Source organism: Gymnodraco acuticeps, unplaced genomic scaffold, assembly GCF_902827175.1.
Source record: "Gymnodraco acuticeps unplaced genomic scaffold, fGymAcu1.1, whole genome shotgun sequence".
Lineage (NCBI taxonomy): Eukaryota > Metazoa > Chordata > Actinopteri > Perciformes > Bathydraconidae > Gymnodraco > Gymnodraco acuticeps.
In genome coordinates, this window is record NW_022991766.1 from 636,425 (window position 1) to 895,598 (window position 259,174).

The window sequence follows — 259,174 nt, forward strand, 5'->3', positions numbered from 1 at the left end:
AAACAACAATAAGACATACGTGCTACTCTTGGCCCACAGGGGGCCATGTCTTTCCAGCTCGTCCCTATCTGTCTCTATGTATCTATCTGTGCGCTCATGGAGCCTCCTGCATCTTTCCCCCCCTTCTTCTTGACCCTCTTCTATCCCAGGTGTGAAAGCCTCATCTCTCTCAACATCTTAATCTCCCTGAACTATCTGGTACAGAAAATGTCTGCTTCAGTTCCGTCTCCTGCAACAATATTGAGTCATAAAGTCCATGAAGATAGTCCTGACGTCCACTAGAATGGACATTTATAAAAGGGCTGTTATTTGAAAACTTGAATTATTGAATTGCTTTCAGAACCAATTATATAGTTCCTCACATGTTAATAAACAAGAATATATATGATTTTCATGGTAAAAATGACAATTATTCAACAATATTTGACTTCTCCTCCTGCTTCTATACAATTTTGTTTTTCATATGCCAGCCATTTTGGATGAAAAGAAAGAGGAACCTCCCAGCATGCAATTTTAACCAATGACATATCTCTGGACATTTTCAATGGGCTTGGTCCCAGGAGGATAAGCATGTTTTCACTACAGTCAGTACTGTTGGTATCAAATAATCAATTTTCACAACTTTTAACCTTTACATTACATTTAATTCTTTTATCGGAAGTTACCAACAATAAGTGCATTCAACCATGAAGAGTCTACGGTGACCGACAGATGCAAACGTGCTACAACAACCCAAAACATATCCATTAGAAATAAAAAAACACATTTGAAAACATTCACCATAAATGCGCTGCCTCTGTTTTGTCAGTATATGTTAAATGACTAGGTTAGCTACGTTAGCTACCTAGCTTACAGCAGATCTGCAATCATATTTGAAGGACTCATGCGATCAAGTTGTTAAAATAAGACGATACAATTGACATTTTAGGTAAGTTTCTAGTGACAGTTGGCCAACTTTATAATCCCCAAACGTCAACAAGTGCTTCGGTCCCAGTGTGTGCATCACTTTTAAGTGTCCCCGTTCCTGTTGTATTTTAAGCTTCTGGCAGCATTTCTGTATTTGTTGCCTTTTGTGTTTGCAGTGTTTTGTTTATCCTGTGCATGTTTTTTCAAATGTTTCTTCATCTGCATGTGTTTAAGAACATTTGTGTTTTTTTTTATTTGCATTGTTTTAGAAACTGCAGCACATTTCTCCTTATGAAAAATGTGTTGAGCCAACTCGTTTCCACCCGTCAGCCGCCATAAGAAACAAAATCAAAAAGTATCCTGTAAGTATATTACCCTTCTAGCAACCCACTGTAAGTGCTACGTACACAATTGAGATCTTTTTGCTATTATTATCATTGACCAAGGTGCATTTGAAAAAGGTAGGTTTTAGCTCCTTATCAGCCAACTAAAAAGTGTCCAATTTAGCCAGATGTCCATTTGCCGATGTTACCGAGGAGAGGAGGAAGCTGCAGTGGAGGTCTACACGGTGTGTAGGTGAAGCCGCCCTGAGGGGAGAGGATTTACACAGGGGGAAACCAGAATCATCGGAATTCAATTTCAAGATCAAGGGGTGATGACCCCACTTTTAGGGAGAGCCTCAGGAGAAGGGCTTACAGATTGGCTGCCCACGCCCAACTCCCACTCACACACACAAACACACTCACACACGTGCATGTACACATCATCCTGTGGTATCTGAGGAGGGTTAATCACTTCCTGAGACCTTGGGCTTGGGGGGCCAAGATGGTGCTCGAGCAATCAGACCACTTCTCTTGGTCTCGATCTATTTGTCTATCTTTCTCCCTTTTTTTTGCAAGCCTCAACTCCCATTTATCACAATGAGCAGTCTTTTACATTTACTGTTTTGTACTCATGAACTACTAGAAACTCCAGCCAAAAGATAACAGCAGTGGCTGAATAAGCAGAGTGCAGATAGGGAGTTAAATGACCCGGCTCAATGCTCCACTGTGTTCCTGCACTGTGTTGTCTTCTTTCACTCTCACTTTCCTCCCTCTCCCCAGTGGCCTCCCCCACTCAGCTTGTGAATACTGATGCAGGCTGTGTGGGCATGATGGGAAATGTCAATAGGAGAAAAAAGCGGCTGCTTGTGGAGGCCTCTGCAGAGCGCACTGTGAGCACTGCCCTCAAGAGGCTCAACCCGACTCTGCAGAGCAGCGTCCACACACAAGAGCAAAGGTCAGAGTCAGACACTGAAGGACTTCCTTTTCTACGAGGTTCAAGTTGTTAGGCTAAGCTGGCTCTAAAGACCTGAGGGGTCAAAAACACTTCTTTGAGATGTAAATAAGGGCAAAGAGAAACATTGAATTGTAAAAAAAAAAAAAAAAAGTGTAAGACTTACAAAAGGAAAAGTTGGCATCTGTAGTTACCTCCAACAAGTAGATTATATTTTTGTTTTTTTGTCTGTTGATTTGCTGGGTTATGGAAAAATAACTACTGGCCTGATTTTTAGGAAACTTGATTACAAGGGTGTAGCTATGAGCCAAGGAAGAAATGTAGTTTTGGAGCAGATCAAACAAAATCTGATAAAAATATTCTAAATATTGTTGTGTTGCATGCTGTCTGTCTTTGGTTGTCTTATGGCGCGTTTCCACTGCAGCGGGAAGCTCGCTTTAAGCGTGCCGAGCCGTGCGGGGCCCGTTATTGGTTGCGTTTCCACTTGGCCTAGTTTTGGCCCGGGTCTTCTTTTTCACCTTTTTTCTGGCCCGACTAAATCGTGGTTCTAGGGCCAGGAACAACCAGGCTGAGTCGGGCTGAGTATGCTAAACTAGAGAGAGAATTGCTGGCAAGGGGGCTACAACTACAACAAGATGAACATATTTGACCGTGATTTAATTGTAATACACGTTTCAAAATGATGCCGAAGTAACAACATACTGATACCGGTTAGTAAAAACTATGAATTAATGCTTTGACAAGTCTGCAGACAGACGGCAGGCGAAAAACCCTTTTAAAATGCGTGTTTTCTAAATGGAGCATGGCTAAGCTAACGTTATATATGCTCCGACCGTCCACACTCACAACAACGGCCTATACAGACATAAATAAACCAGCGACTGTATTCTCCATGACACAGGCAGTCTGTGGTTTGTACTTGTTTAACTTTTGTCTAGTTTCTGAACAGATATGAGGAGCTGTGAGCTCTGAGTGCTAAGAGCTAACGGCTGTGTTGTTTTTCTGGGGCTCTCATTGAAGATGACGTCACGGCTCCGCCTACACTGCGTTACTATAGTAACTACCCCAGTTCCTAAACTGTAATGGAAGCGCAGCATTAAAGTGAGCCGGGCCTAATAAGGCCTAACCGAGCGAGGCCTGCAGTGGAAACGCGCCTTTACATACTTTCATGTGCCTGGTACACATTGTTTAGTGTCAGTTATGTACCACTTGTATTGGTTTGGAAAAGCACAATATTTCCAATCCTTTAAAGAGTCCCTACTCTGCTCACTTTCAGGTTCATAATTGTATGTAGTGTCTCTACTGCGACATGTCTCCATGCTTTAATGTTCAAAATGCTCTTTATTTTTCTCATACTGCCTGCAGCACCTCTTTTCACCCTCTGTCTGAAACCAGAGTCTGCTCTGATTGGTTAGCTGGACGGCTCTGTTGTGATTGGTCTTAAGGGGCCTACACACCAAACTGACACCAATGAACACGTCCCGACGGAACACGACTGTTGTGTCGCCTCACGTCTCCTGCGTCTTGGCCATGTGTCGCACTGGAACACACCGCAAAGACTTCAGCCGACGGCCAAGAAGCACGTACGAACTGCGCATGCGTGAGTGGCAATAACTCTCCTTACCAGCAGGCGGCGGTAGTGTGTATTCCTCATTCAAAAGAGGCAACAACCGGAAGACAGACTGCGTGATAACCGAGAGAAGAAGAACAGACTGCGTGATATAAACAAACAACAAATAGCGTGCGTTCCATTTTCACTCTACAGCGAGAAGCTCACGGGGCTTTCCCGAACCTGAGTCGAGAGCTGGAGTTCAATGAAATCTCACATTTGCCTTCTTAATAGTTTGTTTGGGTCCCTCACTTCCGTTTCGCTTCTCATGCACTGATTCGCTAGCTGAACAGCCAATCAGAGTGATTTATTTGGCCGACGGTCTTTAGCCGACAGCCTCCCAACATGTTGAATCGGCGGCCGAAAAGACACGACGGGGCGGGACACACCAATCTGAGTAGGGCGACAGGACGCTCATCGACGGCTAGATATCTATCGACATCTATCGACGGCCGAAATTGGCTTGGTGTGTAAGGACCTTTAGAGATGTCAATCCGCAATTGTAATGTTTACATTTTTTATTCCAAACAACTTGTATTTGTATCTTGCCCACAATCAAGTAACACTTAAAGTAAAAACGTAAATTGTACTACACTAAACATGGCTTTGTAAGAAGTATCACAGCGTAATCTAAAGTGAAAGGTCCCGCTGCTTGTTAATAATGTTAAAGGATGTTTGTGCTGGCCAGAAATACTTCATGTCAGCTCCTTTATAAGGTTTTCTTAAATGTCACGCTTCCTTATCTGTAACACAACAGCATCCGTCATTTCTTTAAATTACTAAAAGTGTCAAACGGTATTCTAGCAGCCCTGTAAATTATGACTCTTTGATTTAAGAGCAAAGGTGGAACTATCTTGACTTAGTGATGAAGCCACAACATGTTTCAGTGAGATGGGCTGGTGCCGATGGGTGGCTTTAGAAACAATCCTGCCGTTAGCTTCTCATTTCCTGTCAACAGTCGCCCTTGGGTGTTTGTTTCTGTGCCTTAAAAGCAAATTAACTCTTTGCCGTTGTAGCGTCAGGTGCACAAACATGTTGAGGTTCTCTAATAAACCTTGGGACTGTGAACATTTGGGAAAGTTTTAGCAATTTGACTACCGTCTGCAATATTTGAGAGACAATGACTAACAATGTATATTTGGAAGTTAACAAGAAGTGGTTGTACTGCATACTTTTTTATTGTTGTTTGCCTTCTTTATAGCCTTTGTGTCGCTTTACCAGCAAATGGACCAAACTATCTTCATTAACATCAGAATGATCCATAACTGTAAGCCAATAATGCGTATTATTCCAGATATAATACAGAAAGGACACTCACAGTTACAGAGAGACAAAGATAACTGTTATATCATCATGTTTGAAGTTAAAGTTTCTTTAGGCGTTTCCATGTGCATGTGCAATGAAAACCAGGTCACTGTGCGACCACATATTAGGCGTAATTGTAAAAGAGGAACATCATCAGTTACAATCCCCTATATCCACGTCTAAAGAAAGTGCTCCGGCCAAACCACAAACAAACACACTGCAGAACAGAGAATGGATTTCATTGTGAAATTCCAAACATGAGCCCATCAGCGGCCGCATGGACTCTGGAGCGATTGAAGCTCATTCATTCATAAATCTTGAAAGGGAAGCATGCACACACAACATATGGAAGTGTTTTTCCAGAACCAGGTCCACATGGTAGCGTTATTATCCACGGCAGCATGACAGGCCCAGAGCCGGGAGAGGCGGGAGGCTCCGAGTTATTTCTTAGACCCCGGTATCTGATGGAGGGAGAAGAACTGCATTTCAAGAGCCCCTCCACATATGGAGGCAATTATATCAAATGGTGTTCTCCGGCAGTTCCCTCAGTGGAAAAGACATCACTGAAATTCCTATCCAAGTCTCTTTTCTTCATCCGCTGTCCTGCTATTAGTGCAGGCACGCAGCAGCACAGCGTCCTTGTGTACAAATCATTATTTCCTCCTCTGCAGCAGCTGATGATCAGAGGAGCTTTAAAGGTCACCTATTATGCAAAATCCACTTTTTCATGTATTTTATACATAAACATGCGTCCCCTCTGTGTAAAGAGATTCTGAAAGTTTCAGGAAAAAAGATTTGCTCACTTTTTGTCCTGATCCATAAAAACCTGTCTGAAAATGCACTGATCAGATTTAGCTATACTCTATGATGTCACAACTGTTTTCTGGCTTGTGTAACCATTAGCCAATCACCAACCAAGGTAACGCCTGCCCACCTTATCACCTGCATCTCCTTCTAGAGCATCATTGTGATTTTTTTAACACATCTACAGAGGGGCGTGGCCAGCAGCAGCTCATTAGCATTTCAATATACAGAGCTGAAATAGAGGGGTTTATGGCATGCTAAAATGATATGTTTGGTATTTCAGCGAAACACTTCTTTTACATGTATTGTATGTATGAGACCTTTAATGTATTGTTGAAAAAGAGTATAATAGGGGACCTTTAAAGGCAACAAGCCTGTGTGGTGGAGTATATCTGACAGGTTTTGACTTTCAGAGACCTTTGTCTGTCACTGTGGAATTAATCATTCTATTTACAAGTTTATTATTCGTATCAAGCCTTGATGAGTTATCAGTTAATTCTTCATTAGCCTAATCTTATTTTCATTGAACTGATAAACACTGAGATGATTTTCTGGCAACATCTTTAGCAAGGGTTTGTTGTTGTGGTGTCTCGCTTTGATTTTAATTGAGAAATCACTCGTCAGTCACAAGCAGTCAAACTCTGATGTCTTTCTTCAAGGACAAGGAGAATCTCTTGTACAACACAGATTTGTGCAACAAAATGCAGTTATAGTCCCATTTGGTTCATAAAAAGACGGAAAACTACTTTTCTCTATATGTTGTTGAGGTTTTGGTGATGGCACGCTTTTCTTTGTTTGTTCGGTCATGGTTGCTGTTGCTTCTCCTGTGTAAATACGCACTTACTAGTCTTAGTTTCAATTTGTGTGAAGCAAAGGATTTTCGCCCACTAGTACAAGTGTACTAAAGTGTCTACAGCAAGTCATATGGATCAAAGTACTACATGTATATGTTTTTAGTTTTGTAATATATGCTAGCTACTTGTAAAGAAACAAATTATTCTGTTTACTGCCTACTTGGGAACAACATTATCACCTCCTACTGTCAGAAAATATATCATCCATGCAGTCCACAATCTTCAAAGATGAAGAATAACTTGGTTGTTTGTCCAGTCTAACTGTTAATATACAGAGGAAGTCCTGCAGGTTTGTTCAAACAATCCAGAGTTAATCAGGAGAAAAAGCCCACAGAGCTGCAAGGAAAACAATATTTTTCAATGCTGGCTTTTTGGCTTTAAAAAGGAAAATCAATCAATCAATCAATCAATCAATGTTTATTTATATAGCCCAATATCACAAATGTTACGTTTGTCTCAGTGGACTTCACAGTTTGTACAGAATATCAGTATGACAATACGACACGCTCTGTCCTTAGACCCTCACATTGTACAAGGAAACACTTCCAGAGAAAACCCACAGTTTAAAGGGAACATGGGAGAAACCTCAGGGAGAGCAACAGAGGAGGGATCCCTCTCCCAGGACGGACAGACGTGCAATAGATGCCGTGTGTAAATCAAAGAGATAATACATTTTACTTCATAGGTAGTCCAAATGTTTGGAAATGCATGTGTGTATAATAAGAAGATGAATCCACGAGGATGTCAACGATCCTGTGGGAGCCATCAGGGAAGTATGATGAGAGTCAGGCAGGACCACAGAGACAGGTTCAGCCATGACTCGAAGTCCAGGACTCAGATCAGGACTCAGGATAGAGGATCCAGGACAACATCTTGTTGCTTCCAAGAAAATACCCTCCAAGTTCTCACCAATAAAACATTACTTTTGTCATTAATTTGTAAGAGTCTTGCCATGCTCAATCTATGTTGCATTAGTATAAAAAAACTACTTTTCCTTTTCTTACAGCAGCAAAAAGTCCTGAAAATGAATCAATAATTGTCTTCACTCTACAGTAGTAGTGATGATTTGTCAACAGCGTGTATACATATAAATAGTGTTATTAAAGCATGGCAACATGTCACAATAGAGGCACAAAAAACCTAAATACGAGCATAATAGGCACATTTAATCTATATTACATAATGTACTAATGATTAATGACAGATTCAAGCCATATAGATAACCTTTACTTTGTGCCTATGTGTCTATATAAATAGATACTCCATAAAGGTATACATGTACATTCATGATCTTTATGAATGCATTCACTGTTTTGTAATTAACCTGTCAATTGCATACATATGTTTTAAGTAGAAGCCTGGAGACATGGTCCTAAGAGGATTGGCTGCTGAAAGAAAGTATGTATTTCCTTTACTGCAGTTGTATTCTCCTCATGTGCACATGCATTTATATTATTTATCAAGTTCAGTCAAAAAAAGGAGAAAAATGGGTGAATAACTCATTTGAAGGAGACTGTGTTCTAATGTGGAGACTGTAACTGAGAGCCATCAGCGTGAGAGAGAAATACTGAATCAAAGGAGATGTGATGGAAAATAAAATGGAGTCATGACTTCATGGTTTGCTGCGGCGTGACCCCCTTTAAAAGAGATGCAGGCAGAACATAATACATTTGATTGAAATGATAGAGGTGTTGGAGTCAAATCCATCAGTGAGCTTCACCTTCATCACACGGCTCACACTGTACTGTGCCCGGTTAACAGAGGGTTGGACTCCATTCACAGAGGGTTAGTTGAGGGTAAATGACATTTGACAAACTTAGTATTACGATCTAATACATGTTTATGTTATATAAGTCATCTCTTTAATACAATGTGTACAACCAGTGTTTAAACGTTTTCACTCTATTATGCTCATAATATGCTGCCAGTTTACCATAATCTGTCTCCAGTGTATAACTCCATAGGGATGTTGATAATAACACTCCGTTGTCATCATCACTGTTCAACGTTTGTATGATATCTTACAAAAAGCTATTTCTCATTGGTTGTGTCTTGTACAAATGTCAAGCGCACATGTCGAATATTAATGTATTCATATTTGTAATTTTAAAATGTGTATTTAAAGTATGACAGGCAAAGCAACTAACAGCTAATATTTCCCTCTTAAATGTTGTGTGAAAGTATTAAAGTATGAACTAAGAAAGGTACTTTAGTATATGTACATCCCACCATTGATAGCAACTACCTGCTATAATGCACGCTACAGTACTCTAAGTCATACAGTACACATGTATTGTGTATAAATCCTACAAAAACGAGTAAACTTTACACTGCAAATGAAGTAAGTGCTATCCGTTACTTCCTTTACTCTCTCACATACAGGTTTAGTACTAGTTGAATACATCTGATAGATGATATGCAGAGAAGCAAAATAGACCTCAGGTAAGGACAGGAGGTATTTCAAGATTCATTTAAGGTTGTTTTGGGTGATAACTTTAATAATACACCCGGTTCCGTCTCTCTTCATGCTGTCGTGACCATTTTGAGCCGCACAAAGCCAGACAATCGCAGTTCCTCTGGACATTAATATTCACCAGAATCTGCTTCAAAGAAAATCCCTTTACAAATCCAGGAATGTATCTCCTGTGGATTTCAAGCTTTGACATTTCACCAATGTGGATGTCTCCATGGCTTAAGAGCTTGAAAAGTGCATCTTCAGCGCTTCATAGTATGTATTATTCCCCCTTAAGTGAAGTCTGTATGGGTTATATATAATTAATTTTGGTTCCCCAGATGAGGCAAGGTCAAATCTATTTGGATAGCATTTCAACAGCGACCAATATAAATAATGTATTATTGAGGTGAGCTTTTCAGGATTGCACTATTGGTTTTTGCTGAATGGACGTGTCAATCATGGCAACTAAAAAAGAGCACTATGCACTGGTTGCATAATGTGTGTAATATATTACCTCTTGCATTGAGCCACATGGGTTCAACAATTTCATATATTTGAAAAATCGTAACTGGATTTGTTGAAATATCCTTTTAACCCCCACTGCAGATTAGATACTGTGGTCATGGATGATGAGTAAAAGGCTCTGGATTTAGTTTGCATGTGATTACAATTAAGAAATAATTGGATCTATGTTGACTCACGGGTCAACCATTTACTAAAATAAGAGGTATATTTACATGTTGGTCTTTGACTCCCAGCAGCCTCTCTGGGTGTTCCACCACGCTTACCCCCAGAAATGTGTTGACAATTTTTCCATCCAAAATCCTTTGTGTAAAAAAGAAAATCGAAACAAAGGCAGTAAAAACCTCATCATTATATTAACCCTTTTCCTTTTTTTATTTATTTTATGAACGACCCAAGTCCAGGTCCCACTTTAGCTACCCTTCAGGGCTAGTAAAAAAAAAGCACTCCCATCGATCACCGGGCACACGTGTCAAGGTTGCCCTAATAAAAACGAGGTGTAAATAATGTATGGGGCAGATATGGCGCAAAGCACCATTTGCTGTGAGGAGATATCGGCTATAAAAACACCGGAGCGCTGTTTGTCTCAATCTGAGCCGCCTCATTTTCCCATTGCCACCACAACACCAGCATTTCAGCAAAATCTACCAGCCAGATGTGTCCTAACTAGATTTTGTGTTGGCTTTTTGGGCAAAGCGGCTGCACTTGTGTGAGTTCATTTTCTCCCAAAATGTTTATATTAGGTGACTGTATGTTTTTGTGCACAAAATAATGTGTTTTAATTATAATAATAGTGGTTGCGTTGTAGCCCCTTGGTGCTGCTGCTTCTGCAATAACTTTCCATTCTTGCTATGGACTTTTGTCGCTCTGACACAGACTCTAATATATGCGAATCTCGGCCGGGTAAACTCTTGTTTCTTGAGTTGAACCGGTTTTTGGTGGCGAGTTCATACAGTGGAGACACACTAGCATTCAGGCACCAGATCCCAAACAACGCTGGAAACACACCTCCGTAGAAAAGGGGAATCTGAGGCAATACTTGAGATTATAGTGGGGCTTATATCTATGCTAACATACTTTTTAGTATGAGTAATGTTTACCATGTTTAAATGTATGGTGTGTTAGCATTCCAATGTTTGATAATTAGCATTGACCACAGAGGGGAACATGTATAAACTCTCACTAGTTCTGCAAATGTTTAATAAGACATTTTGACACGATGATGGCAATGTCATCAAATCACCAGTCCGCAGGATTTATCTTCCAAAACCCTTTAAAATCTATAACAACATGTTGGCCGCCCAATGCATCTTCAGATATGAGGTGCATATTAAGATCTGCTGGTGGCACGACATGAAACATTAATGGATAGTCAAAGTCTTCAGGATGTATTCTCACTGAACCATTTCATTGTGAGTTCATTGAACTCACAGTGAAATAAAGCATTTATTTTCCATTAGATATTTTAATATTGCATCCTTTGGTAATAAAATGTAATAAACTCCAGGTATCCATTCCTGCATATTTTAGAAATAGTGTAATCCTTCAGGTAATAAAGGAGTTCATAGGAAATGCATTGATGTCAAAGGTCAAATCAGGTTTAGGCAAATGCATTTCAGCTGTGGTTTAACAATCTTCATCTGTAGCATCTTGAACATTTCTGAGTAAATGTTTCATTCTTTTGTGCAATTTTATTATTATTTCACAACATTGATCCAAGCAGCTAAGCAATAACATGGATCCCTGAGGCATTGCACCTCTGCAGAGCACAGGCCCTCTGCAACCTTTGACACAAATACTGCGTGACCTCATAAGTCAGTGCAAATCACAAACACTCGGGACATGCCTGTTACTTTCCGTCTAATTGTTTCTAACCAGTGAAGCTGGTGGGTGGGACATTGTGATATGCAGAGGAGCTGCTTTGATATATGTCTCTCTGTCAAAATGTATACTCGTCAGAATGCTGTCTGCGGCGCGCTGCATGAGTGTTTTCACCCCGCACAATGGAGATGTCACACTGGGACATGTGGAAATCTACAGCCCCATTCTCCGCCCCTGGGGCCCCTGGAGAACACAGGAAGAAACCCCTCGCTGACAAAAAAAACAATACCTCGCCTTCCCCTCGACCACTGAAGTGCACTCTAGTGGGTGCCTACTGTATGTGATGATAATGAGGGCAGGAAGGAAGGCAATGACTTTGTAAGTGACGAGGGACTTATATACGAGGGCCCGGTTAATTGGTGCCTTTTACGAGGTGATGCATATCGTATTGCTCTGTAGCTGGAGGTCTGGCTCCGTTCCAGTCGTCCCCCGTTTAAATGATGTATTTATGACTGAAAGCAATTTCCTTGATTAAATATTTATGATAGTAACTTTAGTTACTTACTTCATGCACACAGGAGTCTGCAGTGTCCAGTTCCTGTGGGATTTTATGGTTCACAGTTAAGGGCATAAAGACGGCATTAATCACACAGTGTGATGGCCAAGTAATTAAATCCATGTATAATTCTATTAATTCAAGAGTTAAATACCGTACTGGGATTTCCACCCCATTTAGAAGATGCTGTGTCAACCATTAAAGTAGGAATGCACCGATTGATTTTATTTTTTATTTATCAGTATTCTACAAATTAATACATTAAGAAATTACATGACAAATTATTTTTGCTCAAAAACAACTTGGTTTCCCTTTTAGATAAATCAAAAATCTTGGTCACAATGTCCAATGTGTAGGATTATCGTTTGGCTTCTCGTGTTTCTTCATCCAACTTTTCAAAACATAATAAAGATGTTCCCATATCTCAGCGATTATCTTTATACAACAGAGTGCAATGCTCCTTATTACCATTAGGAGTGAAGGCTAGAACTTAAGACCTAAGTAGTACACTAGAACACTTACTGAAATACGCTTGAGTCACAATCAAGAGTTTCTTCTTTTATTCAGAAATAAATCTATAGTGTATTTTACAATTATGAAGATACTCCAGGGGGTCCGTGGGGTCTTAAAAAGTATTTAAAGACAAATCTATTTAGCGAAAATGAAGGCTATTAAAAAGTATTAAATGGCATTTTCCAAGGTATTACATTTTGTAGCTTGTTTTCATTAAGTATATAAAGTGTCCAAAGAGGTTGTATTCTACAGTCTGCCTGAATGTAATCATTGCGTAGGTGTGTAGTGTGATTCTGTGTAGTTTATTTATGGCATCCCGTTGGGTTTGACGTCATCTGAACAGGACATCGCACGCTCACTGCTTGATAGCGCGCGAAGGTCCGTTTACGCCGGTTGTTAAACAACATCGTTATGGGGAAATGCAAGTTTGCATCTCTTGGGAACAATGCCTAAATCAAATACTTTCTAATGGTTTCTGTTTTCTAATAAACCTTGCATTGGGTTGGTCACACAATTCATTCTCTTGTGCTTTGTTTTATCTGAATTATGATAAGGAGTTATCACAAGCTGTTTAGTTGTGCTATCTTACAATACTGTATATAGTAAATGTGAGGTAAAGTGTGTCACTAATGTAACCGGTTGGAATACGAAGTGGCGATGAGGTCTTACAATGTGTGGAAAGGGTCTTAAAAAAGGTCTTAAAATGTATTAAATTTGACTTCAGGATTCCTGCATATACCCTGTACTCTCTTATTCAGTAAGTAAGCCAAGCTGAGCTGAAACCAAAAATTGCTGACCAACTATATGCATTCAATGGATTGTCGATCAAATTAGCAAATTGGGCAACAACATTAACTGATTCCTGCTGATCTGATTGGACAATATATTTGGGAATCTGCATGTCAGCACCAAACAGAGGAAGCCTTGACTTCTCTCCGGCCCATAATTGTTTGGTGCCATGTTGCATCTTCTTAATGTAATGTGTTTAATCACATTATCACACAACACATCTCAACAGACGGGAGGTTAATTGGCAACCAGCTCATTTTTGATTACCTAGCATGTTCATCTTGCCACAGCTTTATGACATGAAATCCTCTCAAAGTGTGCTGCTTTCTCATTGTTTGACACACAAGACAACATTGATACAATAATGTGTAAGTCAGTGTCGGCAGCAGCACAGTTACCTTTGGTGTAGAGGTCATGAATCCTGTAAGATGGTGCTGTCAATCTTCATCTAATGTCCTGACAGGTCCCCTACCGCACACCAAAGGTACAGAGTGTAATCAACACAAATAAAAAAAATGCCTGACATCCTTTTTTTGCCAGGAATCGCAGAGCAAACTGAACCGGCTTTACAGAACATACGTTCATGCCAGAGAAAACAAGCATCCCTTAAAAATTCAAAGCATCACCTGGAGTAGCCGCTCTCTATCATCATTTGGGGGGTGAAGCCAACAAGATCTGTATGATGCCTTTGAGTGTTTCTGAATCTGCAGCTTTGTACAGGGCCAACGAAAACTCCCACTAACAGCCGGTAGATTGTGCCTTCACCTGGCGGAGGATATAACATGCACATTCATAACAGCTCGTACCTGACTGCAGACAAGAAGCTCTTTCACCTCGATGCTTGTTTCCTCCACCAGAAACTCCCTCTGCAGCTTTCGTCTGATGAGTCGTCCAAGGTCAACTTTAAGAGGAACGTGGAAAGTCACTTCGTTTATGTAGATTTTAATTTTACAACACTCTGATCCGGCTACTCAAATGTGTATTGATGTTGAATGAAAAACACATCAATCAATTTGGTAATTTTGACAATCTGAAGGGATACTTTTGAAGTTTAACTCTAGTTTCATTTTACACCACAGTCATCAGTCTTATTGGGAACATATTTACAGATTAGCAAAATGAAAGTATACTTAAATATGCACTTTAAAGACAGAGTACAGTCCACTAAACAACAACTAACAACCGTTTTTGACAGTTTTATGTCTGGCCCGCTGCATTTACTCTCTTTGTGTTGTTCACCATCTGCTCATAATGCTTTGATCACCAGTTAATTACTAGTTTTGTCTCCGTCTATTGCTCAGCAGATAGCATGGAGACGTTTATTTTTTACTTATTTTAATGGCTGAGAATAATGGCAACACTGAGAGTGAACAAAAACAGTATATCTCTACTAGAAAGGCTCCAAGGGCAGTGGTGCATTCATTGGCTGCTCGTATAATCAGATTTCCTGAGTTGGAAAATCTTTCTTTCGACTTCGGCGTGTCCATGAGCTTGTAATGTGGACACATGAAGACCCTAAAACAGAACCATTGTATTCCTCAGAGCGCTGAACATGAGGACATCTGTTTCCTGGTTGCTTTTCCAACTTGAGGAGGTTAATATTTCCAGTTGAGAACCCATTTATCCAAATAATTTAGCATGTAACTTGCAAGGTTAAAGAAAGTGAAACGTAAACTGTGTATTGAAGATTGAACTTATTGTCATTACGTAGTACAGGTTCTATGTAACGAAACGGTTTCTCTGCATTTGACCCATCCTAGTGTTAGGAGCAGTGGGCTGCCATTATGTACGGCGCCCGGGGAGCAGTGTAGGGAACGGTGCCTTGCTCAGGGACACTTCGGTAGCACTTGGTCTTGCCGGGACTTGAACTGGTGACCTTCCAGTTGTCAAGCCAAGTCCCTCTGGGCTTCGCCACCACCGCCCATATCTGTAACATACAGTAGTCTTTTGATGCAATGTGAATATAAAATTGATTGAAGCAGGTTAAGGAAATTGTTTTTACTTGTAATAAAGCATACTGAAAAGTTCACAAAAACAAACTCAGCTCAAACTAATCCAGTCCTACTGCAGACTGTAACATCAAATTACTTCAATGGTAAACTGTCCGTGTAGCAATAGCAAATATATCCTGTAATAGACAAAAAAGTGCAAAATAAACAGATCCAAAATCGTACTCATGTGAAATCAATGGTTCCCATCAAGACATCATTAAAAATGAATTTGTTTTCTGAATGAACATAAAGAAGTGGGTTTTAAAAACCCTCACAGACTCACAGTGCCTGGTCTGATGGAGCCCAGCAGAGATGTTGTAAAGAGTTCTGAGTTCAGGAGAGCAGCTGCTGCGGGAAACAAATTCTATCAACACTTCCCTGGCAACCTCGGAGGTTTACCCAATATGAGCGAGAATATTTTACAAATCTCTGCTGCCGCTGCTGGAATGATATCATTAAGATATAAAGATCTCTCTCTCTCTCTTATGAGTGTTATTATGCATGCTGGGAAGTATTGAAAGCCTGTCAACAGGGAGCTAGCGAGAGGGAAACAAGAGGGAAGTGAAAGCAGCATCGATTCATAAATCACTGTATTAAATACGTTGTGTTGTTGATCTTGTCTCCAACAGAAGCTACAAAAACAAGATAAGCTAGGGCTGCATGATTGAAAAAGGAACTAGTTGTGAAGTCTTACTGTATGTCGCAATATGATACACATGGATGGATGGATTGAAAAATAATTTTAAATCATGATTCTCATTATCATTGAATAATATATCAAAAGAAACATGATGAGACTTTTTAAAATGGCTCTGTATCAAACTTCTCTTCTTAAACGGACCCTATTATGCTTTTTGGGGTTTTCCCTCTCCTGTAGTGTGTTATAGGTTTTTGAGCATGTCAATGTTCTGCACACGCTAGCACTCCAACACATTGAACGCTAAGGGGCGGGTCATCTCTAAGCAGTTGACCAATCACAACAGAGCCGGGCAGCTAACCACTCAGAACAGACTGGGCTCTGGTTTCAGACAGAGGGTGATGAATATGTCACAGTAGAAGCATAACATACAAAATGTGAACCTGAAAATGAACATAACACGACCCCTTTAAGCCTGTAGAATACAATTGATAGGCTGCAACATCTCTGTAAACTTCATTCAAAATTTGATTTTTTTACACAGATTTAGCCTTTAACAACTATTCTGCTACCTGCGCTTTAAAAATTGCCAAGCCAATATTGCATTTTGATAACGTTTTGGGTAATTGTGGAACCCTATTCTATACTCAAATAGCCCAGCCTGCAGCAGCATATACAAATCACCATGCGAAGGTAAACACAAGTTCACGACTTTGCTTTTACAAAGCACTGTAAGACATCTTTGTGAGGGGGAACTCTGCAACAACAGCGCCGTCAATCACAGGCTCAGTGTTTGACTGCAGTCCGCTGGTGGGCTTTGCCTCCTCGTAGCAGGGAGGCTTCGGGGGGAACCGGCCCCTGCATGCACTCCAAAGACATCGGTGTCGAGCAGGCGCCAGCTGGTCGTGACTACTGTAATCTCTGCCATTGATTAAAAGGGTTCCCAAGTCTGAGAGGTCCCGTCCTCCTGATGGAGCCGGACCACAGCGGAGAACAGATGGATGCACACACCCCGGGTTTCTGCTCTCTGATGGGCTGACGGGGTGAAAGAGCCCCAGAGAGATACTGCCTGCTGGGAGGGTCTATAGGACAGAGGGGGTTTCTAAAGACAGAGACTGGATGGGTAGTGTGAATAGAGGTTTAGAGAAATACTCACAAAGCATAGGAACGAGCAGAGAGCGACTGCTGGGTGCCGCCTTTCTGCAGAGCCATTAACACATATTTCAAATACCTCTGAATGCCTTGACTTGTATTGACAGATGAGCAAAGATAACACGGAAACATAACCGCTGTCTAATTGTGTTTTCAATTCCAACAAGAAATATCTAAGTCTAAAAATATAAATTATTACTTAGATCAATGGTTCCTTACCTGTGGGTCATAAGGCAAGGAAAGGTACATTATTATGAACATAACATATTATGAAATGGCACTTAAAAACACTCATTTAAAAGCAAAGATAATAAAACATGAATAACAAAAGGTACATGAATAAAAGTCTGAAATATTTAGCTCTGACTCATCATTGATCACCTTTTAGCAGAAATAGTTTTCTATGACCTCCCTTTATTTCTACTTTCTTGTTTAACTTATCCTTTAGTTGTTTCAACTGTTTCACGCTAAACGAACCCCCCTTTGGAAAATTATAATCTGACCACCGTTTAGTTTTGGCCGAAACTATTCCTCTTTTTTAAAATGCACATTAGATAAAGGAGGGGTAGTCACTTCAGAAACACTTTTTGTTATATTCCATGGAATGCTCTTAACATCCCGATAGCAATGAATATATGAAATGCTTTGACAATAAATACATAACAAAATATCATCTGTGGAAGCCGTGGCGCTGTAAAAAGCACGACCAATCATTTGAGTCGGCCCGGCTAAATTAACTGGATGGCCTACCTCAGCGCCATATAGACTGAGAGTTATGACATCTCCGTTCACTCCAATGGACCACTTTTTTACAGCAATGGCGGATCGTGGAGCCTCTCAATCGTTCCCCGGAAGTTAGCGCCAAGGCTAGCAGAGCGGTAGAGTTGCAGCATAATAGACCGTTCGTGACGGACTTTTAAAGGTAAGAAGAAGTTTAAAGATTTATATTGCGGATATTATCAGTACATCTGATTCAAATTAACATGTGTATTAAAGGATGTCAGTGGATTATCCCTACATTTGTAGATTTAGGGAACGTTTACAGATAACAGATCAAGCTAGGATACCGAAGCAAGTTAGCAACACACGTTGAACAGCCTTTTAATTGTAAATTCCGTTCTCTTAATGTCATTTGGTCCAACGTGGTTGAATTAGAGAAGAGGGGCTTCTAAACGGGATTGTATGCGGGGGTGGAGGGAGTTAAATATTAGATAAATATAACTTTGGTGCGTGTAAGAGTGAGTGTTTTTAGCAGAGCCATATTGTGTCCTTGTGATTATGTTGATTATTACCTGCCTGTATAATGTTGCAGCTCAGCTGATTTTGGATTGATGGCAAAGGGAGAGTGAAAACACAAGGTAAGTTTAATACTACTGTTTTATATAAGTAAGCATACTAAACATGTATTCTGTATTATATAAGTAATCTTGTTAGTAACCTACTGTATGGCAGGTGGAGGGGCAGTGATGTCACAGGTGGAGGAGCAAAACTGCAAGACTGCAAACTCACAAGACAGAGAAATCAAAGTTTGTTCTCCAGAGAAGAGGTTGATTTCACTTCAATTTTTTATTTCATATTTTCTAAATATGTGGAAATGGCAAAAAAAACAACTTGAAAGCTGTAACCAAGACAACTGTAACAACATGAGTAGAGAGCCACCAAGGTTTTTCAAGTCCCTCTCTTACTCCATTTTGCCAACCCAAACTTCCAGGTACATGACGGGACACCTTGCTTGTTTTTGTTGTTTGCGCTCCTCTGGCAGGTGGAGGGCAGTGATCCCTTCCCTTCTTCCCTCAATCTTTGAGACTAATGTAAGTAGAAGACATGGCACTGTACATTTTCGAACATTTAAAATATTATACCACTTAAAAATAAGAAATATTACTTTTGTTACTAAGAGTTCATACTTATTATACCTGTGTCACCTTTCACACTATCGCTGTGATCATGAGCTATGGGCTTTGTAGATACAGGTCCCGGGGTGAATCGTGGTGCAGGGGCCCTTCTCTTTTTGACCTCAGGGCGATGCACGAAGATGGTGGGTATAGCCTCTGCTCTCAGCCTAGTCTTGCCCTTTTTTGTCTTGACAAACTGGTCTGCATCAAAATGTGCCTGCGGAGTGACTTGAGGTTACTTCACACACAGAACAACTGTGTCTGAATCTTGTCTGCCCACATACATATTCCATAGTGGTTGAATACACAGTATTAGGAAACACTTTATACTTACTGGACATGTTATACTCATTACATACTGTATATACAATATGACCAAGAATGTGAGACAACTTTATAGAAATTCATATCACATCTGTCACTGATGCCATTTGTCATACTTTGTTAAACTCACAAATAATAAAGTTCCATAACTTCAGTTGGGAACAAAGACCACACCTTATCTCCCCAAGGCAATTTCCCATCCAATAGGTGTGCTATATAGGTGTGTATAACCCTTTCTCCTGTCTGTTTATCCCTCTTTCAGCTCAAGAACCAGAGGGGGATTCAATGGAGCCTGAATACCTGCACTGAGACCCTCACCCTGCACCCTGAGTCTCAACTCTGTGTTTTTCAAGCCTTTCCCTGTTTTTTTGTATTAAACAAAACATTAAGCTTTCCCAATGGTGTGGTTTCATTTTGTGAAAAGGTGCAAATGCAGTGTTTGTATATAATTACATCACATATTTGTTTGCTGTTGGTTGTGAAATAGCTCCTGCTGACTTGAGCCAGCCATTTTTTCCTCCGCTCTGTGTCAGTGGGGAAGCCGTACATTCGTACTCCTTTCTCGGAGCGATTTGAGCATCCCCAGGCAGCACAGCAAACCATGGTGGCGACTAGGAGGCAGCACAGCAAACCAGGACAACACGGAGGAAAAGGCACAGACAAACTGCATGATATGCTATTCAATGTTTATTGAATTCCATGTATTTGCAATGGATGTTCCTAAAACAACACATTTAACATCATCATCATGCTGCTGCTAGTCCTTTGATAGTAACCTGTCGGTCTCCTGTCCTTTCTGAAAGCCATACAGATGACATTAGTCATTTAGATAACTTGTGTCCTCAATTACCATGGGATTACTGAAACTACCATGAATTTAAGAAAATGGTAGACATTAATCTAATCTGAATTTTAAAGCATTACTTTAGATCCCCTCCCTCTAAATATATCAATAAACATTAGAAAGTGATGCTCCTGACTACCATACAAGTTTAAGAAGATAATATTGGTTTTAAAGAATTCAAAGCTATAAATAAACAGCAACAGGCTCTTTAACCAAGGCACTGTTAGTCTACCATGTAAACTAGTTGTTCACACTAATCCTAATATTATCACTTAATATTAGCAAATTCTATTTTATTTTTTAAAACATATTGATGTAAATACACATATCGATTTGTTGTATAAATATTGCAAATCAAAACCTTTATTCACTAATAATTACCAAAAATCGTAGTTCTATCTCCTGTTATCAATGCATTCACATTGCCCGCCATGAACTTCCGGGGAACGATCCTCGTCTACATGAACCACGTGACGATAACCGTTTTTGGACTTCCGTTGTCGTAACTCTTCTATCTATATGGCGCTGGCCTACCTGCCTGTCAGCCTTCCATCTGGGCACAAACTTATCTCGTGCCCTCATTGGTCATGTGCGCGTTCGTGTGTGTTGGAGGAGGGGCTCTGTAAGGACGTCTGAAGGAAGGGGCAGATTTTTTTCGGCTGCGTACTTTTAAATTCTAGCTCACTCGAGCTGGTTTCTCCATTCTTACCTACCCTACATTTAAGCGTATCTTTCTGGGACTTTCTAGGATAAGGGAAACCAAAGCGATTTGTGATGAACAGGACAGAAAGGACATTTCAGCGGGAAAAATATATTTATATATGATCAGTTTTTTACGGAGCCCTGGAGGGTTCATAGAGAGAAAAATAAATAAAACGTGGCCACGTTTTACTTTCTCGTGCGCACGCTTTAGTAACTCGTGCGCACGAGTTACTAAAGCGTGCGCACGAGTTACTAAAGCGTGCGCACGAGTTACTAAAGCGTGCGCACGAGTTAATAAAGCGTGCGCACGAGTTACTAAAGCGTGCGCACGAGTTAATAAAGCATGGCCTCGTTTTGTGTGTGTGTGTGTGTGTGGGGGGGGGGGCATTTGTTTATGATAGTATCGTTCGTTCCGGTGCACTCCGGCAGGACTATAGCACATCGAGATTAAGATTAAACACATTTCTTTCACTTGGGAATACACTTAACTATGGGGAACCAGATTTGTTTAAAGTACTGTTCGTGGTAATTTGAAAACAAATGCCGGTGGTGTCGGATACACACGAACACGCACACAGAGCGGAGCTGAGCACACACACACACACACACACACATCATGCGCCCCGGTGACAGGACATCTCCTTCATAAAGCGAGGGGGAATACTCTGGTAGTTCGATGTGTGTATAGGTGTGTGTGGTTAAACGTAGCAGCCTCGATCTCTATTCAGCGGTTCTAATGAAGGGAAACGCAGTGAAGTAAACAGTAAAAGGCACAGCTCTTTGCAGCTGGTGCTGCTCTTCTCAGATTCTGCTGAGTTACACGTTACTGCCTCCAGTGCCCTGTACGACGAAGCCAGTTCAACAGACCCTGGACCTGAATATGTTCGATTTACCCGGCTTAACTGACCCTAACAAACGCGATGTCGATAAGCGGTCCTACGAAGCTGGTTATCAACTCAGTAAATCAACCAGGGTTTCTCTGTCCGGCTGAGAGCGCGTTCACGTGAAAGGGACGTGGTTAGCAACATTTGACCAATCACAAACATGGAGACGCGTGCTGACAGCGCAGCATCATACTTCATGAATGAATAGTGTAAATAGCCAATCCTGCTTCGTAGTACAGGCCACTGGTGCCGCTGAGATTTCATAAAGTGAAGGAGGTTTTCCTTCTATAAAACAGCTGTGGGCAGCAGATACTGTGAGTCACGGACAGGAATCCCTCAATTTAAATAAAACGAGGCCACGCTTTATTAACTCGTGCGCACACTTTAGTAACTCGTGCGCACGAGTTACTAAAGCGTGCGCACGAGAAAGTAAAACGTGGCCACGTTTTATTTATTTTTCTCTCTATGAACCCTCCAGGGCTCCGTAGTTTTTGATAGGAAAGATTATGCTTTTATTTTATTTTAGTTTCAGTATTTATGAAATGATAAGGAAGTTTACCTCTTAACTTCACTAAATACAAGGCAATATACAAATTCTGACCATGGGGTCAGAATTAGACAATATTGGAAATGCCTTACTATGGCGCATTTCCACTGCAGCGGGTAGCCCCGTTTAAGCGTCCTTAATCGTCCTCAAGCGGCCAGGCCAGTTTTTGGTGGCCTTTCCATATAGCGTAGCACCGGCTAGCGGGTACTTTTCCGGCCCCATAAAATCGTGGTTCTATCAGGCCAGGGCTGAACTAGTGACGTCAACACTCTCGACTGCTGATTGGTCAGAGAGAATCGTCACAAGATCGCGCGCGAGATCATCCCTAGCGTCGCATATATATCTAGAAGCAAGCTTGCAGCATTTTTATACACAGCATTTTTGTAAACGGAGGAGCTACAATAGCTGTAATAACTGCAGTTTGCCTCCCTGTCAGAATGACAAAGATCCTCAGTGAAGCACAAGCCCATATTTCTCACTAAATTGTAAGTACAACTTATTAAAAAGATCAGTTCAAAGCAACTAATGTCGTCTTAGTGTTATTGCATGATGTTAAAATTGGTTTGCTATGAATTTAGTGATGATTGTAACATTTGAAATGTAGCATTTAAGTGTTTCTCAGTTACAATGTTGTTGTTTTAATAAATCAGACACTGATGGTGCAGCACTGTACTGTACCTCTTTATATAGGCTTTTTTCCCCCTAACAAATAGTTGTTGCCCTGATCAGGGGGTACTTGGCTAAATATTTGTTTCAAAGGGGGTACATTATTGAAAAAAGTTTGAGAACCACTGACTTAGAGGATGTCTTTAATTCAAAAAGAAAGTCTTCAAATTGGTAACATATTATGATTTAGACACATCTTCTCTTGGACATTTAGAGTGGTAGTGAGATTCAGGTATGTACATTTAGCTCAAAAACCTCTCGACAGCTGTACATTTCTGATAAACAATCTCGCCCTGAAAGTACGTTTATAAACGACTAACTTGTAAATGCAATTACACTTAGAAAGTAACATAATACCACCTGGACTATGTTTTTAAACAGCATAATGTGCAAATGTTCTAATTAGTGTAGAGTATCCAGCAGGCAATACATTACATAAATCACCTAACACAGATTTGGTTTTCCTTCAATATTCCATTTTGCAATATGAAATGCGCACTTAGCAACTACAGCATGCTTTTAATCAACCACAATATGTCCCTCAACTTAAACTAAATGCAGGTTTTATGACAGGCACCAGTCTGCAGTGTCAAAGTCTTGTATTTTGTACACCCATCATTCACACTGACCTCCTCCATGATAAGAACATCACACTGGAAAATAGTGTTCCCACGTCTTAAGGTAAGTGTAGTGTATTAAAGATAGGAAAGGCATAAAGACAATTATTTCAACTCTAACACACATTATATCTTCCTAGTAAATACCAACCAAATGATCAGAGCTTCAGCACTTAACAGTAAACCTTGGCTGTAAAGTCAACCAAGTTGTAAAAGTCATTACACTTCTGTAATCTACGCCCTCTATCATATCCCAACAACAGACAGAAGATTTACACTCAGAGAATGTTTAACAGCCCTCACACTCATTGCATACCCTTGAGCTATTATGGACTGTCATTTATAAAGTCATACACATTATAAAGTCATATTTCCACAGCAGAGAGGGGTAAGCTATTACGAGCTAAAATCCAACATAAACGTCTCGTGAAAAGTGAATATGTCACCATGAATAATAGAGTAATAATAACGCAGCTGTATGATTTGACTTGAGGATGAGGCTGAAATGTGTATCATTTAACAGCATCTGAAATGGGAGCAGGAAGGTTTTAAACACAGAACAAGTTGAGCTGAGGGTGTGCAAAATAAATGTTGAGGCATCTTTATTGATCATAACAACCCCATCAAACCAGATACATCGTCATTTCTTACCAGGAGCTGTAAAATATTACTTATTGCCTCCTTAAAAAAAACTGCGCCTAGAGTATGGTTTGATGTCCTCATTTTCACAGCTATGGCACTCAACAGCCTTACAATTCCTTCTGCAGAGCACACTGGTGAGAGCCAATACATCACACCAGCCCGCTGACTTGAAATTCGAGTGATGGCGAGGGCTGATATGTGTTCGGGGGGGCAGTTTTTCCTCAGGGCTTACCTGAGCTGTCAAAGGCAGCGGATGACAGGCTTCTCCATCCAACAGCCTCTCGCTCTAATAACTGCAAGTCCCATCTCAGAGAAAGCCCGCCGCGTGACTGATCAATGTCGACAGGTAGTTTCAAGGCCGCTGTTCATATTGCCCAGAACGGAGCAGCACATTTTCCTGAGGGCTCAGCTGCATCTGCCTGGTACATTATATAATGAACTTTATTTGTTTAGCAAATAAAAAAAAAAGGGAGAGATATGAGTAGAAAACACAGATGCATGCACTTTCTCTGGATACATTAATGCAGAACCAATATTGTAACACTGCCACAGCACTTTTGAAAATCATAAAACCAAACTGCGATTTCAGCTTGAAGTTACTGTTATTTAACGACAAGGACAGCAGATACATATTTAGTTATAGCTCGGGTTGTATTTGCTGTCTAAAGAAGCTCATGAACTGAAACCTGACGAGAGTAAAACACCGAACAGCCTGAGATAAGATAATCTCTCTCCTGATTCCTACTTCGCTTTTTTTAACAAAATGATTGAAAGGCACTCCAACGGCCAACGTCACTCCCGTCTCAACAGGCAGCTCGTCATGCAGTCGGGGGAAAAACACCCGCCATTGGCCAACTACAGTTTCCATGGAGACCGCAGCCCTCTTTTCCCTCCCGAGAAAGCGTAAACAGCGAGTGAACATGAGGCGATTCATATAATCGTTTCCTAATCCTGTTATTTCTCATTTCCATGCTGAAATGGATATTGGATTACAAGTGTGCTGGGAATGGAGGGGAAGAAAGGTTGAGAAAAGAAAAAGAGAGGGACGTTTTCATGGTTTGTAATTTCAGTGGAGGGCACAGCAGGATGGACTGTGATCAGCTGCTGATTTACTGTGACATATTTACAGGGAACAATCACACGTAGTTTAGTGACTATATTAATCTTAGAAAACAGACCATAACTGTTAGGTAACCTCCATTAATACCTTTTTAATAGTGTCGTTTTTATTTGAGCATCGTCAGTTTCTTTGTTTCTAACAAGTCTACAAGAATAGAGGCTGTACTGAGCTAAAGCCATAATGTTAGCATGCTAACCTGCTAACAGTCACAATAGTACATTTCTGGTATATTGATTACCATATTGTCTGCCTTGTTTTAGCATTTTAACCTGCTAACATTTGCTAGTTAGCAAGTACAGGTGAGCCTGATGGGAAGGTTGTTATAGATTTTCAGGAATTTGGACTTCAACTTAACCATTAAACAAACTATTGACCTCATGGGGGCGTTAGAAGACAAATCAATGGAGTCTAAATACCAGGGATATTTCAGCAGCTGGCATCACATTCGCAGGCATTTGGATATAATGAATGACGATGATGAAAAGATGAAAGATGTGAAATTTTACCTCCTGGTAGTGTTTAAAGTAATAGTAGGTGAAGTTATGAAATTCAGTACACAGTACTCTTCTCTCAACCACAAATGTTTGTACCAAATTTCACGACAAAATGTCCAATAGTTGTTGCGGTATTTTAATCTGGACAAAGTTGGTATTGTCATTGTCACACTTTGGTCAAACATGTGGAAGTATCTTCATCAAAGCACTTAAACTTTTGAAGTCATGTCAACCCTTTCTTCCTTCAGTGACCTCTTCTTTGTGCTGTTGGCTACTGTCACATAAATCACCTCAGTTTGCAGGAGGTTGAGGATGAGATATGGACACTCCCTTTTCTGTCAGGGAAGCTTGACCTGATTTGTACCGCTGTAATCTCGGACTCTTTTGTGCCGCTTTTGATGACACTTTATCTACAGCCCCCTTTTTTCTGAACTGTAACACAAGACAGAGAGGTTAGCCGCTTCACGGCTCCTGCGTTTGCTGGTCTGCTGAATTTCAAAAGGAAGAGCTATATTTTTACTCCAGAAGCGTAATGTCCCCAGGTCAGGGCTCTACATCATGTCCAGATATGAAAAGCCTGTCAGTAGGGGAAGGGGCCCGTGAAATAAACACCTCTTGACCACTGGCCCCCATTGAATTCATCACAATTCTGCAAAGGCTTATTCTGCCATCAGAGAAAAAATACTCACAGTATCAATTAACCTGTTAAGCCCCGAGCCTGTTTTTCAGGTCTCAGGCTCGAAAATGACATTCCGAGAACAAATGACCATATCTTCCCTTCTAAAAGGGTTACATTAATAATATTATTTCTCAAAGCAAGGTTACACCTGTGAGTTGGATGTAGAAGTGTCAGAATCAATATAGATGTTTTTATTTTAAAGTAAATTTAGATTGAACACAGTAAAAAAAATTAAATTATTGTGTCCGTCCAAAAAAAAAAGATTACTTATAGTGAAAACCACCCTTGAATGATGGGATGGTAGACTAAAAGCTTTAGGAATCCAAACTACAACATATAATAAGTACCCTGTATCAAGATTGATGCAAAACAAGTGAAATTTGACCTTTTTAGAGAGATTTAGCAAATAAAACCCACTTCTGGGGTCATTTGGGTGGATTTGACCTATCTCTGGCCCCCCTTGCTCGATTTTGCTGATTGACATCTCTTTCTAACCGTCAGAGCCAATGGAATCGAGGGGAATTCCCACATACTCCTTATTTGGTAATGTGTGTGTGTGTGAGACTGACGCATAGCCAAAACCGGAAGCTGCGATAACTCTGGTGGCTACCATTAGCAGCTAACTTTTACTCTCCAATTTTTACATAAAAATGGAATTATGGATTATAAATAAAAAAAGATATTCCACAGAAACATTATCAACCTATGGATTAACCGATTCAGCCGCGTTTTTTCTCGTTTTAATGCCATTGAACAAGTATTTTGATCAGATTGACAGCTAAGGTGAGACGATCTCCCGTAAAAGCTACGTAAAGGTACGTGTTGTGATGTCTGTGTTTGCTTCCCCTGTCACGAGTTCAGATCACTCAGTGATGATATATATACCTAAATAATCTGTGGAACCTCAGCTTTAATCGGATATCTTGTATGTGCAGCTACGATAAGTAATAAGGGTATCTTTTATCTTGAGTTCTGTGCCAAAGTGCGTTAGCATTTTTCGCTCAGGGGTCATTTATATGCTTCTTATGAGATTTGTGTTTTGTTTTGGTAAAAATGGTTTGTATCGTCAGTTAGCTGAGATTATTCCCGTTAATCTGGTATAACACATTAATAGGTTCTTAAATATTACGATCCCCTGAGACACAGTGTCGTGAAAAAAAAAAAAGAAAGTACCCCCCGAGGGGGACCTTGGGGCCTAACAGTTAAAGGTCTCATGTTATGCTTTTCCGGTTATTACCCGTCCCCTTGTGTGTTATGAATGTTTTTCTGCATGTAAAGGGTCTCCAAAGTCACAAACCCTCAAAGTACACCCTGTAGCGAGTAAAACTCTAAAACAGAAAATACCTGTCTATGCTGCCCCAACGCCTCGTTGGAGATATCTCTTTTTCCATTGTTTTCTTCCAGGGTATGGTGACGTGCCCATACCCAAATGGACCCATTGGCCCAAATGGACCAATCCGTGGAGCTCCTCACACACACACACTCTCTCAGCGGCAAAACTGTGACGCGCTGGGGGGGGGGGGGTCTAGTGGAGTCTTGCAGCCGTGAAACTGTGGCGCGCTAACACTGTAGGTGCGCCGTGTTTTGTGGTGCGGGGGGGATTGGGGTTTGGGTGCTAGTGGAGCCTCGCAGATGGGGGTGCTGCAGCCTCCTCAGCACCCACCCCCTTCCCGCGTACATTCGCGATGTCTCGCTGTCTCGCAGACCCCACGCAGCAAGCAGGAAATGAACCCAGCTCACACTGTCCGCTCCTCACAGCAGCGAGCCGCGCAACGTCCCGCCAAACGGCACCCAGACCCCACGCAGCATTCTCATCTGTTTGTCCTTACTGGTGTCATTATCTGGTTGCTAACGCCATGGTAACACATAATCACTGATGTTCCGCTGTAACGTTGTAGACTCATCAGAACAGAGTGGGCGAGCTGACCAATCAGAGCACAGTGGGCTCACAGGGAGGGGGGGGGGGGCAGGAGCTCCAACAGAGGACAGAGAGTGAATACACATACTATACAGAGATGCAGTATGAGAAACCAATGTGAGCTTGTAAAATTGCACAATATAAATCTATTCTAGTCGACCTCAACAATGGAATTATGATTAGTAGAAATGGCCATGACATGGGACCTTTAATAGAAAAACTAAATCTAGAGCCGCATCCTCCTGATGCTGGGCTAAGCTTGTTTTTCTGCTTATGCAGGCAGAGAAATGATGCCGTTTACGTGCTACAGTAGCCTACCATTCATCATGCTTTGCACTCGAGTTCAGAACGGGGGTCTTCCTGCTGGGAGAAAGCAGAGGTTGCATTGGTGGTTCATGGTGTGCATTCACATAACACAGAAAGCCACTACAGCCCAGTGAACTAGAAACTATATTACCACTCCCACAGCATGCTTAGGTTTCCATTTGTTCCCTGATTTACTGTTGGTGCGGATTAAGCCGCATGGTAGCTATGTTAATCCTCGCCATTACATAATCTTGTTTGTGTTGAGAGTAATGTGTCTGAGTTGGTGAAGTGAATCCAATCTTTCCTGCTTCTGCAGAATACAAAAAAACAGCAGCGATGGATTTTACAAATCCAATTAGTAATTTCTGCCTGGCTCACACTGCTGATTGTGAGAGCTCGCTATTGTATATGAATGCCACAAAGTAATTAGCGAAGTGAAGAGAGTCCATTACAATCATCATTGTTATCATCTAATCAGGGATATTGCTTATAGAGGAAAAGGGCTAACTGTTCCTGAAGGACATGTATGGATCATTAATGAGAACAGGGGAGGGTCAGGTTGTCCTTTATACTTTCAACAAGATCCACCGCTGAGGAAATTAAGTATAAAGTCAAACTGAAATGTTAAATCTTATCACTACTTGGTGAATAAATAGTTACCACAATGCTGGATTCTTTTTTTTCTTTTTTTTTTGCAGAGACATGTAGCTTTAGTAGTATTATATGATAGTTGTTATTTGAGCCAATACAATCAATGGGTAAAGGAGAAACCTGCTTTTGTTTCTTACTGCCTGTCAAGGACCTTTTGTTTTGGAAATTACTCCACATTTTAAGGGGTAAAATCAGCTGTCATTATTGTGAACAATGGGCAAACAATTGTCTGGCTCTAGTGCCAGAAAGTTAAATTGAAAAGTATATATTTGAAATGGTGTACAGTCAACACTGCTCCTGATGCTACAGTCAAAACGTCCTCTACAATTCAAGTGCCTCCTCACAAAGGTCTAGTATTAGCATCACATTAGCGATAAGATTAGCAGGAGGAATGCAGACAAATGAAATGCAGCTTGCTCACACAATTACTCCTCCTTCAGTGTGTTTACACTTTTTTTTCTCCCCCCCGTTCACTCCATCCACTCACAGTTAAATCCCAGCGCTCGTCTCATTGATTCAGGGTTATAACATTAGTGGCTGCAGAGTGGAAGAGGTCTGGGATTAACAGGGCCAGAGATAAGAGTGCAGCAGTCATTTGTGTCACTCTATTCAATAGCTCATGCAGAGGGATGCTACAGCTTGTGGATCCTTTGGGATTTCATTACACAAAGACAAATGGAAGAGCGAGGTAACAGAGGAATGTTTGGGAGTAGGAGGGCAGGTTAGGGTTGGGCAGGCAATTAGCCTAATCAATGGTAGCATGTCTCAAGTGCCATGTAAGCATGCAATGAGGCGACCTAGTGAGAGGAGGTGAACCACTGAGGAAATGGCCCATTTGTTATCTCCTGAATTGGCAAACAGTGGCAATGTATTAGAGCAGGAAATGCAAAAAATTATATTTTTGTCCACAATTGACTGTGAGGGAGAAAATACAAACACAATTGTCTCTTTTTTTTCTTCACTTACAGATCATTTCTAGCATGGGGACAGACATAAATACTGCAGATGAGAGCTGACAGTGTGGAGGAACATTTTACCAATCACAGTAAAATGTACCAGCATGAGTCTGCTGGTAATGTTCCTCTTACCTCTCTTTTCTTTCACTCATCTGGATTTTCAGATTAAAGGGGTGCAGCCTCGCTGTGTGTGTGCTCATAAGGAGGTTTTAGAAATATGAAAATCGCTCCCACAAAAGTCTAACTAAGGCATTCAAAGGAATTCAAACATTGAATTACTAATCAGAGTGTAATTGAAGTAATGTAATTAAACTAAATGGCTGGCAGAGCAAAGTGGAAAGATTTCTACTTTTAGATTTTAAACATGTGGCGCACAGTCATAACAATAGTTTTATAGAGGTATTTTATTTTGTATAAACACTATTACATGCAGGCATGTAAAAGACCAACACTTCCAATGCAAAGGATGTGTCTGAAAAATTACCATTTATCAGCGCTAAAGAAAAGACATAAAGGACAGAGTGAAGGCTTTAGAGAGAAAACATTTCTATATGGTTATACAAATTCACAGTCCATGACTTGCTGGGCTCTCCCCCATTGCCTTGCCAAATTACATATCAGCCACATGCATGAGGAAACACAGCCAGGGGTCCTGTGAGCAAATCAAATGCATATCAAACGCTCAGGGTCCAATGACTGACTTCCAATCACTTCCTTTGTGTTCGCTGGGCAGCATTTGTAGCTCTCAGCTGTTCACTCTCTCTGGAATTAAAATGTATATTTCCCTGTTTCCACCACATGTTCTTTGATAATACTAAAGACCAGACCGATAGTGTGCATTATGGAGCGATGGCTGAAAACACATCTCACTGTGGTATATCTGAGCGCAGCTTTTGAAGTCATAAGTCTACTTATGCTTCCTGTTGGACCCGAGCTTCAAGAGCTTGTTTTAATTGCTCCCAGAGAAAGAGGTGAATGGTTAAGGGGTAACAGATTATATGTAAAGGGGGATTACAGTAATCTGAATACAAAATATTGGCAGCTGTTATTTGTTAGGGACTGTAACAAATTCTTTCTTTTCATCATCCTTCATGAGCTGTTTCAAGTAGATTTGCTTTGGGATCTGCAGGAAAATAATTCCAAGAAACACCATCAGATTATATCACTGAGTTTATTTTCAGGGATTCAAAAGGATTCAAAGGCTGTATTTGTCATATGGACAAAAGATACAGTGTAGTTGTTGACAATGACAATCTTAAATCTCAAGCTTCTCCAACAATGCAACATACAATAGTGCAATTGATATAATGGTGCTCCATCATGTGCATTTTGCTCTGCATCTAGCTTGCAACTCCCTTTCTTCGAGTTAGACCCAGGTACCCCTCAACAAAAACACATCCTTCACTATCCTGGCTCCAAAATGATAGCTCCCCATTGATATCAGCGCAGTAGAAAGTCTACATATCTTCCGTTGCACACTGAAAACCCGCCTGTTTGGCTTGTACCTTGGTCATTAAACACTATCACAAAAGAAAAATGTATTTCTATGGTTTATTGCACTTATTGTGTCACTTTGGATACAGATATCAGCCAGATTAAATGTAAGTAATGTAAAAATATATACGTATAAGATACAATAAGCCTAAAAAATACTGTGTACCATAGTGATATATAAACATGTGGCATGGACATGTGTACAAATGAACAGGGTATTGGAAGTAAGTTGAACACCCTTAACTTTAACCTTAAGAAGAACGCATGTTAAAATAACAAGTGGGAAATAAGTATTTTTTGTGTTTCTCTTATTATCCTACGATACTGTTATGATTGGCTGTGAATACGAAATATGAAGGACAGACCATCTATTTCTATTTCTATTTTTATTTTTTAGAAAGGGGCAGGTAATACTGTATAAGAGTATTTTCTTCTCCCTGCTCCTTTTCGGTCAATGGTGTGTTTACAGAGACATGTTTCGTTAACAATTATTATGAAGGCCAGCTGGAAAAACAACATGCGCTAGAGAGAAACTATCAAACTATCCTCACAAGTCACCTTTTTCCTCATTTTTGACCAGAAATGTGAACATACAGTTCTGTTGCTAAATTAATGTAAATTAAAAAGCCTGGCTGAACAAACACTATTATGTCCTGGAGTCTGTGTGTGCTTATTGAACACTTGAAACAAATCGATGCTACAATCAAAACATCAGTGGTAAAATAATCCACCATTAAGAGCTTTTATGGAAATGCAAAGAGCAGCAGGCATATCATCAATCGGTAAACACATGCACTCGCTATGGGGAGTCATTAGGGACATCTGAAGCAAATTCCCTCACTTACGTCAAGCGTGCTGAAACACAATAGACTTTAAATCCTGTTTTTGAACGGCTGACTTGACATGGCGCGGCTTATTGCCATTGTGTTGACACAAATGTACTTCAACAATAGAGCGGAGGGGAGATCAAATGTGGCCCTTGACTAATCATTCGTTATCCTGCTGGCTTAATGACCTGTGCAACGTGACATTACGACCACGAATATTGCCGGCGAGGAGTCGTCTTAATCTCATTTCTCAGTCGCACACAAGCCAACGGGCGGCTGGTGTTGAGGAAATGTGTGATTGCACTTCCAGCAGAATAAAAGATAATACTGCCTTCCATTTTACAGCCTGCATCAATTGTGTTTTAAATTAAATTAATTTTTTACACACACTGAAGTATACACTACAGAAAAAGGGCGGGAAAACACATTTAAATTAATTTAAACTTCAACTTGAGAACTCCATTTTGAAATCTGGCCCCTGAAGGACCCCGTGTGTTACATTATACTGATGCTATATTCAAAGTAACTTACAATTTGTGAAATCAATCATGAAGATAAAACTAAAAATAGCAAGAATGGTGTGAGTACATTAGCTTTCAAAAGGCAAACCTTAAATCTTACGTACATAAGTGAGGATTATTATTATAATACCACGGCCCAAAACGCATACATTAGCAGGAAACACCTGCAAATAATGAAATGAAAAACAAACAAACCCCGAAAACAAACGCAACAAAAAAACGCTGCACGATATACAAATCCCAAAACACATACAAAAAAAAAAACATTCCGGAAGTGCTCCAGGCCTCTAGGGGGCGCGCTACGCAGGGGCGGATCTAGACAAATATTCATGGGGTGGCAAGAGGGTGGCAGGAGATGTTGAGGGGTGGCATCCCCTGGCAGAAGTATATGCTGATTTAAATCGCAGTGTAACGGTACACGTACTGAAATTATTCGGTACGGGCCTTTCGGTTCGGTACACGTGTGAACCGAAGGGTACCGAACGAATATAACGTTAAATGTAAAAAATTGAGAACATGAACAACTTTCTGGAAGTAATCTTAGGTATATATCATAGAGCGACCAAGTAATTTAATTGGACGAGAGGCATACTATGAGAGCTGGTCACAGGGATGCGTTCAAATGTAGTCAGTAATTTGAGGAACTATCGAAATGGTGAACGCAGATAAAGTTGAGCTCGAAAATCCTCCAGCAACATTGAAGTCTCCGGTTTGGGAAAATGTTGGTTTCGCAGTTACGAACAAGGATGACGGACAAAGACAGCTGGACCGAACCAAAGCTGTTTGTCGGCATTGTTCAACTAACATTGGTTACGCGGCTGGCAATACATCAAACTTGCACACTCATTTGAAAAGGCATGAACGTGAATATTACCGGTACCAAAAGAAAAAAGACTGAAGTGCAAACCCAACTCCCGCTAGCATTTAAGCCTCCACCACTCGCAGAGAGTTCAGACCGAACCAAAGCTATTACAAACGCCAAATATCCTTATGTTGCCATGTTAGCAAAGCGCTACCTGGCTGTGTCTGCTACCTCTGTCCCTAGAGAGGGTGTTCTCCACAGCAGGAGACATTGTTAGTGCCAGCAGATCTGCCCTTTCGGCAAGCAATGTGGACAAGTTCATCTTTCTTTAAACAACATGAAAATACAATGAAAAGCAAGTCCTAATGTCAACCTGGCTGCTTAGGTACAGTACAGTTCAAATACAGATCATTTCAGTTCATCGACATGCTGCACCTTAATGTTTATTTTATTATATTTTGTATTTATTTGAGTGAATATTCACAGTTTAATAATAATTTAAAAAAATGTAAAAAAAATGTAATGTTGTGATATTTTTTTCTGCTGTACCGAAAACGTACCGAACCGAACCGTGACCTAAAAACCGAGGTACGAACCGAACCGAAATGTTTGTGAACCGTTACACCCCTACAATCAATGTTAACTTGGAAAGCCACAATATTAATATTTTAACTCAATGACATAGGTGATATTATTGTGGCACATCAGTAAAGCCTTACATATACATATGTAAGGTGGCAGACTGAATTTTAACTGAACAATAACTGAATGAGTTGGTTTCACTCTTAGACCAGCAGGGGAACCAAATCTATGCACTGCTGCAATAAGTACATTAATTAACTGTCTCATCGATGTTTGTCTGAATGAATATGATACTATTAACAATCATATTATTCCTATCAGCTGTCAATCACTGTTAATAAATAATAATAATAATAATAATAGATTTAATTTGTTAGCGTTTTTACAGGTGCTCAAAGACGCTTTACAGATATAGTGAAGAACTGTTATGATTCACATATTCATTTATTATTGAATAAACTATATTTTTTGGAGGAGTTAATGATGAATGTTCATCAAGATGCTTGCTCACCCTCCTTCAAATTTGAAAAACAAGTAATTATATCATTATTGATATACAGTTACAACCTTGACTTTACATCAGAAAGAACAAACATTAAAGAAGTGACTAACTGCATCAGTTAGGGTTAAAAAACGTGTATTCAGCTAAAACATACCTACTGGCCTAGTTAAATCAAAGTGGTTACTTTCTGTTGGCTGGGCAGTGTAGTTTTACACACCGTCTGATTTTACTTCCTCAGGACTTAAAACTGTTTTTTGGGGGCCCTCAAAGAAAAAAATATATACACGCATACAAGGTCATCATCTTAACAGTTTGTTATTCTCATCGAGTCATCCGTGAGCAGAGCATCAAGTTGGCATGTCTATTACAGCTGAATGCGGTGATTACCATTTTGTTCAGCAAAACGCCTCACAAACGTATTAAGATCCAAAGCTTTAGTGCGTTTTGATTCAATGCTGAGTACAGCCAAACTTGACATTCTCTTCTCTGTGTAGATCGCAACTACCTCATTCCTTCAGTGCTTGGGTCCGAAATGCTTCTCGTTTTGCGCCGTCCACCGTTCAACTGAATTCGCCATCAATCATATTTCCAGTCTCGCGCCAGGGCCGGGGGAGGGGTTACAAGACACGCGTCTTGTGCTGCATTCACTTGCACTCGGACATTAGAGATTTTCTCTCAGAAATGTCCGATGAGCCACAACTTTTCTTTCAAAACAAAGATGCCAACTGGGGTGGCAGCTGGGGTGGCAAGGCTATTGTTTAGGGTGGCAGTTGCCACCCCATGCCACCCCGGTAGATCCGCCCCTGGCGCTACGTGCAACAGATTGATGTATGACCAGACATAGAGAGAACAAACAAGAGTGATGGAAATCGGGAGGAAAGAAAGTTCATTTAAGTGGAGAAAGATATAAGAAGGTAAAAGAAGAGTTTGCAAGTCAAGAGACAGCACTGTGCACCTAAATATAACTCTTGACATCATATAGATATATTATATGTGCAGAGAGGAGTTGGTTTATTGTGCCCCAATGTAAATCCTAATGTGAGAGTTAAAGGACGGTCAATAATATAATGTACCTTGGTCAGCTTGGATTTATCGTGGCATTTATTCTGAATTAAAGTGAATTTATTTGTATTTCAGTCAGTCTGTGTATGCAGGTGTGGGACATTCCAAATGTTCCAAAAGTGAGCACTCCACGAATGGACAACAGTTAGCCAGGGTAAAATAAAACATTGTCAACATATTATTTTGTGCCACAAGAAGCAGAATGTTTTAACAGTACAGTAGTTTGAATATATTTGTTGTTTACCTTTATCAGACCTCTCAGGCACCCACAACCAGCGTCTGATCGGGTAAGAGTAATTACAAATGTAATTATACCATGTAGGTTTGTACGTTGTTCGGCGTTTGCACCTGCCAGCCACCGTACCAAACACTTATATTACAACTGTGCCAAAACACATGCAAATGTAGAACTTCTTCACCAACTTGACAACACATGCGCAGAGTTTAGAACCAAAATGAATCCAATGATTTATTATTATTATTATTATTAAATGCACTGCATAAACACAATGCTGCAAACACAAAACGCTTCAAATAACAAACCGCTGCAAGAAGCTTGAAACTGAACAATTTCAAGCTTTATTCCTTCTGATATTGATGCAGATCTGCTGGGTTAGGGTTAGGGCTAGCTAACAGCTCACCTAGTCATTTCAAATATACCGGTACTGACAAAACACACACAATTATGGAAACAGAGTAACTTTGCGACAGTTTGCCAATTTGAATATCCAGCCGTCACTTTTTAGAGTCCCTGTTACGGTTATGTTTTGATGCTGCGTGTGTGTTGTGAAGTTGGGACGAGGATCTCTCTTCATTTGTATGTTTTTTGGAATATCTGTGTTTTTTTCATTTGCATCGTTTTTGAAAGTGCAGCGCGTTTCTTCTGATTTCAGTGCTTTGGGCCGGCCGGTTTTCAATCTGCAGAATGCGCTCTTTTCACATCGTTCTTTTATTGCGCTATTCAGAGCGATGAGGTGCAATATTTCCCTTAACTTTTACATGAATCAATCCGGGTGCACACAAAGCCAGAAGCTGGGTGAATAAATTACAGAGAATGCTCATAATGTAATTGCCGATTGGTAGGGAATAATGTAATTATGAAAAATGTCTCCACTTCCTAATGAAATGTTACTTTCCAACGAGGAATCTCATTATGAGAAAAATAAAAGCGGGACTGGACAGTTGCATCTTGTTAGTGCCTCCGCAACATGCGAAGTACCCTATAGTGCCAGATGTTAATTGGATAATCAATCTTTTCTAAATTGTAGTGGTCTCAGGCCCTGGTGTGGTGCTTTATCAATGTCACTGTGTCAGCAGCTCCCTGTCCTCACCTCCTCCCTTCAGTAAGCCCAAAGTTCAGGGCGTTACAGTGCAGAAAGTATCTGTTTGGATCTCTAAGCCTCGCAAAGGGAAGAAAAAGAAAAGATGGAAGGATACAAATAGGCGGCTACAGCTGTCCAGGTGATTTATGCATCTTTACAGGGGGAATAAACCTCAGCTGATACCTGCGATCTCTGACCCTCAGACAAGCTTTTACAAGTTATCTTGTCACGGTTCCTGGGAGACTTTAATCCCGCCCTCTGTAGCCTGAACTCTAATGGCAGATGTGTATGGAAGGAGGCCGGTACCCCCCCCCCCCCCCCACACACACTTTACAGGCCTGATGGAATTCAGGTGGCAGGGGCTAACAACATATGGAAAGCCCATTAGAGACTGCATTAGAAACGACCTTTTAAGACCTGTGTCTGTGCCATATTTCATCCTTTTGGACACAACGGGCTTGATTTGTTCGGACACGGCTCGAGTCTGAATGGATTAGGATGTCCATTGATGTCTGAATTTGGGAGAACTGACAAATGGTCTGTCCAGAGCTGAAAAGCAAAAGAGAAACTAGTATTGAATACAGTGGTACACCAAAAATGTTGAGGGTACTTTACCTGAATATTGTCATTTAATGCTACTTAAAACTTTTACTCTTGACATTTTGGAATCCAATATTGTACTTATTTGACAGCTTTAGTTACTAGTTACTTTACAGATTCAGATGATTTGAAAATATAAATCAACTAGTATATAATAGTATATAATTATAGGTTAAGATTTCTCAAAATACAAACAGATCATGCATTTTAGACATCCCTCATATCCCTCTATTCCATCCCTGTTAGAGAAACGCTGATCTTGGGTCCTTAGCTTGAAAAAAAAAAAAGAGGAGGCGGAGCTAATGCCTACGGAAGAGGATTAGGGCCATATTAAAAACAAAATTGGGAGGATTTTTTTTTCAAATCCTCCCAAAAAAAAAAATCTGATCAGAATTCTACCGGAGATACAAGTTAAATTCTGCTGTGATAAAACGCCATCCTGTTCTAAACCACATCAAAGATTATTTCTGAAACAGTATGGAGCTCAAATGCTTTTTCTCTTGCAGGTTTATCACAAGGTGAGTTCCTTTTTTTATTTCCTGCTTTTTAAACACATGTGCTCCACAGTAGCTACAGGTTAGCTCTGAGTGTTAGCGAGGCTTGCTAATGTAAACACAGATCATATTACGTCCATAAACATTTGGAAAATCTACAATAAAAACATATTTCAAACTTTGAAGAAAAAATTATAAAATAAGATGAATTGTAGGAAACAATAATCATGCAATGTCCAAACGTTTGCAGTATAAAGTATTACGAATGTGTGTAAAGTACAGAGATAACAAACTGAAAGTTAATGTAACACAGTGAGTCAGATATGGAGGCTTTACATTAATGTAGCATGTAGTCGTGTGAGGAAGGGTATGTTCTCCTCTCTCAGTTTGTAGTCCTGAGTATGCAGGCTCAGGGACTGTGTTGTATAAATGTTTGTGTATACAGTGTTATTTATTGATGTTGCATCGCAGTCCCAGAAACACTCTCTCATTCTGCCCTGCATACTGATGCAAGTTAAAATGATAATAAACTTGATTCGATTGAAATTTAAATTCTCCCAAAAAGTCTGTTCTACTTCGTCAGGACTTTTTCTCAACATAAATCAACTGACCTCCTCAGAAGTGAAACTGTTACTGTTCAGATTGAATAAAACATTGACATCTGAATTATTAGATTTCTAAAAAAAACGTGTTCAGCATGAAGCAAAAAAAACGAACAAAGAATCTGCATTCCTCTGTTAGCACAAATCAAATTACCACTGCATGTGTTTCATTTTTGGACTCCTATACAGAGGCTCATTTGCATCTGCAGGCCCAACACAAATGTCAAACTGCACTCTCTGGCTCATTAATAATAAAATGGAACATCTAGATCCCAAAGCTTGTGTGGCATTTTTGGCAATTAACGGACTGACTGTTGTAATTTCCAATGCTGCCCTTAGGGGTCCAATATGCATATGATAAATATTTAAATGAAACTGCAGTCAACAATCAGCCTGTGAGAGCCAGATTCAGGCAGCAGCTCTTTAGCTCGCCTCAGTCACGATGAATCTTTAACTGAATCTGCTTCTCTGTAGCCGAGCAGGATTCATGAATGTGTAGATGTTCTCTTATCAGCATATTCCTCCGCAATGTAATTCATGCAAGATAACTAAAAAAATGTAATTCAATTGCAGCTTTGGTTTTATTTTCGAAAGTCTAACTGCACCTAATTGCAATTTATTTAATCTTTATTCATCTATGTGAAGTATTTTTAACATCATGCTTTCTTTAAAAGCCCCCTGAGCAAAGCATTTCCCATCCAGTTTGAAAATTAAAGAGGCCCTATTATGCTTTTGGAGTTTTCTCTTTCCTGTAGTGTGCATGTAAATGGTCTGCAGAGGCTAAAATCCCAAAGTCCACGACAGAGGGAACTGAAACGCCTCCATTGGACCCCTTTGTTTACTTTTGAACATAATGACATCACTATCTAAGGCTGGAGCCACACAAGGACGGTAACGCAAACGGACCGCAATCGTTATCAAAAAACGTGTCCGTTCACACGAGACCGCTCGAAAGCGCTGGAGACGCTGTAGTTCATATGCCAAGCCTGTAAGTGGCGCGAAGAAGACTTCACACGCATGGTTGCCATGGTTACCATGGTTGCCCTTCTGTTTATTCTCCGCTGTGGACGCTCTGGCTCTTTTTCTCCCTCCCCAGGCAAGCGCTGTAATTCTCTCCGGTAGTCCACCAGCAGATGAAAAACACCCACCTCTCCGCCTCTTCCAAGGGACGAGGGGAACGTGCGGCAGAGTTTTCGCTGAACATTTTTTTCGCCGGTCAACATGTCCGTTAAAGTTTAAATCTTCCGGACAATATTAGAAAAGTGCCGGTCAGAGGTCTTCTTTGTTATTTATTGAGCTTTCAAACAAATTGATAACGACTCTATACAATAATATAAGAATAAAAAAACGGAGCCTCTCTTTTCCTCCCCCTCTTCTGAGAACCCAGCAGCTGATCTCTGAGCAGGAGACGTGGGGAGAGGCGGGGCTATTGCTTCATCGTTATCAGGAAATTATCGTATAGGCGTAAACATGGAGCCGTTTGCCCCTGCAGAGCGTTTCGTCCGCAGCTCTACCCACCTTGGGACCCGTTATCGTTATCGTTTCCATGTCGGCCTTGTGTGGGCAAACCATCTATCTACCTTATATATAAGGCTATTCTTGGCGCTCTTCCCCCTTATCTAAGGATGTACATAAACAGAAAATGCACAGGATCTTATCGGCTTCGCTCCGAGAACTTTTTCCTTTTAACTGTACCAAAGGTCCGTACTGAACTGGGGAAAAGGGCGTTCAGTTACGCTGTGTTCCTCAAGCTTGGAACCTGCTTCAAACTGAGCTGAAACTCAGAGAGCTGGTCTCATTAAACTCACTCAAAGCAACTTTAACTGACCTTGAAGCAGGCCGCTGTGTCTGTAAATGCTTTGGCTAAACTTGGTGTATGACTGTGTTGTGATTGTGTGTTTTTTAATTGTCTGTAACTGTAAAACTGTCTGTAACTGTGCTGTTACCATTCTTGGGCCAGGACTCTCTTGAACAAGAGATTCTAAATCTCAATGAGACCTATCCTGGTTAAATAAAGGTAAAATAAAATAAAATCTAATAGAGAACTCTAGCAGATACGACCGTTATCGTCCTCGTGTGGCCGGGGCCTAACACTCAAGCTTGCCTAGCGCTCCAACACATTGTTTGTGAAGGGGCGGGACATCTCTAAGTGGTGGACCAATCACAACAGAGCCGTCCAGCTAACCAATCAGAGCAAACGGGGCTCTGGTTTCAGACAGAGGGTGAAAAGACGTGCTGCAGCACAGGCAGTATGAAAAAAATAAAAAGCTCTTTGAACTCTAAAGCATGGAGACATGTCACAGTAGAGACACAGCATACAAATACGAACCTGAAAATTAGAAGTATTGGGCCCCTTTAAACTAACAGTGCATTTTATATATGACTATAGTTTTACATGATAATGTGCCCATCATCTAGCAGCAAATGTAAAAAGTCTTCTTTATTGCATTCCTGAATTGTAAATTCTTCTTTACGACATTGGTATTGTATTTATTTATAATAGCAATGTTAGCGCTCACTGTCTATGCAGTTCCTGTGTTTATAGTGTAATTGTGTTGCACCCGATTTACTACTGTGATTACTATTTGCCGTGCAGATCAGTAAATGTTTGTTTTATGTTAGTATTTGCACTCTGCAATGTAAATGAAACGGCTGCTGCCCAAAATGTTAGCAGAGGGCAATTGGAACTCAAACTGCCTGCAAATCCTGTCCTGTATTATCAGTAAAGTGCGTGCTCAAGTTGCACTAAATGCTACACAAAAGGAGAGAAAAACAACCATTTACAGTGCGGTTTACTCTGCCTACAATTTGTATTTTGGTACTGTACACCGAAATGTACCTTGGTGCAAATACAGGGAATATTCAGCGACTTATTTTGGTTGGGAATACTACTTGTCCTTATTGCAGCCCCTCTTTCAAAAATGAAGTTGTGGGTTTCTTAGATGTGAATCTTGCCTGGTGCCACTTTGAATAAACAACAGAATGACTTTCCCTGAACAAGTACCATCAGAGCGCTTAAGTAGTGATGTGCAAGCATGTGTGTTTATCCCTGGATCCCAGCGGAGCTATTCCTGCAGGTTGCTGCTGCAAATCAGACTTAGTCAACATGCCTGTAGAACAACAGCTAGAATATAAGACACTGCGGTCTCTTTGTCTGAAATTAAACATAGACAGCATTATATATCTGAGTCTAAAGAACAACACTGCCTCTGGGTTACATTTTCTTTTACAATAACTTCACCATTTAGCATCTGTAAGCACTATAGAAACGCTTTGTAATGCACTGATAGGCAGTTGTTAATGTATATAAGGACATGTGTTCTCTGCTGATTTATGCATTTGGATTCAACCATAGCTGCCCCTGAGGCAGAGCTATAGCTGGTGCTATATATCCTTAAAAATACTATTTATTTATTATTTAAAGCAAATTAAAAGATAACTTGCATAAACAGTTGAATGAATACTTAATGTCACACTCAATTTGTTGTTTGATGTCTTTTGATTAATTATTTACACATCTAGTGCACTCACTCAACATTTTTCCATCTCTTGCAGCTGGGAATCACTTTTACAGAAAGTGAAGTTGAACAATTCATTTGTGTACAACGTCAGCGTTTATAATATTCATCATGTACACTTGTTCATATTCTCAATGAAAGTGTGCATTCAAATAAATGACAGCACTTATTCCCTGATGGTTTTGCAAATGTTTCTTAGGCAAGCAAACACACCTGGTTATTTAGAGATGTTTGATATTCCACTTAATAGAGCTGAGGTGAATGGACTAAATAAATAGTTGTTATTGGTGAAGAAATGACACTGTTGACAGGAATTTTAAAGTTTAAGAAGGGTAGCTTAGAGAAGAGAGGTCAGTGTTTAGTTAATTTTTGGTGAAGTACATAATGTAGGTATTTCTGTCAAAAGTTAGTGGAGAAAATTGTTACTGAAACTCCACCTTGAGAAAACATGTTAACACGTGTTAAACACGCACATTGTATCCAAATCTCTGAAGAAAGAAGTGAATATTTGTATTCTCATGGTTTATACCAGGGGTCGGCAACAGGCGGACCGGTCTGGATCCGGACCCAGACGCCAACCTATACGGACCCGGACCTATAATCAATACATTAATAGGGGATTTTAATTTTTTTTTTCAATTACATGCAGACGTTGATAAAGCTACAGGCTACTTCAATATATATCACACTCATTCATAAGGCAAGTTAGACATTTTGAAGTTCCGGACCTTTGCATGGGGAGATTTTCTCTAACTGGACCTCGTCGAATTTGAGTTGAATACCCCTGGTATATGACCCACTTCTACTCAGATATAATGAATGTCCAAAGGCCACAGAGCTTGTAGCGTGATCAGCTTCCGTACAGCCTGGTTAATTATCAGCTGAATTTACATCAACAGTATCTCAATGGATTAAACCATCTGCCCACCTTATTTGTTTCCTCCCTGCTTGTTCTTCGTACTGCTTATTTGACTCTGATAAATGAAAATCAACAAAACCTTGGAGCGATTTCACCACAGTGCAACCGTATTTCCCAAATGTTACACCATCTGTTTGTGTAGCTCCCTGATCAGATCACCTGGCTGTCAACAAACTGAGCAGATATCTTGTTTCCTCTGCTGCAGTACAGCGAGGGCTGAGTGCAGCTTGTTATCTGTGGCAAGACGGCTTCAATCTATCCGAACTGTGTGCCTGTACCGCTGCCTGATGAAAAAAACATGACGATATTGCTTAGGAAATACGAAGGCTCATCCTCCCCTGGGTTAATGCGGTGTAGATATTATCCGTGTTCCCTCGCCATCAATGCAACCCTCATTGTTTACCAAGAGAGCAGAACACAAAGCACAGTATGAGACAGTGTACCCGTTCAAAAGATGGGTGAGGAAGTCAGTACCAACTGTGCAGTGAATGCCATTATCTATGGTCTGCATATTGAGAGGCACCAAGGGCATCAACAAGAGCGTGTTGTGTGCTTTGCCATGCTGTGAGCTGCCTTTCAACGCATTTCCAAGGGCAGCGTTGGAAAATGCGCTATAGGGGCCCAGAGATAGAAAACAATATTCTCAATAGGCCATCAGCTCATGTTCTGTTCTCAGTGGCGATGCAGAGAGAAAGAGAGGGAGGGAATGAAACTGCCGTGACCTTTAAAATTCCCAGAGAGGCGCTCCCCTCGGGGCTCTCAGGATCCGTACAGCCGAAGGGCTCATACAATTCCAGTGTAGTTTAACCATGTCAAGGGACGCCCTGAGTGCACGGTTTCTGGTACTACCCCTACTGAACTAGTTTTCTGTCACAAACAGTACACCCCCGAAGGTGTTTTTGTTTTTGCCCTGCAGTCTCGAGTCACTGTATTTGGATGAGAGGCATAGCTAAAGCTGCACCAGGTAACATTTCAGTGTGATGTCTATCAGAGGTGTTATTCTGGTGTACACGATTCAAACACAAACAAGCACTTCCATCGATGTCACATCATCCGCCCTGCCTCGTCCTCTCGAGACTGAAGCGTTGGTAAACATGAGCTTTCACTGTGTTGTGTTACATGATCTTAAGATTGTTAGGATGCTATTTTTTTGGGGGGGAAAAGGCTTTTTGTAGTATTTGCGGCCAATGACCGGAGGTTGTACAGCTTTACAGCCCACAATGAGGCAATCCTCCTGAACCTAAAATGAGCGATGTTTACATTCACTAACAAGGGACCTCTTGAAGTCGAGCACTCTCCTCTTCCAGAAGCAAAGCAATTGTTGTCCTTCTACAAATCTGGTGTGGGAAGACGTCACTGTCTGCAGAGAGTCTACAACCGTACATTATAGTGATCTTTTCTAACCTTAACTAAGGGGTTGGGTGAATTTATCAGACCAACAATTGTTGTCATTGCATTCCTAAACTAGTTATGTAGCTTTGAGGATTTGCTGAAGAGAACAGAGCAGCTCCTCTGCCCTCACAGTGTGTGCAGGAGTACAGATCTACGGCAAACTACACACACATCAAATAACGTTTAAAGACATTATTGGTCTTTGAAGTTTTTACTGGAAGCTGTAGATAGAGTGTTGACAACAAAAGTGATGAAACAGAAAAGAAAACAAACCATAAACAATAGTTAGACAAAATAAGTTGTACACAAGACTTAAAGTGGAGTAAAAGGAAACTGGGTTAGGGTTCGTAAAAGCATTTTATTTTAAGCGCCACATTAGAGAATGTGTACAGCCGACTAGAGAAAGAGATCTGAACGCTTTTTTTTAGATTGTTCAACTTGTTTGTCTGTGATCTAAATCAGCGGTTCCCAACCTGGGGGGGATGGCAGGGGGTGTGCCAGGCCTCAGATGATTTGAGGCCAAATATGATATTTAGACTTTTTTTTTTGTTTTCTCTTCTTTTTTTTCATATAATTATAACGCAATACATGATTGTCGCTAAAAGCCTTGTCTCCACATTACAATAAAATATAAAAAATAATTGATTAATTAATTTAGTAGCTAATAAAGGCATAAAAAGACAGAAATGTATAATTGTTTCTTTAATAGAAATGTTTCTTCTGCCCGTAAAGTGTCCAAACCAGGCTTTTCTGGATAAGCGCATGTTTAAAACATAGTCATTGTCCATGCCGGTTTCAGTTGGATTATTCGTCACAGTTGCTCCGATCAGATCGGTCTCCTCCATTTTGTAGATTATTTACGATTTTTGAATCCACATAAACACATCGGCAAAATCCGGCTTACTTTGAGCATGTGTTTTAAACAGTTTAATCCCTTTGTGAATTGTTTCCACTTCCGCCGTCCTTTAATTTCTTCATACGGCGGGAATCCAAATGAATTAATCCTGAGTCCAATAACCATCAAAGTCACTCCAATAGTGCTCCTTAATTACGCTTTCATCCTCCTTTAACAAAATACTTCACATTCACCCAGTTTGTGACAGTAGTTGTAGCATTTTTGAGACTTTTAAACTTTAATTACCGCTGTTGCTCCCCCCCTTGTGTGTGTGTGTGTGGGGGGGGGGGGGGGTCGCAACTTCCAACAGGAGTCATTTGGGGGGGCTCTTGGGAAAAAAGTTTGGGAACCCCTGATCTAAGTAGTTATAAAAACAACATGGGTACTAATGCAGTTGGTAGCACTGTTGGCAAAAGCAACATTCTTGTCCCACAAAATATAGCGCTAGCAAGCTGCATGCGGTTTTCAAAACATTTCTTGTTAAACAGATTTAGTACAAACAACAGATCAACAAAAATGGAGTTTAACCCACACTCTAAGGAAGATTGTAGCATCTGGATCTCAGTTATGTTAACGTCATTTGAAGGGAACAATAATATAGATTACTTCTTTCTAGCAATGTTAGCTCGCTAAGCATGTCTCCATCTAATTTGACTCAACAACACTAACAAACAATAGGGTTAAATAGCATTGCCATTGATGCTGCCTGTGTTTGGTCCACAAGCAACTACGTGCAATCAGATTAGCTTCATTGCTCCTGTTAGCCTACCATTGGTTAGATATTTCTTAAAATGTATTAGCAATACATTAGCCCCAGAGCTATTTAGCAGTCATTTACACAGTTTAGTTGATAAGTCAGTCACTAGTTGGCAAACAGTGTTTTTATGACACGAAGAAGCTTCAGACATTCACCAGTGGGGTATTTCAATGTATTTTATATCGTAGATTAAAACCAGAGGTGGTCAAATGTTAACACATTTTTCGGGTTTTAGGACTCATTCCTGCCATACTCTATTATGGGGGGGGGGAGTAGATAAAAGACGGCTGTTGGTTTTGTTTTAGATTTGACAATATGGTATGGAACTGTGACAGTAATGGTTGCTATAGAAACAGAAAGCTCAGCTCAATGCTCAAACATCAATATTACAAGTGCTGGGTGGTGTTTTATTTTAGAGACAGCCGTTTTCCTTTTAACTCTTGTATTAAATGGCTCAGAGTCAATCTGCTGACAGCCATCTGAGAGGTTAAAAAACATCTAATTCAATATTTCTACCCATGCTTAAAATATGCAACCCTTGACTGACACAATGATGGATAGCATTAAGCAGAAATACCAGTGATGTCTGAATAACCGCGCCAATCATTTATGTTGTAACTCAGCACCGTTGTTCCTCCCTTCAGAAAAAGCTGTTAGCTGCCATTCATTCTTGCAAAACTATGAAAAACAACTTCCACACAGTGAGGTGATTCATCACAGGAAACATCAAGCTGTAATTCAGTTTGATCAAGATCTCAGTTTTTGTTTTTATTCTATTATAACTGAGTTGAGTGTTTTCACTCTCCAGGTCATGTTCTTTCACATGAATTTCGTCTGTTGCCATCAGGGCGAAGATATGCTCTACCTGCTCAAAGGACTAATCGCTTTCTAAATCATTCATCCCTTCTGCACTCAAACTTTTAAATTCTTGAAAAGGCTTTTAACTTGATTATTTATTTATTTATTATTGTGATGCTTTGAACTATTTATAGTGTAAATTGGAATTATCCACATCTGTGCTCCCGGGTGTATCTGTGTGTTTTCTTCTTGTATGTTCCTGCCTGTGTTCATGACATACGCTGCTGCTCATAACCAATTGCCCCTTGCGGGATTAATAAAGTTGTTGATTGATTGATTGATTGATTGATGTGACTGCTGCATGTTATTGCTGTCAATCATGAGCAACATGCCCCATAAAGATTGAACCCCTTGTGGTCTAATAAATCGAACCAAATGAACATGCACAACTGTTACTGTTTGAACATAGGGAGTATACAAAATAGAAAACAGAGACATGGATTAAGCTGCATGTGTGTATTGAGGTTTTGAGGAGATTTTCATGGTCTCTGAAAACCATTGGATGTGACTGATTTGATTCCAGCCTGACCACATGTGCTGTATGAATGATAGATATCTGAAACTATTGCTTTTTAACAGAGGTGGATCCAAAGATGATCTATTACATTAGTTTAATAGGGTAGACATATCACAGTTTTGATTATATCCATTGTATGAAGTGCTGACAATAACACTTGTTGTAAAAAGCAATGTTGATAATAACAAGATAGGCAGAATTATTGGCACTAGATGCAGTTAATTCATGTATTTTCTTTCTGATGAATTGCATATATTGTTTCACAGTAATTCCTCATATTATAATTTTTTTTTAAATTGTAATCTTTTAATTGGATCATAGTTTTGTACATAATTGTTTCTATATTTGCTATTTCTGTACTACTTAATTCCTCTTACTCTGTTAATGTATGCACCATTATACACCAAGGCAAAATCCTTCATCTCTAAACATACTTTGCATAAAACATGATTCTGATTTGGATTTTAAACACATCACAGCACAGTCAAGACCAAAGTTAGCCAATACCAGGCCAGTCATATTTAAAGTCAATAATATCTATTATGAATCTTTTGAAAGCAGCCATGTGGGAAATCACAGCACATGGATGAAACAACAGATCAGATTATTTGAAAAGCATTACAATCGTCCAATGGCCAGATTATTGATCATGCACCCAAGTCAGGGCGTTATAAGCACTTTGAGCACTAGGAAAAGCACTATATAAATGACATGTATTATTATTATTATCATTCCCCTATATGTATAAAAGCGTATCTGGTGGCCCAATTCTAACCTGAACTCAGGGATGAAATGCGTAGTTGAAAGTGTGACATTTTACTAAATTTGTAGTCAAATAACTGTGTGACCCTACACTCACAACAAAATTCACCTTGGCTTCTTTCCATGTAAGCGACACACTGCAAGGTCACCCTTAACCAAGCATTGGATATCTGGAAGTAATTATAAGCTGCATATCTACATCGTGGAGACAAAGAGGTCCAACAGGGTGGTCAACATTAACGCTGCCCCCACATCTCATCATTATCCCAGTGCCAATCTAAAGCTCAATAAAATGCAAATCAAAAATCACTGCTGCTCTCTCTTTGGGAGATTTATACATTAAAGTGCAGCAATAAAAGGAATCCGCTGAGGCTTAAGGTCATGTTGAAAGAGCGTAGACTAATGGAATAAAGAATGAGCAAGATGGCTGATTAAATTTGCTCCGTATGCACTATCCTGTTTGGTGTCAGGAGTTTTAATCTGCTTACAGGCTGTGTGTTGCTGGTGATTTACACAGGCAAAAAACATATATGTATAACTTACTAAGCCATGCTCATCTTTTACTATTAGAGAGGGAATTATTGAGTTTTTTTACATGTTCTTATATGAGGCACAACAGGGGGGGCACACATGCAGCATTTAAGAGGCAATCATTTTTTAGAAAGCTATTTTACACATATCTGAATTTTGGCAATTCAAAGTGCTTAACAAATAGCAGAGATTACATTTAAATACATTTAAAAGGGCCTTATGTTATTTGGGGTTGTCCCTTTCCTGGAGTGTTTTTATAGGTTTTTGTGCATGTTAATGGACTCCAAAGGATACAATCTCTCCAGAGGGAGTTTCTCTCACACTGTCTGAAACGCCTCCATTGGACTCCTTTGTTTACTTATGTAACATACTTAACATCACTATGTAACACTCATGCTTCTATTGGCTAGCGCTCCCACACATTGGACGTGATAGGCTAAGTGGCAGGACATCACAACAGAGCCGGCCAGCTAACCAATCAGAGCAGACTGGGATCTGGTTTCAGACAGAGGGTGAAAAGAGGTGGTGCAGCACATGAGAAAAATAAAGAGCTTTTTGAACATTAAAGCAAGGAGACATGTCTCAGTAGAAGCATAAGACACTAACGCAGCGTCCACACGGCGGCGTGCGTTGAAGCTTGCCGGCGGGCGTGTCTGAAGCTCGACCAACAACCAATCACATGAATCTCCCGCCCCGGACACACAAGCACGCGGTTTGATTGGCTATAGGTTGTACTGGCATATGATTTGATTGGCTGACGCTTCCGTCGAAGCTTCAAAAGTTGAACATTGCTCTACTTTTGAAGCGAGCAACGCGAAGCGACGGAACCACAATGCAGTTCGGCAAAGCGTGACGTCACCCCATTCAAAGGGAATGGGCAGAAGCGTTGAAGCTTCAACACACGCCGTCGTGTGGACGGGCCGTTATATGAACCTAAAATTGAGCAGAAATTGGCCCCTTTAAGTATGTAGCATTGTTGGAGGAGCCTGGGAGTTTAGCTTTTCTTTGTTAAAATGAAACTGTTGTTAATGTGCATACGACAATAAGGCCTTTGAATCTTGTAAGAAGCAAGTAGGGAAATAGTTTTCTTATATCACTAATCTCAATTTGTTTTCAAACTGCATCTTTGATTCACTTCAGTGTTGAAACTGTACATACATTAGCATACCTCCCACCCCAACCAATCCCCCATTCACTCCCCACCAAATGCTGGCCTTTGAGGAGCCATGCTTTCTTACTTTCACATTGAATCCAATTCATTATTGCGGAGCCCCCCCTCCGCACACTCAGCTGTCAGGGGAGACAAAAGCTCTGCCAAATATGGATGTGTTTTTGTTCCCTCGGATTTGTGCTGCCCTCCCCTGGGGATACTGCACCACCCTCCCCTCACCCCAATCTCCCCCAACACATACACTCACCCTCACCCCCTCCACCTCCCCCCCGTTCAGGAGGGGTGAAGAAATACCTGGGGCTCTTCATTGTGTCACCTCTTCCATGGGGGGAAATGGCATTCAGAGAGGATGAAACCGAATGCAGTCGCAGCAGAGCGCTTCTTGTGAGGCTCATGTTAATTGAATGTAGAAAAGTGTCTGAACTCAAAGGAAAGTTGAGATGTAAAGGAAGAAATGAACTATTGATTAATGAATATGAGATGCAATGAAGCTCGGAGCAGCTCGATTATGATGGGGGAGTGTTTTTTGTTTTTCTGAATGCTCTACTAATTCTTTGTGTGAGGACGTTTATAGAGACAATACAAAACCCTCTCACACACACACACACACACACACACACACACACTGTATTTGCTTATCGTCTCGTTATGTAGAATTATTTTACATTTGTACTCAAAGCTATTTTTTTGCATGTTAATTTGATTTCAAACTGCTTAACACTGCCTCCAATAAAATGCAATTGTATATTTAATATGTGTTGTTTGTTGAGGAAACACATTTGGTAAAGGAACTGTATCCATTGTCTACTTCCTGTGAAGACAAGAAGAACAAGTGTTAATCGTAACCTTTACCTTACTTTATCCACTAATGTCTCCTCATTATTGACACCTATAGGCATTGATTGCACCAACTATCCCGTTACAAGCCAATAACTCTGCTCTCTGCTCTATATAGAGTAAACCACAGGTTCTATTGTACAAGGAAAACAAAATGAGGGAACAAGTCAGTGATTTCAGACACAGCCCATTCAGCTTCCTCTGACTCACTTTGTAGAAAAAGAGGCCATATCTGACACCACAGTTTCATCTCAATATAAAGTGATATTGTCTCAAAGAATGAAAATGAGAAACTCTTCCATTAGCACTTTGTGATTTCAGACGTGCCTGGCACTTCTCAAATGCACGTGATAAATGAAGACAAAATACTTGTTCACAATACATTTAACAAAGTATCAGCTACATCCCTTAGCTGTCTTAATGAAACCACACAGAACCTATCCTTTGTCCTAGAGAAACTCTGTCCGTCACAGCGTTTTAGTTCTTGGAGTTTGTAGCTTTCTGTGGCTGCAGTGCTACCAATTACCCAGCCTGACTGATAGGTGGTGGCGTGGAGGGCTTAGGCACACACCGGGTCACTGATGCTACGTCTCAATTAACCACACAGCTACACATGGGGTCGGCCGCGGCCCTTATCTCGTATTTATGGAATAACACAGAGACAAACACAGCGAGCTGTCAAGAGGCGAGACCCGCCAGGTCAGCTGTTGTTACTGCTGTATGTTTGCAGCTGCTGCACAGGGACACTAACCCTATACAGGAAAAGTTGAAATGGAAAACAGTGAGACGGCTTTACAGCTGGGGTTCGGCTTCTTTGCTTGTTAGGTGTCTTTATTTAGGAAGATGGGTTTCTTTGGTCCAAACTATCAATGACGAAGAAGTTAACTTTACTTTTTGGTATTGAGTTTGTTTCGTTTTTGAGTGCACAATTCGAAATAACAAAGACTTGGATATCACATTTCATAAGAATATTGTCATGTTTTTCATATAGTATTACTCACTGTGCTATTGGATATCTTAAAGGTGGGGTATGTCATTTATTTCAGAAACACTTGTTGTTATATTCCATGGAATGCTCTTAACACCCCGATAGCAATGAATATATTAAATGCTTTGACAATAAATACATTAAAAAATGTCATCTGTGGAAGCCGTGGCGCTGTAAAAAGCACGACCAATCATCTGAGCCGGCCCGGCTAAAATAACTGGATGGCCTACCTGCCTGTCAGCCTTCCATCTGTGCACAAACTTATCTCGTGCCCTCATTGGTCATGTGCGCGTGTGTGTGTGTTGGAGGAGGGGCTCTGTAAGGAAGAGGCAGATTTTTTCCCGTTGTGTATTTTCAAATTCTAGCGCACTCGAGCTGGTTTCTCCAAAATTACCTACCCCACCTTTAAGTGAAATGTACTTATTTGCTTTCGGATTGAGATTAAGATAAAATGATAAATATCAGTTTCCTGTCTGTCTGTTGAATATGAAGCTGGAGCAGAAGATGTTTAGCTTAGCTTAGCATAAAGAGTGTATAGGTCAGGAGGAGGTGACAGCTAGCATGGGAAAACATTAGGGATTAAAAAAACCTGTCAAATGTTTAGAAATCAGCACTTCTAAAGCTCACTTATCGGTTGTTTAATCCAAGAAAAAAAGGGTTATCCTAAATTACACAAATGTAGAATAATTGGAATAAGCATCTTCTTTAAGCATCTTCCCATTCAGGTGTCAATAACTCTTCCAGCATACATTGGGATTCAGTCCATCACAAGGCTCATATTATAATATTATAATGACTTAATCCATTTTATATTTGGGGAATTGTTGCTCATCCACATTGTTTCTAAAGTGTATTGCACTAACAAAAGACATTATCACTGTACCACACAACCACATCCCATTTGTAGTAAACAACAGATGTTACCATCCAATATAAAAAATAATACCACTATTTCTCCTCTGAATAATCTCCCTCAGGAGCCCAGACATAATGAGCTTCAGCTGATTCAAAATTGTAATCCATGTGCTAATGGCCATGGCATTTTGGTTTCGCTTCATTATGGAGATGTAATGCAGACAGAGGGGCTTTCAAATAACTTTTTATGACAAGTGAAACGCAATCAAAGCTTGCATTAAGAGGTTCGTTAGGTGACTCTTAAGGCTTTGTGGGATCCAATTTGCATCTCTAGTCCAAGAACTAACAGCGCAAAACACACAGCATGCATGCAGATTGGTCTAATTATAAGAGCCCCTGTTTTTCTGAACGTCCACAGATTATTATGGTGTCTGCATTTGACAAGAATAGCTACATAACGTATGATAACGCGCAGCAACGCAAATAATATGGAAAACAAGGTCGAGCCCCGTATTCTACTGGTGACGACAGTAGGCAGTGTGATTCCAAAATGCTTTGTGAATACTTAACGAGCTGCTGTACAACGAGCACTTGATTGGATTCATATAGCTGCTCTCTAACACTCACAATCTCTTTCAGGAGGAAAACATTATGTTAAAAGGTGAATCTGTACATGTGTAAAAGCTATTCTTCGCACATGGCAAAAGCAAAGCGTTTGTAACCCACATTATGTCAAGACGTAGCTGAATATGGTGTCAAATGTAAATGTTACCATCCGAAGTGACACAGAGGAACATATATCTTGCATTCAGTCCATTGAGGTGAACTTGCCGCAGCAAGGCTTTTAACTGGCACATGGAAATATGAGCACATTTCCCCCATTTTGGCTTCTCTCCACTGGCTGCCAATACATTTTAGGATTCATTTCAAAATCCTTTTATTTGCTTTTAAATCCCTCAATGGCATGACCCCACCATATCTTTCTGAGCTGCTACACCCTTACACGCCCAACCGCCCTCTGAGGTCAGCGGATCAGCTGCTCCTGAACGTGCCCAGAACCAAGTCAAAGCTCAGAGGGTTGCTTCTCTGTAGCGGCTCCCACACTGTGGAACGATCTGCCCCTGCACATCAGACAGGCCTCCACACTGCCTGCTTTTAAATCGCTTCTTAAAGCCCACCTCTTCTCCTTAAGATAAGATGGACTTTTATTAATCCCTCATGGGGAAATGGTTTCTTTGCATTTGACCCATCCTAGTGTTAGGAGCAGTGTGGTGCCATTTTGAACGGCGCCCGGGGTGCAGTGTAGGGAAAGGTGCCTTGCTCAGGGACACCTCAGTAGCACTTGGTCTTGCCGGGACTTGAACTGGTGACCTTCCAGTTGCCAAGCCAAGTCCCTATCGACTTCGCCACCACCGCCCACAACTTAGAGTAGCCTATTAACATATTTTAGAGCGTTGCTTGTATGGCTTTTAAATTGTCTATTGTTTTTACTTGTACTTGTTTTATGGTGTAAAACCACGAAGCTGTGCTGTGTGATTTTTTGTATGTTTTGTTTATTTGACTGTACAGCACTTTGGTCTGGAGGTTTAAAGTGTTCTATAAATAAAGCTGTATTGTATTGTAACTTGCTCAAATTGAATAGCAGTTTTACCTTAGTTTAGGTGATAATATGATTTTTTTCAAATAAGAAAAGACAGGTTGAATTTCAAGGCTTAATGTTTAAAATCTATTTTGCTGGAAAACTAATTCTAACTTTGGCCAAAAATAGCACAATGAGAGTGATGACAGCTATCCAACACAGCAGTAACAATGAGAAGACATATAAAACCCCTAAAGAGGCCCTATTATGCTTTTTTGGGGGTTTTTCCCTTTCCGGTAGTTTTTGTGCATCTAATCGAAATGGTCAAAGGCTAAAATCCAAAGTTCCCTCCAGACGGAGTTTCTAGAGGCATAAAATACAAATGTGAAACCTACAAATGATCATATCAATACAGCCCCTTAAAAGCTCAAAGGAATGCAGAGATATGTGATGGATTTCTGTGGCTTCATCTCTATTAGCAACTCATTGTGGTCCGTGTTTATATAAGAATGTTGATTGGCTTCTTTGTGTTGATATTCTTCTCATATCTTCCCCTCGTACTGCCCTGCGGCTTCATTGTTAATGACACGGTTCCTATAGTCGAAATAAGAAATAAATAAGGATCAGGAGAAAGTCAAGGTTTTGGTTGTAATAAAACAGCTTCATTTGCCAACATTGAGCCTAGTAACCTAGTAACCATTCGCATTTCCAAACAAAGAAATCCAAAGTGCTTTGCGACAACACAACCAGAAAGCATTTGTACGAAATGTGTCAATGGCTTTCAGAGCACAATGCAATGGCTTTCAATTCAGTATATAACAGTTATTATACTATGGTGAGTTTGACTATGTGGTCGTGAATGAGGGTTTTATTCTGAAGCCTTGACATGTACCCTTCAATGAGAAAGCTCACCTTATTAAGTGAACAAAAGGATAAACTGCAAATCCACCTTGGGAGCCGTTTTGTAATCCACAAAAACATAATCTTCTGGTAACACATTTGAAAACCATGCACCTTACGTACAACATTTCACAAAGGATGACTTTTAGTTCCTAATTTGGCATCTATACTTATAACAGCACATGTTTTTTCAGCAGGGTATAAGTGCATTGATTCATTAAAGCTTTTTCTTTCAGATCTACTTTATTAAAGAGGAACCTTCGATACTGCAGCAGAGTGACCTTCTACCTCCTGCAGCACAGACGAGAGGGGAAATAGTAGAAAAGATATTCGGTTTTAAACTGGCCTTGACAGGTCTGTGTTTTCAAAAGGGAGAAAAAGCACTTGGCTGATGAAATGCTTCAAGAGAGAAAAGAACAGAGCGTGTGGTGCTTCCTTTCATTCAAATCCATGTTTTACAAAAAGGGATTTATGGTAAGGACAACATATGAAAGAAAAATGTCACCCATGTTCCCCTTATCCTGACGAGCCAACAAAGTTAAATGCTCTCTATTTACAGTTGCTTTCCCTCAAGCCATATAAGTGCTATCAAGGATTTGTTTTGTACCTCGGCTTTCTTTGTTGCTATGAAATGTGCCACAGTGCCGTTACACCCACGGTGATATACAGACCTGACAGGAAAATCACCCAAATCAGGTCAGTTTTGCACTCAAGGCAAATGGACAGCTCTGGCCTAGACAGATTTAATCAGCAGCTGATTTACAACATCTAACCACTTAATGTTTCTGTGCCACGTTAACATCATAAACTCATTTGTTTTCCAATCAAAGAACTACAAGTGGAAAAAAGGGAACATTTTGGATTGAAGGGTTTTTTATTCTCTGCTCTCAACACGCTCAGAGAGGATAATGGCCATGAAATGGGGGAGAGTGATAGTAAAAGTAAATCTAATATTATCGTAGTGCGACTTGGCATAAAGCACAGCATTATGGGTGCATGGTATATGCACCTGTATTTTGACATGTGATAACCAGCTTGTGCTTGAAAAGCCTTAAACTGCAAAAGTATCCAACAGCAGCCAATTTAGCAGGATAATAATCACAAAACATTTTGTTTTCATGCTCTCTTTGTTATTGGACACCGTGAACCAAAAAGAACAAATTCAACATTTCTAAACACACATTAATAAATCAGACTACAGAACATTTTGTAAAGGCCAGCAGGTGCCATCAAAGCTGTAGAAAAAAGCTACTAAATGGACCGTGTGGGGAGATTGTTTTTAAGGTCAATAATGAACTTTAAACGTCAGCTTTTCAGCCGACATGCACAAAAAGTACTTAAAATGGAAATGTGAATATTTCCAGTTCCATGACCATGAAACAAACACCGTCTCTTGATGAAAAGTTATATGATTAAAAGCTCCATAACAGCTTCTGAAACGAACTTGTGATCAGATCGTTTTTGGCAACAACATATTTATTTCATGATGTCCACTTACAGTAATGTTTGATTATTTTTATTTTCTTTCTTGAGCCAGAGTTTGATGAGAAGGATGATACTAAGCTCAGTAAATATACAGTTAAAGCCAGTTAGATTAGTTTAGCATTAAGACTATAAATTGGATCAGCAAGTTATCTTCCTGGTTCCGTCCAAAGGTAACAAAAATACACGTACCCTAACTAAAGTGTAAGTATGACATTTAAAGAGTTAACACAGAGTTCCTGTACATACTGATGACGTGTCTCTTTCTGGAACTCTCCAAAACTGCAGATACGTCATCACTGCCATGGAAGAAATTGTCATGACATTGCTTCACATGAAATACAGTATATATTTTTATTTTATACAAATGTCCTTGTCCCAATTCATCAAATGTTTTGAAGATCAAACAAACAATATATAATATATCAATTACTTACTTTTTATAATTTGTTCTTATGTATTGCCCAATCATACCAGATATTATCACTTTGATAGTGGGCTGTAGAGAAGCAGTTTGTGTTGCCTTTGTACAGTGCCACTGTTTACAGTCTTTATTTTAAAGGCTGCCAAAAAGGGATATTTGATATAGCCTAGCTTATATCAAGCGAGCAGATTTAAGGTGTCTAATAAGGTTCTTATATAAATCCATTACACCTATTTTCAAAGTTTCGATTTCCCAACTCGGAGCTAAATAAATATCCTGTGTCCACCTTAATGAATTGATATATCTTGAGTTTACAAAATGTGTATTTAAACAATGCTTTGTGATCACAGGGGAAGTTTTTATTGGATGATCTTGACAAATCATACATGGTACAAAAACATCTTCACTAGTGTCATCATCAGGACCCTCTATCTATAATAATTAACTAATGGTCACAATTCACAGAGACATACTTAATGCCTCCGATCTGTTATACTATACAGATCCAACATTGGCACACACACACACACACACACACACACACACACACATACACCTGGACCCACATCAGCAACAAAGAAAACAGCCACTTAATGAAAGGAACATCCTCCAGGTCTGCAAGCTGCTCCATTGTTTGAGATTTGATCAGCTGTGACCCAAACCCACTCTGTGACCTAATGAAAAGTCCATTCGGCCGACAAGCAATGTTGCCTCCTTTTCTCATGTGGGCTTATAAAATGAGAGTCAACACGGGGGGATTGAGGAACACTTGTCCTCCACTCTCAAATGAGATGAAACGGACCAGGGCAATGCATCAGATTAGACATTCACAGCGGCCATTAGGGGCAGGGGAGTCTCCACTGAAATCAAACAAAATACCACGGCACGGACAGTGGAAAAAAAACAGTGAGGACCCTGGAAGTGAGTTCATGCCATTAGGGATTCTCAGAGATGGCCTCAATTCAAATGTGCTGGTCAGAAATGAAAAAAAAAATACAATTTACATTTCAAATAATGCTTTGGTTACTAACTATTATACAATACGGTCAAAGATCACATGATGCTTATTCTGCTCCGAGGCTTAATATATCCATGGCTACTTCAGCAGCAATAGACTCGTGGGAAATAAACTCAGTGGCTTCATAACCGCTTCCTCTCCACCCATGGCGCTTTGTTGGAATTACTCTCCATCTGGAAGTAAGCTCATTATGGGATGTTCTTGTAGGGGCAGCATGGAGCATATGTAGGGTATGAGGGGATGTATTAAATGTGGTAAATATTTGATCAACTGGGGCTCGCTTTCTGGGCTTTCCCTTTCCGTGTCTTATATAGATTTGTGTGCATGTCAATAATCTGCAAAGGTTAAAATCCCTGTGTTCCCCCCCCCCTGCCTGAAACACCTCCATTGGACTCCTTTGTTTACTTACATAGCATTGTGACATCACCATGTAACACTCAGGCAGGTTTCTATTGGGTAGAGCTCCAACACATTGTACAGGGGCGGGACATCTCTTAGCGGTTGACCAATCACAACAGAGCCGTCCAGCTAACCGATCAAAGCAGACTGCGCTCTGGTTTCAGACAGAGGGTGAAAAGAGGTGCTGCAGCACAGGCAGTATGAGAGAAATAAAGAGCTTTTTGAACATTAAAGTATAGAGACATGCACAAAATACACATTTGAACCTCAAAATAAGCATAATACGGCCGCTTTAGCTTGATCTGGCATTGAGTCTGTGCTTGTAGAAGACTCAAATGCCATTTAAGAACAATAATGCTTTGATGTAGGGAGTATAATAATAGGGCATCAATGTAAAATCTGTTTGTGAACAGATCCAGGCAACTGCTTTAACATCACAATATAACAACCCTGACCGTTTTACCCATTGTCTTGTTTGTTTATACCTTAGAAAATGCACCAAGGTCTGAAAATGTTTTCCATGTGTCCTCTTGATTTCACTGATCCTTCACGTAGCAATATCCGTTTTTATTAAAGAATCTACAATATTTCTCTGTGATTACTGAATTGATGGATCTACTGTATGTGTGATGGAGAATGTGCACTGTGCATTTCAATCAAACAATCCTTTGTTCTGCTCACCTGTGAGAACTTTTAGTGGATGGCTATTCATTCCTCACTTCCCTTGTAATTTATAGATCAATGAATTCACATTTCTCCATCCCACCTTTGTGTGTGTGTTTTGTGCTGAAATCGATGCACCCTCCGTGGGCTTTTGAATGGTTGATGATGCAGAAACACAATTGATCCATTCATAAAACAGTCAAGTCCAATCTATACTGAACAGGAGAACGAACATTTGGCTACATTCATACACACACACACACACACACACAGTTTTGGCTCACAATCTATTTTTGAATCTGTGGGCCTGAATAATACATAAAAGGTCAATGATAATAAGATGTCCTATCGATGTATGTTTATTGAAGTAATTGCAGTTGTTCCATCTCTTCACAGAGACTGATCCCCCTCCACCTCCTTCATCGACCCTCCATCTGTCCTGTGTCTCCATCTTTCTCTCCCTTGTAGGGTACAGAGGCTGAGCTCAATCCTTTTGTCTCTTATCACAATTATATGCCAGGCTAACAACGGTTCCTACAATATTCAAACACCTGCAGCCAATTACTTTAAGGAATTTGGAAAGACATCATAAAGTATGAAACTAAAAGTATACATTTCCCCTCTGTGCAGTAAAAGCTGAAGTTGTAGCTGTTCGAGACGCTCAGAGCGAATTTGAGTCCAACCGTGTCTCTCAATTTGATTTGTATGCAAACTAACAGCCGCTAAAACTCGCTTTGCAATCTGTCTGAGAACACATGTGTCTCTGTATTTTGTCTATCAATTAGCAAGATGCTAATGCCCTTGAGCTACATTAGCTTATAGCTTCAAGCTCACGTCCTAAAGAGCGTACTATCACTGTTCAGCTTATAGTGGCAAAACACGCTCAATATTTTAGTCATGTTTACAAAGGTGGCATGATGCTAAGATTATTAACGTGGGATTTTCTTTCTTTTATCTGACAATTGTTAGAAAGGAAATGTGGTTTGGGGGGGGGGGGGGGGGGAGAAATGCAACAGAGGTCCCTACTCGCAAACGAGCCAAGTGCTTTTCGAGGTTACATTATGTAATTATGTTGTCTGATTATGCAAATGTGAGGCAATTAGCAAAGTGTTGAGCAAGGTGATGTATAGCTAGCAAGCTATCAAGCAGTCAAGCTTATTAGATCATCTAGGTATGTTGCTAGCTTTCTTCTTAGAAGTCTTCTGCGCTTGAACAGATACTAAACCAATACAAATCATTTAGCATTGTAAATATGTTTTTGGAAAAAGTTTAATGGATTAGAAATAGTTCTGCAAGCGTCAATGTCAATAGATAAATACATTAGCAGTAATGAAGACTTCATACTGTTAAGATGGAACATGTTAAATAAACTGCACCACAAGATGCCTTTGTGTTTCTAACTAAATTCTCACCATTTCATGTCATACTAAAAAAGTCTGAGGACAGTTGGAGTGCTTGTCCAATCTTCCCTCTGCACCTCGTAAGTTCTCTTAATGTCTGAAGTATGAGACATGGACAGCATACCTTGCTTTCCCCCTGAAAATGAAATCTGAAGCGCAGGAGGTCTCTTCAACCTGCCGCAGAGAAAGTACATTCTGAGAGGCTTCAGCCCTCTTAAGACACCGCACAGTGGGAGGTCCATTTTCTCTCAATCTTCCCTCTCTCCACAGGGTGTGTGTATGTGTATGTGTGAGTGCATATGTGTGTGTTGAAGCAGGTTGAAGTCTGGATCAGAGGCGGGTGGTAAAGTCACTTCACATTGTCAGGTCCTCCCACAGATTAAAAAGAACACTTTCATTTATTTCAATAGACATGAAACAGAATAGTGTGCAAGAAAGAAACACGGCTTTTGAATTTAATCACGGCTTAGTTGAAACTTGATTCATCAAGAAATGATTATTACTTATAAAAACTAGAGTGCCAAGATCTCCGCCAAGCCCTTTTCTCACAATGTAACCAAAGTGAAACACAGGTTCGGTTGTTTGTCTGCCTCCTGATTCAGATCAGATTTTTTGGCTCATGTTCCAAAGTAGGTAGTAGGTACATAGATATAGAAATAAGAAATACTGTTAATGTACAGTGCAGACATAAACACAGATACATGTATATGTTCTCTTTTATGTAAAACTATAACATCTCAAAAAGGTACTGTAGATAGTCTAAAAATGAGGCTGCATCCTCACATCTAAAATAGTTGAGATGACGTGTTGAGAAAACAGATTTTAGTGACAGTGGTTAAATGTGAGACATCTTTACACATCCCTGAAGTGAACATTATTACATGTGCTCTGTACTGTGTGTGTGTGTGTGTGTGTGTGTGTGTGTGTGTGTGTGTGTGTGTGTGTGTGTGTGTGTGTGTGTGTGTGTGTGTGTGTGTGTATATGTGTATATGTGGAGGAAGGGGTGACAGACTATCACAGGGTACCAAATATAGAAGTCCCTCAGTGTCTGAAGAGGCCATCAAGTGTCTCTTTTGACTCTACCCACTCTGCTGAGGGGCTGAAGGGGAGACTTTGTTGCTTCACTGCCTGAGTGGAAACATGGCTTGAATTAAAAAAGATTGTACTGTAAACAACATCCATCTCATCCAACACATGATCACTACTGATAGTCAATTGCTGTGCTGCAGGTGTGTGGGCCAATTCAGTTACAACACAATTAAAAACATGTAGAATGAGGAATTGTACCTCAGTTAAGATTGACATGCTGTGACAGGAGCTCCTCACAGATAGCATTTGTTTCCACTGATCATACAACTAATCTTTTTGTGGTTGAAGATGATCAAACTGTGTCCTTCCCATTATATGTCCATGCATTCTGGGTATTCTCTGGGTTAAGTGTCATAATAAAGTATATTCCCTGAAGACTGTCCTTTACAGCTGACGTTGTCCACTCCACTCAGTCTAATGGAACGTTTGAGTGTCTCTGAATTAATTGGGTTATTCTCTCAGCCTACAATTTAACTGTTTTGCTTCAGTCTCACCGCTCTCATCACCATCGACACACCAGATGGCACCAAATGACCGAATGACAAAGCGCTATTTGGGTGATTCTCACGAAACCACCTTTGGTCATGTCTGTGAGGAATTGACAGACAAAATTACAAAAATAATCAAAATAATCAATTCTATATCAAACTGCATTGTGTATTGTATGTGGTACTATTGCTATTTTTGTAGTTGAGGTAGTAATTCATATTTTTTTCACCATTTTTCCATGTAGAAATTCATTACCGTAATGCGTCCGGAGTTTATTTTTTTACATTTAACCCCAAAATATCACAATAAATCTGCACAATTTAATACATACATAAATACAACAAATTGTTGAAATGGTACATTCTTACTGGTAATGTAATTATTTTGGGTCTAAGATTTATGAATTAAAATATTTTTGGATTAATATGTGTGTCCGGAGCATGTGAAGTTCATTACCGATGCACTGCCTATTTGGCCCCATTACAATTCCTGTTTGTTTAAATTAGTTATTTTTTTACCCATGATGCATTGCATGGAAGAGAAGATGCAAGATGGCTCCAAGGTAAGATGTCCTTTCAAGGTCAAGCTATAGATATGTTAAAGATTCCATTTACTGACACCCCAGTGTACACTACTAACTGTCATTACCGTAATGGGGTATTATATAATGTTTTTTTTTAAAGTTATTGATTCCAAAATCAATAGAAAAGTAGCTTTTATAGAGCCAGAATGATAGTGCAAATATTTCTTTTGTAGCATCATGGCTATGCTAACTATTATGCTAGCTAGTGTTATGGTCATTCATTACCATAATGCTCTGCATTCATTGCCATGTCATATAGGAGGCTGTTACGGTAATGAACAAAATTGTTGCGGTAATGAAAGAAATGTGTGCAGCTATGTATGGTGAGCTTTAACTATAAAGAAATAATTTATATATATTATTTGAATCTAATTTATTTAATGAATACTGAATCCCTCTTGAAATTAAGTTCAGAAAAGGTGGAAAGGAAAAGGGCAGCTTCCAAGGTGAGGGTGGTGAAGCACAGAGAGAAAGTGTACAGCAACCCAGAGCTGCTGGAAGAGTACAGAAGGAAGGAAAGAGAGAGGTTAGAACAGGACATCTTCACATTGTGTGTGAGAGAGAGAGTGAGTGAGAAAGAGGGAGAGACTGAGAAAGAGAGAGACTGAGAAAGAGAGAGACAGAGAGAGAGAGACTGAGCCAGTGTTTCCGCCAGGGGGCCGTCTTGCCGTCATTGGATGCCCTTTTTCAGCTCGGAGCGCCCTCAACTCGAGCCGAGGCGGCCCAAAAAAAAGATTTATCCGAGAGAAGATCAACAATTTTTATCGTTTAAATCAGGGGTTCCCAAAGTGTGAGGCGCGCCAGAGAGCTTCAAGGGAGGCGCAGCCGCCAGAAAAAAATAAAGAGAAACAGTGAGCTAGTTAACTTCAGCTAACTTCAGCTAACTTTATGCGAGCTGCAAAAATATGGATAGATTTTTAGTGAAGTTACCTAAAGTGAGAGAGGAGACAGCGTCTGTCAGAAAACGAAGGAAGTATGACAATGATTATTTGAAGCTAGGATGTTCATGGACCGGTCCTGATGACACTCCACTGCCACAGTGTGTTATCTGCAACGAGGTGCGAGCTAATGACAGTATGAGACCCATGTAAACTCCGGCGTCATATTGAGACGAAACACCCGTGTTTGGTGACCAAGCCACAGGAGTTTTTTGACCGGAAGCTCAAGGAATTGCAGTCACAGAAAAATGTAATTGACACATTTAGCACTGTGAATACAAAGGCAACCGAAGCATCATACCGAGTGGCGTTACAGATAGCTAAGGCAGGTAAACCTCACAACATTGGTGAAACGTTACTCCTCCCTGCTGCTAAAGACATCTCCGTCTCAACTATTTCTCTCCGAGTGCAACGTATGAGGAAGCTGCCATCCTTAACCTCAACATGTTTAAAACATAAAGATAAAGAGGTTTAAAAAAGCTATTGTTTAATGTTTTAAGGAGGTGACGCTCAGCCAATCAAAAAATAGGAAGGTAGCGAAAACAGAGCATTTTATGACATTTTCTCACCTTACATTTTCTCTTTGAAATGCAAATAGCATTATAGCAACAACAACAATAATAATAGCAATAATAATTGGGAGGGGGGGCGCGGCTGTGATTATGTTCTCTGAGGGGAGGCTCACCTTCCCACACTTTGGGAACCCCTGGTTTAAATGACAAAAAGGAAAATGACATCCCTCTGTTGGAGGGGCAAAGGAGGCTGGTGGGATTTTTTTCGCCGCCAGCAAAGCCGGTTCCTGTGACGGAAAAAAGTGTACTGCCAGCGAGCCTTGCCGTTGGCTCTCAGCCCGAGCCTGAGTTGCCGCCATCCTAGTCTCCGCCAGCATCCCCCGCCCGTGCAGGTGCCCCGGGGCCGGAGTTGTCAGAGCCTACGCCATCTGACAATGTCACTTCTACACCCGTAAGCCACGAAGAGAAACCGGTCAGCCACAACAAAAGGAAGTTTGTCGGAACCTGGAAAATGAAGTTCCCGTGGTTGTGCTATAACAAACAGTCATAAAATGTATTGCACACTATGTGTAAGGGAAAAAAAGCACAACGTGTTCACCGCGGGGACGTCCAACTTCAGGGTGAAGACTTTAGAGATGCACATAAAGGGGGTGGATCACAAAGCAGTGCTAGAGGCACAGCATTTACGAAGAAACAACGTTCAAGTTGCCGTTAATCGAATGGTCTGTGCCAGATCAAAGGCGGTAATTGCGGCCAAGAGGAACGTGTATTACCTGGCAAAAGAACTGTTGCTGACACACAAAAACAAAAGCTTGAATGAACTGTGCATTCTGCAGGGATGTGAAACCTTGGCAGAACTGCGCGTTTCAGAGAACGCCCTCACAACGACATAGTGCAGGACATGCAGTGCGCCGTAATGTGCTGAAGTAGGATTTCATTGCAAAGTTAAATAACTCAACATTCAAGGGGCTCATGACTGACGAGTCCACGGACATTTAGGTGGAAAAGCTTCTTTGCACATATGTTAACCTAATAAATGACGGTGACTTAGAAACCCACTACTTGTGCAACACAAAGATGATGCATGCGACGCTGCTACCGTAACGCAAACCATTAAGGAGCAGTTGCAAAATTACAACATCGACCTGAACGACATAACTGGCGTCCGTACAGATGGGGCAGCGGTTATGACTGGAAGAGAAAATGGGTTCGTGGCACGTTTTAAAAAGGGAAAACCCAGCCATCGGTGGCACACACTGCGCTGCACATAAGCTAAACTTGTGTGCCCAGCAGGCTGCTGTGGCGATACCATCCCTCCAGCGCTACCAGAGGACGGTGGGCAGCATCTATGGATACTTCTCCAACAGCAGCTCTCGGCAAGCACGGCTTAAAGAAATGCATGTCATCCTGGACACTGATGACGTTCAGCCTGCTGTAACCTCAACGATCAATGCGCTGTGAGCCATGCAGATTGGAGATGAAGGCGGCCTAAAATTCCAAGAATTCCTGGCCAACATTGCGGAAAAAAACAGCGAGATGTATTTTAAGGGAGAAAAGATAAAGGCCACCAGGGCGATGCGGCAGGCCATGGATGGTGTAAGGCAGCGCTTCCTCGACACCCTCATCCAGAATATTGAAGATCGTTTCCCCGACATCGGCCTCTTTTCCGCTTTTCGCATATTTGACCCATGGTGTCTGCCAACACTGACAACACTGAACGTGCGCGATTTGGACGCGATGAGCTGCAGACCATCCTGGATCACTTGTGCCCAGCGTGACGGGAACCTATCGTTGACACGGACACCTGCAGCGCAGAGTGGTCACCTTTTAAGGAGCTGGTCCATGCAAACTACAGCAAAAATTCCTTCCAGGAGTTGGTGAAGATCATGGCTACACAACATGCTGGCTTCCTACCTGAAACCACAAAGCTCCTGGCTGCAATCTCGGTCATTCCAATGAGCATGGTGTGGACGTGGATTCAGCATTCAAAATCGCATAAAGACCAAGGGCAGGGCAAGAATAAAAGCAGAAAATCTCGACTGAATCTGCATTGAAGGACCACCCATTGAACAGTTTGACTTCTACAGAAGCACTGCCGCATTTTCCAAGGACCATGCAAGGAGCGGTGTCCCTGCCGGCAGCGGTGATTGTATACAGGTACATTATGTATCATGTAACAAACGTTACGTTACTATTGTCTATTGTGTGTGTAAAGAGACAGTATATAAAAGTAACGGTGCAATTCAAAATTGTGTGTGTGTGAATATATACGTAAAGCGAAAGTATTTATAAAGCAATAGTATATCTCTTCTCCATGTAAGGTCATTACCATAACAAAAGCTTTTCATTACCGACATGCTCTGTTCATTACCATAACACTTCCTTAATAAGTTCATATTTTGATAGGAATATGGAAAACCTTCAAATTTTCATTTTGTACAGGAAATGTTTGGTATGTCTGTTCATATTTTAAAATTGTCTTTTTTCAATCAATTGTACAATTTACACCACAGTAAAAGTCAATGTGTGGAACATAAAATTGTGTTACGGTAATGAAGTTAATAACTAAAATTATTATATTATTATATATTTACCTGAATTATTACACTATGTGACTACTTGTGACTATTGACAGCAGCATACGTTAAAAAATAAAATGCCAAACATTTACTCAAATATTTAGTTATCATCAATTGAAAATGTGTTACGGTAATGAATTTATTTGGTCAATGACTCGTTAAAACTCTCTAAAAATGTGTTTTAAAACATATACAGAACTTTTCTTTTACTAGGGCTAGTTCATTTAGAACCTGGTTGATACTAATGAGAACAGTTATTTTCAAAATCTGCATCGAACTGTTTTGACTCATGTTACACCATGTTCGTGAAAATCACCCATTTTGGCTGATTATAAAATCCACAAAGGTCCTAATAAGGCCAATTAGTCTCAATGTACTCACAGGAGGCAGGTAACAAATGAACAAGCGTTTATTAAAAGTAAATCACAGCATTGCTGCAGGTGATTTCCACCCACATAACATATTGCCAGGTGCGCTATCAAGTTGATGTTTTACTACGAAATACTTATACACTGAGTTAAATATTTCAAACAACTTTAAAAGGTCAAAAACGTGCAGACTTCCAGCATCTTACAAGCATACCGTATAAAAAAACACTTTGGCCGTTTGCACTTAAGGCTGCGTTTGGGCACTGTCACCTGTCATGAATAATTAACCAAAGCACTTAACAAAAGAAGAATAGCAAACAGAAACATAGCCTTAGCATAGTCCAAGTATCTCAAGAGGTATAGGTTGACTCAATCGCTCATCTCTCATGAAACAATTTGTATAACAAGACAGCCTGGGGCAAGTCAGATAGCATGCTAATTTCAGTAGATATCTCTCCAACACAAAACATAGACCTCTTTGACCTCAAATTGATTCCTCTTCACATTCTGTTGATACTGATTCATGTTTTGAACGTTTGAAACTAAAATTCGTACACATTGCAACTTTAAGTGTTAGTAGTCATTGACGGTCAGGGGCAGACTGAGACTAAAAATCAGCCCGGGACTCTCGACCGGCCCACTTCTGTACCGCAAGTAAATACCGCTAGTAAATTGTCAACGGGCGGGGGCATGCTAGTGACTTATCCGACCGGCCCACATCGTCCGACCGGCCCACATCGTCCGACCGGCCCACTTCAGTACCGGCCCACTTCAGTACCGGCCCATCGGGATTCGCCCCGAACGTCCCGATGGCCAGTCCACCCCTGTTGACGGTATAACATGTATATGAGTAGCATAACAATTTCTCTATAACTTTGACCCTCACAGCCAATGTAGATGTTTATATCCGTTCCTACTAGCAGTGCCATGTGGGGCATCGGGGTATGAAGGCTGCCGTTGTGCAGAGGGCCCAAGGGCAATGGAGTGTTGCTCCTTTTCAGAGTTTGATTTATAATTGAAAGCTGTGTTTACATCAGCTCTCCAGCGTCCGTAGCACAGAGAGCTGTTCAAAGCCTGATGAAGGGGGATCCCCGAAATTGAACCCATTAAAGAAGGAATTTTTGGGGGAAATTGGAGAAAGGGGCGAAGGTTGGGGTGGTCATAGAGCCTGTTGTTTACATTTGATTGTACATCATTGTGTATACTGCTCTGAAGGAGGGCAAGGAAATGTTAAATCACGTCTGACAGCTGAGAGACTGACCACGTCCTGCTCCTCTGGGGTGTTGGCGAGCTTTGGCTAGTGAAAGCTAATGAGCAATCATTACAGGCGGTCTACTTTGTGTAATTACAATCACATACTTGCTGTTTGGGGACATTCTGTGTACAGTGAGAAAGTGTTGTAATTCTGGTATTGTCTCTAAATGCCTGACAGGATCAAAGAGTCATCTCTAAGTGTATTTGTTGTAAGGAAATACAGACAAATATGTAAAAAAAACAACATGATAAACAGCATGACACATGAATACAAACACAGATTGCATGCAGGCAACAAATGCTCCCGCTTTTCTTTTCACTTGTGCAAATTAGATTTTAAAAAAAAGTTGAGTCAAATGACTGATGTACACCATGTTGTTTTTCTTTGTTAACTGGAATATCAAATGCATAATTAAAAAAACTAGAACACTGATTCAGAAACTTTCATTTAATATATCTACAAAGAAAACAAATTGGCCATGAATCTTTATTTTCATCATCGTGCCAAAACACAAATTGAAAACCTGCTTTTAGTGGATAAAAAGCTATTATAAAGCTGTTGCTATTTCCTCAGTGAAATGCTCCAGATTGCTAATTAGCGATAATAACATTCAGTAGTTTTGACTTTCATGAGTGCGTCGCCTTTTTCCAAATGGCACGTGTCTAAAGTTAGAATGAAAGTTGCATCTTGATACTGATTCTGAAACTAGCTTTGCTTACAAATCAGTTGGAGGGTTATGCTTCTGCAGTTCTCTAAACAGGATTACCAGCAGTGGTGGAAAGTAACAAAGTACATTTACTCAATTATTATACAGAAGTACTTTTCAGTATTCCATGCTTCTTTATCTACTTCTAATTAGCTATATGTATTTTAACAGTTACTATCACATTGCACACATAATAACACATGATATGCTGATATGGTATAATGCAATACTGTACTACACAGTATCTATGGTCCAAATTGACCAACTGCAATACTAATATATGCTCTTACATGTAAAAACAGGATATTATTATAACCATAATAATCAAATACTGCGATAAAGATCCATTCTGCATAATGAGTACTTTCACTGTTGATATTTGAAGTACATTGATAATACTTCTGTACTTTATATTGTTCTGAAAAATGTCATTGTGCAAAATGAGTACTTTTACTTTGAGTATATTTTGATGCGAATACTTCACATAAGTATAATGTTAAGGACTTTTACTTGTAGTGGAATATAAGACCATAATATTTGTATTTAAAGGTCACCCATCATGCTATTTTTAGGCAATAGCATAGGTCTCATATATATAAAAAATATATAAAAAACATGTCTATAAAGTGTTTTGCTCAAAATACCAAACAGATCACCCATTCTAGCCATGCCTCATATCCCTCTATTTCACTTCCTGTTTCAAAAGTGCTGATTTTGGGATAAATGATTAAAATAATAAAAAAGGAGGGGGCTGAGCTCATGCGGGACCCGGCAGCTACTGTCTAAACTAAATACTGCCGTGATGAAACGCCATATCATGGATTATCAAGGATTCTCTCTGAAACAGTTTGGAGCTCAAAGGCTTTCTCTCTTGCCGGTTATACCACAAGGTGAGTTCCTTTTTATTTCCTGCTTCTTCACACACATGGGCTGCATCTCAGGTCGATTAACTGGAATCCTTGCGTCCCTCACTTGCGTCGTTTCCCTGCGTCGTCAGTACTCAAGTTGTAAAAAGAAATCAGGGGGGATGGTGGATTTTATCATATGGGGACATCATTTGTGCTGATAACCCGCCGAGGGTGGGAGACCAACCAGCATAAAGATAATTATTATACTCCTAAAACAACATGCATGTTATGGATGTTCAGATACTCCTTTCATTGCTCTTGACCAAGGCACCTCAGAATCAGAGTCGGTCCCCGGGCTGCCATGGCACCACTAACATTTAGGGTCAAATGCAGAGGACAATTAGTGCAAAATCTTTTTTTCACTTTAATTTAAAGGGGGGGAGGGGATACAAAAATGTGGTTATAATGGAAGTATATGGTACAAATCTTGTAGGTTAACAGTCCCTCATTTATTATTCAGATGGATCAACTGATTATACTAATAATAAAGTCAAAATAGTTTTTTAGAATATTGAATTATAGTGTATTTTTTCAAAAAAGCAGTTACTGGTATACGATCAAAACTGGTATCTAAAGGGTTACATTTGTATCGTAATTAATTAAATCATTATGTAAATTCTTCATGAAAAATGTGAGGAAGAAAAATTAGAAAAAAATTGATCCGTCATCATTTTATTGCAGTTCAAATACAAATATTTTATGTTAACATTCCCAATGTTACTTTTTTTAACAGGGCATTAAGTGCAAATTGAAATTGTTTACAAAATATGAAAATATATTAAAAGATTATACAGATAATACAAAATAGGACCAATGTTGTCAATGGCTGCCTACTCCACTCTCCCCCATCTCATAGAAGTTTCCAAAGATTTTCATAATCATGCTTTTTGGTCTCAATTGTTCTGGCTCTTGCTTTCGGATTGTTAGCTAAGCAATGGCTTTGAAGCCAAGTCTTGACATACCTCTGGTCTGAACTTGTTCAGTGGAGGGCCAACACTTGATGAAAAGCAAGGCTGACATGCTTTTTACCTCTAGGCAGTAGCGTGGCGTGGGAAAAAAAATTAGGGGAAGCCAATAATACGTCCTTTATTTTGGGTCGGGGGTGTGGTGGTCAATATAATAACGTAACCAGATGAGTGATTACAGCACCCGGTATCATTTTACACACATTTGTATCATACGATGCAGGACTTACACACGCCTGTTATCTAACCGACAGGTCCGCACGCACTCTCCAGCCCAAACTCTAATAAGCATTCATTCACAAACTAAATCAGGAGCCCTTTAACGTTTTACGTCCGATTCGCTCCTTTTTTCCTCTCTGTACACAGCTCCAGTTTGGGCATCGGCCTGTCATCAGATTGTATTTGTTGTTGCTGCTGTAGTGGAAGTTTAGTACAATTATTTTTGAGTAAATACTCCAAATCTTCACCCTCCATAATTGCACTTGCTTCAGTTGCTTGCTACTTTCTAACGGCGGTGAGAGTGATGCAGTGACGCTAGCTATCTTCTATCGATTAGATTTATGATTCGAAATTATAAAAGTAGGGTAGACATGTGGATATTATCCGACTGAAAACAACGTGCATTTATCTAACAGGTTCGTTTTCCACTGACCTTATTTCGAGCTATTTTCCAAAATCCTATGGAGAAATCCCATGTCGAGGGAACCCGAGCGCAGCTTACTTCCGGGTTTTAGGGCGTCACTGCACCACTAAATTGATGCGATTTGATTGGATGGTGAGGCAAGGGAAGCCGGCCGCCTCTTGCTTCCCTTGGCATGGCCCTGACTAATCACAGGTTGGCAGGGGCATCACGTGAGCCTCATCTGATTGGTCAATCTCTCAATTTTTTTTTCACCAAGGGAAGCCAATTTCGGCTGGCCTCCTCTCGCAACAGTGAGTGCAATCTACTGTTTCACCATAACATCTAGAGGGGCGCTGTTTCACTCTTTGTAAAATACTCAATGAGAATGGGGGAGAGACGGGCCGGCAGCAACACACAACAAAGAATTTCCGAAACTAAACGAACTGTTTTTATTTATTTATTAAAATTATAACTACACTCCGAAAAAACAGGGGAAGCCTGGCTTCCCTTGGCCTCCAGGGGAAAACGCCACAGCCTCTAGGGAGCTTCTAGTTGTGGTTAAAATGTTCATCTGACTAAACCCACGTTCACACTCAGCTGTGGAGATGACCAGAGTGTTCACTGCTTGAAGGAGGGGTTTCAGCTCTTCTGGTGCTGGTGGTATCATTTCATCAACAGTTTTGAGTCTTACCAGCTAGCTAACACGAGAGAAAAACGTATAACTCCAAACTAAGTTGTTATTGCTGCTTATGTCCATAGATTCCACCTTTGGTGAGTAAAGTAATGAGTAATGACTAAGATTACTGACTCTTGACTTACCTGAAATGTTATTTTTAGTATTTTTAAATATGAAGTCCCTCAGATCGCGTTGTCCTCCTGGTCGCTTGGCCATTGTGATGACCGTTCCCTGCGCTTCTGGCATCGATCAAACAGGCGCATCACGGCGCTCTGGCGCCCTCTAGGGCACTCGCATAGAATAGCGTCAGTGACTTGGTAAAAATGTCATTGCATGTGTGCGTGCTCCCTCGCCCACAGTATTTTACTCAAAATGCGCAAAATTAATGTTGAAATAGCAGTAATACAAGTGCCACGTTAATTGATAAAATTACATAAGGGATGGAAAGGGGGAATGGCAGTTTTAGAAGGGGGATTATTTTTGACCGTTTTTATTTCAGGGGGGATGCCATCCCCCCTCAACTCGAGTACTGCGTCTAGTCCCTCCCACCAGGGAAGCATGGAGAGACGCAAGGAAACCACGAGAAGCAGGGAAATTAGTTTTAAGAGCAATGGGACGTCGTTTCCTCCGGAGCGTCACATGAAGCGACGTCCGTTTGTGATGACACCGCACAGCTGATGTCTGACAGCAGCTCTGTCCCCATTGTTTTCACACACACCCCCGCCTCTGTTAGTACACATGTACTGACATATACATGTGTATCATCTGTAGACCCAAATAAATCAAATCAAATAAGAACTCATCCTCAAAAAAGATAAACGCCATTCTTAAAATGTATAAACGAAAAAAGCGATCATGAAAATGTTTCCAATAAATTAATACAATTATTTTTGACCACTTTGTTGTTCAGATATATCACATATTTGTAACTAAATTATACATGAATTGAAACAAAACACAGTATAAACTGAGGAGTGACTCTCGTGAGTTTCATGTATTTTCTTCACTCCGCTGGGAAACTGCTCTCATGTCAAGAAGCATGAGATCAGTGCATGCACTGCATCGTCCAATCAGTGAGCGATACACAGTAAGGGGGCGGGGCGAGTATCTGAGGATTTAATCGGAGGATGGTCTGGTGGTTCCTCGATTATCGCTCCTCCATTATCGCTCCTCGCTCCTCAATCCTCGGTCCTCTGGCAGAAATAGGAGCCATCGGACGGTACTCAAGATGGCGCAGACAAATCAACTTTCGGTGATACCGACGACCGAGGAAATGAAAATAGTCGACCTGAGACGCAGCCATGCTCTCCATTACAGGTTAGCTCTGAGTGTTAGCGATGCTAATGTAAACACCGACCATATTACGTCCAAAACAGTCGGGCATTGTTTCTGATAGCAACGTTTCTGATAGGCCCGTGGGTCCACATTTCCGATATTACGTCATATCGCACGTAAAACTGGATCAGCTCCGTTGTAGCCCCGTTTTTAGAGATTTGGGTATGGAGGAAAAGAGAGGGTTTTATTTTCTGACGCTGCGTGAGTTCCCCGACACACCGGGGACACATATTTATATAAAAGACATCAAAAAGTGCATTTTGCATGATAGGTCCCCTTTAAGTAAAGGAGAGTACTTACAACAATCCAATGTTTTCCTGTATACATTGATAAATGTATGGGGTCATAAAGTATTCATGCAACTCATCAATTTGTTCCCGTATGACCTGTTTTGCTTTGTAGAGATGTTTACAGTGAACAGTTAAACTAGATGGATTTACAAAGTTCTTATCCCTGGGCATGCAGGCCTGCATAAACTCCATATCTAATGTATAGCATCTGATCACTTACACCACTTTCCCCCTGCGTCTCTCGTTAACTGCAGTCAAGCTCTCTCTAACTTTTCATAGTTTTACATTCATCCTGCTGTTGTGTAACAATAAAGACTTCAAGTCTAGACCCACTCATAAGCAATATTATTTATTTAAATGCTGCACTAAATTGTCTCTAAACCATGTAATGGCTTTCCAGCTGCTATAAGAGCCTCAGCAGTGCCATTAGAGGTGATATCAGGAAACTGGAGTTGTGCCCAAAGGATAACAGTGATTCTCCTCATTTAGTGAATGCTGAGACTCTGAGTCCAAGACATTATGGCCAGTTTGTGCAAGAATGCTGATGTGTGTCTAAAGAGAAAGGAAAGGGTAGGGACTCAGAGCAATTTTCCCGAGAAAGATTATTTTTGATTGTAAACACTGACATTGGGGACTGAGAGTACAAATCACATCATGCACAAGAAGGAGTGTGCATCAAAACAAATCTTGAATAAATCAGAACGCAAGCTGTTCATTTCCTGTTTGCATCAACACATATGTTTACTGGTTTTAACTGAGCTGTCTTTGAATGCAGGAATATTCAAGTTCCTAAAAAGGTTGACATTTCCCTTTACGGGATTTTCTATCAAACCCAATTCAAAGCCTCAGCTTGTATTGTTTTAAAAAGCAGAGAGCGCCATCCAGTGGTTACCAAGTGATCTACATCTAGTGGTGTTTTTCTTTGTTTCTTTTGTTGTGAGCAAAAGGGATGGTGCAAGCCCTTTGTGAATGTGCTGATATAACACACAAAAGAAAGTCGTGTTTTGTGTCACCTGAAATAATGTGTTACATTGGTTTTGTAAGCCATCTGAGAGGCAACAGAAATAATAAGAGATCTGTAATATAATACTTTTCTTTTCTGCTTTAAATATGTCGAAATCGAATGTCATTTATAATAATAATAATAATAATAGATTTAATTTGTTAGCGCTTTTACAGGTGCTCAAAGACGCTTTACAGATATAGTGAAGGGAAAAGAAAAGGAAGGAGCAACAAATAAATATATAGTTAAAGTTAAAGTCAAATAATACAAAAACAATCACACATTAAAAGCCAGATTGAAGAGGTGAGTTTTTTGAAGGTGGTGAGGTCAGTGCAGTCTCTGATGGGTTGTGGGAGTGAGTTCCAGAGGGAGGGGGCATCGACGAAGAAGGCACTGTCCCCCCAGGTCCGGTGATTGATGCGGGTGGGGATGGAAAGGAGGTTGGCGTCTGATGAGCGGAGGCAGCGGGAAGGGGCGTGGTGGTGCAGCAGGTCTGTGAGGTAGGGGGGGGGGGCTGATTGTTGAGGGCTTTGTGAGTAATGAGGAGGACTTTGAAGTTGATTCTTTGACGGATGGGGAGCCAGTGGAGGTTCTGGAGGACAGGAGTGATGTGGTCTCGGGAGCGGGTGAGGAGGCGGGCAGCAGAGTTCTGGATATGTTGGAGCACGAATACTGTAAACATATGTAACGGGTCACAACCGTAAGCGACCTGTTATCGATCAGGAAACGACAGCGAAGCATCTGGGTGTCTTTTCTGGCATTTATGTCACTTTCATAAATTTAAATAGCCGGTTTACCACACAAAATTGTAATTAACTATAACACAATTCCTAGCACAGCTTACCCTCAGCAGTGATCACTTCAATGTGAGGGGAAAGCGGAAATGACATACAGGAAATGGGAAAAGATGTGCAACGGGAAAGTGTTCCCACCAGAAACATAACTCAAAAATATCAAAAGGAAACAATCTCATAAAAATAAAATTCACAACCTATTATAAATCGTAATTTATAACTAATAATTATGTCTACACATTTTTAACTCCGTTACACATACAAATATTGTAATACACATCATATAAATAAAGCATTTTTAATTGTCAACCAACGAAAAACAACAACAGTTTGACTAATTCTAGAAAGCAGTTCATGTCCGTTCCTTTAATTATTTGACCTTATGCATTTTATGGTAATATAATGAAGTTTAACACTGTTGGTTGATCTAGTCCACACAAACCAAAAGCCCTCACTTCCATATGTACATGTTGTATCACCTATCTAACCCTGTGCTTCCCTTCTGGCAGAAGATCTCCGTCACACCCTGGCGCTCTGATTTGATGCAGTAGCAGTCGGGCCTCGCTCTCATGTGATCCAGGATTTCTCTGAGATCTCTTTGCTTCCTGTGGATCAGGAGGACGGAGCAGCCGGAGGGGCGGAGGAGCTCCTCTCTCTCCAGAGACAGCAGGTCAGGGAGGTACTGCTGGGGGTCGTGGTCCATCAGCACCAGACTGAAGCCCTCACTGCTCCCTTCATCAAGATCAGTGAGCAAAGAAGGCAACGTGTGTATGGCCTCAGCTGAGCTAGAAGTCAACACCTGGAACTGCAAAGAGAACAGGAAGATGGGTTAGCATCTCTCCTTTCAATGTTCTGTTAAGAGTAGCAAGTTTGCCACTTGACCTCTTTATTTATTATTTTTATTATATCCTTTATTTGATCAGGAGTAGAAGACTCATTGAGATTCAAAACACTCTTTTCAAGACAGACAGCAAAACAAATAAAACACACAAAAAGACAAATCTAAACGAAAAACAAATTAGATATGAAAGACCTGCAACTGTACCTGCTTCCAAATGATTAAGAATCCCTTTCAGTGTGTCCCTTGAATAGGACCAGCTTTTGAATATGTATATGATTTGCAACGGATTCGAAAGAGAGGGCGCAGTATACTGAAATGCCCTTTTTTCCCCCTTCAGTATGGACTTGGAAGGAGTAGAGTAAGTCCTGGGATGCAGACCAAGGATAGTATTATATATAAGAATAGTCCAATGATTAAATCCGGGTCACAAGGCAGACCATCCAGGCAGATAATACAGAGAGCATTTAGGGCTTTGATATGACTAATACATCTCAGTGCATCATGGAAGAGCGTATGCAGGGTTTGTAGGCATTGTGAAGATGCATGCATGCATCATTGGAAAAGTCCAGCACAGACATGATTACAGAATACATTCAAGCAAAAGCAAGACTTGTTTCTAAAATAAAACCTATTTTTAACAGTATTTCAGTAGTTGCTGAGTGTGAGGCTTAAACGAGAAAAACGTCATCATCTGTGTTTCCAAAGCACTTGTATTTGAATGTGGTAAATTGAAGAAGCTGATCCACCCTGTGTGTACCTGGGAGTGTTTGAAGCCAGACACCAGAATGATTTCCTCCCCCAGCTCTGCAGTGAGGGGGTCCAGCTCCACTGTGAACAGTCTGCCAGCAGGGGGCAGCAGACGCAGCAGGCGCACAGAGCTGTACCCACAGTGCATCCCCAGCTCCAACACCAGGGGGGGGCGGACCCTCTGCACCACCTCCTCCAACACCCCACCTGACAGAGAGGACAAGGACCAGGCTTCACGATGACTTCAGGAGCCACAGGTCCCCGTTAGAGACACTCACTGCATAGATACAATAATAATACATCAAATATAAAATACGTGTGGTCAAAAACACGTATATTTACTTTACGTTTTTTTTTACTTTTATGTATGCACCACGACACCAAGTCAAATTCCTCGTACGTGTCAACCTGGTAATAAACCCGTTTCTGATTCTGATTGCTAAAGCCAAACAAACTGATATTGATTTGGGTGGGGCTTCTTTTAGGTGTCCTAAGTATGTTACCCCTTTCCACAGCTGTACTTGTTTTGCTCCTGTGCCATAGCATCTGTCTGCTTCTCGAAACTAGTCCATGCTTACTGTCATCTACTTAAGAGAATGCATTGATTATGGATAAGACTTCACACAACCACATTTAAAAACATCTGAACTATCCATTTGAGTGGTGTATTGTAAATATAATTTGAAAAACGTATGACATAGATATTGAAATAGATGTAGGGTGATATAGAAAACAAATAAGGTGAGACAATCAAGTAAATCACATAATTCCAAGTGTTACAGTTCATTTTGAAAGTTACAGAGACTTTGAAAAGTGTTTTTAAAGTAATGATATGTTCGATTTTAATATAAATTGTCTGCACTGATTTATAAAGACATTGCCTTGTAGCTTAATGCACTGCCACATAAAGTAATTCTTTAGCATACTGACTCATGTGTGGGCTGATGCAGAGTGAGGGGTGTGTGTCGGCGTAGAGGTCATAGGTCTGCAGGACGCTGTCAGCTTTGCCATGGGTGCATCTGGAGAAGACGAAGGCGTGGGTGCTCTTCACACACACTCTCCCTCTCAGCAGCCTCAGAGCCCAGGCAAGGGCTCGGTGGCACAGCGCGGAAACTTTGACTCGATAACGCCTGGACACCATGAAGATGGCGGGAAGCAGCGGGGCGGAAACAACCAGGAGCCACATTTTTAAAACTCAGGAGGAGACAGAAGGAAGCGCTGAAACCTGAAAGGAAATCAGCGGAAATCAACTCAGGAATGAGACTGAAGTGTCACATTTGGTATCACATAGTTGTTGGAATTGCTATTTTTGGCTTAACGTTTTTGGTTCAATCACACCTCTTGTTATTTGTGCAAATGACCAGATCAAGAGTTCAAAGTTCACATGTTTTTCTACTTCAGTTTGAAAGAATTACAGATGTTGTAGAAATGTGCCCATTTACTTTGGGGTCACTTTGAATCTATTTAACGTTTCTACTTTGTTGTTTTAGATCGCCTGTAGTCAATTATTTGTATTTGTGATGTTTCAAGTCGTTTTGCACCCAGTTGGTTGTTTTGTTGTTTAACTTCCCTTTATAGTCTTGTTATGTCTATTAATCGTGTTGAATCTTTGTTCTAATCTTGAGTCATTTGTAGTTGTTTTGTGTCCTTTTCAGTCTTATTTTGCAGTATCAGAAATGTTTGTTTGCCACGATATTTATTTTCTGTAATAATCCAAAATATTTGATGTGAGGATGTGCCATGGGCAAAAAGCTTTCAAAAATTGGCGTTAAATAGAATATTATTTTTTTGTTATAATTATTGGTTATTGATAACAAGTAAACAATAAAATAAAATCTAAAAAACAGACCTCTGGCGCCCTCTGCAGACACTTCATGGTAATACATACAGTAGAATTCATAAGAGAGAGACATATTTAACTTCTTATCAAATACTGCAGGAAATGCTTTCACTGAATATATCTGCTGTTTATTAATCAGGAAGTAATGTCCTTGATTTATGAGCATCCTCTTCTAGAAATAAAAAATGACTGAATAAGAGCTCTTTAACATTATAAGAAAGTGAACACTGTAGTTCTAGTCACTTTTTAAAACAAAGAAATGTAACCTTTTTAGATGAATATTGAAGGAATTATTTAAACAGAAGTAATTAATGAGTAATAATATGTGCAGAAGAGGTGTACTACTTGCCAAGCTGCCCTTTGCCCGTCCAGATTTAAGAGTGTGTCCTGTCAAACACAGATGGTGTGTGACTCCTGGAAGTCAAGAGGGTGAGCAGCATAAAGGAAACAGCCGGCTGACTGAAAAACAAACCATGATTTCCTTTAAAGACAGATATTTTGGGAAAAAGACTGAATGAAAGAAAAACACTGAACTGTTTCTGGTATCCAGGAAATCAAAGCCTGAGGAAAGAGGAGTGGCGACTGAACACACACCTTCTTTACAACTGAACACACACATACACACACACACTGCCTGAAGCTCCTCCTCCCTGTGATCAGTACTGCTGCATTATTCCACCAGAGGTCAGCAGAGATATTTACACAGACCCTGTGGACAACTTTTGGCATGCTAGAGTTTCCAGAACAGTCTATGTGATTGTCATTTCACCTAGGATACAGTTTCCTAAACTAATAGCTTTGCTTTTTTCTATAGTGTTTTAAAATGGTGAAAGCATGCATGTGACTTTTCATTTTGAGATATAATAATAATAATTGTGTAGTTTGTTTTTCTAAATCATTTCATTGACTAAAGTGGGCTTATATTACACTTTAAGACTGAGTTAGAAATGTCATTAAAATACTTCTGGAGCAAAAGAGTTGGTTTTAATCCAAAGTTATTATACATTAACATGGTTGTACACTCCAGTTAACACAAATGATTATGTTTACAGGTGGGAAGCAGAAGAGATATCACATTTAAATACAAGATGAAAGCTAATCAAACAATGTTTATGCGGGTTTGTTCTTGTTTTTTGTCAAATAGAGGATCCCTTTTATCTCCCAAAATAGCCTTAACAATGGCCCTGGCAACAAAAACTAAAAATCTAGCTGACTGAGGAATTTGTATTTGAATTGATAATTAAAACACATTATGGATTTTCTAATTCAACACAAAGTTTATATTAGGGCCTTCCGTATTATATGTCATTAGGCTTATTCATCTTTTGGTATAAACCTGGTAGAGGTGAATTTAGTTTACCTGACTGTAAATTGCAAAAGGTAGTTAGTTCAATTACAGTTATATCGATGTTTTTCTTTTAGCTATGTTCCAGAATCAAACTGATGCAAGTGCTATGAGAGCAAACATACAGACATTTTCTAAAACAGTATAATTTAGTTGGAGAGATCAGAGTTGGCTCTTTGTTTTGAGTGTTTTTGCACTAAATCAGTGAACTCTCTGCTCTCTCGGTTGCCCCACATAGTGAAAGTGTGTGTGAGATCCCCTGTGTGTTGCTGCCCTCATTGGCTGCACTGCTCTGTGTATTTTTGTCCATTGGAGCGGATCATACTGCGGCGTGCAAGTAGTCCTGTCAGTCCAGCTGCGTCAAGTCAGCGAGAAACAACTACACTATACCGGAAGCAACGCGGCTTTGTTACCAACATAAGAGCCTTAACTAATGGCAGGTGGATTTCAAAAATAATAATACATCCATGAGACCAATGGGTGGTTGAAAGCTAAAAGGAAAAAAATGTGTAATTGTTGGTAATTTGATCTGGTTAAGCAAACACAATACATACATGGAAATGTATTTCATAATTCAATGTTATGTTATTGCAAATTATTCTTGATTAATAAAGGTTTTTAAAAAATGGGTAGGAAGCTATATCACAATCAGAAAGGCATCAGCATTTAACGCTGTTAAATGACATTAGTTCTGAATAGTAAAAAAACATGACAGGAACACTTTGAGAAACACCCCCATTTAGAGACATTTCCAAATAAATTCCCTTCAAATCTGTCCAATAATAACATAAATATAAGGCTACACATTTTCAATACATATACAACATACAATTAATCACGTTTCTTGCTGTTTTGTTCTGCAAAAAAAGCATTTTGGATGTGTCAATCCCTACCATTGATGTTACGTTACCGCCAAAATAAAGACAGAAGAAGATTCATTTCCGGTTGCCGTTGGAGTTGAGCTCGAGACGTGCAACTGGAAACACAGTTTAAATTGTGAAGCGTTTTAAATAGTATTTTCCCTCCTTTGGATTAATGAATCTGAGGAACCTTGAAATGTCTTCAAAACAGCGGTACGTTAAGTGTTGTCTGGGAGAATAAAAACGGAAGTTAACATTACCTTGTCATGTTTACATTATACATCTATAGTCTATATCAGGGTTTTCGAATTTCCACCGCCCTCAATTTTTGCTTACCAGGCTAGTTTGGTACGTTGTCAAGGCTAGTTTAACTTAACATTCTCTATGGCACATTATCCGAGTTCATGTACAGGAGCTAAACTGTAACATTGGTTAAGCTAATCAAGAAACTAACTATCTAGCTAGCTTACCTCAGTTGTTAGCTAACATTACGTTAACACATGTGAACGTGACAAACCACAAAAGCAACTTAATTCGGAAAAAGTACAGTTGCCATGGTTGCTCAATACCAATTGGAATCCATTTCAGAGTAAGACATTTCACGTTTTTAGCTTTAACAGGAATATCTTATAGCTTTTGAAAACAGGAGTAGTTTGACAGGAAATTTGATATTTTAAATGGGCAGAAGCGAGATAAACAAAGATATATATTGTTATTGCTTGGTTTAATAAAAAGTATTTATGTTGTATTTGGAGGCCGACAATTGTTCAGTATGTTCCTCGACTAAAGCTTTTGTTTTGAAACCGTTTTTAGCTAGCTTTACGGCAATACATGTGTACCTGACAAACCACAAACTGAACAATTGCTCCTTACAAACTACATTTACCAAGGTTGTTTAATAGCAATTTGAGTCCATTTAAGAGTAAGGACTTTCCTGTATTCTGTTTGAACGGGACAGAGTAGCATGGAACATATCTTATAGCTATCAAAACAGAAGTAGTTTGACAGGAAATAAGATCTCAAAATATTATTTGCATTAGGCAGAAGCCACACAATGTTTGTCTAACAAGGAATTATCTTGTTGCATTTATTGAAATACATTATTTGTGCTTTCCTCGGCTAAAACATTTATTTTGAAGGGTCACACCGGAAGCCCTGTGATTGACTGTGTGTGACTTGACGCTGGTTTTCTCCTCAAAGACTCCACCAGGAGCGACACTGGAGAGCAGCAACTGGTCCGCTCGCCTCGCCGGTGCTGCTGCTGCTGCAACACCTACAACAGACTGAGGACAACCGGCTGACCAACCCAAAAGTCTGGTGGAATAACGCTGCATTGAGCTGCCTTCACACATTTGTAAAGGCTTTACTGTATACTTTGAGAGAAGAGCTTCCTCGCCAATGGCAAGTCCGGTTGCAGACATAGGACAGTCTCATCAGCATCCCCCTGTCAGCGAGGCGGCCGCAGACTCCGCGTTTCAGGAGGCGCAGACATGGATAGAGGTGAGTGACAAAACAGTCCAAATACTGTGTTAACTCCTCAGGACTTTGATTCTTTTTTCGCACAGGTGTTTTGTTGTCATTGTGTGGCCTTAGTTACTGGTTAGCAGCATGTATTTGCAGCGCCTTCTCCTTTAAACCGCAGTTTGATTTGATTGCTTCGTCACCTGTTGAAAGGTTACTCAAACTGCAATTATTTGACTCTGACGAAATCTTTCCAACAACATTCTTTAAGTTCTTCTGGGGGGTTTACTTTGTGGCTGTTGTCATTGTTTGTCAATATGTGGATTTTATTGGTATTTTCTGATCTTCTGCTATATTGAATTCCTATAATTACTTGAGTCTAAAACCCAATACTGAGTGAACATTATAACCCTTCAAAATAAAAAGTAGCTTTCTTAATGTGTAATGATATAGCCCAAATACAAACATAACTAAAGAGTATATTGCACCTAGTTGTGCTGGACTCTCCTAATGTAGCAGCAGGCTCTCAGTTGTTTTTGGCCAGGGCCATTGTACAGTAGCTGTGACTGCTGTGAGGCCTGTTGCGTGTTTGGCTGCAAACAATGAATGCATCATGTGGAATGGATTTTTGCCTCATCGCGAGCCTGGTGAACAATAATCACACAAACAAGGTTTTGTTCTGGGAGAATTTCAATCACGACACTTGCCTGCCCTCATTGCATTTGACTTTGTCATCCTGCAGTGAGCTGTGCTCTTGTCAGCCTTCAAACCCTGACGGCCGGCTGATTATCTACTGCATGTTGTTGTAATGCTGTCACAGCTCTGCAGGTTTACATAAAGGCTTACAAATTTGATCTCGAGCACACCGTTGCATAAAGTGATTGACTTAATGTAGCAGGGGCGTTGGTAGGGATTATGGGGACTCGGCAAAGAGAAGAGGCCCCCCATACTCTTCAATCAATTACATGTAACTGATAAATGTCATGGTGAGCGATAGCCTTAGTGATAACCTAAGAGTGTTGTTCATCTGATCACAAGTTCTCAGCTCTAATGTTGCGTTTCCACCCCATGGTACAGATCTACTCTACTCTACTAGACTAACATTTAGTTAACATTGGCTTAATTTTTCACTGCAGATTGTATTACTCGAAGGCCTAATGCTAGTCATAGACTACAATAGAAAAATGTGATGACTCATGAAATAATGCTGCCTACTGTCTTTGTGTGCCAACAGCTGTACTTTTATCCTGCAGGTATCAGTATTTCTTATGTTTTGGATTTTTGAGTATACCTTTACTAATTTCACAGTAATTTTTTGTTTTATTTATGAAGGCTTGGCTAAGCCATATTGTTGAATCCTTGCATGTTTATTTCATGTTTATTGTCATCAGCAGCCACACTGCATCTGTATTGTCTCTACTGTTCCACCAATCAGTGCTATATTCATTGCATTTCTCAATGCTGCCTCTAGGCTGACAGTAAGAGTGTCGAGAGCATGTTAATATACACATGTCTCATTTGAGAAATAGTGTTTTTGAGGGGGTTTTCAACTCTTGGTATCTTACATACCACCTGATATGTTTTCATGTGTAGCTCGCTATTACAATACCGTGTTTAAACAGATTCAAGTGTATCACATCTTAAAGCAGTAATGAAGATGACGGAGCTTCTTTAAATGTGTCAGGCACCATCACAGGCCTATTTAGCAGCACCAAACTCTTTGGAGGACTTTATCAAGTCTTTAAAAAGCCACTACTGACCCAGAATCTCTGAGGCAGGTCAGGAATGAAGGCTATAAAGGCGGGAGTGAACTGATACAACCACTCCTGTGTGTTGTTGTTGTTCTATCACCCTTACCCCGAAGGGACTGATTTCATTACCCATACACACCTGGTGACGGTCCTCCAGTCACCTCAGGCAACCAGAGACAGGTCTCTGAATCCTGACTGAATAGACCAACACAAAGCCCCAGTCAGCATCCCATAGGCCTGGGTTTGATTTATTATATACAACTGCTGTGTCATATATGATGTCAGGACTTCAGGCTAGATGTTAATCGGCCCCCTGTTTGGCTCTAAACAGCGTCCTCAGAGGACTTATGTGCCCTGTGTTGTTCACTTTGTGATTCTTACATCTTTGGTTGTAAGCAGAACATTCACTTCCTTTGTCTGTTCTAGTCCTCTCTTACATTTTGGGTTTGTACACTTAGCTGTTTTTATTCATTTAAATGATGTCAAAGATCCAATTGACGTCTTGATTGCAAAGCCATCTCAATCTTCTGACATTCCAAACGTTTGCCATTTCAAACAATGGCCCGTTCATGTTAAATATATAAAAAGGCAATCATAACATCGACATGTCTCACAAAGGCATGTTTAATTACTTTGGTGTGTCGTTCTTGGCCCTATTCACAACAAATGGGTTTGGTATGATTTTCTTTGGAGCCCCTACTGGTTTGTTTTGGCAGGTGAGAATATTTGTAACCACACAGAAGCCCTTAAGACTTCTGTTGAAAGCCTGATTCAACTTCATCTTCTGGTGTTTTCTTACCATAGTTGCATCCTGAAACTGATAGTTATTGTGGGATTGTGTCCAAAAGGTTGCTGCAGCATCACAACATTATCCTGAACTGTCAAACCTGCATCATTGGCCTGTGCACTGCGTCAATAATGTGTTCTATTCAGGGCTGCACATAACTCGGCCAAAAAAAGAGCACCGGGTCATTTGAAAAAAAACGCATTTGCGTACCAACATTGAGAGAGAGGGAGAGAGAAGGAAGAAGAGAAAAGAGAGAAGAGAAGAGAGAGAAGAGAGAGAGAAAGATATTTGCGAGTTGCATATGAACTCAGGGCCGGCCCGTCGCACTGGCGTTGATTTTCGCCTAGGGCGCCAGATCTGGGGAGTCGCTGCGCTGGTAGTTCTGGGAGGGAAAAAAACATTTTTGACCGTTGGTGCTCATCCTAATTTTTGGCCTTGATGTAACAATATTCACAATTAAGTAAATGTAACACCCTTTTCACCCCGGTTACACGTTTCATTTGCCCTGTACAATGGGCGCTGTAAGTGATGAAAATGGGGGATGTTGGCTTGTCTGGCGCCCGCAGCTCACAGCCAAAATGCGAGTGAGCGTGGGAGAGAGGGAGGGTGCACCGGTACTGTTGTTATTAGAATCTGGTGCTAGCTGCGGATATAAGAAGAAGATGTTTCTACAATGATGTGGAGGGAGAGTCCTCTCCAGTCAGACTGAGAGACTGATAACTACAGCTCAGTGAGGTAAAGGACTCTGAGTGTTTAGATAGTTCACTTTAGTCTAAGTTCAAACGGTTTGGTCACAATTTATGTAAACACATATTTTCAAGGCACTCCTTTATAATTATTGGGATAAACAGGTTTGAAATCATTCCAATGTATACTATAGGACAGTAACCAAACATATCCTTTTAAAGCTGGACTTTCAACCCAAACCCAGCTGTTGACTTGTGGATGCAAGCAGCTAATCACAGACTCAACCAGAGAGAAAGAAGTAGGCCTACATCATCAGCTACCATGTCTGACAGAGAGGAAGACAGTGAGGAGAACAGTCAGGAGGGAGTGATGACAGCTTGTAGGATTACTGGTCGTGCTAATGTTGTCTTGTGTTCACCTCTGCATGTGTGTTCTGTGTTCACCTCTGCATGTGTGTTCTGTGTTCACCTCTGCATGTGTGTTCTGTGTTCGCCTCTGCATGTGTGTTCTGTGTTCACCTCTGCATGTGTGTTCTGTGTTCACCTCTGTGTGTTCTGTGCACCTCTGTGTGTTCTGTGCCGTGTGTCTGACAAATAAAGACCGGTTTATTTATTTCATTTTAAGGATGAGCACCAAGCAACATCTCCAGGTGCTCCTTTGAGAACCAGGGCAAAAAAGTTATGTGCACCCCTAGGGATGGGTATCGTTTGAAATTTATCGATTCCGATTTCGATTCCGGTTCTGCTTATCGATTCCGGTTCTTATCGATTCCCCGTTTCGATTCCAAAATTGTAAAATAAAGAGGTCAAACGTTTAGATAACAAAAATATATTTATTCTTAAAAGCTTTAACTGAAATTGTTACTAAAAAATATACATGCAATACAAATGTATTGCACAATAGCTGTGCTTTATTTTAACTGAGCTATGCCTGTGGCAAGCTATTAACAGGCATTACACTTTGCCTTTTATTTTTATTTTTTAGTGTAGTGGAGCCTCACTTCAGAGTGTTTACCGCGACCTATCTTTGGTGTTATGAAGTGACTGAGCTCGTGAAATGTCTACGGGAGGGCGGGGGAGCATCGCTGCGGGGCAACTGTGGACCTCTGTCGCCTGTCAGCGCAATTTATATGATGCCGTTTAAAAAAATGAAGGGCGGTGCCGGCCGTCAGCGTACCGAGCCGGCCGTCAACGGCCCGCTGACGACCGGCCGTTCTGTGATTCTCCAGGTCCGCCCTGTATTCCACCGGGTCACCGCAGCACCGCGGTGCAGACGGACCCGCTGGAATACAGGGTATACCGCGTTTAGGAACCGTTAAGCAGAACCGAAATTGTGTATTTTGTATGGGTACCCGGTACCCGGCATTTTCTTATCGGTTCTCATCTGGAACCGAGTTTCGGTTCCCAACCCTATGCACCCCTGATTATATTCCTTATTTAGTTATGGGACAAAATTCACTTTTCTGGCAACTGTAAAGCAGGATATTGACATTTCCTCACAAAGCAATTATATGTGTTATACTTCATTCACAATGTGGTTTGCACCAGCGTTTCCGCCAGGGGGGCGTCTTGCCGTCATTTGACGCCCTTATTCAGCTCGGAACGCCCTGAACTCGAGCCGAGGGCGTCCAAAAATAATAATAATTCGAGAGAAGATTGAGTTTTTATAGCTTGAAAAGAAAAAAGGACAAGATCATCCCTCTGTTGGAGTGGCAAAGGAGTCTGGTGGGATTATTTTCGCCGCCAGCAAAGCGTGTTCCTGTGATGGAAAGTGTCCTGCCGGCGAGCCTTGACGGCGGGGGGCGGCGGCTAGTGGAGCACGCGCGTGAACTGCGAGCGTGGGAGCCTCGCAGCAGCGAAACTGAGGCTCCGTGGTAAACTGGTAACATGAAGAGCCGTTTAGGAGCCGAAAGAGCCGGCTCTTCTTAGTGAGCCGAGCCGAAAGAGCCGGCTCTTCTTAGTGAGCCGAGCCGAAAGAGCCGGCTCTTCTTAGTGAGCCGAGCCGAAAGAGCCGGCTCTTCTTAGTGAGCCGAGCCAAATGATCCGGCTCACTAAAAAGAGCCGGAATTCCCATCACTAATACGTACAAATATAGTATCTATAAAGGGACGTCTCAATTCAAAATTCAAGTCACGTGACACAACGTTTATGTCATATAGCCAAAGGGTGTTTGCATGAACTGGAACCCAGTAAAATGATCTGACTGGTTCTTTCCCCCAGCTCACATCTCAGTGGTTTGATGAATGTCTTTCCATTGAATGACAGTTGAGTGAAGGACTACTACTTTGTTGTTGGCACATTTTCCTCAAAGGGTAAATATGAGAGAATAACTTGAGTTGTGTAATTCCAGCCCTCATTATTATGATAAGAAGTATAAACATGAAGATTTAGCATTGGAACAAAAGGACAAAGTTTAAGCGATGTAACCAAACACTTTGAAGTTTGGCAATTAACGGGTAATAAGATATCTTGCCCAGTTTTTAACAAGAGAGTAACTCACTGAATTACGTCATGGTGGTTTCCTAGTAGACACAATCATACTGAATAAAAGCAGACGGTGTTGAATAATGTCAGTAGAGCTGCGTTGCCAGAGAGCTATCTTGTACAGCTTGGAAAACACTTCATGATTTCAAACCTGCTTATAGCTGAGACTGTGCCATGACAGCAGAACCAACATTGCTGTTCGATAGGATGTGCAAGAATCAGTCTGTTTGGGTCTGACGTTTTTACAATTTGAGTACAACAAAAATCTGTGTTTCTGGTCAGTGTTCTTTGCATACATCTTCACGCCAAGTGTGGTTCCTGTATTTATTTGATTGAATGCAGAAAAAGGCTGTTCACATGGTTGCTTGGCGATGGCAGTCATTGTCTTGTTAATGCTTGATAAACCTGCATCATGTGTCAATCATTTGTAATGTGAATAATTCTTCTTTCGTCAATATGTCTTTTTTCCAGATCTTGTCTCAACTTGTTCAGAATCTCTTCTCTATTAGCTCTGTATTGTCTGGGTTTCTCTTCATCATAGAACCCCCACCTCCTGTCCCAGTCATGGCATGTTTAGGGGGCTGTGAATGATAAGAAGTTCCATTGTGACATGCCTGAAAGGGAAAGAGATATCATCTACATGTCAATGGAGAGTATCATTTCAATGATATCATTGTACTGAACAGTCTAATCACCAGACTGGTCCATGTTATTAGATTCTCTTTAGAGTGGACAAATGTGACTCTAGCTTTCAAAATGTATACAAAGCTTTTATGTTTTTGGTATTAGTGCAGAATTGTAATGTGTTTGGTAAAAGTCAACGCACACTTTTTTTTCTTTAACTGCCAAATACAGCCGCTGTACGCATGCAGTGCTATGCCGCCTTCTTTTGGTTGTCTGTTCTTGAAAATCTTAAATGAATCATCAAAAATTCCCAAAGCCATATGTGCCTGCCTGTGCACTGCGTCAATAATAGCAGTTAACCAATAGACGCACTGCTTAGCAAACAGGTTTAAATCAATCACCGTGCAAGAGCAGTACTGACAGTTTAGACCGACATAATCCAACTGGAGTGAGATCCACTATATGAAGTTAAAGTGGCAGGCGATACTAGACTTGATAAAAGCTCCTATGACCTATGTTTGTCACGGAAATGAAAAGTTAGGGTGCCAGGAAACAATGAACTAAGCCGGCAAATTGGGAAAACGTGGTTACGGTATCCAAGAAGAACAGTAATGATGATTCTCACGCATTGTAAGAATATGACATCTGGTGTAAGCAAATCCATAAACAGCCATTTGTCCGTCAAAATGTCTTTGACTGATGTGCTGAATAAGAGGATTAGCTTCACCAGCACTGTACATTTGACTCTTTTGAACCTGCCCTGCTAAAGGCTAGTTGGACGCCATGATAGGAACAGAACTTGAAATATCCAATGCAGTTCATCTTTCTGCTTTTGGCCCCAGGCAGCTCTAGCAGGCCGGCGCCGTGTGCTCAGAAAGAGCTGAATTCATCTATGATGTCATTCCCACTTTAGGGGCTATTGTCATTCTTTCCAACACGATGTTAAGTGCTGAGCTTTCTTGTCAGTTACCATGAAAGTACATGAGATGCACTGCTGTGACTCCGAGCCACTGAGGAGTGTAATTTTAGAAGTGTCTGTCAGAGGAGGCTTTAGGGTAGATTGAGGATGTCCCCTTCATCACTCACTTTAGTGCTCCGATGAACTGGAAGTCCATGATCTAACGGCCCCGCTCACTTTTACGCTCGAATGACTCGCTTACAGTACACCGTTTAGTGTATTATTCCAGGGTAAGAAGTCAGTTGAAACACGATTTATTTGAACTGAGTCTGTCCCTTGGTTTCTCTCTCATTCAGAGTAGGGCTGCTCGATTATGGCAAAAATCATAATCACGATTATTTTGGTCAATAATTAATATCACGATTATTAAAAACGATTATCCACTTACTTTGAAAACATCCATTTATTGAAACAATATGTTTTTAACAGTTGATGAACGTTAAGTATAATTCAACTGAAAAACCAATATAAAAATAATAATAACAATTTTTTATTTTCTTTTAAATTAAAAATAATAATCGTTTTATTTCGATTACGTTGTTTTCGTAATCGTTGCAAGCCAAAATCGTAATCGAGATTAAAATACGATTAATTGCACAGCCCTAATTCAGAGCTGAAGTTATCTGCTCTCATTGTCTTCTAAGTACAGTCAAATTTAATGCGATTTGGACTACGGGAAAATAAGTGCCATTTAAGCTAATTTCATATGCAGTGTCAATTGTTACTGTTTGTCTTCTATGGATCCCTCAGGGGACAGTGAGGCTACCAAGATTACACTTTCAGCTGTGCAAAATACCACTAATCCCAAGCAATCAGTGTTGAATAAGATTTATTTTCTTAGTTATAGCTGTTTGATGTATTTATGTCGCCTATATTAAATCATCCATAGGACTATTGATTGAACATAACCGTCTAAGTGCACTACAAAATTGGATGCTGTCATTTCTTACAAGTTGATTGGAGCTCCTTATTTGCCAGTACAAATCAGATCCACGCAGCTTTAGTCACTCACACAAATGACAAATCCCTGAAAGTAAGATGCTAATCACTAATCCTGTGGTTATGATCTCCTTAATCTCAACACAAGCCGTCTGTCCTCTCCTGGTGAAGCAGGGAGAGGCATTAGTGAGTGTGATGTTTCAGAGCAGCAAATCATGTCATTATTACACCTATGCCTATTATTTCAGCCACTTAATACCAATATCTTTCCAAATTATAGATATACATTATCATGTATATCAGCGTTATGAGAGGCATCTCATGTGTTAGATATGAATGCATTCAAGTCTGACATATTCCATGACATACTTGGGATATCCACTTACTAGGACCATGATGTCCAGATGGGTCTTTATGAACACATGCATGTTTGGGGTGAGGGATGATCGTGTGGTGGATTACCAGAGTAGATGTGAGATAAGCCCCCCCCTCCCTCCCTCCCTCCCTCTTTTCTATGTTCGCATGTCTGTACATTTGTTTTCATGCTATCACTGAGGCAACATGAATACACTTTAGGTTATTTAATGATTCTTGAAATCCAGTGTCAGTGTCTTGACAAATAATGACCACAGTTGCTTTTTTGTTTCATATTTTCTGTAGCTGATATTGAAGGAAAACATCGCTGATCACCAGCCATCCTGTTTTTCTGTGTCCTTCCTGGTGGTTTTGTGTATCGCCCTTTCTCTCAAGGAGCTTTCAAATAAAGCAGTGCATTAGTTGGCTGCTGTTCACGTCCAATAACAGCAAAGTGGATATCGGAAGGCTTTAGTAGACTAGCACAAGAAATGTGCTCTGCTGAAGCATGGAGGAAAAAGTCAAATGGCTCCGATTATCTAGTAAAATCAGCAGGTACTTCATTTCACAAGCAAATATATGCAAATAAACTAAGCTCCTAGGTAGGAGCAGTTAGGTTGATGACAACTTATCACAAACACTATTCTCACAACGTGTTTGTTCTTACTCAGTGTAAACTTTACATTTCAAAATGGCTTTTTATTTCTTTTAAGGGTAAATAGTGTAAGGGTTGCCTAAGGTAAGGCCTTTATTTAAACGTGTCTAAAGGCTTAAGAATAGGTTTAAGACCTACTCACAAACTGGCATAGCTTGGACGATTCTGGGGTCACATTCGTTGAGTTTGCAAAGAAGGCTATAAAACGTTGCCATAACAAATATGAAATAATTGCGTTAGTGTTAGTGCCTGATGTAGATATCCATCTTGTTCAGCTATCAGATTTCTGTGTTCATTCATTGGAAAAAGCATAGGAGCTTTCAAGGTGTAGAGAACAAGGCAGACTGGCTCTCAAGCTGCAGTGCGACACACACACACACCACACACACACACACACCCTGAGCAGCAGAGAGAAGGAGGTACAAGCAGCTGTGTGCCAGGACTGCACAGCAACGCTCTACAGGGAAGCTGTTAACAATTGTTAATACTTGACACGTGCCAGTGCATTTACTGTTCACTCTGAAAAGAAACATAACTGATGGCTGTTGAAAGCATAACACTGAGAGGACATGGAGGTTAGGCATTTTGAAGTATATTTCAAGCATGAAGAGAATGCCTTTATCCAAAATGACTTGCATTATCACCAGTAGAATAGGGTGAAGTTTGCAATTTGATTTTTTTTTCATGTAACTACTGTCAGCAAAACACCCTTGTGTGTAAAGAGTTTGGTACAAGGATTAAACTTAAGAAACTCAAACGAAGTCCTTGTTTAATGATGAATTATCAAGAGGGAATATGAAAGCTAATGAGCCGGTGAAACGTTCCTTCTGTTGGTTTCTGTTCTAACCACAGCTGTTTCAATTAAGACATTGACATTTTTAAAGAAGAGTCCCTCCTAAAGTAAAATATATCATGTTAACTTCCTGCTATTTGATGTGCTACTTCATCATGAAAGCCACAGCATGTCCAAAAAGCCCTGGAATTTGTTCAGTTATTATTATTCCTTTTGATCTTACAATAAAATTAAGCTCTTTAAGTCTAACATGAAGGATCTACTCCATTTTCATTAGGCAGCAGTCAGAAACCAAAGATGACCTTGAACCAGACTCTCAGAACTCTTCTAAGGTTCTCTATCTTGTCCTCTTTAAATCATATCGCCACCCCCACGTGGTAATTGTTAAAATACTTCACTTCCTCCAAACTGATGTTCTCATCTCACCATTTCAAAGCTTTCAGTCACAAGCATGTTCTCTCTAATCTTTACCCGTAATTACAGGCCGAATCTCCGCTCTCATGTAATCTGCCATCACTCTATTGATTGCCCTTATTCATTGCAGCCAATGTGGGTCACTTTGCATGTGTCCCATTCAACTCAGATTTATGGATTGTTTTTGTGGTTCTAAGCGATAAGTTACAGGCTCCACTACTTTTACCGGTTAGTAACATTTCTGCAAATGTGTAAGACTCTTCCTCAGTCCCTCCAGCAAATATCGTTCAGTCAATAGTGTGCTGCAGCTTATTGGGTTGCCAGCATGTGGAGATCTATAGTGTTGGCTGTGGAAAAAGAGTGTAAACAATATACTTCACAATAGGGCTGTATCCGAATATCCAAATATTTGTTCGTTGGAGTATTATTCGGGTTTCAATTTCGTTATTCGGATATTCGTTTTTTATCTTTTTTTAAATTTATTGAAATTTCCAATATCAACGTAAGAGCTTGCGCCTCTTCGGGGGGTGCTAACACTTAACCATACACTTTATCGTTTACTTTCTCCGTCTTTATATGTAGATATGACTTTTCTCCGTCATCTCACAAAATAAAAGCATGTCCATACAAAATAGGAAGCCAAGCCAAATTACACTTAAGACATATACAACTGCAACAAAAGTAACAAACACAATTCAATATCCTTTTTGATTTCAAAGAACACAAATTGGGTATTAATACATTTCTATAAAACAACAATACTGTAGAATAACTAAATGAATGCCGTGAATAAACCGAAATACCCGTGTTGAAGCGGTTCGCTTCAACACGGGCCGAATATTCGCTGCTGATTACTACCGAATATCCGGAGCCCGAAAAATGGTATTCGGGACAGCCCTACTTCACAACATATTCCTCACACTTCTGCCTGTATCTTTTGGAGCTGTTCTTAGCTGGCATATACTGTTTGATGGGTAGGACAGAAACTGAAGTTTGTCAATCATCCAGGGGACGTTTCTAATTGGGTCATGCAGGCTGATCTGGTTTCCTAGTTTTCTGAGATGCGGCACAGGGGAGCTGGACTTATTCTGACTGTCGAGGGAGCTAGTGCAACCTGCACAGTTTGGCAGCGCGACTGATATGCATACAGGCATTATGTGACACTGTGTCTGCCTTTTTTCTCCCTGCCTTCTATCTTGCTGTCTCTCTACAAGAAATGTTTCTAGCGTCATAGATATATGAATGGCAATGCTGGTCTGTCTCCTAAAAAAGTATTTCCCATAAAACTGCATTTTCCCTTATGTTTTGAGGGTAAACATATTTGTTCCCAGACCACAGTCTTATATGTAACCTTGTGAACCATAAACGGTTGCTGTAAAAACTTAGAGTGGATTTTCACATGAGAATAGCTGGTCTTGAGCTCGAGTCGTTGCTCTAGCTGCTAGCATTAGGGCCAGCTCGAGTCGTTGCTGTAGCTGCTAGCATTAGGGCCAGCTTGAGGAGTTGTTGTTTTAATTCATTGACGAATAAACTTGAAACACACTGCACAGCTATGGTACTGCTGACTTCAGACCTGCTGCAGAGAACCACATGACCAGGGCTCGACAGTAACGGTTGCCAGGTTGCCATTGGCAACCATTCAGAAAAAATGTCAACCACTTCTTGGCCTTTGGTTGCCAGTGGGAACCAGTTTTTAACATAAAGAAATAAGGACAGCAAACAGCAAAATGTGCACCCCAAAATAGATAAATGTTAATTGTTTGTTGTGACCAGTCGGAACCTGATACTTAAGTTGCACGTGCATTGGTGTGATTACAGAGCCAGAAAGCGATGCATGTCTACTCGCGTGCGCGGTGCGCCGTGTGTTTGTTTTACAAAAAATGGCGAAGCAAATTAAGTTGTTTGACTGTGGGCTAAAAAGTTCGGCCAACCCGTTAACATCTCAATGCAATGTTCAAAGTGATTCAACTGATAAAGCGCAAGATGAACCCGAACGAAAAGCAAAGAGGACATTTGTAAAGTCTTGGGAGGCGAAATATATATTATGTACATTCTGCTCCGTTGTGCATTCACTTCTGGTAAAAGCTCCTTCAAAATAAGAGTCCGATCTTATTACTACCAAAATAAAAGTGCAAAACGAAACTTTACCATAGGAGAATATAAATATAATCACTTCTATAAAAAGGTAACACATTTTAAATATAGTTAGACATATAAAAGGTAATTTACAGCATTCATAATTAATATCTAATTCTTAACTGTGAATGGTTTTAATTTATTTAACATTATAAATGTAATAGTCTGGCCAATCCAAGACTTCAATGCTGAAGGGCCAAAGGATCTATGGTGGGGGTCAGCACAAAGGTCAAGGAAACCCACATTTGAAAGGGATGACCAAGAAACTAGTGATCTGTGAAGAACAGAACAACAGCTGCATTACTGGTGTTTTGTATACTAGCAATTAAGGGTGGACAAGTTTACTACCACTTAAGTTTCAAATAATTGTGTTAATTACTTATTGTAAAGCATTTGAACATTATTTTGTGTCACATTTTCATTATTAAGTTGATGTATAACTGCATAGTATCTTCATTATTTAAAATTGAAGGTGACTAAAAATGGCAACCATATTTTCAGTTTTGGCAAAGCTGATGCCAGCCTGGCAACCACTTAAAAAAGTTAGCGTTGAGCCCTGATGACTCAGGTCCGCCATGAATGGAGGCTTTTAGAACTGAGTGGGATGCCTTTCATTGTCACATACACACACACGTAGGGATGCATATCGTTGACTTTTTACGATACCGATACCACTGAACGATACCGATACTCAACCGATACATATCGTGATACTTTGAAAATGTATCATCCCACAATTACTCCCATGAAGCGCTTTACGATATAGTTAACATGTCAAATGAATATTAAATTCAATTGTGGGACTTCTTGGACCTTTTAGTTCTGAACAAACAATGAAAAATACATAACAAATATGAAGAAAACCGATTATGGAATATCTTTTATAACACCCGCCATCAGGTGTGCCGCGTGAATAGCACATCTTGTCAATGCAAACAGACCGTTATAATTAATGTTAAACCTGAGATTCGACTAGAGAACAAATACATAATAGAATAAAGGTCATGAGATCTCAGCATTGCACAAACAAACAAATCTCATCTTTAAAATCAACATTTGCCTTCACTGGTGAGAGAAAACAAATCTCATCACAGTTCATTTGTGGGACTTTTACCTTTCTAGTATTGAACAGACAATGAAAAATATATATATATTTTTTAAAGTATCAAAATCGGATCTGATTTCAGTACGGTATACCGTAGCCACCAGTAACCGGTATTTCGGTGATACCGGTATGCATCCCTACACACACGGTCTCATACAGTACACATGCACACTCACCCCAGCATTCCTGTGCCCCTCAATCTGCACACACACACACACACACACACACACACACACACACACACACACACACACACACACACACACACACACACACATACACCATGTATACATCACTTCAGGGGACATTACATTGACTTACATGCATTTCCTGGAGACTTATCCTAACCTTAACCATAACCAACACATGCCTAACCCTAACCCTAACCCTAACCTTACCCTAAACCTAACCAAGTCATCACCCTAAAATTAATGATGCCCCTCACGGGGACCTCCAATTTGTCCCCATAAGGGAGGCGAGTCCCCACACGTGACTGTGTAAACAGATTTAGGTCCCCACAAGTATAGTAATGCTAGGTCACACATACACACACACACACACACACACACACACACTCATACAGAGCTCCCCAGCTGGTCGCCCCCCCCCCCCAACAACAATGCATGCTGTCACCACACTCTGGAAAATGACACAATCGCCCCTCAGCTGACTGGCATGTGTCTGGGCAGTCTTGCATGATGCAGCATTGCTGTCACTTTATTTTTCTCACAAGGGGTATTTCTGTACAGCTACCTTCAACAGGATTTATTACAACATTCAGTTTGAAGTCAACAAATCGATCTTCAGAAATGTTACTACTACTGAAGGCCTTCCATTAATACGTAATTTACGGAGTACAACATTGTTCACGTATTTGGCTCTTTGGGCTGCAATAAACGGACATCAACATGTTTATCACAATGGTGTGAATCTATTTACTATATTTTGTTCTTTTCTGAAACTTTTCATTCAGTTTTTTGCTCATTTAAAACCTTTTATGAGCAATGGGGGAGGTCCCTTCTCCCTGTGTTTCCACTCCTGACTCTTTTGTAATAGTATTCAGCTAAAACCATTAGCCGTTATGACAATAAGCGTCTGCTTTTTATATTTTCTCACGTTTTTCATGCTTGCTCCGTGCCGCACTTGTATTTGTTTATATTTTGCACAACATTGGAATGAAGATAACATCACACTTGATATATTAGTTAGCTCTTGGGACTGATATGTCAACTGCAGAACCTATATTGCCTTGGAAGAAGGAATACGGCTTGAACATGTTTAGCTATCAGGACCTAAATGTGGATTCTCCCCAATCAGTTTGTTTATTGGAAACACTATAATAGAGATTTTCAATGTATTTCCCCGAAAGAGTGAACCTCAAATTAAACTCTAGGTGGTCCTGTCACCAGTTGCATGTTTTTAATATGTACAGTTATCAACTTGTCAAGATGTCACCAGTGAGAATGAAGTGTAATTGAAAGGGTTTAAACCACATCCCTGTAAATGTACGTTCAGCAGATGTTAAGTAGTAAACCTGTCTTTTGATTTATTCTGACAGCGCCTGTTGCACCTACACTCTCTGCATGAACTTGTGTCAAATATAGGGAAGCGAAGACATTACATGTTACACGCTTTATCCAAAGCGTCTTACATACTCAATACTGTGGGCAATCCCCACAGGAGCATTTCGGGGTGAAGTGTCTCAGGGACACAACGACATGCTGACTGCAGTGGGGTTTGAACCTGTGCTCCCCTGATCCCAACACCAACGCACTATCCCACTGTGCCACACGCCTCCCAGGCAAGGCAAAGCATCCTGCCTTGATTACTTACTCTTTTCTTGAGCAGGGAAATTGGAAATGGCTGGTTCACTTTTTTTACCAACTACATTACCAGCTTACCATTGAGCATGATAACATATTGAAATTCATTATTTCCAAGATCATAGCATCTATATAGGTTTGATTTGCTCTTCTGTACTTGGTGTGAAAGAAGAATTGTATGGGACAAGCCTTAGGCACAGTATGATGTATTTGTTTTGATACTAGTCGCAGCAATAACAAGGAGAACAGAAGAAGAATTGGGTAATCAGTAATGAAACCACCATGACTGAATCCATAGCTCCACCTGCTGTCCAGCTCTAACCTCATTGACTGAACATCTGAAGCAATACACACCATCAGTTAGGCTGAACTGTGGGATTTACATTCATTCTAATGTAGACAGAACACTTTTAAAAAGATTAAAACACAACCAAAAATATACAAGGAAAACATCTTATTACAAAAGAGGATCAAAATACATTTGTAGCGACGGTCAAACTTTTCTCCGTCACTTTGCTTTGCATGGTCCACAGGTGAAACTGTGACTTTGATCTTACATTAAAGTTAAGCGATAACCTATTGGAGTGTAACCACAAGACGGTAGCAAAACTGAGACGGAAAATTACTTTAGCGACATATTCATCGCAAGAAGTGTGGGTTTATACTGCCACAGAGCAGATTCGTGAAGTTGTAATGACTGATTTGAGAGGTTGTAATAACCAAGTTGCAGTTGTAATGGAAAATATATTTTAAAAATATATATTTTTCTGCAAGTGAACATTTCATCACTAAGTTCATTTTTTTTTTCTATGACTTCAAATTTGGTTCACAGATACGTGGATATTTTATACAAGTGTAAATGTATGCACACAAGCTCAGATTTTGTTCTGTGCTCACATCAGGTTTTACAAGCTCTCGCATTTTGCACCATATCTACCTTCATACTTGAGGACACAAAGCAATTTGTCCGCCTGTCAGAATTGACCAACTATTGTGTTATCTTGCACATTTAAATGTGCGTTTGTGGTAGACGTATAGAGAATGGGAAAGAACCAAAGAATACATTCATTACAAATCTTTATTGTAACCACTTTTTACCTTTTTTATAAACTTTAAAAAATAATGCCACCCTTCTGTCAGCTTTGGCAACCCGAAGCTGCTGGCTGGTTACAAGTCTGGCAACCAGATTTAACTTTCAGTTGTGAATTGTTTGTAGCTCAGTGGCTGCAGCCCGGCACTGCCAAGGCCAGGGTGAAGGGTTCAGATTTCTACTGGGCCACACCATGCTGGAAAGACAAGCAGTCGCTGTAGTGAGGGGATAAAGCTTCCTCTAAGTGACATATGTTTGACTTGTACAGTAAAAGCCCTGTTCTCTCTGACGGCAGCAGGTCTGCGTCTGTGTAGCGGCAGCAGCAGGCCGAAGGTCAACAGCCAGCATCAGGTCGGGACCACCATGCAAATCAGGGAGTCTAGTTGTTCATTCTTGGTAACAATTTAATTGTGATTGGCATTTAGCAATTCTCATTAGAGTACTAACCCAAGACACATTTCTTCAAAACGGTGATAATGTACCAACTTGTACGCCTAACATGCTGTCAAAAAGGACATTTTATTTATTTCGTTCTTGTTGCCGTTTCCTACCTTGAGTTGATTACATGGACTTTAAGATGGCCTACTAGTGACCATGCTTAACCAACAATATCTTGATCTATTGTAGTGGCCATTAAACAGTAAGTCAAGTGCTTGATCAAAACACTAGCAGTTAATTTACTGCAAGTTTCTTTACTTGAGTGTGTCAACTAAACCTACGATGGAATGGCTTATCTTACACTACTGGTCTCCTGAGTGCTGTTATCCCCATCATCGGTAGCAGGGGATAAACTCTAATCCTGAACTAATCTAGCCAGCTGCACCTCTTTTTGGGGCAAGTATGACAGCTCTCTCGGGTGGCCAGAGTCCAACTTTGAGTAACTATCAGTAAAGGGATTCAAGAAGCTTATCTGCACGTATTACCTAGATACTGTGACATTTACCGTTTACATTCTTGCTAAGTAAAGAACACAGATATTGCTTTTTTTGCTGTATATCATTTACCTCGGTCGAATATAAGATGAGATCAAACTTTAGCGGTTCCACTTGACTCAAAATCAGGAGAAACCGAAAGGTTCCAGACTCTTTCAAGATACAATGAATGGTCGATTCGAAATGTTCCAAGTATATGTAAACTGGACTGACGGCTGGACTTTGGAGCTCAGCCTCAATGGGCCCAATTTCCTCACCCCCAAATTCAAGCCAAATCAGGCAGCCATTAAGATACAAGTTGTGGTCCTGATTAGGGCTGAACGATTAATCGATTTTAAATCGAAATCGTTGTAAAAATCTTTACAATTTTTTTTCTTTCGTCTTCTCCACCAATCAGAAGTGCTGTGCTCCACATGCACCAGTCATTGTTAACCAATCAGAAGTGGCCCATGATAGTAGGTGATAGACAGATTGATCCTATCACCTGCCAAGTATTTTTGAAATACTTTTCCAAATGGCTTCCAATGGAGCTTTAGATGGTTTGGTGAAACAAACCGTCTGAGTCAGGTTAGTAATGCTCCATCACATGTTTCTATTACAGGGTGAATCTTAAACTGAAGCTTGACTTTAAAGCAACCCAACGGAAGTTTCATGTACGTTTAGTTCTTTCACTCGTAGCTCGGGCTGCGGGGGTGCTAGAGACGGGAGCACGTTGATACGACCTTCCTAGCCGGAGATATGGCCGCATTTTACTATAAACTTCCGTTGGGTCGCTAAAAAACAAGTATCGCAAATCCAATCGCAATATCTGTCAAATCGCAATTACATTATTTCCCCAAATCGTGCAGCCCTAGTCCTTATGTGGCAGAACACAGCGAAATGTAGCATTAGCATGACAAGCTTGGCTTCCTGTGAGACCTAATGAAATGGATGGAGGTGAAACCTGTAAACTCTTTCATCTGTGGTACATCTTTTTCTCACTGGAACATGCCCATCTGTTATTCTCTCTATAGTGTTGCTATCGCTGTTCCCATCTGTGCTGAAAGCATGAAGTCATGACCCATCGTTGGGGGTTGTTGAAAGGCTTTCTAGGAATTCACTAATCTTGAGTTGAAGTGAACAAGATGAGAGAGCACAGAAACAACACCAAGAATGCAATAGACATCACATATTGATAGCTGTAAGGATATCAATAGATTGTTTCTTTCTTTAAACTGTATCAGCTCTTGTAGAAAGTTTCTGTTGCTATGATTACGTTTACCACATAGTGGTCGTCAAAATGATTAAATCAAACGTTGAATTAAGTATTGTTTGTTGTATGTAGACCAACACATTTAGACTTTGTTCATTTTCCCATTGTGCACTAACTTGGCAATAAACTGGTAATGATCTCAGTGATATAATCAGTTATTCAAACAGCCACTAAGCAACTTATGCAATGTGAGCAAAGCTTCAGTCAATTAACCCTCCAACATTTTAGCCGTACTAGCTGTTGCGAAACTATTCAGACTTTGCTAAATAACTTAAGTAGATTCTCTTTTCCAAAGCTAATTCCAACAATAATGTTAATCCTTAGAGCCTGACCTGATCAGTCATCAGTCCATCTCAGATTTCTCACAGTATTTGCAAGTGTACAGGCGTATAGGCATCATGAGAAATATGACTAAGTGCTACTACGTAAAGGAGTGTGGGCTATTGGTTAACATCATCTTTCAATGCAAAGCAGACCTTAATCTTAGAAATAAATTCCTCTGCAAATCTGCTAAGAAGCTTGCTTACATTTCAACGCATTTGAACATTTTCAGGGTTTAGCTTCCAATCCCACAGTGCTATGTTCTTTGGTCATTATTTGTTGTTATATTACTATTTGCCAGATTGTTTATCGATGACATAAATCAAACACTTTTCAACTTTCATAATCTTTGTGCAGCTCACCTCTTTCTCAGTTAACATATTAACATCTCTGAATGCCTAAACTAGTTGGCTGATTGATTGAAAATATGTTTTGATGCAATCCTAGTTTAAATAATCCAATTCTGAACCGGAATTATCTCCAACATTACATCACAGAATTTGCCAATATAGAAAAACATTTGGTGGATAGAGAGAATGTTAGTGACATGGTTAACAACAACACAATCACCTCTACTGTCATTTCTGAAGAATTTCCACTTCAAAGTCTGGTTGTAAGATACTATATTAGTCCTGGAATTCTTTCTTAAAATCCCAAACCCCTGGGGAGAGGCACAATAGTAGGATTTCTGTGCATTTGGGGTCAGGAAAGCCTGGCTCCATACTTCCTTTTCCTAATGGGAGCTCAGTGATAACTTGGACTGACAGATGCTCATGTTCCCAGGGGGGCACAGAGGGGCTTAGCCTTGGGAAACTGTCAAGGAATAGAGATTCCTTTTTAAGGTCCACTTAAATATTAAATAATTTGAATCATTAATATGGGATGGAGGGTGAATTTCCCAGCTTTACAGGACAAGTGATCATGTCAGACAAAAGCTATAATGACTTTAGTGTCCTCCAGTGACGGCATTCATCCAAGAGATCCACTTGCAATAATAACACACTTTAAACTGGCTAACTCATCCTATTGCATTATGGTATTGATTCACTATTCCAAATAAAGTGGTTGTACGGTTACAGCTCACTAATTTGTCTTTAATTTAGTAATAAGGCTTACCATAGGCGCTTTCATTCACACCGGAGTACTTTTCCCAGTATAGTTCCGATAGTTCTTGAAATGTTGCGTTCACAAAAAAAAAATCCGGAACTAGAACTTAGTTCATGAGAAGCAGGTACTTTCATGGGAGAAAAATGTTCCCATTTCTGATTGGCTGAGCGGATTGCAAACCACGGCCCTTAAAACTCGGAAAAGTTTTGTGAAGCCGCCATTGTATTTGCTGGCATTAGCATTATTAGCATTAGCATTCGCCCAGCGCACCAACGGAGAGAGACTAACTTATGGCAACACATAAGAAAACATGGGAGCGGTGGAGATGAGGAGGTGTTGGCGTTCTGGCGATTTACTTGGAAGTCTTCAGTAGAAGCTACTGGGAGTCCCAGCAGCTTCTACTGAAGCCAGTCCCCAACTCCGGGGACTTCTGGCCGGGGACTTTGGGTGGCAGTATACGCCGTGAAGTTGTTTGCGGCCTGCCAGTAAACAAACTTCTCCAAAGCAGAAGAAGAAGTGACGTCAGCAGCTTCATTTGCCTAATCCTCCCTCAATATACCAATGATAATGTCTCATTGTATACTTTTGGAATGCTAGGAGAATGTTTGTAGAAGATGTATTGGAAATCAAGTTGTAATGGAATCAGTGTTAATTAGTGATGTTATGTTCGCGAACGATCCGATTCTTTTGAATGGCTCTTTCAGTAAGAACGAAGGGAACCGAGTCGTACTTGATGAGACCCGTTCTTTTTATCGCTGGTTCACTACCTGCCATAAATCCACTCGCCTTTACGTGAACAGTGAATAAGCTGGATTTTGTTCCCCAAGCGTATTCTGTGAAGACCCTCCCCTACTCTGATTGGTTAGGTTTAGGCACGAGGAGTGAGATGTTGTGGGTTAGGGTTAGCCAATCAGAGGCAGAGTAGGAGTGGGTCTTAACCAAATACGCATGAGAGAGAGAAGTCATAAAAAGTGGTACAGGTAAACAACGTGTTTATCGGTGAAGAAATGAGCTAAACGCAATATCGCAGCAGCATTTGGATGGACTTCAACAAAAACATAGGCAATGATAAAGCACAGTGCAACATTTATAAAGCCAAAATATCATTTAAAGCAGGGTCAACAAATAATCTCCACCGCCCAAAAAAAAACGGCTCTCGGAAAGGAACGGAGCAATAAGATCCGGCTCCTTTCAAAGAGCTGTAATTCCCATCACTAGTGTTAATTTGCGTCTCAAGATGTTACAGCATGATTACACGACAGGCCCTAGAGTGTCCAACACCTGTGAGAGCAGAAGCCATCGTAGACTCACTGATTATTAACCTGCATTGTGCCCCAGTGTTGACACAGTTTGTCAGTGAAGCTGCTGATCAGCTCATCCTGGTCGAGGACAGAGCTTTGTAATGAGGAGAGAGAGGAGGGCATGTCTGAACGTGTTCCTTACCAAGCATCTTATCAAACTGAAAGTTCAGAAAAGTTGTTGTTTGTTTTGGCTTGCATACAGTCCTCTCTGATGAATCCTTGTCTTATCATCCTTCTTGTATTGACTAAAATATAATATCCGTTGCCGGGATACTGTGCTGAGCGTTGAGCACGGTGCACTTCACACGCACACTGTGCCAAATGTTATTGCTCACCGCCAAGAAAAATCACACTTCACTAATTTCAATGAGCTTGGAGCTACAGCTGTGTTTCCGTGGGACTTGATATTAACTGGGGGCATCCTGTGATTTAATATAATCGCAGCAATTGTCCATAATGCTAATCTGGTACCTGCAGTAATTGGTTGAAGACAGAGGTCTGGTGAGAATACTAATCATGATACTAGTCCCAAACTCAACTGAAACTAAAAAATAACATAAATCAGTGGTTAGAGTAATGTTGTGAATCGAGTGGCCCATGGTGGGGTTATGGTATGGGCAGGCGTATGTAATGGACGACGAACACAGGCCACTCGATTCACAACATTATCCTAACCCTAACCCTACCCCTACCCCTACCCCTACCCATCACACCAGATACTGACTGGTTTTCGGACCCCCCCAGACCCCCCCAATAAAGCAAAACTGCACGTTTCAGAGTGGCCTTTTATTGTGGCCAGCCTAAGGCACACCTGTGCAATAATCATGCTGTCTAATCAGCATCTTGATGCCACACCTGTGAGGTGGGATGGATTATCTGGGCAAAGGAGAAGTGCTCACTATCACAGATTCTTTCAGATTTGTGAACAATATTTGAGAGAAATGGTTATTTTGTGTTTATAGAAAATGTTTTAGATCTTTGAGTTCATCTCATGAAAAATGGGAGCAAAAACAAAAGTGTTACGTTTATATTTTTGTTCAGTGTAGTTCTACACACAAAAAACACGTTTAAATTATCTCTTTATGTGGACATTCAAATTGCTCTTTTTAAAACATTATTGATCCAACACAGGTGTCGAAATGTCAATCCCAGCAGGTCAAGACCGGGGCGTGTGTCTGTCTGTCTGTCTGTAGTTCTGTCTGTCTGTAGTTCTGTCTGTCTGTCTGTCTGTCTGTCTGTCTGTCTGTCTGTCTGTCTGTCTGTCTGTCTGTCTGTCTGTCTGTCTGTCTGTCTGTCTGTCTGTCTGTCTGTCTGTCTGTCTGTAGGTCTGTCTGTCTGTCTGTCTGTCTGTCTGTCTGTCTGTAGTTCTGTCTGTCTGTAGTTCTGTCTGTAGTTCTGTCTGTCTGTCTGTCTGTCTGTCTGTAGTTCTGTCTGTCTGTAGTTCTGTCTGTCTGTAGGTCTGTAGTTCTGTCTGTCTGTCTGTCTGTCTGTCTGTAGGTCTGTCTGTCTGTCCTGATGACTGTAGCTGCATCTGTTGCCGCTGGCTGGATGTTGCCCTCGGCCTCATGGAAACTGTAGCAGGCAGGATATTGGGGACTAGTGGAGGCCCCTGGAAAAGCCCCGCTGCTAAGGCAGCTTAGCTCGGAGAGCTGGTGTCAACACGGGGGCTCTTTGTTTCTGATCTTGCTGAGCTGTGGGGGGTTGTCACAAAAATCCTGGTTGGTATGGGATATATGCCATGGTAAGGTATTTCTCAGGGCTACATTGGTTGGTTATTGTGTTAAACCGGAAACCACCGCAGTTTGGATGTTTTTGATCTACGTTGACATACCCAGGGGCATTATCTTCTAAAATATCCACTGTCATACTACCTATTCATGACAGTAGATATTCATCATGGGCCATTGTGTTTGATAAATGTAATCCTTACACTTCACTTCCTGTGTCCCATTTCACTAAAATGAAATTGTGCATGAGATGAGCTGGGTTAGTAGAGTGGGGATTTGTAACCTCACACTCAGAGTAATGGCTCAAACTAAAGAGGTGGCATTTGTGCCACTGAGGGGAGTTCAGCAGACCCTGGAGTGTGCACTGAGCATGTGTGTGTGTCTGTGCACACACACATCTCTTCAAGCCAGTGTGAGGCGACACAATGAAACCCCTGTGTGTCCCTGTCCCACCATACTTGTCTCCAGGTCCTCTCAAGCAGTGATTCTCAAACTTTTTTCAATAATGTACCCCCTTTGAAAAAAGATTCAGCCAAGTACCCCCTGATCAGCGCAACAACAATTTGTTAGGGAAGAAATGCCTATATAAAGAGGTACAGTACAGTGCTGCACCATCAGTGTCTGATTTATTAAAACAACAACATTGTAACTGAGAAACACTTAAATGCTACATTTCAAATGTTTACAATCCATCACTAAATTCATGGCAAACCAATTTTAACATCATGCAATAACACTAAGATGACATTAGTTGCATTGAACTGATCTTTTTAATAAGTTGTACTTACAATGTAGTGAAACATGTGCTTGAGCTTCACTGAGGATCTTTGTTATTCTCAGTGACAGGAAGGCCACTGCAGTTATTACACTTCGCGTTTTGAAATATGTGTAACTCTGTTAATATAAAACCCACACTGCTCTAACTTCGCTACTTTTCCTGAATTTTATTTATTTATTTTTCATTAACATAAAATAAATGTCACGTACCCCCTGCAGTACTCCAACGTACCCATAGGGGTCCGCGTACCCCCATTTGAGAACCACTGCTCTAAAGGGACATTGTTGGTGAGATCAGACAGTTTCCTTCACCTCAGTCCTTCCTTCGCAGCCTTTGGCCTGGTGGCAGTCAGCACTGCAGAGAAAGCTGAGTGTTTCCAAACTGCATAGACGCAAACCATGGCATGTATACACAATTGTCACACAATCATCTACATCTATCACACTGACATTGTAACTATTCAGTAATAATTAATTATTTAATACATTTTCCAAAAACCTTACTGTAATTTATTTCCTAGTGTAATCAAACTGACGTGTTTGTGGCTGCATCATTCAACCCCCCTTCCATCCTACTCGTACACACTTGCATGCAGAGATGGTAAATGACTACTTGGCAGACAAGTCACAACTGTCAGCATCACCTTGAAGCTGAAACAGGACAAAGTAATCAACTTCAGCCCGCCACTCATTCTGCACTTTTCACATTTGGCCATATTCAGTTGCCTGTCTCTTTCCTTGGCACAAATCACCCTCAGAGGTGTGTGCAAATATTGATACATTTGAGTAACACTTCATTTAGTTTTCTGAGCCACTGTATTTTTCCACAAAAAGACAGTGGCTCAGATGGACAAAAATAATGATATGATATTTTATTTTTCAGCGAGGCACTGTCATAAAGGCAAAGGCAGACCCAACTGCTCTGATGGCATACACAAATAAATATATTACACAGCCTTTTATAAACGTGGCACCTTTCTCACAAAATCACAATGTATTAAACCCAAACCCCTGCATCATGTCAGGTATCGTATTGCCCGACTCTTTCAAATACATGGCCCTAGTTCCCTTCCCTCTATTATTTGAAACAACAGCCAGACCATCCAAATGCTAAATACTCCTTCATTTCCCCTCACGTGGGCTCAAGGCCCGCCAAACCTGGAAGAGAACGGGGTAGAAAAACATGGGAGGGAATGGGGGTGGAAGTGAGTAGCTCCAATAGGGGCCAGTAGTGGGGTTAATCCACAACCCAAACATTGTTCCATCATCTAATCAGGCTGGAAATGGGACGGACTGGCTGGAATACTAACATTTAGCTTAGGGCTAGGCCATTTTAGTCGCAGGAAATTTGGCTTGTATAATCAGAGCAGCTTATCAAGAGTGGAGGGGAACGGGAGGGAACAGGGCGTCTGAATTCAGACCGTTAAAGCTCTTAGCAAAACAAGCAAGCTGTCTCCTCTGCTTGAATACCAGGTGAATTATTTGAATGCAAAGAGCGTTTGTTACTCGTACTATGAGGCTAGCTTTTGTTAAGACAGAAACTACATTTCATTTAGAACTTTTGGAGGTTTTCTGCACTACTTTGGTGCTTCTGGCAGTCCAACCTGTCCTTATTCACTGAATATTTAACAGCCCGGGTAGATGGCACAGTCTGGCATGTGAATGGCTGCAGTGAGGGAGTGTGGCACATTGCTAAGCTGTTTTAGACTCATTGAGTCAATGACATAATGTGAAAGACACTGTTGTAAAGAAAACTTCTTATGCTGTGGGTTCAGTTGATCCAACTATTTGACAACAGCTAGAGGGATTATACATGTTTATAAAAGTGGCAGTTGATCAAATGTTATCGTCGTTAATCGAGTGATAAAGTTTTATAGCTTGCCGCATGTTGTGGAAGTAAGACTCCCCTTTTTACAAATTGATTTGATGTCTGAAGGAAAAGTCTTTAAAGTGAACTGCTTGATATTTCAAGACGGGTCTTTAAACTTTGATAAATCACCGTTTAAAATATATGAAGCCTATATGCATCACTTTCAACAGATTTGTCCCCTATTGTCCTTAGTTTTATGAAATACTTGAATCTATAGAGCCATTACTTTCCCACCTGCACATTTATTTCCTAGCTTTTTCTTTAACGTTGAATACTGCATCTGTATTTTCCTATAAAGAGAGGATGATACAAATATACGGTTTGACATGAAACGGCTATGCTTCATTTGTGAGACATTCGAGAGTCAACCTCCTTGTTTAGTTTTGAGCTTCCTCAAATGATGAGTTTGTGAACATTCGACTTTTGCAGACAGAAAGAACCAAACCTCAACATCTAACGAAGGTCAGAAGCTGTTGTGAACTCCATTGAGAATCACTGAAACTTTGGTGGCTAAAATCAACATGTCACAGACGATTTTATACATTTACATTTTTTTCTGTAGAATTAAAGCAATAATCTTGTTAGATTTTCCTGCAGACATTCAGCTCCTTACATGTATGAACATTTGATTGACACTGAAAACAGCTTTTTTCCTTTTGTGCTAATATTTTTAACACCATTCGTAATTGTTTACTGTTAATGTGTAGGGATGGGTACCGAGCCCCGGTATTAAAGGGGCCCCGGGCTGAATTATTAAAGACCAATTATTAAAGACCGTGGTACCGTTAAACTCCGACATTATCGGTCTTTTTATCGGTACTGGATAAAAAAGATATGTCATGTGTATTATTAAACATTATATTGCAGTCTTAGTGTCGCCAACTCCCTTTCTAACATGCAAAAAGACGAAAAAAATGTGTCTGATGTATTTCGATCTTTCCAATCCAGACGAGAGATATCTCTCTCTCCCGTCTGTGTGCGAGGGGGCAGGGCAGTTTACACACACGCAGCTGCTACATGCATGCAACACACACACACACGGCGGAGATGGCAGAGAGATCTAAGCGCTCCGAGGTGTGGTTAAATGTTACCCGTCTCGATGTGGACAATGCTCATTACCAAAAGTACAATAAGAGTTTAGCATGTCAGGGCGGTTAATGATTGGAGGTAACTGAGTTATTTATTTTGTTAAAGTTTCAGCTATTCTGTTTACAATTCTGTCATCAGATTATTTAATATGATTTGTTAAAATACTGTTTCTTTTGAATTTAAATAAAAAGCAATATTCATTTTGTTTACAATTTGTTTTATCTCAAAAGAACCGATAAGAGTACCGTTAAAGCACCGGATCGATAAGCGGTATCGATAAAAGTAGTAGTACCGTTAAAACCTTAACGGTACCCATCCCTATTAATGTGGTAGTAATTTGTTGAAATGCTCCTTACTGTAAGAATATAGTTTGCTGGCAAGATGGCAAAAGTTGAATTTGTATTACATTTGTCCTTGTCTTTCCAGCAACCGTGACATATACAAAGCTGTTTTATGCAAAGTTGACCTTGCTGTAGTGCAGGGTTTTTTCCGACAGCACTTCTCGCATAGTTTCTAATTGACATCATGGGTTTGACTGTCATGACAACCGCTGACACTGTGTGTTTAGGGTTTGATTGATGGTGGAAAGAGTAAGAATGCATCTTCACAAGGATGGTTTAAAAGTGATTCACAACATACTTGGATGACATGTATCAATGGCAAATTAGCAGAAGCTTGTTCATTACGGCTACGATCCCTTACTGAGAGACACACAAAGAGAAAGGATTGAAGAAAGCAGCCCCTGCAGCTCTGAACTTTGACCTCCTGGTGTCTGATTGAAGCATTGTTAATATTGATGGGTCACATTCCTCCCATTTCTCTTAAAGTCTGTTTCTTCTTTCAGATTTGTTGCTTTATGACTGGAAAAATACCTGAATATAATGTTATCGTGATATGACACTAGATGCCCTCTTAGATTGGAGGGAGCTGTAGCTCAGTGGGATAGTGCATTGATCTTTGGATCAGGGGAGCACTGGTTCAATCCCCACTGCAGTCAGCATGTCGTTGTGTCCCTGGGCAAGAGACTTCACCGCAAATTGCTCCTGTGGGGATTGTCCACAGTATCGAGTGAATGTAACTGACTTTGGGTAAAAGCCTCTAACAAGTGACATGTAATGGATGTCTTTTATATCTTAAAATGGCATGTGTGTTTGTTGTAAAAGTGATCTAATTCTGTATTATTTCTTAATATTTAGGGAACACACCAACAGTCAAACCTACAAAATCGTCATAGCATTGATATCTATAAGTAATTGGTCAAATATGTTTGTCATTTCATATTTTGTCGAACAGCCTTACAACTCTGTTGAAGTGAGATGGAAAGCTTAACTGGAAAACCTTTTTGCACAAAGGGTGTAGCTTGTCTTCTGGAATTACTGTCACAGAGTGTTTAGCTGAATATGACAGCTTCTGCGTGTGTGTGTTTAGCTTTCTGCTCAGTCTGCAGTGCACATGTCCATGTAACCATGAGCAGTGTAGGGTTGCAAAATTCCGGGAATTTTTAAAGATGGAAACTTTACATGGGAATAAACGGGGATGTAAGGGAATAAACAGGAATAAACGGGGATTTAAGGGAATAAACGGGGATTTAAGGGAATAAACAGGAATAAACGGGGATTTAAGGGAATAAACGGGGATTTATGGGAATAAACTCGGAATTTTCTAAATTGAAGGTTGGCTCTTCATAGGGAATTTACTAGGGATGCTCCGATCGCCAATTTCGGGGCCGATCGCCGGAATCAGTATCGGCCGATACCGATCGCCGATCCAATCGAGTGGGCGGGGCCTAAATGGAAGATTTAAACATCACTTTAAATCTTCTATTTAAAGTGATGTTTAAAACTCAGTTAATGGGGCTCATTCACTGGAGCTTCCACAAACAACAATCAACTTAATTATTACATTCAAATGATGTACATTATTCAAGTTTACATTCACTTTGGAGAATAACACGGGAGAAATGAGCGGAAGCGCTCGATTTTCCTCTCTCTCTCTCTCTCTCTCTCTCCCCCTCTCTCCCTCTCCTGACAGCCTGTCAGTATCTCATGCAGCTCACTGATCCAGTAATGAGTGACCCGACAATGAAGAATACATATATTTATAATAACTAGTTTAGCTTGTTCCAGAGGTAGATCAAATAGCTAAGTGTGTTAGGTCTAACTCTTACGGTACGTCCACACAGCAGCTTTTCAAAAATCTTGAAAATCTTGGAGCTGGGCGTGTCTGAACGCTTGGGGATTTTTTGCGAGCAACGCGACCAACAACCAATCACATGAATCTCCCGCCCCCGACATACAAAGCAAAAAAAACCGGGGATTTTATGCGAGCAATATATATATATATATATATAAACTCCCCAAACAGGCGAAAACCTACCAGTTTCACCCACTGTCTCTGCCACCTCCCTCCATGCCTGGTTCCTCCGGTTTGTATCCCGTTAATAGTTGTGGTCGTAAAGAACCGGGTGATTTGCTACCATAATTTCTCGTTTGGAATATGAGGAAATGAACTGCGGTCTGGTTCTCCCTGTGTGTGTGTTTCGCTGCGCTTACCGGTCCGGCGGGCGGAGCTGCAGGATTTCTGCTTCACACACGTTGCATACCGCTATTTTGCTGTCTTTTTCGGACACCTTAAAATAATGCCAGACCGGTGAAGCCATTTTGGCGAGCTTGTTTTGCCGGACACAGAGAAAAGTGTCATGTATTTTACGTCATGCGATCGGCTCTCGCGATCGGCATGTTTAGAGAGCACCGATCGATCGGTAGAGAGTGAGTATCGGCCGATCTCGATCGGTGACCGATCGATCGGAGCATCCCTAGAATTTACATATAGTTGGGGAAAGTTATTTTAGCATAATCTTGACTAAAACAAACAGATGCCATTCAAATACACTTGAATATCCACGCCATTCCTCCATCACATGCACACTGCTTACTGCATGGCTATTGAGACCACACCTCCTACAGGCACTGTGCATTCCTCAATCACATGGACACATGATTTCTAGAAGTAATATTTAACTCAACATTCATGTTTTTGTTCTTCAATGAAACAAATGATTTTTCAATAAAATAATTAAAACTTGTTCTGTTCTACTTACACATACATCTGTTGAAATGTCATGTTTTTTAATTGTAACATTTTGCATGGATGTTTTCTTATGACAAAACAAAATGTTTATATTTATGCTTGGATATGATACAATTCCCTCAATTCCCAGAATTCCCATTATTCCCATGGAAAGTTTCCAATATGGAATATTTCCAAAATGCCCCAGTTTAACTTTCCATGGAAATGTACCGGACATTTTCCGCCCCTTTGCAACCCTAAGCAGCTGACACACTGCAGCAGTGCATGTTTATCAGCAGGGGTCGATAAGAACAAGTGGTTGGTATAAATCTGCTCATACAAACTAATCGTGGTCCTTATCCAGTGTTGTGACAGTATCACTTATTCAAGAACAGAACATCGAAGATATCAGCAATGTACAATATTTTTGAAAAACACTATATGATACACAGCTGTCATCTTTAAGGCTGCCGGGCCTCATGTGGTGTTTTGGCTTTGAGAACTGTTAAAGGTAGGGTGGGTAAGAATTAGGGATGCACGATATTGGTTTTTTGAAACCGATACCGATAACTTCCTGCTTCTCAAGACCGATACCGATACCGATAACCGATAATAATATAATATATATATATATATATTAAATGTACCTGTAGTTTTTGCACACCTGGTGGTAAAAAAAAGACTAGTAGTGAGCAAATGACATGAGCATTACTACTATGAACAAAACAAAGCCAAGAACAGTTTTGACTCTCGTCAAGCGCCATCATTTCTATGATGAAGTTAGAGATCGTTTTAGCCCTGGGGTCGTCTCTGGTAAACTTCTTGCCTTTTTCAAAAGCCTCGTCGATAGGTAAAAGCCCCGGTGCCTTTGCAGCTGGCTTTGGATTCGCCGCTAGTTTAGCAGCGCAGGCGTCTTCGTACGCTTTTAACACACCATCGTAGCGATGGCGATGTTTCAGGTGACTAATCAGGTTGGAAGTATTATAGCTCGTTGCCTTTTTCCCTCCTCGTGGAACTTCTGCATTTGTTAATACAAATAGCAAGCGAACTATCTAACTCTGAAACTTTGAAATAGTCCCATACTACCGACGACATGTTTGTTTACTGTCCTGGCTTCACGGCCGCACACCATTTACGTCACAGCCAGGCATGAGTTAGGGAGCGCTGGATTTGTGAAGAACTCCACTCTTCCTAAACCACTAATACCACAGTACTGGCAAAACGGGAGGAGCCGAGTGAAAAACAAGCGCCCCTCATCCCAATCCACCCACACCGCAGTATTTCTTTCTTTTTTGTTACCCAAAAAATATATTGTATATTATCGGGGCTATTAATACTTGTATCGGGTTTATCGGGATGACGTCATAATTCCTAATATCGGACCGATAATTATCGGGCCGATAATTATCGTGCACCACTAGTAAGGATGGAGAAACCAGCTCGAGTGCGCTAGAATTTGAAAATACACAACCGAAAAAAATCTGCCCCTTCCTTCAGAGTTCCTTACAGAGCCCCTCCTCCAACACACACGAACGCGCACATGACCAATGAGGGCACGAGATAAGTTTGTGCACAGATGGAAGGCTGACAGGCAGGTAGGCCATCCAGTTACTTTAGCCGGGCCGGCTCAGATGATTGGTCGTGCTTTTTACAGCGCCACGGCTTCCACAGATGACATTTTGTTATGTATTTATTTTCAAAGCATTTCATATATTCATTGCTATCGGGGTGTTAAGAGCATTCCATGGAATATAACAAGTGTTTCTGAAGTGAATGACCTACCCCACCTTTAACTGAATAGGACAAATCATAATTGTCCGGCCCTCGCTTTATATATACTGTACATTTGGAAAGATGCTGGCATCATTGAGATTGCAACACAGGTCTGTCCGCATGACACACCCCTGCGTTGCATAAAGGTTAGTGTTATGACAACACATCAAGTCTTAATTACACTGTCAAAAGATGAATCACAGACCCAATAAGTGTTTGCAGAGATGTTTGATTACTTCAAAGTTTGTATTTTCTAATGAACTATTTAGGTTTTGTCCATCCTCTTTCCATAGGTTAATGTTTAGAATTGTCCACATTGGCTCTCAGTTTGTGCAAAAATAGTGCCATATTTTCATCCATTAAATAAAGGTCTATCACGTCGAATTGAAGTAATGGGAATTCAGCCACATATGGAGCAAAGTTCTGGGTGGTCTCCAGATTCCCAGTGTGAACACAAACAGCAGACGGACACTCATTCAGAGCTCATCAGATAACAGACAGTGGGCGGCTCTCCAGAGACGAAGGTGTGACATCGAAAGCAGCCTCGCTCTGGGGAAACAGCTGACAGAACAGCAGTCCCTAGAGTGCTGTTATTTCACAGCTTCTCATTAAGCATGTAACTAACCATGATTTATTTGTATTATTTCATATGTTTGTGTCATTACAGTGAGTTCTTTGCATATTTGAGTTATATTTAAATGTATTTTTGACTGCTACTGTTCCGCAGAACGTAATTATATTTTCGCTTTTGTTAAACTAAACAGTAAGACGCCTCGATGTTATCTCATAGGCAAACTTGATTGACAATAAGCTTTAATAATAATCAAATATGATGAAATACTAAAATGTAAAATACCTCTTTTTGCATAAACTTGGTCTTATGTCGAAATATGTTTGGGTATTTAGAATTGAGTGTATTTTTCTACATACCGTGTATAGGATGTTCAATGTTAGTAAAACTGTCCTGTAACCTGGGGTCCATGGGTTTAATCCCAACACTTCCATCTATGTATCACTAACTTGGTCATATTAAAGCTAAAGTTTAACCAGCTTTCGGTGTGTGTCAGCTAACAGTCTAACACGCACATATAATGTAGCTTCTGATCAGATGAAAGCAGTGCATCTTGCTGAGTAGGAGCAACACATGAGTAATCAGGGGTTGTGTAAGGTTTCCCACGCTAGATGACTATCATGGGAACATTTGTGCTTTTCTGAGTTAAAAATGAGAAAGCCACAATAGAAAAGTGTCTGTTTGTTTGTGTTTTAGATAACGGGAATTAGGGGGAGACAAAGAGCCGAGCTGTATCTCTTGACTTCAGTAAACCGTGTTCACAGTATGAACTCAAATGTTATAGTCCCATGAATTTCTGTGAAATGCATCTGGCTCAGAGGGATTGTTCTCCCATCTTGAACAGCACATTTATTTATGCTCTCCTTTCCTTTTATTGTGCTCTCCATGACTACCAATCAACATCATTCATTGCTGCTGCCTGCTGCTTGTGGTTGGCACATGTGAATAGTAAACTTGTGATTATCCAAACACAAAGATCTTGCATAACATTCTGTCCCACACATCATTTCATGAGAACATGATGGGATAGTTGCTGAATGCTTTTTAAATGAGTGTTTGGTCATTTAATCTGACAGAGGTCATAATTCATGTTCTTCCTGGTGGTCTTTTGATATTTAGCTATTAGTTTTAGTCTATGAAACGTGGTCTATCTCAACAGATTGAGCCTAAATAGAGTGCTGTCATCATATCAGTCTGTTAAACATTCCCCTCAGAAAGTGTGGTCAGACTCTGGCATTGGGCTGTTGCGGTCCAGTGCAGATTCCTCTGTATAATACCAAGCCAATTATACTGTATTAACTCTCATTACCCTGTGATGATCCCTGTTTCATAATGCTCTCTTGTTCATTGTCTCTGGCCTTTGCAGCGGCTCCAGCTCAGCCCAATTGGTTTCCAACTTCCACTGCTTCTTTCGAGCGGTCTGTCTCATCTCCCGCCAGCCAAAAAGAAAAAGTGGTCAACCTCCTGTAAACACAAACTGACATCAAATGTCTATGCTGATGTGTTTATAGATGTGTGGGACCATGAATCTTTGACTAGTGATATTTGTATTAACTGATAGTCCTCCTACATTTAGCTCTAGACTGTGAATGTGCTTCCCTGTCTCCAACTATAAAGTATACTGGTGGAGCGTATCTCCTGGCGTCAGTGTCTCAGGATCAGTCTGACATGATGGTGAGATCTGGGACTGATTGTGCTCATTTAGCGGTGATCTGCCATGCAGGCTTCAGAAGCAGGATCCAACATTAGCCCAAATCTTCTAAAACCTCTGCTAATGCAGGAAACCACATGATGCATGCAACAATTAGTCATCAAGGGAAAAAATACACATTTAGTTTTCCAGCCCTACATTTTCCCCAGATCCCTAAAGCAGCTCAGTGTGCTCTCTGAAAGGGAGTTAGTTTGTAATGTCATCTAGTACTGTATGTCATTGTTGTACAGCGTATACCTTGTGGCATATACTTATTGATATGTGATGTCCCGATCAGAGGTCGCGTTAACCGAATATTTTCTGTCTATGACGGATTTTTTTTTTTAACAATGACGGACAAATCTGAAAGCAGTCCGTCATTTTGACAGATTAGAACAAACTCGGAACAGCGTCAACGTTTCCCCGCAGCGAGGCTCCGGTGTTATGCCGTGTTATGCATGCCCTCCAAAAAGGAAATCATACCGTAACTGTGCCGTACAAATCATTGAAATGTCTGTGAGTTTAGGCTTTACGCTGTGCACGCTCCCGCGAGGTGCAGCAGCCATGCATAACACGGCGCATGTGAACTGTCTTCACCCCCCGTCAGAGTTGTGTAAAGGCCGACGGGTAATTCTGGATTTTGACGGAAGTTTTACGATCCTGTCCGTCAAAATGACGGGCAGCGAAAAAGTCTAGCGCAACCTCTGGTCCTGATCACCTTTTTTTCTCCCAATCCGATCATCACTATAGTTCTTCAAATCTTTATTCTTCCCCTTATTTCAGCCAATACTTTGGCTCTCCATAACTTCAGCTTATTTTAAGCTACAGAAACCATTCAAATATTAAACTATTCAGCCTGTTCAGGAATCGATGGGAAACCTTCAACTTTTTCAAAATATTTCATACTTTTTGAAATATTCAGCTTTTTAAACTCTTTTTTTAACATTGAAGTCAATGGGAGATGCCTTCAAATCCTGTTTTCCTACACTTGAAGCCAAATGCTTCTCCTTCCACATAATTTCAGCCAGACACTTCATTCCAACTTTCAAATGATCACAATACCTTAAGCTATAAAACTTGTATAAAATAATTTTGATATCTTTTCAACTTTTTGAGATATTGAATTTAGTTTGGAGCTTGGTAGAGAGGCCTTTTTCAGATTTTAACATTACAGTGGATGGAGCAGCTCGTTAACTCTAGAGTGCTTTGATCTCAAAACAGAGTGCAGCAGTGCCTGAAATTCTCCCCCAAAAATGTTTTAAACTTGCCATAATTCCCAAACCCTACACTCCTCAGACATATTTCTTCATGAAAAACGTAGGAAAACCTCTCCTAGGTTGGAAAATAAAGAAAAGTAAGAACAAATATCAAACAAAATGCCTCTTGAGGGCATGAAGAGAGACAAAGTCCAGCTAGCTCCCAATTGATCCCCATGTTAAATTGTTCTGGATCTTTCTTCAGAGCAGAGAGAAGTACACTTTAGACAAACTGCTCCCATCTCCACATTTTACACACAAAACCCACAAAACAACATATTTCAGTTCATTGGGGTTCCCTGATGCTCACGGTCTGCTCATTTTTTAATAAGAGCCATAGTTTTTGAGCAGGTGGCAAAATTGTCAGATATAATCCCCAATGCATTCTTATGGGACTCAGTGCTGCAGATGCTTGTCATGGTGTTGGGCAGATTGGAGCCACACACACACACGCACACGCACACGCACGCACGCACACACACACACACACACACACACACACACAGACACACACTTTTTCAAACACAGACACACACACACACTCTCAAACACAGACACACACACACACTCTCAAACACAGACACACACACACACACACTCTCAAACACAGACACACACACACAGACAGACAGACACACACACACACACACACACACACACACACACACACACACACACACACACACACACACACACACACACACACACTCTCTCTCTCTCTGACACAGACACACACACATACACACACAGACACACTCTTTCAAACACAGACACACACAGACAGACGGACACACACACACACAGACAGACATACAGACAGACAGACAGACACACACACACACACACACACACACACACACACACACACACACACACACACACACACACACACACACACACACACACACCGATGATGATGAATGATCAAGAGAGAGAGGGCGATCAAGAGAAGAGAGAGAGTAATGTAACCTCCTAATGTAATGTATAACTCCTATGAAAATGTTCAATATTATAATATTATATATATATTATAATAATATTCTTCTGCTTTCCCAAGCCTTTTTACTTTCTTTTCTCATCTTAATACAAATTCATTCACTACTACTTACATCTGATATTTAACTCCTTCAGCCTTTTTTCAGCTGCAGAACCCATTCAACTATTACATTATTCAGCTATTTCAGGACATCAAGGCTATACATGTTGTTGTTTATACCTTTTTTAAACCTTTTCTTTTAAATATTCAGCTTTTTCTGCATTTTTTTAGCTAAAAGCAGCTACCATTCAGCTAATAACATATTCAGCTTTTTCTGCATTTTCAGCTAAATTCAGCCATAAATGTTCACAGTTTACAGCATTCGCACGCATTTTCTGCAGGAAATGCATTTTCTAATTTGATTTTGACAATCTGCCAATACCGATTTTTCCCGATCCGATCTTTATGCAATGCATTAAGAGAAAAAAAAGGAAAAAAGCATTCAAGTTGTCCCTTAAGGTTATTTTTGTATTTAAATGACAGTACCCAACTATCCATTCTATCCAACATGGATATAGCTTCTTTTTTTCACAGCAGCATTGGATCAAAACAAAATAAAGCGTATCAGTGGTCCACACCAAAATAACCATGTAAACAAATTGAGTGCAGATAGTGCAGTAACAAAACAAAAATAACTACTGGAAAGAGGTAGCTTGACTAGCTTCACAAGTTCACATTCAGTCACAAATAATAAAATAAAATAAAAATGTGGCTTCGTAGAATTCTAGCCTTAAGACTGACTAGTCTAGTAATAATGCAATGAACAACAGCAGCTTAACATAACATGAATAAACAAAGTATTATATGTCCATCTTACTGGAGTAACACAATGCAATAGTAATCAGCAGGAAACCACTTATTTGTGTTATTCTACAGTATTGTTGTTTTATAGTTATTTGTTAATGTAACCCAATTTGTGTTCTTTGAAATTGAAAAGGATATCGCATTGTGTTTGTTACTTTCGTTGCAGTTGTATGTGTCTTAAGTGTAATTTGGCTTGGCTTCCTCTTTATGGACATGCTTTTATTTTGAAGGAGAGGTAGCGCTGTTGACAGGAAGTTGTTGTTGCTTTGGAAACAACGTGACGGAGATGAACGGAGAACAGTAATATCTACATAATTATAAAGACGGAGAAAGTAAACGATAACGTTTATGGTTAAGTGTTAGCACCCCCCGAAGAGGCACAAGCTCTTACGTTGATATTGGAGATTTCAATAAATTCAATTTGAAAAAAAAACGGGAGGGAAAATGAAAAAACAAACAATCGTATTAGATTGGTCGTGTTGAACGTAGCTCTGTTCTTTCCACCACGCAGAACCTCCTTCTTGCAAACATTGCATCTGGCTGTTACACTGCCTTCGCTTTCAATGTTATAATACTTCCAAACTCCTGACATTTGCTCTGTCCCGACCTCTATGGTCCCGAGTCACCAGCTAAACGTAGCCTCTCGTTAGCTTACTGCTACTATTAGACACTGCGCCCACTCTGTTGCCAGATTTGAGAGAGATAAGCAACCAGGTCTATGAAAACAAGCCCAAAAGAAGCAACACATACATGATGTTGTGTCATTTTAAACCAAAACTAAGGCCTCAGGATGACTTTAAGACGTGAACATGGTCATTTTTGTTTTTTTAAGGATTCCCGATCCCCGATCTTTTTCTCCCGATTCCGATCTTTTAAAAATCACGTGATCGGCTCCGATCACGTGATCGGATCCGGACATCTCTACATTGATATGTGATGTCTTTGTCATATTCTGTAGATATATGTAGACACATTTTATTTCATTCGTGTCCTTTCAGAGATTATTAGATTTTCTTTAGACACCTGGTTTTCAAACAACTAATGAATAATTAGTCTGTGGAATAACTGTAATGATGCACTGAAATATTGTACAAGTCTATCTAAACTGAAAGTATTATTTAGGAGCCAAATCATTAATAGTTATGAACAGGACCTGTAAAATCCCATTTGTTATTTCTTGTAATTGTAAAAGTAATTTCTTTCTGATTGTTTTGTAAAAAAACTAGGGCTGTCAAGTTAATGCGTTAATAACGCGTTAATGCGGAAAAAAATTAACGCCACTAATTATTTTAACGCGATTAACGCATGTGTATTTTTTTTCCTCGGCCGCCCCGTAGTTTCAGAGCGCATCGAGTTTAAAATACCATCTACAAGCTGATGCTGACAGCCTGCCAGACCACACTTCCACGCTCACCGGCAGGCACCGACTGGCTATTGGGAGGACCGGGAGGGTGTGTGTATGCGTGGCCCGAGCGAGCGAGAGAGAGACCGTATTGTTGTCATTGTTGTTGTTAGCATCTGGTGCTAGCTAGCTGCGCTAACGGATATGGAGCTGTTTAAATGAAAACAGAGGAGCGACATTTCGCCACAACTGCGCCGAGCACTTGACTTTATGCAGGAAGCCAGACAGTGGGACATTGTACGAGAAGTCAGCACACTCAGCACGGATAGTGCGCAACATGATTGCAGCGTCCAGTTAGCTCCGGTTCGAGCATATGCCTTGAGTTGCACATAGCTCCAATGATCCATCACACACACACACACACACACACACACACACACACACACACACACACACACACACACACACACACACACACACACACACACACACACACACACACACACACACACACACACAAGTTGTATTGTATTATTGAATGAGAGAGGTTCCAGGTTGAATTGAGGCGAATATTTGTAATGTTCAGAGGTTGTTGTGTTTAATATTCATGAGAATTTAACTATGGACAATCATGCGATTAATCGCGATTAAATATTTTAATCGACTAAAAAAAAATAACAAGACAAACATGTCGCTGATGACAATGACCTAATATTTTATTTATAAGGAAAATGTATGCTAGAGGGGGTGGGACCAGAACAGTTAGTTTTTTTAATCTTCTTCTTGCCCCTACTGAACATGACGGAGACTATTTGAGAATTATTGTTATTTTTATTTATTCTTTATTATTATTTTTTTGTACTTTGTTATTATTATTATGAGTGAGAAAAAAAAGAATATATATTATTATTATTGTTGAATGTTTTGTTTCTGACATGTTCAATAAATTGACTAAAAAATAAATATTTGTGTCCGTCAAAAGTTTAGTCTACTCTAAATGATGAACAATGCTCATCATCACCCAAATATCCTACATTTTCAGAAATATGAATTAGACGATAGCAGCAAACCTTTACAATTAAGAAGTGGTTGCCAAATCATTTTCTGTTGGTTTTCCTGATTAACGAACTGATTACCAACTAAATGTTTCTGCCCGAAAGTTATGTTGCCATGGACCGTGGACCTGTTGTTTAATATGAACTCTCTCAAACTCTCTCCTACTCAATGTAGGAAAGTTCAAGTAGACTTCATTTGCGCTCAAACTTTTGTAGTAGTCATCCAGTGTTTCCCATACATTAAATATCGTCCGCCACAAATGGATCTCATAAAATAATTAATAATAAGTCTTTTTTTTATTTTGGTGGTCTAATGCAGTGGTTCCCAAACTTTTTGTGCCCAAGGCACACCAAAGGACAAGTAAAAATCTTAAGGCACACCTATTGTGCAAAATAGCCCTTATAACCAGGGCTGCACATAACTGGTGCGCAGGTGCGCATGCGCACCCGCCGCGAAAAAAGGAGCACCGGATCATTTGAAAAAAGGCGCATTTGCGCACCAACATTGAGAGAGAGAGATATTTGCGAGTTGCATATGAACTGGTAAGATAGCAGGGTTTCCCACACATAGACTTTACCTGGGCGGGCCACCCAGGTATATTAACGGCCGCCAAAGTATAATTCGTAAACCGTTTAGGTTTGATTTTTTTAATCCGTCCGCGAGCACGACGGCATCTGTCGATCCCTCGCTCTACCCCCTCGCTATCGTGTGAAGGGTCTGCTTTATGCACTCCGCACAGTAACCCTGCTGCGAAGCTCCGGTGAACAGTCCATGAGCGTGCTCACTAGCGCAACTCCCCCCCCCCCCCCCCCCCCCCCCGTTTATAAAGTCAAGTACCCCTCAAAAGGTCCGGTTTATTTCATTTTAAGGATGCGCACCAAGCAACATCTCCAGGTGATCCTTTGAGAACCAGGGCAAAAAGGTTGTGTGCACCCCTGCTTATAACACGTGTTATCACTCATATCATATAAAATATCTGTAAATGTGCATAATTATTTACTAATGCCAAATAAAATGTGACAAAGACAACTATATTACTCGTGAAATATTTATTAACGAAATATTTCAGAAATTAATTTGAAACTTTATCAAATTAGGCTTCATCAAAGCAGCAACACACTCATTTAAACCAGACAGGTCACAACATAAAAAATGAGGCAAAGGAAACTCAGCAGAAATTCAGCACAGAGAACTGTCAATGCAAGGAAGCTGCATTGTCCATGGTCCTGAACTACACATTATACATGTAACATTTCAGCATCAGCATTGAAACATGTGCTATTGTAAATATTTTTGCCGACTTACAAACTCGTTACTTTACTCGCCGAGCACGTACGAACTGCGCCTGCGTGAGTGGCAATAACTTTCCTTACCAGCAGGCGGCGGTAGTGTGTATTTGTCATTCAAAACAGGCAACAACCGGAAGACAGAGAAGAAGAACAGACTACGTGATATCAACAAACAACAAATAGCGTGTGCATTAGCTTCACTTTAGCATGTGTTCTTAGCAGGTGTTTGTTGAGGTTTGACCACGTGGTGTTTCCAGCAGTGGATAACAGCTTCTGGCCTGGACACAGTTTGCACCTCACCGTCACATTCCTGTCTATTCTTCGTACAAACTCAAAGTAATGCGCATACCTCCACCCCTCGAAAGTTATCGCTGACTCAGCCATGTTTATGCAGCACTGCACGTGGAGATGTGGATGCGCAAGTCACGCAGATTACGTACATATAAAGTACTGATAGTAAATTAAAAAAATTATTATTTTTGTGTAGTTGTATATTGCAATAATAACGTATGGTTGTCACAAACTCCCACGGCACACCCGGACTTGCCTCACGGCACACCAGTGTGCCGCGGCACACCGTTTGGGAACCACTGGTCTAATGGATAGTGAGGTTGCGAGTTCAAATCCCGCCTGGAACACCACCACTAGTGTGCCCTTGAATAAAGCACTTAGCCCTCAGTTACTCCAGGGAGAATGTCCCTGTAATTGGTCATTGTAAGTCGCTTTGGAATAAGGCGTCTGCTAAATGCCTAAATTGGGAGAATAAACCCCACAGATCCTCAACTCCGGTGTGTCTCACTCATTAACAACGCAACACAGAGCAACAAGAACGTTGTCTACAGTAGCCATGAACTCGCATGTATTTTCTTATTTGAGGGCGTGTGCCACCCGAATAGGTTAAGGGGTCTTTGGCTTTTCTTGCCGGGGGAGGGGTGCGGTGCCCCCACAAATAGAATCAAATTCTGTGGGAAACACTGTCATCTATTATTTTAATTCTGTTGAAGTACTATCTCACATCAGCCCCTTTCCAACTCTCCCTCAGTCTGTCGGACGACATGCCAACACACTGAGCACAGAGCAGACAGTCCATAGTCACAATACTGGATCCCTGCGGTGGTTTCAGTGGTGGCATCTTATAAATAAGTCTGAACGGTTGATCGTTGGCAGATAACACCCCAGACCTTTGGCTGAACTTGTTGAAACTCCATTAGTTTAGAGGACCCCCAGCCAGAGGCCAATGAAAACTCAGATGTTCCCAATTTTAATTCTGCTTGAAAAAAATCCTGTTCCTTTTTAAAAGCCAATGACAAGATCTAAATCTTTTTTATTGATGATAAAAACTTGGCGGTTGACTAAGAGTGTCTGTTCCAGAGCCGTGTTTTGTCTTGTCATGAAACTGTTGATTTAGTTTCTGCAATACTGAAAAAGTTGAATGGTTTCATTGTTCAGTCTATAGACTACACAAATCATTCATCAGCAGCATTGTTTGTTTCTATTCCCCTAACTCGGGTCATAAAAGGTTGTATTACTAAATTACCATGGTGCACACTGTGGTTTTGTACTGTTGTTTGGAACCAGAAGCATTTACAGAATAAGCACTCTTGCCAAATTGAATTAACAAGATTATTGGCTGAAGGCCAGAATACGTGTTTACATGGGTTCTTGAACCTTGAGTTGGATTCAGTCAGGATTATGCAACACACTTAACAACATGTAAAGTAGAATGCTTTGACTACAAAGCAGGCGTGTGGCTTGGGAGCACATGTGTCTGTTTATGTTTACCAGCCATAGAGCAGCTGGCAAGTGTTTAACAGGCGGACATCACTCGGCCCCGGGGTCTTAAAGTAGCTAGTCTTTTACTTCCTGAAGTCACGGAAACCAAGCTGTCTCAGACCTTGAATTATTGGTCGTTAATTTAGGACAGGTAGCCTTTCCCCCTAGGGCCCCTGAGACTACTGCTACAATGCAATATATCTGTTTTCATTGGATGGCCCCCAGGGTGGAGGGATTGAAGTAAACTAGTTAAAATGGCAAGATGTGAAAGTCATGGACTTGATCACTGTTTGATGGAAAACTCTTGATGTGTGTGTTGCTTTGAGGGAAATTGCCTGAGCAAATGTTCATTATTCTTCATCTGTTAAATTCTAACTTTCCTCGTGGTTTTATTTCACTAAATTGCCTTGACATGATTTGACTGTAGAGGAGTCTGCTCTCATCACATTGATGTTTTATCCCTCAGAACATGAAAGCAGTGTCTCCTGGGAGTGTTAAAACCTCATTGGGTTTTATATTGTATATGTCATCAAAGCAAAAAACTAGCTTCACACACTACTGCTTTCTCAGGGAAACCTGATTGGCCAAAGCTAAATGTACTTCTATAAAGTTCATTCATGCCTTTTCTAAACAAATATGCTGTAGACATCCTGTCTTTTTGGATATCAAGGTGATGGTGATGGCCACTTTGGACATGAATACAGAAATACTTCAGTCTGGATATGAAGTGTTTCCAAAGGGAAGGAAGTGAAAAGAGGGATAAAAAGCAAATCAGCATTGTTTGATTGTTTGTGGAACAATGCGGGCGACGGTCCACCCAAAACAACAAAGGCGACACATTCCTCTCTTTAATTGAGTCCCCTCACATGACCCTGCGCTGGTTTGAGTTCAGATCTAGACGTTTCCAGCATTTTCAGGATGCATCTTTCCATTCACGTGTTTGTGTCCAACTGTAATGACATTGCAGTGTATTGTCTGTTACAGCATGCATGTGTGCTCTGCAACTCACTTGGCCAGTGTTCTGCTTTAAAGGTCCCCATTATACTGTTTTTCATCAATATATTAAAGGTCTCAGATATATACAAAACATGTCTCTGAAGTGTTTTGCTGACACAACAAACAGATCATTGCAGCATTACCCATAATCCCCTCTGTTTCAGCTCTGTTTCCAAAGTGCTGATTCTCTGTCTGTTACTTTAGAGGAAAATAAGGAGCCCCTCCCCACGCCCCTCTGAGAGACATTTGGTTACAAAGAACTCAAAGGTGCTCTAGGAGGAGATTCAGGTGATAAGGGGGGGGGGGGGGTTACCTTGGTTGGTGATTGGCTAATGGTTACACAAGACAACACATCGTTATGACATCAAGTGGCCAAAATCTGATCAGCTCATTTTCAGACAGGTTTTTATATAAATGGATCAGGACAAAAAGAGAGAGAATCTTTGTTCCTGAAACTTTCAGAGTCTCTTTTCACAGAGGGGACACATGTTGATGTAGAAGAGACATGAAGAAGAGGGGACACATGTTGATGTAGAAGAGACATGAAGAAGAGGGGACACATGTTGATGTAGAAGAGACATGAAGAAGAGGGGACACATGTTGATGTAGAAGAGACATGAAGAAGAGGGGACACATGTTGATGTAGAAGAGACATGAAGAAGAGGGGACACATGTTGATGTAGAAGAGACATGAAGAAGAGGGGACACATGGTGATGTAGAAGAGACATGAAGAAGAGGGGACACATGTTGATGTAGAAGAGACATGAAGAAGAGGGGACACATGTTGATGTAGAAGAGACATGAAGAAGAGGGGACACATGTTGATGTAGAAGAGACATGAAGAAGAGGGGACACATGTTGATGTAGAAGAGACATGAAGAAGAGGGGACACATGTTGATGTAGAAGAGACATGAAGAAGAGGGGACACATGTTGATGTAGAAGAGACATGAAGAAGAGGGGACACATGTTGATGTAGAAGAGACATGAAGAAGAGGGGACACATGTTGATGTAGAAGAGACATGAAGAAGAGGGGACACATGTGATGTAGAAGAGACATGAAGAAGAGGGGACACATGGTGATGTAGAAGAGACATGAAGAAGAGGGGACACATGGTGATGTAGAAGAGACATGAAGAAGAGGGGACACATGGTGATGTAGAAGAGACATGAAGAAGAGGGGACACATGTTGATGTAGAAGAGACATGAAGAAGAGGGGACACATGTTGATGTAGAAGAGACATGAAGAAGAGGGGACACATGTTGATGTAGAAGAGACATGAAGAAGAGGGGACACATGTTGATGTAGAAGAGACATGAAGAAGAGGGGACACATGTTGATGTAGAAGAGACATGAAGAAGAGGGGACACATGTTGATGTAGAAGAGACATGAAGAAGAGGGGACACATGTTGATGTAGAAGAGACATGAAGAAGAGGGGGACACATGTTGATGTAGAAGAGACATGAAGAAGAGGGGACACATGTTGATGTAGAAGAGACATGGAGAAGAGGGGACACATGTTGATGTAGAAGAGACATGAAGAAGAGGGGACACATGTTGATGTAGAAGAGACATGAAGAAGAGGGGACACATGTTGATGTAGAAGAGACATGAAGAAGAGGGGACACATGTTGATGTAGAAGAGACATGAAGAAGAGGGGACACATGTTGATGTAGAAGAGACATGAAGAAGAGGGGACACATGTTGATTGTAGAAGAGACATGAAGAAGAGGGGACACATGTTGATGTAGAAGAGACATGAAGAAGAGGGGACACATGTTGATGTAGAAGAGACATGAAGAAGAGGGGACACATGTTGATGTAGAAAGAGACATGAAGAAGAGGGGACACATGTTGATGTAGAAGAGACATGAAGAAGAGGGGACACATGTTGATGTAGAAGAGACATGAAGAAGAGGGGACACATGGTGATGTAGAAGAGACATGAAGAAGAGGGGACACATGTTGATGTAGAAGAGACATGAAGAAGAGGGGACACATGTTGATGTAGAAGAGACATGAAGAAGAGGGGACACATGTTGATGTAGAAGAGACATGAAGAAGAGGGGACACATGTTATGTAGAAGAGACATGAAGAAGAGGGGACACATATGGAGAAGAGGGGACACATGTTGATGTAAAAGAGACATGGAGAAGAGGGGACACATGTTGATGTAGAAGAGACATGAAGAAGAGGGGACACATGTTGATGTAGAAGAGACATGAAGAAGAGGGGACACATGGTGATGTAGAAGAGACATGAAGAAGAGGGGACACATGTTGATGTAGAAGAGACATGAAGAAGAGGGGACACATGTTGATGTAGAAGAGACATGAAGAAGAGGGGACACATGTTGATGTAGAAGAGACATGAAGAAGAGGGGACACATGTTGATGTAGAAGAGACATGAAGAAGAGGGGACACATGTTTGATGTAGAGGAGACATGAAGAAGAGGGGACACATGTTGATGTAGAAGAGACATGAAGAAGAGGGGACACATGTTGATGTAGAAGAGACATGAAGAAGAGGGGACACATGTTGATGTAGAAGAGACATGAAGAAGAGGGGACACATGTTGATGTAGAGGAGACATGAAGAAGAGGGGACACATGTTGATGTAGAAGAGACATGAAGAAGAGGGGACACATGTTGATGTAGAAGAGACGTGAAGAAGAGGGGACACATGTTGATGTAGAAGAGACATGAAGAAGAGGGGACACATGTTGATGTAGAAGAGACATGAAGAAGAGGGGGACACATGTTGATGTAGAAGAGACATGAAGAAGAGGGGACACATGGTGATGTAGAAGAGACATGAAGAAGAGGGGACACATGGTGATGTAGAAGAGACATGAAGAAGAGGGGACACATGTTGATGTAGAAGAGACATGAAGAAGAGGGGACACATGTTGATGTAGAAGAGACATGAAGAAGAGGGGACACATGGTGATGTAGAAGAGACATGAAGAAGAGGGGACACATGGTGATGTAGAAGAGACATGAAGAAGAGGGGACACATGTTGATGTAGAAGAGACATGAAGAAGAGGGGACACATGTTGATGTAGAAGAGACATGAAGAAGAGGGGACACATGTTGATGTAGAAGAGACATGAAGAAGAGGGGACACATGTTGATGTAGAAGAGACATGAAGAAGAGGGGACACATGTTGATGTAGAAGAGACATGAAGAAGAGGGGATACATGGTGATGTAGAAGAGACATGAAGAAGAGGGGACACATGCTGATGTAGAAGAGACATGGAGAAGAGGGGACACATGTTGATGTAGAAGAGACATGAAGAAGAGGGGACACATGCTGATGTAGAAGAGACATGAAGAAGAGGGGACACATGTTGATGTAGAAGAGACATGAAGAAGAGGGGACACATGTTGATGTAGAAGAGACATGAAGAAGAGGGGACACATGTTGATGTAGAAGAGACATGAAGAAGAGGGGACACATGTTGATGTAGAAGAGACATGAAGAAGAGGGGACACATGGTGATGTAGAAGAGACATGAAGAAGAGGGGACACGTGTTGATGTAGAAGAGACATGAAGAAGAGGGGACACGTGTTGATGTAGAAGAGACATGAAGAAGAGGGGACACATGTTGATGTAGAAGAGACATGAAGAAGAGGGGACACATGTTGATGTAGAAGAGACATGAAGAAGAGGGGACACATGTTGATGTAGAAGAGACATGAAGAAGAGGGGACACATGGTGATGTAGAAGAGACATGAAGAAGAGGGGACACGTGTTGATGTAGAAGAGACATGAAGAAGAGGGGACACGTGTTGATGTAGAAGAGACATGAAGAAGAGGGGACACATGTTGATGTAGAAGAGACATGAAGAAGAGGGGACACATGTTGATGTAGAAGAGACATGAAGAAGAGGGGACACATGTTGATGTAGAAGAGACATGAAGAAGAGGGGACACATGTTGATGTAGAAGAGACATGAAGAAGAGGGGACACATGGTGATGCATAAGAGACATGAAAAAGTGGATTTTGCATAATAGGTGACCTTTAAGAAATGTATATTAACTTATTGTCGCCACCTAGTTTTGCATTATATTGATAGAATTAGTGTTAGATGTAGATGGAATTGTTGCTTGAAGTAGAAACATAAGTGACATTGAACAACAGTTCAAATAAGCTTTCCAGCTCTTAATCTAATTTTGAAACCTGAACAGGCATCTTCTCCTGCAACTTAGATTGTTGAAAATGTTTTTTTTAAACACCTTTACTGCTCGGTAGACAAAATAATGCAGTCAATTTACCAATTTCAACTTCCATCCCTAGATGTAACCTGAACAAATCCTCTAGGAGGTGTTTGTGTGAGTTAGGACGGTAATACTCTCCATCTGCCTCTTGATGTTGAGGTAACAGTGAGTAATAGTTCCGTCTCGTATGGTGGTTATGTGTTCCCCTTTCACGCAGCATTTGCTAATAAAATACATTTTGATTCTCTATTACATGGTGCCCAATTGTCTCAAACTAAGGCCTCCCTCGGGTCAGTCAGGATTTTCAGGTGCACTTCAGCTCACTTACAGCACCAATGGGAGCCGCAGATTAACATGATCCAAGGTCCTTAGCAGCTATGCAGTCACTGCCAAACTGCACATCAAGATAATGCGAGAAAAGTCATCCCTGTCATTCCCTTGTCATAGCTAGAAGAGTAATATGTAATTTATGTTAATGTGCATGCACCCCAAAGGACAGAATATTAATTGACCTAACCTTAAACCTATCCAGCTGGAAGTTCTGGTCCATAAAATAAAAATATTTGGGGATTTATTGAATATGGAAAAAACGTTTTAATACACATGCGGCTTTTATGCATCACGTCATTTATTTCATTTGTTTTCAAATTTGAAATTGAACAATACCATCTGTATCCTAATTTATCCCCCATCAGTATTTTTCCAGATTTCGTTATCTTTAAAAATGGTGATAGTTATACTGTGTCTGACCTTACTTGTTGTCCTGCACTTGGCTGCACTCTGCCCTCAAAGTATGAAGGTGGTGTCACTTTAATCTCTGTGTCAAGGGAGTGTGACACTTTAATCTTCCCGTGTACACTCATACTCATCTGCAAGGTCAGTGAAAAGCTGACCTAGTTATTGGAGAGGCTGTTCAACCCCTGCAGCAACCAGCATCATTCCTTTTTAGTTAGTAACCCAAAACCAGGTGTGTATTGTTTGGCAAGAGACTGTTCAAAACAGTACAAGGTCATCCATCTCTAGAAGTAAGGACATTAACATTCATGTGACACATTTATTGAGTGGCTCGTAAATTAAGGTCATCTTCTTGGCTGCAGATATTTTAAGCTCCAGATATAAAAGTATGTTGGCCATTTTATTTTTAGCGAAATCAGAATGTGAACAAAACCAGGGAACACTACTCTAATAACTCTGGGATTGCTTTGCATTCACAGTGAAGGCCTGGAAATGTTATTGACTACTCTACAATCATGTTATTATGACTTAAGACCTTAAGTAGAAAAATCTAAAATATCGATACAGAATGAGCTTTTTAATCTACAAACGTTTAGGTGGCAGATCTTCAAGGAAGAGCAGGTCCATTAACTGTTTTCATAGAACATGGGTTTAGTGCAGGTGCTAGTGAATACTAGGGCTGTACCCGAATATTCGTTCGTTGTGCTATCGTTGTACTATTCGGTTTCAATTTCGTTAATCGTTTTGTTTGTTTTCCCCCGTTTTTTTTTCAAATTGAATTTATTGAAATCTCCAATATCAACGTAAGAGCTTGTTCGGGGAGTGCTAACACTTAACCATAAACGTTATCGTTTACTTTCTCCGTCTTTATATGTAGATATGACTTTTTTCCGTTAATCTCCGTCACGTTGTTTCCAAAGCAACAACAACTTCCTGTCAACAGCGCTACCTCTCCTTCAAAATAAAAGCATGTCCATAAATAGGAAGCCAAGCCAAATTACACTTAAGACATACACCTGCTGGTGTAGAAGGGAAAAGCAGCGATGAATACCTAAATGGCAGCATCAAGGGAACATATTTACCTCTCTCTTTTCTCTGTTTTTCTATCTTTATGTGCTTTCTTTCTGTCTAAGTCCCGAGTACCAAACACGACACTTCTCTGTGCCCCCCAGCACCCCCCAGCAGCAGAAATGAGGCCTACTGTCGACCTCCTTGCTTACACACAGCAGTCCATTCCTTTTGTAACGGCTCCAGGCTTCACAACGGGCCAAGAAGCTGACAGAAACAAAACACACACAGCTGACCCAGACACTCTACATCTACACACTTTTTCTTCCACAGCTGTGCAAATACATGTAAAATAATCTTTCAGGAAATGTAATAATTGTTTTGGCTTCCAACGCAGCAGACCAAAGCCCCCCTCCCTTTTTCTATGACCAAACCTGTGACACTCTAAGAAGAAATGGATTGTAATGGCACGTTTCCATTGCAGGGCCTCGCACGGCTTAGTATGGTATAGTTAGGCCTTGGTAGGCCAGGCTCACTTCATGCTGCGTTTCCATAACAGTTTAGGAACTGGGGCAGTAACTATAGTAACGCAGTGTAGGCGGAGCCGTGACATCATCTTCAATGCGAACCACAAAACCAACGTCAGCCGTTAGCAGTTAGCACTCAGAGCTCACAGCTCCTCATATCTGTTCAGAAACTAGACAAAAGTTAAACAAGTACAAACCACAGACTGCCTGTGTCATGGCGAATACAGTCGCTGGTTTATTTATGTCTGTAGGCCGTTGTTGTGAGTGTGGACGGTCGGAGCATATACTGCGTTAGCTTAGCGGATCTCCATTCAGAAAACACGCATTTTACATTACATTGCATTTAGCTGACGCTTTTATCCAAAGCGACTTACAATAAGTGCATTCGACCAGGAAGACACAAACTTGAAGAAAACAGAATCATATAAGTACATCAGGTTTTATAGAGAAAAAACATTTCAAGTGCTACTCAACTGGCTTTAGATAAGCCAGTCCTTTATTAGTATATAAGTGCTTTGTTAGCAATTCTTTGTTAGTAATTCTATCGCTCGAAGTGGAGTCGAAAGAGATGAGTTTTCAGTCTGCGCCGGAAGATGTGCAAGCTATCTGCTGTCCTGATGGGGAGCTCATTCCACCGGGGCGCAACGGCGGTAATTAAAGTTTCAAAGTCTCAAAAATGCTACAACTACTGTCACAAACTGGATGAATGTGAAGTATTTCGTTAAAGGAGGATGAAAGCGTAATTAAGGAGCACTATTGGAGTGACTTTGATGGTTATTGGACTCAGGGTTAATTCATTTAGATGCCCGCTGTATGAAGAAATTAAACAATTCACAAAGGGATTAAACTGTTTAAAACACATGCTCAAAGTAAGCCGGATTTTGCCGATGTGTTTTATGTGGATTCAAAAGTCGTAAATAATCTACAAAATGGAACCGGCATGGACAATGACTATGTTTTAAAAATGCGTTTATCCAGACAAGCCTGGTTTGGACACTTTACGGGCAGAAGAAACATTTCTATTAAAGACAAAATTATACATTTCTGTCTTTTTATGCCTTTTATTAGCTACTAACTTGAATTTTTATTAAAATTAATTAATCCATTTTGAAAAATATTTTATTGTAATGTAGAGACGAGGCTTTTAGCGACAATCATGTATTGCGTTACAATTATATGTAAATAAAAAAAAAAAAGAAGATATTTGGCTTCAAATCATCTGAAGCCTGGCGCACCCCCTGCGATATTTGGCGCGCCCCCCAGGTTGGGAACCACTGTTTTGGAGGGCCAGAGTGTGAAAAAGTACCCGTTAGCCGAAACTACCCCTAGTGGAAACGCAACAAAAAACGTTCCGGGTTTGGCACGGCACACTTAAACGGTGCTACGCGCTGCAGTGGAAATACGCCATAAGTAGGCCTGGTCCTAAAAGTCCTGCAACAACCACTATTCTTGATTGGGACAGTTATATCTCTGTTGCACTTGTGATTTATTTTTTTTGCATTTTCATGTGAGGCATACACAATTACTAAGATGCCCTGTTCACTCACATAAATAAAGGTGAAAGGTCAACATTTCAGCTGAAGCTCATATGCAGAAAACGGCAATTTGGGTTCAATTTATTTCCATCATTTTACTGTGACAGACCATTACGCATGTTTAGGACCTGTTCAGATTCTCCACCATGTGTTTGTGTGCAAGTAAATGTTGTGCAACAAACAAGAAGCCTGCACTTGAGTTGCTATATTCGTCCACGGAAGCACACATGCCTGAAAATGTACTGTAAAGTCCTGCAAATACATGCAAACAGGCAGCCTCACAGGATCTGAGTAACTATTGGCCATTAAATCCCCCTGTCACAACACATTAGCCCGCCACGGCCATTTGGTCAGGATGATTGCGGCTTATGTCAAGCTTGTTAGTGTTTAGTGCTGTTAACTAGAGAGGGACTTGATATACGGCTACGGCTCTTTGTGGACCATTCTCTGGATTTATCGTGAGGGAAACACGTGAAAGGAGTGTTCTATAAAGGTTGTTGGGCTTGTTTCTTGGTTTCTAAGTAGAGCGCTTGTGTTTAGACTTTAGATTCAGAGACTGACTTGTTTTTTAATGGTGTGTGTTTTGTTGTTTTTGTTATTTTTTGCTAACTCATTCCGTTCTTCTCTCTTTCTAGGCTGTGACAGGAAGATGTTTTGGTGACAAGGACTTCCGAGGCGGTTTGGAGAATGGGATACTGCTGTGCGAGTAAGTTCTCACTATATCTTATTTGTTTTTATCTGACTGTCTTTAGCAATTAGGCTTCTCTACTAGCTGTCTCCTTTGCTTTTATCTTTGGTAATCATATTCTGGAAAATTAGTTTTGTACACTTTCTGAGCGACGTATCGGCTCTTCTCAAATAATTTCTTTGTTTTTATTTACTTTTCATGGGTTAGAGATGATTGATTGTGTTCAATGGTGAATTAAAATGGGTGACACCTTCATTAAAGCTCCAGTCTTGAGAGTATGAGTGCAAAGGTCATTATCACAATGCTCTCTAGCAGGTCAAGTCACTGGCATTCTTGAATATATCTTTAAACTAAGTTAATATTTATATCATTTGTATAGGATTCTGCTCTGCCTTTCTCTGCATTGGTAGGAAAAAAGCCCTAATAGTTAATCAAATACAATATCTACGCATAACCAAATGCCCTCACTTGTTTCACTATGGTCCAGTGATCAGAGAGCCTGATTCCCCTTTACATGTTCCTCACATGAGACACAGTGAGCTCTTTTCTGCTCTCTCATTATAAGGCGAGGTGCTAAAATGAGACTGAAAACACACACAGACACTTCCTCCACATTCCTATCTGACAAGTTCAGTTACACAACGCTGATGTCTACACCCTGTTTGTTGTGAATACAGACGTCATATCCAATTTAAAAGTTTCCCCACTGGTTTTGGAATTTCTGGAACAAAGTCTTCACTTCTTGTGATTCACACATTATAAAATGATAACAGAATCTATCTCATGCAGATAATGAATGAATCGCTATGTTTAGAACATTAATTGGCATCTTACTTGATAACTAATGAATCATTATTATTATGACTTTGTTGTTTCCAGTCTTCCAATTTCAGATCTGCTATTTGCTTCTGTTTGATATGATTGCAAATGCAGTATTCTTTGGGTTTTATACTGTTGTTATTTAAAGTGGACCTATTATGCTATATTGGAGAAATATATTGTAGGGCCATACCATTACAAAACATGTCGGTGAAGTTTTTTGCTTAGAATACCAAACCGATCAGCCATTGTCGCCATGCCTCATACTGCTCATACCCCTCTTTTGCAGCCCTATTAGACAAGCGCAGATTTTGGGTCCTTAGCTTGAAAAAAAGAGGGAAAAAAGAGGAGGCGGAGCTAATGCCTGATCAGAATTCTACCGGAGATAAAGTTATATTCTGCTGTGATAAAACGCCATCCTGTTCTAAACCACATCAAGGTTCATTTCTGAAACATTATGGATCTCAAATGCTTTTTCTCTTGCGGGTTTATCACAAGGTGAGTTCCTTTTTTTATTTCCTGCCTTTTAAACAAAGACGAGATTACGTCCGAAACACGTCAGGCATTGTTTCTGATAGCAACTTTCTGTGGGTCCGCTGCCGATTTGACGTCATGTCGGCAGCAAATCTGTATCCGCTCGTTGTACCCCGTTTTTCAAAGATTTGGGTACGGAGGAAAAGAGAGAGGGTTTTATTTTCTGACGCTGCGTGAGTTCCCCGACGCACCGGGGACACATATTTATGTATAAAAGACATGACACAAAAAATGCATTTTGCCTGATAGATCCCCTTTAATCATCAGCGTTTCCCCTACCATTGTCTTGGCAGGGCGCTGCGCCCTGCCAACGGAGACCCGCGCCCCCTCTGAAATTCAAGGTGTTTTTAAAAAAAAATATATATATATATATATAGCACCAAATTGCAACTAATCTATATCTACTGTCACATTGAACATGTGCTCTTTTATTAAGGCGAGACACGGGAGGCAAAAACATCGTTTTTCATGCACTGGTCAATTTTGAGATTTTGTGCTATTTTGATTCCATAACCTTTCAGGCTTTTGGAAGGAAAACGTACAAAATACACATTTAAGTGTTTATTTTACTATAGTTTGTCTATTTGCGTCTGTTGATTTCTCCTAAATTCACCAAAAGTTAGCATTCTAACGTAACATAAAGTACCGCGACCGCTGTGTGCACCATGTCAACAGAGATATCGTTGGAAAGCTCCGTCTCTCCTGCACAATCTCATCGGATCCAAATATGGTCATTTCCTTTGTATCAGCAACCAATCGTGAAAGAAACTAAATCTTTCGTCACACGTGGTGTGCTAAAAGACTTCCTGGTTAGCTTACCGCTAGAAATTGAAATCTCAAAATGGCAAAAGAACGGCAAAAAAAACTTTCACAGAGAAGACTACAACAATTGTCACTTGCACAAAGCAAGATTATACAAAAAACAAATGACCCCGAACATGAAATACCTTCACGGAGTGCGTTGATGCGCAAGCTGTCATCCAAAGAACAGGAGGGTTTAGCTAGCACCTCACTGCAATCTTTAAAGGTCGTTTTCAAAAAATGAGTTTTTTCTCCTACTCTGAGTTCGAAATGTCAACTTCAGTAGCACGTAGATACACCAAACCTTCTAGTTATATTCCTAACAATATTATGAAGGCTTTTAGGGATATTTTAGGGCCGTTGACAATATTTTCTGATTTATGGAGTGATAAAAAGAGATATCCAAAATCCCTTCTGTAAAAGCCTTAGATGCTAATATGACTACAAAATGAAATGGGAATTTTGAACCTGGCTTTATCCAAAGTTCAGATTTTGGTTCCTGAAATGTGTTAAAATATGCGCATATTTAATGAGATAATGGATCATTTGCATATTTAAACATGTTATTTCAGAAAACTTGTAATACAAGAAACAAAAAATGACCCTATTCACCTGGGGTGTCTCGCCTTAAATAAACTAAATGCTTTCATTTTAAGTTGTGAGTTTAGTGTTTTTGACCCTAAGAAACACTGATGCATTAATCAATAACAATAATCCACAGCTCCTCTCTCTGCTCTAGAGGATTTAAAAAATATATATCCCAATGCCACCCCCCCCCCCCGCTCAGGCAGCTCCCCCCCCAAAGCAGTAAACCTAGGGGAAACACTGATCATCATCCTTACATCCGCTTCTTGCAACGCTGCACAAGCAATTAGTCAACTAATGCATGTAAATGGTTTCCGTCCAGCGGTGGAGAGAGGTTTGTTTTGTATCTCACTACTTCCAAAAGTGAAGTACTTTACAACCTCTTTATCTTTCCGATAACCAAGGCGTCAGGAAATGTGTTTGTCCCTGACATACAAAAAGAGGATGTATTTATGTCGCCTGTACTGTGTTTGTTTCGATTGTGTCTGTTTTTAAAAACAGGAAACACTCAGACAACAACACTTACAACTGGGACAGTCTTGAATGGACACAAATGGGCCATACTCCCAAAAAATAATCTGGATTCATGTTTTGAAAAAGTCAATCTCAGGGGCAATAAACAAAGTCATCTGTACTGATGCTCCATGGCCATAGAGCAGGGGGGTCAAACTCAAATACACAGTGGGCCAAAATGAAAAAATGGGTACTAGTCGAGGGCCGGACTTGTTCAATGTTTATTGCAAAACGTATTGAAATGAACTTATTGCACATATTAAACCTGGAGCTAACAAAGCTTAAATTATTGCCTATAAAAACAACATTAAACATTAAATAATCAGTTGCATTCATTTCTTATGGCTCTATCTGCAGCTTTTCCAGAGTCATTTCTTATGATTACATTTCTCCACAGGCCAACAACAGCTTCAACAAAACTATTTCCCTCAAAGAGAACCAAACATGCCCTGTTGTCGTGAGAGAGAAAGTGCAGAAGGAAACATCCATGGAAACTCAGTGTGCTGCTCTGTGAAGCTAGTTCAAACAGATACTTGGCATCTCATCTTGGGTGCAAGTTCATCAATGTTTGGGCTCAGGCTCTGAGCTGAGGAGACCCTCAGGATGGAGTGAAGGTGTGCGTGCAATATACCAGCGGGCCAGATCTAATAGTAATTAGAAATTATCCTGCGGGCCAAAATGAAATCCACCACGGGCCTGATTTGGCCCCCGGGCCTTGAGTTTGACACGTGTACAATAGAGGGTGAAATCCTCTATGGAGGCTAAATATAAAATAATAAAGCAGACTGCAACATTATTCTGATAATGTCTTTCAAGAGTTGAAATATTGTCTCCACTGTTCGCATTGCCCACTCTCCCCACCTACACATATTGTACGCGGCACTGAGAACACCCTTCTCTTGGGGTTGTTGAAAGTTATTCTGGGAAGCATACAGTACAGCAGGAAGTCTGAGAGAAAGAGAGTTCACTAAAAGGTCAATTACAGCAGTTCATCACAAAATACCTGCTGGAATGCCATCAACATCACAGGGTGTCTAATACTGTAAGATTATCCCAGAGTGGGTTTTTACTTTACAGTGCAGAATCATTACAGTGCTTCCTCTGATGAAAACACACACAAAAGAGAGAAACTGGAGACGGAGAGGGGGGAACTGTGGCTTGTTCCTGACTGACATGCTGTCCAAGGTTGTAGAAATATACTGTAACAAAACTGTCTTGCAATGAGATTTGACAGCAGAAGGACAAACCTCTTCCCATGTTCCCAAGAGTACAGGAACTATTTAACAGCTCCCAGCGGGGGAAGGAGACGCAACGATTCTCCACTGTGATTTAGTATCTCAGTCGTTATAAACCTTGGGCCAACGCCACCATGGGACCCTCAGAAAATGTTTCTCTCTCCCCCATTGTTCCCCCTCTTTACTCGAAAGACAAACACACAGCTTCACACACTCTTTATCTCTTTGACCTGCAGTTATTTCCTTCTGTATGAACTGGGTTTGAACTTACTTTGCCGAGTTTCATTTCAAATATTACAAAGAAAAACAAATGTACACAGGCTTGCTTTTTGTTTTGTTTTTATTTTTAAATTCAGCTTGTGATGTTTTCTTCCCTGTGTGTCTTTTGTTAGGTTGCTGAGCTCCATTAAACCCGGCCTGGTAAAGAAAATTAACAGACTTCCAACACCCATAGCTGGCCTGGTGAGTCCTCTTTCCTCCTGCAACCTCACAACAACACTTCAGAGAGTACAATGATCTTTTTGGAAAATCATTTCTTTACTTTTCTTTTTCTGTCACTTTTTCTGTTCACGTTGGTATATGTGCCTTAACCCATGGATGAAAGACTTTATGTATTTACATTTCAAATGGGCTGTAGTATGAGTGTGCTTCTCTCCAAAGCAATGAGGCGACCTAAACATTAACAACCCTGTCAAACACCTTTTTAAGTACATCAACATAGTTTGCCAGATTATTTCTCTACTTTTTAGTGATAAATATCCATCCAAACTGGACTTTTAGTGAGTGCCAAGGAGGTGAGAAAGAAATTAGTTCTACACACATACACTGACAATAATCATGTGACATTATACAGTAGCAAGTGTGTTATGTGGGTTTGGTTACAGATGGATGCAGTTCAAAGATCTCAGTTTCAGTCGTCACTAGGGTTGGGTACCAAAATCCAGTTCCAGCTCTCTCTCTCTCTCTCTCTCTCTCTCTCTCTCTCTCTCCTCTCTCTCTCTCTCTCTCTCTCTCTCTACGTCTCTCTCTCTCTCTCTCTCTCTCTCTCTCTCTCTCTCTCTCTCTCTCTCTCTCTCCCTCTCTCTACACACAGCGGCTCCGCTGCCCGTTTAACAGCCTCATCTTTGTCAACCTTTCTTATGTTCTTTCTCTAACACGTAATGAAGGTTATTAAGCGTTTTAGCTCCTATGTTGTTAATATTGACGGCCATTTCCTTTATGAAGTGAACCCTCCCTGTCTGTGTCCTCGCGCTGTCCTCACATCCCGGACTGTGAGACAGACTCGAAGGAGCACAGGGATGTCAGTATTGTTTATGAAGCAGGGTATAGACAGTACATTATTGAAATGAAAATACTATTGATGTACTTTTACAAACAGTGAGTAGCTGGGCAGCTGCAGCATGTGTATTGCAGGATGTGTTGGACACAGACTGTGTGGTTGGACTCTGTCACACAGGCAGGTTGCAGTGTAACATCAGAGGAGACTGAGCCAGTTGTACATTCTCAAACTTAGCACCACTTAGAACTAACTAAACTATGCAGAGATTATTTTAATATAATTGTATTCAATAACCGATACAAAATGAAACAGTTAAGTCAATCAATCAATCAATCAATGTTTATTTATATAGCCCAATATCACAAATGTTACATTTGTCTCAGTGGACTTTACAGTTTGTACAAAATATCAGTATGACAATACGACACCCTCTGTCCTTAGACCCTCACATCGTACAAGGAAAAACTTCCAGAGAAAACCCACAGTTTAAAGGGAACATGGGAGAAACCTCAGGGAGAGCAACAGAGGAGGGATCCCTCTCCCAGGACGGACAGACGTGCAATAGATGCCGTGTGTAAATTGAAAAGATAATACATTTGCAACATAGGTAGTCCAAATGTTTGGAAATGCATGTGTGTATAATAGGAAGATGAATCCACGAGGATATCCATCCAGGACCTATGATCCAGGACCACAGCCACGACTCAAGATCCAGGGCTCGCGATCCAGGACAGAGGAGCGCAGGATCATCCATGACTCCGGATCCCGGCGTATATAGACACCAAAAAGAAAGACATTTGGGGAAGCTGGGTTAATCGGAACATGAGAGTACACAGGTATAGACAGAGAGAAGGAAGAAGTAAGATGTCCCCCGACAAACTAAACCTATATCAGCAAAACTAGGGGCTGAATCTAATCAGCCCTAACTATAAGCTTTATCAAAAAGGAAGGTCTTAAGCGCACTCTTAAAAACGGATAGGGTGTCTGCCGCCCGAACACAAACTGGAAGCTGATTCCACAAATGTGGAGCTTGATAAGAAAAGGCTCTGGCTCCCATTGTACTTTTAGAGACTCTAGGAACAACCAACAACCCTGCATTCTTGGAACGCAATGCCCTAATAGGACAGTAGGGTATAATGAGTTCTTTAAGGTAAGATGGCGCCTGCCCATTAAGGGCTTTGTAGGCGAGAAGAAGAATTTTAAATTCTATCCTGTGTTCTATAGGGAGCCAGTGTAAGGCAGCCAGAACAGGAGTAATGTGGTCCCTTTTCCTAACTCTGGTTAGTACACGAGCCGCAGCATTTTGAATCAGCTGAAGCGACTTGACTGACTTCTTGGTACACCCTGATAATAAAGAGTTACAATAATCCAGCCTTGAAGTAACAAATGCATGGACTAGTTTCTCTGCATAGTTTTGAGGCAAGATATGCCTGATTTTTGCAATGTTACGTAGATGGAAGTAGGCGGTCCTTGAAATTGATTTTATGTGGGCGTTAAAGGATCAATCCTGATCAAATATAACACCAAGATTCCTTACAGTCTCACTGGAGGCCAAATTAATGCCATCCATAGTTAGTATATCCTTAGATCATTTGTTTCGTAGATTCTTCGGGCCAAGTACAATAACTTCAGTTTTGGTCGTGTTTAACATCAAAAAGTTTAAGGTCATCCACGTTTTTAAGTCCTTAAGGCAGTCTTGAATTTTATTTAGATGATTAATTTCATCAGGCTTGATTGATAAATATAGTTGAGTATCATCCGCATAACAATGAAAGTTTACAGAATGATTCCTTATAATATTGCCTAACGGAAGCATATATAATGTGAACAAAATAGGTCCGAGCACTGAGCCCTGTGGCACTCCATGGCTAACTTTGGTTTGCGTGGAAGATTCATCGTTAACACGTACAAACTGAGAGCGTTCAGTGATTTGTAAATAGGAATACAGATATGACTTAATGTTTTCATAAATATATTTTTCTCCCAGTGAAATTGGCATGGGACTTATTTGTACCCTCTCAAAGAACCGGAATCGAAAAGCAGAACCGGAATCGTTCAAATCCAAACGATACCCAACCCTAGTCGTCACAGTAGACGTGTCCATCAGCAGCCGTGTGTGACACAGTTAAATTCACAGTAGACTCTTGATCAAAACAAACATGTGGGACAATATCAGTTCCTGTCCTTTCATTGACTAAACCACATTTATTTGACTTACTTTAACCATCGAAAACATATTTTTATATTGGCAGGAAAAAATTCCTTCAAGGTCATCACACCTCAACTGAATAATGTACGTTGTAGTCAGCAGTTTAAATAAAAAATGTATGTTTGGCCCCTGCTTTGAATGAGAACCTGTGAATTTCAGTAGACCTGAACACTGATACATTTAAACCAGAGTACAGTGCAATACACTGCAGCCCTTTCATGACAACTTAAGACCTTGATCTGGATGAAGTGACCTTTATGAACCAGGACCGGCACGTAAACAGAGACACACTGAAAGTCTATCGCTTAGTTCTTGTTAACTTACAGTAGCTCGCTGTTGTATTCCTGACTGCTGTCTTAAAGGCCGTTCATTAAAAACATTGGGGGTATTTTGTTGGAAAGACCAGGTTACGGTACAAAAATGAAAGACCAATAATTACAATTTTTCAAACCTGTTAAGATTTCTTTCCTCTAAAAAGTACATTTTCAAATATTTTCCAAGCAAATATGTATTGCTCAACCCGGATCCAATCTTAAATCACAACATGACAACAACATTGCTTAAGAAACAATATTAGATTTTGGCTTGGGACAAAATTAATAGTATGGACGATGAGACATTATTATTTATTTCATTACTGACCTTATCGGTGTGATTTAAACATATTCAACTACACTGACAGGTTGATTTTTCTCTGTCAAAGTTGCATTTATTAGCTGTTGAGTCCCTATACACATTAGTGAGACACAAAGCAGGTTACAACATGGCGATGGTAACAAGTGTAAGGGGAGCCGGTAATCATTCAGATCACAGCAGGACACACGAGAACAGGAAGTCTGATTTGGGCTAAAACAGCTTTTCTAATCACACGGCGTCACTAATGGCTGCCAATCAGCCGTCTCTGGCTTTTTACAAGTGGCGATAATTACACCGACATTCTTTACAAGCCTTTTTCCCACTTTACAATCACTGCTAGAATAACACTTGATTATCCTGTTAGGGCTTAAACTCTGGAGCTTCTGTGCTCACTCCCCATGGTAGTGTTTGTCATCCTTGCATAACACATAAATATGAAGTTCCTGTTGCACCTTGTTTTTGGTTGAGTTTTCTTTTTGCTTTCTTTCCTCATCTGCTACCACCCTGCAGTCGTTCATGTACTTTATCACACATTCCTCTATATGTAGCCTGATAGCGAGTTATCAGTTCATCTGTGCTGCTGACAGCCACATATTATGGTTTAAAGAGTTTTTAATGACTTTCAAAGATATATCAGGGTGCAGTGCCACTTTTCTATAAGTCAACAAGTGACTGTAAAAACGATTGACTTCCACAGGTTGTTAAATGAAGTGTTTAGCTGCCTAATTTCAATGAGATGAATCAAGGCTGTCGAAAACAAATGTGAAGATTTGATTTGCATTAGCAGTTTCTCTTCCAAAGTAAATAATAATAACATCAAGCATGTGGATACAGTAACGCTACATTTGTTTGTAATTCAATCTATAGAGAGGCGAAGTCCGTCCCTTTCCGGGGGACCTCCATGGGACCTTATTTCGGAAAAACTATGTATTGAAGTCAATGGCGAGAGAAAGATTATCTTTCAATCCCGTTTGAATTGTGCCACGAATTACACATATGATTGACTTCAATACATAATTTTTCCGAAATAAGGTCCCATGGGTCGGAAGTAGATGGGCGGGACTTCGCCTCTCTATTGGACAAACACACTTTCTAATGTTCCATTATGGAAAGTATCAATATGTTTCCAGAGTATGAATGAGGCTTTGATTCATTTTTGTTGTTGTGCTGGATGCTTTTGCTGAAAACAACTAAACCTATTAGCCATAGGTGAGGCGCTGCAGTTTCAGGATGGATAAACATTGCATGGCCATTGGTAACTGGCCCATAGGGGCAGGATGAATCATTCCCTGAACACAACATGTTTACAGTAGCCGTTTGAGGACAACATACTGTAAGAAAAAGAAAAATCACACCTACTGGTTTGCAGTCGATACAATAAAGCCTGTATACTCTGAAAGTTTCATAATTTGACCTCTTGGCTTCCTGTGGCTTTGCAGGTATTTTTCCTCATAGCTGTGATTAAAGAGGCGAGAAACACATAAACAAGGCGTCTGCTGTTATCTGGACCATCGTAATAAAACACAGGCTACTCCCCCTTCCTCTTCCTGTTTGGGGGCTAATGGGAAAATGAGTCTCTGAGGAGCTCTGGCTGTTTTGTAATTAGAGCAGCAACCTTAGTGGTTTGTCAGCTCGGCCCTGTGTGGCTCAGTGTTGGTCTGAACAGGTTGGTTGTTGCGTTCTGGGTCCCCGGACGTCTCCGGGTCCACTGGTATGCTCATGTTTTACGGTGTGTAAACAGACAAGCAGTGGATAATGCCCTGCATGTTAAATGGTAGCAATGTTAGAAGAATGTGTTATTGCGTCAACCTTAGGGCAACAGTGACGTACACGTAGAAAAACATGACTTCAGAACGATATGTAAAACTTCCAGATTGGGGGATTTTCATATTCATTTGAAGGATTTTATGCATTATTAGTCTTTCTGAGATAATTGAACTGCCCTTGGTGTAGTTAGAGATTTCAAAGTCCTGACAGTTGTGCATTTTTAAGAAATCTTATGCATCGAATAGTTTGAGGAATTTACTATGAAAATTAAACTATTTTGATTAAAATGAAACCACATCAGTGTGTGTAAACATTATCCTAATATTGCATTTTCAAGGCAATATTAGGAGTTTAATAAAAGTCACATCTGTTGAAAGTACATTTTAAATAAAGACACATTACTTAATACATCATTATTTATATGTGTTCAAGATTGTGACTGCAACATCTACCGAGCAGGAAATGCTCGCAATAAAAACAACTTGTATTGTTTCTCAAACTAAACTTATATTTAGCCTTCTTGCCCTACAATTGATGTTGCATCTAATCAGACATCAACACAGATACTGATTGATAACTACAAATAGCTTATATTGTCTGATCCATTGAGACAGCACATGAGACAGCAGGTGTTTTATATTAATACTGAAGACCATAAATAACACAGAGCACAGCGCAGTGCAGCATGCTGGCTCTACCCGTCACCTTGCTCTTATTTCTGGTTGTTATCCTTGGGAGGGAGAGAAAAGGAATCAGGAAGCGAACATACTGTATCTTACTGACACCCAAGTGGCTCGGGCAGCTTTTCTCTGGATTCTGTCCAGGTCCAAAATCAAGGTTTGGGCACTGATCCTCTCCCTGAGAAACCTTGGTGGTCTAATCCTGGTAGTGAGATATAGATTACATGAGAGCTGTGTTCAAGGAAACCCAAGCTCTTTTGTCGGTATGTTACAGACACACAATACTAACCATCTAGTTATAAGGGTACTTGGAATATGTGGCCCTCTTTTCTACTGCTTACTCCAAATTACCTTATTTTGTAACCAAGCATATATTAAGATTTGGTTGTAAATGCTGTGGTGACTTGTTTTCTGTTTTTCTTAAACTCTTCTACATAGTTGGTATTTCCAAATTGTGTATATCCTTTGCCCAAATGTATTTTGACTACGTTTTTTTTACACAAGTGCTTTGTGCCAAAGTACATCCTTATGCAAACACATTCAGCTGTCAGTCATTTCTTTGCAGTAAACGCCCAGCTTCCTGTGGCACTGACCTGCAAATCACCACACATGATCACAACCATGGTCATTTGTTGACACATTCACTCCAAACACACACTTAACTATCGCTTTCGCCATTAAGCAAGGTGCTTCGAGTGTTTCGTTTTTCCACTTGCATTTAAGATTCAAACCATTTGTGAGGACCAAATGGTTTAAAAGTTAGTGGTAAAGTTGCTTTGTGAAAGCTGAGATTCTTATCAATGCCACCTGATCCACATCTCGCCCCTGGCTAGACTTTTCAAGTGCTCCCTTGTTGTTTAACACTCTTAGAAATATGGTTTCCTTGCTGCTTCCTTATCAAACAGCTCCTGAGGGCCTGGATCTGTTAACGTCCACACAAAGAGTCCCTGTTACATAATACCCCCACCCTAAGGGGTCTCTTATTGTTCCACAGGTCATAACCTATTTCTGTATTATTAAATAGATATTAATTGGATGCAACAACACTGAAAGCCCTTTATTTTTAAGTCTGCTGTGTGTGTGTCCTCCCTGGGTTAAAACTGTCAAAAGAAGAGATTGCTGCGTCTTTTTTTTCAGGAAGTTGTTGTGTGTGACTGCAAGTGCGTGTGGGTGGGGTTCCCTCACCAGGAGCACAGAGATGGTGCTGTCCTAAAAACACAGGAAGCTGCAGGGTGGGTTAGTTTGGAGGGTGTTCTGATTCAAATGAGAAACGATCGTGAGAACAAGTTTTCCCAAGTGTGTTTGTAGCCATGCATTTATTCTCATATCAGCGTGTGCAAACATAGTTGTTTGTGTCTGAGCACACACAATGATGTACAGTCATAACAGCATTTAGCATGGAGGTGTATGTTGTATGTGGTAGTGAGTGCATTGTATTTGTGTTTTGGTGTGTGAGAAAGAAAGCTAGAGAGTGGGTGCTTGGGACAATCAGGGTGGAGAGGAAATGGTGACACCCTGAGGGAGGGGAGGGGGGGATAGATAGAGAGAGAAGGGCTTTGGCTGTGGCCCTCTGCAGGAAAGAGAGGCATAGAAACAAAGAGAGAGAGAACCTGGGAACAGGAGAGGAGAGCTCGGCTCAGGTTGCATCCAACAAAGAGTTAGTCTGAGAGCAGAGGGGAGAGAGGGGGACAGCTGAGAAGATGGGGGGAGAGTGAAAGGTAAGGAAGAAGAGAGGGAAGGAATCAGCAAGGGACAGCAGGTGAAGGAGGGAAGATAGGAAAAGGAAACCACTTGGAGGAGGCAGAAGGTGAAAAGGGAAAGTTGGAGTAATCTGAAAGGACCAAATCCGTCCACAAACCCGGCTGGTGTCACGTTTCTGTCGAGCAGGTATCCTTATTTTCATGTTGTGTAATCGTGTGTGTTTGTGGTGTGTGTGTTTGCATGCTTGTACGCAGGGGGAAACGGATGAGTCAATACTCTTCAAATCAGTCAAATATCATTCTTGTCATCTCTTGTAAATGCAGTTATTCGTCACTTCGGCTGTGTGATCATGTGTCTGTGCGTGTTTGCTGGTCAGAGAGACCTTGAGAGAGCGGTTTCGAATAGAGACACTTAATGAGTGGTAAAAAAAAGAAGTGGATCCTGGCTTTAGTTCTGCAGTACTTCTATCTTTGTGGGGATCCATTTCACAACTAAAGAATGAGGACATGTTTTAAATAATAGGACAGATTGTTCATCTGGTCTCTTAAGAGTTAAGACCTGGTTTAAAATGTAAGGGAAGCATCGGGTTTATTTCATGGATAAAGTGAGTATTAGGGAAGTCAAAAGTCCATGCTTAATGAGCGTGACCTCATAAAGCGATATTGTGATGATTCCAGAAGTGTATTTTCTAATATAACTATGATTTTAAGTGAATCCGAGAGGGAGAGTGTGAGTGGTGTGTTTGAGTTGAGACCTTGTGCAGACCGGACCTCCTTTTGCCTTCGGTCTCTGCCAGCAGTGTATTTATCGTGTGTGTGTGTGTGTGTTCTGTGCAGGACAACCTGAGCGGGTTTCTTCGAGGCTGTGAGGAGTTGGGACTGAAAGGCTCCCAGCTGTTTGACCCTGGAGACCTGCAGGACACGTCAACACACCCCACTGCCAAGTAAGTCTTTAAGCTGCAGAATGAACTTGCGTCATCAGGTGTGTGTTTGCGGGTTGGGGTGTTTGTGTGTTTTATTATGTTCCTAAATATCATCAAATCAAAAATATCCAACACACACAAAGTGTTTAAATCATATAAAGTGGATTTATTTTTGTTGCACGTCTTTGATGTAAGGAGTCCATTATGCAATTGTAGAATACCTTTTAGTACAGCAAAACAAACTACAGGGCATAAGACAGCTAAGTGTTTGTGACAAGACGCAAGGGGTTTTAGGAGAATGTGGCCTCATTTCCATTTAGTGCTGTGATTAATACATAATGATGATTTAACCATAATAAATCCAAGCAAACGGCAATACAAGACAGATTTGTAGTTATCAAAATGCTTATGACAACCAATTTACTGAGTATAAACTAGATGTAATCTCATCTCAAGGTCAGTATATCAACATTTGGATGATGAAGGAAGGCTTGTATTTCACTAAGTGGATGGACTGAGTGTTAATTATGCACACATTCAATTGGGTCTTAACAGAGGGCTTGTCTGTATCACTGTCTGTGTGTCACTGTCTGTCTGTCATTCTCTAAATCAGACAATCACCCAGTTCACTGCCAACATAAACAACTAGCTGAGAGTCAATGGAAGTTTGTATAGCCTGTCAGTGGAGCAACAATACCATATCTGTCTGACACAAGTGGTCCCTGTCCAAACACACACTCACTCTGTGAACCATGACTCCTACTGTGTTGCTTGGTAACACAGACCGAAAGAGCATGCCGTTCTTAAATATACTGTGTGTGTGTGTGTGTGTGTGTGTGTGTGTGTGTGTGTGTGTGTGTGTGTGTGTGTGTGTGTGTGTGTGTGTGTGTGTGTGTGTGTGTGTGTGTGTGTGTGTGTGTGTGTGTGTGTGTGTGTGTGTGTGTGGTGTGTGTGTGTGTGTGTGTGTGTGTGTGTGTGTGTGTGTGTGTGTGTGTGTGTGTGTGTGTGTGTGTGTGTGTGTGTGTGTGTTGTGTGTGTGTGTGTGTGTGTGGTGTGTGTGTGTGTGTGTGTGTGTGTGTGTGTGTGTGTGTGTGTGTGTGTGTGTGTGTGTGTGTGTTGTAACAGTCCAAATGAAGCCCCTAGTTTAGAGGACAGACCTGTAGAGTCCCCCTGCCCGACCCTTGACCCCCAGATACAGATTAACAGATAACATGTGTTTAGGCTAAAGCCTGTCAATCTCCAATGAATCTAAACTAATATGCAATTTGTTAGGATACATTTGCAAATGACATTGTCTATCCTAAAATATGTTGACCGCAGTCACTCAGGATCATTCCCTGTTCTTCAATATGAGGAACAGGGCGAGATGTATTTACAGTTGCATATTGAACTCTGAATAGTGCAAAATCAGACTGACGCGTAAAGACGCTATCCAATGTCTAACCAGTCAGGGGACGGATTTATGTCTAGTTCAAGAAACACTGATGTTTATATCTTTGTTTATATAACTGTTTGTCACAACAGAGAAGGGGAGATGCTTCTTCATGCTACAGTAAGTGCAAGGACATTGATTAAGGCGATAATGTCAAAAAAGTGTCTTGTAATCAGAAACATGTAGAATCATTTGTTGGATGTTGTAAGCAAGCTAACTACAGCTGCTACCACACTCAGGAATACCACTTGAGACCAAGACACGGCCTGTAGCGCCTATAAGTAATTATATGATTTGATATCGTTTTGTGTGAACAGATGATTACAGTTTGTAAGGTCTTTTACTCTGTCAAAGAGTAGTTTGAACTTGTGTGAAATTGACAGGCCCGATATGATCGGTACAAATGGATAATACAACAATAAAAAAACAAGAAGCAAAGCTTAATCTTAGCTTAAATCAGTGGTTCTCAAACTTTTTCTGTCAGGCCCCCCCTTTGGAGAAAGAAAAAAGTCGGGCCCCCCAAACACAAATAGTCAGGCTCAGTGGCGGCGCCAGAGATTTATTTTGGGGGTGCTGTGGGGTAGCTTGACGTTTCATAGAGGGTGCTCAAACATTTAGGGTTTCTCATCAATGTACCGGGCGCTACAGTGGAATTCTCTACTGCAACACTCTCCACACACACAATGTACCCGCGACTGTTACAATGAAGGCTCGATATCAGCTCACGGCATATAGGTGTAAGCAGGGGTAAAGTATATTTTTATAGGTGGTGTGTGGACCTCACATAGGGGGGTCCAGGGGCAAGCTCCCCCGGGAAGATTTATAAATATTGAAGTTAAAAGCATCGATCTGGTGCACTTTGAGAGCAACATGAAGAGATCTATGGAAACCTCTCTCAACACCCATTTGAAACAGAACTGGAAACAGATTTACTTTTTCTTTATGGATATTTTACAAATTACTCCCTTTTAAACTTTATTCTTTTTTTACTGTCATATAGTATTTCATACCTGTTTTTCATTTATTCTATTTTTGTATAACTATAATGATCATATAAACGTGTGCCTCGGAAATAATTGTTTACATTAATGGTGACCAAAACGTTTGAGACCCACTGAGATAACACTGAGAGAGTCCTTTAGCTCACTGAGCCTCTCAGTCTGACAGGAGAGGGCTCTCCTCCACTTTGTTGTTAAAAAAACTCCTTATATCCGTTAGCGTAGCTCGCTAGCACCAGAAGCTAACAACAACGATCTCCGGTACCGGTGCGCTCTCTCTCTCTCTCTCTCTCTCTCTCTCTCTCTCTCTCTCTCTCTCTCTCTATCTCTCTTCTCTCTCTCTATCTCTCTCTCTCTCTCCTCTCCTCTCTCTCTCTCTCTCTCTCTCTCTCTCGCTCGTGCACGCACACAAAATAGCTCGTTCCACACACACACACACACACAGAGCCGAGCTTTAATGAAACACAGAGACCCAGACGTAATAGTACTGTACTGTATCATATTATTTTCGAATCAATAATTGTTCAAAATATGATATTTAAAAAAATAAAAAAAATTGTAATAACTATTTTTCCTCCTGGTCTCTCGCGCCCCCCCGGTCATGCCTCTGCACCCCCCACTTGAGAACCACTGGCTTAAATGAATCGTCTGTCTCTCTCTCTCTCTCTCATCAGGAACATTTGGGTAGTCTATAGTTAGTACAGAGTCATTGTTTTACAGGTCCTAAGCTGTTTCCAGTTGTTATGTAACCCTCTGTCGTACAGGATGCTATGTTCCTGCAGCTTGTACACATGACAAGAAGCAGTTACGGTGCTTCTCACCCTGAGTTTCTGGACAGGTGTTTACTCATCTAGGAAACGGCGTTTGACAGCGTGGCGTAAAGACGGACAGGTTATGATACACTATGAGCTCAGGCCTGAAATATCTCCTCTTCCTCCGTGTGAAGCAGATCTATTTCCAAGATAAGTGACCTTTTGCCAGGCAGTCCACGATAGGAGAGGAGAGAGAAGCTGTGTTTCCATTCAGCTGTCCAACCGATGTTACGCAATCTTTTGAAATACTACGAAATATATATATATATATTCTGTCAGTTTGGTAGAACAAATCAGGCAAATCAGGAATTCACGAAAACACGCCCTCCAGGATTTCATTCATCTTCAGCTAAATATAAATCTTCTTTCTTCATAAAAATCTCTCCATTTATTGTGTAAAAGTGTTATCAATTATTGCAATCTTTTCTAAATGTACACAGTTTCCTTGTTTAATTGTCATAATATTTTCCTGTTTAGACCCTTAACTTACATAAAATATCAAATACTTATAGTTGTTAAGATGAGTTCATTAAAACAGATTTAGAAAATAATCCATATGTTTTCTATGTTTCTCCAAAATCATAGCGAGGCGAAGTCTACTTACTTAATCTACTTACGACCCATGGGACCTTATTTCGTAAAAATGATGTATTGAAGTCAATGGAGAGAGAAAGATTATCTTTCGATCCCGTTTGAATTGTGCCACAAATTACACATATGATGTTTGTCAATCTTAAAAAATCATTTCCATGTAAAAAAAGTCACAGTTTGTCGTAAAACTGTTGAAATATAAGACTATGAAAAATACGCAACTGGAAAGACTACAAATCCCAGAATCCCGCATGCTAGCATTTTCACCTCGTTTAAAGGTGGGGTAGGTAAGTTTGAGAAACCGGCTCGAGATACACTTTTTGTTGTATTCCATGGAATGCTCTTAACATCCCGATAGCAATGAATATATTAAATGCTTTGACAATAAATCCATAAAAAATGTCATCTGTGGAAGCCGTGGCGCTGTAAAATGCACGACCAATCATCTGAGCCGGCCCGGCTAAAGTAACTGGATGGCCTACCTGCCTGTCAGCCTTCCATCTGTGCACAAACTTATCTCGTGCCCTCATTGGTCGTGTGCGCGTTCGTGTGTGTTGGAGGAGGGGCTCTGTAAGGAAGTGGCAGATTTCTTCCGGCTGTGTATTTTCAAATTCTAGCGCACTGGAGCTGGTTTCTCCAAAATGACCTACCCCACCTTTAATACGCCTCATTCTGAAAGAAGAAGTGAAATGTTTCAACGTGACGGCCGTCTTGGTGTTGGTGCGAGACGGGAGATGTAGTTCATTGAGCGGTTTCACACAAAAAAAGTGTTACTTCACATTTTTACGACACATTTTTATTTTTTTGACTTGCAAAATTATCTTTTAGATTGACAAACATCATATGTGTAATTCGTGGCACAATTCAAACGGGATCGAAAGATAATCTTTCTCTCCCCATTGACTTCAATACATAATTTTTCCGAAATAAGGTCCCAGGTCCCCCGGAAAGGGAGGGACGTCGCCTCTCTATTGTGCTGATAACAAAGTGGTTTTGAAACTGTACATCTTAGACATTTTATTATTCTGTTATCAATCATACCGTTGGAATGAAATCATGGAAACTGACTCAGAGACAAAGAGAGAGACAGAAAAAAGGAAAGAGTATAATATGATGATCTAATACCTTGTGGAATCTGTCCTTCTTTCTACAAGGTAACGCAGAGAAAAGCAACCTGTTTGTTTAGTCGGCTGACAGAAAGAGTTTACAGATCCTTCCCTCCAGCTACTTTCACCTTGCTCCCCTCCACCTCTTTCAACCCTCTCTTTCTCAGGTCATGGAAAACCCATGCAACTGCAATTTAGGTGTCACTTATGTGTTGAGAGATGTAAGCGTTGTGACCCTCAGGCCTTGGAAACTAGTTATCAGCAGTGTCATAATGTACTATGAATTCAAAACTCAGGCAAAAAAACACTTGCTCATTATTTTCTCCTTTGTATGAATGCGTCTTACATTTCACGGTTGCTGCTGTTGTGTCTTTTGTCTTTGACAACAATATTATGCAATCACGTAACGAAATCGGCTTTATAGTTAAAGATCTGTTTTGTTTTTCATACCGGGCCATACAGGTTCCATACGAGGAGATGCACGACATCCTTCTTTTACTTTGTATCCTCATAAGATCATTTATTTTCAAAGATATGTGTGTGTGTTAACGAGGATCCCCTGAAGCTACAAAGCAATATACACAGTATCGTCTACACAGAGAAGGGTGTTATGGGTAATCGTATACCATCCATCCATCTTCTCCCGCTTATCCGTGGTCGGGTCGCGGGGGTAGCAGTTCCAGCAGAGAGCCCCAAACTTTCTTTTCCCTGGCGACATCAACCAGCTCTGACTGGGGGATCCCAAGGCGCTCCCAGGCCAGCGAAGAGATATAATCCCTCCACCTGGTCCTAGGTCTACCCCTTGGTCTCTTCCCAGCTGGACGTGCCTGGAACACCTCCCTAGGGAGGCGCCCAGGTGGCATCCTAACTAGGTGCCCGAACCACCTCAACTGGCTCCTTTCGACGCGAAGGAGGAGCGGTTCAACTCCGAGTCCCTCCCTGATGACCGAACTTCTCACCTTATCCCTAAGGGAGACGCCAGCCACCCTGCGGAGAAAACCCATCTCGACCGCTTGTATCCGCGATCTCGTTCTTTCGGTCATGACCCATCCTTCATGACCATAGGTGAGGGTAATCGTATACGTAGCTCTTAAATCTTGATCAATGGTGTCATGTGTACTAACGGTCAAACAAGTTCATTGGTCAATTCAGCTCTGTTAGGAGGCGTGTTACTTACTGCTTACTTAAGTATAAAAGATAACATGTTTACTCTAAAATATGATTTATTGTCCCTATAATGAGATCAATATTCCATTCAAGCAACCCTTCACCCATACATAGCAATAAGCTCCATAGAAAGGATGTTTCCTATACAAGTTGGTCTACTATTGAAGCAATTCGACATATCCGAAAAAATGATTTGTTGGCTAATGAGGGAAGCGTTAAAACCAACATATTTTCCATCTGACCAAATCCTGCAGAAAGCTGCAACTAGCACCAGGAAGAGAAACAATCCCCCCCCCCCCCCCAACCCCTGGCTCCTTTTTAAACCATTATCACTTCTAGGAATGTATTTTTCTCCTGTAAAAGTGACATTGGCCTGGGCATATTAAACACAGAATGTAATTTACTTTATTTTGTGTGTTGTAACAGTTTCAATGTCTGAATATATATCTCTGCTGATGTGTCTCCCTATCTTAGTCTAGATAGAAGTCTGTTTCCACGACACTAGTGTGTATCAGGGTCTGTTTTACAACTGCTTCATTCCTCTTCCCATTTATAGCTTCAAGTGGTCATCCACATCTTTTCATGTTGGCAGCATCCATGGCGCTAAGTGTCCACTGCTGTGGCGTTTCTGCTCTGCAACTCCCAGAGTTCACTTGGCAGTCAAAACATGTGGCCGCCACTCTGACATCCATCTCCCCAGACGTGCCGTCGCAGAATCATTTGTCTTTTGGAATGATGACCACTGCTGCAAAATGTTCGATCTAAGGGAGCCCTTGCCTTCATACACCGTTAGCTGAAGTCAAAACGGCAGCCAGTGACTAATACTGCTGGAAATATCAAATAAATACAGCACCAAACAACAAGCTGGATCCAGAGATGCAAGTGTGGAGTCTTGCAGTGTGTGACTGCAGATTCCTCCATGCTGTTTATTCAATGGTTTTGCTACTGTTTGCACATGATGTGGGAGTTTGGTTGCTTTAAAAGCGGTCTGCTGTTATATTTATGCAAGATATTTCAGTAAATATTCAAAGTTGCTCTCGCGTCTCACTCCGTCTCTTTCTCTATCTCCCAGGGGAAGTGACTGCAGCCGAAAACTCAAGAATGTAAGTGATACTTCTGCATTATAGCGGGATCCTTTGTTTGTGTGCTAAATGTACGTTTGGTTGTAAACTGTTATTATGGTCCAGTGTTTCTGTTTGTGCTGCGGTTGTCACTCTGCTTTTATCATGTCAGTTCCAGTTATGCTCACTTTAGAGTCAACTCCATGTAGTAGTGTATCTTGTATGTCCTGTTCTTAGTGTGCTAGTCTCACTTAACCGTATAAAGCTTTTCTACTTGTATCTGTTCTTTCTGTTTTACTTTACTTTCCATCTATTCTAACTTTTAGTTGGTTGTCCATCCTTTTGATCTGTGTCTATCATTTCTGTTTGTTCTTACTCTACGTACTCCAGAACTTCAGATGTACCCATTATTTACTTTATTGTGTGTCTTTACGTATTTTAAAACAGCTTTATTTTTTGTGAATTGGATCCAGGTTAGTTATTTTTCTCTCTCTTTAATATACACTGAACAAAAATATAAACGCAACACTTTTGTTTTTGCTCCCATTTTTCATGAGATGAACTCAAAGATCTAAAACATTTTCTAGATACACAAAATAACCATTTCTCTCAAATATTGTTCACAAATCTGAAAGAATCTGTGATAGTGAGCACTTCTCCTTTGCCGAGATAATCCATCCCACCTCACAGGTGTGGAATATCAAGATGCTGATTAGACAGCATGATTATTGCACAGGTGTGCCTTAGGCTGGCCACAATAAAAGGCCACTCTGAAACGTGCAGTTTTGCTTTATTGGGGGGGTCTGGGGGGGTCCGAAAACCAGTCAGTATCTGGTGTGACCACCATTTGCCTCACGCAGTGCAACACATCTCCTTTGCATAGAGTTGATCAGGTTGTTGATTGTGGCCTGTGGAATGTTGGTCCACTCCTCTTCAATGGCTGTGCCAAGTTGCTGGATATTGGCAGGAACTGGAACACGCTGTCGTATACGCCGATCCAGAGCATCCCAAACATGCTCAATGGGTGACATGTCCGGTGAGTATGCTGGCCATGCAAGAACTGGGATGTTTTCAGCCTCCAGGAATTGTGTACAGATCCTTGCAACATGGGGCCGTGCATTATCATGCTGCAACATGAGGTGATGGTCGTGGATGAATGGCACAACAATGGGCCTCAGGATCTCGTCACGGTATCTGTGCATTCACAATGCCATCAATAAAATGCACCTGTGTTCGTCGTCCATAACATACGCCTGCCCATACCATAACCCCACCACCACCATGGGCCACTCGATTCACAACATCAGAAAACCGCTCACCCACACGACGCCACACACGCTGTCTGCCATCTGCCCCGAACAGTGAAAACCGGGATTCATCCGTGAAGAGAACACCTCTCCAACGTGCCAGACGCCATCGAATGTGAGCATTTGCCCACTCAAGTCGGTTACGACGACGAACCGGAGTCAGGTCGAGACCCCGATGAGGACGACGAGCATGCAGATGAGCTTCCCTGAGACGGTTTCTGACAGTTTGTGCAGAAATTCTTTGGTTATGCAAACCGATTGTTGCAGCAGCTGTCCGAGTGGCTGGTCTCAGACGATCTTGGAGGTGAACATGCTGGATGTGGAGGTCCTGGGCTGGTGTGGTTACACGTGGTCTGCAGTTGTGAGGCCGGTTGGATGTACTGCCAAATTCTCTGAAACGCCTTCAGAGACGGCTTATGGTAGAGAAATGAACATTCAATTCACGGGCAACAGCTCTGGTGGACATTCCTGCTGTCAGCATGCCAATTGCACGCTCCCTCAAAACTTGCGACATCTGTGGCATTGTGCTGTGTGATAAAACTGAACGTTTCAGAGTGGCCTTTTATTGTGGCCAGCCTAAGGCACACCTGTGCAATAATCATGCTGTCTAATCAGCATCTTGATATGCCACACCTGTGAGGTGGGATGGATTATCTCGGCAAAGGAGAAGTGCTCACTATCACAGATTTGAAAAATGGGAGCAAAAACAAAAGTGTTGCATTTATATTTTTGTTCAGTATATCTTTCTCTCTGTTGTTCCATCTTCCTTCTAATCATCACTTGTTATGCTCCAAGTGTTTTTATGTTCAAATGTACTTCAAACACAATCTTGTCCCTTCTCATAATGCTGCTTTAAGTAGAACACATATACTTCTAGCCCTGCCCACTCTGCAGTCAAAGCTATTTTCTCCCCCCTCCTCCCCCCCCCTCTGTGATGCTGCTGTGCACTGACTGTACAGTTAATGTGTGGAGCTGCAGAGCCGGCCTGCTAGCTCATTTAGCTGACGACACACAGGGACTCTCAGCCACATTAGCAGCGATAGCAAACGGCCCACAAACTCCCAGCAGCTGCAGGCTTCAGCCACGACCCGCTCACACACTATGGATCTCACACTGAGGACATAGCAGCTGGCACTGCAGCACGTCACATATTGAGAGGTGAAGGACCTGCATTCAGAACAATATGCTGATTTAGCGATGAAGGTGTTGTTTAGCAGATTGGACAAAGTAAAAATAGAGCATTTGCATGGATGCGTGAAATATTGCTGAAGTCACAAGATGACTGTGTAGCAGTGCAGGTGTGAACAAGAAAGTGCTGGTAGTGCATGTGTTTGATGACTAGTTTGGAGTATGTATGTACACAGGTCTGTGGATTGCAGCATGCATGCACTTGTGTGTTTGTGTTTACATTGAAGGTGCATTTGAGGTTATGTCATGCCCTTGTGTATGCATCAAATCAAGTTTTATTTATATAGCACATTTATAAACGATGTTTGGTCGAGCCAAAGTGCTGTACATAAAATAAAAATAGCCTACAGTAGAGACACTTTACAGCAAATACAACAGCACAGATTGTTCAGAATATCAGTATGAGAAAAACGACACCCTCTGTCCTTAGACCCTCTGTCCTTAGACCCTCACATCGTACAAGGAAACACTTCCAGAGAAAACCCACAGTTTAAAGGGAACATGGGAGAAACCTCAGGGAGAGCAACAGAGGAGGGATCCCTCTCCCAGGACGGACAGACGTGCAATAGATGCCGTGTGTAAATCGAAGAGATAATACATTTTACAGCATATAGACCGAATGTTAGGAAATGCATGTGTCTGTAATAAGAAGATGAATCCACGAGGATGTCAGGATGCATCACCAATGCGTGTGTGCACATGAAACAAAGAGGGGATTGTTGTTTTTTCGACAACCTCTTTGACAGGTTTTTCCACATCTGCCAGGTGAGACTGTTGAAACTGAAGAGTGTGATGTGTGCATGACCTCACTGTCAGGCCCTATTCACAATTGTCTATCATTCAAACTCCCCTGACGTGTTTTCTTTGAACTATTGCATCTTAGTGCTTGTATCCAAGTGTTGGTTTTGGTACAGTTGTTTGTTTTAATAATAATAATAATATATTAATTTTATATAGCGCTTTTCTGGACCCAAAGACGCTTTACATTTGGGAGGGGGGGTATACAAACAAAACAAAACAAAAAAACAAACAAAACAAAAAAACATAACAGAAAAGCAGTCAGGAGGAAGTTGATTAAGAGGGGGGGGGCTTTATAGATAAAGAGTTGAAAAGGTGGGTTTTGAGGCGGGACTGGAACAGGGTGAGGGACTCAGACTCACGGAGTTCTTGGGGGAGTGAGTCTAGGTTAAGTGTTGCTTGTTTAAATCATGCAGGGCAGTGGTGGCATATTTCCGTTCAGTTTATGCTATTGGGATCATTGTGGATCAATTTGAAGCATACTGGTCTGTGGCTGAAATACCTCTGGAGCCGACCTACTTTTATGGGAGCTGGCACAGATATTATCATTATACTCGTGGTGACAAAGATGCAATAAAATAAGAGAGAGAGAGAGAAAGTGTTGCTTGAGCACAGTTCTTGTAGATGAGTGGTTTTCTTCTACTGTGTGGTAGCAAGATAAAATATGATCTGCATGTAATTCATATAAGCAGAATGCTATGTAGTTTAGATCTACTTTGGAAATGGTTTTGGTCTGATTCCCTGTGATCTGGTGTCCCTGATTTTGAAGTGATAAAGCATTAAACCTCTCCCTCCTGTATCTTAGGGGTGTTTATTTATTTTTTTATTCATTTATTTAACAGGGACAGTGCACATTAATGAACATTTCTGTAAACGTGCCAGAGTTAGCCAAGAGGCTATTTTTCATCTGTAGTCCCTGGACAGATTTTAAAAGTCAACCTAAAACACATTTCATTTTAAACAAGTAAATACAATACATTTAAAACATGCAACAGACATTACTGGGATACTTAAATAAAACAATTTAAAATACAGAACATTAAAACAAAAGAACATGTTAAAACACAGGCAGCGGGTTGTAAGGAGCAGAAGATTGGGTCAGTGTTGGCAGAGCTGATTCCTCACTAACCATATTTTGAGTTTTGATTTCAATACCACTTTGACATCAGCCTTGAGTGTCTGCCTGTACTGATCTCTCTGCTCTCCTAAGCTGTTAATTATGCATTTGTTTTGATGCTCTTTGCTCAAACAAGCTCCCCGCTCCACTAAACAAAGACATGCGAAGCCCACAAAACAACTCAGTTATGCAATACCGAGGCTTAGAGCTTTACAATATGTTGTTTATTTTATCGTTATTGCGATGACAACATGCGTAATAAACGCATCGCGAAAGACTGCAATACACTCCACAATCAGCAGTCATTTTTCTATAGCCTCATCCCTACTAGTATGGCTCATTCTGTAGTTAAAACAATGCATTTCCCTTCAGGAAACATTACATAATCACACAGAAAATGTGTTTTTCTTCTTCTGAGCAGCAGGCCAGCTCATTTACTCTTCTTCCAAGACTGTTTGAATGGCGGCACAGAGTTTTTACATTGACAGTGTGCCATGCTGAGTTCCCCTATCAAAGCAATCCCTGTGGAGTGCCGGTTGACATGGACACAGTAAATATAGCTGGGTGCTAAAGGTGCAGCGCTGTGTGATCTCCCTGTGGGCACAGCGAATCTGTACATTCTGCATTTAAGTGTTTCAGCTGACTCCAAAGAGTGTTACACTGAATGCAACAAGGTTCACATTTAGCATTACTTTAGCTTACAAGAAAGAGTCAGAGCAAAGGAACTGCAGCCTCCTTCAGATCTGAGTTTACAGGGTTTCTGTGTTGGAAGGAGGTGAGATTGACCTGGAAGTGTTTGCACTCAGGGCTAAGGAAGCTAACATGCTAATATGAATCACTGTGACTCGTGGAGGAAATGTGCTTGGGACTCGTTTCAGTGTCAGAACAATGGCTCAGTCTTGTCATGTTTGTGCAGGTTAGCTAACATGTAACATCTTTGGAATGAAATGGATTAAAATTACCAGACATCCTGCATTGTTACATATGACATTAAGAAGACTGGAACAAATGTTACATGTTATCCTAAATTGCTAGAGCACGGACTGAACGTCCACTTGATTGTTTTACACAATATATTTCAAAAATAACCACATTTTATGCAATTTAATTTATTGTGTGGCACTCATTGGTTTGGATTGGAACAGCTATCTCAAGCTTCCAACCAACTCGCTATATTCACTTTAAATAACTCCATTATATCATTATGAAGACTTGAGCCTGCACTGAGGAACTGTCCTCAGGATCACTGGATCATGGGCTTAAACATTTCTATCTCTCTTTCATGCATAAGATAACATCTGACGGGTCATGATTTCAGTAGCATAGAATGCTTTGCACATTGTTTTCTTCACAGAGTACCTCACTATGATATCTGCATGTTTTTGTTCTTTGTAGGTTCTGATCACCATCTACTGGTTGGGTCGTGCTGCCAACGGCTGTACCTCCTACAACGGTCCCACGCTGGACCTGAAAGAGTTTGACGGCCTGCTGTCACAGATGCGAAAGGTTTGCTCAGTCATGTTTAGTCATTTTTAGCCTCAACAATGTCCTGAACATCTGAATATAAACTACAGGTATCATTCAGTCACTCGTTGATGCTGGTGGTGGATTAAAAATCTCCTAGCAACTGTAGCTGGTATAAGTAAAGAGAGGCTGTGCTTCAGAAATTCAGACCTAATGTCCCGACCAATCGCACAAATTATACTGGACAACTCCTTTTAGGTTGCATTAAATGATAGTGTGTTTTCTAAATGGAAAATATATTTCTAAGAAATCATCTCAGGGAGTTTAAAACACCCCCCACCCATGGTCTAGGGATGACCTCTGTCATGGCTCTTGTGTGAGTTATCTCAATCTGCTTCCACTCCTTTACTGACCCAAAGGTCTTTTAATAAGATCCAAAAACGCACATACGGACACACTACGACACCCGCTCATAACCATGATGTCACCCCGTACCATTTTTTCCACAATATGACGTTTGCTGTTAAAACTGAGACATCTCTGCCAACTCAGCAGAATAACTTCCCCAGATGTTGCTACTGACCAAACCAAAGCCACGTTTCTATGAAACCAAAAAGAGATTAATAATAAAATGAGATCTGAAAATCAAGGAAAACTCATCAGGTTCACACATTATAAACGGACTGCGTTATAACTTATACTTATGCAATGGAAACTAGACCTTTTCATTTAAAAAAGAAAATGATTATTAATGCAAGAAGCAGGTGAATTGTGGAACCAGCTGCACTTTTCTCTGCTCCATTTATTCAAGTGGTTATCTGCTTTTTTAAATGAATTTGAGTAAACAAACCTTTAATAGCATTATTTAGGTTAGAATAGAATAGAGATGAAACCCTCTTCAGTGATTCCCACAGCATGTTAATATGGGGGTTAATGGGGCGCCCCCTTGGTCGGTGCCCGTGTGTTGGCTCCCAGAGTACTAACTTGCCAGCTGGAAGTTCCTGGTGTCGATGGCAGTGACCTGCAAATTTCAGTTTCCTGGATGCCACCTTGTCACTCAGCCTGGGTAGCCCACCAGGACTAGCCCCGCTCCTACATTTTTGAGGAGATTTTTTTTCACGCACCCCACCCCGAGTCGGTCCCCCAAAGTATATTTCATTTCTGCGGGAATCACTGCTCTTTAATGGTCTCACATGCAGAGCACACACAGTGAAATGTGTTCTCTGCTTTTAACCCATCCTAGCACCAGGAGTCTAGCACTAGGAGCAGTGGGCAGCTATTGCACAGCGCCCGGGGAGCAATGGGAGTGAGGGGGGGGGGGGGTGTCCGGTGCCTTGCTCAAGGGCACCACGGCAGGGCAGGAGGTGAACTGGGACCTCTCCAAGTAGCAGTCCACACTCCATATTTAGGTCTGGTCGGGGACTTGAACCGACGACCCTACAGCTCCCAGTCCAAGCCCCTACTGACTGAGCCACTGCCGGACAGGTTATAGGCATATGCAACAATTTGCATAAAGATGGGCTATTGATGGGCTAATGAACCTTGATCAGTGTTTTCTATGCAGCTTTACTGAACAATGGCATTGCTACATGAAAGAAAGTTGAATGTGTGTTTAACAAAGAGATAAGTGAGACAAAATTCTGCGTCAGCACAGCTGAGCTGAAAACATAACATGGAGTCTGAAAGAGGTTTGGGAGTTGCATAACCAACGTTCCAGGGTTCAGGAACAGGAAGTCTTTTGGTAGACAGGAAAGACCTTTCCCCACCTTTCATTAGCTGCATAGACATGTTTCAAGTGTAGACAGACAAAGGGAGAGGTCACTGAGGTGGAGAGAGAGTGATAGAGAGGGATCTCAGCCGAACAAAGAGGAAGAGGGACAAAAACAAAGTTGATCTAGGACTTAGTGATATGAGATATTTGGGACACAAACTAATTCTTCAGATGTTGTTTGAGCAGGTGAAAACTAAAATCTCCTCCCACAGCAGAAGTTACTCAATGTACTTTGCAAAAAATGTTGTTTACCTTTATTTCTATGAATGTTTTGTAAGCTAATTTGTGCATTTGTATAACATGGGCATGTTTCTAAATGTTCAGGAGGCGGAGGAGGCAGAGAGCCCGATACGCAGCATCCGGGACAGCGGCTACATCGACTGCTGGGACTCTGAGCGCAGCGACTCCCTCTCCCCGCCCCGCCACGGCCGCGAGGACTCCTTCGACAGTCTGGACTCCTTCGGCTCACGCTCACGACAGACCCCGTCGCCGGATGTCCTGGTCCCCCGCGGCAGCAGCGATGGTAGGGGAAAAAAAGGGTTCATTCCCATTTTGCCCCTTGCCCATTTCGCCCCTTTCCCATTCCGCCCCTGCCCCATTCCGCCCCTTTCCCATTCCGCCCCTGCCCCATTCCGCCCCTGCCCCATTCCGCCCCTGCCCCATTCCGCCCCTGCCCCATTCCGCCCCCTTCCCTTCTGATTCAGTACTGGCTGCTTTGTTTGGGTGAATTGTTGTGTTCTGATATAGTATATAGATAAATGAGGTGCATTGTCCTTGCAGTGGTGTTGTAATAAAGCATGTTGTTTTCCTCGCTGTGTTTTCGCAGGACTACACCCAGTGCTAGTCAAAGGCTATTTGAGATAATAAAGGGAATGATCTCAGTGCAAAGCCTGTTTGAAAGCTAAGCTATGGCCATTGTTTCATTCAGCTATATGTCTTGTGAAAGGGAGGACATTTAGTACAAGAGCTGCTGTTTTTTATTTTTATGTTGTCAGTTACCATTGAATTAATCCAGAAAAAGCGACATGCTCACCATGAATCTTCATTTTTTCTCTGTGTGTCAGTAGCTATCAGTTTTCCAATCACACATATCTAATGTCAATCTGCGATGGAAAAAACATGCATGGGCCTCGCTGCTGTGACATCTGTTTTGGTTTCAAACACATTTCAGTTATGTAATGTTAACACTGCCAACATGACAGTTGTCAGGTGACGCAAAACAGAAGACATTTAATCAAATTGCCCTCAGGGAAACACTTTTCACTTAAACATTTTATGTAGTTGAGAAAATAAAAGTGGCGAGAGGTTTGTGTCCTTGAGACGAATGAATTTAATGTGCTTTAAGTTTAGTTTGAGCATCAAATACAGTACTATTAAAACTGAACAATACATTTGGGAGTGTTGATAACGGATACAAGCGGCCGAGATGGGTTTTCTCCGCAGGGTGGCTGGTGTCTCCCTTAGGGATAAGGTGAGAAGTTCAGTCATCCGGGAGGGACTCGGAGTTGAGCCGCTCCTCCTTCGCGTCGAAAGGAGCCAGTTGAGGTGGTTCGGGCACCTAGTTAGGATGCCACCTAGGCGCCTCCCTAGGGAGGTGTTCCAGGCACGTCCATCTGGGAAGAGACCAAGGGGTAGACCTAGGACCAGGTGGAGGGATTAGGCCTATATCCCTTCGCTGGCCTGGGAGCGCCTTGGGATCCCCCAGTCAGAGCTGGTTGATGTCGCCAGGGAAAGGAAAGTTTGGGGCTCTCTGCTGGAACTGATACCCCCGCGACCCGACCACGGATAAGCGGGAGAAGATGGATGGATGTTGATAAGAGGAACTGATCTTTAGATGCTTTTAGTTTTTTTTACTTTAAGAAGCGACCTGCCTACCACACCTGTACTTTTCTTCCATTGAACAGTAATTGTGTGTGTGCGCGAATGCGAATGAATGCCTCCGCCATGGTGCGTGTCCAGCCGTGCAGCCTCATAGTGTTTATGACACGAGTGAGAGGAAGAGGTGAATCATGCGAGTATAATAGTGAGGCAAAGAAATGTGTTTTCAGGATCTATTGCTCTTTTTTTGATCTGACACTTCACTGACACATTCCATATAGGGATAGTTCCTCATCTTGGAAATATGTTGCCTTATTACACCTCTTTATCTTGACTGTTAGAGGCTGTGGGGACATTGCTTTAAATGACAGATGTCTGCCTCAATGCATTGTCCATAAGGATAGGAGATCTGCACCCAGGTGCACATTGTTATACAGTGTCTATAGAAGTGTGTGTTGCTTGTATAACGATATTGGCTTATCTAATTAAATGCATTCAAAATTGGAGCCTCTCAATTTCCCATAATAAGTTGAGCCAAGACATGCAGGAACTGCAAACAGCCGGCAATTAGTTTTGTGCTTTCTGCTGAAATCAAAAATGGAGTCAAAAATAGATTTTGGCTGCATTTAAAATGCCAAGCCGACCATATGCTGTCATAGAAAGCTTTTCATTGCGACGCTTTATTTGAATTTGACCCTTTTTAAATTGTAATGACAGCCTATAACATTTTACAGAAGTCGTCACAAAGCTTAAAGTACGTTTCATCTCTGAACTGTGGGAAAAAAACAGAGTGAGGCAGAGCTTCCTGTCAGACTGTTTTTGTTTGGAGGGAAGCTCCAAAGTCTTAGTTTCTGTCACGAGCAGTCTAACTAAAAACCTTCTGGAAGTTGAAGTGTGCCTCTCTCGTATTGTTATACGTCCGTGATCTGTAATTCAGAAAATTAGAAATATAAAGGCGTGGCAAGGCTTACCTAAAATAACTGAATGACAGCGTATATTTAAGTGACTTCTGAAATGCTTTGAACACCACAGACATTCTGAAGTTGGAATTTCCTTCAGGCTTTTTCATATCTGCTGTCAGAAGGTCTTTGTGGTACTATATGGGAATAGGTTATGGAGAGGTTAGTATGTCAAGATCCATATTTTCAGGCCCATGCTGTTATTGAGGGGTTTCATAGTGATCTGATCAGAGCCAGGAGGCACACACTGGAGAAGTGAGAACGGGACAACAATGCAGTAATCATCCCATCCCAGGGTACTCCAAGTACTCCCAGAACAAGAGCGTCCATTTATGAACGTGCACACAAACTCAACTTTTTTCCTGCTCTGACCTTTTTCAGACAAAGCCCTTTCACTATTCAGCTCTGTAAAGTGACTTCACTCTGACAGTAATTAGGGGACAAGGAGAAGAGTTCGATCCCTGAAAGAGATTCCATATTGCAGATGCTCTTTAGTTACAGTAGATGGATACAGCGTCGGTGGGCGAGACACTTTTTGCTTCTGGTGCTGCTGTAGTACAACCTGTCCTCCTCTTGTACAATTGTTGGAGGGCAACACCCATCACTAGTAAAAGACCGCTTGAAACAATAAACAGAGTTATGCTTTTCAGGGTTTTTCTAAAGTCCTGCCCACATTCTGCAAAATGTTCTCATACTTCTGCCCTCACATCACATGCCTCGGGACTCACAGCCAACGATAAGATGAATTCACAGCAAGGTTTAAAATGCACATGCACCGAATAACAATTAACATTTAAATATTGTTTCTTGAAGCTCAACGTGAATTTGACAATTCCTCTGTTGGGCTTTTTCTTGCTTTCATTTTCAATTTTTCTTTACAAATAATTATAAGGTGTCTGCTAAAGGTAGGGTAGGTAAGGATGGAGAAACCAGCTCGAGTGCGCTAGAATTTGAAAATACACAACCGGAAAAAATCTGCCTCTTCCTTCAGACTTCCTTATAGAGCCCCTCCTCCAACACACACGAACGCCACATGACCAATGAGGGCACGAGATAAGTTTGTGCACAGATGGAAGGCTGACAGGCAGGTAGGCCATCCAGTTACTTTAGCCGGGCCGGCTCAGATGATTGGTCGTGCTTTTTACAGCGCCATGGCTTCCAGAGATGACATTTTATTATGTATTTATTGTCAAAGCATTTCATGTATTCATTGCTATCGGGATGTTAAGAGCATTCCATGGAATATAACACGTGTTTCTGAAGTGAATTACCTACCCCACCTTTAAGGTTGGGGAATAGTACATTGAATATGGTTTCCAATCCAAATGTTATAGACTCGAATCCTTTTTTGGCTGGGAAACATGTAGAGCAGGGATAAAAGATTGATTACCATCAGAGCCATTTGGATACAATATTCTAAATGTAACCGGCTAGAGAACCAATGTCTTTGTTGACTCAGTATAGACAACATCCGTCCAAGATCACTCACTATTTTTAAACTCTTCCATACTTTTGCTGTACATTCTGCCGGGAAAAATCTATGTCGCATAATGAGAGAAATTTGAAAAAGCGTGAATGCTTGCACAGAGAAATTGTTGTCGTTTAAGATGTTAAGAGTATCACTATCACTCCTCCTCTAATGTTACAGCCTTCTAGTCACTGCAGTGGATATTGAAGTGGACTCTGTGGCTTTTACACTTCCTGTAGTATTACTGCATGTTGGTGATTGTTGATGTAAATAGGTTTCTGTGAGTCTCTGGTACAGTATGGCACTGACCCATGAAAAACGTTCCCTCAAGCTTCAGTGTTACCAGATGTGCAGAGAAAGCAGATCACTCCCTAAAGACATGTGTTGTTCCTTAAGGACGGATTGACTTGGATGGTAGAGTCACTCATGTTTCCAATTGATGGGCTAAGAGTCATGATTGAACCGCTTATTGTTGAAAGTGCAGATACCCCAAGGCCTCTTTTGGACCTTGATCTGTCAATCTTTTAGAACCACATAAAAATGAATAAGTCTATTGATAGAAAGGGAGCTTTTTACAAGTGTAAAATGTCACGTTTGTTTCCACCTAGAGCTGCAGCTGCATCCACATGTATCTCTTCAGAACTAAGGGAAGATTTTACGGTTTAGATCTGCTATAAATTGTGGGTTGATGCATGGAAAATATATAGAAATTCAGGAGGTCATATGTTGAGTTTGCATGCATCCAAAGGGAGGGGGATTCCAGTAGTACATGTGCTGAGCATCTTGGAGAGGAATTTAGAGAGAGATTGGGTAAGCAAGGCTGCAGGTATCTATTTGTAGTTTTTGAAATGGGGTTAACATTTGTGAAATGCGCCCTAATGACGTATTCCCATGTATGCTGTTGGCTATGGGATTTGTCCTCATTACTCTGTGCTGTCTGTACTCAGAAGATCACACATGAACATCTGCAGAGGAATTTAAGACTCATTGGTAGGGAAAGTCCTTGAGCGGTGCACTTGTGCAGCTCCAGGTGTTGCCGCTGATATTAAAAGCCCTAACAATATGTTTCAAATGGGATGCAGACAGACAAATAGAATCCTTCCCAACTGTAGGCTAGAATGTTGTGAGCAGGAGCTGTACATTATACATTTTGTGATGATTTATTATTATGTTACTTGCTTTGTTTCATAAAAGTCAACCTGCTTGGGGGTGATTTATGTTGAGCCGCTGGAATGCACTGCATACACTGGAACAGCACTTTAATGTTGTGCACGCCTTAATATGATGTAGTTAACGGCTTAGGGATAAATAAAGCAATATTAATATTCAGAGATTAGAAATCGTAATCAAATTATTGATTTGTCCCCCTCTCTTTTCTTTATTTTCAATTGACACATTTTATTATTCAGAAAGTGAATAGATCATATCAGACAGACACTTTATATATATATGCTTCATCAGGAGTGCAGATATATTTCCTCCCATCTCCCCTCAACAGGCCGCGGCAGCGACTCAGAGTCCGACGGCCCCCCCCACAGGAAGATGCCAGACGTGCGTAAGGACGACATGTCGACACGGCGGACGTCCATCAGCGAGCCGCGCACCGCCATGCCCTTCAACCAGTACCTGCCCAACAAGAGCAACCAGAGCGGATACGTGCCAACGCCCCTCCGCAAGAAGAAGAACGACAAAGAGGACGGGGCGCGCAAGAGCTGGAGTACTGCGACCTCACCTGTAGGGGGAGACAGACCGTTCAGGTGAGTCTAACTGCTGCAGTGATTAGAAGTGTACATAAACAGTCATTTATTTGGGTTACTTTAGATATTTAAATACAAGTCAAGTCTAATAAAGTAAGTATATACACCAAGTGTATTTTTTTATCTGATGGATAAAGTATTCTTGGCATTTCTGCTATAAGAATGATTTTGACATAAGGGCCTTGTTATTTAAAGAGTTGTGCAGAGCATTTGACATTAGGTTTGTTCCTGGATGCTGCAGTTGGAGATCAAGGGCAGTGTAATTGCATAATGAACTGATCATTTGGTGACGAATCCAACCATTACCTTGTTATAGCTTGAAATTGATTTGCTGCAGATAACAAATGTTTTAATTAAAAGTTGTCACAAATGTTCTGGTAGAGAATTCCACACATTTCTGCTTGCAGCTGAAAATGCAGTTTCAAGCCGACAATGCTTCCTTCATGTTTTGTGAGTTCACATTAGCGTGAGAAATTCTAACAAAGAAATTGAATATGGTCGAAAGTTGACCATGAAGTTATTTATTTTAGAATGTGGGAAATGTGTCTTTACAGTATTGATATAACTGATCACAAAGAAAGAATGTAGATGTTGGGAAAAAAAGCACGTTTATTATTTACGAAGTCTAATACCCACCAACATCTTTTTGAGTCTGTGTTGTTTATTGATATTGCAAGAGAACGTCTCACATGGGAGTGGCTAATGGAGGCCAGATGTGCTTTTTCATTCGTTCCGATTGAAGTGAAAGTGTGAAATCTACTACATAAAAAAGTAGATTAAAATCTGACGGTCTTATTGGTATGCATTGGTTGACATGTGCTGAGATTTCATTTATATTCTTTTAATCATTTATTGCCAGTGGCTCTCACTGTACAAGTGTCACATTTCTGCTGGTTTAGTGTATTAGTGTATGTGCTTTGATCTGTTTCAGTATCAGTGTGTTAGTGGTCTGTGTGTAGCGGTAGAGAGTGTCAGATTTTGACTCAAAGTCGTTTTTGAAGGAAAACATTTGGAGGTTTGGATTTATGTAGTTGTAGCTTAAGATCTAAAATAATCAATTAAAAGCTCCTCATTTGTCTTAACCGCATGTTAAGTGCAGCCATAGGTGTGTGTGTGTGTGTGTGTGTGTGTGTGTGTGTGTGTGTGTGTGTGTGTGTGTGTGTGTGTGTGTGTGTGTGTGTGTGTGTGTGTGTGTGTGTGTGTGTGTGTGTGTCACCCAGTGTGAGTTGATGATATGTCATTCATTCTCCCCTTGTAACTTTATCCATCATGTACAAATGCACGTTTTCATTGATTTTGGCCATACTGTTTTGTGTGTGTGTGTGTGTGTGTGTGTGTGTGTGTGTGTGTGTGTGTGTGTGTGTGTGTGTGTGTGTGTGTGTGTGTGTGTGTGTGTGTGTGTGTGTGTGTGTGTGTGTGTGTGTGTGTGTGTGTGTGTGTGTGTGGTGTGTGTGTGTGTGTGTGTGTGTGTGTGTGTGTGTGTGTGTGTGTGTGTGTGTGTGTGTGTGTGTTGTAACAGTCTAAATGAAGCCCCTAGTTTAGAGGACAGACCTGTAGAGTCCCCCTGCCCGACCCTTGACCCCCAGATACAGATTCAGAAGGTGAAGCAGACTAAAAAGGACGAGGATGAAGGGGAGCAGACTGCTTCCACCCCTCGTGTTGAGATCCATGTGAGGAGGAGCAGTGAGCCTCTGCCCTATAGCCTCCCCCCGCCCCGAGCAGAGCCCCGCATCGACACTGTGCCTTGCCCGTTGGTCTCCTCTGAGCAAAGGTCTTCCCCTTGATTCCTGTTTTAATCAATACCCCATATCAGCTGCCTAGTTCCCCTTTGTTGACATGGTTCTGATTCATAGTCCTGATTGCTCTAAATCAACTTAATCTAATAGATAATAGACTGCCATATAGAATCTAACATTATAAATTAGGTTTTCACATTTTCTAAAGATAAATTCTTATTTTCTTTGTGTTTTTATTTTTACACTTATAGGGGAACTCTCATCAATGTCCCTTTTAGAGGTCTCTTAAATAGTTAATAGCTGTTTACATCTACAAAGGGCGCTGGGTAAAGTCTGATAAATTGCGTGAGGTGATCACTTGAGTCAGTGTTGGTTATAGTTCAACACCTTAAAAGGGACCTATCAGGCAAAATGCACTTTTTGATGTCTTATATACATAAAGATGTGTCCCCGGTGTGTCAGGGAACTCATGCAGCGTCAGAAAATAAAACCCTCTCTCTTTTCCTCCGTACCCAAACCTCTAAAAACGGGGCTACAACGGAGCTGATCCAGATTTGCGTCCGATATGACGTAATATCGAAAATGTAGGCTGGCTTTATACCCACGGCCCTATCAGAAACGTTGCCCAACTGTTTTGGACGTAATATGGTCGGTGTTTACATTAGCATCGCTAACACTCAGAGCTAACCTGTACTGGAGAGCATGTGTGTGAAGAAGCAGGAAATTAAAAGGAACTCACCTTGTGGTATAACCGGCAAGAGAGAAAGCCTTTGAGCTCCAGACTGTTTCAGAAATAATCCTTGATAATCCATGATATGGCGTTTCATCACGGCAGCATTTAGTTTAGACAGTAGCTACCGGGTCCCGCATGAGCTCAGCCCCCTCCTTTTTTATTTATTTTAAAGCTTTATACCCCAAATCAGCACTTTTAAAACAGGAAGTGAAATAGAGGGATATGAGGCGTGGCTAGAATGGGTGATCTGTTTGGTATTTTGAGCAAAACACTTCATAGCCATGTTATTTATATATCTGAGACCTATGCTATTGCCTAAAAATAGCATGATAGGTCCACTTTAAGTTTGTATATTTGAAAAAAAAAACGTGTCGAGTCATAAAGAGTGAGTTAAATAGACCTCTGAAGCTCACTCCTCGTTTCTCCTTCACGCTAGATGATCAAAATTACATCAGTGACTACGAGCATAACACAACAATATGAACTATCACCAGTCATGTTGCATTGTGGGTAATGTAGGAGCCAGGTTCAGACCAGGAAGAGGTATGCGTGGTATAAGAATATTTAAACGATTTCTCTGGTGCTTCTGCATCGTTTTTCAATAAGACTGCAATGCTGAATATGTGAGGAATGATTTAAATGAATACAGTCAGCAGGCTACTCTCTTATTGCAGCTGTGCTTTTGTTTTAGTGAAGGGTCAGCTCACCTGTACTATAGGGACATGTAGCCACACAGGTAATTTCAGCTTTGTGTGCAAGTTGTGAGACACACACCTGCATCATCACACAGTGAATGTGAATGGAATTTGTTCAACTGAAAACACTAAAGAGACCTCATCAGCAGCTCTTCTGTCCAAAAACAATGTCCTCAGTTAATTGGGGTAATCTGCATGCCTCACCACGAACAGTTTTTATCACGATTGTTTCTTTGGTACAAAATAGTTTCAAATTCACAGCTTGTGTTTTCATCCAGCACTTATCATCTTTGGCTCTACCATTACCAGACCAACATAACAGAGAGTCAGCAAGAGTTTAACATCTGAAACAAAGGGTCTTTATACAGCAGTTGAGGCTATTGTGAGCTGTGAATATACAATTCTGCTATATGTCCCTGTGCTGAAGGCAACTATGATGCATGACTACAATGTTGCTGTCTTGAAAAATCGCAGTTTAGGTCTGTTGTGTTTTTTTTTTTTTTTAATCCTGCCCTTTCCGCTGTTATTTCCTGCTCCAGCAGACGTTTCATTCACCGTCCTGTTGGACAGTTGTTAGCCTCACTTCCCCAGTTGTTCCAGATTTTCCTGGCAGGGATGATACGGCATTGATTTGGTTGTCAGCGAATCAGGGGAGTGAAATTAATGCTCAAAGGAAATCTGACATGTGTTTATCTGCAATCCAAGGAAAAGAGGGGTTTCTGGATGTTTCAAAAGGCTTTGATATTGGCTTCTTTAGTTGGTAACAGCTCATATTTTGTAGCTCGGAGAAAACTGATGCTGGAATTTATGTGTTTCAGTGTTGCCAGGAGTTGATCATTTGTTTTAACCGGTTATATAACATCAACATATTTGTTTTGGTAGACGTCTATCAAAGGTTGTATTGACAGGTTTTTTTTTTTTAAACACACGAGTAAGACTTCACACACCTTCAAATATAAACTCGGCAGGTTAACACAAACGGGTACTTTATGGTGTACACACACACACACACACACACACACACACACACACACACACACACACACACACACACACACACACACACTCACAGGGAACATGCTACCCTCCCTCAGGATGTAAGGAAATGAGGCTTTCTTCCTTCCTTGACCCTGAGCAGGCTGGGGCTGAAGCTTGGCCTTTTCATAGCCTTTCTCCCCCTGCCATGCATGCTGGGAATTTATAGTCCAATAATAAGCCTCTCAGAAAGTGGCTGTTCATCACGGGATGACAGAAAAACAGTGTTGAGAGAATTATACTTTGGCTTTTTGACTCCAATTTGTTTGTCTGCTGAGAAGGGATTTGTGAGCATGCTATGCTATTGTCTCAGATTTATGTCTTTTAGAAAACCCCTCCATTTAAGCTCCTCCAGAGGAATGCTGTCTGGTGATGATATAGGATGATAACCAGGCAGCAGTGCATTTTAGTTTGCTTTGCTTTCTGCAGTACTCCAGCTCGCTCGTGCTCGGAGGAATTCTTCCACCATTCGACGATTCCGGCGGCTAAATCTGCGGCAGTGAGCCCCGTCGCCTCGGGGAAACATCCACCTGTGAGCGAGCCGGAGGAAGCGGCTGTGAGGAAGGGAGCCGCTGGTGTGCCGTTGGCCGCAGATGCAGAGAAACAGGTCGGCCAAACGCTGACCTCTCCCAACACCACGAATCCCCCGCACTTCCTTCCTGTGCCCGCTGCCATGGTAACAACCGATACAGGCCGGCGGAAGGGACGGGCACTGAGCGAAAGTGGCGACCCAAAAGAAGGAAGCACTTTGTCGGAGAGCGGTCTTCCTGCAACGTGAGCCCCGTCCAGCAACTACACTACATTTCAATCATTTCCACTGAGTTGAACTTAAACTACTATATGCAACTTTAAAATCAAAAGATCTTGTATTCAAATGACTGTTTTGAATACTCAATCTTAGCATGCAACCTCGACTGCACTGCTCCTTTCTGAATGACTACCGAAAGATTGCATGACTTTCTTTCAAATGAATGCAAACTTGTATTATTTTCTAAAAAGCAACTGTTATTGTACAGAGAATGCATGGAAACTGTGAGCAATTTGGATTTTATTCTAATTGCATTGCTTATTTTTGGTTATTAAGGAATTTGGAGAAAGAGAAACTTTTGAGAATGTTATTTTTCATGAATCTTTCTGGAGTCCCAAAAAGGAGTTAGAAATGGACTCAATTTGATCCAAAAATGATTTGGCCGTTCCTGAATGCTTAAATGTATTTAAATCAATTCCATAAATATCCCTCAAATACCATCTTTAAAGCAAACCCCACTTTATCACAGGCTTTCATCTTCCTGTAAAACATATGGCGAGTGATCATTTTACTGCAACAAACCAAATGGCAGATAGCCATCTTAGAAATAAAAAAAGTATCTGGCCCTGATTTAGCAAAGCTTCTATTAATTTAGTCTCCTTGTTCTCTTGTGGCGAGAAACCACAGGCCACGCTTACTCTCACACCCCTCCAACATCACAGAGGCAGCTACATAAATAAAGCATGTGTGAAGACCTTTAGCGGTCGCAGCCCAACATACCGGTGGTAGTCACAGACAGAGGATGTGCGCTGTCTGATGGAGGTTGCATGTGCTTTTTGTTTCTAAAAGCTAAGTGTCAGCTGCATCAGAGATCATTGCCATATGCATCTGTCTTATGCTAGCAGTGTTTTGGTATGCAGGGATGTGTCTTCTGCTCTGGCTGTGTTATGGTTAAGACTGCCCCCTTGTGCCTGGTTTAAGGATCTGAGTTAAACCTGACACACCTCAGTGCTTGGTTACAAAACCAGAAGGGGCACTTGTTTGAAACATTTCTGAACAATTCTGTATGAAATCTGTCATAACTAACTCATTGTCAGCTGTGATCACAGATATGTAACTCACTAGCGATTAAATATCCCATCACTGTGTCTGATATCCACATGAGTGAATGCTGATTGTCTCTTTTGAGTGTACTTGTATTCATTTGTGATTGTGTTCTCTGCCTTCTGTAGATTCAGCCGCACACACAGTGTGTCAGATGACCCACAGTAAGTTGTCCATTTAGCACTCAGACACTCGGCTGTTTGGCCCAGCCCTGCTACGCACTGCAAAGCAAAGCCCGCTCAATAATCATTCTGTCGTCTATCGAGTGTTACAATGTCCTTTATGCAAGTGGAAAAAATCTACCAAACGTTAGAGAAATGTTAAGAAGTTTCTCAAAGCCAGTGAATGTTTTTCTGGTGGGGTGGTTTTAGTATCATTAAAGGTGACATTCATGCAAATTCTTTATATTTTTATATTCAACCATCTTTTAATTGTAGAACTTACGAGATTGTAGTGCATTGCCACAGAAGTGTATCTTGCCAGGGTAGGAAATCCTCTTAAAATGGCCCTCATGTGATACTTCAATTCTCTACTGAATGTCATTAAGAAGTGCTTTCATTTATCTTAGCAGCTCAGCCAATAAGAGGCTCCAGTATATGATCGATGTATCTATACAACCCCACTGAGTGAAATAACTAGATAATATTTCTAGGCAAAGACTGTAATGTATACATGGAGGTGAAAATGGCAGTAAGTGCAGTCAGCCAGGGCTTATGTATCATAACATTTGTTAGGAGATGATCTGATTTGACTCGGGATAACTTTTTTTCTAATTGTCTTTACACGGAAGACAAAATTCCTCAAATTAAGCAGATTTTTCCTACTTGTTTGAGTCAAATAATAAGTTAAAAGACTGTACCATTACCGTGTCAAACAATGTCCATTTACCATTAACTTGATCTGAAATATCAAGAAATGTAGTTTTTACTAAATGTAGTCACATGTCTTTCCTGCTGGCAACAACCATTTCCTCTCGGATGTATTCAAAGTGCCTGCTGTAGTGTGTGTGTAGAGAGGACTACTAAACTGTGCTGCTCCGACATCATTAGTGCTTCTGCCAGCTGCATGTAACGCAATCATTTCAACCGCCCTCCTGACACCCTCTCCCTTACAGGATGAATTATCATGTGATCTCATTTGCTAATGTAAAAAGTGCAGCTTTTCATGTAGCAGAAGTGGTTCATAACATGGTGATAACACAATTGTTTGTTTAAAAGTTTTTGATTGACGTCCCATTGAGCAAAATTTTTTTTTTTTTAAACAAGTAACATGTCAGTCGTCTATTTGATTGAAAACACTTCTGCTCACAAGTTGGTCCATCACAATCAAAAAAGGCTGCACTTTACTGTCTTCTCTGTAATCTAGAAATGAATGCTCTAACATTACTGACTGCACAAATATATAAAATCAGTGTGAACTGTCTGTGACACTTCTTTGAATGTATGAAGACTGTATGGTTGTTGCATCTCATACACTCACATCAGAATGCTACTTACAAACTACCTGCAGCTGATATGTTCTTTAAGGTCTCACTAATTGATCTAATGTATTGAATGTCCTGTGGAACAAATGTGTGAGCGTGAAATGAAACGACGTGGGAATATTCAAAGGAACAAACTAAAGGAAATTGCTACTGCTTGAGAGAATTTTGAATGTTGTGTTATTTCTAAGATATTAATTATGCCTTGGGTGAGCATGAGGACATGAGGACAGGACTTGAAATGCTTCTTAAAAAGACACATCTTGTTTTGTTATCTGTACAGAGCCATTGGTTATTTTCCTTATAATGATGGAATGGTTAAACATATGTATGGTGGATCATGATACAATACTACTACAACATAACCAATTGTTTGCCATTGCTTAGTCTTGGAAAAGGTAAAGGCAACATAGAAGTCCCGCCCATCTACTTCCGACCCACGGGACCTTATTTTGGAAAAAGTATGTATTGAAGTCAATGGAGAGAGAAAACGTATCTTTCGATCCCGTTTGAATTGTGCCACGAATTACACATATGATGTTTGTCAATCTTAAAAAATCATTTCCATGTCAAAAAAATCACAGTTTGTCGTAAAACTGTTGAAATATAAGACTATGAAAAATACGCAACTAGAAAGACTACAAATCCCAGAATCCCGGTCCCGCATGCTGGCTCTTACGGAACCGACTAACTCCCCTTGTGTGTATGTACAGCTCTCAACGTGCCGAGACTTGTAGTGATTTTCACCTCTTTTAATACTTTTCGCCTCATTCTGAAAGAAAGAAGTGAAATGTTTCAACGTGACGGCCGTCTGGGTGTGTGGTGCGAGACGGGAGATGTAGTTCATTGAGCGGTTTCACAAAAAAAAAAGTGTTACTTCAGTTTTACGGCACATTTTTATTTGTTTGACTGGCAAAGTTATCTTTTAAATTGACAAACATCATATGTGTAATTTGTGGCACAATTCAAACGGAATCGAAAGATAATCGTTCTCTCCCCATTGACTTCAATACATACTTTTTCCGAAATACGGTCCCATGGAGCTCCCCCCGGAAAGGGAGGGACTTCGCCTCTCTATAGTACAATGCACTCAAGGACATTTAGAGAACTACTAGCAGACTATCTACAGTAAATACAAAAAAAACTATTGTACTCTGGTCAACGCATGATTTTTAAAATCCCTGTTCTCTGTCTGTCCCCCTCCTCTCCTCAGGAGTGTGAGTATGATTGACATGCGAGATGAGGAGGAGGCCATGTTGCAGCCCCACAGTCAGGTGCGTCATGAACTGATGCTCAACCAGTACAACGAGATGAAGGAAGAAGACGACCACTGGCAGGATGTGAGTGGCTCAGATTTTTCGTTCTGCATTACGACTACAATTGTCTCAAATGCACAGTTTGATTTTATTGCACCCTTTGTGTCAGTAGTTTATCAGACAGACAGACAGACCTACAGACAGACCTACAGACAGACCTACAGACGGACAGACCTACAGACAGACCTACAGACAGACCTACAGACAGACCTACAGACGGACAGACCTACAGACAGACCTACAGACAGACCTACAGACGGACGGACAGACGGACAGACAGACCTACAGACAGACAGACAGACAGACCTACAGACAGACAGACAGACAGACAGACAGACAGACAGACCTACAGACAGACGGACAGACGGACAGACAGACAGACCTACAGACAGACAGACAGACAGACAGACAGACCTACAGACAGACGGACAGACAGACAGACAGAAGGAAGGACAGACCTACAGACCAGGGTTTCCGTTAGCCGGTAATTACTGGTTTTTAGCTGGTAACATTTATAAAAAACGGTAAATTCAAAACCTGCCGCTCAAAATGTCCGATAATAATGCTCATACAAAACTTAGATAACGTATGCTATCCCTAGACATTTGTGACCCTCTCTATCGAAATCTGTCGGAAGTCGCAACGGCTCATTTAAAAAATAAACGTGGATTTGACAGGGAACTTCCTGTTGCCTCCCTGAGGGAATATGACAGGCACCTCTCACTCGCACCCTGCTCTTCCTCAGCGCCGCTCGCCCTCCCTCCGGCTGAAATTATGAATGTGGTGTATAGTAATCATAGATAGCACGGCAGGGTCCGTGAGAGTTGGTTTTCATCTGATTTCAAATAAACAAAGTCTTGGCTTTCAGAATATTAAACTTGTTTCGGCAAATTCAGATGATAAATACAACTTTGAAGCTTCGGCATAATTACAAGCGGAGAACGGAGTAACTTTACGTCACAGCAGGCATAACAACAGCCGGTGTTTCTTCTGAGAGTTTTCCCCGGGAAACGAACAATAGACCTAGACACAAACACGTCATACACATTACACACACTCGCGAGCTTCTGTAATACTTATTATAGGCCTAGTAAACGTTGAAGGAATGTATCAGTTGCCTTCGTGGCACGCAGTTAGATATGGCTAAACAATCCAACATTCACACATTTTTCCTCAAAAATAGCAGTAAGCCTGTCGATAAGCCTACCTCTGAGTCTGACTCTGTGCCTGATGAAGCAACCCCGCAAACATCCGAAACCGCAGGTCCAGCGGTGAAGAAGGCGAGAGTACACTTTAAAGCTGATTGGCAGAAGAAATTCAAATGGCTTCAATGCGAAAGTGTCGATGGAGTGGAAAAAATGTTTTGCTCCCTTTGTGCTAGGTCAGGGAGGAAAAATGGCTTTACCAGAGGATCAACCAACATGAGAGCATCAGCCCTGACAGAGCACAGCCAGTGCCAAGACCATACGTTCGCAGTTCACGCAGGACAACAACAAATGGCTATGAAAAGTCATATCGACAGCGCAAAAGAACAGAGCAGCCAGAAGCTGCATTCCCAATTAAAAGTGGTGTTTCACATGACCAAAAATGATATTCCAGGTAACCAGTTCAGAGGAATGACTGATTTACTGAGGGCAGTAGGGGCTCCTAATTTTGGAACCGATGACGGCATTTACAAGCATAGCGAATCCTTGTGTGACATGGAGAGGGCACTGGAGGGTGTTATTATGAGGCAGCTTGACGAAAAACTTAAGGCCAGTGAATTCATTGGAATCATCATTGATGAGACTGTCAGTATTACAGTGGAAAATAAATTAATCGTATATGCCAAGATTGAAAACAAGGGCAAGATTGATAACTTTTTCCTGGGCAATTACAACTTGCATTCCGGAACTGCGCAGTGCATATATGAGAAAGTGGTGGAGGTGCTGAGAGGGAGAGGAATTGAGCTATCAAAGGTCATGGGCCTGGGCTCGGATGGAGCCAGTGTGATGACAGGGAAACGTGCTGGAGTTGGTGCTCTCTTGAAGAGAGTAAATCCCTTCTTGATCCAGGTGCACTGTGTCGCTCACCGAGCTGCACTTGCAGCTGTAGATGCTGCAAATGCTGTGAGTCAGGTGAGCGCATACAGACGCACTGTGAATACAATCCATTCATTCTACAAGCACTCCGCAAATAGGACGAATCGCCTCCGTCAGCTGACAGCGACCCTAAGCGATGAAGACATGGTTAGTTTGAAACGGCCATGCGCCGTCCGTTGGCTGTCCTTGCATAACGCGGTGCAAAGTGTTAAAAGCAACTGGCCTGCTCTGGTAATGGAGTTGAACAGTGAAAAAGTGAACGGAAATACCCAAGCCCAAGGTATTCAAAATCAGATTCAGCAGTACTCTTTCATTGCTCTCACCCACTCACTGTCTGATGTACTTCCAGTGATGACCAATTTGAGTTTGGTTTTTCAAAAGGAGGACGCCAATCTTAGCAGCATCAGGCCAATTGTGCACGCATCTATCGCAGGTCTTACACAGCTGAAAGATGAGCTAGGCCCAGAGGAGGTGGAATTCCAAAATGATCTCCAAGATGGAAAGTATAGAAATGTGGAAGTGACACATCTGAATGAAAGGTCCATTCAGGCTCACACAAACGTACGATCAAAGTACATTCAGCATCTCATCAATGCGTTACAAGACCGATTCCCCGATGACACTCTGGATCTCATCAGCTCCCTCGACATCCTTCTGAACCCCTCCCGATACCCCCATGCACAGTCTGGTAAGCAATTCTCTCAACATTTCTCTTGGTCATATTCATTGTATCCTATCGGCACATATTCTACAATATATAACTTCTGCGCAGCACCTGACACTCTCTTTATCTCTTGCTAGTAGCTAGCCTACTATTATAGTAGCCTATACAGCGGGCATCCAAATTAAATAATTCCGTCCCAATATCCATCAAATTCGCTCCAATAGTGCTCCTTAATTAAGATGTATTTCTTCCTTTACGAAATAATTTAAATCCATCCAGTTTGTTCCACTGTTTTGTACACTTTTGAGACTTTTAAAACTATTTACCGCTGTGGCATTTCCTGTTGAATATAAACTAGGAAATGGCGCCTATAGTACTACTACTACGACTAATAATAATAATAATAATACATCCTTTCAGCGTTTCAGGAATATGCCAGAGACGCCACTGAAATGGTCATTGCATATTTTGGCCATGAAGTGACTGAATCAGCTGCTGCACCTCTCATCGATGTCAAGCGCGCCCGGCGAGATGCAGTGGCAGTGATGACAGCGCTCCACGGCTATGGGGGTTTAACTTTTGCCACAGCTTGCAAAGTGCTCATTTGTGAGTTCAGCGAGCTGTACCCTGACTGGCTAAAATTGCCTGTGTTCTGCCCGTGTCAAGCGTGCCTGCAGAGAGGGGCTTCTCCTTGCTGAACCGTGTCAAGACATCACTGCGGAGTCGTCTGGAGGAGGAGAGAGTGACGCGGCTTATGCGTATTGCAAGCTGCAAAGACACCTTGGACACGTTTCATTTCAGCTCTGCAGCAGAGGACTTTGCCGCAATGAAAGCAAGGAGAAAGTAAAAAGGGTAGCCTAGGGTAAATGTGATGCCTTTTTTTAAAACGGGCTCCAGATGTTACACGTGTTTTTTTTTTAATAGCCTACATTTTAGCGGCTAATGAGGTTTTGCTCAATCGCTCCTGTTAGTTTTGTTTAATCGTTTCTGTTGTTCATTAAATAGTCAAACTGATTTGAGGTCGTTGTCATTCTTTCGTCAATCTAGGTGTACATTATAGTTGCGTTTGTAAGATAGACTGTTATTGAAACATGACCGGTAAGTTTCGAATTTATCCGGTAAAATAAATTCTGTCCGGCGAGAAAAAATCCTAGCGGAAACCCTGCTACAGACAGACAGACAGTTGGTTTTACTGCCTGCAGGCCAAAAGCATGAACTTGTTTTGCTGTGCCCCAGTTAAGCAACTTTAATCAGTTTTCTAGGTCCACAGCAGTGCTTCAGGTCTCAGAACTGCTGCTGAGCACTCTTGCCTTGCTTCACTTGGAACTGAAACACTTCTGATCTGTTTGTGTGTCAGGACCTGGCCCGATGGAAAAATCGGAGGAGGAGTATCTCCCAGGACCTGATCAAGAAGGAGGAGGAACGGAAGATGATGGAGCAGTTGATGTCAGGAGAAATCTGTACCTCCCATAGGAGGAAAAGCATCAAGACATACAGAGAGATAGTGCAGGACAAGTACGTGGCATACACATTAAAAGGACGATTCATCTGTGTTCAGCTCAAACAACAAAGCTGTATGTACATAACAAAGTAGTGTAATGGAAAACTGGGTCTTTCTCAAAGATCATTTAATCTGCTTTGTAAATACTATAAGTGGGCACAAAGGTGACAGTGTCTCCTCATGGGGTTCAATTAATGTATGTAAGTCGCTTTGGATAAAAGCGTCTAACAAATGACATGTAATGTAATGTAATTAAGGAGAACAAATGAAATAGATGGTATGATGGTACAAATATAGTTTGAGTTGAATTAGTAGAAATGTAAATTGACAACAGAGAGTAGTAAAAGCTTTTCTGCATTAAAATCCACAAACTTTATTCACTTTCATTTCCAAGAATGGGGACGTATTACTTTTACGAGTACATCAGCGTACATATTGTGCATATAATATAAATCAAATTGGGTCATGTCAGTTTTCATCCTACTTAAACTCCCTTCCTATCCAACAGGGAGCGTCGTGAGCTTGAGCTGCGGGAAGCGTACAGAAAAGCCAGAACTCCAGAGGAGGCGTCGGCCATCCTCCAACATTACGCCCAGCGCTTCTCCATCAGTGAATCCGTCATGGAGCGCCTACAGTTGCCAAATATCCTGGACCGCAGTATATCTGCTGATCCCTCTTTACCCATCTCATCCTTCCCTATCTCCCTCTCCCCGATGACCCCTGACCCCTTTGACGTTGACCCCCACGGGCCCCTGAGGTATCTTCGACAGCAGTCGGCCCCGGCTCCTAAGTTCACGTCTACACTGGAGGCGCGGGTGGAGGAGTTTCCCAAGGAGCCCTCTCACCAGCGGCCTCAGATCCGCTCCCGCTCGTCTGAGCCGCCGTCCAACAGAACCCTGTCGCCCAAACCGGTGCCTTTGCTGACGCCCAAGCCTTACTTCCAGCCCCGACCCTCAGCGGGGGAACCATGGCCCAGCAAGGTGAGACCGACTCAGAATAAATCATGACTACCTCCACAGATTACTGCCCTACAATAAAAATATTTGCTGATGTAAATATGCTTTAAAGGAGGGGTGCCCAACCTTTTTTGAACCGAGAGCTACTTTTAAAGTTGCCAGTCTGCTGAGATCTACCAGTACAAATAGAAAGGCGTAGCCATTACTGACAGCCTACTACCAGGAAAATACACACTTCTACTTGTATACAACTGACCTATGTACGATTAATACTTCATAAAATACTGCAGATCCTTTATCTTACCTCTTTCTGATCTACACACATACAAGTATTTAACTGAAGTTACACAACAGTGTTGTTGATACAGAGTTGGAGTTTATTCACACGTCACATACTACAGTGGGTAATGTTTTCAAGAAACATTGAACAGTGCTGCCACATATGACACAGGAAAAAAATAAAAGACACTGAACCCTTTCTTTGCCATTATATAAAAATAGTGTTGCTACAAAAGTATAAATTAGGCTTAAGACAACTCAGATCTGAAGCTACACAGGAATCTGCTGCCAAAGTGCAATAAAAGAGACAAAATTAATAGAATCAAACCCATTTTTGTTGCATTTTAGTAGAGTATAAAGATAAATGCCTTTAAAATAGGATGCAAGCAACACTAGTTTCTTAACCTGAATTGATAATAGACTATAATCAATTGAAGTTTGCATTCTTATACCATTTTGTACAATAATTATAATGAATAAGTTCAAACAAACTAAAACTTACAGCTGATTAATAACGGTATCTAACTTGAGTTTTATTATATCAAAAACCTGTTGAAATGCTACTGTTATTTTTACTGTTCCCCCAAAAGCGTGTCGGCAGCCTCCAGGAATGCTTCTTTCACAACTTCGCCGTCTTTGAAAGACTTCATGTGTTTCTCAAAAACGTGACTGACACGATAAGATGCTATGGAGCAGCCTTGCTCTTGTTGTTGGGCCTGGTGAAAATGGACTGCTGTGCATTTAGCTGTCCTTTCAGGCCCCTCCCCTTTTGGGAGCGTAGGGCAGAATTAGGAGGGAATTCCGTCTCGTAGCGTTTGTGCACTGTTTTGAAATGCCGCTCCTAAATTACCCTTCTTCGATAAAGCTACGCTCGCAGTGCAGATGAGACAGATGGACTTTGAATTGGAATAAATACAAAAATAATCATCCTCCCACTCGGAGTGAAAATGATATATTTTGGGCTTTTTTGCTTCTGCCATAATTGCGGTCTTGTGTGTGTGCGGACTGTCACTCCTGGGTTGCATTCCAATAGTCCATTTAGCTTAGGAACCTTCCTAACAGAGTGAAATGACCCGGAAGTACGTCACTGGCAGCCATGATAAGTGCCGTTCCAATTCTCCAAATGAAAGGAAAGGATGTTTCAAACTTCCTTTATAACCTCCTTTAGCTTAGGAACCACTGGACCTCCCTAACCGAAAGGAGAGGAGAAAATGCTGCCCCACAATGCATTGCAGCCGCAGCATTTGCCATCACAACAGTCGGCCGTTCACGGAAACAACCGATTATGACCGAGAAATGATATCATGAAAGTTACGGTGCTTATTAAGCATTTTAAAACGTATGTGGTAAGTTGCCAAAGTGCTTTTTTCTGAACGTTCATCAGTATTATAATCAAAAAGAGAAATATGAACGTTAGTTTTTACTGAAATGATCAAATAAAGTCAACATCTCACAGTCTTTACTGAGCTGTGTGGGGTTTGTTCAACTTTTAAAAGATGTTTGAATGGTGATATACACAGTGATAGATGTTAAGGACTAACGTTTATAATAAATACATCTGTATTTATTTTAAGATATTTTCATACAATCATACGTATTGGGATCATTTGTATTAATGTGGACCGGAGGGAGAGGGTGACGAGCATAAGTTTCACTTTCCTTTTTTATTTCAATTCCAACTTTGGTCATGAAGAATATGTTTCTCTGTTGTCCACGTTCATAAAGCATAGCAACAGCATCAGAGCACGGTGCAGAGTCTCTAGATGAGTTGAACATCCATGTTGTAGTCCGCTGTATAGAAAACTGTAGTTTCCATGGTTACCCCACAGCAGCAGACGCACATTCATGACGTCCGCTGGCGCATCATAAACACGTCGGATAGTGAAAGTCCTTTTGAATTCTCCTATCCACTATCCCTTAACCCCGTGACGTTTCACTCAGAGGTCAAGGAATAGGAGATAGGGTTAGAATTTAGGAGCTGATTTTTGGATTATCGGAACGCAACCCTGTTGACATGGACAACATCAGCGAACTATGCCCACCAGCCACGTCCCGACACATGGGGTCACGCCGGCCAATCACTAAGCTTTGATGCGTTCAAGTGCATTATTCTGGCACAGGAAGATTATGTTATAGGACATTAACGATAAAACAGAATATTGTTGTTCTATTTTTAGACACATCTCGCGATCGACTGGGAATCTCCCCGCGATCGACCGGTTAAAGCATCCTCAAAATGTGGGTTGTTGCTTTTTCAAGTGTTTGATGGTCGCAGTGAAATCGCCCCACTGCTCCTGCAGTGTAAAGTACTTATTTACTTAAATATTGTTCTTATTCATTTAAATGTCTCTTCATACAAACATGCAATGATTTAGTTATGATTAGTTTAACAAAAACTAGCAGAAATGTAGTAAATGAAATTCCAAAATGCTCCAAACCACGTTACAAAACAATAAAAGCCATGTACCTTAACATATACTAATTTATTATTCTGTACATACAGTTTTTTGTTGAGAAGTTGATGAGGTCATAATTCCCTATCCAATATCCATTTGAAATTCCTGTGAAAAACATCTCTTTTAACCAGCTATATTTATTGAAGTTTCTTAAAGCAGTGGTTCCCAACCTGGGGGGCGCCAAAGATCGCAGGGGGGGCGCCAGGCCTCAGATGATTTGAGGCCAAATATCATATTTAGATTTTTTTTTTTTTTTTTTTTTTTACATGATTGTCACTAAAAGCCTTGTCTCTACATTACAATACAATATAAAAAATAGTTGATTCATTAATTTTAATAAAAATTCAAGTTAGTAGCTAATAAAGGCATAAAAAGACAGACATTTATAATTATGTCTTTAATAGAAATGTTTCTTCTGCCCGTAAAGTGTCCAAACCAGGCTTGTCTGGATAAGCGCATTTTTAAAACATAGTCATTGTCCATGCCGGTTTCAGTTGGATTATTTGTCACAGTTGCTCCGATCAGATCGGTCTCCTCCATTTTGTAGATTATTTACGACTTTTTTGAATCCACATAAACACATCGGCAAAATCCGGCTTACTTTGAGCATGTGTTAACAGCTTAATCCCTTTGTGAATTGTTTCCACTTGCGCCGTCCTTTAATTTAATGAATTCATCCTGAGTCCAATAACCATCAAAGTCACTCCAATAGTGCTCCTTCATTACGCTTTCATCCTCCTTTAATCCTCCTCCAAAATACTTCACATTCATCCAGTTTGTGACAGTAGTTGTAGCATTTTTGAGACTTTGAAACTTTAATTTTTGGAACTCCCTGCATTCATCAAAAGGAACATCCGGACACAGATAGTGAGTTTATTTGATCACAAATATATTTTCTATCATTACCAGGACAACCTTAGGCTCAAGCCCTGACTGTACTACCGGGTCAAAAGTAAGAACCATAACATTTAAGAATTTTGGAATTTGTACTCCATTACGATTTTGGCTTGCAACGATTACGAACACAACGTAATCGAAATAAAACGATTATTATTTTTATTAAAAAAATGTTATTATTTATTTATTCTTATTGGTTTTTCAGTTGAATTATACTTAAAGTTCAGGGTAATCAACTGTTCAAAACATTTTTTTCAATAAATGGATGTTTTCAAAGTAAATGGATTTCGTTTTTAATAATCATGATATCAATTATTGACCAAAATAATCGTGATTATGATTTTTGCCATAATCGCCCTACTTTGTACCAAGGTATTGGTTCTTGTGACATCCCTAACCACAACAGTGCTCCAGTGGGTATGTTTAGAGTCCTGACCACTTTACATGGAGTAACTTCACACTCCTCACAGGCTGGAGGGCAAACCCCCCCCCCTCCTCTTGGCAGATACACTGAATGCCACCGGACGGCAATGGTAATGAGCCGGCTGGTTTCTAGGAAAACACAAGACTTCCCCTCAGAGAAGAAGCATGTAATGTTTCAATTTAGCTCAAAGTGCTCTCGACAGGATCCATTTCCTTTTCTTCTGCAAATATTTCCTAATGGGAATATTGAAAATGAGATCTTGTGTTTTGGCGTGGCGGGGAGGGAGGGGCAGATTATTACCAGACTACATTGAGCACAGCGCTTTTCTGGAATGTCTTGTCAGGAGTCTGAGCAAAACCCGGCTTCAATGGAGCCCTCTGTTTCCTATTGACTTAAGAAGTTGACAAGTAGGGCCCTCTCAATGTGAAGTGGGCTCCCAGCGGACAAAGAGGGCCCACACAGGCTGCTCGGAGAGGGATGAGAAGGTGGAAGCGGGGGGGTTGGGGGGGGACTGAGAGCCTGCATTCACCCAACTGCACCGCTGTGTCTTAAGTTACCGCTCACTAGGAGCTCCTCGCACATACATTACTGCCTCTTTGTCTCTGAGGCAGCACGGTGTTGTGAGCTGGATGAATAGCTAATAACGGACAGAGATGAGAGCCTGATAATGAACACAAATGAGGGCACTGGGTTTATTTTAATTTCTTTGTTCGTCATCAATTCATCTAGTTTACAGCTAGAGCAGCCTGGTTGTAGCGGTCAATGTTTCCTACAGATGTTTCATATCTAGAAACTAAATGTTCCTACGTTTTATTGCAAGTAAGAACCGGAAAATACTTACATATAGACCTTTTTATATCTTATACAGATCAAAATGTGATCATATACACTTATTTTGTATTACAAAGTGTTCCAAAATATCTTCAAATGAAACAAAATTGCAACAATATCCATTTGACCAGAATATTTAACGACTCATTCCCACATCTTGGACTGGTCATAATGACATTTATTAGAATAAGTGAGCAAATACAAAATGTTTCACAGGACTGGTGTATGTGAAATAACGCCTATTTGAAATGTATTATTAAATAGATTTTTGTGAAGAGTTCAGGTCAAGGTATTGTCTGGACATTTCTTAGATCACCTTTTATGATTTGAGCATATCAGTGAACTTTGCAGTGCAGTTATAAAATATTAAAACCTGTTCTCTGTTATTTAGGCTGATGCTTTGCTCCGGGTTAACGGCGACGTAGGAAGTGATGACGCTTTCACCACTCCTGAGAGGCAAGGAAGGGAATCTCCTCCGCAGTACCAGGCGTCTCCCTCCATCACGAGCAGCAGCACTGTAGATGTTCCCTCGTCAGCAGCCTCACAAGCACACACCTCGACCAGAGGAGGAAGCCCAGTGGCGACGAACGCCAGGGAGGAACAAAGTGGCACAGAACCGGCTTCTAAGGATGCACAAGAACAGAAAGTCATTGAGAATTTGACGCAACCAAGCCGGCCCACATCACTCCCATCGGTCAGGATTTTTTTTACAGACGATTACATAAATCTGAAAATAATTATGAACACATTATGATCAGTGGGCTATAAAGACCCTATAATGAACCTGCTACTCTCCTGGCTGTCAGAAATCGTACTGCACTCATTCCCTTTTGCTTCTTACAGAAATAATTTGAAACGTTAGAAAGTAGTTTTGACTTATTTAAACACAGTCTTCCAACGCTAGCCCTGGTATCTGCTGATAAGCCTCTTGATCTCAGGCTAGTTTGTGATACTCTCTACTTGAACTCAGGATGGATATATAATTAATCTTTGAAATCCTCTGTGACCCTTAACAGGAGCTGCAGAAGCCAGAAGAAAGCTTTGAGAAGACAGGAAGTCAGGCTGCTGCAGAGGAGGAGAAGTCAAATGCTGCAGCTCAACAAGCGCCTCCTACAGGTCTGAACAGCATGTTGCTACACTGACCCCTTGTGGTTTCTCCAGTGTCTGCTTTTCTCTTTTTTTTTATGATAACATCAGTGATAAAATATGTGTTTTCAGAAGCCAAACAAGAACAACAAACTGAACCATCTGGCCAAAACGTCTCCAACCTCGTCCCGTCAGGAGTCAGCACAAAGCATAGTCAGCCAATTATTTTACAGGTGAGGCTGCTAACCAAAATAATACAAACGACCAATCAACCAGCCATTCAACGTATAATCTTTGACTCTCCCTGCAGACAATTGTGCCAAGTTCCCTGGAGGTGTCACAGAGAAGGGGAAACGTACCGAGCCTAGCCGCACCTGAGTCATTTGAATATCACCCGCCGAGGGAAACTGCAGCAGGTCAGTGAACGCTTCTCATTCCAACAGAGCCAGCAGCTTCTTTTCCCATGCATCTCCTGAGTTTGATTAGCATATCCTCCTTGCTGGCTTATTTCCTCTTTTGCTTTAGAGCCTATGCTGGCGCATTTCCACTACAGCGCGGTTTAAGCGTGTCATGCCCGGCCCGTTTTTGGTTGCGTTTCCACTAGGGGTAGTTCCGGCTAGCGGGTACTTTTTCACAGTTTTTCTGGCTCTCCAAAATCGAGGTTCTTTCCGGGCCAACAACCGGGCTGAGTATGCTAAACTAGTGAGAGAATCGCTGGCAACTACAACAAAATGAACATAACATATGACCGTGATTTAATTGTAATACACGTTTCAAAATGATACTGAAGTAACAACATACTGATACCGGTTAGTAAAAAACATGAATTAATGCTTTGACAAGTCTGCAGACAGACGGCAGGCGAAAAAAACCTTTTAAAATGCATGTTTTCTGAATCGGGATTGGCTAAGCTAACGTTGTATATGTTCCGACCGTCCACACTCACAACAACGGCCTACAGACATAAATAAACCAGCGACTGTATTCGCCATGACACAGGCAGTCTGTGGTTTGTACTTGTTTCACTTTTGTCTAGTTTCTGAACAGATATGAGGAGCTGTGAGCTCTGAGTGCTAAGAGCTAACGGCTGTGTTGTTTTTCTGGGGCTCTCATTGAAGATGACGTCACGGCTCCGCCTACAATGCGTTACTATAGTTACTACCCCAGTTCCTAAACTGTAATGGAAACGCAGCATAAAGTGAGCCTGGCCTACCAAGGCCTAACTATACCGTACTAAGCCGTGCGAGGCCCTGCAGTGGAAATGCGCCAAGACTCTTTCTATTATCTTGTATCCAATTATATTTAAATCAAGAGTAAAGGTTTTTTTTTATATTTCTGTGTTCAACCTGCATAAACTCCTGTGTAAACAGACTAAGATCTTTGATTGGCTCTAAATTCCCCTATTCGTTTTTCTCAATGTAGACTGGCACACAACCTTATTTCAGAATCAGAATACCTTTATTAGTCCCACGGAGGGGACATTTGCGTAGTTACAGCAGGGAAAAGAGCCACAGACAGCTTAATCTTACATATGTTAAATATATGACATGCATTCAAAAAAAGTACTAAGTTATGATATAATAAAAAATAAAAAAGTTACATCATTTAAAAAATTACACATCCTGTAACAGTTCTTAGGATTTACCAGCCAGGTATATATTACACAGTTATTAACGTCATCTATATATATTGCACATCTCGCACATATTGCACATGGGTGGTTGGTATTTAACAGTAGCAAGTTACAGCAGCCTATCGTTGAAGGAGCTGCACAGTGAGGACAGGGTGTCCTGGAGGGGGTGGGACACATTGTCCAGCAGGGAGGACAGCAGGGAGGACAGCTTGGCTGCCATTTGACCCGAGATCAAACAAAAAAAAACTATAAAGAGGTTATCTATTGCTTTTTAGATAGCGATTGTTGTTATTGGTTGTTTATTCTGACGTTAGACTAAAGATTATTTTTTCAATTAAAACATTATCCCCATTGAAGCCTTTATATTATCTCCTATTTTGATAATATCAAATCAAAGGATAAAAGATATTAACAAAATAATATTTCTAATTAATTTTAATGTGAGAAAAGGTGATCTGGCAGACCTTTCAATAAATATAAACTTAGAAAATATTATTCTTATTCTCTTTAATTTAAAACTCCTCCGGGCTGCTGTTATTTACATTCTAGGTGGCAAATTGGTAAAAGCTTTCCCAAATGTCTCTGATGTCCATACCAACTCCTGGTTTTGACATCTGTCTATCCTTCATCACTCCCCTCTTCTCCTCCCTTCCTTTCCTCCCTTCCTTTCACCCACAATTTTTTTTATATCGCTATAGAGTTTGCAAACAGTGTCAGGTCTTCGCTGACAACCAGCAACCCTAAGTTACGCTGGGACTTCTTCGTTCCACCAGGTAAACTCTTCATTCATCGGTGGAGCTCATGTTTCCGTCCCACAGAGTTTCCCTGCCGTTTCTTCAAGGGCTAGACAAAGCCCTCCAGTCCCATCTCTTGTTGTTCACTCATTTCCAGTCTGTGGATGATCAGTGATGTGCTCTTCCACTCATGTGTTTTAAAGAATATGGTGTACAAATCCTTATTTATTATTGTGTGGTCATGTTTTAAGTGTGTCATCATGTTGAATACAAATTAAACAGGTGACCTACAATTAGTAAGAATCATCATGGGTATTTTTTCACTTTTATGTTTGCCTCATTGTGCTTGGCATGACTACGTTTTCCACCAAAAGCTACATAAGGTCTACCTGTATAACTAGCTGATCCCATTCAAACATAAAGACCAGATACATGCAGACGTGTAGAGATGTATTTCTTCATCTACTTATGGGCTCAGGGCCGTTTCTTCCTATAGGCGGACTGTGCGGATGCATAGGGCCACCGCGGCCACTAGGGGGCCCCCAAGCTGAAAGTTCAGGTTCAGCCTCAATATATTTGGGGAGAATTACAATTAGCCGTCTTTATAGAGAGGCGAAGTCCCGCCCATCTACTTATTTCCCAAAAATTGGTGCATTGAAGTCAATGGGGAGAGAAAGATTATCTTTCGATCCCGTTTGAATTGTGCCACGAATTACACATATGATGTTTGTCAATCTTAAAAAATAATTTCCATGTCAAAAAAGTCACAGTTTGTCGTAAAACTGTTGAAATATAAGACTATGGAAAATACGCAACTAGAAAGACTACAAATCCCAGAATCCCGGTCCCGCATGCTGGCTCTTACGGAACCGACTAACTCCCCTTGTGTGTATGCACAGCTCTCAACGTGCCCAGACTTGTAGTGATTTTCACCTCTTTTAATACTTTTCGCCTCATTCTGAAAGAAAGAAGTGAGATGTTCCAACGTGACGGCCGTCTTGGTGTGTGGTGCGGGAGATGTAGTTCATTGAGTGGTTTTACGACATGGAATTTATTTTTTAAGATCGACAAACATCATATTTGTAATTTGTGGCACAATTCAAACGGGATTGAAAGATAATCTTTCTCTCCCCATTGACTTCAATACATACTTTTTCCGAAATAAGGACCCATGGAGCTCACCCGGAAAGGGAGGGACTTCGCCTCTCTATTTGTAGACAGCCAAGCCCCCCTCCTGTGTTCGGTGAAGCATTATATGCTTAAAAATCAAATGTAGGATATAAACACAACTAAACTGCAATGATAGCAAAGCTGTGGCTTGTGTTTTTGGGGTAATAAAGTCCAAATCATCGTTGGGCTGTCAGCCAATGAGTGACGTCTGAGGAAGATGAAAAATGTAAATTATACATTGTTGAGAAAATGCTGCATTTATAGACGTAGAGGAGCCTTATTGTTTACCTTTTTAATATAATTTTTTGTAAGTTTCAATTGCTTGGTTTTCGTGAAATTAGCCTGTTTTCCTCTTAAAGTGGAACAGATTGATGCATCTCCACAGATCATCTTAAAGGCTTCGGAATCCCCCCCCATTGTAGTTGAAAAACTGTAAAAACTAGGGCCCCCAAACAGCATCTTGCATAGGACCCCCAAAGAGCTAGAAACGGCCCTGTATGGGCTAGATTAAGATGCAATGTGTTGCTTTTGGTGGACTGCTCTCTTTATGTATTTTCTCTCTTCAGCATCTTAACTCCCTGGCATGTTGTCATTCACCTAAGTATTTGACGCATCTAAAGGCATCAAGTGATCCCCTGTTTCAAGACTTAATTTATGAAATGTATTCTAAATAATGTTTCCTGTCACACTTTCTTTACAGAAGACATGGAGAAGGATCTGCGTGGAAATGTGAGTGAAAACCATCACCTGGCCGCATAATATTTTGTGGTCAGACTATGAAAGAAACCTTTTACTGCTTCTCATCTGGCTTATCTCATTAACCCTTATGTTGTGTTCGGGTGACCCGTTTCAAGTTAAAATGATATAATAACTACGCTCTAGTTCTTTTTATCGGAACAAGGCTTCATGATGTCCTCCACAACAGCTATATAAACACTACAAAACTGATTTGGACAATTTTAGCCACGTCTGAAGGTCTCTAAAAAAAAAAATTATAATTTGTTGTTCGGGTCTGGGGAGACCCAGCAGAATTGTTGTGGGTGACTCGGGGTCAAATTTGGCCCAATCAAGATTCATCTTTGACTTTTGACACCCCTCCCCCACCCCCTTCATCCACTGTAACAATCATTTTTCGCAACATGCACCTGGTCTCCCCGCCCTCTGCCCCCCTCCCCCCACGGGGACTCCACCTTTCTCAAAGAATATGTACACCAACACTTGAACCTGAACACACACATGCACGTGTGCAATATGTGGTGTTATGTGTTTTGGGCCCATATAATTAAACTACAACAGGATTGTACGGTTATGAATGCATTATAAGTTAGTTATGATGTAGTTAAAACAATATTGGATGATAGTCATTTTATTTGTGTGTTTTGGACTGAAATAAATCATGGGTCAAAATGTACCCGCGAACACCATGAACTTAGCAGCTTTCGAACACAACACAAGGGTTAATACAGTAGTGTAGTTCAACTGAGTAAATGTACACAGAGTGAAAGGAAATTCTGAAAACATTACATACATCTGAAGGTGAGATTAATAAAAAAACAAAAAGGTATTCTAAGTATTAACATAACGTAAACCAAGGAATATATACTGTAAAAGAAGACTCCCTGCCACTTAGTTCTTCAGAAAAATGTGAGATCAGGCATTAGTTTTAAGTGCAGTTTTATGAACACTGTCATATTGCAAAGCTCGTCCACATATCCCAGGGCACACAGAGCTGTTGGTGTAGCATGCCAGATGAGGATGCTGTAGAAAACGGCCGAGACTGCTTCTGTTTTCATTTGAGCTCACCTCTCTCTTTCTCTGTCTTCTCTCTCCTTTAGTAGGAATCCTTTGGCTAGCATTGGAGTAGTGCTGTTGTGGTAGACAAACTATTTCTGTCTCCTCCCTTCCCTTCTTCTTTTCCTGTGGTGGATGTGTGTGCACATTGGTGACGATCTGTGTGTATATCTGTGTGTGTGTGCCATATCTATCTGATGGTCTCTCGTTGGCTTCGTGCTTGGGTGAGTGTGTTTGGTTGTGTGTGAATGGTGGTTGGTTGTGATTGTGTGCATGAATATGTGGTGTGTGTATTTTTGCATGTGTGTGTGTGTGTTGGGGTCTATCAGGTGTCAGGGCCGGGGTTGCCCCAGGCCAGGCGGGGGGACCGCTGGTCTTGGGACCCGGATGAGGAGCGAAAGCGTCAGGAAAGGTGGCAGCAAGAGCAGGAGCGCATGCTGCAGGTACACAGTGGAGCTGAGAGCACAGCATGGAGCATGAGTCTGCAAGGTTAGGGGGTGCCATGGAACATAGAGCGTAAAACAAGGCACTGTGAGGGATAAGTGCAAAGCAGACTTTTAGTTATGAATATCCAATATGTTTAAGCAACTGAGTGAACAAACTATTTCTAAAACTCTCAGCCTATAGGAAAAAAGATAATCACAAATAGAGTTGTTTTGAATTGTTGTCTTCACAGCATGAATAGCTTCATCAGTCAATATGCTGAATAAATGTAGGAATAATATGATCATTTGCTTTGTAGCATCCAGCAGCTGCTCCTTACATTAGGCTCTGACATGTTGCTAACTCATAAAAGGATAATGTTTTGACAAAATATTTTATGTATCTCTGTTAAATAAAATATACGGCAGCAAATAGTTTTCTGGTATAGATTATAATAGAAACTCCAGTATATTAACTGGCTTCTAATTCAGAATGCATCGTCTCAATGGACACACCACTCACTCTTGGTCTAGGTTAAGGATGTTTGCATATTGTTTTTAGCATGCAAGGCAGATTTGATGCATGAGTCAATGCATAAGCCAGTCATAATCGCCCATTAAGTATTGATTGGGTAATTAATGGATGTTGACAACTTTTGCTAAAACAGTTACACAGTTACTACTAAAACGTTTTCAATGTATAGCCCTGTTTTAAGCCTATATTTAGCCACTTACTGGAATACTTCGCTGCATTCTTTACATCATGCAGTGGCACTTGAAGCTGCTGTGTGGCAGCCAGCTCATCTCAGAATCAGATGGATGGATCACATGTCATTGCTACTTGCAAAGCTTGCCTTCATGTTTGTTTTTATATTAAGCTTACCCTTCTGTTGAGGCACACCCCAACCATTGCAATGCACACATTGACCACTAGAGGGCAGTTTTGTGCAGCGGAGGAACCTCTGCTCACTGTCTCCATCTCATGCACACACACACACACACACACACACACACACACACACACACACACACACACAGATAATGACTCTGTCCAAGGTTGCTGCTGTTGCTGCTGCCCAAATCACCCTCTCTCTCCTCAGCCAATCAGAGCTGCATCTCAGGTCCACAGAGTTTAAACATTTAAAGGACTCATTAGAATCTATGATGTATTGTACTCATCTGCAGTATCATCTTTGTAATGAAATAACCGAGTACAGATTTCTCGTTTGTCTGTTTGACTGTTTGAGATGAGATGGATGAATGTGGTGCATTGATGAGCTTGTTCCCCCTCCCCCCCCCCCCCCGGTTGATTCTGTGTCGTCTCTGTGCATCGATCTTTATCTGTCATCTGTCTAGCTTGATTTGCTTTTTCTCAAAATCTTTAATATTGAAATGTTTGCCTTCTTTTGGGGCTCCTACACAAGTCTAAAAAGAGTACTTTGTGGTTGTCTGGACTAATCTTTAATGTCAGTGATTGTTATATTAATGTACATGAAGGAACAACTGTAATCATATTGAAGCTTTTGAGACAAATTGTGTAGGAACCTCTGCATGCTCTACTTTTCCTCCGCAGTGCCTGCTTCTGGTCTTTTGTGTTTGCTTTGTATTCCTAACACACAGATATCAGATCTGAGCAAGTGATTAGCTATAACAGAGGGGAAGCTAACCAATGCATTCATATATGTCTCTAAGACAAGGCTTATATTAAAAGTATATTCTGAGGGGATCTTAAATGAACATGTTATATAGTTTAGTCCCTTCTTGGTATAAAGTAAACAGAATGCACTAGGAGAGAAAATTATTCGAACCCTTTTGATTCCAGATATTTCAGCTCGTGAAACATATTTTCCTGCCAAAATATCCTCCTGCGGACAGTTCAGTCTTTGTTGAGGCTGTGTGCAGTATATATGTAATGTGTCTGTTGCCATGGTAACAGGAAAAGTACCGGCGCGAGCAGGAGAAGCTGAAGGAGGAGTGGGAGAAAGCCCAGAGGGAGGTGGCAGAGGAGGGGAGGAAGTACCACGAGGAGGTGTGTGTGTGTTGATGCTTGATGGCAAGATGTGTGTGAAATGTTCTATATTTTGTTGTGTTTTTATTTTAAGGAAAAGTATTTGCTGTCTCAAAAATGTATCCAATAATAGTATGGATGTTTATTTGATAACTCTTCCACCTTTCCCATACTGTTATATATGAGTAATATATGTTATATTATATGTTGTTTTTAAAATGTCTAGTGCAATGCTACACACCATTTGTTTTGTATGACAAATATGGCCAACATGTTCATGTGCATTTACCCATCATGCATCATAAATGAATGATGGGTAAATGCACATGATATCTGTATTTTGTGTAGTTTTTATCTCGTTTCATTTTCATTTATCACTCAATCTCTTACTGCTGCTGAAACAAGTATATATTCCCAGTGTGGATCAATAAAGTTCTTATCTTATCACACAGGAGCGTAGGATACTGGAGGAGACGGTGGCGCCTCTGACTCCTCGCTCCTCCGCCCTGACCTCTCCAACCCGAGGGGAGGTCTCCTCCAGCTCCGAGCCTCAGGACACCATCGTGCGCTCGCTGGCCGACTGGGAGCGCAAACAGGAACTGCTGGAGAGCCAGTTGGTGAATGGCTGATGAATGATGAGGGATAGTTTGGCAGAAGCATGCATTCATTCAGTGTAAAGTCAGGAGGCGGACAATAAGTTGGAATAACTTGAGTCGAGAGTGTTGTGTTTTTTTTGTATTGGTTTTTAACTGACTGTTCCCTGTTTGTGATTGGACAACACAGAGGGGGAGCACAGAAAGTGTTGAATGGAAACGGAGAGAAAACGACAGAACCAGTGACATCAGCACTGCTGACGACAGCATGAAAACAGCCAGGAGGTGAGCGACCTGTCCGCAAGTGGTAAATGTCGAATTATAGACATATAAGCTGACTAATTAGCAACTAAAGACGAGGCCTCTGTGTCACCAGGTTAATTTCAATCATGTAAGAAACACGTGTATGTCCAGTTAACATTTCATGTGATCAGTGACTTTTACTGTTCAGTGAAACTGGGGAACACCTATGTGTTTTCAATACATCAGCAGCACTTTGTATTCATTTGATTGTTGTGTTTATGCAACTTTTTGTCAACCCTGCTTTCTTGTCAGGGTTCCATCAAGGGTGCTTCAAATATTCAAATCCCAGTGGGATCAGCGAAAAGGAAAGTTAAAGGGGACCTATCAGGCAAAATGCACTTTTTGATGTCTTTTATACATAAAGATGTATCCCCGGTGTGTCAGGGAACTCACAAGCGTCAGAAAATAAAACCCTCTCTTTTCCTCCGTACCCAAATCTCTAAAAACGGGGCTACAACGGAGCTGATCCAGATTTGCGTCCGATATGACCTAATATCTGAAATGTGGACCCACGGGCCAATCAGAAACGTTGCTATCAGAAACAATGCCCGACTGTTTTGGACGTAATATGGTCTTTGTTTACATTAGCATCGCTAACACTCAGAGCTAACCTGTACTGGAGAGCATGTGTGTGAAGAAGCAGGAAATAAAAAGGAACTCACCTTGTGGTATAACCGGCAAGAGAGAAAGCCTTTGAGCTCCAAACTGTTTCAGAAATAATCCTTGATAATCCATGATATGGCGTTTCATCACGGCAGTATTTAGTTTAGACAGTAGCTGCCGGGTCCCGCATGAGCTCAGACCCCTCCTTTTTTATATATTTTTTTAAAGCTATATACCCCAAATCAGCACTTTTGAAACAGGAAGTGAAATAGAGGGATATGAGGCATGGCTAGAATGGGTGATCTGTTTGGTATTTTGAGCAAAACACTTCATAGACATGTTTTTTTATATATCTGAGACCTATGCTATTGCCTAAAAATAGCATGATAGGTGACCTTTAATAAAATAATAAAACAGCATGTGACTCGTGTAAAAATGTTTGTGTTCCTCAGCTTGTTGAGTCAGAGCAGCAGTCAGGCAGACGCTCTCGGTCAGAGTCTGCAGAACGGCCAAAAACTTCCTGCGATGACGAACAAAACCTCGACTCCTGTGAAGAAACCAGAAGAGACTCCAGCAGACAGCAACAAGCTCAGCAAGGCTGCAGGAGACAGGAGGTGTGTGTGAGTGTGTGTGTGTGTGAGAGGGGCCTTCTGTACAGGTTCTGCAACAAAACCTGGAGTTCATAGTCTGATTCCTATTTGACATGCATTTATCTATTGTGTATTACGAGTTCAGAGGACAAACTATGTAATGATTATGCAGGGTTTAAGACACATAAGCACAGGTTACCACCTCAGTATGAACTTATTATTACGACACTATTATATCACTACACTATTATTACACCAAAATGTTTTTAAGAAATATAAAGGTGAGGTGTAGTTGTTCCTGTATATCATGGCTGCTTTTGCATTGATTGCATGAGTATTATTTTAGAAAACATCCATTTAAATCATTGTTTTATAGCCTTGTGGAACTTTAGTTAGGGAACTTTTTTTATGTAACAAAATTCATCTATGTGTTAAGTCTGAACCTGAGGTACCATACCACTGCTTATTTTAACCTAATAGTAAACAATCACATTTAATCTTGACTTTAAATACATATGTCAAAAGCAACTCAGTGGCTCTGCAGGCACACCTTCAGTTCACCTGTTTGACCAGCAGGTGGCGTCTGGTACCACAGTCTTCCTCCACAGTCTTTGACAAGAGATGTGTTTTAAACAATCACACTACTCACAACACCACATTTTAAAGATTAAAGAAGGCCGAGGTTTCGCCCAGACATCACTGAGTAGATTTTGTTTGTCCAGCTTGTTGATTGGTCTCTTGTCAGCCAATAGAGTCGCTGCATCTGTGCTCATCATGTTGCATGTTGCTGTCCATTTCCAGGAGTGCTCCCATTGAAAATAACATATGCCGCAGCTCATCAAAACCCCCCGCAGCATGCTCCCCACCTCCAGACACTCTGCCTCCAGCGCCCAACAGGTACTGCATCACAAACAGGAGGGGGGGGCTCATTTCTGCACCGTCATGTTCTGCTTTGTTGCCGGCATTTCTCCACCCGACATGTCACACTGCAGCAAAGACCCTTGAATGCAGTGGGAATTTCATTTGTAATTGTGGCTGTTATTTTGTAATTCAGTTCAACAATACACTGACAAGACTGCTAAACACCTGAGCTCAACGCAACCAACCGTATTTAATGTTGTCTTAAAGTTACATTATTTTATTTCATATTCTCTTCTGTACATATCATATTCTATTTACATGTACGTACACTTTTTGCACTACTTTTTATTTTGTGTTTTTTATTTTATTATATATGTTGGATTGTTGGAGGAGCCATTTCTACACGGTGGATTTTTGCATATGACAATAAAACCTTTTAATTGAATCTTTGAACAGCATATTAACATATTAACTGTTTCTCTTATACCAGGGGGTCCGCGGGGTCTTAAAAAGTATTAAAAGTTGATAAATCAATTTAGCAAAAATTAAGGCTATTAAAAAGTATTAAACAGCATTTTCCAAGGTATTACATTTTGTAGCTTGTTTTTAATAAGTATCTAAATGGTCCAAAGAGGTTGTATTCTACAGTCTGCCTGAATGTAATCATTGCGTAGGTGTGTAGTGTGATTCTGTAGTTTATTGATGGCATCCCGTTGGGTTTGACGTCATCTGAACAGGACATCGCACGCTCACTGCTTGATAGCGCGAAGGTCCGTTTACGCCGGTTGTTAAACAACATCGTTACGGGGAAATGCAAGTTTGCGTCCAAATGGTTGGAAGATAAGGAGGAAGGACAATCAATACTGTATATAGTCAATGTGAGGTGAAGTGTGTCGCCAAGGTAACCGGTTAAAACTCTAAGTGGCGATGAGGTCTTAAAATGTGTGGAAAAGGTCTTAAAAGGTATTACATTTGACTTCCTGCATATATTCAGTCGGTACACCATTTAAAGTATACACCTTCTCGTATATCATGTTTTCAGTCTCTCTCGTTGTTCTGTCTCTCTCTCTGCAGGTCTGTCAGTGGGAAGAAGCTGTGCTCCAGCTGTGGGCAGGCGTTAGGGAAGGGGGCGGCCATGATCATAGAGACCCTCAGTCTGTACTTCCACATCCAATGCTTTAAGGTCAGTGTCAGAACATTCACTGTCCTTTTTCTGAATGATTTAATTATCCATTATCGATATGAATGTTGTGTAAGAAGACATTATTCACATGGAGTAGGCGGAGCTTCGTAAATACGCCAGACTTCCCAAATATTTCGTTGTGCGTATGAGTTCCAGCTGTGATAGAAAAGTTCAAACACACTCAACTTTTGGAGAAACACAGCCCTATGTCGCGCTACGTTGGTCAATCACATGACCAGAGAATCTGTGAGAGAGACCAGTAAACATCCTTGCCCTTTACTGTTGTACAAAAACAACTTCAAAACAAACAACTAAAATGAAACATTGGAGCGATTCTGTTGGGAACTTTATAACGAATTTCCTGCAACAAGCTGGAAATTGGCCAGTACACGGCACTGCCTTTTCTTGTTCATCTGCTGTGAAATGAATGACATTACCTTCAAGTGCGGTCGTAGGAGGCAAGATGTGCTACAGTGGCAGGATGTAGTTAACAACCTCACTTAACCTAAATGTGACATTTAAGAGACACTCCCACAGCCACACAGCAACACAGCTAATCACTGCATCGCCACACTTGAAAAAAATGATGAAAACAAGCTGTTTTCACTTGAAATAAGTTCAAAGATCTGCCAATAGAACAAGTGAAGATGAGCTTGGTAAGAGTTCTTGGAATAAGAAGGTTAGCTGGAGAACTCATGTTGAACTATATTTCACCAGAATCAGGACATGTTGTGTTAATAAGCCACAAATGCTCAAAGGTGTTCTGTTCTCTGATGTTGGTGATTTTCCAATAAATATGTGAAAAACAACAGTCTGAGGGTTAGGGTTAGGGTTAGGGTTAGGGTTACGACTCAGAATAAGATGTTTTGACTTAACAAGATGATGCAATGTCTAAAAACAAGACCTGATATCTCGCTGCAGTGTCACTTCTGACGTTATTATGTCTTATATCAGGAGTAGAGACATATTCTGACTAGATATTAGACACATATACTTGGCAAGATTTTGGGGTTTTGTAGTGCAGATTTTTCGTGAATGCAGCCGACCGCATAAAAGGGATGATAGTCTAGTATGTTATCATGAAATCCGTGGAAAGAGACAAACCAACAATGCACTGATCCAACTAACAAACTCAAGTATTGGGATTATATCCAAAGCTTAAGATTCTGTGCCATAGAGCTATTGTACAAAAACGATGTGATAACCCAAAAAAACAGTCCCAAACTAATCTACCTTTCAGTCTGGGCTGTTACACTCAACAAATGTAAATGTTTGCATATTTAAAATCTTACCAAAAGAGCAAGAAAGAATATTGAGAAACAGATTTTTGGTTTTGGTTCTTAATTTGAATTTCTTGACAAAAACCTATAAAATAACAATAGCTATATCCTGTCCTTTTTACCTGAATATAACTCATTGTAATCATAGTGTCTGTCCCTGTCTCCTTCAGTGCGGGGTGTGTAAGGGACTGTTAGGAGACACGACCACGGGGACGGACGTCCGGATCAGAAACGGCCTCCTCAACTGCCACCCGTGCTACACCCGCTCCCGCTGTAAGTCCCTCCACTTACCTCCCCCTTATCTCTCCCCCAAACTGTCCTCCATCTCTCCCTTTTTAGTCTCACCCCCTTTCATTCTGTCTCCATATTCCCTAAATCCATTCAAAACAGGAATTTCCAAAAGCACAACCAGCAGAAATATGTGCATAACGTCTCTGCACGATGCTCGTAAAGAGAGTTTAATCATGTTCTAATATTACAAAAAGAGTGAGGTGTTGTTGTTCCTTATTGTTTTGCTAACGTCAGCCATATTTCATATTTTGCCTGATGAATAAATGCAGTTTCCAATAAGGCGATGGTGTAAATACGGCGCTCATAAACCAGGTAGAAAAAGGTTTGTTGTGATTTATTGTTTTCAGAGTGAACCTGACACTGTTATGATAGAAAAAAGTGTACGGTGTTTTCCAAATTCTTTATTGCAGCCCCGCTGTGTGGCTCATGAGACGAGTGTATTTTAATATAGCAATCCGACCCGGTGCAGCTTTAATAAAGAAGTGTCAGGCACAGTGAGGCTGGAAGGGAGAGCAGGGAGAGGAGAGCAGTGACTTTCTGTCTTTCACCTTCTGAAAGACACCGCTCACATGAACCTCCCCTCAGCAGCTGCTATCATTTGGGGATCAGCACAACCCACAGAATCAAATCAGAAGTCATTATCCCTTTCATTAGAGCTGCATGTCCTTGACCTTTTTAAAAACCCTCCAAAACAATTGTGGTTAATAAAATAAATGACGGGGTCTCATCATTTTCTCTTTCCCTTTCCAAGCGGCCGGACAGCCAACCACGTTGTGACGCTCAACAGAAAAACACACACGGTTCACGGAAGAAACCCCATCTCTGTTTCCAAACCAATTCTCTGCAAAATCATGTCCTTCACAGCATGTCCTCTGCATCCTCTGCAGCTCCATTACCAATGAACACTCATCGTGGAGGGGGGCCAAACGGGGGACAGTCTTATCGTCTGAAAAATATATATATATCTTCTTGGTGTTTATGTCATCTGATATGCGAGAGCATTTGATTGGTCCACGCACCACCACCTGTTTCATCATGCAGCGAGAGAGACTGCTCTGGGGCGGCGGCCATGTTGGAAAGCAAACACAATAAGATGCTTCAAACACAGCTAGATTATAAAGTGAACGTCTACGCGGTCAGCGAACACGCAATAAGAAAATATGGTGTTCAAGTCTTTTACTACCAATCATAATCATTTTTCCGAGTTGGAAAAAACATTAAATTCCATATGATGGAAATGCAGTATATCACATATTACTCATTATTATTTAGGAATTCATCATTGGATAAAGACTCCCTTAATTGATAAGAAAACTGAATATGTGATCAGGCAGCTTAGTATGGATTTATTTCTTTATAACCAGACTGGATCTGAAAAATATCACACATTTTATGCCCTTTTTTATTTAATTTTTTTCGCAACTAAACAAGACATAACGGGGGGGGGGGGTACAAGACATTACACAGGAGATGTCCTATTGACAGGGTCAGATAGGAGTGCTGTGGACAGTGAACCGTAATCCTCCTGTCTCGCCTCAACACCCCCCAGCAGAGAAGCTGCACGCTCCATGTGCAGCAGGTCCAGCCATGAGTCCCTAGTGAAGCAGGCTGGTTTGCGTTCCTTCCAGTTTAGTAGGACGAGTCTTTTTGTGGCTAAACAGCCCAATGTGCAGAGCCGATCGGCAGTCCTTACAACATAGCCACCTGGCTTGAGACCCAGTAGACATGCAATGGGACATGTAGGGAAATGAACACTTAAAGATTCAGACATTAAGGATATTACTTCTGACCAAAGTGTGTGCCCTTTTTAAACGAGTACTTGATTCAAACAAAAGTCACATTCGGACACATGTAGACAGACAGTAAAGCTCACTCAACACATGTCACCCTCACAGTGACTCTGTTCTGTTCCCCTGAATACAATTAGCTTCTGATATATAAACGCATATTATGGACGTAGTTGCATCTTTAGGGCAACAACTGACTCGCTGTGCTTTTGGGTCATAGCAGGTTGCTCCTCTGAAAGTCAGGACTTTAATGTGCCTTAGGAAAGCAAGGTGATGCAGGAGGGAAACACCAGCTGTATGGTGTTTCATTTCTCCTTAGTTTTATTTCTTTTGGGGTGTAGCGAGGGATTATGGCCAAATGTGAACCCTTAAACTGCAGACCTCCCTCACATCTGCTTTACTTCAGTTCAAGTACTGCTTATTTTACATGAAAAACAACTTTAATTTCATATCCCCCCCCCCTCTGTGATTCCTCAGTGTTGTCTATTTGGAAATGTATATACTGCAGGAGAGACCTTTTGATTTTGAATGTTGTTTTATTCTAGAGAGATATAGACTTCTGTATGATATTGAGGTAATTTTGACATTTGCTCAGTGGTAGGATTCATTTAATACAATTGCAGAAACACAAAAATCAGCAGTACATGTTGCATCTTTAGAGGTAATATGAACACAAACCAGCACCTGTGCAATATTTGGTGATGAAAACTAAACATCTGTGCTGCCAGCTGGACATTTTAAGTCCATTGCTTTTTTCTTTTTTGGACTTGTATGAGAAGAGCTCGGTTAAATATTATGGATGTAAAAATAAATGCACGTTTTAAGCCTAAAACCAAATGATTTGCTGTATGAAAGCAAGCTGAAGTGCGTCTATAGCCTCGCTTCTCCTCCGGGTTCCTCTCTCTGATCTGCAGTATTTTAAGCTTCTGTTCCGGTTTGTATTTTATTTTTTATTCTCATTTAGTTAACGGAAACATCTGAGTCTCTTATAGCGGGATCTTTGAGACGGAGCTCATTCAGACAGGATAGTCTGGGAACGAAAACCTTCACGTCTGTTCTGTATTTATTGTAATATTCACCGAACACTATCTGAAATATAGATCCATTTGATGTTTAAATGCGATTTATAGCATACTGTATGTTTATAAATAAAATGTTATAAATTAAAACTGTGCTTCTGTCTTTTATTGTTTCCAATTATCCAAACATTTTAATGCACCGCCTCAAAGATTTAACGTGGTTTAGATTCAATTGCGTCAAAGAAGTGAAACGGGAAACCAACCATTTTGCTTTGCTAAATATTTTTAGAAAATACATTTTTACTGCAGCGCTTGTTAATTGATTTGTGGCTGACGACAGATAGAATAGTATAAGCAGACAATTCATGAAAAATAAGGCTTTAAAAAAGGACGTGAGATTAAAGTCTATTATTACAGTTTAAACAAATCCGTCAGTAATTTCTGATTCCTTAATTCACCGATTTATTTTTACCTTAAAGCCAGATTCTGACGTTGTATAAAAGGCTTGTTGGGGATAAGGTTGGGCTTTTGAATATGTGCTAAATCGAATAATGTGAATTTTTCAAGAATGTTGCCAAAACATTGCATCTGAGTTGTTTTTCATGGGTTCATCATTTCTGGTATTACCAACAATTGTGACCCCAAATTTACAAATACTGTCATACATTGTAATAGATGTGAAAGCCAGTATGCATACAGGACTGTCTTTAGATAAGGAAGGCCTGACATGACAGTGTTGGTTAATTTCTTGTTCAACACACACAATCTGAACCTGTTATGTAACTTTTAAACTTCCACCTTCAAAGCCCAGTGTTGAGCTTTAAATATTGGTTTCTTTAATATTATTTAAATATGGCTGTTTTTTGTTTCCGATGTAGATGGCGTGTTTCCGTATTTTCTCAAGTTGACTGCATTTACTCTGCCTCTTTGGAGCTTTTCTTCAAACTGTCGTATCTCAACAACAAAACACATTTAATTATGTATATTAGCATTTCAACTACATGTAATTATGTTACTCCAAATGCAAGTATTTTAACAATGTTTTAGGGGGAAAAGCTTATTTGTAATCGGTGCGTAGCTGTCTGTGGTTCTGAAGAATGTCCGGTCTTCTTCCAAAGACCACCACGTTGTATTTGAGTAATGATTAAAAAAAAAGCTTCTTTAAAGATGTTACGATGAAATAAGATATAAACCTGTAATAATATAATTTAATTAACCAAAAGAAAAACATGACATAGCAACTTGGACTATTATTATTTTTTATCATCAACAACCATTTGAATGGTACACCTGGAAAACTATGTGCACATGTAGAAATATTTCCTTCTTAAATATAAGCATTCATTACCTACATATAAATAACTTTCAGATCCTGGACAAAACATGTTACATAATGCTCACAAAATGGAAGAGAACTCATTGTAAAATCAGACAAAGAGACAACATGCAAATGATATAGAAATAAATACAATGTTTGCATCCATTCCCTTTTTTTATACCCAAAATAAATTCTTCCGAGGGAATTTTGTAAAACATCAAAAAGACTTGTATGATCGATCTACGAGGGAGTATGGCCTATGGTTCAACTAGGAGACAATAATACATATTAACACTATACAGTTTGAGCCACAAAAACACTGCCGTAGAAAGACACACAAAACACACAGATTTCCTGTCAGAGGTGAACATTGCAGTAGTTTGTGCCTTTTTTTTCTCGAAGAAATAATTGTGTTTTATATCGATAATTTAAAGAAACTGAACTCTCCGCAGCCTTGGAAACAGAAAAAGCTGCAAAGTAACTGCATATTGTGTCCTGCAGAGATCAGAGAAGCGAAATGCATCAGCGTCTCGTTGGGTTTTAGTTGTGTCAGACTGAGGATGTGTGTGAGAGCATCCTCAGTCATGGGCATTAAACGTCTCTTTACCAAACAAAGCAGCTGTTGAACTCTGACATGTAACGCGACTTAACGAGGCTCCCTTTTGCTCACTGATGGCACGACGCGTTTCCAGTGCGCAGACGTCCGTGTTTGGCCAACACAATGTTCATCTTAACAAATCACTTCATCCCGTTTTCAGACTTAAATGTGTCCTTTGTTTCCTAAAACAGCAGGAGCGTTTCGCATTTGGATGAGATGTATTTTACGCATGGAGAATCTCATCAGAAGTGTCATTTTGTTGATACTAGTACGGGATTTCAGTCTTTAGAAATGACCGGAAACAAGTGGACACATTTCACCTAATCTCACGTTAAAGAAACAAAGACGGTGTTATTATCAGACAACATGAATTGTCAAGATGGATATTTTCACAGCAAAAGTGTCAACTGACCACACGAAACGGCGCAAGGCATAAAAATAAAATAACATAGTTGTCATCTTCTTTTTAACTGCTTTTTATTGTCCTTAAAGTCTGTCATGGGCAATATATTTTCAGTCTCCGGATGATGAGGATGAGGAAACGTTTTTTCTGCCTCACTAGAACATGCTGGTCTTTACTAATGTAGCTTTGGCTCCGTTCTGTCTTTGCAAAGACGACAGTACGCTGGCGAACGGGCCGCCCAAAGAGTCCGGGATAGAGGTGATGGGGCCCGGGTTGGTGGCCCAGCCTTGGCTCGCTGCGGTCACCCCCATCCCGCCGGACATGGAGGTCTTCACCTGGTCCACCTGTCCGTTCCCGGTGTTGTTGACCTGTCCTCCGGTGGGGCTCGGTCCGCCGCAGTTGGAGCTGGTGATTGGGTTCGGGCCCGGTCCTCCTGTGCTATCGGGGTCGGTGGATTTGTTGTCTTTACAGTCTTCATCTCTGGAGTCGGACTTCTTCCCGGAGTTGGCCTTGGCAGCCGCTACGGCCGTCGCAGCTGCGCGCTCCATCTTGCGAAACTTGGCACGCCGGTTCTGGAACCAAACCTGGGAAATGGTGCAAAACAAACGTTAAACCACAGGGAAGTGTTGAATGGTGACAAAAACATAGATCAATCAATACTAATCTAAACCTATTGATTATTGTTCGGGCTCAATTTTAGAATGTCCACGAGCAGCAAGTCTCAAAGGCAACTCTAAATCAGTGTGCTGATAAAAAAAAATGCTGATGTGTCCCTAAAGACAAACACGATCTTTGTTTTTTGCATTAATGCACGAGTGTGTGTAAGATGGTGCTAGTGGCTGATCATGTCAAAGTATTAAAGCTTTAATTTCACTACAATCTTTTTCAAAGTTAACATTTATTTTTGTTTTTATCATTTGCATCATAAATCCATTCGTGCGTAATGGCAGCAGGTTGCTGTCTGTTGGAGAGCCGGTGTGTGTACCTGAACTCTGGCTTCAGTCAGATCGATTTTCAGTGCCAGCTCCTCTCTGGTGTAGATGTCCGGGTAGTGAGTTTCCGCAAAAACCCTCTCCAGCTCCTTCAGCTGCGCGCTGGTGAAGGTGGTCCGGATGCGCCTCTGCTTCCGCTTCTCGTTCAGCCCACCGTGATCCGTGAACAGTTTGTAGGGAACTGTAAACCAAATAAAAATGTCACGGTTAGATGTGCAGTGTGAGACATGTGGAGTGTTGTCATGTGGAAGTAAATTCGATATTTTGTATAAAATCCGGTTATGTGTGCTGGGCTAAACGTATTGTATTATGCCTTTGATTACCTGTGAATTAGTTCTGAATTGATATCATTGCTGACCCGTGATGCGGTTAATTGTGATGTTAAACTAATTGTTCCTCCACAGATTGAGGCTCAAGTTTGAAAAGTTGTCATAATGTTCCCATCCTCCCCGCTTGTTGCTACTGTAACTCCAATGCGGTGTCAATAATGAGCTTTAGTCTTTGGTTATCTAATTATTTTTCGAAGCTTTATGTCTCATCGCAAAGTAAATAAATTATGCCTATCATTTTGGCAGCTTAAGATAATTCTGTTGGCGGTTTTGGGTGTGACTGGGATAGTATAACCCCGTAACCGAATTATCCCTTGCCTGCAATCGCTTCTAACGTGATAAATTCTTTCATTTGTGTAAGCAAATTTCGTTTGGTAAATACTAAACACATTTCCATTTTCAAATGCAATCAAGGCGTCCTATAATACGCCGGGTTGAGGCTCCGGAGCCGCTGCTTACCTGCGGCGTACGGGCTGCTCTGGTGGTCCCGCAGCGTCCCCAGGCTGCACGAGCCCGGCGTCAGGGACGGGCAGCCGGAGGTGGCCCCGAAAGTGGTCCTGATGGGATTGTACTGAAACCCACTGGCTTGACTGCACGAGCTGAAGTCCGCATAGGCCGATGCCAAGCTCGTCGTGTCCATCCCGGCCATACATGACTCGTAGGCAGAGGAATTTAGGTAAGAATACTCCATTTTATACATTTGTGAAAGCTCGGTGGAGAAAGAAAGTTGCACTTCCCGTGAAAAAAAAAACACCGTCAAAGAAAAACTACCCCACAAAAAAGGGTTAGAAAGTATAAAAATAAACTCAAAATGAGGACGCGCGGTCTGAGTTTGGGGGACTTGTTTGGGTTTAACTGGTTGTAAGGAGGCTGGACGGTGTAGATGTGCACTGCTCAGCGCCTGCTCCAAAACTGGCCTCCTTTATAGGAACCTAGCCCTGTTTTATGAAAAGCCCCCTAAGAGCCGCCTAGCCCGAGGTCTCTAGAGCATATAGTCCTCATAATAAACTTGGCTCTTTCCGCTTGGACAATAGCAAAGCGTTTGGTCTTATTGCTAGCGCTTTTTTACATGACAATAACTCATCAGTCTATTGGGCTGGCACTGGGGGCCCGGGCTGTCCAACCTCCCTATCATTGATCCCCTGCATCTCTAATTAGAATTTAATACCACGCCATTACGCACCCCTCCACCGCCACCGCCGCACCCCCACCCACCCCACTCCTCTCCAACCACCATCTTGCCCTTTAATTCAATCACACCACTTGGAAATAATGAAAGTTGGGTGACGATTCTCCCTGATCCAATTTTCTCCAAGCTTTTAAGCCTTTTAAGCGACCGTATACCTTGGGCAGGATTTCACAGAGTATTCCCCCTCTGCCTCTGCTCCCTGCCCGTCTGCTCCACGCTTTTCTCTCTGTCTCTGTCTCTGCACTATAAGCTGCAAAACATGCACAATTTAACAGGTATAACCACTGGTTGGGTCTTTGTTTAGTTTTCACGGCTTTTTGAGCTTTAAAATCTAGTTTTCTGCACAAATAAAAATATGCATCTAAGTTGAAATCACATTTCAACCGGGACTGTTTTTGCACAATTTAACAATAATGATTCTGCTTTGTTTCAGGACACGGGTTGCAAGAAAACAACTGCAACAAATGTGCTCTGAAGCAAATCATCGCATTTTTCAGTTTTTGTTTTTATTGAAAAATATGAATTATTTTATGATTTTTTTTTTCACAGTGTATGCACATGCACTAATCACGTCCATAACAACAGACTGTACCGGTTCCCCTTTTGTTTAATTTCTCTCTGCTTTATCACATTACAATGCATTATTTTGTACATATATCGTTTTAATTATTATTACAGACATTTAAATCAGGCCTTTGCCATTTCTGGTTTTAAAATTGAAGGCAATAAATGAAAGTTAGAAATGATCCCTATCATATTACAATTTACGCACAATAATAAACGAATTTACCAGCTTCGGTTTAATAATGCCCTTTATGCCAAATAAACCACACACTCAGCCCCCCCCCCCCCCCCCCATCTGCACTGCTGCAGTGTAATCTGCTAAACTTCCGGGTGTGTTTTTATGATTCAAATGAGTTTGTAATTGTCTTTATTACTTTCATTATTTCGTTTATTTGGCAAATAACATCTTTCTAATGAAAGTAACGAACTGGCGAGGCAGTCCTCGGACCTCTTAGGCTCACAATATTGGCTGAGTGCTTAATTTGGTTTGTGTAATAAGGTGAGCCGCTTTGTATGGCGTTTACACACTCGTGTGTGTTTTCGTTTTTTTTCTCATTGGACCGAGTTCAAGTCCTCGTTTGAAGCTGCGGGTTTTTTTCTCAACACAAAAACGCACAACAGGAATTATGGAGCAACAATTACATTTAGCAGATGAGGGTTTGATGTTTGAATTTGTTCACCACTGCTCCTGTTTCAGTGATTGATCTGTGAGCAGACTGAAAATCACTATAATAATCCTATAATAGTGAACGTGTGTGATTTTATTTTATTACGCGGACTGTCGCATCACCCCGGACTCTGGGTTTAGTTACCCATTGGCACAGGTTTTATTATATAGGATTATTATAGATTTTCTCAATTGTTCCTTTTTTTTTTTATTTGACTTTATTTTTCACAATATTGATTTTATTTCAATATCTAAATTAAAGAAGACTGGAACGATATTAAAGATGTATTTGGACTAGGAGAGAATAAAAGAGCAATTAACATACAGGTTGATATCCGAGGTAACAAAAAGAAGGGTTCAAATGTGGTTTTATTCAATATCTGTATTCCCTTTTAAATCTTAACTGTCTAAAATAAAATGTGTACACGTGTCAGTCCCTCCAAAATTATCAGAAACGATTTGCCTTTTTTAATATTGTCACCTCAAACATTTAAAAAAACAAAACACTTTTATTTCAGATTTCAAAAAGAAAAGAAAAGAAAAGGAGATTTAAGGATTACATTTGGTACCTTTTATAATTTGGTTCTGCTTCACCCTGCAAGGTGCAGCTCTTATATTCTCTGTTAAAATAGCCCCGGTCTCATTCGCCATCAATTACTTTCCCCCACAATTGCTGACGTGTTGCAGTTGTTTCTCGCTTTTCTCCGTTGTCTTCTCAGAGATCAACCAGCGCCAGAAAAGAAACACGTTAATTCTTTCTTGACACAACCCGGTGCCTATTATGTTAATGTTTTATTTTCTCCTTTCTTACACACGAGCTGGGACCCTAAAAGTTGTACCAAATGGTTAATTTGATTATTGAAACCAAAGAGCCAAATGGTGCACCGTCCTCCCTCCACGCGTCTGGCAGCGAGAAAAGCAACCATCTCTGGGAATTAATCTAATAACGCTCAAAGAAACGAGAAGTCTTTTCTGATATTTCGCCGAGACAAATACAATTACAGCTTTTAGCCGTCAGTTTCTTTCACTGAAGCCGCTCTTTATTCCTGCTCTCCATAGTCCTCACACATAGTCCACCAGCTATTGAACCGCCTTTTCTTTTATGGTTTCAACATCTTTTAATTATTTCAGCTGGTCCTGGTGGGACGAGAGGCCACAGTTTGATGTTTGGATGTGAGAATATTAAATTGGAAAGAAAGCAATTGATTTTATTGTTATAGCTTTTAAGAAGTAAAACCTCCACACTTTTTCCTGCAGGTTGTTTTGAGCGCCGTTTCCAAACAGCAGCCGTATGATTTACAGTAACATAATGATCCTTTAATGCAAGTAAAGCGGTGGTTAATTAGCAATTATGCGGCCAATAGAGGGCTCCAACCACAAGCCTTCACTTAAATAAATCAGCAAAATGCGATGTTTGCAAGACCCTAAATTCCCATGGCAAGTGGCGCACAATAGCCGGGATTTGGGAGCAACTCCTCTCCATTTAGTGCGCACTATCGTTGCTCAGCAATATAGGAATGCGGGTCGACAGGAGGGACAAAAAGAGGAACAAAATGCCATTGTCTCTGGATGGATTGGATGGATCCACTCCCCCGAAAAAGGCAAAGGAACAGAGGAGGATAAAGAGAGATGGGAGGGTCCCGCTGTCACATCGCACCTACAATGTCTCACTCCTCGGCCCGAGGAAACCCTATATCCAAACGCTTATTAATAAGGCCGCGTGTTGCAGGGGAGGGGCTCGAGAGCAGATACAAAATTCATTTTGGGGATGCTCTCGTGGCAATTTAGGATGATGTCTCAATTTGACAGCATGGATAAAAGGCGAGATGTCACCTGCAAAAAACAGAGATAAAAGTGGCTCCACTGTTTCATCTCCACAATAATCACATCTCCTTATTTTCCATTTGAGGTGGACGAATTACTCAGATCGTGTTCTTAACTCAAAGTAGAAATACCAAAGGATAGGAAAACCCTTTTACAAGTAATAGTCAAATGTTACTCAAGTAAAAGTACAAAATGATTGGCATCAAATTAAATTAAAAGTACTCATTCTGCAAATTGTCCCATTTCAGAATAATATATATATATATATATAATGTTTTTGATATAATTATTGACGCATCAATGTGTTTATCAAGCTGAAGATGGTGGAACTTAATTGTGAATGTAACCCAGGTGTATATAAAGCCTTATTTTGATCATATTGTTTATCATTAATCTAATCTATATTTGCTAAAGGTACATAGTGGAGTAAAAGTAAACGATTTACCTCTGAACTAGTGGAGTAGAAGTACAAAGTAGCAAAGGGTAATACTTAAGCACAATTTAGAAAATATACCACTGCAAACCCGTTATAATATGTCGTAATAAATCATAATCTCTCTTATATTGTATTGTTCCTTTAAGCTGCATTGATTGTAAGATCTGAAGCTGCACATCAGTAAAAAAAGAAGTCAAACATGAGTCGGTGCGTAAAAAGCGCATCGCCTTTCCGAACGCACAGATGGAAAGTGACATCTGGAGAAGAGACAAAATTGAATTATAAGACTGGTGTCTTCTCTGTGTGTGTCTGCACAAAAACCTGCAGCACAAAAGACTCCAGTGTGTCAGACTGCAGGCTCGTGTTGTTATTGTTATTTTTGACGTTTTTCTTATGCTTCTTTATTCTGTCTTTGGTGCAGATCTGAGTGTGCACCTCTATTGTGATCAAATGCATGGATTCAAAGAAGGTGTACACCCCCTCTTACTTGATGCAGCTGTATACATCTTCATAGCTTATTATACATTCTAAAATAATTATATTTGGGCTCAATTAAGTGGAGGAAAAGTAGATTTATAACCAAAATATAACTTTTATTTTTGCCATAAATAAAGATTTATGATTATTTATAAGGAACAAGGTCAATGTGTTTTTCTCATGTATTCAGGCTCTTGTGTGTGATGTTGTTTATCTTCCATAACTGTGTTCCAGATGCAGCTACTCTTTGTCATTGGACGTCTTTGGTGGGTGAACATTTTGAAGGCAGTATATGATACTAGTCAGGGGATCTAGAGGAACCTATACGTCTCAATGAATGCCCGGTTAGTAACCCTATTTATAAATATAACTTATTATACATTCGAAAATAATTTGGAGTCAATTGTGTTGAAATACAGTGGGGGGAAAGCAGATGTTTTACCCCTATCAACCTTTTATTTAGCCTTATATGGAAATAGTATGATTATTTTCAGAGTCTGCCCAAGTAAAAAAGGAAAATATGTTTTTCTCATGGATACTGTTTCTGGTTTGTATCTCCCATTAACTGCTCTGGTTGTTTCCAGATGCTGCTCCTCTCCTCGTGGCCTCTCCGGACCTCTGAGGCTTTATCTCCGCTTCCCAAGTGACCATCCAGTGGATTAACATAAAAATCTTATTCCGGGGGATGAGATTAGGAAACATATTACCCTCAAACGCGGCCTTGGCACGAGCGAGAGCCAGGCAAGGAATCAATTACTAAATTACTCCAACCTCTAAGTCGACATTAACGCAGAGAAATGCCATCGACCGCTTCTGAAATAAGATTTCGCAAAGATGTGATCATTAAATCTCTTGCCAGTGTTCAAGAATTTGATTCATAAAATCGTCTGAAATGAGATGGAATTAAATTCGTATCGGAGCTCTTGTCATCGTTTCAGCCCGCGCTGCTTAACGCTGGTCAATGGCCTTCATGAGATTTCCCCTGTAAATAAACTTAGTAATTGAATCCTGCTCTCCGCGACACATTGTTTGCTTGTTATTCATTTAATGCAGCAGACGGATGGGGCGAGCAGGAGTTTGGATATCACTGCTTTAAATGTTTAAATATCCAAAACAACGTTGCGTTTTTAAGAAGCAATGGTGGAAAGTAACTAAGTACATTTACTCAAGTACTGTACAATTTTGTAATACAATTGTAATTGTAATTATTGTATGTTACTTTGTACTTCACAATAATTCAGAGGTTAGTGTTGTACTTTGACTTCACTATACATTTATGTAACTTTGCAGATATAGATTAACGATATGAAATAAGATCAACAGACTTTAGTTACACCTTTATTAATACATCACATTAATTTAGCAGTAAATTACGTCATTAAAACTATCTGCTCCTTTACCAGCTTTGATAACACTTTAATCCATCAATAATTATAATCAAAACATATATATATTATTCTGAAACGGGACAATCTGCATATTGAGTACTTGTACTTTTGGTACTTTAAGTATATTTAGATGCGAATACTTTTGTACTTTTACTTGAGTAACATTTTGAATACGGACTCTTACTTGTAAGAGTAATCCTACACTCTTAGGTATTTCTTATTTTACTTAAGAACAAGATCTGAGTACTTATCCCACCAGTAACAAGAGGGTTGGAGGGGGCGGTATCTCAAACATCATCTGTCAATTTTTCTCTTTTTTTGCCTCCCGCAATTCACCCCCCAGTGGGGTCAAGGCATATTTTATTTAGCATATAGTCTACTGGCATTGCCCCCTCCCCACCCCCACATTAGCAATTGACAATTATTAGCCCCATCTCATAAATCAGCTGCGTGACCCGTTATTATTGTTGAATTGAATAGCTGTTGGGGAAGTGAGGGTCAGTGTCATTAACTTCCCCCCCACACACACACCCCCCTCGGGCCCCCTGAAGGCATTTGGCCCTCTATACAAGGACCTGCTGGCTAATAATGCCGTGTGGTCGGCCCTAAAAGCTTAATCACACATGCATTAAGCGGCAGACAGCGGCCCTTTGTGCGCACGTAGCTTTACTGGAATTAAGCGATTAATGGTCATCTGAGCGGCAGGCGACAAGGCGGCGCATCGAGAATGATGGAGTGGTTTTTAATGTCAAAAAAAAAAGAAGAAGTGGAAGAGAGACTTGGCTGTAGCAGTGAAAGGAGGGAGGGAGCAATTACAGTAGGCCATGTCCCCCAATCCATCATAAAACGTCAAGGTCATTGTGAATTATATTGATTATTATACATTGTAATGCTTATTATTACACCCCCTGCCTCCACATTATGATATGCAAAATATACCACATGTAAACACCTGCTATCAATTTCTAAAGCTGCTAATTTGTCTCGCCTCCTGCCTCTCATCTCTTATTCTTTTCAAGTGTTGTGACTGAACACTGGGTTGTACATTATAGACTTTGTGTTGTGCCCCCCAGCCTCCATCTGCATAAACCATCACAGCTCATATGAATTATTATTTCCATATATTCAAAAGAGTCCCAACAACAGGCTGAAATATTCATAACATGCACACAACAGGAGACTCTGCCCAATATTGTTTCAGAACATAATCATTAATCAACACTTGAACAAATCCATAATTAAGGCTTTAGGGTGTTTTATGAATAATTTGATGATGTAACACAACTTGTGGGGAGGGCAAAAATCTCTTTAAATCAGCTTAAAAATACCTTAAAGGGGACCTATCATGCAAAAGTATTTTATACATAGGCCTAAGTATTTGTCCCAGGGAACTCACGCAGCATCAGAAAATAAAACCCTTTCTCTTTCCCTCTGTACCCAAATCTTTTAAAAACGGAGGTACAACGAGCGGACACAGATTTGCTGCCGATATGACGTAATATCGGCCAGACCCACAGTAAGTTGCTATCAGAAACAATGCTTGACGTGTTTTGGACGTAATCTCGTCTTTGTTTACATGAGCAAGCCTTGATAACACTCAGAGCTAACCTGTACTAAAGAGCACATGTGTTTAAAAAGCAGGAAATAAAAAAAGAACTCACCTTGTGATAAACCCGCAAGAGAAAAAGCATTTGAGCTCCATACTGTTTCAGAAATAATCCTTGATGTGGTTTAGAACAGGATGGCGTTTTATCACAGCATAATTTAACTTTATCTCCGGTAGAATTCTGATCAGGCATTAGCTCCGCCTCCTCCTTTTTTTTTTTTTTAAAGCTAAGGACCCAAAATCCGCGTTTCTCTAACAGGGCTGGAATAGAGGGATATGAGGCATGGCTACAATGGGTGATCTGTTTGGTATTTTAAGCAAAAAACTTCACAGACATGTTTTGTATAGGTATGGCCCTACAATATATGTTCCCAATATAGCATGATAGGTCCACTTTAAATATTATTTTGTATCCCCAACACACGGTATTAGCTACCAAAGCAGATGTTTTCAGGACAGACGTGCACCTGTTAGAGTGGGACAGCTTACAGGTGATTTCCATTACACTTATAACTAGAGGAACAAGGCAAGTTTATTTGTTTTTTTTGAACATTTATTAGAACAAGTTCCTTGACAGTGAGTCTCACACAACATGGTACATATACAATATCATACTTTTATATACAAATATATATATATAATATAATCAAAAGGTACAATATATAATAGTATTTATCAACAGAGCACAAGAAATCAAAAAAATATAGAGTCCAATTCGAGGTTTACGATATATTCACTTTGCCAAATGCCTTACAACAGGTAACTATTTCTCTAAATTCAATTCCATCTTGTGTTGTAGTTTCGCTGTTACATTTTCCATACAATTTACAACTTTAAGTCTTTGTGTCCATTGGTCCAAAGTAGGGGGGTGAGATTTAAGCTAGTTTATAGTAGTCATTGTATGGGCTATTAAAACCAGAGCTCTAAGCATATTGTCTTTTCCAATTCCCCTTGAAAGTGCATTCTCTAAAATCAACCTTTGTGGTTCATGTAATACGTTTAACTCCAAGATCTCTTTAATTTCCCTCATTACAAAGGCAAGTTTATTTGTATATATTCAGCTGCAAATATGCTTAGACCCCAAAATAATGGCAACAAAAGGTTTTTCAATGGATTATTGTAGTATCAGGTGTACTTAATAACATACTAAAAATCTACCAAAATCTGACCGCTACAAAGGTCTAATTTTCAAGATGGCGTCCTAGATGGCCGAAAATCCCTTAAAAAAAAAACTCGTCATAATGTATTCTAGACAAGTCATTTTGTTGTCTAAATGTATGTTTTGGGCGCCTAGAAATGCATTGGTCTCAATAATATGATTACATAATTTTTTGTATCCAATATTTTTCTTTTCATCCCATTCAAGCAATTTTGGTATATATACAATAGTATATTTCAACAACAGGGCAATATAAGTTATTTACAACAAACACTCAACGCAATAATAGTGCAACAGTAACACACAATGTCCACATACAATGACCGTCATTAGAGATGGGGATGTCATCCCAAATTGGCTCCATTCATACATCATAGACCTGTTAGGTTTATACGCCACACATAACTCAGAGTCCTATCATTCAATCCATTGTCAAATGTTCTCATATCTTGCATGTTCAGGTCAGGATCCTTTAATATGTATTGTTAACCCCTAAATCCTTCATATCAGGAGGAACGTAATCCACATTTAGGGCTTACATTTATTCCATTAAGCACTCATTTAAGTTGTTTGCTCTTTAATAATGCAATGAACATTTAAAGAGGGTTTAAATACATGAACGATCCCCTGCAGGACAGTTTGGTTCCATGTAATCGGCACAGAATTAAATCAACCCTTATTCCAGTTTCTTTGAGATAAAACGTTTTGAGACTCATTTACTTGTTGGTCGTCATTTGTATTTGTTCAAACTTCTGAGTGTAAGAGAAGTAGAAACTCTTTCCACCTTGTGACGACCAATTCACCCTGTGAGGTTTTTTTACTTTGCTTTGATGGCTTGTTGTTCTCAGTGTAGACTTAAAGTACCATTATCTCCCTTTTAAAGGAATACTTTACCCACAAAAGGATAATTTGTATATAAGTAACTCCAGTGGCGGTTCTAGACCAATTGGACTGGGGGGGCCCCTGGGGGGCCAGTTATTTTCTGAGGGGGGCACAATAAATGCAGGACGAAAAAGAGAACTAGACAGTATGAAGTAATTGCGCATAAGAAAACAATGCAATACAGTCATTGGTATTTGTTTCAGTACACTTATTTATTTCAGATAGATCTTATAGTTATTACTGTTAGCTTCAGCTTAAGTTATAGTGCAATGTTTGCACTAACACCATATTTATATAAGAATAAAGGCAATGAACAGTTACATCTCTACTTTACATAAGGGTGTCTGCACAATCTCACATTACAGCAACAAAATCCTGCGGTTTTTGGCAAACCGAGTACCAGAAAATATACATTTAAAAAAATTAAAAAAAACTTGTCATTGTTAGGGAGGTCAGTGTTAGGGGGCACTGGCCCCCCCTGCCCCCCTAGAACCGCCCCTGAGTAACTCATCCAGTGTTACCATGAATATTTGAAGAAAACCTAAATCCTTGATAAAATATAAGTAAACAGCAAAATTATATTGAAACACCCTTTCAAACACTCTCACCAAGTCCCATGTATCCAGTATTCTGACTGAAATGATACTATTTAAAACACCTCACACTCTCAGTATTCTCTAATCACCTTGGAGCTGTGTAAATAAAACAAAGTTTGTTCAAACATTTTAGGTAATTTGGGTCATTTGTGAGTGAAATATTCCTCTAAGTACTCAAGAGCTGCCAATAATAATTTCAAAAGAGCAGGTGGCAGATTTGATACCACCTAGTTTTTGTATTCCCAGTTTATTTATCAAAGCGAACCACATCCATCTTTGCACACAAACATCATCATCTCCCTCTCACTAACAGAACATTTAAATTAGTAAACTGTGTATTGGCCGAGAGGAAGTCGACTTCCTTGAATTTCATGTACACTTTGTCATTTTTGCTCTTCTTCAGGAAAGCCATCCATATTGATGGCAGCGAGTGATTTATATTGCCATGACCACCGTCCAATGGCAGCGCCTGTTGATCAATCAAAGCTAATTTGATTGGATGCGATCCGTAAAGAACAGCCAGATGGGAGCCATCGCAGTCGTCTGTCCACTGCAGCTCTGATTCACTTCCTGTTCCCAGAAGGCCTCTGAAGGATGGCGCCGCCCCACAGAGCTGCACCACATAGATTCGCTATTTCTCCAGAAATCAATACTTGTGGTGTAGTGGATGGGCTGGTACACAAAATGTGAGTCAGAATGTTTTATAATGCTGTCAGAGGAAAGTGTTAGTGGGCTGCAGCACACGCAGCTTAGAGAACAGATATGTTGCTCGTTAGAGGACATGAAGAAAAGATAACGTTATTACAGTCTGTGATGTTTTTATATTGTCAACAAATCCCCTGCATTGACCAAAACAGACCAGGATGAGCACAAGTACTTCTGTGTTTCCAATATTGCAAGAGCAATCTTATGCATTGTGAAGAAATGTTCTGCAGAATATTTGCTAGATTAATCTATTGATCCTTTGGTCTACAAAATGTCCGAAATAGTAGAACATGTCCAGCTTCTCAAAGTTTGGTGATGTCGTTGGATGTCAAGAACCACCGAATATTCAGTTTAATATAAAACAGAAAAAAGCAAGAACATCCATATTTGAGATGCTGAAATCAACATTGTCTGCCAGTTTTGCATGAAAGAATAAAAACAATATTTTATATTGGTCAAATTATCGATAAGTATATTTATTGCTGTAGCGGTAATCTAAATCCAATTCCTCTCTGCCATAGATGTCTACTTTTGTCCCTTTCTTACAAATAATATTCTCAGAGCCAGAGATAAACTCATATATTGAGAAAATAAACTATTATTGCTTTTGGTTTTTTGATTTTGATTTGCTTTACCTTTCCCAACAGCTGGTTTCATTCAAGATCACAGGAGAATTCATCTTGTCAGAATTCATGTAATGCGCTAAGTGCATCTCCACTAGTGGTGCTGTGCTTTGAGATACATGCTAACAACATTTGCTCACAATGACAATGCTAACAGTCTGATGCTTAGCATGTCTAACACTCTCATCTCAGTTTAGCATGTTAGCTAACATGTGCTAATCATCAGTAGGCCATCAACACAACCTGATGATGGCGTTCACTGTAAAGTCAGCCATTACGATTCATTTTGTGACAAAAACAAATGTCTTTACCACATTTTCAATACAATCCATCCAATTGTTGGTGATGCATTTTACTCATAACCACACATGCCATCCTTAAGGTGACATGAGATGAAGATTCTGAAGGATTTATTGTCATGGGGTCCATTAAGGTCTGTCTAACAATACACCCAATAGTTAAATGCAACCCTGGCTATAATGGTTCAAATCTTTGATAGTCATCTTGGTTTTCTGTGGCTCTATCTCTTCTGTTTCTATGCCGTGTTTCTTCCCTCCTCTGCCTCCCCTGTTGAAGCTTGACGTGACAAATAGCTGGATCTGCACTTTTCTGTAGCAAAACCAACATGCCCCTCATCATCGCCGGGTGCAAATTTGATCAGAACACACCCAGAATCCCCCGGCTGCCTGATGATGAATTGGCGTATTAGGAACGATGTTTATGCATCAGGCCGGCACTCTCCAGCAAATGACAGTAAATTGCTTCTCAGACAAATCTGGTCTGGGATTCCTGTGACTGCGGATGAATTGAACCTCTCCTGGAGCCGAGGTTCCAGGAAAGCTTGTGAAAGAGAGCAGATGACTTTTCTGTAATCTGTTTCGGTACTTCTCTGTGAAATGAGTCCTTTTCAGCTCATTTATTTGATGAAAATCAATGTTTATGACGGTGGTGGACTGTTTTTAAGTTATATTTACTCAAGTACGGTAATTAAGTACACATTTTCAGAATTGTTTTGTATTTTATTACTTTACAAAGTTCTATTTTTACACTCAAAACATAGAGGAACTAGTAGAATATGCTGTTTTGGTGTAGATTAAACTGGCCAAGATATTTAAGTACTCCTGAAACATTGATGTCAGAAAACTTATTGGAAATAGTTTTTAATGTTAAAACATTGTTTGACTTCTCAAGCGTGGAGATTTGCTTATTTTACTTTTGATTATTTGAATTTATTCTTTAACAATTTACTTTATTTTCTGCAATATGTACTTAAAATGTAAATCCTTTAAGTACATGGTTTTCAACATATCTACCATCTTTAACGCAGGACATTTACTATTAATTGTATATAGGCCTAGTATTAGTACTTTTGGTTAAGAACAGGACCTGAATACTTTCTCCACCACTGTTTACTTCTAGCACTTAAGCGAAAAAATGAATGAGTGACTGATTGCTTAGAGGAATTTCACAAAAGCTACATTCATTTACAAATAACTTAATGTATATTTAGCTTTTAAACTCTGTCAATTGTCCCGTTGAGCGATTGAGCTTGTGAGGTTTGGGATGTTCATAGATTTTCTAAGAATTAACGTCAGTGTCCGCCGGTCTCGCTGAGCCTGGTTCAGGTCCAGATTGAAGCCACAGAATGAAAACCAATAGCCCTGGGCTGATGGAGACAGAGGGAACCGTGAGAGGAGCAATAAAGCTAATGTGATCACAGAAAATGGCTTTCTGAATGGAGGTGGGATGAAAGCCTGAGATCTGGGTCTGCAGGCCGGCCAGAGGTGACAGCATGATGAAGTTTCTACTGGGTTTCCTGAGAGTAGAGGCAAAGTGGCCCGAAACCACCAGCACTCACGTGTTGGATGTGGAATTGATAGGCAATAAGTGTTCATAGTATGGGCCTCTTTATACATAAAACCTCAGAGTTGATCAACTGTGACACGATATAACACAAGAAGAAGAATATTAGTAGTAATTGTAGTTTAAGCAAATACAGTGGTGCAGTGATGACGTATTGTTGTAAGCAGACAGAAGTTAGCATGGCAAAGGTTTCCTCGGCAAAAAAACAATAGGTATTTTTGATTTGATTTCGGACTATTGCAGAAAATAAGAACTGTAGCAAACACACTTTTATTTTCAGCAGTATCATCTCCACATACTAACCCCGCTTTTATGAGTTTTGAAGCGTAAATGCAATGTCTAGCAGTAAATAGGTAATCTAATAACAAACTATCAGGGTTGCATGACTTCACGTCACCACCGCTAAGCTAAAGGTGGCTAATGTTTTGGCGTGATGACGTTTAGTCGTCTCATTTACTCACTTGTAAGCAACCACTGTTTTAAAGAGGCCCTATTATGCTTTTGGAGGGTTTTCCTGTAGTGTGTGTGTGTGCATGTAAATGATCTGCAAAGGCTAAAATCCCTGTGTTCCCTCCAGAGAAGCTTCTCTCCCAAAACAACCCCCCCCCCCCCCCCCCCCCAACTGAAATGCCTCCATTTGAATCCTTTTTTATTTTTGTAAGATGATTACAGTAATGTATTACTTTTTGCTGTAACTAAGTAATGTAACTAATGAAATTTGGATAATATACTACCCGTTAAAATTCTCAGTAACGCAATTACAACACATTTTAACCCGAAATTAAATGGTGTTTTGTTTTTTAAGAATTCACTAACATCGCGAGACATTCCGACACCAGAGAAAAATTGTGCGGGTAGATTAGCAAGCCTGGTGTTTACCCTTCAGGCTCAGGGTGTTCTTTTCCGCCTCGCTGCACATTATCCCGCTTATTACACGGCCATATACTAAACAAAATACAGAGCCCATTATGTGTCCTGTTATTGTTTACTTCCTGTCTGCCTTCTTCTGGTGATTTATCTGACGTCCAGCGCTCCGTCTTTTACAAACCTCTTTTCCTTTCTCTTTCTTGATCCTCCTTAGCAACCTTCATTATAGTCCTTGGCAGTGGTCTGTACTACTGTATTAACAACGTGTCACATGTTAAGAATGTACAATCAGAATCGAGTATTCAAGCCGTGTAATACAAGTTGTGAGTAGCCTTAATGGCCTACACAGTTGTTATGCTATACCACATCCGTCGCCCTTCACTGGATGTATAATGAGCTGCACTAAACTACATTTTAGCATTTAAAATACCTAGCCATTCTTTTGAGGTTATTTTGGTAAAGTAACTAAAAAGTCATATAAAAGTAGTGTAACTCATTACATTTCAGAGACAGTAATATTGTAATGTAACTTATTACTTAAAAAAACACTATGTACTGTATTACATTTTGGAAGTAACTTGCCAACCACTGGACAGCACTATGTAACACTTGCGGCTCCATTGGCTAGCGCTCAAACACATTCTACATGATAACCTAAGGGGCGGGACATCTCTCAACAGAGCTGGCCAGCTAACCAATCAGAGCAGACTGGGCTCTGGTTTCAGACAGAGGGTGAAAAGAGGTGCTGCAGCACAGGCAGTATGAGAACAATTAAGAGCTTTTTGAACATTAAAGCATGGAGACATGTCCCAGTAGAGACACTACATACACATTTGAATCTGAAAATGAGCAGAATAGGGCCCCTTTAAAACAAATGGAAGCTTCGTTCATTCACAAGTGGGGAATTTACAGACATATTTTATGTTGCAGAACAGAATTTGAAAATGTCTTCACCTTGTGTAAACCACAGACCATTGACTTTGAGACGAGGGAACCGGAAGTGCAAAGTGCAAACTCCCGGGTCTTATTTATTCTGTCAAACAATCTTTTTTAAATACCTTTTTTCTCTAATGTAATAACAGTTTATCTTAAAGGTCACCTATTGTGCAAAATCCACGGGTTCATGTCTCTTCTACATCAACATGTGTCCCCTCTTCTTCATGTCTCTTCTACATCAACATGTGTCCCCTCTTCTTCATGTCTCTTTTACATCAACATGTGTCCCCTCTTCTTCATGTCTCTTCTACATCAACATGTGTCCCCTCTTCTTCATGTCTCTTCTACATCACCATGTGTCCCCTCTTCTTCATGTCTCTTCTACATCAACATGTGTCCCCTCTTCTTCATGTCTCTTCTACATCACCATGTGTCCCCTCTTCTTCATGTCTCTTTTACATCAACATGTGTCCCCTCTTCTTCATGTCTCTTCTACATCACCATGTGTCCCCTCTTCTTCATGTCTCTTCTACATCACCATGTGTCCCCTCTTCTTCATGTCTCTTCTACATCACCATGTGTCCCCCTCTTCTTCATGTCTCTTCTACATCACCATGTGTCCCCTCTTCTTCATGTCTCTTCTACATCACCATGTGTCCCCTCTTCTTCATGTCTCTTCTACATCACCATGTGTCCCCTCTTCTTCATGTCTCTTCTACATCAACATGTGTCCCCTCTTCTTCATGTCTCTTCTACATCACCATGTGTCCCCTCTTCTTCATGTCTCTTCTACATCAACATGTGTCCCCTCTTCTTCATGTCTCTTCTACATCACCATGTGTCCCCTCTTCTTCATGTCTCTTCTACATCAACATGTGTCCCCTCTTCTTCATGTCTCTTCTACATCAACATGTGTCCCCTCTTCTTCATGTCTCTTCTACATCACCATGTGTCCCCTCTTCTTCATGTCTCTTCAACATCAACATGTGTCCCCTCTTCTTCATGTCTCTTCTACATCAACATCCCAATGTGTTCAGTTTGATGGGCTGTCTTCTGAGTGGTTAAACATCACTAATGGTGTACCACAAGGTTCAGTTTTAGGTCCGCTATTATTCTCTATCTATATTAATAGTTTAGGTGAAAATGTCGAAGGAGCAACCTTACATTTTTATGCGGACGATACCGTTATGTACTGTGCAGGTCCCTCGATTAACGAGGCTGTTGTTAAATTACAGGCTGTTTTTAACATTATTCAGGCTCAGCTCTCTGAGCTTAAGCTTCTTTTAAATGTGGATAAAACCAAGGTAATGCTCTTTTCTAAAGCTAAAGCTAAAAATACACCAGAGACTGCTTTGGATATTGTAACTACGCAAGAAATACAACTTGAAGTGGGTACCTGTTACAAATACTTGGGTATCTGGCTTGATGACTGTCTCACTTTTAAACTTCATGTCAATAACCTGCTTAAAAAGCTGAGGGTTAGGCTAGGTTTCTTTTACAGAAATAAGTCCTGTTTCTCGCTTGAGGCCAGGAAAAGGCTAGTCACTGTGACCTTTTTACCTGTGCTGGATTATGGTGATTTGTTATATATGAATGCACCTGCCAATTACCTGAGCAAGTTAGATGCTGCGTATCACAGTGCACTGAGATTTTTGACAAATTGTAAAGCACTTACGCATCACTGTACCCTGTATACCAAGGCGGTTATGCCATCACTTACTGTACGGAGGCTCAGTCACTGGTACTTTTTCATTTACAAAGCCATGTTGGATAAACTACCATCTTATATCTGCTCCCTGATCTCTCTGCGAATTGAAAGTACTTATTGCCTGAGATCGCATGCTGTGGTTTTATTAAATGTGCCAAGTGCTAGGACTGTCTTAGGGAAGAAAGCTTTTAGATGTGCAGCTCCACTAACATGGAACAGTCTGCAAAAAGAATGGAAAATTACCAAGCTAGTACCACTACATGTTTTTAAAGCTCGGTTGGATGCTACAAAATCAGATGCTGTTGGTACCTGTACTTGTGGTTAAATATGTAAATTGTAATCCCTGTACATGTTGCTGTATGATGTCCTTTTGTTGTTCTGTTGTTTATGTCTTCTTGTGGAACCTACTGCTGCAGGTCTCCCTTGAAAAAGAGATCATTGATCTCAATGGGATTTTACCTGGATAAATAAAGGTTTTGAACATGTGTCCCCTCTTCTTCATGTCTCTTCTACATCAACATGTGTCCCCTCTTCTTCATGTCTCTTCTACATCACCATGTGTCCCCTCTTCTTCATGTCTCTTCTTCATCAACATGTGTCCCCACTTCTTCATGTCTCTTCTACATCAACATGTGTCCCCTCTTCTTCATGTCTCTTCTACATCAACATGTGTCCCCTCTTCTTCATGTCTCTTCTACATCACCATGTGTCCCCTCTTCTTCATGTCTCTTCTTCATCAACATGTGTCCCCACTTCTTCATGTCTCTTCTACATCACCATGTGTCCCCTCTTCTTCATGTCTCTTCTTCATCAACATGTGTCCCCACTTCTTCATGTCTCTTCTACATCAACATGTGTCCCCTCTGTGGAAAGAGACTCTGAAAGTTTCAGGAAAAAATATTCTCTCTCTTTTCGTCCTGATCCATTTCTATGAAAACCTGTCTGAAAACGAGCTGATCAGATTTTGGCCACTTGATGATGTAATAACGATGTTTTGACTTGTGTACCCATTAGCCAATCACCAACCAAGGTAACCCCCCCCCCCCCCACCCCCACCTTATCACCTGAATCTCCTCCTAGAGCACCATTGTGTTCTTTGTAACCAAACCTCTCTCAGAGGGGCTTGGGGAGGGGCTCCTTATTCTCATCCAAAGTAACAGACAGAGAATCAGCACTTTGGAAACAGGGCTGAAACAGAGGGGATTATGGGTAATGCTGCAATGATCTGTTTGGTGTTTGGAGCCTAACACTTCAGAGATATGTTTTGTATATATCTGAGACCTATAATGTATTTCTATATACCTATAAAAAATGCATCCTTACTCAAATTGACCAACTCAATACTTGTGCATCAACCATATTTACAAATTATATATAACAACATAGAACTGTATGAAGTTGGAAACATCACAGAGAACCAAGATATACATATTCTGTCAAGTGGTTTCATAAATGATGAAGGTATGAACAGCCCAAACTGAATATGTGAGGTATTGTCTGCATAACAGCACACCTTGGATGCTTCAAAACCAAAACAATAAACTGATATGGCAATCATCTCCATCATGTTCGTATCTAAATGGTATCTGCAGTGTTTATTAGCACGTAGCAGCCTGAGGCAACGATCTTGTTTAGCTTCTATTCAAAAGCAATCACAAAATGCCCACCAGTTTGCACCCAGCGTTCGTCCGCCCTCTCCTTCCCCACGCTGTGTTTGCAGGTTTGCATCTGAATCAGGGGGCTGGGGGGGGGCAGTCCGCTCGGCCACGTGGACCAGATTGATGTCATTGTCTCGGCACACTGACCTTTGCTGTAATACCCACGGCAGACATCACAAACTCTCACATCAATTTAGTCCAATTGGATGTGGCATGTCTTGGCTAACTCAATTTGTGGAGAAATGCACCTGTCTCTGCCTTCTCTCCCTATAGATTTACTCAAGGGGAGGGGGAGGTACTGCAGGGAAGAGAAAGGGGAGAGTGAGGGGAGGGTTCAGGAGTGAAGTTGGCTGCTGATGCACCCCCCCCCTCACCCCCAAAAAACACTCACCCATATGCATATAAACACCATACACCAACTTCCCCTCTTCCTCTCAGCTCTTTTCCCCTCGGCCATACTTTGCAGATGAAGCTCTTCTGCCCTGATCACTGTGTGTGTGTGTGTGTGTGTGTGTGTGTGTGTGTGTGTGTGTGTGTGTGTGTGTGTGTGTGTGTGTGTGTGTGTGTGTGTGTGTGTGTGTGTGTGTGTGTGTGTGTGTGTGTGTGTGTGTGTGTGTGTGTGTGTGTGTGTGTGTGTGTGTGTGTGTGTGTGTGTGTGTGTGTGTGTGTGTGTGTGTGTGTGTGTGTGTGTGTGTGTGTGTGTGTGTGTGTGTGTGTGTGTGTGTGTGTGTGTGTGTGTGTGTGTGTGTGTGTGTGTGTGTGTGTGTGTGTGTGTGTGTTTTCCAAGGTCTGGGCAGAGCGTCTGGGAGGAGCAGAAGGAGAGCCATTAGCCCGGCAGTAATCAAATTAGAGCTACGTTAAAGGGGGATGTGAATTTAAACAGCCAACAGAGAGAAGAAGAGGAAAAGTTGGAGGTGTTATTAAGGTTGTTCATTACTCGTGTGTGTGTGTGTGTGTGTGTGTGTGTGTTTAACTTTAGAGCATATGCTAAAGTATGATGTGCAAGGTCACATTTGCATTCAGCTTTTGTGTGTGGGATTCATGCAGCTGACCAGGATGTATTCATGGCAGCCTGTTGTACGGCCTACACGTGTTCTTAAGTGTGTGTGTGTGTGTGTGTGTGTGTGTGTGTGTGTGTGTGTGTGTGTGTGTGTGTTTGCAGCATGTTTGTGTGTTTGTGTTTGTTTTATGCAAAGCAGGTGAGCTGTCAGAGATGAATAATACGTGTTGGGATCTGAGCATTAGGTAATGAGTGGCATGCTGCTGTGAGGTGATGCATAAGCACTGATGCTTTGTACTTGTAAACACACACACACACACACACACACACACACACACACACACACACACACTTACTATTCTTGTGAGGGCCTCCATTCATTCTGTTATAAACACAAATCTTAACAAACACTGAGGCCTAATTTAAAGCTCTCTTAACATTAAAACCAAGCCAAGTCTGTTTATCTCTTTGGCGCCTTCAAGCCTCCTTTAGCTAATATCTTTGGTTTTATGGCACGTTTACTGTAGTTCAGTGGAAGGGCTCTTAACCACCTCGTGTCCAGAAGCATAACCCCAACCTGCCCTCATCACATGTTGTACAAAAATATTGGCTCGCTGGTCAACATAGAGCACATTTAGCAGTCAAATATATTTCCTTACCAGTTGGTAAAGACCTAACCAGAGTTTCTGCTGGAGGTGTACATTGTTTTCTAAAGTCCTTTATTGCATATTCTGCATAAAGCCAATGCTCAGTGTAGGAAGTAATCGTTTATGGACCATCATGCTGTGCAGAAGGGCGTGCTTTCCTATCACAGTCCATATTATTAACAACCTTAAACAGGTGTTGTTGTTGCTAAATCCTAACCATATCTAGCTTACTTTCCTTTATTTATCAAAATCCTTCCATAACCCACACAATGACAGAGTAACCATGTATAGATGTTGATGTCTAAAACATGAAAACAAGAATAAGTTAACATAAACATGGTTGAATGAACTGGGATTATTGCAGAATTGTCCAATGTCACTGTTTTTACTTCGAAATAGCATTGGTTCGCCTTAAAAGCTACTCATTAAGGCCAAAATATCCTCTTGGCACAAGTGTCCAAAATTGAAATATCAAAACTTTATTCCTAAACTAAAGTATTTTTCTATTTTATTTTATTTACCTGTACTATTGTATCTGATGTATTGTGTTGCACGGTTGGAGGAGCCTGTGACCTACGATTTTCATTGTCATAACTACACTGTAGCTATGCACACATGACCATAAAAGCCTTGAAACATGAAACTAAATGTAAGCCATAACACATTTTTGAAATGTCATTTTGTTGATCCTTTCCATTCTTTTGTTTTATGAAGGCACTGGTCCTTATAAGACACAACAAATACATTTATTTTATCATAAAGATCCTTAACCTGCAGGTAAATGATATATGCATGTGCCCAATGTTCATTCCAGTAAAAATATTGCGTAAGAAAGCCTCGCATGCATGAGTGAACAGACACACACACACACACACACACACACACACACACACACACACACAGAGCGGATGTTGTGATAACATTTGCAGGCTTTATGGATCTCCCCTGCAGTGGTATTGACAGGCGAGTCAATAAGGCAGCACAAAGCTAACCGTGCTATTCACTTAGCATTGACGTTAGAGGAATATCCTGCACGGGGAAAAGGGCACACGTCGCAATACCAAAATGCTTTATACGCATGTTAAAATGTCAGTAATGTTCATGTGATGAGTGTCCGAACATTTAGCATCTCAACAAGGCGAATTCTGACCGTACACCAAACTAAAATGATTTGCTCTATGTTTGTATTAAATATAATTGAATCCTTACTTTAAAAACAATGTTATGATATCCTGAGAGGAAAACACTGTCTGCATAAAAAACAAACATGAAAAACATATATTCATTTTACACTTTCACTAAAATACACATCTTCAGCACTCACAATTCATATATTATCCAAATGTTAACCCCCTTAAAATAACAGTTTGTTTACATGATGTTGTCAATAACAAAAACATTATGATTTCTGTACAGTAAATGCTAGAAGTATAGTCTTGTAAGAAGATCCTACTTGTTAGCACCAAATAAGCGCTTGTGACTTTGATATGTTTTGCTACGTTTCTATCAAATAAAAAAAATATATAACTATATTTAAAATGAACCTTGTACAGTCTAAAACAAAAATGTCAACATGAATACATTGCACTGATAAAAGTCAGATTGCTAATGGGCCAGTAGTGTGAAATGTTATTGCACTCATACAGGATATTCTTGAAGCTCTTACAGAACGTAATGAGAATGTGGTAACACTGCAATTATGAAGAAAGAATGTCCTTTTATTCAATATATACATATGAAAATATCCATAGATACTTCTCAAACCACTAACTAAACCTCTGTGTCATCTCCTGTCAACCCCCACCACTGAATGCAGCAAGTTCATTTGCTGCTTTGGAGGATGTCCAAGGGCATTCTGGGAAATGTAGGAAATTACTAATTGAGCTATTGAAGCAAGCTCAGGAAAAAAGGCTACAACAGTGAATCCATTACTAAAATGAAACATATTGAAAACGACAGATTTATAATATCTGACAGTCTCACCTGAACAGGTTACACACACACACACACACACGCTCGTGCACGATATACACACACACAGAGACAGTCACATAATTACACATGCAAACATGTTTTTTTCCCCTCTTGTTCGCAGCCAAAGGTCCAGTCAGTGACCCCTTACAGCCCGGCTGCACAGATTGACCCCCGCTGCCCACCCCCCCCCCATGCTGAGCACACAGTCCTGCAGCCCCTGACCCCGCGCTGTCCCCCATTATAGAGCAGTCAGAAAGCTTTTAGGGGCTCCGGTAACGCTGAAAGATTGATGGTGTAAAATGGGGCGGGGGAGGGGGGGAGAGCAGGTGGTTAAGAAGAGAATGTTCTGCTTAATGGGTTTCCAGGAATGTAATTCAATAATTATGAAAAGTGACCCAGGAGAGCTGCTGGAAGGATGGAGGCTGCGGAGGAGAGAGGAGGCCGACCTTCAGCACATGCCTGAGCATCCTCATCATCACCCATCTTCATCCTCATCATCCACTTCATCATCAGCCTTGTCATCATCACCTATCTTCATCCTCATCTTCAGCCTCATCTCCGTCATCATCATCGGCCTCATCCTGATCATCATCACCCATCTTCTTCATCACCCATCCTCATCATCACCCATCTTCATCCTCATCATCCACTTCATCATCAGCCTTGTCATCATCACCTATCTTCATCCTCATCTGCAGCCTCATCTCCGTCATCATCATCGGCCTCATCCTGATCATCATCACCCATCTTCTTCATCACCCATCCTCATCATCACCCATCTTCATCATCACCCATCCTCATCATCACCCATCTTCATCATCACCCATCCTCATCTTCATCATCAGCCTCATCTTCATCTTTCCCTCCAGGCCCAAACAGGTACCAGATGTCCTGAATTGGAAACGAACAGATGGAGGTAAGATACCAAACTTCCCAGCACACCTTTAGAAAGGTAGACATGTGTTTGTATGTTTTTTCACATGTGTATTTCCAATCATCAGTTTTGTGCACATTTACATTTTTGTTTAATCATTTGGACAAAAGTTTTGGCGACACATCTAATCACCAAGCTAGCAAGAGATGCTAACATTAGCAGCTAATAGATAAACAGGCTATTTTATCCAGTCTCTTGATTTTGGTTTAAGAAAGGTTTAACAAAAAACACACACAACCCCCAAAACTCTTTGGAAAAGGAGAACTTGAGAGCAGGGCCGTCCCTCCCTACAGGCCGATCATGCAGACTGCGTGGGGCCTCATCTTGCGGAGGGTGCCTCAACTGAGCCGAAAATGCGGCGCACTTATGTGGCGCAATTAGTGTGGCGCGGCACGGTTTCTCCGCTGCGAGGCTCCACTAGCACCCCGTCCCCCGTCGACGACGCTCACGAAACAGAGGGCCTTATGATATAACTTTGCGTGGGGCCTCATGTTGGCCAGGGACGGCCCAGCTTGAGAGGCTCACCATGACTGGCGATCAATGTTCAGTAGGGGTCTGGCAAATTGTCAGGGATTTTCTTTTCTCGCATTTGTAATCAACATAAATGTATTTAAAGAAACAACTTTTAGGAAGACTCTAAAAAACTATTTGTCTGCATTCAATGCGAGCTATGAAAGCTCGGCCAAAATACATTGCATCAATGTCTGAGCTTAGTTAAATCTCATATATTTAAATGTATAGACTAACTAACTAACTTACTTCTTCTAACTATGAAGCTAATTTCTCTTTCTTAAGCAATGACTGATGTCCAACTGTTTTTACACAAGAACAGAATGTTTTGAGCAATAGATCTGCAAATCTGATTAAAAGCAAAGTAAAAGCAGAGCGCCTCATGCAGCCTCAGGTAATTGTGTATGTTTTATGTACATAATAATAACTTTATTTGTATAGAACCTTTCATACAGGGGATTGCAGTTCAAAGTGCTTTACATCAGTAAAAAATAAGACATAAAATCAGTGTAAAACAAGCAGCAAGAGCAAAGCATAAAATGGGATGAAATAATTAAAAATAAAAACATGGGGAATAAAACATAGAGAAATAGTGCAATGTCAATCACAGAGAATAGTGCAGTATAATAGTGTAAAATCAGTCAAATGCTTTGGTAAAGATATAGGTTTTAAGCTGCCTTTTAAAAATGCCTAATGTATTGGCTTCCCTAATATTGTTGGGTAACGTGTTCCACAGTTTTGGGGCGTTGTTTTCAAAGGCTGCATCACCGATCTTCTTATGACTCTTTCTGGTGACCTCTAATAGACCTGCATCTGATGATCGCAGTGTTCTGGCGGGTGTTCATTAGAGAGTCAGCAATGTAGCTGGGTCCTTGTCCATTTAGAGCTTTGTATGTGAGGAGAAGCACCTTAAAATCAAGTCTAAAAGTTACAGGAAGCCAGTGTAGAGTAGCTAAGACAGGACTAATGTGTTCCCTCCTCTTGGTATTCGTTAGTAGTCTAGCTGCAGAGTTTTGAATGAGCTGGAGTCTTCCAATAGCTTTCTTGGGGAGACCAGTGAATAGTGCATTGCAGTCGGCTAGATATAAAAGCATGAATTAGCTTCTCTGCATCATTTTGATTTATGAATGGTCTTACCTTCGCTATGTTTCTGAGATGAAAGAAAGCTATTTTGGTCACTTTGTTTAAATGGGCGTTGAAGTTCAAATCTGAGTCCAGGATGACACCGAGACTTGTCACCTCCGGTTTAATCCAAGTGGTTAAACTTCCTAGATTATTTGTTAGCATCTCTCTTTTTGATTTGGGGCCAACAAGTAGGACTTCAGTTTTGTCCTCATTCAATTTAAGAAAATTATCGTTCATCCATTTGTTTATTGCTGTCAGGCAGTTGGTAATGGAGTTTATGGCTGTCACATCGTTTGGTTCAGCGGATATGTATAATTGTGTATCATCCTGATGATGTCGCCGAGCGGTAACATATAGAGAGAAAAGAGTAATGGACCTAAGCAGCTCCCTTGTGCAACCCTGTAGCGGCTTTCATGTTTCTCTGATGTATGGCCTCCTAGACTAATATATCCTTCCTCTGATATATGTTTTGATCCAGTTCAGCACGCAACCAGAGAAACCAATAAGCTTTTCAAGTCGATTTATTAGGATGTTGTGATCAATAGTATCAAAAGCTGCACTGAGATCTAATAGGATAAGGATGGAGATGTTATTTACATCAGAGTTGAGTCTGATGTCACTAATTACCTTTGTGAGTGCAGTTTCCGTACTGTGGTATTTTCTGAAACCTGACTGAAATACTTCTAAGATGTTGTTTTCTTTAAGATAGGAATTGATTTGGACTCAGACAATTCTTTCCAATATTTTACTGATAAATGGTAGATTTGATATTGGTCTGTGGTTTGCTACTGTGTTGTTATCCAATTTAGGTTTCTTTAATAGAGGCTTTACAACAGCTGTTTTAAAGGCATCAGGGAATACGCCAGTTTTAAGGGATGTGTTTATAATGTCCAGGACTGGACTGGAGATGCTATCAAACACTCGCTTAAAGAATGTTGTGGGGATAGGATCAATGTCTGAGGTTGTGGAGTTTGCTTCTGAGACTTCTGAAGTTACTCATGGTTACATTACATACTCTACTGAGATCGGTTTCATCTCCACCTCCACTAGTATTGATACTAGCTCTGTTTGAAGTTATTTTGTTCTCAAAAAACAGAGCAAATTCCTCACATTTAGCTGTTGAGGAGGGTGGGGGGCAGAGACAGGGTTTAGCAGCTGATCGATAGGGGAGAAAAGGACTCTGGGATTTCCGGCATTTTCTGTGATAATATTGGAAAAATAATCTTTCCTTGCTCGTCGGATGGTTCTGTTATATGCAGTTAAAGCATATTTGTAGATATCACAGCAGATAGTGGTTTTTGTTTTCCTCCATTTTCTCTCTGCTGCACGACATTTCCTTTTTTCTTCCTTGACAACATTATAGTTCAACCAGGGGGAGGCTTTGCTTGTCGATTTATTTTTATTTTTTAGTGGGGCAACAGAATTGAATACAGATGATAGCGCATCATTGAGATGTTCTACCATTTCATTCAGAGAGCTGTCATGACTGTGTGGTTCATAGAGTCTGATGAGATCGGTGAACTTTGATTCAGCTTTGTCGTTAAGGAGCCTTTTTTGAACTATGACTTCTTTTTTTGTTTTAGTAAGGGTTATTTCAGCATCAAAGAATATACAGTGATGGTCAGAGAGAGGTAGCTCAGTTATTGAGATATTATTGATGTTTCAATTATTATTGTGCATCCCTGACTGCACTGCTGCTTTTTTTTAAATCACATTTCAGGATGCATTTCTGTCGCTGTCCATGTTTACTGTATGAGTTTACTGATTTAATTAAAGCTTTGCCTCAAACTCTGTGTCATCAATATTTTGCAGGCCAGATCCAAACTCTGCAGACCTGCTGCATCGCTTCAAAGTCTGGAAGTATTATTTCAGTTATTTTGATGTTACCAGAATAATTTATTATACAATGACAATAATTCATTCTTAAGGTGTTTTGTCATGCAAAGTTGTCAGAAAACACTATTTTTAGCCACTTAAAGAGGCCCTTATGCTCAATTTCAGGTGTATATCAGTATGTAGTGTCTCTACTTTAAAGAGTCCTCTCCTGCTGATGTTCAGGTGTATATCAGTATGTAGTGTCTCTACTTTAAAGAGTCCTCTCCTGCTGATGTTCAGATGTATATCAGTATGTAGTGTCTCCACTTTAAAGAGTCCTCTCCTGCTGATGTTCAGGTGTATATCAGTATGTAGTGTCTCCACTTTAAAGAGTCCTCTCCTGCTGATGTTCAGGTGTATATCAGTATGTAGTGTCTCTACTTTAAAGAGTCCTCTCCTGCTGATGTTCAGGTGTATATCAGTATGTAGTGTCTCCACTTTAAAGAGTCCTCTCCTGCTGATGTTCAGGTGTATATCAGTATGTAGTGTCTCTACTTTAAAGAGTCCTCTCCTGCTGATGTTCAGGTGTATATCAGTATGTAGTGTCTCTACTTTAAAGAGTCCTCTCCTGCTGATGTTCAGGTGTATATCAGTATGTAGTGTCTCCACTTTAAAGAGTCCTCTCCTGCTGATGTTCAGGTGTATATCAGTATGTAGTGTCTCTACTTTAAAGAGTCCTCTCCTGCTGATGTTCAGGTGTATATCAGTATGTAGTGTCTCTACTTTAAAGAGTCCTCTCCTGCTGATGTTCAGGTGTATATCAGTATGTAGTGTCTCCACTTTAAAGAGTCCTCTCCTGCTGATGTTCAGGTGTATATCAGTATGTAGTGTCTCTACTTTAAAGAGTCATCTCCTGCTGATGTTCAGGCTCATATCAGTATGTAGTGTCTCTACTTTAAAGAGTCCTCTCCTGCTGATGTTCAGGTGTATATCAGTATGTAGTGTCTCTCCTGTGACATGTCTCCATCCTTTAATGTTTCATGTTTTCTTTTTCTCATACTGCCTGTGCTGCAGCACCTCTTTTCACCCTCTGTCTGAAACCAGAGCCCAGTCTGCTCTGATAGGTTAGCTGGCCGGCTCTGTTCTGATTGGTCAACCACTTAGAGATGTCCCGCCCCTCAGCCTATAACGTACGATGTGTTGGAGCGCTAGCCAATAGAAGCGCAAGTGTTACATGATGTAACTATGAAACGGGAGTAAACAAAGGAGTCGAATGGAGGCGTCTCTGGGGAACTTTGGGATTGTACCCTTTGCAGACCATTTACATGCACTAAAACCTATAAAACACACTACAGGAAGGGAACACCCCGCCTGCTTGTCTCTCCTATTAAGTTGAATATATGACAACACAAAATGTGGATGTTTTCCACTATGTTCTGACACTCTATAGACCAAACGATTAATTAGAAAATAACCAGCTAATTATTCTAATCATTAGTTGCACCTGCTGCTGATTGCAATATTGTTTTGTTTTTGTTGTTCTTTTGTTTACATGAAAGTCGATGTGGGAAATTATGGGAAAAACGTGTTCCTACGTTTTTTTTACTTTCTGAGATTTGCTTATCTAAACATTCTTTCTCCTAGGCTCCAAAAATATAACATTATTGCATTGTTTTCAGCAGTGAAACGGTATTTATACACACTGCACACTGCCTTAGTTTACTTACTAGATTTATCAGGTGCACAATAAAGTATCTTTCCTGCAGGAGCAGTATTTTGATGTGATTTACAAACCGTAGTATATTCATCTGATCCCGGTTTGTCAATAAATCCTGCTTCCAGTTGGTGAAAGTCTTTCCATCAACTCTTCCTCATTTTTCATCTATTTCCTCCTCCTCCTCCTCCTCCTCGCTGTCTCTACCCAGAGTCTACTTTTGTGTCTTCTTACTTGCTCTCCAAGATGTATTGATAATTTCCTACAAAAATAGGATTTCAGTTTATTCTACAGAGCAAAAAATCTAATAGCAGAGTCCTCAATTCGATTGTGTTTTACCGGAGCGGAGAACAATAAACAGGGAGGAGGGTTTCCATCCAGACGGTCACCATGAGATTATTGTTCAAAGAGATCTGATACGATTACAGGAAGCAATAGATGATAATTACATCAGAACATGACTTTTCCTCAGCGAACACTTATATTCATCTGGGTTATGCATCGGCCCAAAACTGAAATGTGGCAACGCATGAGATGGCATGCTGCTGGAGACTGAGAGGGGGGGGGGCAGTCATCACAGGGTCACAGGACGGTGTTTGGTGAATGTGTTATATAACTAACTATAAATAACACTGTTGTATTATATATCGTATCTTAAAGCTGAATAATCCACATTCTAAGCATCTATTATTTATTTGTCCATTTTAAGGAAACACAGCTGAAATATTTGTTGATTTTTTTTAAATAATCGTTAAGTAAACTAATTTAGCTTTGGGACTTATTGGTTTGATTAAAATGGAAGAATTATGCTTAGTTACACATATACTCATACTGTATTTAAAAAGACAGTTAACATGGTAATAAAAGGTTTTAGTTATGGCTTATGAGTTTAACAAAAAGGGGATTAAAGTTAAAAAAATATACAAATAATAAGACGTTAAGAAAACAATCTTCAAATCTTCACATTAACCAATAATCAATCAATTATGTTTGGTTGCAGTTCAGATTGTATAGCAGTAACATGTGAATCATGAACTGAAATAACCTTGAAACACAAATACAATTATAATGTGTATTTTTTGCAATTTCTTTGACCATATACATTTTAGGTATGTTTACATACATCTTCACACATTTCAAAATAAAGGCCACATGTTATGAACATGACTTAAACTGTTGCTTTCTAGTATTTTGTGTATAAAAGGCTCAATGTGAGAACAGTAACCCGATTATAGAACGCAAAATCGTGGCACAGTACTTGAGTAAATGTGCTTTTTTTTTTACAACCACCGCTTGATTAAAAAAAGCTTTGCGTACAAAAGTATTGGATATTACCGACACACTAATTAATGCAGTCACAAAATCATATGTTTAACAAAACTATATTGTATTTTAAGCTTAATAATCTCCCTCTGTATGAAAACTCAAAAATGAACAAATTGTACTTAACATAACATCCATTGAAAATAAAGCATGATACAAATAGAGACTAAACATAATATATTAGAGGATGTTATGAGCATCTGCAATAAACAATAGAAGGATAATAAATAAGAAACACAGCACATCAAATCCATAACCATGAATGTGTATAGTTGTATCTCTAATAATCACAAGTGAGTGAAAGGATAATGAAGTTGTGATTAAAAATGCTCTTTGCTGTTTGAAGAATAAAGTGTGATGTCAGTTGAAATGTAAACTATAATCTCTGATCCTGCAGGAGGGGGATCTGCATGTTTGGGTTCCTCCCTACAGTGAAAGCCGGCCTCACAATCTGTTGTAGAGAAAGAAGCAAATCAAACATAATTGAGTAATGACTCTCGCAGTTTGCCAGGGTCGGCAGTTTGGTGAGCGCTGAAAGATGCCCCTTTTACAAAGGCAAGACAATGCAAGAGAAAAATAACAAAACTGGCCAACTTTGATGGTGTGTGTGGTGTGTGTGTGTGTGTGGTGTGTGTGTGTGTGTGGTGTGTGTGTGTGTGTGTGTGTGTGTGTGTGTGTGTGTGTGTGTGTGTGTGTGTGTGTGTGTGTGTGTGTGTGTGTGTGTGTGTGTGTGTGTGTGTGTGTGTGTGTGTGTGTGTGTGTTGTGTGTGTGTGTGTGTGTGTGTGTGTGTATATGTGTGTGTGTGTGTGTGTGTGTGTGTGTGTGTGTGTGTGTAGCAGCGGGTGGGGGGCAGAAGGGTTAAGTAGGATAGAAGGCACCCATACTTCAGATTGGCAGCAAGCTGCCGCAAGGATAATCTAATCAGAGGATGCAATTCAATTAGCCGAGGGTCTCTGGGGCCGCGCAGCAGCAGCCGGTGGCAGCGCTGCCTCCGAGGCTCTCCACCCGACACCCCGACGCTACACTCTGCAGGGCCGCAGAGCATGAATGCAGATGAAATTTGAAATATGAAAATCTCCAATAATTTATGGAAGTTGTCAGGAACACAGAGCCAAGCTGCCGCTGGCCGAGTGGAGAGAGAGGGATGAGAGGAGGGAGGGGAGGAGAGAGGGTGTTATTTTTCTGTGGAGTTAAATTGTCTTACAGCTGCTGTGACATTGTGCAGGCTGGTGTGATGGTGCTGCTGGTGGTAAAATGTTATTGCCATTTTGTTGTTTTTCATATTCATTGTTTATATATTTCTGTACCTTTGAGGCCTTTAAAATCCAAGCGTTAAAAACAGATGAGTATTATTCAGAGAAGCACCATTTTTCACTTTCACTATGTCTAGGTTTTAGTTTAATAGGATAATCTAATATGCTGAAAAGCAGGATCCTTACGTCTATTTATTTGAATTTAAAGACAATATGTAATGTTGACAAGGCATCACTGATGTTGTATCCCCTGGCCCTATCTACTTCTACTTAAAATATATATGTTGGTTTATTATTGAGCCCTAAATTAGGTTGCAGGTTTGTTAGGTACACCTAGCTTAACCTAGCGATATCTACATCTAGAGTATCAGGAGTAATTAGACTTTTCTCAAATACAATTCAACACATTTCAAGATTTAGTTTGCACTTATGTTTTGTGATAAGACTAGTGGCTGTAAAAACAAGAACAAATTCACTTGTTTCTTGGAAATGGTTCAAATACAGTAAGTTTGCAAATATCCCTTTTTATTGGAAGCAGGTCAAAATATTCTCACTGTTCATGGCCATTTTCCATCTCTTTGTAAATATTTTTAATACAAAAAATGGATGAAAATGACTTGGTGATATGGATATTTTTGCTGTGTTCAAAACATGTCCTTGTGATTTTTTACATGTATACATCAGCAATGTTATGAGATAAAAACTGCACACCTTAATTGAGCAGGACTTCCTCCTCTGTCCCAGATCTGTGTCACCACCAGGAAGAGAGGAGCTGCTGAGAGCTGGAGTTGTGGGGGAGGCAGGGGGGTGGGATATAAGATGGAGGGAGAAACCAAAGCAGAGAGAGAGAAGCTCTTAGACAGATTATTGCTCATTAGAAGCTGCCTTGCACCGTACCATTATGTCAGGAGGAATCCTTTTTCATTTGCACAAATTTGCCTGGAATTTTTCTTATTTAGCCTGGCCTCCATTATCAGAGCTGGAAATCAGATTAGCGTATGATTATTCTCCGGCTCGACTGCCAACGTTTCCCCATGCGCACGGTGCCGGTGGCTTGGATCTGAGCTGCCCTCTCGCTAACCTCTGCCCACCAACAATGCACACAACAACAAGCAATGTGAAATAATTCAGCGCTGGCTGGGTAATGGGCACAGATTAGATTTGTTCTTCCTGCACATAAACACGTGTTTACCGTGTCACTCCGAGAGAGGACATCCACCATAGATACCCTTCTGGAAGAATACATGTTGACGTATATTATAATGTACAATTTGTATTAATAATATCTGACATGATTCTATTCATTAAACAGTAGGAAAAAGTAGTGATGACAAATAAACATATTTACTTAAAAAATACAATATAGGAAATTCCACTGATTTGGTTCCCTACATTTTGTGAAATGTGTTGTATAAAGACGTCATGTTTTAAACAAATAAAATATAAAGATGACCAGATCTCTCAGCACGGCTACGTTCGCAGGTGTTAGTTTAACACAACAGAGTGTCAGACCAAACTGTCAGTGGTCCAGTTGCATTGTGGGTAATGTAGGCACCAATTTTGATAAGGAATAAGAACACGAGGGAAAATAATCACCTCTAGCTCTGCCGTATCGATGTTAATCATAGATCCATAATAATAGGTAATATAATATATATATATATATATATATATATATATATATATATATATATATATATATATATATATATATATATATTAGGGCTGTCAAGTTAACGCGTTAATAACGCGTTAACGCAACAAAAAAAAAATTAACGCCACTAATTATTTTAACGCGATTAACGCATGTGTATTTTTTTCCTCGGCCGCCCCGTAGTTTCAGAGCGCATCGAGTTTAAAATACCATCTACAAGCTGATGCTCACAGCCCCGCTCCTGCCGCCCGCTTGTGGCAGACCACACTTCCACGCTCACCGGCAGGCACCGACTGGCTATTGGGAGGACCGGGAGGGTGTGTGTATGTGTGGCCCGAGCGAGCGAGAGAGAGACCTTACGTGCATTGTTGTTGTTAGCATCTGGTGCTAGCTAGCTGCGCTAACAGATATGGAGCTGTTGATTGCAGCGTCCAGGCAGCTCCCGTTCGAGCATGCCTTGAGTTGCACATAGCTCCAACGATCCATCACACACACACACACACACACACACACACACACACACACACACACACACACACACACACACACACACACACACACACACACACACACACACACACACACACACACACACACACACACACACACACACACCCACACACACACACACACACACACACACACACACACGCACACAGAGAGGTTCCAGGTTGAATTGAGGCGAATATTTGTAATGTTCAGAGGTTGTTGTGTTTAATATTCATGAGAATATTTGTCATTGTTCAAATGATAATAAACATTAGCATAAAGCATATTTGTCCACTCATATGTTGATAAGAGTATTAAAAACTTGAAAAATATTCCTCTAAGATACATTTAGAACAGATAAAAAATGTGCGATTAATTTGCGATTAATCGCGATTAACTATGGACAATCATGCGATTAATCGCGATTAAATATTTTAATCGACTGACAGCCCTAATATATATATATATATATATATATATATATATATATAATAGGATAGGTGTCCATAAGAAAATATAAATGATGAATTCATAGATTGTTACTTAACTGCACATCTTGTTTGCTACATACAAATATGTATGTAGGTATACACACCGTACTAGGACACTATTAGAAAGTATTACACTGTAGCATATTACAACTACATTAACTCGAGTGTTGTTCTATTTAGACTTACTTTCAAAGTGTATTTCCATGTTATACTTCACATAGTTCTATACACTACATTTTTGTTTAAATACTTCTGACTTATACTTGTATTGGGGTATTTGAAGATCATACTATGTGTAATTATACTTGAGTAAATGCTCAGAGTATTTATTCCACTGCTGATGATAATACTTATTTACTTTGGTAGGATTTTGAATGGTGTACTTCAGCTTGTAAGGAAGTATGTTTACATTGTTTTACAGTACTCTTACTTAAAGGTTTTGAGTACTTCTACCCCTGGGGAGAATACCTCTCGGTGTCACCATGAGTATCAGACGCTTCTTGAAGTACGGCGGGGGGAACAGGTGGAAGGGGTTCCCATTGCTAAATAATCACTCCAATTAAGCAATTAAAATCCGAAGCAGAATGCAGTTATGGAAACCCCGTGAATAAACCCCCCGGCTCTAATCACAAATCAATAAGGACACGTTTGACTGTAACGCTTTCATTAACCTATTGCATTTGAACTGCTCACACAGATTTTGTGTGGCTTTAATTGGCTGTAAAGCAATAAGGTGTAATGTGTTGTTAGTTACGCACCTTTACTTTCATTAGTAAATAGCCGTTGATTGTAATCATGGAAAGGCTGTTAAACTCAATCAGAAGTCAAAGGTAAGCAGGGAGGAGAGCAACATGTGGCTTTGTGATGCACCTGAACATGTGTGAACATCATTCTTTGTTGTTCTGTTCAAGTGTTTTGGTTTATTATTTACTATTAGATTTACAGGCCAATATGTCCAGTAACCAGAAGGTAGTTTCCATGTGTCTTATTTCAGTTGAGTATTTTTCAGCTCTCTTGTCTCTTGTCATTACAGGTCTGTCAAAAACACCCTGATAGTTATCATTTGATCAAGGAGTATCCTCATGCTGGAGATATGGTGGGTATCATAAATGCAAATACTGAATATTAAGTTTTAATCGTTCAACAATCAATCTTCCACCTTAAAAAAACTGCAATTGTAACATCATGTCGGCAGTTTTTTAAAACGTATTCAGATATGTTGAATTTAGACTTGGACGTAGAGCAGATTTTAGTTTCTATATCTCGTCTGCTGAGAGTCTTGAATGCCTAAAGACTAGGGTTGAACCTTTCAAGCAGAAACCTGATCAGTTTTAAACTGGAAGGTTTCTTAATTTATATCTAAGCCTGCAGGTTTTTACTTTAGGTCGTAATGCTATTTATTTCATGGATTATTTGTATCATTCTGATTTAATCCATGAATGTGTACTAGTGAGTCACATCTGTTCAATCAGCCACTAAAACATGTCTTAAATGTGCTGTGATCACTGCTATAAATATAATCCACAAATACTTTACCATAATATCAAAATTGTCAATATGTAGATCTGAACAACTTTCTAGACCTTCTTTGACTTGGAATACAAATGACTTGAGAGAAGACGAATTGATCGCAGCTGACTCGAGCCATCTCCCAAAACCTTTAGAATGGAGCTGCATATACGGGAGGCTGTGGCGCAGTGGCTTGGTGCGTTGGTGTTCGGATCAGGGGAGCACAGGTTCAAACCCCACTGCAGTCAGCATGTCGTTGTGTCCCTGAGACACTTCACCCCAAATTGCTCCTGTGGGGATTGCCCACAGTATTGAGTATGTAAGTCGCTTTGGATAAAAGCGTCTAACAAGTGACATGTAGTGTAATGGAGCTGCATATATATTTGTAATGAATAAATGGAAGAGCAGTACTTTGAAAGCAGGAAGCAGGAAATAAAAGGAACAATGAGCATTTACTTTGTGGAACATTTCGTAGATTTATTTTCATTTCAGACATTAAAATGCAAATTGCAAATTGATATAAGGCATTACTAAGAAAAAACATCTTACATTTTTTAAACGTCTTCAAAACTAAATGTAATTCTAATAAAGAAAACCCTTCAGACTTTAGTGCATCTGAGTCCCTTGTTTGAATACTGTTCAATACAAAGCTTTGCAATGACTTGCAGTTTGCTTGAATTAAAATGACTTTGGACATAAACAGAGACTTAACGCTGAGTCTTGGATTCATCTCAAATGGCTCGAGACTCAAATGGACTTTGTCCCCAAAAGGCTGCATATTTCCTTAATCGATGCATAAAAGAGCCGGAATTAAAACAAACAAAAAGCAGGTATTTGGGGAAACATTTGTAGATTTATTTTCATTAATGACATTAAAAATACAATGGAATTTGACCAAAATACACGAATCATTGCTACAAAAATAACTTATGCAAAGTATTTTTGTTTGAATGTTTAAAAGCTCATTCAAATCTAAAAAACATCAACAATTCTGACTTTCAGATTCTTGATTCTTGTTGTTTAAAAGTTGATGCTTGAAGTCTCCTTTAATCACCTTGGAAATCAAAGTCAGTGCACCATCTGCAGGGTCATAAAGTGAATTAAGTGCATTAAAACGTCTCCTCCGTGCTCTGGGTGAACCCTGCAGAGCAGAGACCGTCACGAGGCCATCAGTCTCAGACCCTCGTCCTGCCAACTCCAGCCAGGAGGGTCTGCAGGACACCGTGTCTCCATGCTGGAGTCACTGAAAGCTGGCTTGGTAGGAGCAGATTTCTGCCTAATTGTGCTTTTCAGAGCTGCTGTGTGCTGGGGCTTTCAACAGGCTGCCTGCGGTCAGTGGACGCTGCAGCGGAGGAACCCAACATAGCAGGGTCTCATTGATCCGACGCAGCAAAGGTCACCACAGTTATGTGTTTGTAGTGAGTGACGGCCACAGAGCAGCAGAAACACAGAGGTCAGCTAATGTGTGGTCAACTTTGTGCTCAATTCAGTTGCCAGTTTGTTAGATACACTTAGCTTAACTTACGCAAATGGTAGATTTGAATCAAAACCTCTTTAGAGTATGTCAAATATGTAACTTCAAAACTTCAATATGTAATAAGAGTAGATGTTGCTTTCAAAACAAGAACAAATACACTTCTTATTGGAAGCAGGTACACATATTCTCACTGCTCTTGTGAATGTTCCACTTAATTTGAAAGGAGAATGAGTCCTCTAAGGTTTAATTATGGACAAAAAGGGCTTGGTTATATAAATATGTAATATTTTAAATAAGGTCACTACAGCAAAGGTCACCACAGTTCTGCGTCTGCAGTGAGTGACGGCCAGCAGAGCAGCGGGAACAGAGAGGTCAGTCAATGTGTGGTCAACTTTGATTTTGTCTTCAATTCAGTGGCCAGATTGTAAGATTCACCTAAAGCTTGACGTAGGCAAATTGTTTAACATAGATTTGAATAAAAACCTCTAGAGTATTTGAAGCATCTCACTTTGCTCCAAACACACACAGGTCAGTTTGATGTGGTCCACTTGCATTCTGTCCGGTGATCATTTCTACTGTGTGTGAAAAACAGGCTCCAGATCTCATTTCCAGTGTTGTTCATCCGCTTCCTTTTTTTCCTCCATTATGCATCCTGAGACTGGATGATCCATCTCTCCCTCTCTCTGCACATCCTCCCCCCCCCCCCCCCCCCCTGCAGCACTCCACCAGCCAAACCCCTGCTATTTTCACCCCACACACATCCGTCGCTGCACTTATCCAGCCTCAGACGGCTGCTGGCTCGATAGCTAAACGGATTATCCAACAACAGAGCACCTCTCCTTCTGCCTCTCTCCCTCCCTCCCTCCCTCCCTCCCTCCCTCCCTCCCTCCCTCCCTCCCTCCCTCCCTCCCTCCCCCCCCTCCTCCCTCCCTCTCCATGCACTCCTCTCTCGGAGGGGCCCTATTGAGCGGGGGCCCAGGCTCTCCACTAGCCAGGCTCTTTATTGAGGCGTCTATGGGGCTTTATGCTGCCAGCGCTCGGCCTTGCCTCGCCATCATCAATCATCCTCGGCTCCAGGGCTGCTATCACTGCTCCGACAGGCCGGCCAATCACAGCCCTGCAGGAAGCTCTATAGGAGATGGGGAGAGAAGCAGAAAGAGAGAGAAATCACTCTGTTTCTGATGTGTGATTGACATCTTGTACCTTCTGGGTGCAAAAACACTGGTATACAAACCAAGACTGGCCTGCGAGGAAGTAGATTTGATCATGAAGTGAGAGTCTGAGTCATGAAAGCATATAACTACGTTAAAATAATCATTACAGAAGGCAGCAATAACAGAGCCTTTTTATGGAAGATCTATAGTAATCTTATAAGTGAGAATTTTAGATGAGGGGTTCAGTGTATAAATATTGCTGCAAAACTATGAATCCCCTAAGAAATCAAGTGATATTCTGACAGATGAAACCTGATAATGTCACAGTAAACTCACTCAAGTTTCTATATTTTAAAGAAAACTAGAAAGAGGTGGATTTCTATGTTTAAGCTCACTTTTCAGTTTTTCATCAAGCCCGAACAGTATGTCGAATTTCTACTCAAGTCTTAACCTAATTTTACTTTTTTTGTAGCCTCATCTCTCTGCAGCCCTGAGCTCTCATTCTGCTCCAGGAGGAATAAGCCCAATCTGATTATAGACCTATTTTACAGCAGACGCCGGGGCGCAATAAAGGGAGAGAGAGCACGGAAACGGGACTCGGCCCATCAATTAGATCTCTATTAGCAGCCAATGCAGACCTCACCTCAGGAAACGCCGGGGCCCTGAAATTAAACAATTCTTCAAGCTCGACAAGCCAGTCAACTCTGCTCTATGTTCCAGAGAGGAGGCGGAAGGAGGGAGAGGATAGTGTCTTCAGCTACTATCCTACCTGGCTGTCTTAAAGTCAGAGCGAATAATGAACCAGGGCTGAAAAGACACAGGATGCTTTTAAAGAAGAAACATAATGAGTTAAGCCTATAAAATAAGGTCAAACACAGACTATGAATCTTTATTGTGCAAAAACATTGGATATTTAGACAAACATAACGCACAATAAGGTCAAAACAGAAGCATTGGCTCTGACACACAATGTAAGTCCTTTAAGTGACTATAAACCCTAATATGTCCTAACATAGGGCCCTAACCAGATGTAATACAGTAATAGTATAGTGACATTACACTTGGTTTCCTGTCCTTTGACTTCCGTCCAGTGTCATTAATCTCCAACTGTTGACCTGCTGACCTGAGGCGGGACAAAATGTCAATATTGGATAATTAGCCTCAGCAGTAAGGCCATTTAGACAGGACACCTTGAGAGGCGCCGTTAATTCCTAATTGCTTTTTTCAGGAAATTAAAAGTTTTCCTTTGCAGTTTTCTAATTTCATCCCAGCTCCGCTCCAACGAGAGCTGCAGCTGAGATGCCGGATAATAATAATAGATATAATAGGATGTGATATTTCCATGTTAACAGGGGTTTTATCGGTGGGAAAAGGTGCAGTAAAGGGACACAGGATCAGCTTCCTGTAGATCCAGGCCAAAGAAACTACATCATATCTATATTCTATATATGTATTGGTCCTTATGTGGTTTTCTACACCCAGTAAATGGTAAGAAAGACCCATTTTACTGGCATGATACATCTATCAGCAGTCAGTTAGAGGTATTATTCATCCTATTGCTCTATATTTCTTATATTTATTTCAAAAACAGGCAAAAAACACCCATTATTCTGCAAAATATGGCCAATAAATGTGGATTCTAACATAATGTTAGACATATCCAGTCAATTTAAGGTTTATCTTGCTTATATATCCTGCATATTCTCAAAGCTTTGGGAAAATGTAGTTGCTTTTACAGCCCAATGTTTCTGCTCGATTCATTTCTGGCATCATCTGAGACAAGTCCTCTCTCCTTAACAATCTTCCTCTGTTTCCAGACTGCGGCACGTATTTCTCTATTTGCTCAATCAAAGGATGGCCATTTATCATCGAGAAGGACAGCTTCGCATTTTCTACCTTGCCCGCTCGGTTCCAGCACCAAATTCAGCATTTTTATGGAAAACTGCAGTCATTTTGATTGATGAAATCCAAAGATGTCCAAAACAATCCGGGGGATCCCCAACTGTGGCGCACCGGCGGGGTTCCTCCAGTGTTGTCATTGTTAAACACAGAGAAAGGAGCGCGTCCGGAGAACACCAGGGGAAAAAAATCACGATTTCACTTCAAAAGGGCCAAAAAGCAGCGTTTCTTTACAGGCAGTGGGAAAGTGCAGGGAAACCTTTTCCACTTGCAGACCAAAACAATACTTGCTTGGCTTTTTGCATTCAGCTATATAGGCTAATAGAAGCAGGCCAGAATAGTGAATTGATTATTTTACTGTGAGGGTTGGTGTTCTCGCTGAATGGCTGGTGCAACACATCCCCCTGCATTCATCCGATTTGCGCATATAGCCTCATTGTGTGTCATGTAGCAGCGAGAAGTAAAATAACTATTCCTTAAAAACCCATCTCAGAGCAGGGGCAGCTTTTATTTACCCACGCTTGTCTTGTTTGCAGTGATTCATAATGTCACACGAAATGTCACCTGTCTGACTTAATTGGCACCTTCTGTTATTAATACCAGGAGTGTGGCTCCCCTTTCACCCGCGGAAATAAGCCTATATTGCGTACTTAATACACCGTCACCCCAAAGGGAGATTCAATAAATCTCCCTTTAACGGCGTTTCCCCTCAAAACTCCTTGAGGCGAGTGCAGGCCGTGTCAGGATTGCGATTGTGCGCCAGTGTTTAGCAGCAGCTGCTCCCAGGACAGACAAGCCCTTGTCAATTAGGCGGTGACAAGCAGGTCCTGCAACCGCCTGCAGGCCTCCACCAGCCAGCAGTGTACAGTCCCCGCAATTAGTATCCATTTCTGTCCAGACCTCCTTGGAGCGCGCAGACAGAGCGCCGGGTAAATGGCCAAACATTGTCCAAATAACACCGAGCGCCTCAGAGACACCGCGTAATGGGTCTGTGTTAACCGAGAGGCGCTGTGGGCAAAGACAAACGTTTGAATTCAGGAAGAACAAGACATCAAATCAGGATGGTTTCTAAAATAAACCCAAAAACATGCTGTGACGTCGTGAAAATAAACAATAAATAAGCAGCAATAGAGTGATTTATCAGGCAGTTAACGTTATACGTAAAACAGCATTATGCCAGGAATATATTTAATGTATCTTCTTATTGCGAATAAACACGAAGATATGTGGAGCATTATTAGCTATACGTCCTGAGGCACATTTTGTGAAGGGCTTATGATGCGTAACTAATGGCTTTAATTAACGATTAACAAATCATGTGCTAATGCTCTATATCTCAGCTAATATTTAAACAACACATTTTGGCTTGAAAGGTTGTGAAGCCTCACTTTGCACGTTTCATTTGTTGTACCAAAACAAGGCACCTGAATAAGGGGGTTTCTACTTAAATGTGTGATTACCTCTTTAGAGCAGTTAAATCAGACAAATATAAGACCATTTTTGGGTTGCCAGGTTTGGGAAAAAGAGTATATTTGTATTTTGGTCCAGATTTTCTGCTCTCCCTTTCTAGAATCAAATGATCAAACTGTCAAAGATTTAATACCTGCCAACAATTGTTGTTATTAATGACTCTTAACTGATCTAAAGCACAGTAAACTATTTTATGACAAATAATAAAGCAAACCCTGAAGAGATCCTCTCTAGAAAGAGGTGCCCACAGAAACAGCAGTCCAGAGGTGTTGGAGTCATATTAAACTTGGTGGCTACTGAAACCAAACCAGTTGTGTTTGGTCCTATGAGAGAGTAAATAAATGTCAAGCCAGCACTGTCACAACACTGACAGCCCATAGAGGGATGGCTCACCAAGACCCCTTTGTAAATGGTGTCACTGCTAGCAGCTGGTGGTGGCATTCCCGGGCCTCGGACGCTGCCCTTTGGCCCCTGGGGGGCCGTACTCCGGACAGGGCGGCCCAGCCGTCTCCACAGCGCCATGATAGCTCGGGTCAGAGGGGCCACGTTTCCCGCAGGAGAAGCTGGGGCAAAGTGGTGGAACAAAACCCCCAGAGCTCACCAGGCCAGTGGGATCATTAGTATGAGCGTTTGTTTAACTAATTAGCAAGCTGGGCAGCAGAGGGAGGCTTGTATAGAGGACATGGACGTCATATATGGAAAAGGTATATGGACATCCGTCAACTGCGTCAACACTGCATGAATGCAGACTGTGACAGACGCGCAGAAATGACGTGAAGCTTGGGGGGCATCAATGAGCAGATAATTACCAAAATATGATGTCCTGACAACCAGTGGCCCAGAATAATATAACAACTGCACATGCAGGGATTTGAAGCCCCTGCTTGAGAACAAAAGGGCGTTCTTTTCTGGAGGAATATTGTCCCGCAGGGTTCAAAGTACAGGATGGGGACAGGGCAGCGCACTGAAGTTCAAGAACAGTGCAAACAGCACATGCCAACAAAAGGAGCCACACAGCATTCAGCTGCGGTGGAGCAGGAGAAGTTGGGGGGTGAGGGTCCCGCGTTAAATATGGGAAAGTTTGGGGAACGAGGTCAACGGGTCAAGGAAAGTAAACAAGAGAGCAGTCTTGATGACAGAAGGAATTTAATATCAAAAATACATAAATCTTCAAGTGAGGGCAGGCATATAATGGGCACAAAGGAGGCGAGTGTTTGAGTCAACACAGATTGTTTTGTTGCAGATTAAATGGATCGGGCCAAGTTGTTAACATTTAACACAAAACGTTGGCACTAGAATAGAGGTTGAGCAGAATGGAGGGGGGTTTCTCGGGTGGAGCATGGCAGTCATGACACGGGGAGAGATGTGGCACTACCAGCGTTTGAAATTACGCAAAAATAATTTAAAAAAAAGATATGAGCTGAAGTCTCCTAGTTCAAATTTTAAAACTGAAATAGGCTGTTGATCCTGTGTTCCCCACCTTTTATTGTGAACTTTAAGTTTTCTCTGTTGTTGATGTTTACTCTGTCTTTCTAGCCATTTCTGCGCATTTACGCACGACTTTTACGCCTTCTGTGACTGCTCACTGACGGACGATCTCACTTCATGTTGTTGAATCACAGTGTCACTGCATGGATATCCTTCTTCTGATACAATGTCTAGATTAATCTTGCCATCCTGCAACACATAGGCGCACATTTGTCTCCACATCCTCCCCTGACTGCGGCTCACTGGACGCTGAGAACTCTGTCTGACCTTCGCCCTCAACCCCGCGAAGCCCTGCTAGTTCCCTGGCAGTCGCAAACAACTCTGAATTCCATAATTCTTCAAGAAAAGGCACTATTAGGGAAAAATCCTTCCTTTTTGACAATTTAATAGCGCAAACTAATCATCTGGTTGACACGGGCCATTCATCTCCGTACAGGCAGACAAAGACAAGGCCTTTTCCATAGGTTCGTCTGGACCCTGCAGTCAGACCAGCCTCTATTTTCAGATCAAGTGCACAATAAAAGCATTGTGACTGCTTAATGGCTATGTTTGTGAAGCCACCCAAACCCCAGTGTATTAAATGCATTTTTTTTTTGGACTAACGCAGAGCTGAGAAAAAAGCAGGATGATACAAAACTTTGTTTGTCTGCTTAAAGCAATCAAAACATGAAACAAAAGAAAAGATAGGCGATAAAAAAAAAACTAGGCGCCTCAAAATTGCTTAAACCCCCCAAGTTATGAATTCGTTTCTGAATCAATTTAGCGGTGCAGGCATTTTCCCAACATCCTCTTGCGGGAGTAACAAGACAGGGAAATTGATCCGCGGAGACCTCACCTCTCGGTGCGCCTCAATAAAAGAGACATCAGCCTCTCTCGACGACTGTGTAATTTTTAATATATATGCAATAAATGTTCAATTTGTTTCCAGAAATGACGGGAAATAATAACGTAACATTTTAAAGCCATCCATTACAGCCAAACAATGCTCATGCATAGCGCAGTGACGCAGAGTGCTTTGATTAATTCACGGTTTGATTGTGTTGGATAAAGCAATAACGTTACAGAGCTCCACTTTGCACCCTTTGGACCATTTTCCCTCCTGGAAAAAAAATATATGACTGAGGCTGTGCTTTGATTTTGAAAAGATTGATATCAGTGTTTAATCTATTAAGCACATAGATCAGGCTTGAAGAGGCTTGTTTTCCAGGTGGGGTCTGCTTAGTCCTCAAGGGTGAATTTCCACACAAATGATCCAAATTATGAATGACACCCAATTATACAGTAGGTGTCACATATTTCCCTCAGCAGCACTCAATCCAAGATCTGTAAATCCTCAGACACACAACAAACCCTCCATAGGATACAAATATTGAATTTCATCTATGAGCTCTTAGAAATTCATTATTGTTGGGATATATCAAATCTTATAATTGCATGATTATAATGTTACATTTTTAATAATAGTGACTCTATAAATGAATACAAAAATACATAATTTAAGTTATCAGTAAACTATATCTGCTGTCCCTCCAAAGGATGGAAAATGCACTTTTAAACTCACTATTGACACACAACAAGACCCCTCAGAAAAGTGATAATTTAAGATGTTTTTTGTAAAGCTCCATTGAATAAAAGATCCAAATCAGATCAGTGTTGGGCCACATAAACGGTTTGTGTTCTCAGTGTGTGCAGCTTGTTCTTGGATTTGTAAGATGCAGGTAGAGGGGAGGCCGGGGGTCTCGGCTCGCTGCAGACCTTGACACAAAGTGCATTAAGTTGCCTGATCTCTCTCAAACCGTTTGATTAATTCACTCCCATTCAAGACCAAGCGAGCAAGGAGTGGAGGGACGTGACCAATGACATAATGGGGTCTGTCAAGCAGCCTTGCAAAACGCCCAGACCATTTGTGGTGACAATCCTGATGCCATCAGTTCCATTATAGACCCCCATTCAGCCCAGAAACAAACATAGCTTTACTCCCAAAAAGGGAAAAGTCAGCTTTCGGTGTCAATAGATTTTGGCTCAAGGCTCATTGTGGGCATCTGATTCCCTCCAGCCTTTAAACAACATGCTTGTTTTACCACAAAAACAATCCAAAAAAAACATATGTATGCATTTACCCTCTACGAAAATTGCTGTGATTATATTTATTGGGTTTATAATATTTTAGTATTTTTAATTAGGAAATGTCACTAAAAACACTTTTATTTGAAAAGAAACAAAAGGCTGCCCTTTGCTGATAATGCATTTATATTACCATTAACATATTGTTTGTGCACACTTCTCCTGTTAAAGGATGTTCATTGTATTAAGATTTAACTCTTCACATCCCAAAACCTGCAGGAAGCTCCTTCCCTTTGTCCTGAATTCACTCCTGAGATACTCGCATCAATCAGAAGCCAGTGTGCAGAGACAAGTGTGGAGTAAAGGAGAGATCATGATGCTCAAAGATTAATATAGAAGGAGTTCTGAGTCTTAACACACATTGAAGACTTTAAAGTAGAATAAGGGAAATGTAGCATCAGCTGCTTTGTACAGCAGAGCCTCCTCCGTGAGATGGATGCCTTGCATGCTGGAAGAAAGCTCAGGATGAAAGCTGAGAGGCCGAGAGAAGAGCCTCTCACTGCATGCATATAACACCAATGTTAGAGGGGTAGCATTCTGCAAGAAAACTCCTCTGAAATGTGTGATATGTTGCTTAAATGAAGGGGGAATGACTAGTTGTCAATCTCCCATAACACGGCCAAATACTAAGATTCAACATGCATGACAAGTGTTGTCATTTGGGTATTTGTGACAGCAACAAACATGGTCGATTGAGTCTCTCTAAACCTTTTGGAAAATGTTGCATGATCAGATATTTAAATGTGCTGAAGATTGAAATTGAGATGTGGTCATCAATGTTATTATTAGTATCACATTTGAATAAAAACAAATACTTCAGTGTTTTTTTGCTTGAAGATATCAACCAAAATGTACAAATGAGCTGCATGCTGCAATAACCGGAGAGCCATAGAGAAGAAAATATGACTACAAGTATTATTATCTGACAAGAGGAGACTATAATCTCGCAATTTCATTTTATGGTTTTGCAAATAGTAGAAGTAAAAATGCATCAAAGCAAAATGTGCGGAATCAACTGAGAGGCAATGACACATTTTAAAACACTTATCAGAGCAGAAAGCACCACTTGGTTGTTCTTTATATTTTATAGGCCTACTAATCGGAATATAAAATATAGCGGACGAGTCAAATGCTTTTTTTGTTATATTCCCCTGTAAATCAAGGGGGGGTTCTCTCCATCATGAAGTGTGAAACGCCTTCCTTAGATCAGCCGACAACGAGATAATAGGCAGGGAAGTCTGTCTCTTTATTGTTGCTTTAACCAGTTTGAGGGAAATGCACCGTGTCCTTCTTTCCCTCCCCATCTCCTCGCTTGTCCCGATTTTCCTCCCTTACCACTCCCTGTTTGTTTTGGGCCGAATGGATCCAAACACGGAGATATTGAGCGATTACCAGCGCATTCCTGCCAGGACACACCGAGTTTCATCTCTCTGAGAAAGCTTTGTTGTGTCACTCACTGCCTGCTCCTTTCTTTCTTTCTTTATCCTCAGAGCTTCGAATGAAAGGTTTAAATACAGTTGTTAGAATGAAGTGAGTGTAGGTTTAACAGCGCATTGTTTACGTGCGTAAAAAGGTCGTTGTAGGCCTACGTAAGAAAATACAAATATTATTAAGCTAATTATTTTCGCAGTAGTCAAAATATTCGCGGTGTTCAATATTAAAATAAAAATACGAATAATGATAACACATCAGCAGCAATAATAATAATTATGTTATAAAGCTGACAACATGTAATATATTACAAATGTATTATCCTCTGACATCCTAATGTCCTTCCTTTATTTTTTCACTTTATTATTATATAATAACCCGTAAATATGTTTTTAATTTAGCTTTCGTTTTCGCTTTTGATTTATTTCATTTTCCCTATTATTCTTTATTTTAAATGAACAGTAATCCCTCCTGTAGGTGAATAACTGGCGCAGAAACCTGTCTTTGTGTTAGACCGATGCAAAGAGGAGGGGAACATTTCGAAACTGCTCAAATATACTGTAAAAAAACACGAAATACTATTTTTGTATGTAGGTTATCCTATAAATAAAATGTTCAACACTGTATATTACTTTTATGATCTGTAGGGTCCTTTACACGCTAGCTAAGATACAAAAATGTATTTATTTTCAGGAAACCAACAACATAGTTTTAATTTGATACTTTAAAAAGCTATTGCACATCAAAATAAGTCCTGATAACTCGTTAATATACGGCTCTGGCACTCATCAAATACATGTTGTTTGCATCACTGTAACATCCCTTTGCTCTTCAATCTACTATATATTCATATTTGAGTCTTCATCGACACATTTCTCTCTCATAACGTGTCTCAGGATCTCACAGTTGTTCCTCAGAAGCCTGGAGAAATTAAAACTCGGGCAGAAAATGTTGTCTCATTTAAATTCTCACCTTCAGCTCTCTGGTGACATGGTAATGGTCCGAGAGGAGCTGACGCTTAAAAATCATCAAGATATTCTCACTGTACGCTGCCTGTTTAACGAGTTCTGTCATGCCTGGCACATTAAGACATTGTAAGGAGAAAAGCAGAATATAGAGACAATCTTTCTTGCAGTAGGCAGATTAATTAAACATAGAAAATGCATGCAAGGCAGGGCGCTGCAGCCTTACTTACTCTGTGCTCTGTTGAGGCTCCGCAGTTTAATTACAAGCCCTAATTCCCAATCGCAGATAGTGTCAAAAAGTCTGCGACTATTTCTCAGAGATTCCCTTTAACAAGTGGAAACTTAGTGTCCTCCTGCACCATTTTATACATGATGAGCCGTCAGTAATGGGATTATTAAACAAAAACGTTTCAGGCGCTGGCGTTAACCTTTTTTAATGCCTAATTAGGTTTTGCAAAGAAATAATTAGATTCTACAGTGCTTACACTGCCTATATTTTCAAATGGCATCTGCAGCAAACACATCATCTTGCGACACTGGTGCCAATAATCTGCGGGTATATGCGCTGCAGCAGCAGTCAGATGTAAGATTTTAAAACATGTTGCGAGCAAATAAGGTGCTCTTAAAGCTAAAATAATCATCCAACACAGGCTATAAGACATCCGCAGACAAACCATAGACTGGTCGAGTGCGTCCTCTGGTGGACAACACGCAACATAACCTTCACATTGATCAGTAAATCATTATATCATTTCGAATAAATAAATATTCGACACATTTGTTATGTTAAGTGTCTCCTGAAATTCAGAAAAGAGCATTTTTTTTATCCAAAAAAGATGTGCTCTAAACATGAGGGCGTTGACCACTGCGCATGCGCACTTACAGGTTTTCCCCTGAGCTGTGATGCACATGCGATGCTCAACATACAATGTAAATCTGTGATAAAGTTGATTAAACTTTATGTTATCTAATCCCTACAAGAAGTGTTTTCTTTTTTTTTAAAAGACACGTTATCTGTCATATAGTGTCCAATTTTTTAATTAGTGTCTGATCGTGATTTTAGTAGGATTTCTCACTGATACACAAATGATATTGCAAAATTGTGACGTTATCATTTCAAAAGAAGGGAGATAAACAAAAATCATTGCTTCACTTGCTGCTCAAGCACTTTCAAACATGTGGGAAAATGTCTATAAATAGGTAAGTTTGTGGTTTTTCTATACAGTAATTGACTGTTGCTAGGCTATTTTTTCCTAAAATGATGAGCACATAGAGATTTAATCTGAGTATCTGTTAGAAATACATAGTAATCTATCAGACACTAATCTGCTAATGCATAAACTGGGCCACTGGTTTGAAATACTCTCCTTCTTTACAGACAAAACTTTCAAGTTGAAAACAATGTATTCCATTTGGAAACACCCAAACAACAAAACAGTCTTATAGCAAATTCTGGATATTAAACTGTAATATGTGTCTTTT

General features: G+C 40.7%; 3 protein-coding genes and 1 long non-coding RNA gene across 22 annotated transcripts; 2 read left to right on the forward strand and 2 right to left on the reverse strand.

Moving 5' to 3' along the window:
• Positions 1 to 75,994: 75,994 nt before the first annotated feature.
• Positions 75,995 to 78,241, forward strand: LOC117535098. Its single transcript, XR_004567369.1, has 2 exons — positions 75,995 to 76,051; positions 76,729 to 78,241. It is a non-coding gene; the product is annotated as an uncharacterized LOC117535098 (long non-coding RNA).
• On the reverse strand, positions 76,172 to 103,578 carry LOC117535096 (transmembrane O-methyltransferase homolog). 7 transcript variants are annotated; one of them, XM_034199421.1, is made up of 5 exons: positions 103,534 to 103,578; positions 79,997 to 80,106; positions 78,738 to 79,032; positions 77,818 to 78,014; positions 76,172 to 77,024 (listed from the first exon to the last, which is right to left on the reverse strand). In XM_034199421.1, exons 3-5 carry the CDS (start codon positions 78,991 to 78,993, stop codon positions 76,695 to 76,697), a joined length of 783 nt encoding a protein of 260 aa, XP_034055312.1. In that variant the 5' UTR covers positions 78,994 to 79,032; positions 79,997 to 80,106; positions 103,534 to 103,578; the 3' UTR covers positions 76,172 to 76,694. The 7 variants fall into 7 exon arrangements, with proteins under 7 accessions (XP_034055312.1, XP_034055311.1, XP_034055313.1 ...); XM_034199420.1 differs by lacking the exon at positions 103,534 to 103,578 and adding an exon at positions 81,886 to 81,968; XM_034199422.1 differs by lacking the exon at positions 103,534 to 103,578 and adding an exon at positions 80,182 to 80,223 and having other exon boundaries at positions 79,997 to 80,061.
• On the forward strand, positions 81,943 to 206,607 carry LOC117535094 (LIM and calponin homology domains-containing protein 1-like). Of its 13 annotated transcripts, none has more exons than XM_034199405.1 (29): positions 81,943 to 82,065; positions 83,053 to 83,352; positions 135,620 to 135,690; positions 140,552 to 140,621; positions 149,268 to 149,374; positions 156,532 to 156,562; positions 162,326 to 162,436; positions 164,490 to 164,688; positions 169,909 to 170,167; positions 174,796 to 175,140; positions 176,347 to 176,382; positions 178,912 to 179,038; positions 183,117 to 183,274; positions 183,769 to 184,240; positions 189,495 to 189,797; positions 190,120 to 190,219; positions 190,322 to 190,422; positions 190,500 to 190,605; positions 192,521 to 192,595; positions 194,427 to 194,455; positions 195,847 to 195,960; positions 197,876 to 197,968; positions 198,400 to 198,564; positions 198,731 to 198,825; positions 199,899 to 200,066; positions 200,838 to 200,933; positions 201,972 to 202,080; positions 203,531 to 203,633; positions 204,403 to 206,607. In XM_034199405.1, the coding sequence occupies exons 2-29, from the start codon at positions 83,251 to 83,253 to the stop codon at positions 204,426 to 204,428; spliced, it is 3,771 nt and encodes a 1,256-aa protein (XP_034055296.1). In that variant the 5' UTR covers positions 81,943 to 82,065; positions 83,053 to 83,250; the 3' UTR covers positions 204,429 to 206,607. The 13 variants fall into 13 exon arrangements, with proteins under 13 accessions (XP_034055296.1, XP_034055298.1, XP_034055297.1 ...); XM_034199407.1 differs by having other exon boundaries at positions 199,899 to 200,060; XM_034199406.1 differs by having other exon boundaries at positions 194,430 to 194,455.
• A 1,044-nt stretch (positions 206,608 to 207,651) lies between these two features.
• Positions 207,652 to 210,933, reverse strand: phox2bb (paired like homeobox 2Bb). Its single transcript, XM_034199437.1, has 3 exons — positions 210,557 to 210,933; positions 209,762 to 209,949; positions 207,652 to 209,360 (listed from the first exon to the last, which is right to left on the reverse strand). Exons 1-3 carry the CDS (start codon positions 210,795 to 210,797, stop codon positions 208,932 to 208,934), a joined length of 858 nt encoding a protein of 285 aa, XP_034055328.1. The 5' UTR covers positions 210,798 to 210,933; the 3' UTR covers positions 207,652 to 208,931.
• Positions 210,934 to 259,174: the final 48,241 nt, after the last annotated feature.

Bases quoted from the DNA above. Each gene is read 5' to 3' on its own strand.
- LOC117535094 (XM_034199405.1), top strand. From the start codon at position 83,251: ATGGCAAGTCCGGTTGCAGACATAGGACAGTCTCATCAGCATCCCCCT. The intron at 156,563-162,325 runs GTAAGTGATACT...TGTTCTTTGTAG, and splicing joins GCAGCCGAAAACTCAAGAAT to GTTCTGATCACCATCTACTG. The intron at 162,437-164,489 runs GTTTGCTCAGTC...CTAAATGTTCAG, and splicing joins TGCTGTCACAGATGCGAAAG to GAGGCGGAGGAGGCAGAGAG.
- LOC117535096 (XM_034199421.1), bottom strand. From the start codon at position 78,993: ATGTGGCTCCTGGTTGTTTCCGCCCCGCTGCTTCCCGCCATCTTCATG. The intron at 78,015-78,737 runs GTCAGTATGCTA...CCTCTCTGTCAG, and splicing joins CTGCATCAGCCCACACATGA to GTGGGGTGTTGGAGGAGGTG. The intron at 77,025-77,817 runs GTACACACAGGG...TTCTCTTTGCAG, and splicing joins CTGGCTTCAAACACTCCCAG to TTCCAGGTGTTGACTTCTAG.
- phox2bb (XM_034199437.1), bottom strand. From the start codon at position 210,797: ATGTATAAAATGGAGTATTCTTACCTAAATTCCTCTGCCTACGAGTCA. The intron at 209,950-210,556 runs GTAAGCAGCGGC...TTTGGTTTACAG, and splicing joins GAGCAGCCCGTACGCCGCAG to TTCCCTACAAACTGTTCACG. The intron at 209,361-209,761 runs GTACACACACCG...ACCATTTCCCAG, and splicing joins TGACTGAAGCCAGAGTTCAG to GTTTGGTTCCAGAACCGGCG.